We start from the raw sequence: 238,503 nt of genomic DNA, 5'->3' as shown, positions 1-238,503 counted from the left end.
GTATGGGGGCTTTAATGAGAAGGTTAGCCGCTAATATGGACCCGGCCGTCTGTGTATTATTGTTGAGTTGCCAGAATGTAATACTAAATTTGCCCTACAATAGTCGATCGACTGGTCAGCTTTATTAAAGATATAGTTAAAGGAGTGTTTACATCTCCTGAAGGGATGATATATTGCTATGGTGTCATATAATTTTACAAGGTGGGGGTCCAACCTCTGATCCTAAGAACGACGGGGCCACAGTCCTGACCTGATTCATCCGCGCAGACCTGTCAGTGTTTTTGCAGCTCTGATTACCAGGATCGATGGTGTCCCAGAGATCGGACCTGCCACCAATCACAAAGTGGTGACCTATTCTAGCTACTTACCAATACTTTTTGATATCGGAATATCCCTTTAAGGTCTATGAGACCTAATGCAAGGAAATGAAAAACTACCGGAAAAAAAGAAAAACCACAGGGACCAAGGTGTCTAAAAGAATCTAAAAAAAAAAATGTCAATCTTTATTTCTGCAAATTAGTGATATTCAGCCAATCTCTATATATTAACATCATATAAAAAAGTAACACAATCTCATGTAAAGCTTTAAATTAGCAGAACTATATATACACATCAGGCCGTAGCGTACGAATGTCCGATCCTCCTCACGACTGACCATCCAAGAGTCCATACAGCTTCCAACTATGGAAGATCAAAACGTCTTGAGGACCCCAGACTCCTACAAACATCTATGGGGCTGCACTAGAGTGACCAAGGAGTCATTCAGAAGACCCCACAAACGAGCATATGTCGTTCCTATGAAACCTTAGCAACAATGTTTCAGCCGAAGTTTCCGTAACGTCCTATCGGGAGGCCTCCCACAGTCTGTGCAAATCGAAAAATCAACTCTCACAATGTATTTCGAGGGCTCATTAATACACCCCACGTTATATAATCAGATTTTTTTTCTGATTTTTTTCCTACGTAGAAAATAGTTTCGGGTTACAAGCGTCCTTGACATTTTCATCTCGAGATTCTAAAACAATGTATCTATTATTCTGCTCCAGAAGCTGGAATTACTCCATTCACTGGAAGAAAGGAGAATTGTCTTAAGATGTCCAGACCGAAAAGATGGTGACGAGACGGCGGCGGCGGGAGATGTAGGGGGGGGGGAGATGACACTTTATGGAGAAGCTCTTGAAATCGGAAGGCGGCCATGGAGTCTGGAGCATTGGAGTGTGTCAAACCTTTTCTAGATTACTTAAAGGAGTGTTTCAGAAATGTGCCCACCCAGCGCATCTCTGAGCACAGATGTGTTTGTGCAGAATGTCAAGTGAGGGGGCTTCGCTGGCGGATAAGGATTCCAGAGCGTGGGATGATGATGGAGGAGAAGGCTGGCGAGGGGCTCCGGATAGATGCCGCTCATTTTTTGCATTCTTGAAATATTAAGTTTCTTGCTTGGACAGACTTTAAGATGCGAAACCTTTACAGCAGCCTGAAAGCTCGGCCAAACCAGCAGCAGTAAGACTTATGGTATAGAGATGGGGGGGCCTGAAAACGAGCGAGGACAACATGGGGGATTTTCTGCTCCTCCAGATTTTGAGAGCTGATCTTTCCTATCGAGACCCTTCTATTACTTCCAATTATTTTGTAAAGTGGACAATTCCTTAAAGAGCTCAGGAAATTTGTGAACGATATTCGGTGCCGACTTTTTTTTGTCCAAAGGGGTAGAATCTGTTTTGATGAATTCTTAACGGCCGCCATACTGTGTCATGGCGGGGGTCATGATAAATCCAGTGTAACGAGGACAGCGCGTTTTCATTTCACATTGTATGTTGAGGTCACGTCTTCCCTATGACTGGGACATCCAGTGTGTATGACGGGACGAGACACATCGCAGTGGGATAATTGTATGGCAGGAACACAAGACGTCTCCTCCATCCTGCAGGCCGTGTATAAGGCTTTCTGGTGACAGGAGCACAAAAATGATGCCGGGGTATAAGATGATGATGCAGGTAATAGAAAGTGTACTGAACAGTGCTCCGGTTACTCCTTCACTTCCACAGTAGAACAGCAGAGGGCGTGAGAGGTGAGCAAAGCGTGGATATCCTGGAAGGATGGCCGCTCCCTGCAGTCTCTGGCCCAGCACTGCAGCATTAACTCATAGAGCGACTGGGGACAGGGCGGAGGCCGGGAGAGATAGATCTGCAGGAGCAAAAGACACCGAATACATCAGCCATTACAGCCTGTACCAACACAATGCAGAGAAATAAGCATGGTGGGGGTTGTAGTAGTCTCTAACAATCACACCCATGTTTCTCAACCTCTGTCATTCCAGCTGCTGCAAAACTACAACTCCCAGCATGTCCTGATAGCACCTATCTTGTGTATAGAATATTTGGTACTGCAGTTTATATATGTACACAGTGACTGTACCAGCAGAATAGTAAGTGCAGCTCTGGAGTATAATACAGGATGTAACTCAGGATCAGTAATGTAATGTATGTACACAGTGACTGCACCAGCAGAATAGTGAGTGCAGCTCTGGAGTATAATACAGGATGTAACTCAGGATCAGTAATGTAATGTATGTACACAGTGACTGCACCAGCAGAATAGAGAGTGCAGCTCTGGAGTATAATACAGGATGTAACTCAGGATCAGTACAGAATAAGTAATGTAATGCATGTACACAGTGACTGCACCAGCAGAATAGGGAGTGCAGCTCTGGAGTATAATACAGGATGTAACTCAGGATCAGTAATGTAATGTATGTACACAGTGACTGCACCAGCAGAATAGTGAGTGCAGCTCTGGGGTATAATACAGGATGTAACTCAGGATCAGTAATGTAATGCATGTACACAGTGACTGCACCAGCAGAATAGTGAGTGCAGCTCTGGAGTATAATACAGGATGTAACTCAGGATCAGTACAGGATCAGTAATGTATGTACACAGTGATTCCACCAGCAGAATAGTGAGTGCAGCTCTGGAGTATAATACAGGATGTAACTCAGGATCAGTACAGGATCAGTAATGGAATGTATGTACACAGTGACTGCACCAGCAGAATAGGGAGTGCAGCTCTGGAGTATAATACAGGATGTAACTCAGGATCAGTAATGTAATGTATGCACACAGTGACTGCACCAGCAGAATAGTGAGTGCAGCTCTGGAGTATAATACAGGATGTAACTCAGGATCAGTAATGTAATGTATGCACACAGTGACTGCACCAGCAGAATAGTGAGTGCAGCTCTGGGGTATAATACAGGATGTAACTCAGGATCAGTAATGTAATGTATGTACACAGTGACTGTACCAGCAGAATAGTGAGTGCAGCTCTGGAGTATAATACAGGATGTAACTCAGGATCAGTAATGTAATGTATGTACACAGTGACTGCACCAGCAGAATAGTGAGTGCAGCTCTGGAGTATAATACAGGATGTAACTCAGGATCAGTAATGTAATGTATGTACACAGTGACTGCACCAGCAGAATAGAGAGTGCAGCTCTGGAGTATAATACAGGATGTAACTCAGGATCAGTACAGAATAAGTAATGTAATGCATGTACACAGTGACTGCACCAGCAGAATAGGGAGTGCAGCTCTGGAGTATAATACAGGATGTAACTCAGGATCAGTAATGTAATGTATGTACACAGTGACTGCACCAGCAGAATAGTGAGTGCAGCTCTGGGGTATAATACAGGATGTAACTCAGGATCAGTAATGTAATGCATGTACACAGTGACTGCACCAGCAGAATAGTGAGTGCAGCTCTGGAGTATAATACAGGATGTAACTCAGGATCAGTACAGGATCAGTAATGTATGTACACAGTGATTCCACCAGCAGAATAGTGAGTGCAGCTCTGGAGTATAATACAGGATGTAACTCAGGATCAGTACAGGATCAGTAATGGAATGTATGTACACAGTGACTGCACCAGCAGAATAGGGAGTGCAGCTCTGGAGTATAATACAGGATGTAACTCAGGATCAGTAATGTAATGTATGCACACAGTGACTGCACCAGCAGAATAGTGAGTGCAGCTCTGGAGTATAATACAGGATGTAACTCAGGATCAGTAATGTAATGTATGCACACAGTGACTGCACCAGCAGAATAGTGAGTGCAGCTCTGGGGTATAATACAGGATGTAACTCAGGATCAGTAATGTAATGTATGTACACAGTGACTGTACCAGCAGAATAGTGAGTGCAGCTCTGGAGTATAATACAGGATGTAACTCAGGATCAGTAATGTAATGTATGTACACAGTGACTGTACCAGCAGAATAGTGAGTGCAGCTCTGGGGTATAATACAGGATGTAACTCAGGATCAGTACAGGATCAATAATGTAATGTATGTACACCGTGACTGCACCAGCAGAATAGTGAGTGCAGCTCTGGAGTATAATACAGGATGTAACTCCGGATCAGTAATGTAATGTATGTACACAGTGACTGCACCAGCAGAATAGTGAGTGCAGCTCTGGGGTATAATACAGGATGTAACTCAGGATCAGTAATGTAATGTATGTACACAGTGACTGTACCAGCAGAATAGTGAGTGCAGCTCTGGGGTATAATACAGTATGTAACTCAGGATCAGTACAGGATCAGTAATGTAATGTATGTACACAGTGACTGTACCAGCAGAATAGTGAGTGCAGCTCTGGGGTATAATACAGGATGTAACTCAGGATCAGTACAGGATCAGTAATGTAATGTATGTACACAGTGACTGTACCAGCAGAATAGTGAGTGCAGCTCTGGAGTATAATACAGGATGTAACTCCGGATCAGTAATGTAATGTATGTACACAGTGACTGCACCAGCAGAATAGTGAGTGCAGCTCTGGAGTATAATACAGGATGTAACTCAGGATCAGTAATGTAATGTATGCACGCAGTGACTGCACCAGCAGAATAGTGAGTGCAGCTCTGGAGTATAATACAGGATGTAACTCAGGATCAGTAATGTAATGTATGTACGCAGTGACTGCACCAGCAGAATAGTGAGTGCAGCTCTGGAGTATAATACAGGATGTAACTCAGGATCAGTAATGTAATGTATGTACGCAGTGACTGCACCAGCAGAATAGTGAGTGCAGCTCTGGAGTATAATACAGGATGTAACTCAGGATCAGTAATGTAATGTATGTACACAGTGACTGCACCAGCAGAATAGTGAGTGCAGCTCTGGAGTATAATACAGGATGTAACTCAGGATCAGTACAGGATCAGTAATGTAATGTATGTATACAGTGACTGCACCAGCAGAATAGTGAGTGCAGCTCTGGGGTATGATACAGGATGTAACTCAGGATCAGTAATGTAATGTATGTACACAGTGACTGCACCAGCAGAATAGTGAGTGCAGCTCTGGAGTATAATACAGGATGTAACTCAGGATCAGTAATGTAATGTATGTACACAGTGACTGCACCAGCAGAATAGTGAGTGCAGCTCTGGAGTATAATACAGGATGTAACTCAGGATCAGTAATGTAATGTATGTATACAGTGACTCCACCAGCAGAATAGTGAGTGCAGCTCTGGGGTATAATACAGGATGTAACTCAGGATCAGTACAGGATCAGTAATGTAATGTATGTACACAGTGACTCCACCAGCAGAATAGTGAGTGCAGCTCTGGAGTATAATACAGGATGTAACTCAGGATCAGTAATGTATGTACACAGTGACTGCACTAGCAGAATAGTGAGTGCAGCTCTGGAGTATAATACAGGATGTAACTCAGGATCAGTAATGTATATACACAGTGACTGCTCCAGCAGAATAGTGAGTGCAGCTCTGGAGTATAATACAGGATGTAACTCAGGATCAGTAATGTAATGTATGTACACAGTGACTGCACCAGCAGAATAGTGAGTGCAGCTCTGGGGTATAATACAGGATGTAACTCAGGATCAGTACAGGATCAGTAATGTAATGTATGTACACAGTGACTGCACCAGCAGAATAGTGAGTGCAGCTCTGGAGTATAATACAGGATGTAACTCAGGATCAGTAATGTATATACACAGTGACTGCTCCAGCAGAATAGTGAGTGCAGCTCTGGAGTATAATACAGGATGTAACTCAGGATCAGTAATGTAATGTATGTACACAGTGACTGCACCAGCAGAATAATGAGTGCAGCTCTGGAGTATAATACAGGATGTAACTCAGGATCAGTAATGTAATGTATGTACACAGTGACTGCACCAGCAGAATAGAGAGTGCAGCTCTGGAGTATAATACAGGATGTAACTCAGGATCAGTAATGTAATGTATGTACACAGTGACTGCACCAGCAGAATAGTGAGTGCAGCTCTGGAGTATAATACAGGATGTAACTCAGGATCAGTAATGTAATGTATGTACACAGTGACTGCACCAGCAGAATAGTGAGTGCAGCTCTGGAGTATAATACAGGATGTAACTCAGGATCAGTAATGTATATACACAGTGACTGCTCCAGCAGAATAGTGAGTGCAGCTCTGGAGTATAATACAGGATGTAACTCAGGATCAGTAATGTAATGTATGTACACAGTGACTGCACCAGCAGAATAGTGAGTGCAGCTCTGGAGTATAATACAGGATGTAACTCAGGACCAGTAATGTATGTACACAGTGACTGCACCAGCAGAATAGTGAGTGCAGCTCTGGAGTATAATACAGGATGTAACTCAGGATCAGTAATGTAATGTATGTACACAGTGACTGCACCAGCAGAATAGTGAGTGCAGCTCTGGAGTATAATACAGGATGTAACTCAGGATCAGTAATGTAATGTATGTACACAGTGACTCCACCAGCAGAATAGTGAGTGCAGCTCTGGAGTATAATACAGGATGTAACTCAGGATCAGTAATGTAATGTATGTACACAGTGACTGCACTAGCAGAATAGTGAGTGCAGCTCTGGAGTATAATACAGGATGTAACTCAGGAACAGTAATGTATATACACAGTGACTGCTCCAGCAGAATAGTGAGTGCAGCTCTGGAGTATAATACAGGATGTAACTCAGGATCAGTAATGTAATGTATGTACACAGTGACTGCACCAGCAGAATAGTGAGTGCAGCTCTGGGGTATAATACAGGATGTAACTCAGGATCAGTACAGGATCAGTAATGTAATGTATGTACACAGTGACTGCACCAGCAGAATAGTGAGTGCAGCTCTGGAGTATAATACAGGATGTAACTCAGGATCAGTAATGTATATACACAGTGACTGCTCCAGCAGAATAGTGAGTGCAGCTCTGGAGTATAATACAGGATGTAACTCAGGATCAGTAATGTAATGTATGTACACAGTGACTGCACCAGCAGAATAATGAGTGCAGCTCTGGAGTATAATACAGGATGTAACTCAGGATCAGTAATGTAATGTATGTACACAGTGACTGCACCAGCAGAATAGAGAGTGCAGCTCTGGAGTATAATACAGGATGTAACTCAGGATCAGTAATGTAATGTATGTACACAGTGACTGCACCAGCAGAATAGTGAGTGCAGCTCTGGAGTATAATACAGGATGTAACTCAGGATCAGTAATGTAATGTATGTACACAGTGACTGCACCAGCAGAATAGTGAGTGCAGCTCTGGAGTATAATACAGGATGTAACTCAGGATCAGTAATGTATATACACAGTGACTGCTCCAGCAGAATAGTGAGTGCAGCTCTGGAGTATAATACAGGATGTAACTCAGGATCAGTAATGTAATGTATGTACACAGTGACTGCACCAGCAGAATAGTGAGTGCAGCTCTGGAGTATAATACAGGATGTAACTCAGGACCAGTAATGTATGTACACAGTGACTGCACCAGCAGAATAGTGAGTGCAGCTCTGGAGTATAATACAGGATGTAACTCAGGATCAGTAATGTAATGTATGTACACAGTGACTGCACCAGCAGAATAGTGAGTGCAGCTCTGGAGTATAATACAGGATGTAACTCAGGATCAGTAATGTAATGTATGTACACAGTGACTCCACCAGCAGAATAGTGAGTGCAGCTCTGGAGTATAATACAGGATGTAACTCAGGATCAGTAATGTAATGTATGTACACAGTGACTGCACTAGCAGAATAGTGAGTGCAGCTCTGGAGTATAATACAGGATGTAACTCAGGAACAGTAATGTATATACACAGTGACTGCTCCAGCAGAATAGTGAGTGCAGCTCTGGAGTATAATACAGGATGTAACTCAGGATCAGTAATGTAATGTATGTACACAGTGACTGCACCAGCAGAATAGTGAGTGCAGCTCTGGAGTATAATACAGGATGTAACTCAGGACCAGTAATGTATGTACACAGTGACTGCACCAGCAGAATAGTGAGTGCAGCTCTGGAGTATAATACAGGATGTAACTCAGGATCAGTAATGTAATGTATGTACACAGTGACTGCACCAGCAGAATAGTGAGTGCAGCTCTGGAGTATAATACAGGATGTAACTCAGGATCAGTAATGTAATGTATGTACACAGTGACTGCACCAGCAGAATAGTGAGTGCAGCTCTGGAGTATAATACAGGATGTAACTTAGGATCAGTAATGTAATGTATGTACGCAGTGACTGCACCAGCAGAATAGTGAGTGCAGCTCTGGAGTATAATACAGGATGTAACTCAGGATCAGTAATGTAATGTATGTACGCAGTGACTGCACCAGCAGAATAGTGAGTGCAGCTCTGGAGTATAATACAGGATGTAACTCAGGATCAGTAATGTAATGTATGTACGCAGTGACTGCACCAGCAGAATAGTGAGTGCAGCTCTGGAGTATAATACAGGATGTAACTCAGGATCAGTAATGTAATGTATGTACACAGTGACTGCACCAGCAGAATAGTGAGTGCAGCTCTGGAGTATAATACAGGATGTAACTCAGGATCAGTAATGTAATGTATGTACAAGTAATGTAATATATGTACACAGTGACTCCACCAGCAGAATTATGAATACAGCTCTGGAGTATAATCCAGCCTTATTAGTGTAAAATTAGTTTTAATCTCCCCCCCATCGTCTCATGGTCCACATTACAGTTATGAGCTTTCTATATGGCAGATTCAATCAAAAATGTATGCCTCTGGTTACGTGTAGGGTATCACCATTACTCGCCCCCATACTCACCTGTTTCTTACTGTCCCTGAAAACTTCCCCAGCATTCTCAATCACGTCTTCATCATTCAGCTCCCCGTATGGCTGCTCTTTGCACAACATGAAAATCTCCCATAGCGTCACTCCAAAGGCCCAGACATCGCTGGCTGTGGTGAATTTACCCTATAGATGTGGACAGCAGAGAGTGAAGAGTCAGTGTTTCTATAAGGAGATGCCTAATGTGGCCACCCTGACAGTTTCTATAAAGCTTGTCACCCAGCTTTCCAAAACTCTTAGATGGCAAATCTGGCCAGTCACTCACCATGAGTATACACTCCCAGGCCATCCACCGGATCGGCAGCACCGCCCGGCCCTGTATTCGGTAGTAATCGCCGGCATACAAGTTTCGGCTCATACCGAAGTCGGCTATCTTAATGGTGAGGTTTTCGCCCACCAGGCAGTTTCGAGAGGCGAGGTCCCGGTGTACAAAATTAAGTGACGAGAGATATTTCATACCGGAACAAATCTGCAAGGCCACGTGGAGGAGGCTGGGGTAACTGAGGAGAAGATAGAGACAGGATCACACAATCTGTTATCGCCAGGTCCTATGAATGGGTCACCCACATCTGCGCTCTCCAACATCTATCTGTTTGGAAACTACAAACGTCATGGCCACTAGTACCTGTGGGAGAAATCTGATTTAACTTTGTGGACAAATGACTTTTCATTGTCTGGTACCGCTATGGGGTTTGTAGCTAGGCCAAGACTAAGGTTGGTGGAGGCTGCTGGGTAAAAAATTTGGTGAGGCCACAAACATTCTCCACTGAAGTCCATGGCTTTTGTGGAGACACAGTGGAGAGACTTACACACCTCATCATTCTTCTTAAATAGAAAGGGTCACCAAATGGCCCACCATGGGCATCTCCATTTTCCAAAGTGAGTGGCATCCCAAAATTGAGTAGTGGATGTATGGTAGACTATAAGGTAATGATACCATGCGCCCTACAAGGTAAATGGCAATAAAAGTAAACAGTACCCACTGGGCAACCAATTCTCTGGTGGTGGTGATGATGATGAAAGCACTGGGCCATGTGCTGTCTGCCCTCTTTAAACCTAGCCCTGGTCGTGTTATGTCAATCTTGGTGAGGTCTGTGGCAGGTCATAGACATTTGATTGCCAGAAGATTCAGTCCAAATTGCATGGAGCTGCTAAATGTCTGGAGTTTCCCCAATATCCATTTATAGGATTTGCTCACCTAATACACGGAGGGTTGTGTCCATCCTCCATGCGCTCGTCCTCCTTGGCCAACTCATGGGCACTGAGAAATTGGTTGAGGTCTCCATTCTCCATGTACTCAGTAATCATACACAGCGGATCCTCGTCCAGACAGGCCCCCAACAGGCGGATGATGTGTGGGTCGCTCAGACGGGACAAAATCTTTAGTTCCTTCAGGAAATCGCTCCTGAGAGCCAACAGAGAACAAGCAATGATCAGAAGTGGAGGTAAGAACCTGACAAGCCGATGGGGGTGATGCCAACACATCAAGGGGTACCGGGACGTAGCACATGCCGTGGACAGGTAGGGGGGTGTATTCAGTTCTATAATCAGTACACAAACGGTTAATTTACCTGGCATTTTTATTTGCATCCGACCGTAGTAATTTGACCGCCACGAGAAGACTCCGGCCTTTGCGCATGTTGAATGGGAACTGAAGAACTGGGAGCTCATGGGGATTCACAACCTCACATAGGTGAACCTTGAAAAGAACGACGTACAAATATGGGGGGGAGGGGTCAGGAAAGTAATAAACATTATAATATAATATGTAGGGGGGGTGGATTCTCCACATTCCTTTTACAAAAATCTGGTTAGTAAGGCAAATATGAATTTTTAGGCTTTTTTTTGGCCAAGGCTGAAGATCAGACTGATTGCAAGGGATGTTCTGCCGGACAACTCTATAGCGTATGTGACAACTTTTCCGAGTAGCAGTCATGTCATGGTATTCGCAATCTCAGTCTGCTTTAGTAATCAGATTTTCCTAAAACTAAACCTAAGTGGGGAAACGAGGAGAAGAAGAAGAAGAAGAAGAAGGTGGGTCATAAGTGGCCAAGGATGACCAGGTTGTCAAGAAACCAAAGCAAGACATCAAAGCAGGGTACAAAAACCGGCCACTGAGCCACAGTTTGGTGCCCAAAAAAAAAACAATAAAAAAAAAATTGAGGGACAGAAGAAACGACAGGGAAGTAACAAAAGAAATGAAGGAGGTTAAAGGGCGGTCAACAAAACGGTGGACAAATGGTAACACATACATAGGGCCCACTTCATCATCTGCGGTGGGGTATTTAAGTCACTTTTCTTTTTTCGTCTTGAAATCATTGATGTTTTTGTTGCGCCGAAGTCTTCAAAATAGTGCAAACTTTCAGTAAAATAAAAAATGCTAGGTTGTTTTTTTTGGTCTCTTTTCCTTATTTGCGCATTTTTAGAGCAAAAAATTGGCTAAAATGTGGTAAAATTGGCGCAAAAAATTGTAGGCGTAGATAAAAAAAAAATCACTCCCAAGGAGAAAACTGTAGCACATTTAAACAAAAAATGTGGGACTTCTTAAAAAAGTGGCAATTGATGAGGCGGCCAAAAACGTCTGGAAAACAAAGTCGCAAAGGAAAACAGAGAAAAAAAATGCCCAAAAAAAAAACAGGCGAACGCCAATAAAATAGACTTAAAGGATAAGATACAAATGAAAAAAGGCAAAAAAAAACAACAAAACAAGGTGCATATGCAATAATGGATCTGGGCCCCTAGTGTTTATGTAGTGATGGACACTTACCTCTCCAAACTGCCCTTCCCCCAGCTTCTCCCGGAATAGAAGATGCCCCCGGGGGAACTTGCTAAGGGGCAGTTCCTTGGAGGTGAGCGTGTCGGCAGTCAGGGCGGGCACAGCGTAGGTGTTACCCCCTGTCACCCCCTGCAGGGTGACAATATCGGCTTCAGCATAGTGAGGGACGCTTGGGGGACACAACATGGGCAGCTTAGGGGACTCCAGTTCTCTGTAGCCGCCTTCTGGGGAGAGAAGAAGAAGGGTAAAGTAGGTGGGGTATTAACGGAGGCGGCGAGGAGGGAAATAAAGAGAAGAACGATGAAAAGCGAGAGAGAAGAATGTTCCTCTATGATGTGGTCCAAGTTCACGGACCCCCAACAATCTCACAACTACATATGATGGCGCCTGCTATAGGTCCGTCAGAGAAGGAGGACTAGCCCTGGTTGGTCCCATGCCCCTTGGTATTGGAGGGTGAGAACCCGTTAAGGAGTCTAGGGGGTGGAGAATTGGCCCAGCACTATAGTAAGGGGTCCTTTATATCTAAGATTTGGGGTCATGTCTTCTGCGCAACTATTTTTTTTTTTCCGGATGGAGTTCCCCTTTAAAGGGTATTCCCATCTACAAGATCCTATTCCAATATGTAGTAGGTGTAATAATAATAATATTAGCAAATACCTCCAATTAGAAATGTAGTATAGTTCTTCTCATTCACAATGTCACTTACCTAATGTGCAGGGCATTGCAGTAGCTGGAGTATCCATGGTTACGGCCACTAAGAGCTGTCTAACTAACTAACTGTCACTATATGAGTGGTCAAAACCATGGATACCTAAGCTACTGCAATGCCCTGCACATGAGGTAAGTGACAAAGCGAATCAGAAGAACTATACTACATTTCTAATTAGAGATATTTGCTAATATTTTTATTATTACACCTACTAAATATTGGGATAGGATCTTGGAGATGGGAATACCCCTTTAAGTCCAATGCAACATGCAACACAGAAGAGTTCCCCATGACTACTCTGACTGTCCCAGCATTGCAGATAGTAGGAGACACCTCGTTAGGCACGGACTCTCCAGTCCTTAAGAGACAGATAGAGACAGTGAGATGGGAGAGTTGGAGCTGACCGAAGCTCCGGAGTGACAGCCCCTTACCCTGGCTGTTGATTGGCTTAGCCTGCACGCCAGCAGGCTCTGTGATTGGCCGGCTGTAGGTGGAGAGCAGGAGCTCATAGGCCGGGTTGTTTAACAGCAGAGCTGGAGAGACACATGCAGAGTATATAGTGTATACTGCCATCACCATGCAGACAAGTACACGGAATTAGATACACACGCGTGCACACGGATATACCGCCCACGAGTCTGTTAATACACCAGTCATCTAAGCCCCGCCCCATTCCCTGGCCACACCTCTTCATATTTAAAGGGATATGCCATAAATGCCTGATAATCGCAGGTGCCATAGGTGAGGGGGTATACACATGTATCTTCAAGATCTTATCCCGCCTGTTGATGTAGACCCCAAATCTGGTGATAGGTGGGAGTCACATCTATCAGGAATATATGGCATATCCTATGCCAGAGAGAATACCCCCTTAAGACAATATTAATTATTACATTTCCATCACATATATCTGATATCATGCACTTAGTATAATACCGCTGCTCACATGCACATATTATATACATAGAATATTAACCCTCTAGACACCACGCACATGACGTGCACCATCCATTCACTCACCTGCTCCTTCAGAATTTGGGCACAGGGTAGCCATCTTGGCAAGGGGGTTGTGACTAGGCTCTTGGTACTCCCCCTCCGATGTTAAGATGCGCTCATAGCGGCTGCCATGTCTAGATGCCAGCGATAGGTTCTGAGTGTTGTTGATGACCACAGTGTCGGTGGGGAGGGACAGGCGGGCGGTGAGATCAATGTCCGAGGGTCGGTGCTGCGCCTGGAAGAAGGATCGAAGAAAAGTAAGTTAAATTAGGTAATATGTCCCGTTCTTTCATGTTATAAAGCAGCAGTTTGTACTTCAGAGCTGCTCTTCCTACAGTAACTGGCTCTAAATGTAGATAAATTCCATGCTTTCATTTTCTAGTGCAGCAGTATGTACTTCAGAGCTGCTCTTCCAACTGCACATAGTTTAAATTGTAGATAAATCATTTTCTTTCTGCTTCCAGAGCAGAAGTTTGTGCTTCACAACCGCTCTTCCGACTAGAAGTGACTTTAAATGTAGATAAATTCATTTTTTTCAGTTTCTATGGCAGAAGTTTGTGCTTCAGGGCTGTTCTTCCTTCTGTAAATGGCTCTAAATGTAGATAAATCCTGTTCTTTAATTTTTTAGAGCAGCAGTATGTGCTTCAGAGCTGCTCTTGAGACGGTAAACGGCTCTAATGTAAATAAATCATGTTCTTTTATTTTCTAGAGCAGCAGTATGTACTTCATAGCTGTTCTTCTTACCGTAAAAGGCTCTAAATGTAGATAAATCATGTTCTTTCATTTTCTAGTACAATAGTTTGTGCTTCAGAGCTGCTCTTACTACTTTACATAGCTTAAATGTTAGAAAAATACTGTTCTTTCAGTTAACAGAGCAGAAGTTTGTACTTCGGAGCTGCTCTTCTAACGGTAAATGGCTTTAAATGTAGAGAAAAAATCTTGTTCTTTCAGTTTGTAGAGCAGAAGTTTCTGCTTCGGAGCTGCTCTTCTTAATATAAATGGTTCTAAATGAAGATAAATACTGTTCTTTCAGTTTCTAGAGCAGCAGTTTGTGCTTCAGAGCTGCTCTTCTTTCTGTAAATGGCTCTAAATTTAGATGTAGCCTTTTTTCACCTCTACAATTTCCTACAGGGGGAACTTACGACCGTTGTGTCCTGTTGCACCAGTGGGTTGTCAGATACATAATGGTTTCACCCACCTTCCCCAGTAATCTCTTCCAGCGCTGCCTCCACAGGATCAGGATAATGACAACCAACAGGAGCAGGATTATGACCATCAGGCAGCCAATCAGGATGGCGGTATTACTGCTCTCGTCCTTGACTATTGGCTGGTTTATCCGGTTAACGCTGACGGCCTCTACGGCAGAAAATAACGTAAAAGGCGAATTAAAATAAAAATTAAGGATTGCTAAGAATAAAAAATATATATATATTTTTTTTTTTTTTTAAAGAAACAGCGTCGCTTCTGTCTGTGTCTGGAATTACAGTATTCAAGTGAATGGGACTAAGCTGCAATACCAGACATAGCCTATAGATGAGAGTGGCGCTGTTTTAAAATAATAAATATTCTTTTTTTTTAATTCATCTCGGCAACAAACTTGAAAGATAAAGGGACGGAGAGATAGAAAATAAAGACTAATGGAGAAGCCACATATGGAAATGATAAATCATGCTAGAATCAGCTGCGATGTTCTCACCGTGAACACTTTCACTGGAGCTGCCTACGGTAGTCGATGCAGTTTTTTGGCTGGTGCCTTGTGGTGCTGCTGTCGTGGGAGGTGGCAGGGTGGCTTCCCGTGGCTTGGGCAGAGGACTCGGTTCCTCCGATTCTGATGAGTCCTGGACATCTTTCGGTCAGAAGAACACAAGGAACTGAATACAAAGACGTCTTAAAAACCTCAAAATTATCTTTCTTTTAATGCCAGACGCTCCACGTTAAAAATTAGATCGGCTACTTCTGATGTATAAATATTACTGAATGTTTAAAGGGGTTGTTCAGAACTTTGATATTGATGTCACTATCCTTAGGGGGTCCGACACCAGGAACCACCACCGTTCAGAAGTACAGGAGCTGAAACACCACAGCGCCATACATTGTGTAGTGGTCGTTCTTGGGTACTGCAGCTCCGCTCCCATTCACTTCAATGGGAGGAAAAGTCATTAATTTCAACGTTCTGGACAGAGTTAAAGGGGCAGAAACGACAGAAAAGAGAGGTGAGACCAAGTCAAAAGTCTTCAATAGGTATATAAAGCAAATACTGACCGGAGAGAAATGAGATCTCACTGAAAAGCAGCCACGGGCTGGAGAAGTAATAATGACAGCGGAGGATCCTGGCCGGCCTGCCAGACAGCGACATGGTGACAGTCCGGGCACTCGGGTCTCGGACATCCATTGCTAGAGAGAGTGTGACCGGGTTCACGTCCCATGGAGTGTGCAAGGCACGTTTGAAGTAACAGTCCACACGGCGAAACACTTGGACACCTCTGGAGTGCATGTTATTAGCGTGTACCTGAAGGGAAAGATGGGGAAAGTGAAGGACGGACATCACAAGAATGATCATAAAATGGTTCAAAATGGGACCTCAAGACTACCCATGAGCCCTTCTGACTATATATTAGGCTATACACCTTAGAAAACTGTGTGCAGTCGACAGTTATTCCACCCAACCCCCATAAACATGGCCGAGCATGCATGTACAAGGGCTGTCTACAGGAAGAGAATAGGCCGCTGCCAGACATCTCTGGCGCTGGTTTACCCTGTTTGAGAACAAAAGATGGGGCATGCTCAAATCCGATATGCCCGACCTGCCTTTCCCCTGATATCTGTAAAAGTCAGGAGCCCCCAATTATCATCAGTGGGCTGACCGAATCTGGCTGGTTCAGCCAGCGTACATTTTTAAGCAGTTATCCGGTGTTGTGAGCGGCGGTGCTGATGATATCACGGCCGTGCACTCCTTCCAAGACGTGTGACGGATCAGCGGGTCATTAGAAAAGGGCAGGGAAAAAAAAACTGACAAACGCATACACTGCTCCACAGGTGTAAAAGGTTGAAACATCTTCAGCACCGCTGACTTCCGATGCAGAAGTGAGCGGCTCCGGATGGCGTCAGATAACTCCTTTAAAGGGGTATTCCCATTTCCAAGATCCTATCCCAATATGTAGTAGGTGTAATAATAATAATATTATCAAATACCTCCAATTAGAAATGTTGTATAGTTCTACTGATTCGCTACGTCACTTACCCCATGTGCAGGGCATTGCCAGACCTTAGATATTCACTAGCAACAAGCTGACTAACTGACACTATATCATTGGTCGTAACCATGGGATACCTAAGGTCCAGCAATGCTTGCACATGAGGAAAGAGACATAGTGAATCAGGAGAACTATACTACATTTCTAATTGGAGGTATTTGCTAATATTATTATTATTATTACACCTACTACATATTGGGATAGGATCTTGGAGATGGGAATACCCCTTTAAGTCAGTGTCTCTGTTAACACAAATAACTGTGTGGTTAACCCTTGGGGCCGCCATTGCCATATTGCACTGTAGTGTGCCAGTGCCACTTCGTTAGGAGGGGTCTAGGCGGTAAGAATAGACATTGACAGCTATATGTTTTCCATTACGGCTGTGTTTGTTTCTACACGCATGAAAGATGCCCAATGATCGGGGAGATATGCCGGTGACACAGGTATGGAGGCATCAAAGGAAAGATCTAGAATTCTCCATGCGTATAGAAACAAACAAACCCATGTGGGGGGTGGGGTGGATTAGCGATCAGGGGAAAGTATCCCTTTCCTCACCTTTCGCAGCCTTTCCTTTCCCTTTTTCCCGCCTGTAGAGTTTATGGAAGAATTCTGACACCTCCTGTCTATGGAGATCTAATAAAGATGGGGAGGAGGGGGATGCAGCTGCAGTATCTCTCCCTCAGTGTCCTACATATAGTACTCACCCTCATATATGTAAATGACCTCAGGGCATCAAACTCAAACTCCATCTCCAGGTATCCAGACGGGAAACTTGCCTCATTCCAACCAACATAATCGTACCCGGGCCAGACACCCTGCTCCTTGTGCTGGAGGAAATCATCAGCCCCAATAATGCCGTCCGTCAGCTGGCCTAGTCCTCCATAATGTAGCCTGGAGGGGAAGACAAAATTACATTTAACCGGTTGCATTGGAGTAGAAAAACATTGCTGCCTTCTTCCCAAACTGAGCGCCACACTTGTCTGTGGGTTGTGTCTGGTATTGCAGCTTGGGTGAATGTGGCTGGGCTGCAATACCGCAAACAACCTGTGGACAGATGTGGCGCTGTTTTTAGAAGAGAAATGCAATATTTGCAATAAATTCTTCCAATAGGTGGCACTAGAGAGCCAGCTTTCATTCTATTGGAAGAGGGCTTATTTGCATATGTTTTCGGTCTTCCTGCACCAGCTTGGCCGTCTCCACAAGAAGCGACAAAACTCCCAAAGAAGCCTAATCCCTTTCAATAACCGACCTCCCGTGTCCTGTGCTAGACATAACGCAATGTATTATTGGTGCATGAAGTATCCCTTTAATTTTCAGCTTTAATAGACAGAGATAATTTTGGGATATATTTAAAGGGAAACCTCTCACACTAAGCAAGCACTGGGATCTGCAGACGGCATGCTATAGAGCAGGAGGAGCTGAGCAGATTTATATATAGTTTTATGAAAAAAAAATGTTCGATATAACTTTTAATTCACTCATTTTAATCTTTGCCTTTAGGAGTCCAGTGGGCGGTCCTAATCAGTGATTGACAGCTCCCTCTGTAGGCACGCTGCTTCAGAGAAGGCTGTCAATCACAGAATGGAACTGTACACTGGACTCCTAAACATTGAAAGAACAGGGGTTTCAATGAATAAATGGAAGATGGTAATCTCAGACTAGAACCGCCCACTGGACTCCTAAACATAGAGCGGGACATTTCATGAATAAAATTCAATTTATACTAAATTTTTCCCCCAAAAACACTATATATACACATCTGCTCAACTCCTCCTGCTCTATAATATGTGGACCAACGTTTTTTAAAATGATAAGTTCCCTTTAAAAGTCACAGCAATTATTAAAATACATGATAAAATGGCGGTAGATACTATGTCTATATATGTGTTCAAATTTACCCTCCGACCGTAAATCCATCATACGTAGAGTCGTTTAAGTTAACCATCCCCGAAACAAGGGTCATGATGTCTCCTGGTGGAGATGTGTAAGAGCGGAGTCCATCTGTGGTGGGATAAGAAAAATAGAAGTCAAGAAAAGAACACTGGTAGACGCAAGATAAGGACAACCCTAGACTAGGAAGATGAGAATGGTCCAAGCACTGGTGAGATACTCAGGGTGGCGGCCATAGCTACACGGGGAGTGAGCAGTGGACTCACCTTGCCAATCACATCCATATAGCTCCACTCTCAAACATACACTCATGACTCGGTCAGCCATTGGATAGAAACGGATGTAACGCGCAATAATTGGGGGTCCAAGGTCCTTCAAAACGAGGTCATGTGTGTTCTCATTTCCGACGATCACCTACATAAGACAGAATAGAACTATGTCATCAGAAACTTCGGATTGAAGGACATCTCTCATGGTGTCACCTCCACCAGCTTCTCACCTCGTTTCCCCACCGATCTCTCCACTGGGCCCACTTGTACCCATCTCTGCTGTAGCGCAGCTGGTAATGTCGGACAAATTCTTTGCCCAGTCCTCCGCTGTCTCGACCCTGAGTGCCGACAAGGGTCAGGAAATGCAGGTTCCTCAAGTCTATCTGTAGATATTCTTCATTACTAGGATAGACGGGCCCAGCTGGGCACCAGGCTCCATCACCTTCATTGCTTTCTAGTCTGCGGCATGAAAAAAGAGAGAGAGTTACATAGTCACTTGGGTTGGAAAGACACATATGGCCAATAATTTTATACATCCAGAAGCGACTGCTCTTACTGTAAAGAATCCTTTCCTCTATTGATAATGATGGCCCTGGTTGGGAACATACAATAGTTTTGCGAGTGAAAAGTTCATAGTATATTGACTTTGTACCAAGCACATACAGTATATAATACTTTCTCTGCTCCTCCTCACTGCCGGCGATATCTCTCCAAATCCTGGCCCTCCTCACCACATCCCCACAGTCACTTCTACCTCTCATCCTTGATCTATCACAAATTTCCGCAACCTTTCTAACCTTATATCCATCCGCCTAGCCCCGCTTCCCCAGTCCCTCTAACAGGAGCCCTATGGAACACTCGCTCCGTCTGCAACAAAATTTCCTACATCCATGATCTTTTCATTACTAACAAACTTTCCCTCTTTGCCATCACCGAAACCTGGCACACCCCCTCTGATACACCTTCTACAGCTGAACTTTTATACGGTGGATTCCACCTTTCCCACAGCCCCCGCCCCAGCGGCAAGCATGGTGGAGGAGTAGGTTTTCTCCTGTCAGATAACTGCTCCTTCTCTCATATCCCACTGCCGCCCTCCATTACTCTTCCCTCTTTTTAGGTGCACTCTGTGCCCATCTACTCCCCCTCCAACCTCCAACTGGCTGTCATTTACCAGCCATCAGGGCCAGCCACCACCTTCTCTGACCACTTCACCACCTAGCTACTTCATTTCCTTTCTGTGACATCCCCACTATCATCATGGGTGACTTCAACATCCCCATAGACACTTCCCACTCAGCTGTCTCTAAGCTCCTATCCCTCACTTCCTCCTTCAGCCTTGCTCAATGGTCCTCCGCAGCCACTCACAAAGATGGCCACACACTGGACCTTATCTTCACCCACCTCTGTTCCCTATCTAACCTCTCTAACTCACCTCTCTCTCTGTCTGACCACAACCTACTTACATGCTTTTCCCTCTCCTCTCTAGGTCAACAATCCCCAGTCCACAAACTTGCACACCCTGGCAGAAATCTCAAACACCTCGACCTACACTCACTCTCTGAATCCCTCCTCCCTCTTACAGACATAAATTCCTTACACGATGCAAATGCTGGTGACGCTTTATATAACAACACAATCGGATCGGTCGCCCCCCTCACACAGAGTTCGCACAATCAACAGGCAACCCTGGCACACCAGCCTGACTAAAGAACTGAGACAAGCTTCCAGGGTTGCTAAGCGGAGATGGAAAAGGTCCCACTCCAATGAGCACCTCATCGCATTCAAACAGTCTCTCACTACTTTGAAGTCCATACTCACTGCAGCAAAACAAACCTACTTCTCATCTCTCAAATCCTTCTTGTCTCACAACCCTAAACAGCTATTCAGTACTTTCAATTCTCTCCTCCGTCCCCCAGCACCTCCATCCTCTTCTCTTATCTCAGCTGAAGACTTTGCTTCATTCTTCAAGCAGAAGATTGACAACATAAGGAAAAGCTTTTGCCTAAAGTCCCCAGAGCCACTCCTCATAACTACTCAACTCTCCTCAAAAAAACAGCTTCTCCACCAGCACAGAAGATCAACTTTCCTCTTTACTCTCCAAATCACATGTCACCACTTGTGCCTGTGAACTTGACCCAATCCCGTTCCACCTCATTCCAAACCTTACCACAGTCTTCAACCCAACCCTAACAACTGGTGTCTTCCCCTCATACTTCAAACATGCCTCGATCACACCCATCCTCAAAAAGCCCTCCCTTGACACATCCTCTGTGTCTAGCTATCGCCCCGTATCACTTCTCCCCTATGCCTCAAATCTACTGGAACAACACGTCCATTTTGAACTGTCCTCCCACCTCTCCGCCTGCTCCCTCTTTGACGGCTTCCGAACGCACCATTCCACTCAAACTGCCCTGACTAAAGTCACCAACGACCTACTAACCGCCAAATCCAAGAGACACTACTCTGTACTCCTCCTCCTGGACCTGTCATCCGACTTCGACACAGTGCACCATTCCCTCTTACTACAGACTCTCATCTCTCGGCATCACAGACTTGGCCCTATCTTGGATCTCCTCATACCTAACAGACAGGACATTCAGTGTCTCCCACTCACACACCACCTCCTCATCTCGCCCCCTATGTGTCTGTGTCCCGCAAGGTTCAGTTCTAGGGCCCCTACTCTTCTCCATCTACACCTTCGGCCTAGGACAGCTTATAAGAGTCTCACAGCTTTCGGTATCACCTCTATGCTGATGACACACAGATCTACCTCTCTGGACCCAATATCACCTCCTTACTAACCAGAATCCCACAATGTCTGTCAGCATATTTCTTCTCTGCTAGATTTCTAAAACTTAACATGGACAAAACAGAATTCATCATCTTTCCATCATCTCATTCTACCCCCCCAACTGACCTATCCATCAAAGTCAATGGCTGCTCACTATCCCAAGTTCAGCAAGTTCGCTGCCTCGGGGTAACCCTGGACTCTGATCTCTCCTTCAAACCTCATATCCAAGCCCTTTCCACTTCCTGTCGACTCCAACTCAAAAATATCTCCCGAATCCGCACATTCCTCAACCATGAGTTTGCAAAAACATTAGTGCATTCCCTCATCATCTCCCGCCTTGACTACTGCAACCTCCTGCTCTGTGGCCTCCCTTCCAACACTCTCGCACCCCTCCAATCTATCCTAAACTCTGCTGCCTGACTAATCCACCTGCCCCCCCGCTATTCCCTGGCCTCTCCCCTCTATCAATCCCTGCACTGGCTCAGAGACCCAAGTTCAAAACCTTAACCTTGGCATACAAAGCCATCCACAACCTGTCTTCTCCATATACTGTATCTCTGACCTAGTCTCCCGGTACTTACCTGCACGCAACCTCCGATCCTCACAAGATCTCCTTCTCTACTCCCCTCTTATCTCCTCTTCCCACAATCGCATACAAGATTTCTCCCCTACTCTGGAACTCTACCCCAACACATCAGACTCTCGCCTACCGTGGAAACCTTCAAAAAGGAACCTACCTCTTCCGACAAGCCTACAACTTGCAGTAACCCTCACTCCACCATATCGCTGCACGACCAGCTCTACCCTCACCTACCGTATCCTCACCCATCCCTTGTAGATTGTGAGCCCTCGCGGGCAGGGTCCTCTCTCCTCCTGTACCAGTCGCTGACTCGTTTTTGTTCAAATTATTGTACTTTTTGTCTGCAATGTATACCTCTTTTCACATGTAAAGCGCCATGGAATTAATGGCGCTATAATAATAAATAATAATAATAATAGGGGCTGCTATGGGGTCCCTGTAGAGAGGGGCCCATTCAGGTGGTTGATTTAGAAGTTACTGCTTTTACTGTAAAGAACCCTTTCCTATATTGATGATGATTATAATAACATAGTTCATAGTATAATGAATGTATACATAATTTTGGTATACATGAATCATATAGTAAACCCACCAGATTCTCCATTTTTGGGCACGAGTGTTCTTCACACATATCGAAATACATCAGGATAAAGGGCAATTTCAAGTGGACGGTTCTTATACTAAGTAGTCTATGTGATTGGAGGTGCAGCCCCGCAACAAACCCCCCCAGGGCAAAAAAAGAGTAAAATGCCTGACATGACCGAGGTGAATGAGTAATAGTGGAGGGTACAGAGGTTAATCCATAGTGAAGGCATACACATCCTGGATCCAGTGTGGTCCAAGGTGCAGCTCGCATGTCGTGGGCCCCAGCATATGTTATAGAGGGGCCCCAGCACATGTTATAGAGGGGCCCCAGCATATGTTATAGAGGGGCCCCAGCACATGTTATAGAGGGGCCCCAGCACATGTTATAGAGGGGCCTCAGCACATGTTATAGAGGGGCCTCAGCACATGTTATAGAGGAGCCCCAGCACATGTTATAGAGGGGCCCCAGCATATGTTATAGAGGGGCCCCAGCATGTTATAGAGGGGCCCCAGCACATGTTATAGATGGGCCCCAGCACATGTTATAGAGGGGCCCCAGCACATGTTATAGATGGGCCCCAGCACATGTTATAGAGGGGCCCCAGTACATGTTATAGATGGGCTCCAGCACATGTTATAGATGGCCGCCAGCACATGTTATAGAGGGGCCCCAGTACATGTTATAGATGGGCCCCAGCACATGTTATAGATGGGCCCCAGCACATGTTATAGAGGGGCCCCAGTACATTTTATAGAGGGGCCCCAGCACATGTTATAGATGGGCCCCAGCACATCTTATAGAGGGGCCCCAGCACATGTTATAGAGGGGCCCCAGCAAATGTTATAGATGGGCCCCAGCACATGTTATAGAGGGGCCTCAGCACATGTTATAGATGGGCCCCAGCACATCTTATAGAGGGGCCCCAGCACATGTTATAGAGGGGCCCCAGCAAATGTTATAGATGGGCTCCAGCACATGTTATAGAGGGGCCCCAGCACATGTTATAGAGGGGCCCCAGCAAATGTTATAGATGGGCCCCAGCACATGTTATAGATGGGCCCCAGCACATGTTATAGATGGGCCCCAGCACATCTTATAGAGGGGCCCCAGCACATGTTATAGAGGGGCCCCAGCAAATGTTATAGATGGGCCCCAGCACATGTTATAGAGGGGCCCCAGCACATGTTATAGAGGGGCCCCAGCACATGTTATAGAGGGGCCCCAGCACATGTTATAGAGGGGCCCCAGCAAATGTTATAGATGGGCCCCAGCACATGTTATAGATGGGCCCCAGCACATGTTATAGAGGGGCCCCAGCACATGTTATAGATGGGCCCCAGCACATCTTATAGATGGGCTCCAGCACATGTTATAGAGGGGCTCCAGCACATGTTATAGATGGGCCCCAGCACATGTTATAGAGGGGCCCCAGCAAATGTTATAGATGGGCCCCAGCACATGTTATAGATGGGCCCCAGCACATGTTATAGAGGGGCTCCAGCACATGTTATAGATGGGCCCCAGCACATCTTATAGAGGGGCCCCAGTACATATTATAGAGGGGCCCCAGCACATGTTATAGATGGGCTCCAGCACATGTTATAGATGGGCTCCAGCACATGTTATAGATGGGCCCCAGTACATATTATAGAGGGGCCCCAGCACATGTTATAGAGGGGCCCCAGCACATGTTATAGATGGGCTCCAGCACATGTTATAGAGGGGCCTCAGCACATGTTATAGAGGGGCCCCAGCACATGTTATAGAGGGGCCTCAGCACATGTTATAGAGGGGCCCCAGTACATGTTATAGAGGGGCCCCAGCACATCTTATAGAGGGGCTCCAGCACATGTTATAGAGGGGCCTCAGCACATGTTATAGAGGGGCCCCAGTACATGTTATAGAGGGGCCCCAGCACATGTTATAGAGGGGCCTCAGCACATGTTATAGAGGGGCCCCAGCACATGTTATAGATGGGCCCCAGCACATGTTATAGAGGGGCCTCAGCACATGTTATAGAGGGGCCCCAGCACATGTTATAGAGGGGCCCCAGTACATGTTATAGAGGGGCGCCAGCATATGTTATAGAGGGGCCCCAGCACATGTTATAGATGGGCCCCAGCACATGTTATAGAGGGGCCCCAGTACATGTTATAGATGGGCCCCAGCACATGTTATAGATGGGCCCCAGCACATGTTATAGATGGGCTCCAGCACATGTTATAGAGGGGCCTCAGCACATGTTATAGATGGGCTCCAGCACATGTTATAGAGGGGCCCCAGCACATGTTATAGAGGGGCCTCAGCACATGTTATAGATGGTCTCCAGCACATGTTATAGATGGGCTCCAGCACATGTTATAGATGGGCTCCAGCACATGTTATAGATGGGCTCCAGCACATGTTATAGAGGGGCCTCAGCACATGTTATAGAGGGGCCCCAGCACATGTTATAGAGGGGCCTCAGCACATGTTATAGATGGGCCCCAGCACATGTTATAGATGGGCTCCAGCACATGTTATAGAGGGGCCTCAGCACATGTTATAGATGGGCTCCAGCACATGTTATAGAGGGGCCCCAGCACATGTTATAGAGGGGCCTCAGCACATGTTATAGATGGTCTCCAGCACATGTTATAGATGGGCTCCAGCACATGTTATAGATGGGCTCCAGCACATGTTATAGATGGGCTCCAGCACATGTTATAGAGGGGCCTCAGCACATGTTATAGAGGGGCCCCAGCACATGTTATAGAGGGGCCTCAGCACATGTTATAGAGGGGCCCCAGCACATGTTATAGATGGGCTCCAGCACATGTTATAGAGGGGCCTCAGCACATGTTATAGATGGGCTCCAGCACATGTTATAGAGGAGCCCCAGCACATGTTATAGAGGGGCCCCAGCACATGTTATAGAGGGGCCCCAGCACATGTTATAGATGGGCCCCAGCACATGTTATAGAGGGGCCTCAGCACATGTTATAGAGGGGCTCCAGCACATGTTATAGAGGGGCCTCAGCACATGTTATAGATGGGCTCCAGCACATATTATAGAGGGGCCCCAGCACATGTTATAGATGGGCTCCAGCACATGTTATAGAGGGGCCTCAGCACATGTTATAGAGGGGCCCCAGTACATATTATAGAGGGGCCCCAGCACATGTTATAGAGGGGCCTCAGCACATGTTATAGAGGGGCCCCAGCACATGTTATAGAGGGGCCCCAGCACATGTTATAGAGGGGCCCCAGCACATGTTATAGATGGGTTCCAGCATATGTTATAGATGGGCTCCAGCACATGTTATAGATTGGCTCCAGCACATGTTATAGATGGGCCCCAGTACATATTATAGAGGGGCCCCAGCACATGTTATAGAGGGGCCATAGCACATGTTATAAAGGGGCCCCAGTACATGTTATAGAGGGGCCCCAGCACATGTTATAGAGGGGCCTCAGCACATGTTATAGAGGGGCCCCAGCACATGTTATAGATGGGCCCCAGCACATGTTATAGAGGGGCCTCAGCACATGTTATAGAGGGGCCCCAGCACATGTTATAGAGGGGCCCCAGTACATGTTATAGAGGGGCGCCAGCATATGTTATAGAGGGGCCCCAGCACATGTTATAGATGGGCCCCAGCACATGTTATAGAGGGGCCCCAGTACATGTTATAGATGGGCTCCAGCACATGTTATAGATGGCAGCCAGGACATGTTATAGAGGGGCCTCAGCAGATGTTATAGATGGGCCCCAGCACATGTTATAGAGGGGCCCCAGCACATGTTATAGATGGGCCCCAGCACATGTTATAGAGGGGCCCCAGCACATGTTATAGAGGGGCCCCAGCACATGTTATAGATGGGCCCCAGCACATGTTATAGAGGGGCCCCAGCACATGTTATAGATGGGCCCCAGCACATGTTATAGAGGGGCTCCAGCACATGTTATAGATGGGCCCCAGCACATGTTATAGAGGGGCTCCAGCACATGTTATAGATGGGCCCCAGCACATCTTATAGAGGGGCCCCAGTACATATTATAGAGGGGCCCCAGCACATGTTATAGATGGGCTCCAGCACATGTTATAGATGGGCCCCAGTACATATTATAGAGGGGCCCCAGCACATGTTATAGATGGGCTCCAGCACATGTTATAGATGGGCTCCAGCACATGTTATAGAGGGGCCTCAGCACATGTTATAGAGGGGCCCCAGTACATGTTATAGAGGGGCCCCAGCACATGTTATAGAGGGGCCTCAGCACATGTTATAGAGGGGCCCCAGCACATGTTATAGATGGGCCCCAGCACATGTTATAGAGGGGCCTCAGCACATGTTATAGAGGGGCCCCAGCACATGTTATAGAGGGGCCCCAGTACATGTTATAGAGGGGCGCCAGCATATGTTATAGATGGGCCCCAGCACATGTTATAGAGGGGCCCCAGCACATGTTATAGATGGGCCCCAGCACATGTTATAGAGGGGCCCCAGCACATGTTATAGAGGGGCCCCAGCAAATGTTATAGATGAGCCCCAGCACATGTTATAGAGGGGCCTCAGCACATGTTATAGAGGGGCCCCAGCACATGTTATAGAGGGGCCTCAGCACATGTTATAGATGGGCTCCAGCACATGTTATAGAGGGGCCTCAGCACATGTTATAGATGGGCTCCAGCATATGTTATAGATGGGCTCCAGCACATGTTATAGATGGGCTCCAGCACATGTTATAGATGGGCTCCAGCACATGTTATAGAGGGGCTCCAGCACATGTTATAGAGGGGCTCCAGCACATGTTATAGAGGGGCCTCAGCACATGTTATAGATGGGCTCCAGCACATGTTATAGAGGGGCCTCAGCACATGTTATAGAGGGGCCTCAGCACATGTTATAGATGGGCTCCAGCACATGTTATAGAGGGGCTCCAGCACATGTTAAAGAGGGGCTCCAGTACATGTTATAGAGGGGCCTCAGCACATGTTATAGATGGGCTCCAGCACATGTTATAGAGGGGCCTCAGCACATGTTATAGATGGGCTCCAGCACATGTTATAGAGGGGCCTCAGCACATGTTATAGATGGGCTCCAGCACATGTTATAGATGGGCTCCAGCACATGTTACAGATGGGCCCCAGCACATGTTATAGAGGGGCCCCAGCACATGTTATAGATGGGCTCCAGCACATGTTATAGATGGGCTCCAGCACATGTTACAGATGGGCCCCAGCACGTTATAGAGGGGCCCCAGCAAATGTTATAGAGGGGCCCCAGCACATGTTATAGATGGGCTCCAGCACATGTTATAGAGGGGCCTCAGCACATGTTATAGATGGGCTCCAGCACATGTTATAGAGGGGCCTCAGCACATGTTATAGATGGGCTCCAGCACATGTTATAGATGGGCTCCAGCACATGTTATAGAGGGGCCTCAGCACATTATAGAGGGGCCCCAGTACATGTTATAGAGGGGCCCCAGCACATGTTATAGAGGGGCCTCAGCACATGTTATAGAGGGGCCCCAGCACATGTTATAGATGGGCCCCAGCACATGTTATAGAGGGGCCTCAGCACATGTTATAGAGGGGCCCCAGCACATGTTATAGAGGGGCCCCAGCCCATGTTATAGATGGGCCCCAGCACATGTTATAGATGGGCCCCAGCACATGTTATAGAGGGGCCCCAGTACATGTTATAGAGGGGCGCCAGCATATGTTATAGATGGGCCCCAGCACATGTTATAGATGGGCCCCAGCACATGTTATAGAGGGGCCCCAGCACATGTTATAGATGGGCTCCAGCACATGTTATAGAGGGGCTCCAGCACATGTTATAGAGGGGCCCCAGCACATGTTATAGAGGGGCCCCAGCACATGTTATAGATGGGCTCCAGCACATGTTATAGATGGGCTCCAGCACATGTTATAGATGGGCCCCAGCACATGTTATAGAGGGGCCCCAGCACATGTTATAGATGGGCTCCAGCACATGTTATAGATGGGCTCCAGCACATGTTATAGAGGGGCCCCAGCACATGTTATAGAGGGGCCCCAGCACATGTTATAGATGGGCCCCAGCACATGTTATAGAGGGGCCCCAGCACATGTTATAGAGGGGCCCCAGCACATGTTATAGATGGGCTCCAGCACATGTTATAGAGGGGCCTCAGCACATGTTATAGATGGGCTCCAGCACATGTTATAGAGGGGCCCCAGCACATGTTATAGATGGGCTCCAGCACATGTTATAGAGGGGCCTCAGCACATGTTATAGATGGGCTCCAGCACATGTTATAGAGGGGCCTCAGCACATGTTATAGATGGGCTCCAGCACATATTATAGAGGGGCCCCAGCACATGTTATAGATGGGCTCCAGCACATGTTATAGAGGGGCCTCAGCACATGTTATAGAGGGGCCCCAGTACATATTATAGAGGGGCCCCAGCACATGTTATAGAGGGGCCTCAGCACATGTTATAGAGGGGCCCCAGCACATGTTATAGATGGGCCCCAGCACATGTTATAGAGGGGCCCCAGCACATGTTATAGATGGGCCCCAGCACATGTTATAGATGGGCTCCAGCACATGTTATAGAGGGGCCTCAGCACATGTTATAGAGGGGGCCCAGCACATGTTATAGATGGGCCCCAGCACATGTTATAGATGGGCTCCAGCACGTGTTATAGATGGGCCCCAGCACATGTTATAGAGGGGCCCCAGCACATGTTATAGATGGGCTCCAGCACATGATATAGAGGGGCTCCAGCACATGTTATAGATGGGCTCCAGCACATGTTATAGATGGGCCCCAGCACATGTTATAGAGGGGCCCCAGCACATGTTATAGATGGGCTCCAGCACATGTTATAGATGGGCTCCAGCACATGTTATAGAGGGGCCCCAGCACATGTTATAGAGGGGCCCCAGCACATGTTATAGATGGGCCCCAGCACATGTTATAGAGGGGCCCCAGCACATGTTATAGAGGGGCCCCAGCACATGTTATAGATGGGCTCCAGCACATGTTATAGAGGGGCCTCAGCACATGTTATAGATGGGCTCCAGCACATGTTATAGAGGGGCCCCAGCACATGTTATAGATGGGCTCCAGCACATGTTATAGAGGGGCCTCAGCACATGTTATAGATGGGCTCCAGCACATGTTATAGAGGGGCCTCAGCACATGTTATAGATGGGCTCCAGCACATATTATAGAGGGGCCCCAGCACATGTTATAGATGGGCTCCAGCACATGTTATAGAGGGGCCTCAGCACATGTTATAGAGGGGCCCCAGTACATATTATAGAGGGGCCCCAGCACATGTTATAGAGGGGCCTCAGCACATGTTATAGAGGGGCCCCAGCACATGTTATAGATGGGCCCCAGCACATGTTATAGAGGGGCCCCAGCACATGTTATAGATGGGCCCCAGCACATGTTATAGATGGGCTCCAGCACATGTTATAGAGGGGCCTCAGCACATGTTATAGAGGGGGCCCAGCACATGTTATAGATGGGCCCCAGCACATGTTATAGATGGGCTCCAGCACGTGTTATAGATGGGCCCCAGCACATGTTATAGAGGGGCCCCAGCACATGTTATAGATGGGCTCCAGCACATGTTATAGAGGGGCCTCAGCACATGTTATAGATGGGCTCCAGCACATGATATAGAGGGGCTCCAGCACATGTTATAGATGGGCTCCAGCACATGTTATAGAGGGGCCTCAGCACATGTTATAGATGGGCTCCAGCACATGTTATAGAGGGGCCCCAGCACATGTTATAGATGGGCCCCAGCACATGTTATAGAGGGGCCCCAGCACATGTTATAGATGGGCTCCAGCACATGTTATAGAGGGGCCTCAGCACATGTTATAGAGGGGCCTCAGCACATGTTATAGATGGGCTCCAGCACATGTTATAGAGGGGCCCCAGCACATGTTATAGATGGGCTCCAGCACATGTTATAGATGGGCTCCAGCACATGTTATAGAGGGGCCTCAGCACATGTTATAGAGGGGCCCCAGCACATGTTATAGAGGGGCCTCAGCACATGTTATAGAGGGGCCCCAGCACATGTTATAGATGGGCTCCAGCACATGTCATAGAGGGGCCTCAGCACATGTTATAGAGGGGCCCCAGTACATGTTATAGAGGGGCCCCAGCACATGTTATAGAGGGGCCCCAGCACATGTTATAGAGGGGCCTCAGCACATGTTATAGATGGGCCCCAGCACATGTTATAGAGGGGCCCCAGCATATGTTATAGAGGGGCCCCAGCATGTTATAGAGGGGCCCCAGCACATGTTATAGAGGGGCCCCAGCATATGTTATAGAGGGGCCCCAGCATGTTATAGAGGGGCCTCAGCACATGTTATAGAGGGGCCCCAGCACATGTTATAGATGGGCCCCAGCACATGTTATAGAGGGGCCCCAGCACATGTTATAGAGGGGCCTCAGCACATGTTATAGAGGGGCCCCAGCACATGTTATAGAGGGGCCTCAGCACATGTTATAGAGGGGCCCCAGCACATGTTATAGATGGGCCCCAGCACATGTTATAGAGGGGCCCCAGCACATGTTATAGATGGGCCCCAGCACATGTTATAGAGGGGCCTCAGCACATGTTATAGATGGGCCCCAGCACATGTTATAGAGGGGCCTCAGCACATGTTATAGAGGGGCCTCAGCACATGTTATAGAGGGGCCTCAGCACATGTTATAGATGGGCTCCAGCACATGTTATAGATGGGCTCCAGCACATGTTACAGATGGGCCCCAGCACGTTATAGAGGGGCCCCAGCACATGTTATAGATGGGCTCCAGCACATGTTATAGAGGGGCCTCAGCACATGTTATAGATGGGCTCCAGCACATGTTATAGATGGCTCCAGCACATGTTACAGAGGGGCCCCAGCACATGTTATAGAGGGGCCCCAGCACATGTTATAGATGGGCTCCAGCACATGTTATAGAGGGGCCCCAGCACATGTTATAGATGGGCTCCAGCACATGTTATAGAGGGGCCCCAGCACATGTTATAGAGGGGCCTCAGCACATGTTATAGATGGGCTCCAGCAGATGTTATAGATGGGCTCCAGCACATGTTATAGAGGGGCCCCAGCACATGTTATAGATGGGCTCCAGCACATGTTATAGAGGGGCCTCAGCACATGTTATAGAGGGGCCTCAGCACATGTTATAGAGGGGCCCCAGCACATGTTATAGAGGGGCCTCAGCACATGTTATAGAGGGGCCCCAGCACATGTTATTGATGGGCTCCAGCACATGTTATAGAGGGGCCCCAGCACATGTTATAGATGGGCTCCAGCACATGTTATAGAGGGGCCTCAGCACATGTTATAGAGGGGCCCCAGTACATGTTATAGAGGGGCCCCAGCACATGTTATAGAGGGGCCTCAGCACATGTTATAGAGGGGCCCCAGCACATGTTATAGATGGGCCCCAGCACATGTTATAGAGGGGCCTCAGCACATGTTATAGATGGGCCCCAGCACATGTTATAGAGGGGCCCCAGCATATGTTATAGAGGGGCCCCAGCATATGTTATAGAGGGGCCCCAGCACATGTTATAGAGGGGCCCCAGCATATGTTATAGAGGGGCCCCAGCACATGTTATAGAGGGGCCCCAGCACATGTTATAGAGGGGCCCCAGCATGTTATAGAGGGGCCTCAGCACATGTTATAGATGGGCCCCAGCACATGTTATAGAGGGGCCCCAGCACATGTTATAGATGGGCCCCAGCACATGTTATAGATGGGCCCCAGCACATGTTATAGATGGGCTCCAGCACATGTTATTGAGGGGCCTCAGCACATGTTATAGAGGGGCCCCAGCACATGTTATAGATGGGCCCCAGCACATGTTATAGAGGGGCCCCAGCACATGTTATAGATGGGCCCCAGCACATGTTATAGATGGGCTCCAGCACATGTTAGAGAGGGGCCTCAGCACATCTTATAGAGGGGCCCCAGCACATGTTATAGAGGGGCCTCAGCACATGTTATAGATGGGCCCCAGCACATGTTATAGAGGGGCCCCAGCACATGTTATAGATGGGCCCCAGCACATGTTATAGAGGGGCCCCAGCACATGTTATAGATGGGCTCCAGCACATGTTATAGAGGGGCCTCAGCACATGTTATAGATGGGCTCCAGCACATATTATAGAGGGGCCTCAGCACATGTGATTAGTGGGCTCCAGCACATGTTATAGAGGGGCCTCAGCACATGTTATAGATGGGCTCCAGCACATGTTATAGATGGGCTCCAGCACATGTTACAGATGGGCCCCAGCACGTTATAGAGGGGCCCCAGCACGTTATAGAGGGGCCCCAGCACATGTTATAGATGGGCTCCAGCACATGTTATAGAGGGGCCTCAGCACATGTTATAGATGGGCTCCAGCACATGTTATAGATGGGCTCCAGCACATGTTATAGATGGGCCCCAGCACATGTTATAGAGGGGCCCCAGCACATGTTATAGAGGGGCCCCAGCACATGTTATAGAGGGGCCCCAGCACATGTTATAGAGGGGCCCCAGCACATGTTATAGATGGGCTCCAGCACATGTTATAGAGGGGCCTCAGCACATGTTATAGAGGGGCTCCAGCACATGTTATAGAGGGGCCCCAGCACATGTTATAGATGGGCTCCAGCACATGTTATAGATGGGCTCCAGCACATGTTATAGAGGGGCCTCAGCAAATGTTATAGAGGGGCCCCAGCACATGTTATAGAGGGGCCCCAGCACATGTTATAGATGGGCTCCAGCACATGTTATAGAGGGGGCCCAGCACATGTTATAGATGGGCTCCAGCACATGTTATAGAGGGGCCCCAGCACATGTTATAGATGGGCTCCAGCACATGTTATAGATGGGCTCCAGCACATGTTATAGAGGGGCCTCAGCACATGTTATAGAGGGGCCCCAGTACATGTTATAGAGGGGTCCCAGCACATGTTATAGAGGGGCCTCAGCACATGTTATAGAGGGGCCCCAGCACATGTTATAGATGGGCCCCAGCACATGTTATAGAGGGGCCCCAGCACATGTTATAGAGGGGCCTCAGCACATGTTATAGATGGGCTCCAGCACATGTTATAGAGGGGCCCCAGCACATGTTATAGATGGGCTCCAGCACATGTTATAGAGGGGCCCCAGCACATGTTATAGATGGGCTCCAGCACATGTTATAGATGGGCTCCAGCACATGTTATAGAGGGGCTCCAGCACATGTTATAGAGGGGCCCCAGCACATGTTATAGATGGGCCCCAGCACATGTTATAGAGGGGCTCCAGCACATGTTATAGATGGGCTCCAGCACATGTTATAGAGGGGCCCCAGCACATGTTATAGATGGGCTCCAGCACATGTTATAGAGGGGCTCCAGCAAATGTTATAGATGGGCTCCAGCACATGTTATAGAGGGGCCCCAGCACATGTTATAGAGGGGCCCCAGCACATGTTATAGATGGGCTCCAGCACATGTTATAGAGGGGCTCCAGCACATGTTATAGATGGGCTCCAGCACATGTTATAGAGGGGCCCCAGCACATGTTATAGAGGGGCCCCAGCATATGTTATATATGGGCCCCAGCACATGTTATAGATGGGCTCCAGCACATGTTATAGATGGGCCCCAGCACATGTTATAGATGGGCTCCAGCACATGTTATAGAGGGGCCTCAGCACATGTTATAGAGGGGCCCCAGTACATGTTATAGAGGGGCCCCAGCACATGTTATAGAGGGGCCTCAGCACATGTTATAGAGGGGCCCCAGCACATGTTATAGATGGGCCCCAGCACATGTTATAGAGGGGCCTCAGCACATATTATAGAGGGGCCCCAGCACATGTTATAGAGGGGCCCCAGCACATGTTATAGAGGGGCCCCAGCATATGTTATAGAGGGGCCCCAGCATGTTATAGAGGGGCCCCAGCACATGTTATAGAGGGGCCCCAGCATGTTATAGAGGGGCCCCAGTACATGTTATAGAGGGGTCCCAGCACATGTTATAGAGGGGCCCCAGCACATGTTATAGATGGGCTCCAGCACATGTTATAGATGGGCTCCAGCACATGTTATAGAGGGGCTCCAGCACATGTTATAGATGGGCTCCAGCACATGTTATAGAGGGGCCCCAGCACATGTTATAGATGGGCCCCAGCACATGTTATAGAGGGGCCTCAGCACATGTTATAGAGGGGCCCCAGCACATGTTATAGATGGGCTCCAGCACATGTTATAGAGGGGCCCCAGCACATGTTATAGATGGGCTCCAGCACATGTTTTAGATGGGCTCTAGCACATGTTATAGAGGGGCCCCAGCACATGTTATAGAGGGGCCTCAGCACATGTTATAGAGGGGCCCCAGCACATGTTATAGATGGGCCCCAGCACATGTTATAGAGGGGCCTCAGCACATGTTATAGATGGGCCCCAGCACATGTTATAGAGGGGACCCAGCACATGTTATAGAGGGGCCCCAGCACATGTTATAGAGGGGCCCCAGCACATGTTATAGATGGGCTCCAGCACATGTTATAGAGGGGCTCCAGCACATGTTATAGATGGGCTCCAGCACATGTTATAGAGGGGCCCCAGCACATGTTATAGAGGGGCCCCAGCATATGTTATATATGGGCCCCAGCACATGTTATAGATGGGCTCCAGCACATGTTATAGATGGGCCCCAGCACATGTTATAGATGGGCTCCAGCACATGTTATAGAGGGGCCTCAGCACATGTTATAGAGGGGCCCCAGTACATGTTATAGAGGGGCCCCAGCACATGTTATAGAGGGGCCTCAGCACATGTTATAGAGGGGCCCAGCACATGTTATAGAGGGGCCCCAGCATGTTATAGAGGGGCCCCAGCACATGTTATAGAGGGGCCCCAGCATGTTATAGAGGGGCCCCAGCACATGTTATAGATGGGCTCCAGCACATGTTATAGATGGCCGCCAGCACATGTTATAGAGGGGCCTCAGCACATGTTATAGATGGGCCCCAGCACATGTTATAGAGGGGCCCCAGCACATGTTATAGATGGGCCCCAGCACATGTTATAGAGGGGCCCCAGCACGTTATAGAGGGGCCCCAGCACATGTTATAGATGGGCTCCAGCACATGTTATAGATGGCCGCCAGCACATGTTATAGAGGGGCCTCAGCACATGTTATAGATGGGCCCCAGCACATGTTATAGAGGGGCCCCAGCACATGTTATAGATGGGCCCCAGCACATGTTATAGATGGGCTCCAGCACATGTTATAGAGGGGCCTCAGCACATGTTATAGAGGGGGCCCAGCACATGTTATAGATGGGCCCCAGCACATGTTATAGATGGGCTCCAGCACGTGTTATAGATGGGCCCCAGCACATGTTATAGAGGGGCCCCAGCACATGTTATAGATGGGCTCCAGCACATGATATAGAGGGGCTCCAGCACATGTTATAGATGGGCTCCAGCACATGTTATAGATGGGCCCCAGCACATGTTATAGAGGGGCCCCAGCACATGTTATAGATGGGCTCCAGCACATGTTATAGATGGGCTCCAGCACATGTTATAGAGGGGCCCCAGCACATGTTATAGAGGGGCCCCAGCACATGTTATAGATGGGCCCCAGCACATGTTATAGAGGGGCCCCAGCACATGTTATAGAGGGGCCCCAGCACATGTTATAGATGGGCTCCAGCACATGTTATAGAGGGGCCTCAGCACATGTTATAGATGGGCTCCAGCACATGTTATAGAGGGGCCCCAGCACATGTTATAGATGGGCTCCAGCACATGTTATAGAGGGGCCTCAGCACATGTTATAGATGGGCTCCAGCACATGTTATAGAGGGGCCTCAGCACATGTTATAGATGGGCTCCAGCACATATTATAGAGGGGCCCCAGCACATGTTATAGATGGGCTCCAGCACATGTTATAGAGGGGCCTCAGCACATGTTATAGAGGGGCCCCAGTACATATTATAGAGGGGCCCCAGCACATGTTATAGAGGGGCCTCAGCACATGTTATAGAGGGGCCCCAGCACATGTTATAGATGGGCCCCAGCACATGTTATAGAGGGGCCCCAGCACATGTTATAGATGGGCCCCAGCACATGTTATAGATGGGCTCCAGCACATGTTATAGAGGGGCCTCAGCACATGTTATAGAGGGGGCCCAGCACATGTTATAGATGGGCCCCAGCACATGTTATAGATGGGCTCCAGCACGTGTTATAGATGGGCCCCAGCACATGTTATAGAGGGGCCCCAGCACATGTTATAGATGGGCTCCAGCACATGTTATAGAGGGGCCTCAGCACATGTTATAGATGGGCTCCAGCACATGATATAGAGGGGCTCCAGCACATGTTATAGATGGGCTCCAGCACATGTTATAGAGGGGCCTCAGCACATGTTATAGATGGGCTCCAGCACATGTTATAGAGGGGCCCCAGCACATGTTATAGATGGGCCCCAGCACATGTTATAGAGGGGCCCCAGCACATGTTATAGATGGGCTCCAGCACATGTTATAGAGGGGCCTCAGCACATGTTATAGAGGGGCCTCAGCACATGTTATAGATGGGCTCCAGCACATGTTATAGAGGGGCCCCAGCACATGTTATAGATGGGCTCCAGCACATGTTATAGATGGGCTCCAGCACATGTTATAGAGGGGCCTCAGCACATGTTATAGAGGGGCCCCAGCACATGTTATAGAGGGGCCTCAGCACATGTTATAGAGGGGCCCCAGCACATGTTATAGATGGGCTCCAGCACATGTCATAGAGGGGCCTCAGCACATGTTATAGAGGGGCCCCAGTACATGTTATAGAGGGGCCCCAGCACATGTTATAGAGGGGCCTCAGCACATGTTATAGAGGGGCCCCAGCACATGTTATAGATGGGCCCCAGCACATGTTATAGAGGGGCCTCAGCACATGTTATAGATGGGCCCCAGCACATGTTATAGAGGGGCCCCAGCATATGTTATAGAGGGGCCCCAGCATGTTATAGAGGGGCCCCAGCACATGTTATAGAGGGGCCCCAGCATATGTTATAGAGGGGCCCCAGCATGTTATAGAGGGGCCTCAGCACATGTTATAGAGGGGCCCCAGCACATGTTATAGATGGGCCCCAGCACATGTTATAGAGGGGCCCCAGCACATGTTATAGAGGGGCCTCAGCACATGTTATAGAGGGGCCCCAGCACATGTTATAGAGGGGCCTCAGCACATGTTATAGAGGGGCCCCAGCACATGTTATAGATGGGCCCCAGCACATGTTATAGAGGGGCCCCAGCACATGTTATAGATGGGCCCCAGCACATGTTATAGAGGGGCCTCAGCACATGTTATAGATGGGCCCCAGCACATGTTATAGAGGGGCCTCAGCACATGTTATAGAGGGGCCTCAGCACATGTTATAGAGGGGCCTCAGCACATGTTATAGATGGGCTCCAGCACATGTTATAGATGGGCTCCAGCACATGTTACAGATGGGCCCCAGCACGTTATAGAGGGGCCCCAGCACATGTTATAGATGGGCTCCAGCACATGTTATAGAGGGGCCTCAGCACATGTTATAGATGGGCTCCAGCACATGTTATAGATGGCTCCAGCACATGTTACAGAGGGGCCCCAGCACATGTTATAGAGGGGCCCCAGCACATGTTATAGATGGGCTCCAGCACATGTTATAGAGGGGCCCCAGCACATGTTATAGATGGGCTCCAGCACATGTTATAGAGGGGCCCCAGCACATGTTATAGAGGGGCCTCAGCACATGTTATAGATGGGCTCCAGCACATGTTATAGATGGGCTCCAGCACATGTTATAGAGGGGCCCCAGCACATGTTATAGATGGGCTCCAGCACATGTTATAGAGGGGCCTCAGCACATGTTATAGAGGGGCCTCAGCACATGTTATAGAGGGGCCCCAGCACATGTTATAGAGGGGCCTCAGCACATGTTATAGAGGGGCCCCAGCACATGTTATTGATGGGCTCCAGCACATGTTATAGAGGGGCCCCAGCACATGTTATAGATGGGCTCCAGCACATGTTATAGAGGGGCCTCAGCACATGTTATAGAGGGGCCCCAGTACATGTTATAGAGGGGCCCCAGCACATGTTATAGAGGGGCCTCAGCACATGTTATAGAGGGGCCCCAGCACATGTTATAGATGGGCCCCAGCACATGTTATAGAGGGGCCTCAGCACATGTTATAGATGGGCCCCAGCACATGTTATAGAGGGGCCCCAGCATATGTTATAGAGGGGCCCCAGCATATGTTATAGAGGGGCCCCAGCACATGTTATAGAGGGGCCCCAGCATATGTTATAGAGGGGCCCCAGCACATGTTATAGAGGGGCCCCAGCACATGTTATAGAGGGGCCCCAGCATGTTATAGAGGGGCCTCAGCACATGTTATAGATGGGCCCCAGCACATGTTATAGAGGGGCCCCAGCACATGTTATAGATGGGCCCCAGCACATGTTATAGATGGGCCCCAGCACATGTTATAGATGGGCTCCAGCACATGTTATTGAGGGGCCTCAGCACATGTTATAGAGGGGCCCCAGCACATGTTATAGATGGGCCCCAGCACATGTTATAGAGGGGCCCCAGCACATGTTATAGATGGGCCCCAGCACATGTTATAGATGGGCTCCAGCACATGTTAGAGAGGGGCCTCAGCACATCTTATAGAGGGGCCCCAGCACATGTTATAGAGGGGCCTCAGCACATGTTATAGATGGGCCCCAGCACATGTTATAGAGGGGCCCCAGCACATGTTATAGATGGGCCCCAGCACATGTTATAGAGGGGCCCCAGCACATGTTATAGATGGGCTCCAGCACATGTTATAGAGGGGCCTCAGCACATGTTATAGATGGGCTCCAGCACATATTATAGAGGGGCCTCAGCACATGTGATTAGTGGGCTCCAGCACATGTTATAGAGGGGCCTCAGCACATGTTATAGATGGGCTCCAGCACATGTTATAGATGGGCTCCAGCACATGTTACAGATGGGCCCCAGCACGTTATAGAGGGGCCCCAGCACGTTATAGAGGGGCCCCAGCACATGTTATAGATGGGCTCCAGCACATGTTATAGAGGGGCCTCAGCACATGTTATAGATGGGCTCCAGCACATGTTATAGATGGGCTCCAGCACATGTTATAGATGGGCCCCAGCACATGTTATAGAGGGGCCCCAGCACATGTTATAGAGGGGCCCCAGCACATGTTATAGAGGGGCCCCAGCACATGTTATAGAGGGGCCCCAGCACATGTTATAGATGGGCTCCAGCACATGTTATAGAGGGGCCTCAGCACATGTTATAGAGGGGCTCCAGCACATGTTATAGAGGGGCCCCAGCACATGTTATAGATGGGCTCCAGCACATGTTATAGATGGGCTCCAGCACATGTTATAGAGGGGCCTCAGCAAATGTTATAGAGGGGCCCCAGCACATGTTATAGAGGGGCCCCAGCACATGTTATAGATGGGCTCCAGCACATGTTATAGAGGGGGCCCAGCACATGTTATAGATGGGCTCCAGCACATGTTATAGAGGGGCCCCAGCACATGTTATAGATGGGCTCCAGCACATGTTATAGATGGGCTCCAGCACATGTTATAGAGGGGCCTCAGCACATGTTATAGAGGGGCCCCAGTACATGTTATAGAGGGGTCCCAGCACATGTTATAGAGGGGCCTCAGCACATGTTATAGAGGGGCCCCAGCACATGTTATAGATGGGCCCCAGCACATGTTATAGAGGGGCCCCAGCACATGTTATAGAGGGGCCTCAGCACATGTTATAGATGGGCTCCAGCACATGTTATAGAGGGGCCCCAGCACATGTTATAGATGGGCTCCAGCACATGTTATAGAGGGGCCCCAGCACATGTTATAGATGGGCTCCAGCACATGTTATAGATGGGCTCCAGCACATGTTATAGAGGGGCTCCAGCACATGTTATAGAGGGGCCCCAGCACATGTTATAGATGGGCCCCAGCACATGTTATAGAGGGGCTCCAGCACATGTTATAGATGGGCTCCAGCACATGTTATAGAGGGGCCCCAGCACATGTTATAGATGGGCTCCAGCACATGTTATAGAGGGGCTCCAGCAAATGTTATAGATGGGCTCCAGCACATGTTATAGAGGGGCCCCAGCACATGTTATAGAGGGGCCCCAGCACATGTTATAGATGGGCTCCAGCACATGTTATAGAGGGGCTCCAGCACATGTTATAGATGGGCTCCAGCACATGTTATAGAGGGGCCCCAGCACATGTTATAGAGGGGCCCCAGCATATGTTATATATGGGCCCCAGCACATGTTATAGATGGGCTCCAGCACATGTTATAGATGGGCCCCAGCACATGTTATAGATGGGCTCCAGCACATGTTATAGAGGGGCCTCAGCACATGTTATAGAGGGGCCCCAGTACATGTTATAGAGGGGCCCCAGCACATGTTATAGAGGGGCCTCAGCACATGTTATAGAGGGGCCCCAGCACATGTTATAGATGGGCCCCAGCACATGTTATAGAGGGGCCTCAGCACATATTATAGAGGGGCCCCAGCACATGTTATAGAGGGGCCCCAGCACATGTTATAGAGGGGCCCCAGCATATGTTATAGAGGGGCCCCAGCATGTTATAGAGGGGCCCCAGCACATGTTATAGAGGGGCCCCAGCATGTTATAGAGGGGCCCCAGCACATGTTATAGATGGGCCCCAGCACATGTTATAGATGGGCTCCAGCACATGTTATAGATGGGCTCCAGCACATGTTATAGAGGGGCTCCAGCACATGTTATAGATGGGCTCCAGCACATGTTATAGAGGGGCCCCAGCACATGTTATAGATGGGCCCCAGCACATGTTATAGAGGGGCCTCAGCACATGTTATAGAGGGGCCCCAGCACATGTTATAGATGGGCTCCAGCACATGTTATAGAGGGGCCCCAGCACATGTTATAGATGGGCTCCAGCACATGTTTTAGATGGGCTCTAGCACATGTTATAGAGGGGCCCCAGCACATGTTATAGAGGGGCCTCAGCACATGTTATAGAGGGGCCCCAGCACATGTTATAGATGGGCCCCAGCACATGTTATAGAGGGGCCTCAGCACATGTTATAGATGGGCCCCAGCACATGTTATAGAGGGGCCCCAGCACATGTTATAGAGGGGCCCCAGCACATGTTATAGAGGGGCCCCAGCACATGTTATAGATGGGCTCCAGCACATGTTATAGAGGGGCTCCAGCACATGTTATAGATGGGCTCCAGCACATGTTATAGAGGGGCCCCAGCACATGTTATAGAGGGGCCCCAGCATATGTTATATATGGGCCCCAGCACATGTTATAGATGGGCTCCAGCACATGTTATAGATGGGCCCCAGCACATGTTATAGATGGGCTCCAGCACATGTTATAGAGGGGCCTCAGCACATGTTATAGAGGGGCCCCAGTACATGTTATAGAGGGGCCCCAGCACATGTTATAGAGGGGCCTCAGCACATGTTATAGAGGGGCCCAGCACATGTTATAGAGGGGCCCCAGCATGTTATAGAGGGGCCCCAGCACATGTTATAGAGGGGCCCCAGCATGTTATAGAGGGGCCCCAGCACATGTTATAGATGGGCTCCAGCACATGTTATAGATGGCCGCCAGCACATGTTATAGAGGGGCCTCAGCACATGTTATAGATGGGCCCCAGCACATGTTATAGAGGGGCCCCAGCACATGTTATAGATGGGCCCCAGCACATGTTATAGAGGGGCCCCAGCACGTTATAGAGGGGCCCCAGCACATGTTATAGATGGGCTCCAGCACATGTTATAGATGGCCGCCAGCACATGTTATAGAGGGGCCTCAGCACATGTTATAAATGGGCCCCAGCACATGTTATAGAGGGGCCCCAGCACATGTTATAGATGGGCTCCAGCACATGTTATAGAGGGGCCTCAGCACATGTTATAGATGGGCTCCAGCACATGTTATAGAGGGGCCCCAGCACATGTTATAGAGGGGCCCCAGCACATGTTATAGATGGGCCCCAGCACATGTTATAGAGGGGCCCCAGCACATGTTATAGATGGGCTCCAGCACATGTTATAGAGGGGCCTCAGCACATGTTATAGAGGGGCCCCAGCACATGTTATAGAGGGGCCTCAGCACATGTTATAGAGGGGCCCCAGCACATGTTATAGATGGGCCCCAGCACATGTTATAGAGGGGCCCCAGCACATGTTATAGATGGGCCCCAGCACATGTTATAGATGGGCTCCAGCACATGTTATAGAGGGGCCTCAGCACATGTTATAGATGGGCCCCAGCACATGTTATAGAGGGGCCTCAGCACATGTTATAGATGGGCCCCAGCACATGTTATAGAGGGGCCTCAGCACATGTTATAGAGGGGCCTCAGCACATGTTATAGAGGGGCCCCAGCACATGTTATAGAGGGGCCCCAGCACATGTTATAGAGGGGCCTCAGCACATGTTATAGATGGGCTCCAGCACATGTTATAGATGGGCTCCAGCACATGTTACAGATGGGCCCCAGCACGTTATAGAGGGGCCCCAGCACATGTTATAGATGGGCTCCAGCACATGTTATAGAGGGGCCTCAGCACATGTTATAGATGGGCTCCAGCACATGTTATAGATGGGCTCCAGCACATGTTATAGAGGGGCCTCAGCACATGTTATAGATGGGCTCCAGCACATGTTATAGATGGGCTCCAGCACATGTTACAGAGGGGCCCCAGCACATGTTATAGAGGGGCCCCAGCACATGTTATAGATGGGCTCCAGCACATGTTATAGAGGGGCCCCAGCACATGTTATAGATGGGCTCCAGCACATGTTATAGAGGGGCCCCAGCACATGTTATAGATGGGCTCCAGCACATGTTATAGAGGGGCTAGAGCACATGTTATAGAAGGGCTCCAGCACATGTTATAGAGGGGCCTCAGCACATGTTATAGATGGGCTCCAGCACATGTTATAGAGGGGCTAGAGCACATGTTATAGAAGGGCTCCAGCACATGTTATAGAAGGGCTCCAGCACATGTTATAGAGGGGCCTCAGCACATGTTATAGATGGGCTCCAGCACATGTTATAGAGGGGCCCCAGCACATGTTATAGATGGGCTCCAGCACATGTTATAGAGGGGCTAGAGCACATGTTATAGATGGGCTCCAGCACATGTTATAGAGGGGCTCCAGCACATGTTATAGATGGGCTCCAGCACATGTTATAGAGGGGCCTCAGCACATGTTATAGAGGGGCCTCAGCACATGTTATAGAGGGGCCCCAGCACATGTTATAGAGGGGCCTCAGCACATGTTATAGAGGGGCCCCAGCACATGTTATAGATGGGCTCCAGCACATGTTATAGAGGGGCCTCAGCACATGTTATAGAGGGGCCCCAGTACATGTTATAGAGGGGCCCCAGCACATGTTATAGAGGGGCCTCAGCACATGTTATAGAGGGGCCCCAGCACATGTTATAGATGGGCCCCAGCACATGTTATAGAGGGGCCTCAGCACATGTTATAGATGGGCCCCAGCACATGTTATAGAGGGGCCCCAGCATATGTTATAGAGGGGCCCCAGCATGTTATAGAGGGGCCCCAGCACATGTTATAGAGGGGTCCCAGCATATGTTATAGAGGGGCCCCAGCATGTTATAGAGGGGCCCCAGCATGTTATAGAGGGGCCCCAGCACATGTTATAGATGGGCTCCAGCACATGTTATAGATGGCCGCCAGCACATGTTATAGAGGGGCCTCAGCACATGTTATAGAGGGGCCCCAGCATATGTTATAGAGGGGCCCCAGCATGTTATAGAGGGGCCCCAGCACATGTTATAGAGGGGCCCCAGCATATGTTATAGAGGGGCCCCAGCATGTTATAGAGGGGCCCCAGCATGTTATAGAGGGGCCCCAGCACATGTTATAGATGGGCTCCAGCACGTTATAGATGGCCGCCAGCACATGTTATAGAGGGGCCTCAGCACATGTTATAGATGGGCCCCAGCACATGTTATAGAGGGGCCCCAGCACATGTTATAGATGGGCCCCAGCACATGTTATAGAGGGGCCCCAGCACATGTTATAGAGGGGCCCCAGCATATGTTATAGATGGGCTCCAGCACATGTTATAGAGGGGCCTCAGCACATGTTATAGATGGGCTCCAGCACATGTTAGAGAGGGGCCTCAGCACATGTTATAGAGGGGCCCCAGCACATGTTATAGAGGGGCCTCAGCACATGTTATAGATGGGCCCCAGCAAAAGTTATAGAGGGGCCCCAGCACATGTTATAGATGGGCCCCAGCACATGTTATAGAGGGGCCCCAGCACATGTTATAGAGGGGCCCCAGTACATGTTATAGAGGGGCCTCAGCACATGTTATAGATGGGCTCCAGCACATGTTATAGAGGGGCCTCAGCACATGTTATAGAGGGGCCCCAGCACATGTTATAGAGGGGCCTCAGCACATGTTATAGAGGGGCCCCAGCACATGTTATAGATGGGCCCCAGCACATGTTATAGAGGGGCCCCAGCACATGTTATAGATGGGCCCCAGCACATGTTATAGATGGGCTCCAGCACATGTTATAGAGGGGCCTCAGCACATGTTATAGATGGGCCTCAGCACATGTTATAGAGGGGCCTCAGCACATGTTATAGAGGGGCCTCAGCACATGTTATAGAGGGGCCCCAGCACATGTTATAGAGGGGCCTCAGCACATGTTATAGAGGGGCCTCAGCACATGTTATAGATGGGCTCCAGCACATGTTATAGAGGGGCCTCAGCACATGTTATAGATGGGCCTCAGCACATGTTATAGAGGGGCCTCAGCACATGTTATAGAGGGGCCTCAGCACATGTTATAGATGGGCTCCAGCACATGTTATAGATGGGCCTCAGCACATGTTATAGATGGGCCCCAGCACATGTTATAGAGGGGCCTCAGCACATGTTATAGAGGGGCCTCAGCACATGTTATAGAGGGGCCCCAGCACATGTTATAGAGGGGCCCCAGCACATGTTATAGAGGGGCCTCAGCACATGTTATAGATGGGCTCCAGCACATGTTATAGATGGGCTCCAGCACATGTTACAGATGGGCCCCAGCACGTTATAGAGGGGCCCCAGCACATGTTATAGATGGGCTCCAGCACATGTTATAGAGGGGCCTCAGCACATGTTATAGATGGGCTCCAGCACATGTTATAGATGGGCTCCAGCACATGTTATAGAGGGGCCTCAGCACATGTTATAGATGGGCTCCAGCACATGTTATAGATGGGCTCCAGCACATGTTACAGAGGGGCCCCAGCACATGTTATAGAGGGGCCCCAGCACATGTTATAGATGGGCTCCAGCACATGTTATAGAGGGGCCCCAGCACATGTTATAGATGGGCTCCAGCACATGTTATAGAGGGGCCCCAGCACATGTTATAGATGGGCTCCAGCACATGTTATAGAGGGGCTAGAGCACATGTTATAGAAGGGCTCCAGCACATGTTATAGAGGGGCCTCAGCACATGTTATAGATGGGCTCCAGCACATGTTATAGAGGGGCTCCAGCACATGTTATAGATGGGCTCCAGCACATGTTATAGAGGGGCCTCAGCACATGTTATAGAGGGGCCTCAGCACATGTTATAGAGGGGCCCCAGCACATGTTATAGAGGGGCCTCAGCACATGTTATAGAGGGGCCCCAGCACATGTTATAGATGGGCTCCAGCACATGTTATAGAGGGGCCTCAGCACATGTTATAGAGGGGCCCCAGTACATGTTATAGAGGGGCCCCAGCACATGTTATAGAGGGGCCTCAGCACATGTTATAGAGGGGCCCCAGCACATTTTATAGATGGGCCCCAGCACATGTTATAGAGGGGCCTCAGCACATGTTATAGATGGGCCCCAGCACATGTTATAGAGGGGCCCCAGCATATGTTATAGAGGGGCCCCAGCATGTTATAGAGGGGCCCCAGCACATGTTATAGAGGGGTCCCAGCATATGTTATAGAGGGGCCCCAGCATGTTATAGAGGGGCCCCAGCATGTTATAGAGGGGCCCCAGCACATGTTATAGATGGGCTCCAGCACATGTTATAGATGGCCGCCAGCACATGTTATAGAGGGGCCTCAGCACATGTTATAGAGGGGCCCCAGCATATGTTATAGAGGGGCCCCAGCATGTTATAGAGGGGCCCCAGCACATGTTATAGAGGGGCCCCAGCATATGTTATAGAGGGGCCCCAGCATGTTATAGAGGGGCCCCAGCATGTTATAGAGGGGCCCCAGCACATGTTATAGATGGGCTCCAGCACATGTTATAGATGGCCGCCAGCACATGTTATAGAGGGGCCTCAGCACATGTTATAGATGGGCCTCAGCACATGTTATAGATGGGCCCCAGCACATGTTATAGAGGGGCCCCAGCACATGTTATAGATGGGCCCCAGCACATGTTATAGAGGGGCCCCAGCACATGTTATAGACGGGCCCCAGCATATGTTATAGATGGGCTCCAGCACATGTTATAGAGGGGCCTCAGCACATGTTATAGATGGGCTCCAGCACATGTTAGAGAGGGGCCTCAGCACATGTTATAGAGGGGCCCCAGCACATGTTATAGAGGGGCCTCAGCACATGTTATAGATGGGCCCCAGCAAAAGTTATAGAGGGGCCCCAGCACATGTTATAGATGGGCCCCAGCACATGTTATAGAGGGGCCCCAGCACATGTTATAGATGGGCTCCAGCACATGTTATAGAGGGGCCTCAGCACATGTTATAGATGGGCTCCAGCACATGTTATAGAGGGGCCTCAGCACATGTTATAGATGGGCTCCAGCACATGTTATAGATGGGCTCCAGCACATGTTACAGATGGGCCCCAGCACGTTATAGAGGGGCCCCAGCACATGTTATAGATGGGCTCCAGCACATGTTATAGAGGGGCCCCAGCATATGTTATAGAGGGGCCCCAGCATGTTATAGAGGGGCCCCAGCACATGTTATAGAGGGGTCCCAGCATGTTATAGATGGGCTCCAGCACATGTTATAGAGGGGCCCCAGCACGTTATAGAGGGGCCCCAGCACATGTTATAGATGGGCTCCAGCACATGTTATAGAGGGGCCTCAGCACATGTTATAGATGGGCTCCAGCACATGTTATAGATGGGCTCCAGCACATGTTATAGAGGGGCCCCAGCACATGTTATAGAGGGGCCCCAGCATATGTTATAGAGGGGCTCCAGCACATGTTATAGATGGGCTCCAGCACATGTTATAGAGGGGCCTCAGCACATGTTATAGAGGGGCCCCAGCACATGTTATAGATGGGCCCCAGCACATGTTATAGAGGGGCCTCAGCACATGTTATAGATGGGCCCCAGCACATGTTATAGAGGGGCCCCAGCATATGTTATAGAGGGGCCCCAGCATGTTATAGAGGGGCCCCAGCACATGTTATAGAGGGGCCCCAGCATATGTTATAGAGGGGCCCCAGCATGTTATAGAGGGGCCCCAGCACATGTTATAGAGGGGCCCCAGCATGTTATAGAGGGGCCCCAGCACATGTTATAGATGGGCTCCAGCACATGTTATAGATGGCCGCCAGCACATGTTATAGAGGGGCCTCAGCACATGTTATAGATGGGCCCCAGCACATGTTATAGAGGGGCCCCAGCACATGTTATAGATGGGCCCCAGCACATGTTATAGAGGGGCCCCAGCACATGTTATAGATGGGCTCCAGCACATGTTATAGAGGGGCCTCAGCACATGTTATAGATGGGCTCCAGCACATGTTATAGAGGGGCCCCAGCACATGTTATAGAGGGGCCCCAGCACATGTTATAGATGGGCCCCAGCACATGTTATAGAGGGGCCCCAGCACATGTTATAGATGGGCTCCAGCACATGTTATAGAGGGGCCTCAGCACATGTTATAGAGGGGCCCCAGCATATGTTATAGAGGGGCCTCAGCACATGTTATAGAGGGGCCCCAGCACATGTTATAGATGGGCCCCAGCACATGTTATAGAGGGGCCCCAGCACATGTTATCGATGGGCCCCAGCACATGTTATAGATGGGCTCCAGCACATGTTATAGAGGGGCCTCAGCACATGTTATAGATGGGCCCCAGCACATGTTATAGAGGGGCCTCAGCACATGTTATAGAGGGGCCTCAGCACATGTTATAGATGGGCTCCAGCACATGTTATAGATGGGCTCCAGCACATGTTACAGATGGGCCCCAGCACGTTATAGAGGGGCCCCAGCACATGTTATAGATGGGCTCCAGCACATGTTATAGAGGGGCCTCAGCACATGTTATAGATGGGCTCCAGCACATGTTATAGATGGGCTCCAGCACATGTTATAGAGGGGCCTCAGCACATGTTATAGATGGGCTCCAGCACATGTTATAGATGGGCTCCAGCACATGTTACAGAGGGGCCCCAGCACATGTTATAGAGGGGCCCCAGCACATGTTATAGATGGGCTCCAGCACATGTTATAGAGGGGCCCCAGCACATGTTATAGATGGGCTCCAGCACATGTTATAGAGGGGCCCCAGCACATGTTATAGATGGGCTCCAGCACATGTTATAGAGGGGCTAGAGCACATGTTATAGAAGGGCTCCAGCACATGTTATAGATGGGCCCCAGCACATGTTATAGATGGGCCCCAGCACATGTTATAGAGGGGCCCCAGCACATGTTATAGATGGGCTCCAGCACATGTTATAGAGGAGCCTCAGCACATGTTATAGAGGGGCCTCAGCACATGTTATAGAGGGGCCCCAGCACATGTTATAGAGGGGCCTCAGCACATGTTATAGAGGGGCCCCAGCACATGTTATAGATGGGCTCCAGCACATGTTATAGAGGGGCCTCAGCACATGTTATAGAGGGGCCCCAGTACATGTTATAGAGGGGCCCCAGCACATGTTATAGAGGGGTCTCAGCACATGTTATAGAGGGGCCCCAGCACATGTTATAGATGGGCCCCAGCACATGTTATAGAGGGGCCTCAGCACATGTTATAGATGGGCCCCAGCACATGTTATAGAGGGGTCCCAGCATATGTTATAGAGGGGCCCCAGCATGTTATAGAGGGGCCCCAGCATGTTATAGAGGGGCCCCAGCACATGTTATAGATGGGCTCCAGCACATGTTATAGATGGCCGCCAGCACATGTTATAGAGGGGCCTCAGCACATGTTATAGATGGGCCCCAGCACATGTTATAGAGGGGCCCCAGCATATGTTATAGAGGGGCCCCAGCATGTTATAGAGGGGCCCCAGCACATGTTATAGAGGGGCCCCAGCATATGTTATAGAGGGGCCCCAGCATGTTATAGAGGGGCCCCAGCATGTTATAGAGGGGCCCCAGCACATGTTATAGATGGGCTCCAGCACATGTTATAGATGGCCGCCAGCACATGTTATAGAGGGGCCTCAGCACATGTTATAGATGGGCCCCAGCACATGTTATAGAGGGGCCCCAGCACATGTTATAGATGGGCCCCAGCACATGTTATAGAGGGGCCCCAGCACATGTTATAGAGGGGCCCCAGCATATGTTATAGATGGGCTCCAGCACATGTTATAGAGGGGCCTCAGCACATGTTATAGATGGGCTCCAGCACATGTTAGAGAGGGGCCTCAGCACATGTTATAGAGGGGCCCCAGCACATGTTATAGAGGGGCCTCAGCACATGTTATAGATGGACCCCAGCAAATGTTATAGAGGGGCCCCAGCACATGTTATAGATGGGCCCCAGCACATGTTATAGAGGGGCCCCAGCACATGTTATAGATGGGCTCCAGCACATGTTATAGAGGGGCCTCAGCACATGTTATAGATGGGCTCCAGCACATGTTATAGAGGGGCCTCAGCACATGTGATTAGTGGGCTCCAGCACATGTTATAGAGGGGCCTCAGCACATGTTATAGATGGGCTCCAGCACATGTTATAGATGGGCTCCAGCACATGTTACAGATGGGCCCCAGCACGTTATAGAGGGGCCCCAGCACGTTATAGAGGGGCCCCAGCACATGTTATAGATGGGCTCCAGCACATGTTATAGAGGGGCCTCAGCACATGTTATAGATGGGCTCCAGCACATGTTATAGATGGGCTCCAGCACATGTTATAGATGGGCCCCAGCACATGTTATAGAGGGGCCCCAGCACATGTTATAGAGGGGCCCCAGCACATGTTATAGATGGGCTCCAGCACATGTTATAGATGGGCTCCAGCACATGTTATAGAGGGGCCTCAGCACATGTTATAGAGGGGCTCCAGCACATGTTATAGAGGGGCCCCAGCACATGTTATAGATGGGCTCCAGCACATGTTATAGATGGGCTCCAGCACATGTTATAGAGGGGCCTCAGCACATGTTATAGAGGGGCCCCAGCACATGTTATAGAGGGGCCCCAGCACATGTTATAGATGGGCTCCAGCACATGTTATAGAGGGGGCCCAGCACATGTTATAGATGGGCTCCAGCACATGTTATAGAGGGGCCCCAGCACATGTTATAGATGGGCTCCAGCACATGTTATAGATGGGCTCCAGCACATGTTATAGAGGGGCCTCAGCACATGTTATAGAGGGGCCCCAGTACATGTTATAGAGGGGTCCCAGCACATGTTATAGAGGGGCCTCAGCACATGTTATAGAGGGGCCCCAGCACATGTTATAGATGGGCCCCAGCACATGTTATAGAGGGGCCCCAGCACATGTTATAGAGGGGCCTCAGCACATGTTATAGATGGGCTCCAGCACATGTTATAGAGGGGCCCCAGCACATGTTATAGATGGGCTCCAGCACATGTTATAGAGGGGCCCCAGCACATGTTATAGATGGGCTCCAGCACATGTTATAGATGGGCTCCAGCACATGTTATAGAGGGGCTCCAGCACATGTTATAGAGGGGCCCCAGCACATGTTATAGATGGGCCCCAGCACATGTTATAGAGGGGCTCCAGCACATGTTATAGATGGGCTCCAGCACATGTTATAGAGGGGCCCCAGCACATGTTATAGATGGGCTCCAGCACATGTTATAGATGGGCTCCAGCACATGTTATAGAGGGGCCCCAGCACATGTTATAGATGGGCTCCAGCACATGTTATAGAGGGGCTCCAGCAAATGTTATAGATGGGCTCCAGCACATGTTATAGAGGGGCCCCAGCACATGTTATAGATGGGCCCCAGCACATGTTATAGAGGGGCCCCAGCACATGTTATAGAGGGGCCCCAGCACATGTTATAGATGGGCTCCAGCACATGTTATAGAGGGGCTCCAGCACATGTTATAGATGGGCTCCAGCACATGTTATAGAGGGGCCCCAGCACATGTTATAGAGGGGCCCCAGCATATGTTATAGATGGGCCCCAGCACATGTTATAGATGGGCTCCAGCACATGTTATAGATGGGCCCCAGCACATGTTATAGATGGGCTCCAGCACATGTTATAGAGGGGCCTCAGCACATGTTATAGAGGGGCCCCAGTACATGTTATAGAGGGGCCCCAGCACATGTTATAGAGGGGCCTCAGCACATGTTATAGAGGGGCCCCAGCACATGTTATAGATGGGCCCCAGCACATGTTATAGAGGGGCCTCAGCACATGTTATAGAGGGGCCCCAGCACATGTTATAGAGGGGCCCCAGCATATGTTATAGAGGGGCCCCAGCATGTTATAGAGGGGCCCCAGCACATGTTATAGATGGGCCCCAGCACATGTTATAGAGGGGCCCCAGTACATGTTATAGATGGGCTCCAGCACATGTTATAGAGGGGCCCCAGCACATGTTATAGAGGGGCCCCAGCACATGTTATAGATGGGCCCCAGCACATGTTATAGAGGGGCCTCAGCACATGTTATAGATGGGCCCCAGCACATGTTATAGATGGGCTCCAGCACATGTTATAGATGGGCTCCAGCACATGTTATAGATGGGCCCCAGCACATGTTATAGAGGGGCCCCAGCACATGTTATAGATGGGCCCCAGCACATGTTATAGATGGGCTCCAGCACATGTTATAGATGGGCTCCAGCACATGTTATAGATGGGCCCCAGCACATGTTATAGAGGGGCCCCAGCACATGTTATAGATGGGCCCCAGCACATGTTATAGAGGGGCCTCAGCACATGTTATAGAGGGGCCCCAGCACATGTTATAGATGGGCTCCAGCACATGTTATAGAGGGGCCCCAGCACATGTTATAGATGGGCTCCAGCACATGTTTTAGATGGGCTCTAGCACATGTTATAGAGGGGCCTCAGCACATGTTATAGAGGGGCCCCAGTACATGTTATAGAGGGGCCCCAGCACATGTTATAGAGGGGCCTCAGCACATGTTATAGAGGGGCCCCAGCACATGTTATAGATGGGCCCCAGCACATGTTATAGAGGGGCCCCAGCACATGTTATAGAGGGGCCCCAGCACATGTTATAGAGGGGCCCCAGCATATGTTATAGAGGGGCCCCAGCACATGTTATAGATGGGCCCCAGCACATGTTATAGAGGGGCCCCAGTACATGTTATAGATGGGCTCCAGCACATGTTATAGATGGCAGCCAGCACATGTTATAGAGGGGCCTCAGCACATGTTATAGATGGGCCCCAGCACATGTTATAGAGGGGCCCCAGCACATGTTATAGATGGGCCCCAGCACATGTTATAGAGGGGCCCCAGCACATGTTATAGATGGGCTCCAGCACATGTTATAGAGGGGCCTCAGCACATGTTATAGATGGGCTCCAGCACATGTTATAGAGGGGCCTCAGCACATGTTATAGAGGGGCCCCAGCACATGTTATAGAGGGGCCCCAGCACATGTTATAGATGGGCTCCAGCACATGTTATAGAGGGGCCTCAGCACATGTTATAGATGGGCTCCAGTACATGTTATAGAGGGGCCTCAGCACATGTGATTAGTGGGCTCCAGCACATGTTATAGAGGGGCCTCAGCACATGTTATAGATGGGCTCCAGCACATGTTATAGATGGGCTCCAGCACATGTTACAGATGGGCCCCAGCACGTTATAGAGGGGCCCCAGCACGTTATAGAGGGGCCCCAGCACATGTTATAGATGGGCTCCAGCACATGTTATAGATGGGCTCCAGCACATGTTATAGAGGGGCCTCAGCACATGTTATAGATGGGCTCCAGCACATGTTATAGAGGGGCCTCAGCACATGTTATAGAGGGGCTCCAGCACATGTTATAGAGGGGCCCCAGCACATGTTATAGAGGGGCCTCAGCACATGTTATAGAGGGGCCCCAGTACATGTTATAGAGGGGCCCCAGCACATGTTATAGAGGGGCCTCAGCACATGTTATAGAGGGGCCCCAGCACATGTTATAGATGGTCTCCAGCACATGTTATAGAGGGGCCCCAGCACATGTTATAGATGGGCTCCAGCACATGTTATAGAGGGGCTCCAGCACATGTTATAGATGGGCTCCAGCACATGTTATAGAGGGGCCTCAGCACATGTTATAGAGGGGCCCCAGTACATGTTATAGAGGGGCCCCAGCACATGTTATAGAGGGGCCTCAGCACATGTTATAGAGGGGCCCCAGCACATGTTATAGATGGGCCCCAGCACATGTTATAGAGGGGCCTCAGCACATGTTATAGATGGGCCCCAGCACATGTTATAGATGGGCCCCAGCACATGTTATAGAGGGGCCTCATCACATGTTATAGAGGGGCCCCAGCACATGTTATAGAGGGGCCCCAGCACATGTTATAGAGGGGCCCCAGCACATCTTATAGAGGGGCCCCAGCATATGTTATAGAGAGGCCCCAGCATGTTATAGAGGGGCCCCAGCACATGTTATAGATGGGCCCCAGCACATGTTATAGAGGGGCCCCAGCACATGTTATAGATGGCCGCCAGCACATGTTATAGATGGCCGCCAGCACATGTTATAGAGGGGCCTCAGCACATGTTATAGATGGGCCCCAGCACATGTTATAGATGGGCCCCAGCACATGTTATAGATGGGCCCCAGCACATGTTATAGAGGGGCCCCAGCACATGTTATAGATGGGCTCCAGCACATGTTATAGAGGGGCCTCAGCACATGTTATAGATGGGCCCCAGCACATGTTATAGATGGGCCCCAGCACATGTTATAGAGGGGCCCCAGCACATGTTATAGAGGGGCCCCAGCACATGTTATAGAGGGGCCCCAGCACATGTTATAGATGGGCTCCAGCACATGTTATAGAGGGGCCCCAGCACATGTTATAGATGGGCCTCAGCACATGTTATAGAGGGGCCTCAGCACATGTTATAGATGGGCTCCAGCACATGTTATAGATGGGCTCCAGCACATGTTATAAAGGGGCTCCAGCACATGTTATAGATGGGCTCCAGCACATGTTATAGAGGGGCCTCAGCACATGTTATAGATGGGCTCCAGCACATGTTATAGATGGGCTCCAGCACATGTTATAGAGGGGCCTCAGCACATGTTATAGATGGGCTCCAGCACATGTTATAGATGGGCTCCAGCACATGTTATAGATGGGCTCCAGCACATGTTATAGATGGGCTCCAGCACATGTTATAGATGGGCTCCAGCACATGTTATAGATGGGCTCCAGCACATGTTATAGATGGGCTCCAGCACATGTTATAGATGGGCTCCAGCACATGTTATAGATGGGCTCCAGCACATGTTATAGAGGGGCCCCAGCACATGTTATAGAGGGGCCTCAGCACATGTTATAGAGGGGGCCCAGCACATGTTATAGATGGGCTCCAGCACATGTTATAGAGGGGCCCCAGCACATGTTATAGATGGGCCCCAGCACATGTTATAGATGGGCTCCAGCACATGTTATAGAGGGGCCTCAGCACATGTTATAGATGGGCTCCAGCACATGTTATAGATGGGCTCCAGCACATGTTATAGATGGGCTCCAGCACATGTTATAGAGGGGCCTCAGCACATGTTATAGAGGGGCCCCAGCACATGTTATAGATGGGCTCCAGCACATGTTATAGATGGGCTCCAGCACATGTTATAGAGGGGCCTCAGCACATGTTATAGAGGGGCCCCAGCATATGTTATAGAGGGGCCCCAGCATGTTATAGAGGGGCCCCAGCACATGTTATAGATGGGCCCCAGCACATGTTATAGAGGGGCCCCAGCACATGTTATAGAGGGGCCCCAGCATATGTTATAGAGGGGCCCCAGCATGTTATAGAGGGGCCCCAGCACATGTTATAGATGGGCCCCAGCACATGTTATAGAGGGGCCTCAGCACATGTTATAGATGGGCCCCAGCACATGTTATAGATGGGCCCCAGCACATGTTATAGATGGGCCCCAGCACATGTTATAGAGGGGCCCCAGCACATGTTATAGATGGGCTCCAGCACATGTTATAGAGGGGCCTCAGCACATGTTATAGATGGGCCCCAGCACATGTTATAGATGGGCCCCAGCACATGTTATAGATGGGCTCCAGCACATGTTATAGATGGGCTCCAGCACATGTTATAGAGGGGCCCCAGCACATGTTATAGAGGGGCCCCAGCACATGTTATAGAGGGGCCTCAGCACATGTTATAGATGGGCCCCAGCACATGTTATAGATGGGCCCCAGCACATGTTATAGATGGGCTCCAGCACATGTTATAGAGGGGCCTCAGCACATGTTATAGATGGGCTCCAGCACATGTTATAGAGGGGCCCCAGCACATGTTATAGAGGGGCCTCAGCACATGTTATAGAGGGGCTCCAGCACATGTTATAGAGGGGCCCCAGCACATGTTATAGATGGGCTCCAGCACATGATATAGAGGGGCCCCAGCACATGTTATAGATGGGCCCCAGCACATGTTATAGAGGGGCTCCAGCACATGTTATAGATGGGCTCCAGCACATGTTATAGAGGGGCCTCAGCACATGTTATAGAGGGGCCCCAGTACATGTTATAGAGGGGCCCCAGCACATGTTATAGAGGGGCCTCAGCACATGTTATAGAGGAGCCCCAGCACATGTTATAGATGGGCCCCAGCACATGTTATAGAGGGGCCTCAGCACATGTTATAGATGGGCCCCAGCACATGTTATAGAGGGGCCCCAGCATATGTTATAGAGGGGCCCCAGCATGTTATAGAGGGGCCCCAGCACATGTTATAGATGGGCCCCAGCACATGTTATAGAGGGGCCCCAGTACATGTTATAGATGGGCCCCAGCACATGTTATAGAGGGGCCCCAGCACATGTTATAGAGGGGCCACAGCATGTTATAGAGGGGCCCCAGCATGTTATAGAGGGGCCCCAGCACATGTTATAGAGGGGCCTTAGCACATGTTATAGATGGGCCCCAGCACATGTTATAGAGGGGCCTTAGCACATGTTATAGATGGGCCCCAGCACATGTTATAGAGGGGCCCCAGCACATGTTATAGAGGGGCCTCAGCACATGTTATAGATGGGCCCCAGCACATGTTATAGAGGGGCCCCAGCACATGTTATAGATGGGCTACAGCACATGTTATAGAGGGTCCTCAGCACATGTTATAGATGGGCTCCAGCACATGTTATAGAGGGGCCTCAGCACATGTTATAGATGGGCTCCAGCACATGTTACAGATGGGCCCCAGCACGTTATAGAGGGGCCCCAGCACATGTTATAGATGGGCTCCAGCACATGTTATAGAGGGGCCTCAGCACATGTTATAGATGGGCTCCAGCACATGTTATAGAGGGGCCTCAGCACATGTTATAGATGGGCCCCAGCACATGTTATAGAGGGGCCCCAGCACATGTTATAGAGGGGCCCCAGCACATGTTATAGAGGGGGCCCAGCACATGTTATAGATGGGCTCCAGCACATGTTATAGATGGGCCCCAGCACATGTTATAGATGGGCTCCAGCACATGTTATAGAGGGGCCCCAGCACATGTTATAGAGGGGGCCCAGCACATGTTATAGATGGGCTCCAGCACATGTTATAGATGGGCCCCAGCACATGTTATAGATGGGCTCCAGCACATGTTATAGAGGGGCCCCAGCACATGTTATAGAGGGGGCCCAGCACATGTTATAGATGGGCTCCAGCACATGTTATAGATGGGCTCCAGCACATGTTATAGAGGGGGCCCAGCACATGTTATAGATGGGCTCCAGCACATGTTATAGATGGGCCCCAGTACATGTTATAGATGGGCTCCAGCACATGTTATAGAGGGGCTCCAGCACAAGTTATAGAGGGGCCCCAGCACATGTTATAGATGGGCCCCAGCACATGTTATAGATGGGCTCCAGCACGTGTTATAGATGGGCCCCAGCACATGTTATAGAGGGGCCCCAGCACATGTTATAGAGGGGCCTCAGCACATGTTATAGATGGGCCCCAGCACATGTTATAGAGGGGGCCCAGCACATGTTATAGATGGGCCCCAGCACATCTCATAGAGGGGCCCCAGCACATGTTATAGATGGGCTCCAGCACATGTTATAGATGGGCCCCAGCACATGTTATAGAGGGGGCCCAGCACATGTTATAGATGGGCCCCAGCACATGTTATAGAGGGGCTCCAGCACATGTTATAGATGGGCCCCAGCACATGTTATAGATGGGCTCCAGCACATGTTATAGATGGGCCCCAGCACATGTTATAGAGGGGCCTCAGCACACGTTATAGAGGGGCCCCAGTACATGTTATAGATGGGCTCCATCACATGTTATACAGGGGCCTCAGCACATGTTATAGAGGGGCCCCAGCACATGTTATAGATGGGCTCCAGCACATGTTATAGAGGGGCCTCAGCACATGTTATAGAGGGGCCCCAGTACATGTTATAGATGGGCTCCAGCACATGTTATAGAGGGGCCCCAGCACATGTTATAGATGGGCCCAGCACATGTTTTAGATGGGCTCCAGCACATGTTATAGAGGGGCCCCAGCACATGTTATAGAGGGGGCCCAGCACATGTTATAGATGGGCTCCAGCACATGTTATAGATGGGCTGCAGCACATGTTATAGATGGGCTGCAGCACATGTTATAGAGGGGCCCCGTACATCCCTCGTCCATTATATAATATATGGCTGCAAGTGATACCTGTATACACATCACACTCTCCTGTCAGAGGCGGAGCATTATATGGAGATACGCAGATAACGGAGATTACATAGGCGCCACTTATCTCTGACTGCAGGAGGTTTCAATACTCGGAACAGTCTCCAGTGTCCAGAAGTATCTATTGTTCCATCTCTATGAAAAAAAGAGGTTCTTCAGCAGTTGCAATGTGATTATTATACAGTTCTGTGTTTCATCTCCTGCAGAACCTCATAATACAGATCTCAGCTGCTGCAGAACCTCATAATACACCTCAGCTGCAGCAGAACCTCATAATGCACACCTCAGCTGCCGCAGAACCTCATAATACACCCTTCAGCTGCTGCAGAACCTCATAATACACACCTCAGCTGCCGCAGAACCTCATAATACACCCTTCAGCTGCTGGAGAACCTCATTATACACCTCAGCTGTATAAATTATATAGAATACACGGACCTGTATATCTGTACTCTGCCTGCGGCCGCTGATTTTCCTGCAGGACGACTTGTAATAGTCTTATAATTCTCAGTGGGGGAGGGGTGCGATCCTATATCTGTCTATCCTAAACACTCAATTGCACAATTAGACGGATTTATCCACCATCCACTTATAGTCCTTCTTTTATCGGTGGCCGGGAGAGCTATGTGCCCCCAGATGTTGGGCCCTGGGGCAGTTGCGGTCTCTGTAGCCCCCGTAGCTAATCCATCAGTCAGATCACAGTAAAGTGCATAGCTTGTGCCTGAAGACAGATATCGGAGGCGGCTCTTTATCTCCGTCTCCTAGAAATACATTTCTTCCCCAAGATTTCCTTGTATGAGAAAATGACAGCCTCATCACGATGCATGAAGCCATTCTCGGGCAAGTCACGACAAGATGGCTTCCATGTACAATCATTTTCTTTGTTAGCACATTAAGCAAGACTTTCCCCTTCTACAGACGTTCCCACGAGAGCAGCAACAGCACTTATAACAATACAACTCCCAGAGAAGTTCCTTAAAGGGGTTTTCCACTTTATCTTTACAGATGTTTGGGGACATGATTTTGTGACACTCACTGTTATATAAGCAGTACAGGTTCTCCTCCTCCTTTGTCACTGACCGCACAGTTCTCCTCTTCTCAAAATGACCACTAATGGATGATCATGTGACCAGACCTGTCCATCAGTCTCCTCCAATAGAAAAACTGCTTTCCCATGTGTAGTGTATTTTGATTGGACGAGACTGATGGACAGGTCTAGTCACGTGCTCCTCCTTCAACTGGCATTTTGTGCAATCTGTGAGAAATGAGGATGAAAACTTGTAATACTCATTTATTAGGAAGTACCACAAAGCCATGTTCTCAACACATTTGTTAAAATAAAGAGACAATGGACAACCCCTTTAAATATTACCAGGAACCTGTAGACAAGACATCTGTTCGCCTTCAAGGGTATAAACCACACAGATAGACCATCTGGTTGCTCTAGGACCCGTGTAGAGCGGGACCCAGTCCTGTTTGGTATCAGCCATGTTTTATGAGGTGGTGAGATCTGGTGTTGGGAATTGGACAAGCAGATGGAAATGGTATCAAGATGGGGGGAACAATCACAAGACTCTTCTGTCCTGGGTAGTAAAATCTGGCACATAATAGAAGGGTCTGCTTAACCTTAAGAGGCTTCTTGTAAAAAGGGGAGATTTCCCGAACTTCTGTAAACCTTATTGTCACTGGTTTACCACGACAGAGAGGAGTCAAAAGAACGCAGCGTAGTTTACGTACTCCTGTATTGAATGGAAGCACTTCTCCCTCTTATTAAATGGTGCTGGTTTCTTACAGCAGTGCAGGAGTTAGCTTGGAGTCTTTGGAGTCTCTGTAGCTTCCCTCTTGGAAGTTCTCAGCTGTGCAGTATTAGCCACTCCCCTCTCCTATATAGTCTCTGCTCTGACAATCTGCATTGCCAGTGTTAAGTCTTGTACAGCCTGGTGTGGAGTGGAGGATTCGGTGTTTGGTAAAGGCTTAAGGACAGTTGTTCTGTGACTTGCTTGGAGTTTTGGTTGTGTGCATAGTCCCTATCTCTTCTATTTTTGTTTACCTTCCTAATCCCTTCAGTGTTTTTCCTTTGTTGTCTGTGAGTTCATATTTTGTATGTTTGGTATTTTCATTTATCCCTGTACGTCCTTCCTTGTTTGTCTGGTTTGTGTATTTATATACACTATTCCTCCCCACTTCCTTGGGTGGGGAAGGGGATAATGACTGATTCAGGAGAACACCAAGGTACGTGGCCCTAGCATCTTCACCATCAGAAGTAACCTGGGAAGCAGGGATAGCTAGGGCGCACCTAGCGTTAGGGACAAGGTAGGAGCCCTTGGTCCTGGGTTATTAGGCAACAGTATCGTGACACCTTATGGAATCTAGTGATTCCAGTAGATCTTCTTCTGACCCACGGTCTTAAAAAGGTGGGAGATGAGGAGTGGGTGGCAGAAAATGGGTGTGGAGGAGGAATGGTGACAGCCAAAAAGTCTCAACCAATGCCAAGGTCTGCAAACCATTCAGCTACCTGTGACAACCATCTAAAGTTGGCATGTATGTATAAAAAAGTATATATATGTATAAACATTTATTTGATAAAGGTCAGAAGATTTAGACCTTTAATGATCAAGAGAACAAGGAGATCCCATTCTCAGCTCTTGGTTGTTCCAGTTTGGATTATGTTCAGATATATTGAAGTGGTGACAGCAAATCTATGTGCAATATAGTACACTGCCTCTCCATTCTACAGACTTGTTTGCCCTAGCCTAACACTGCTATAAAATTGTGGTTTCCAGGTCATAAGTGGGGCCTCATCAGCAATTCCTTTATCTGTTTACATATACAGATAGCTTATGACGTAAGTAATAACTGCATTTTTTCTCTCGTAATCCAGGATATCAGCAATAATCTCTAACCTTTCACCGTGAGCAGCAGCCGTGTGTCTGTGTGAACGTCCTGCTGGGTAAGATCCTATAAAGACAACCCGGTCTATACCTGAATATATCTACATATATACAGTACCATATGGACAAAAGTAGAACTACTAAAGACAAAATGTATACTGAAGGGAGAAAAGTATGTGCCCCCTCCACATTACACCTCCAGGAGCTTTCCTGACCTCCCATTCTAGCACCATAGACATTAATAAGGAGTCACCCCTCCTTTGCAAATATCACAGCCCTCAATCTTTCTGGGAAGGATTTACATGAGATTTTGAAGACGTCTGTGGGAATTTTTGCCCCTTCATCCAGGAAAGCATTTGTGAGGTCAGACCCCGATGTTAGGGAGAGGCCGGGCCCTCAATCTCCAGTCTAGTTCATCCCAAAGGCAATGGATGGGGTGGATGGGGTTGAGGTCCAGGCTCTATGTTCTTCCACCAAACTCCACCAACCATGTCTGCATGGAGTTTGTTTATGAGGAACAGAAAAGGGCCCTCACCGAATTGTTTCTACAAGGCTGGAAGCTACAATTGTCCACAATGTCTTGTGCTAAATCATTAACATATCCCTTCACTAGAACTAAAGAACTGAGGCCGACTCATAAAAAACACCCCCATGATAACCCCTCCACCAAACATTACAGCTGGCACAATGCAGTCAGGCGGTAACGTTCTCCTGGAATCACCAAACCCAGACTCATCCATCAGATGCCAGATAGAGAAAAGTGATGTCACACTTTTCCTCCAGAAAATAGCTGTGGTGGCTTTACACCACTCCATCCGACGCTCTGCATTGTGCTTGGTGATGTAAGGCAACATGCAGTAAGTTGGTCATGGAGTTGCTGCGGTTCCTTTCACTTTTCAATAATATCGCTCACAGATGATGGTGGAATATTTAGAGAAAGAAAAACCTGAATTTAATGATTAAGACGTGTGTCCCAATAGCTTTAGTCCATATAGTCCATATATGAACCGTGAAATACATCTGAACCTGGCCTAAGGCCTCATTGAGGTGCCGGTATGTCATGATCTGTGTACTTCTCGTGATTTCCGGACTGACCGCAGGTCTCCTGACTTGATCTCAAGATCCCAATAGGGATATATGGCTGTTGAGTTCATGGCCAGGACATCCACGGACAGGAGTCGCGGTCTGTACCCGGATATCTGAATGAGGCCTTACACAGATATATTAAATGGATCAAAGAATTGGGACACCCAATCCAAGTTTTTCATTCAAACCTCGGACTGTGATATACAGACGCCTCAATTCAGCCAAAAGAGGAATCTTATTGAAATTCTGCTTGCGTTAAAAAAAAGGGTTAATTTAAGTGTGTATTCACATGTTGCAAAAGAGCAGCCATGTCATTACTGCAATGCTGCAAAAAATGCAGCAAACCACCATGTCATTTTCAAAGTGTGGTGAAAGTCCTACATAGTTATCTGTGATTAGGGGGAATGCCCCCTTGCGTTAGGTGACATTTCCAGGCAGCCATATTAGTTGTCGTCCCGCTTTCCCACAAGCAGGGATATTTTTGGCTGACGCTCCATGTGGTTTCGGTCGGAGATGAGGCCTCGTTCGAAACATCTTAAAGCATCACTGGATATTGTTAAGCGTTATCTCGACAGAATTTACATCCCCTTCAAAGAGCGTTTCATGTAACATGTGGCGGCCATGTGAGGAGCGACTTAAAGGGTAGCGGCATGCGGCACCTTATTACCTCCCGCTACTCTCCTGTTTGATGTCATCTCTTCCTCTACTCTGAATCGCATTAGAGAGAGTTACAGGGAAGCTTTCATCCCGGGGAGACGTGTGTGGATTTGATAGGACCAGTGTAGAAACCGGTGAGTGTTGTTTTCCTCCGTCGTGATGTTATTAAAAGGACTAAAAAAAATCCCGTATTCGCAATGGAAAACTCATGAAATCATGGAGGGCAAGTGGTCTACACCATAAACTGTGTCCAGTTGTTGTGGAACTACAAATCTCATCATGCCAAGGCAGCCGCAGGCTGGGAGTTGTAGTAGTTCTACAACAGCTATAGAGCTATATACAGTGGTTACAATAAAGCCCGTTACCCAGACTGAGCATCATCTGCGCTCGTACTCACCGGCTGTGTTTGGCTTCAGTAGAGTCTGACCATGCGCTGGATGAAGTAATGTCCTCATCGGGGATGGTCCTGTCCTGCATACCCAGGGCATAGCGGCAAGTAGCTGCAGATAGTAGAAAACATGTATTAGATTCTGGTGACAAGAATGAGGAGCACAAAACTGCGTAGAGAAGTCGAGGACGTTCAGTAGTTATGCCAGGGCTGTGGAGTCGGAGTCGTGGAGTCGGAGCACATTTTGGTGGAGTTGGAGTCGGTATAAAATGAACCGACTCCGACTCCTAAAATATATAATAAATTGAGTACAGTAGTTCAATGCAGTTTGTGGGGAATATTTTTTCATGAGAATTTGGGAAAGTTATGAAATGTCCTATAAATGTCTGTCCTATTCCTGATCTAAGGGTTTAGACTTTTAGCTGAGAAGAATCTGTGCTACAGTAAATTTATCACTTAAACATGAGCCATGTATGAGGGGGTCGGAGTCGTGGAGTCGGTGGCATGGAAATTGAGGAGTCGGAGTTGGAGGTTTGTCTTACCGACTCCACAGCCCTGGTTATGACCGAGTATTAGTTTTACCACTGGACATCTTATATCTTTAGCATCACTATGTCTACGCTAGTGTTTGAGGACCCCCATCCGTAAGCTCTGGTGGTTCATTTCCTACCCCCCCCCCTACCCCCGTCTGTAAGCTCCAGTGGTTTACTGCCCAGTTCTTGAACTTTACTATGTCTACTCTTGTGCCTGAGGACCTCCTTCCCTACGGTCCAGTGGTTCATTGCCCCAGTTCCTGAACATTACTATGTCTGCTCTGGCAATTTAGGACCCCGATCCAAAAGCTCCAGTGGTTGATTTCCCTCGTTTCTGAACGTTACTTTGTCTACTTTACTTATTGAAAATCCTCATCCGTAAGCTTCAATGATTTATTGCCCAGTTCCTGAACTTTACTATCTCTACTCTTGTGTCTGTCTGAGGACCTCCTTCCCTAAGGTCCAGTGGTTTATTGCCCTCCTGTTCCTGAACGTTACCTAATCTAGTCTAGTGGATGAAGACCCCTCCCAGGCTCCAGTCGTTCATTGCCCCAGTTCCTGGACATTACTATGTCTACTCTAGTGTTTCAGGACCCTGTCCCTGTGGTCCAGTGATTCATTGCCCCAGTTCCTGAATGATAATGATTGAGGGTTACTAAGTTATGCCTAGTTGTTGGGATCCTTGTCCCTAGTGTACAGTGAGTCATTGCCCCAATTCCATCTCCAAATGTTTGAATGAGACTATGTGTAGTCTAGTTGCTGAGGACCCCCATACCTATGGTCCATTGCCTCAGTTCCTGAACTACTATGTCTACTCTAGTGTTTGAGGACACCCGTCCCTAGGCTCCAGGGCTTGATTACCCAGTTCCTGAAAATTACTATGTCTATTCTAGTGTTTATGGACCCCCATCCCTAGGCTCCAGTCGTTCATCTTCCCTCTTCCTGAACGTTACTATGTCTACTCTAGTGTTTGAGGGCCCCTGTCCCTATGGTCCAGTGATTCATTGCCCCAGTTCCTGAATGATAATGATTGAGGGTTACTACGTTATGCGTAGTTGTTGGGATCCCCATTCCTAGGGTCTGGTGAGTCATTGCCCCAATTCCATAGCCAAATTTTTGAGTGAGACTATGTGTAGTCTAGTTGTTGAGGGCCCCCATCCCTATGATCAAGTGGTTCATTGCCCCAGTTCCTGAAGAATAATGGTTGAGGGTTACTGTGTGTGTTCTAGTGGTTGAGGATCCCCATCCATAGGGTCCAATGGTTTATTGCCCCAGTTCCTGAAGGCCAGTCTTTGAGCGTTACTATCTGAAGTGTTTAAGGGTTTGGGGCTCCTGCCCTGGGCACCCAGTGATTCAGTGCGCCAGGACCTGATGCCCAGTGCTTGAGTGTGACTATGTGTAGTCTAATGGTTGAGGAATCCTGTGTCTACTATCAGTGCCTTAGTCCTTGCTGGAAAGTTTTTTAGTCACTCACTTATTTTACCAGAACTTGAAGACCCAGTCAACACTTACATGGATCAAAATGAGCATCTGGTTCGGCCAGGGAGGAGCCAATGAGAAGACCGAGCAAGACAATACGAGATGCCATCTTCATATCTTCTGTCAGTGACGACTCGTGAAATTGTGATCCATAATTCTCACTGCAAAGATGTAGAGTTCAAAGATGTAGTGTTACAGTCAGAGACTAGTAACGCGCAGTGGGATAGTACATATAGCTTAACGACTTTCTCCGGCAGTCTTATTAACAATTTAGGGAGCAATGCCACGCATGCACAGCCACCGCAGCATTTCGATAGGGAATTTCAGATTATGGTTCCCTGGCTCAGTGGGTATATTCCAGTGGTCAGACCTCCACCAATCAGCAAGTTGTAACCTATCCTGTAGATAGGTGAAAACTCGTAATGTTGGGAATTAACATTTAAGCGCAAGTCACACACATTAGAGAGCGGTAAACCGAAGCTAACCTGCCAGATTCCCCATACACATGCACGCTCAGCCCCACTGAGCCTGAATAAGTTCACAATAGGAAATGGGTAGAAAGCAGCTTCCAAACTCCTCTGGATGCAGCTTATCTCCCCAAGAATAAAAGGATCAAGCATGTTGAAATCCAGCTGCCTGATCCTTATCTCCCCTGACATTTGCCATTGAGAGAGAAAGTTGTAAGGCCCCCATACACATTAGATGATCAGCCATTAGATAGACATCTGATTTGTATGGACAGTTGTGTGTACTTTCTGGTACTCATGGAGGTCATTATATCCTACTACATTGTGCTACGTGCAGAGTTGGCTTAGTAGCAAAAATTAACAAAGTGTAAGAATACCCAGTCTGGCACTAAAACTAATGGCTCAGTGAGAAAATGCATGGTCAGACACAAAACAACTGGAAACGCTCGGTACTTCAGAGAGGAGATGAACAGTCTTAAAGTCATAAAAAGTTGCAATAAGAGGATTTAGGTTTACAAAGGTGGCACAGTGGGAACATATACAGTCCGACACTGATAGAGATGGCTTAGTAAGACAATATAGCAATAGCAGAAGCTATTCAGAAAGAAGATTCACAGCTATACTCACAGAGATGACACATTATTTGGTGACCCAGTTGATGTTCATGGTAATGGCTCAGTTAATAAATGCACCAAATGGCAACCATTTGAAAGGTTCAGTGGACTGGTGCACTAATCATGATGGATAAAGGCTATAGTGGAGTTTGGATGCACAAAGGTTATTCCAGGAATGTATGTCAGGAGTTGGATCATTAAGAAAACCAACACAAAGAACACACAGACTAGTGCAGGTAGACGCAGCCTTCCAAACCTGTTCTGGAGGTCGCACCTCGGGTTAACGATTCTGCAGAGAAGCTAAAGTTCCCGTAAAGACACCGAACTTATAGTAGTGCGCACACACTGATCTAATATACACACATGTGGATCTTACATATTGATCAAATGCAGACGTGAATTCTGCTGGATATTAGTGGAAACAGTCAGCAAGCTGGTCAATAGGCACATCTATAAACACTACATCACATTAACATATAGGGCCTGGAGTAAAGACCATGGCTGGCTCCAATTCATCAAAGTGTTTACGGCAGAAAACTGGCTTAAAACATTATGTAAAAGTCGCAAAATTCTTGAGCAACGTTGAGTTGTGCAAAAATGTTGTGCCTTTTGGTAACTTTTCCAAAATGGGCTGTGCTAGGGAGGAGTCGGCGCAGGGTGGGATATGGCGTGGCTACACCCGCCCGTCAAATTCATCAATAGTGGCGGCATGTCTTACGCCAGAAAAGTTACTCCGGTCCCTGACCAGAGTAATATTTCTGATAGGAAATTCATTAATGAATTCGGCTCACCTTATTCCTGCATGGTGGCTGCTGTAAGAACTGCTAAACTTAATGAATCGGGGCCTATGTGTCCTAAAAATTAATAGAACACAAAAAAATATACTGGAGGATTACAGCTCTGAATACTGCAGCTAAATTCACTTCTTTTTACATAAATCTGATTAATAAAGCAGTAAGACATATATGAGAGTGTGGCTGAGACTGGTTGCTAGGGACATTTTTCCCATATCCCTAGCAACCAAACTGTATTAAAGGTTTCATTAGATCTATAGCTAGAACTAAACTATGATCACAGAAAGAAGTGGAGGAGCATAGCTGGTACCGTGCTATTTCCTATCTCAGACGGCTTTATTAATCAGATTTTTCTCACATTATGTTTATTCCAGATTAATCCAGCTCTGTAAGAAGCTTTTACAGGACCCTAAACCCGGTCCTCATCCCAATGCCAACCTATGTAATCCGAGACAGACTGGTTGCTAGGGGACATTTTGACAGACAACTACACATATCCCTAGCAACCAAACTGTGTTAAAGGGGTATTCCCATCTCCAAGATCCTATCCCAATATGTAGTAGGTGTAATAATAATAATATTAGCAAATGCCTCCATTTAGTATAGTTTTTCTGATTCGCTATGTCGCTTTCCTCATGTGCAGGTATTGCAGGACCTTTGGTATCTATGGTTATGACCACCCGCAATTAGCCAACTGTCACTATATCAGTGGTCGACTCGAGACCATGGATACCTAAGGTCCTGCAATACCTGCACATGATGAAAGAGACATAGCAAATCAGAAAAACTATACTACATTTCTAATTGGAGGTATTTGCTAATATTATTATTATTACATCTACTACATACTGGGATAGCATCTTGGAGATAGGAATACCCCTTTAACTGTTATTTGATCCATGTCTAGATTAACATTTTGCTCACAGAAGGAAGTGGAGAAACATATATGTAGATGATACCTTTAGCTATTTCCTATCTCAGCCGGTTTTATTAATCAGATTTTTCTTAGAATATGTATATTCTGATGAATCCAGCCATGGAAGAAGCTTTTACAGCAGTGATTGGCCATTTATAGCTCCCAGCTGTTGTAACACAACATCTTCCAGCATGTCCTGGCAGCCTGTGGCCGCACAGCTGTTGTGACACAACTCTGTGAATGATGTCAGGATTTTCTGGGTCATTATAACCCCCTCAATCTGCATTACCCTCAAGCTCTGTTCACATCTCGGTCAGTCATTACGTCCAACATACATGTCGGATAATGCTCTGCGGTGCCGTAGACTGCGGCGGACACAGGCAGTCCATTGGCACATGGTTGGACATGTCTGGAGGCACTCCATAAACGTACATCCTGAATGTGGCAGCTCGTCACCAAGCAACATGAACCACACTTTAATTATATATGTGCCCCAATGTCCTGACCATTATGGATCTGAGATCGACATGGAGGGACACAATATAGAAGACGCTTTTCTCTTATTATTTTTTTTTCCAACAATAATATAAATTCTCAATCCCAATCTCAAAAATACACATTCCGTTAAAATGGCAAAACATGCGGCAAAAATTCAAAAATTGCGGTGGTTCCAAAAGTCATTCCGTGTATGGCCACTTAAAGGTTACGGGCTGATTTCCCCTATAGGGGATACTGTCATATCTATAGGAGACACTGTATAGCGTGAAAAGCAGCGAGCGACCACCGTGAATCCTGAACCGTCACCATTTTTCCCTAATATAATGCACAAGTGTGGACATGTTGGAGAAAGCAGAAAAACCACAGCGCGTCCCCTGCGAACACCACTCCGCTTGCAGGCTGCTTCCCCCTCTCCTCCCTTGTATGTGAACACCTGTGCTGGAGACAGCCCCGGCCATGTCACTTTCCCTCTTCCTTCTCCACTTTATCCCACTTTCTTCATTGTCTTATTCTGAAGCCACTTTCTGTCCACCTGACCCTCCCTGCGGCCATTGTTCTTGGCCCCCTTGCACCTTTCTGTGCCCCCTTCCCTCTTCGCCCACTTACTTGTATCCAGGTCCAGGTTGTCTTAAGAGTGTGACATATTCTCGGGGCTTTCTCCCATGGGACAGACAGGAACTAAATTATCTGTGTCTCTTCCCTCCTCCTCCCCAGATCCCTCCTCTCCACCTAGGGCAGCATTCACTTGTCTCTGCTCCCCTCCCCTCCATTCTCCTTAACTCATTCTCTCACTGCTCTAATCTCCATTTCTCACACTCTTTCCTCTGCTTCTTACTGCCTGGACATTTCCTTACATTTAAGCGCTATTTCCTCCGGTCACTTCCCATCCTGAACCCCCAAAAGTCAGGATCAGTAATGTAATGTATGTACAAAGTGACTGCACCAGCAGAATAGTGAGTGCAGCTCTGGGGTATAATACAGGATGTAAGTCAGGATCAGTAATGTAATGTATGTACACAGTGACTGCACCAGCAGAATAGTGAGTGCAGCTCTGGAGTATAGTACAGGATGTAACTCAGTATCAGTAATGTAATGTATGCACACAGTGACTGCACCAGCAGAATAGTAAGTGCAGCTCTGGGGTATAATACAGGATGTAACTCAGGATCAGAACACGATAAGTAATGTAATGTATGTACACAGTGACTGCACTAGCAGAATAGTGAGTGCAGCTCTGGAGTATAATACAGGATGTAACTCAGGATCAGTACAGGATCAGTATTGTAATGTATGTACACAGTGTCTGCACCAGCAGAATAGTGAGTGCAGCTCTGGAGTATAATACAGGATGTTACTCAGGATCAGTAATGTAATGTATGTACACAGTGACTGCACAAGCAGAATAGTGAGTGCAGCTCTAGAGTATAATGCAGAAAGTAACTAAGGATCAGAACACGATAAGTAATGTAATGTATATACACAGTGACTGCACCAGCAGAATAGTGAGTGCAGCTCTGGAGTATAATACAGGATGTAACTCAGAATCAGTACAGGATCAGTAATGTAATGTATGTACACAGTGACTCCACCAGCAGAATAGTGAGTGCAGCTCTGGAGTATAATACAGGATGTAACTCAGAATCAGTACAGGATCAGTAATGTAATGTATGTACACAGTGACTGCACCAGCAGAATAGTGAGTGCAGCTCTGGAGTATAATACAGGATGTAACTCAGGATCAGTAATGTAATTTATGCACACAGTGACTGCACCAGCAGAATAGTGAGTGCAGCTCTGGGGTATAATACAGCATGTAACTCAGGATCAGTAATGTAATGTATGCACACAGTGACTGCACCAGCAGAATAGTGAGTGCAGCTCTGGGGTATAATACAGGATGTAACTCAGGATCAGTACAGGATCAGTAATGTAATGTATGTACACAGTGTCTGCAGCAGCAGAATAGTGAGTGCAGCTCTGGAGTATAATACAGGATGTTACTCAGGATCAGTAATGTAATGTATGTACACAGTGACTGCACAAGCAGAATAGTGAGTGCAACTCTGGAGTATAATGCAGGATGTAACTCAGGATCAGAACACGATAAGTAATGTAATGTATGTACACAGTGACTGCACTAGCAGAATAGTGAGTGCAGCTCTGGAGTATAATACAGGATGTAACTCAGGATCAGAACACGAAAAGTAATGTAATGTATGTACGCAGTGACTGCACTAGCAGAATAGTGAGTGCAGCTCTGGAGTGTTATACAGGATGTAACTCAGGATCAGTACAGGATAAGTAATGTATGTACACAGTAACTGCACCAGCAGAATAGTGAGTGCAGCTCTGGAGTATAATACAGGATGTAACTCAGGATCAGTTCCGTAATGTATGTAGACAGTGACTGCACCAGCAGAATAGTGAGTGCAGCTCTGGAGTATAACACAGGATGTAACTCAGGATCAGTACAGGATCAGTAATGTAATGTATGTACACAGTGACTGCACCAGCAGAATAGTGAGTGCAGCTCTGGGGTATAATACAGGATAAAACTCAGGATCAGTAATGTAATGTATGTACACAGTGACTGCACCAGCAGAATAGTGACTGCAGCTCTGGAGTATAATACAGGATGTAACTCAGGATCAGTACAGGATCAGTAATGTAATGTATGTAAACAGTGATTCCACCAGCAGTATAGTGAGTGCAGCTCTGGAGTGTAATACAGGATGTAACTCAGGATCAGTAGTGTAATGTATGCACACAGTGACTGCACCAGCAGAATATTGAGTGCAGCTCTGGAGTATAATGCAGGATGTAACTCAGGATCAGTAATGTAATGTATGCACACAGTGACTGCACCAGCAGAATAGTGAGTGCAGCTCTGGGGTATAATACAGGATGTAACTCAGGATCAGTACAGGATCAGTATTGTAATGTATGTACACTGTGTCTGCACCAGCAGAATAGTGAGTGCAGCTCTGGAGTATAATACAGGATGTTACTCAGGATCAGTAATGTAATGTATGTACACAGTGACTGCACCAGCAGAATAGTGAGTGCAGTTCTGGAGTATAATGCAGGATGTAACTTAGGATCAGTATTGTAATGTATGTACACTGTGTCTGCACCAGCAGAATAGTGAGTGCAGCTCTGGAGTATAATACAGGATGTTACTCAGGATCAGTAATGTAATGTATGTACACAGTGACTGCACAAGCAGAATAGTGAGTTCTGCTCTGGAGTATAATGCAGCATGTAACTAAGGATCAGAACACGATAAGTAATGTAATGGATGTACACAGTGACTGCACCAGCACAATAGTGAGTGTAGCTCTGGAGTACAATGCAGGATGTAACTCAGGATCAGTAATGTAATGTATGTACGCAGTGACTTCACCAGCAGAATAGTGAGTGCAGCTCTGGAGTATAATACAGGATGTAACTCAGGATCAGTACAGGATCAGTAATGTAATGCATGTACACAGTGACTGCACCAGCAGAACAGTGAGTGCAGCTCTGGAGTATAATACAGGATGTAACTCAGGATCAGTACAGGATCAGTAATGTAATGTATGTACACTGTGACTGCACCAGCAGAATAGTGAGTGCAGCTCCTGAGTATAATACAAGATGTAACTCAGGAACAGTACAGGGTCAGTAATGTAAGGTATGTACACAGTGACTGCACTAGCAGAATAGTGAGTGCAGCTCTGGACTATAATACAGGATGCAACTCAGGATCAGTACAGGATCAGTAATGTAATGTATGTACACAGTGACTGCACCAGTAGAATAGTGAGTGCAGCTCTGGAGTATAATACAAGATGTAACTCAGGATCAGTAATGTAATGTATGTACACAGTAACTGCACCAGCAGAATAGTGAGTGCAGCTCTGGAGTATAATACAGGATGTAACTCAGGATCAGTTCCGTAATGTATGTAGACAGTGACTGCACCAGCAGAATAGTGAGTGCAGCTCTGGAGTATAACACAGGATGTAACTCAGGATCAGTACAGGATCAGTAATGTAATGTATGTACACAGTGACTGCACCAGTAGAATAGTGAGTGCAGCTCTGGGGTATAATACAGGATATAACTCAGGATCAGTAATGTAATGTATGTACACAGTGACTGCACCAGCAGCATACTGGGTGCAGCTCTGATCAGCTGCTAGTCAGTGTGCTGATTACGGGTGTGGTGGCTGCAGATCCTGCTGTGAGCTCCTGATCTCTGAGAAACCAACACCTCTCCACCTGGGGACCTGCTCTCTCTCTTTCCCAGAGAGAGAGCGGGTTTCTGGGATGAGTGAAGGAGCCAAGTCCCAGGCTTCTGCTTCCCGAACCAGGCCGGCGGGGGGCAGAAGAAACCAGCAACCGGCCTGCACATCAGAGGACTCGGGGGTGAGACGCTGCACCAGGAGTCGCAGCAATGTGGCTCCTACTCCTCCCGGGATTGTCGAGACCCCTAGAAGCCGCAAGGCTTCCAGCATGGAGGTAAAGCCTGACAGCGGCGTGCATGACGGTGCTCCTTCCGGAGGAAAGCGGAGTGCTCACGGAGGTGAGGCCGACCTCCCTGAGGGGGGTTGGGCGCTGCAGGGACCCCGGGAGTCTGTGTCCACCTATGCCTCCCGGGTCATGATCCGCCTCCGTGAGTATGAAGATGCCAGTAAGCTCATCAGGAGGCTCCGGGAGGAGCTGCGTTGCACAAGCGCCAAAGCTGCGGGGGCCTCCAAACAGAGCAAGGCTAAACTCCAGGCCGAGGTAAAGCGACTGACCAGCGAGATTCACCTGGTGGAACTGAGGAAAGCTGACATCAGGGAGCAGAGTGGTCATTTCAAAGAAAAACTAATAAATGAAGACCGCTTTAGAGAAATGGCTGATACCAGAGAGCAAAGGCAGATGGGGCTGCAGCCTGAGAGCCAGGTGGATGATGAGAGTGATGATTACCAGCAGGAAGCCCCACCTGGCAGCCTGCAAAGTCACCCGCAGGCCACGTGCAGCGAGCTCCCTGCAGGACAAGCGACAGTGACATCCGGTCGCAGTTCTGCCGGCTCTGGGGAGGACAGTGACAGCAGCGGCCAGGGAGGGGCGCTAATGGCGGAGATTAAGCTCCTGGAGTCCCCAGTGTGCCTCCAAAACTTCCATCTTGGTGACGATCTACCAGAAGAGGCACCTGGGGGCCACAAAAAGGCAAAGAAGACCAAGCCAAAGCTGCAGGAGGCGGTAAGATATGTATATGCCCCCCTCCCTGTACCCCCTGAGTCGGCGGCAGGCTCAGCTCGCTGTATAAGCCCCGTTGCCCAGCCCAGCCCGGGTTCTGCTGTGGATCCGGTGCAAAGGCGCGGGGAGATTACAGAGCGCGGTAGTGAGGCGCAGAGCTCCGTCTCTGCTTGTAGTAGCGGGGACGCAGCAGGAGGTGCATCAGCCGAGAGGCTGGACAGTGAGGGCGACCCGGCGGTGGGTGTTCCATCAGGCCACGATGCTGTGGTGCGCTCCTCAGTGGGAGGGGGGAGCAGCCCGGTGTCGGGGGCAGCTCCGGTAGCCTCGGCACCTCTGAATGCTGTTGCCGCTGATCACTTAGTTGAGAAGCGGCGGCAGTGTGAGGGGGCTGTCGGGGCTGAGCGTTCCGGTCCTCCCACGAAAGTGCTATTTTGTGTTGGCGTCGCTGGTCCGGAAGATCCTGATGCTAAAGATCAGCGGCGCCTAACAGCATCTAAAGATCAGCGGCACATTATTCCGAATGCCAAACAGCGGAAATTACCGACCAATGATGTGGAGGGCACACATAAGACCGGGGGTGAGGTCGCCTCCAGTTCTATGGAGGTGACTGAGCCCCTTGTGCCTGATGCGGAGGTCAAAATGTCATCCGCCATTGTTACTGGTCCAGCAGGAATGAATGTGGTGGTGGGGGTGAATGAGGCTAATTCATTGTCTAGTGGTGTGGTTGCTGGTTTGGTGGAGGGTGAGATGGAGGTGGGTAATGGTGTTGCTGTTCGGGCTGATGTGGTCACTGGTCCGGTTGCCCCCCGGGGGTGGCAACACCTGTCCAAAGTTATGCCAGTGTCACCTCCGAGGCAAATAGGGCATCCTCCTTGTCTCCGGGCTTTGGGGACGGCATGTTGCAACGGCGCCTTCTGGAGGCTCTAAAGAAGGGGGAGAGATCACTAATGGTAGAGGGTCGAGAGGTTGATCTATCCTTCTGGATAGAGAGGCATGGCCTCGGGGCCTTCCGAGAGCAAAAAGGGGGGGATACAGTGTGGTCCCTCCCAACAGCCGGGCCAGGCAGTGTGCGTAGGAATGTGGTCCGTCTTCGGTGGAGGGGCAGTGATGCATGTCCTCCAAGGTCTAAAGTTGTGGAGCTCCTGCTGAGGATGGGCTTCAAGGCGATTGACATCTACGCCTTGACACATCCCTATTCCACGCCTGAGTTTGATATCAGCTTTGTTCGGCCGGAGGGGCTTGAGCTCTTCTGGGCGAATTATGAGCTGACAAAAAATGAGCCCGGCTGGCGAGACTTTGCCGTTCAGGTAGTGTCTCGCCAAAACCAGATCAAGAAAGTGACCGTGATGACTCGTAACGAGTCGCTTTCTTGCTATGACATCATGACGTGGCTTGGTCGGTATGGAGAGGTGGTGGAGATGCCAAAGAAAAACCGCGACGAGTTTGGTATCTGGTCAGGGGCTTGGACGTTTATGGTAAAACTTAAGCGTTCAGGTGGTACGGTTGCCCACATTCCATCGTCTGCCTTTCTGGGTAGGGATCGTATCCTGGTCTTCTACCAGGGGCAACCGAAGCTCTGTCACAGGTGCGGCGACCCCACACACTTCAGTGCAAACTGCACCGTGCAGAAATGCGCGTTGTGTGGGGGTGTCGGCCATCTTGCCGCCTCTTGTGTGGAGATTAGGTGCCACCTGTGTGGTGAGTTAGGTCACCCATTCAGCCATTGTCCTCGCTCCTTCGCTAATGCAGTCGAGACCCCGGTGGGAGTAAGCCGTGAGGCCGATTCTGCTGGGGAGGGGACTAGCAGGGGTGGGGGAGCCGAGGTGCCAGGGAAGAAAAGCAATAAAAAGACGCCTGCCCAGCTGAGGCGTCTAGACAAGCGCAGACAGGAGAGGGAGCGGGGCGAGCCCCAGACTACCGGGGCAGCCCCTGTCCTGGATGCCAGTCTTGCTGCTGAGGCCCCGAGGGATGATGAGTTGGATGAGGAGGTCAGGAGGATCCACAGGGAGGAAACCGCCTCTGCCTCAGAATCCTCCCATTATGAAAGTATGGATGAGGATAATAAGGGGTGGCTAGAGAACAAGCGTAAGCTCGGCACCAAAAAGAAGAGAAAGAAGGGAGATAAAACATCTTCTCCCGCTCTGACCAAGGTACCTAAGGAAGGTAAAACTGACTCCCCTCTGGTTGGTCTTTCTAACCGGTTCCAAGCCCTTGATAACATCTCTTCCTCTGAGGAGGAGGCCGAGGGTGAGGTTCCGGCTTCAGCGGAGCTTACAGAGGGTGCCGAGTCTCCTTCTCCTGGGGATGCAGGGTCCTTGGGGGGAGGGACTGGCCCAGAGTCCGGAGACGAGGACGAGAAAAGAAGGAAAAATGTGGGAATGGACACCTCTGTGTCATTAAAGAGGGGGAAGGATTCCTCCTCTGAGGCAGAGGGTAAGGGGAGTGGGAAGAAGAAAGCCATCTAACTCAATCACCAATGATGGCGGTACCCACTCCGTTGACGCTGGCGTCCATTAATGTCGCCAGCATTAAGTCAAATATGGCTAGATTTGCGGCCTTTGATTTTCTCAGCCGGGTTGAAGCTGACATTTTCTTTTTGCAAGAGACCAGGCTGCCAAATATGGCAGAGGTGTTTATCGCTAAGAGGGAGTGGAGACTCGGGCCCTCCTATTGGTCTCTTGCGGCCGAGCCGTATAGCGGAGTGGCGGTCCTTTTTACCACACCGGTAGAATGCCGACGGGTTATTGAGTTAGAAATGGGGAGGTGCCTGATATTAGATGTCCTCATGAAGGGACAGGAGCTTCGGCTCATTAACATTTATGGTCCCCAATCTAAGTGGGACCGGAAGTGTCTCTTTACGAGGATCAAGCCCTACCTTTTTACGAGTCGGCAGGTCGTCTTTGGAGGGGACTTCAACACTGTCACGAGGCCCCGGGATAGAGGAGGTTCCAGAGACAAGCTGACTTATGATAGCGTCGCCCTTAATAGTATAGCTAGTGAGGCTCGCCTGGTGGATGTCCACATCCGGCACACCGCAGGCCACGAGGGGTTCACCTATCATAGAGGTAACTGTAGGTCCAGGATAGACAGGTTTTATTTAAAGGAGGAAGCCGTCTCTTCAGCAGTATCTGTTGTTGAGGTGGAGTTCTCCGATCACTGTATGATTTTGTTTTCCCTGAATGTTACAGAGACCCCCCGGATGGGAAGAGGCTTTTGGAGGCTCAATTCGTCTCTCTTGGAAGAAGCGGAGATAAGACAGTCCTTTGAGGATTTTCTTCAGAGCCAGGTACCCTTACTGGATCTTTGTAGTAGTAAGTCAGAGTGGTGGGAGATGTTCAAGAAAAGGGTGGCGAGATTCTTCCGCCAGCTCTCGAGCCTCAGGAGCCTGGACAGGTATCGCCTGTATCAGGGCCTGAGGAGGAAACTCGAGCATCTTGTCTCAACTGGAGGTAGCCGCGAGGAGATCTCCAGAGTGAAATGTTTGCTAATGAGGTGTCAGTATGATAGACACGCATCTTTGGTTTTTGAGAGGGATTATGGGAAGTACCGCTCGCCCGACCCTTACAGAAACTGCAAGATGTCAGTGAATAGTAAAGTTGTTACAGGACTGGTTGACACTGCGGGGTCCCTGAAAAGATCCAGATCGGGGATCCTGGAGGTCGTCAGATCCTTCTACTCGCACCTCTTGGGGAAGAGGGATCTGGATTGGGATGAGATGTCGGCTTTTCTGGCTGAAGCCGTCCCTGAACCAGGGGTAGACCCCTCTCTTGGCGTTTTGACAGAGATGATCAGGGAAGAGGAAGTTAAGTTGGCGATTGAAGGGCTTGCCCTGAAGAAATCTCCCGGTCCGGATGGCTTAACATCTGAATTCTATAAGACCTTTAAGGACGCCTTGGTTCCCCTCTTGACTGAGGTATTCAATGAGTGTCTTTCCTCGGGCACTCTGCCAAAGTCAATGAGGAGGTCTGCCCTGATCATCTTGTCAAAGGGTAAGGACCCATCTTGCATTGAGAATTGGCGTCCCATAGCGCTTCTCAATGCAGACAGGAAGGTTTTGGCAAAGGTGCTGTTTAATCGGCTGGTGAAATTTGCACCCCAGCTCCTTTCGGGGGCCCAGCATTGCTCTGTTCTGGGCCGCAGTACAATTAGTGCTGTACTCTGTGTCCGAGAGGCGGTGGAGCAGGGTAGGGCTGGCCACTGGAAGAGGTACATGCTGTCATTGGACCAGGCAAAAGCGTTTGATCGGGTTAATCATGAGTACCTCTGGTCTGTCCTTCTGAGGTATGGCCTGCCGGGGGGGGTTCGTTGATTGGCTTAAGACCTTGTACGCTGGGGCAGAGAGTTTCCCGCTTGTGAACTGTTGGATTGGCAGCTCTTTTGAGGTTGGGTGTGGTGTTCGCCAGGGTTGTCCCTTGAGCCCGCTACTGTACGCGTTTTCGATTGACCCACTTCTTAGGAGGGTGGAGCGTGGAACGTTAGCTGGGATCGGGATGGACCGGGCAGCACCGGAAGCCACTCTGAGAGTGGTGGCGTATGCCGATGACGTCACCGTTTTTGTTTCCTCTGATGGGGAGGCAGAATGGCTGATGTCAGAGGTAAATCGCTACTCGGAGGCATCCGGGTCTAAGATCAACCGGGATAAGTGTGAGAGTCTCTGGCTGGGAGGAGGAGATCCTGGTTTTGATCTCCTGGACACCCTTCCAGAACCCAAAGTCTCTGCAAAAGTTCTTGGCATCGAATTTGGCCAGGGGGATTACCCCAAACAAAATTGGGACAGCAGGCTAGAGATCGCCACTCAGAAGGTGAACCAATGGAAGGGTTGGTCTTTGACCCTAAGGGAAAGGGTAAACCTGATCAAAACTTACCTGCTCCCTTTGCTGATCTATCTGGGCAGTGTGTGCATCTTGCCAGAGCCTCTCTGGACTCGGGTCTACAGTTTGTTCTTTCAACTGTTATGGGGGAATAGACTGAACCTGGTCAAGAGGGAGGTTACTTACCGTACGAGGAGACTAGGAGGGTTGGGTATGGTCAACCCTGTGGTATTCCTTGTGAATACCTTCATTAAAGATCAATATTGCAAACCTCTGGAAAGAGAGGGCTCCTCCGTGGGTATTCTCCTGTAAGGGATGGTTTCAGCCTTTCTTCCAGGAATGGGAGACAGGAGGGCAAGTGAAGGATCTCCGCACACCGCATGGACATCTCCCGGCTTACGCTACCGTGGTTCTGAAGGTAATTCGCCGGTGGGGTCTGGGAATGTGGGAGGTCAGGACTCTGCCAAGGAAGCTCCTTGACAAAAGGGTTCTGTTGACCCATTTTCAGAGGCCTCTGGCGCTCAGGGATTGCCCAAGTCGGGATCTTGGGGTGGGTCTGCATCTTTTGAATTCTATCAGGATCCCCTCGAAGGTTTGGGACTTGGCTTGGCGCTGCTTCCATGGGAAACTGTGTGTGAGGGACAATCTGAAGTGTAGGAGCTCTGAGGACAGGAACTGTCCTCGGGAGCATTGTGGTACCATGCTTGAAAGCATGGACCACTTCCTGCTTCGTTGTCCCTTTAACACAGAGGTGTACAACAGGGTGGGCGCCTCCATTGGCTGGCCCCGGCTGGCCGGTCTCTCTTATGCGGAATGGGCCTATGGAGCATTCGGGGACCTGGGTGGTCGGGACCGCTGCACCTTATTTCTAGTTAGTACAGTGGTTAGGTATCACACGTGGAACGCACGGTGCTTAGTATCGACGCAGCGGAAAATCCTCCCAGTGGACGATGTGTTTAGGACCATACTCGGTGACCTGGTGAAGGTGCGTTCTCTGGAGTATGAGAGACTGGGTACACGGAGGGCCGCTCTCCTCTGGAGGGGCTTTTCTTTTAGTGTGCCCTAGTCTGGTCATCTCCTCTCCTGGTGGTGGGCTGCTGCTGACACCATAGATTTTTGTTTTATTGATCAGTAGACAGTGATGTAGGGCTGCAGGCGCCGAACTTGGGCTTTGTCAGTTGTGGTTATTGTATTGTTTCTTTCTGTATATATTGTATATATGGGTTTGGGTGTAGGTGTTAGGTTGGGTGGAGGGAAAAGGGGGGAGGTGGGTTCATCTTGTGGGACACTGGTTATTTGGGTGAAAAACTGGCACTGCCTGATCTGGCCTATGGACGTTGGACTGAGGCATGAGGCGCAGGACCAGCTCTCAGGTCAGTGCCGGGGAGGGACTGGTGGGCTCGAGTGTGGGGGGTTTTGTTTTGTCTTGTATATATTTGTATAGTTAGCATTTATTTTATTTATTAAAAAAAAAAAAAAAAAAAAGAATGTATATATTAGTTTGTATATAATTTGTCGGTTATTGTTTATTATATTGTTATTATTTGTTTGGTAACCGGACCAGATGTCATGGTGTAGGTAATTATTATTGTGTGTATATGTAGAATATGTGTGTGAGGAGAGAGGGAACGGCTGGACCAGTTCATTACATTGTTTATTTTCTGGTTATTAATTTTGTTATGTTTCTGTTATTATTATTGTTATGTTTTTCATTTTTATAATAAAAGATCTACAGGATGTAACTCAGGATCAGTAATGTATGTACACAGTGACTGCACCAGCAGAATAGTGAGTGCAGCTCTGGAGTATAATACAGGATGTAACTCAGTATCAGTAAAGGATCAGTAATGTAATGTATGTACACAGTGATTGCACCAGCAGAATAGTGAGTGCAGCTCTGGAGTATAATACAGGATGTAACTCAGGATCAGTACAGGATCAGTAATGTAATGTATGTACACAGTGAGCTCACCAGCAGAATAGTGAGTGCAGCTCTAGGGTATAATACAGGATGTAACTCAGGATCAGTAATGTAATGTATGTACACAGTGACTGCACCAGCAGAATAGTGAGTGCAGCTCTGGAGTATAATGCAGGATGTAACTCAGGATCAGTACAGGATCAGTAATGTAATGTATGTACACAGTGACTGCACCAGCAGAATAGTGAGTGCAGCTCTGGAGTATAATACAGGATGTAACTCAGGATCAGTACAGGATCAGTAATGTAATGTATGTACACAGTGATTCCACCAGCAGAATAGTGAGTGCAGCTCTGGAGTATAATACAGGATGTAACTCAGGATCAGTAATGTAATGTATGCACACAGTGACTGCACCAGCAGAATAGTGAGTGCAGCTCTGGGGTATAATACAGGATGTAACTCAGGATCAGTAATGTAATGTATGCACACAGTGACTGCACCTGCAGAATAGTGAGTGCAGCTCTGGAGTATAATACAGGATGTAACTCAGGATCAGTACAGGATCAGTATTGTAATGTATGTACACAGTGTCTGCAGCAGCAGAATAGTGAGTGCAGCTCTGGAGTATAATACAGGATGTTACTCAGGATCAGTAATGTAATGTATGTACACAGTGACTGCACAAGCAGAATAGTGAGTGCAGCTCTGGAGTATAATGCAGGATGTAACTCAGGATCAGAACACGATAAGTAATGTAATGTATGTACACAGTGACTGCACTAGCAGAATAGTGAGTGCAGCTCTGGAGTGTAATACAGGATGTAACTCAGGATCAGTACAGGATGAGTAATGTATGTACACAGTAACTGCACCAGCAGAATAGTGAGTGCAGCTCTGGAGTATAATACAGGATGTAACTCAGGATCAGTTCCGTAATGTATGTAGACAGTGACTGCACCAGCAGAATAGTGAGTGCAGCTCTGGAGTATAACACAGGATGTAACTCAGGATCAGTACAGGATCAGTAATGTAATGTATGTACACAGTGACTGCACCAGCAGAATAGTGAGTGCAGCTCTGGGGTATAATACAGGATAAAACTCAGGATCAGTAATGTAATGTATGTACACAGTGACTGCACCAGCAGAATAGTGAGTGCAGCTCTGGAGTATAATACAGGATGTAACTCAGGATCAGTACAGGATCAGTAATGTAATGTATGTACACAGTGATTCCACCAGCAGTATAGTGAGTGCAGCTCTGGAGTGTAATACATGATGTAACTCAGGATCAGTAGTGTAATGTATGCACACAGTGACTGCACCAGCAGAATAGTGAGTGCAGCTCTGGAGTTTAATGCAGGATGTAACTCAGGATCAGTACAGGATCAGTATTGTAATGTATGTACACAGTGTCTGCAGCAGCAGAATAGTGAGTGCAGCTCTGGAGTATAATACAGGATGTTACTCAGGATCAGTAATGTAATGTATGTACACAGTGACTGCACAAGCAGAATAGTGAGTGCAGCTCTGGAGTATAATGCAGGATGTAACTCAGGATCAGAACACGATAAGTAATGTAATGTATGTACACAGTGACTGCACTAGCAGAATAGTGAGTACAGCTCTGGAGTGTAATACAGGATGTAACTCAGGATCAGTACAGGATAAGTAATGTATGTACACAGTAACTGCACCAGCAGAATAGTGAGTGCAGCTCTGGAGTATAATACAGGATGTAACTCAGGATCAGTTCCTTAATGTATGTAGACAGTGACTGCACCAGCAGAATAGTGAGTGCAGCTCTGGAGTATAACACAGGATGTAACTCAGGATCAGTACAGGATCAGTAATGTAATGTATGTACACAGTGACTGCACCAGCAGAATAGTGAGTGCAGCTCTGGGGTATAATACAGGATAAAACTCAGGATCAGTAATGTAATGTATGTACACAGTGACTGCACCAGCAGAATAGTGAGTGCAGCTCTGGAGTATAATACAGGATGTAACTCAGGATCAGTACAGGATCAGTAAAGTAATGTATGTACACAGTTATTCCACCAGCAGTATAGTGAGTGCAGCTCTGGAGTGTAATAAATGATGTAACTCAGGATCAGTAGTGTAATGTATGCACACAGTGACTGCACCAGCAGAATAGTGAGTGCAGCTCTGGAGTATAATGCAGGATGTAACTCAGGATCAGTACAGGATCAGTATTGTAATGTATGTACACAGTGTCTGCAGCAGCAGAATAGTGAGTGCAGCTCTGGAGTATAATACAGGATGTTACTCAGGATCAGTAATGTAATGTATGTACACAGTGACTGCACAAGCAGAATAGTGAGTGCAGCTCTGGAGTATAATGCAGGATGTAACTCAGGATCAGAACACGATAAGTAATGTAATGTATGTACACAGTGACTGCACTAGCAGAATAGTGAGTGCAGCTCTGGAGTGTAATACAGGATGTAACTCAGGATCAGTACAGGATAAGTAATGTATGTACACAGTAACTGCACCAGCAGAATAGTGAGTGCAGCTCTGGAGTATAATACAGGATGTAACTCAGGATCAGTTCCGTAATGTATGTAGACAGTGACTGCACCAGCAGAATAGTGAGTGCAGCTCTGGAGTATAACACAGGATGTAACTCAGGATCAGTACAGGATCAGTAATGTAATGTATGTACACAGTGACTGCACCAGCAGAATAGTGAGTGCAGCTCTGGGGTATAATACAGGATAAAACTCAGGATCAGTAATGTAATGTATGTACACAGTGACTGCACCAGCAGAATAGTGAGGGCAGCTCTGGAGTATAATACAGGATGTAACTCAGGATCAGTACAGGATCAGTAATGTAATGTATGTACACAGTGATTCCACCAGCAGTATAGTGAGTGCAGCTCTGGAGTATAATACAGGATGTAACTCAGGATCAGTAGTGTAATGTATGCACACAGTGACTGCACCAGCAGAATAGTGAGTGCAGCTCTGGAGTATAATGCAGGATGTAACTCAGGATCAGTAATGTAATGTATGCACACAGTGACTGCACCAGCAGAATAGTGAGTGCAGCTCTGGGGTATAATACAGGATGTAACTCAGGATCAGTACAGGATCAGTATTGTAATGTATGTACACTGTGTCTGCACCAGCAGAATAGTGAGTGCAGCTCTGGAGTATAATACAGGATGTTACTCAGGATCAGTAATGTAATGTATGTACACAGTGACTGCACAAGCAGAATAGTGAGTTCTGCTCTGGAGTATAATGCAGCATGTAACTAAGGATCAGAACACGATAAGTAATGTAATGTATGTACACAGTGACTGCACCAGCACAATAGTGAGTGCAGCTCTGGAGTACAATGCAGGATGTAACTCAGGATCAGTAATGTAATGTATGTACGCAGTGACTTCACCAGCAGAATAGTGAGTGCAGCTCTGGAGTATAATGCAGGATGTAACTCAGGATCAGAACACGAAAAGTAATGTAATGTATGTACACAGTGACTGCACTAGCAGAATAGTGAGTGCAGCTCTGGAGTGTAATACAGGATGTAACTCAGGATCAGTACAGGATAAGTAATGTATGTACACAGTGACTGCACCAGCAGAATAGTGAGTGCAGCTCTGGAGTATAATACAGGATGTAACTCGGGATCAATTCCGTAATGTATGTAGACAGTGACTGCACCAGCAGAATAGTGAGTGCAGCTCTGGAGTACAACACAGGATGTAACTCAGGATCAGTACAGGATAAGTAATGTATATACACAGTGACTGCACTGCACCAGCAGAATAGTGAGTGCTGCTCTGGAGTATAATACAGGATGTAACTCAGGATCAGTACAGGATCAGTAATGTAATGCATGTACACAGTGACTGCACCAGCAGAACAGTGAGTGCAGCTCTGGAGTATAATACAGGATGTAACTCAGGATCAGTACAGGATCAGTAATGTAATGTATGTACACTGTGACTGCACCATCAGAATAGTGAGTGCAGCTCTGGAGTATAATACAAGATGTAACTCAGGAACAGTACAGGGTCAGTAATGTAATGTATGTACACAGTGACTGCACTAGCAGAATAGTGAGTGCAGCTCTGGACTATAATACAGGATGCAACTCAGGATCAGTACAGGATCAGTAATGTAATGTATGTACACAGTGACTGCACCAGTAGAATAGTGAGTGCAGCTCTGGAGTATAATACAAGATGTAACTCAGGATCAGTAATGTAATGTATGTACACAGTAACTGCACCAGCAGAATAGTGAGTGCAGCTCTGGAGTATAATACAGGATGTAACTCAGGATCAGTTCCGTAATGTATGTAGACAGTGACTGCACCAGCAGAATAGTGAGTGCAGCTCTGGAGTATAACACAGGATGTAACTCAGGATCAGTACAGGATCAGTAATGTAATGTATGTACACAGTGACTGCACCAGTAGAATAGTGAGTGCAGCTCTGGGGTTTAATACAGGATATAACTCAGGATCAGTAATGTAATGTATGTACACAGTGACTGCACCAGCAGAATAGTGAGTGCAGCTCTGGAGTATAATACAAGATGTAACTCAGGAACAGTACAGGGTCAGTAATGTAATGTATGTACACAGTGACTGCACTAGCAGAATAGTGAGTGCAGCTCTGGACTATAATACAGGATGCAACTCAGGATCAGTACAGGATCAGTAATGTAATGTATGTACACAGTGACTGCACCAGTAGAATAGTGAGTGCAGCTCTGGAGTATAATACAAGATGTAACTCAGGATCAGTAATGTAATGTATGTACACAGTAACTGCACCAGCAGAATAGTGAGTGCAGCTCTGGAGTATAATACAGGATGTAACTCAGGATCAGTTCCGTAATGTATGTAGACAGTGACTGCACCAGCAGAATAGTGAGTGCAGCTCTGGAGTATAACACAGGATGTAACTCAGGATCAGTACAGGATCAGTAATGTAATGTATGTACACAGTGACTGAACCAGTAGAATAGTGAGTGCAGCTCTGGGGTTTAATACAGGATATAACTCAGGATCAGTAATGTAATGTATGTACACAGTGACTGCACCAGCAGCATACTGGGTGCAGCTCTGATCTGCTGCTAGTCAGTGTGCTGATTACGGGTGTGGTGGCTGCAGATCCTGCTGTGAGCTCCAGATCTCTCTGAGAACCAACACCTCTCCACCTGGGGACCTGCTCTCTCTCTTTCCCAGAGAGAGAGCGGGTTTCTGGGATGAGTGAAGGAGCCAAGTCCCAGGCTTCTGCTTCCCGAACCAGGCCGGCGGGGGGCAGAAGAAACCAGCAACCGGCCTGCACATCAGAGGACTCGGGGGTGAGACGCTGCACCAGGAGTCGCAGCAATGTGGCTCCTCACCCCGGGATTGTGGAGACCCCTAGAAGCCGCAAGGCTTCCAGCATGGAGGAAAAGCCTGACAGCGGCGTGCATGATGGCGCTCCTTCCGGAGGAAAGCTGAGTGCTCATGGAGGTGAGGCCGACCTCCCTGAGGGGGGTTGGGCGCTGCAGGGACCCCGGGAGTCTGTGTCCACCTATGCCTCCCGGGTCATGATCCACCTCCTTGAGTATGAAGATGCCAGTAAGCTCATCAGGAGGCTCCGGGAGGAGCTGCGCTGCACAAGCGCAAAAGCTGCAGGGGCCTCCAAACCAAGGAAGGCCAAGCTCCAGGCTGAAGTAAAGAGGCTGACCAGTGAGATTCACCTGCTGGAAATAAGGAAAGCCACCATCAGAGAGCAGAGTGGTCAATTCAAAGAAAAACTAATAAATGAAGACCGCTACAGAGAAATGGCTGATACCAGAGAGCAAAGGCAGATGGGGCTGCAGCCTGAGAGCCAGGTAGATGATGAGAGTGATGATGACCAGCAGGAAGCCCCACCTGGCAGCCTGCAAAGTCACCCGCAGGCCACGTGCAGCGAGCTCCCTGCAGGACAGGCGACAGTGACATCCGGTCGCAGTTCTGCTGGCTCTGGGGAGGACAGTGACAGCAGCGGCCAGGGAGGGGCGCTAATGGCGGAGATTAAGCTCCTGGAGTCCCCAGTGTGCCTCCAAAACTTCCATCTTGGTGACGATCTACCAGAAGAGGCACCTGGGGGACACAAAAAGGCAAAGAAGACCAAGCCAAAGCTGCAGGAAGCGGTAAGATACGTATATGCCCCCCTCCCTGTAACCCCTGAGTCGGCGGCAGGCTCAGCTCGCTGTATAAGCCCCGTTGCCCAGCCCAGCCCGGGTTCTGCTGTGGATCCGGTGCAAAGGCGCGGGGAGATTACAGAGCGCGGTAGTGAGGCGCAGAGCTCCGTCTCTGCTTGTAGTAGTGGGGACGCAGCAGGAGGTGCATCAGCCGAGAGGCTGGACAGTGAGGGCGGCCCGGCGGCGGGAGTTCCATCAGGCCACGATGCTGTGGTGTGCTCCTCAGTGGGAGGGGGGAGCAGCCCGGTGTCAGGGGCAGCTCCGGTAGCCTCGGCACCTCTGAATGCTGTTGCCGCTGATCACTTAGTTGAGAAGCGGCGGCAGTGTGAGGGGCTGTCGGGGCTGAGCGTTCCGATCCTCCCACCAAAGTGCTATTTTGTGTTGGCGTCGCTGGTCCGGAAGATCCTGATGCTAAAGATCAGCGGCGCCTAACATCAGCTAAAGATCAGCGGCACATTATACCGAATGCCAAACAGCGGAAATTACCGACCAATGATGTGGAGGGCACACTTAAGACCGGGGGTGAGGTCGTCTCCAGTTCTATGGAGGTGACTGAGCCCCTTGTGCCTGATGCGGAGGTCAAAATGTCATCCGCCATTGTTACTGGTCCAGCAGGAATGAATGTGGGGGTGAATGAGGCTAATTCATTGTCTAGTGGTGTGGTTGCTGGTTTGGTGGAGGGTGAGATGGAGGTGGGTAATGGTGATGCTGTTGGGGCTGATGTGGTCACTGGTCCGGTTGTCCCCCCGGGGGTGGCAACACCTGTCCAGAGTTATGCCAGTGTCACCTCCGGGGCAAATAGGGCATCCTCTTCGTCTCCGGGCTTTGGGTATGGCATGTTGCAACGGCGCCTTCTGGAGGCTCTAAAGAAGGGGGAGAGATCACTAATGGTAGAGGGTCGAGAGGTTGATCTATCCTTCTGGATAGAGAGGCATGGCCTTGGGGCCTTCCGAGAGCAAAAAGGGGGGGATACAGTGTGGTCCCTCCCAACAGCCGGGCCAGGCAGTGTGCGTAGGAATGTGGTCCGTCTTCGGTGGAGGGGCAGTGATGCATGTCCTCCAAGGTCTAAAGTTGTGGAGCTCCTGCTGAGGATGGGCTTCAAGGCGATTGACATCTACGCCTTGATACATCCCTATTCCACGCCTGAGTTTGATGTCAGCTTTGTTCGGCCGGAGGGGCTTGAGCTCTTCTGGGCGAATTATGAGTTGGCAAAAAATGAGCCCGGCTGGCGAGACTTTGCCGTTCAGGCAGTGTCTCGCCAAAACCAGATCAAGAAAGTGACCGTGATGACTCGTAACGAGTCGCTTTCTGGCTATGACATCATGACGTGGCTTGGTTGGTATGGAGAGGTGGTGGAGATGCCAAAGAAAAACCGCGACGAGTTTGGTATCTGGTCAGGGGCCTGGACGTTTATGGTAAAACTTAAGCGTTCAGGTGGTACGGTTGCCCACATTCCATCGTCTGCCTTCCTGGGTAGGGATCGTATCCTGGTCTTCTACCAGGGGCAACCGAAGCTCTGTCACAGGTGCGGCGACCCCACACACTTCAGTGCAAACTGCACCGTGCAGAAATGCGCGTTGTGTGGGGGTGTCGGCCATCTTGCTGCCTCTTGTGGGAGATTAGGTGCCACCTGTGTGGTGAGTTAGGTCACCCATTCAGCCATTGTCCTCGCTCCTTCGCTAATGCAGTCGAGACCCCGGTGGGAGAAAGCCGTGAGGCCGATTCTGCTGGGGAGGGGACTAGCAGGGGTGGGGGAGCTGAGGGGCCAGGGAAGAAAAGCAATAAAAAGACGCCTGCCCAGCTGAGGCGTCTAGACAAGCGCAGACAGGAGAGGGTGCGGGGCGAGCCCCAGACTACCGGGGCAGCCCCTGTCCTGGATGCCAGTCTTGCTGCTGAGGCCCCGAGGGATGATGAGTTGGATGAGGAGGTCAGGAGGATCCACAGGGAGGAAACTGCCTCTGCCTCAGAATCCTCCCATTATGAAAGTATGGATGAGGATATTAAGCGGTGGCTAGAGAACAAGTGTAAGCTCGGCACCAAAAAGAATAAAAAGAAGGGAGATAAAACATCTTCTCCCGCTCTGACCAAGGTACCTAAGGAAGGTAAAACCGACTCCCCTCTGGTTGGTCTTTCTAACCGGTTCCAAGCCCTTGATAACATCTCTTCCTCTGAGGAGGAGGCTGAGGGTGAGGTTCCGGCTTCAGCGGAGCTTACAGGGGGCGCCGAGTCTCCTTCTCCTGGGGATGCTAGGTCCTTGGGGGGAGGGACTGGCCCAGAGTCCGGAGACAAGGACGAGAAAAGAACGAAAAATGCTGAAATGGACACCTCTGTGTCATTAAAGAGGGGGAAGGATTCCTCCTCTGAGGCAGAGGATAAGGGGAGTGGGAAGAGGAAAGCCGTCTAACTTAATCACCAATGATGGCGGTACCCACTCCGTTGACGCTGGCGTCCATTAATGTCGCCAGCATTAAGTCAAATATGGCTAGATTTGCGGCCTTTGATTTTCTCAGCCGGGTTGAAGCTGACATTTTCTTTTTGCAAGAGACCAGGCTGCCAAATATGGCAGAGGTGTTTATAGCTAAGAGGGAGTGGAGACTCGGGCCCTCCTATTGGTCTCTTGCGGCCGAGCCGTATAGCGGAGTGGCGGTCCTTTTTACCGCACCGGTAGAATGCCGACGGGTTATTGAGTTAGAAATGGGGAGGTGCCTGATATTAGATGTCCTCATGAAGGGACAAGAGCTCCGGCTCATTAACATCTATGGTCCCCAATCTAAGTGGGACCGGAAGTGTCTCTTTACGAGGATCAAGCCCTACCTTTTTACGAGTCTGCAGGTCGTCTTTGGAGGGGACTTCAACACTGTCACGAGGCCCCGGGATAGAGGAGGTTCCAGAGACAAGCTGACTTATGATAGCGTCGCCCTTAATAGTATAGCTAGTGAGGCTCGCCTGGTGGATGTCCACATCCGGCACACCGCAGGCCACGAGGGGTTCACCTATCATAGAGGTAACTGTAGGTCCAGGATAGACAGGTTTTATTTAAAGGAGGAAGCCGTCTCTTCAGCAGTATCTGTTGTTGAGGTGGAGTTCTCCGATCACTGTATGATTTTGTTTTCCCTGAATGTTACAGAGACCCCCCGGATGGGAAGAGGCTTTTGGAGGCTCAATTCGTCTCTCTTGGAAGAAGCGGAGATAAGACAGTCCTTTGAGGATTTTCTTCAGAGCCAGGTACCCTTACTGGATCTTTGTAGTAGTAAGTCAGAGTGGTGGGAGATGTTTAAGAAAAGGGTGGCGAGATTCTTCCGCCAGCTCTCGAGCCTCAGGAGCCTGGACAGGTACCGCCTGTATCAGGGCCTGAGGAGGAAACTCGAGCATCTTGTCTCAACTGGAGGTAGCTGCGAGCAGATCTCCAGAGTGAAATCTTTGCTAATGAGGTGTCAGTATCATAGACACGCATCTTTGGTTTTTGAGAGGGATTACGGGAAGTACCGCTCGCCCGACCCTTACAGAAACTGCAAGATGTCAGTGAATAGTAAAGTTGTTACAGGACTGGTTGACACTGCGGGGTCCCTGAAAAGATCCAGATCAGGGATCCTGGAGGTCGTCAGATCCTTCTACTCGCACCTCTTGGGGAAGAGGGATCTGGATTGGGATGAGATGTCGGCTTTTCTGGCTGAAGCCGTCCCCGAAACAGGGGTAGATCCCTCTCTTGGCGTTTTGACAGAGATGATCAGGGAAGAGGAAGTTAAGTTGGTGATTGAAGGGCTTGCCCTAAAGAAATCTCCCGGTCCAGATGGCTTAACATCTGAATTCTATAAGACCTTTAAGGACGCCTTGGTTCCCCTCTTGACTGAGGTATTCAATGAGTGTCTTTCCTCGGGCACTCTGCCAAAGTCAATGAGGAGGTCTGCCCTGATCATCTTGTCAAAGGGTAAGGACCCATCTTGCATTGAGAATTGGCGTCCCATAGCGCTTCTCAATGCAGACAGGAAGGTTTTGGCAAAGGTGCTGTTTAATCGGCTGGTGAAACTTGCACCCCAACTCCTTTCGGGGGCCCAGCATTGCTGTGTTCCGGGCCGCAGTACAATTAGTGCTGTACTCTGTGTCCGAGAGGCGGTGGAGCAGGTTACGGCTGGTCACTGGAAGGGTTACATGCTGTCATTGGACAGGCAAAAGCGTTTGATCGGGTTAATCATGAGTACCTCTGGTCTGTCCTTCTGAGGTATGGCCTGCCGGGGGGGTTCATTGATTGGCTTAAGACCTTGTACGCTGGGGCAGAGAGTTTCCTGCTTGTGAACGGTTGGATTGGCAGCTCTTTTGAGGTTGGGTGTGGTGTTCGCCAGGGTTGTCCCTTGAGCCCGCTACTGTACGTGTTTGCGATTGACCCACTTCTTAGGAGGGTGGAGCGTGGACCGTTGGCTGGGATCGGGGTGGACCGGGCAGCACCGGAAGTCACTCTGAGAGTGGTGGCGTATGCCGATGACGTCACCGTTTTTGTTTCCTCTGATGGGGAGGCAGAATGGCTGATGTCAGAGGTAAATCGCTACTCGGAGGCATCCGGGTCTAAGATCAACCGGGAAAAGTGTGAGAGTCTCTGGCTGGGAGGAGGAGATCCTGGTTTTGATCTCCCGGACACCCTTCCAGAACCCAAACTCTCTGCAAAAGTTCTTGGCATCGAATTTGGCCAGGGGGATTACCCCAAACAAAATTGGAACAGCAGGCTAGAGATCGCCACTCAGAAGGTGAACCAATGGAAGGGTTGGTCTTTGACCCTAAGGGAAAGGGTAGACCTGATCAAAACTTACCTGCTCCCTTTGCTGATCTATCTGGGCAGTGTGTGCATCTTGCCGGAGCCTCTCTGGACTCGGATCTACAGTTTGTTCTTCCAACTGTTATGGGGGAATAGACTGAACCTGGTCAAGAGGGAGGTTACTTACCGTACGAGGAGACTAGGAGGGTTGGGTATGGTCAACCCTGTGGTATTCCTTGTGAATACCTTCATTAAGATCAATATTGCAGACCTCTGGAAAGAGAGGGCTCCTCCGTGGGTATTCTCCTGTAAGGGATGGTTTCAGCCTTTCTTCCACGAATGGGAGACAGGTGGGCAAGTGATGGATCTCCGCACACCGCATGGACATCTCCCGGCTTACGCTACCGTGGTTCTGAAGGTAATTCGCCGGTGGGGTCTGGGAATGTGGGAGGTCAGGACTCTGCCAAGGAAGCTCCTTGACAAAAGGATTCTGTTGACCCATTTTCAGAGGCCTCTGGCGCTCAGAGATTGCCCAAGTCGGGATCTTGGGGTGGGTCTGCATCTTTTGAATTCTATCAGGATCCCCTCGAAGATTTGGGACTTGGCTTGGCGCTGCTTCCATGGGAAACTGTGTGTGAGGGACAATCTGAAGTGTAGGAGCTCTGAGGACAGGAACTGTCCTCGGGAGCATTGTGGTACCATGCTTGAAAGCATGGACCACTTCCTGCTTCGTTGTCCCTTTAACACAGAGGTGTACAACAGGGTGGGCGCCTCCATTGGCTGGCCCCGGCTGGCCGGTCTCTCTTATGCGGAATGGGCCTATGGAGCATTCGGGGACCTGGGTGGTCGGGACCAATGCACCTTATTTCTAGTTAGCGCAGTGGTTAGGTATCACACGTGGAACGCACGGTGCTTAGTATCGACACAGCGGAAAATCCTCCCAGTGGACGATGTGTTTAGGACCATACTCGGTGACCTGGTGAAGGTGCGTTCTCTGGAGTATGAGAGACTGGGTACACGGAGGGCCGCTCTCCTCTGGAGGGGCTTTTCTTTTAGTGTGCCCTAGTCTGGTCATCTCCTCTCCTGGTGGTGGGCTGCTGCTGACACCATAGAATTTTGTTTTGTTTTGATCAGTAGACAGTGATGTAGGGCTGCAGGCGCCGAACTTGGGCGTTTTCAGTTGTGGTTATTGTATTGTTTGTTATTGTATTGTTTGTTTCTGTATATAGTGTATATATGGGTTTGGGTGTAGGTGTTAGGTTGGGTGGAGGGAAAAGGGGGGAGGTGGGTTCATCTTGTGGGACATTGGTTATTTGGGTGAAAAACTGGCACTGCCTGAACTGGCCTATGGACGTTGGACTGAGGCATGAGGCGCAGGACCAGCTCTCAGGTCAGTGCCGGGGAGGGACTGGTGGGCTCGAGTGTGGGGGGTTTTGTTTTGTCTTGTATATATTTGTATAGTTAGTATTTATTTTATTTAAAAAAAAAAAAAAAAGAATGTATATATTAGTTTGTATATAATTTGTCAGTTATTGTTTATTATATTGTTATTATTTGTTTGGTAACCGGACCAGATGTCATGGTGTAGGTAGTTATTATTGTGTATATATATAATATGTGTGAGGAGAGAGGGAGCGGCTGGACCAGTTCATTACATTGTTTATTTTGTGGTTATTAATTTTGTTATGTTTCTGTTATTATTATTGTTATGTTTTTCATTTTTATAATAAAAAGATCTACAGGATGTAACACAGGATCAGTAATGTAATGTATGTACACAGTGACTGCACCAGCAGAATAGTGAGTGCAGCTCTGGAGTATAATAAAAGATGTAAGTAAGGATCAGTACAGGATAAGTAATGTAATGTATGTACACAGTGACTGCCCCAGCAGAATAGTGAGTGCAGCTCTGGAGTATAATACAGGATGTAACTAAGATCATTACAGGATCAGTAATGTAATGTATGAACACAGTGACTGCACCAGCAGAATAGTGAGTGCAGCTCTGGAGTATAATACAGGATGTAACTCAGGATCAGTAATGTAATGTATGTACACAGTGACTGCACCAGCAGAATAGTGAGTGCAGCTCTGGAGTATAATACAGGATGTAACTCAGGATCAGTACAGGATAAGTAATGTAATGTATGTACACAGTGACTGCACCAGCAGAATAGTGAGTGCAGCTCTGGAGTATAATACAGGATGTAACTCAGGATCAGTAATGTAATGTATGTACACAGTGACTGCACCAGCAGAATAGTGAGTGCAGCTCTGGGGCATAATAAAAGATGTAAGTAAGGATCAGTACAGGATAAGTAATGTAATGTATGTACACAGTGACTGCCCCAGCAGAATAGTGAGTGCAGCTCTGGAGTATAATACAGGATGTAACTAAGATCATTACAGGATCAGTAATGTAATGTATGAACACAGTGACTGCACCAGCAGAATAGTGAGTGCAGCTCTGGAGTATAATACAGGATGTAACTCAGGATCAGTAATGTAATGTATGTACACAGTGACTGCACCAGCAGAATAGTGAGTGCAGCTCTGGAGTATAATACAGGATGTAACTCAGGATCAGTACAGGATCAGTAATGTAATGTATGTACACAGTGACTGCACCAGCAGAATAGTGAGTGCAGCTCTGGAGTATAGTACAGGATGTAACTCAGGATCAGGAGAGGACAAGTAATGTAATGTAATAACAGGGATTGCCTTGGATTCACCATGCCATACTATACCTTGGGGCTATAAGACTTTCTTTACATAGAAAAATGATATGCATAGGCCTTCTGCTCCATAACTTATACTAGGTCCCTTTGGGAACAAAAACACTATGAATGTTTGACAATAGTAATAGTGTTTCGCAGGTGCCCTAAAAGTGTTCTCAGTCTCATATAGTGAGTAAACAGACATAACAATACAGAGCAAGCAACAAGAACTAGAAAGGAACCAGAAAGGAACCAGAAATCCCTGATAAGCAATGTAAACCAAGGAGCAGAGAAATCAAGGCCACATGGAGAAGAATCTAAGCTGAAGCAATGGGACATGCAGGCAGGGCAGTAATCTTAACACAGGTTAACATTACTGCATTCACAAAATTTCAGACTTCAGAGCTGAAATCTTCAAGCAGACCTTGCTGTTTCCACACCTGCACACAGTTTGCTCTGTAAATTGGGGAGAAGGGGGGGGGGGGGGGGGAGGCTAAAATTGAGAATTTTCTTTATTTCATATTACGAACTTTACCTAAATTAGTGATCTTGCAATTTTCACAGTCGCCACTGGGGTTTTTTTTTTTAGACTCACACTTCCTATAATAATAATAATAATTTTTATTTATATAGCGCCAACATATTCCGCAGCACTTTAAAATTAAGCGGGGACATGTACATACAATAAATTCAATACTATTTAAGACAGTTTAAACAGTTACATCAGGAGTGAGGTCCCTGCTCGCAAGCTTACATTCTACAAGCAGAATCTTGCAGCAGAATGTCTGTGTTTGCTTCTAGCTCCTCGTTCCATAGAGTTTTAAAGACAACAACCGTCATCTCCTATCTCAGTGATGTAAAAATCTGTCTTCTCCAAATCAAGATTTTACCCATCAATTGAGAGTAAAAGATCAATCTCATCTGACTTCCTATCTTTTCAGGAAAGGTTTTCAGCAGTTTCCTTATCATCACAGGCAGGATTACAATGACAGGTAACATCTGTATACGCAGATGATAACACAGGATCCAACATTCCTAATAGGCGATGTCAAAGCATCCCCTGCTCCCCCTCCCTTCACAATCACATTTGCACACGCTCATTAGATGCTTCAATATAAAATATAGGGTCTAGGTCTGACCATTGTGGCTAATGTACATGTGTTATTTCTTGAAACAAAAAGAAGTATGAGTTTAAAAAAGCCCTAGTAGCACACTGTGAAAATTAGCAAGCAAAAGCATATATGAGTGGAAATGGCTTAAAAGATGCAAGTCTATTAGGTCAAAATTGTAAAAGTTTACATATATATAAATAATTCAACAATAATAATAATTTGGACAAAAGGTGTGAGGTACCAGGGTTTGCGGCAAACTACAACAGCGGGTCAAAAATGTAAGGATGACGCAAGCCCTAAAAAATGATGAATCACCTGTGCATTACAGGTAGAACCACGATATATGCATAGCTTTGAATAGGTAAATGAGTATAAGGGCCAAACAGCTCCCACAAAAGCGCAGCATGTGTCTGATGCAAGAAAGGGCAAAGGTGAAGGAAGCGCTTACCAAAGTAAAACGCACGTGTCCAGAAGTGCCGCACAGGAGATGGTGGTGACAGGGCGTCTCGACGCGCGTTTCGCTTATGAAAAAGCTTTATCTTCATAGTCCTAATAAACTTGCATCTTTTAAGCCATTTCCACTCATGTATCCTTTTGTTTGCTACTTTTATACGAGTGGGCTGCTTTGGGTGGACCCTGATATTACCAGGTGTTTAAAGCTGTGATAACTGATTATGGGGGCTGTTGTTTGTAATAACAATGTAAAAAATGCAGGATTTCTTCTTTTTTTTTAATACAAAATTGTGCTATGTAAAAAAAAAATGCCAAAATATCTTGAAAAAGAAAATTAAGTCAAATAAATAAGATTATTTTCTGACACTCAAATACTTATTCATCATAATATATATATATAAATTTATATACAATTATGGCTGAAAAAGTTGTCACCCTTGAAATTGTTGCAGAAAATGAAGTATTTCTCCCAGAAAATTATTTAAATTACACAGGTTTTGTTATACACATGTTTATTTCCTTTGTGTGTATTGAAACAACTAAAAAAAACCAGAGAAATAAAGGCAAATTTGACATAATTCCACACAAAGCCCCAAAAATGGGCCAGACAAAATTTTTGCCTCTTTTCCACAATTGGGGTAAACAACTTTGTTTAAGCATGTGATGCTCGTTCACACTCACGTGTGCGAGTAACAGGTGTGGGCAATATGAAAATCACACCTGAAACCAGATAAAAAGGGGAGAAGTTGACTCAATCTTTGCATTGTGTGTCTGTGTGCTACACTAAGCATGGAGAACAGAAAGAGGAGAAGAGAACTGTCTGAGGAATTGAGAACCAAAATTGTTGAACAATGTCAACAATCTCAAGGTTACAAGTCCATCTCCAGAGATCTTGATGTTCCTTTGTCCACAGTGCGCAACATAATCAAGAAGTTTATAAGCCATGGCATTGTCGCTAAAGTCCCTGGACGTGGACAGCAGAGAAAAATTGATGAAAGGTTACAACGCAGGATGGTGGATAAGCAGCCCCAATCAAGTTTGAAAGAAATTCAAACTGTCGTGCAGGCTCAGGGTGCATCAGTGTCAGCGCGAGCTATCCATACACATTTGAATGAAATGCTACGCTATGGCAGGTGACCCAGGAGGACCCCTCTGCTGACACAGAGACAAAAAAAAGCTAGACTGCAGGTTGCCAAAATGTAGGTGAGTAAGCCAAAATCCTTCTGGGAACGTCTCCTGTGACAGATGAGACCAAGATAGAGCTTTTTGGTAAAGCATATGATTCTACTGTTTACCAAAAACAGAATTAGGCCTACAAAGAAAAGAATGCAATACCTACAGTCAAATATAGTGGAGGTTCAGAGATGTTTTGGGGTTGTTTTTGTGCCTCTGGAACTGTGTGCCGTGACTGTGTGCAAGGCATCATGAAATCTGAAGATTACCAAAGGATTTTGGGTCACAATCTAGTGCCCAGTTTCAGAAAGCAGGGTTTGCATGCTAGGTCATGGGTCTTCCAGCAGGACAATGACCCCAAACATACTTTTTTTTTCCCAGAAATAGATGGAAACAAAGCGCTGGAGAGTTCTGAAGTGGCAGCAATGAGTCCGGATCTAAATCCCATTGATCACCTATGGATAGATCTTACAATTCCTGTTGGGAGAAGTCGTCCTTCAGATATGAGAGACCTGGAGCAGTTTGTAAGAAGAGTGGTCCAGAATTTCAGTTGAGAGGTGTAAAAAGCTTGTTGATGGTTATGGGAAGCGATTGATTACACTTATTCCAAAGGGTGTGCAACCAAATATTAAGTTGAGGGTGCCAACAATTTTGTCCGGCCCATCTTTGAAGTTTTGTGTAAAATTATGTCCAATTTTCCTTTTTTTTCCCTCTATTTTTTGTATTGTTCCAATACACTCAAAGGAAATAAACGTGTATAAGAAAACATGTGATTGCAATAAATATGTGGGAGAAATACTTCATTTTCTGAAACAATTTCAAGGGTGCCAACACTTTCGCCAAGACTGAACTCTATCTATATATATATATATATATATATATATATATATATATATATATATATATATATATATATATATATATATATACAGTACAGACCAAAAGTTTGGACACACCTTCTCATTTAAAGATTTTTCTGTATTTTCATGACTATGAAAATTGTACATTCACACTGAAGGCATCAAAACTATGAATTAACACATGTGGAATTATATACTTAACAAAAAAGTGTGAAACAACTGAAAATATGTCTTATATTCTAGGTTCTTCAAAGAAGCCACGTTTTGCTTTGATGACTGCTTTGCACACTCTTGGCATTCTCCTGATGAGCTTCAAGTGGTAGTCACCGGAAATGGTCTTCCAACAATCTTGAAGGATTTCCCAGAGATGCTTAGCACTTGTTGGCCCTTTACCTTCACTCTGCGGTCCAGCTCACCCCAAACAATCTCAATTGGGTTCAGGTCTGGTGACTGTGGAGGCCAGGTCATCTGGCGTAGCACCCCATCACTCTCCCTCTTGGTCAAATAGCCGTTACACAGCCTGGAGGTATGTTTGGGGTCATTGTCCTGTTGAAAAATAAATGATGGTCCAACTAAACGCAAACCGGATGGAATAGCATGCCGCTGCAAGATGCTGTGGTAGCCATGCTGGTTCAGTATGCCTTCAATTTTGAATAAATCCCCAACAGTGTCACCAGCAAAACACCCCCACACCATCACACCTCCTCCTCCATGCTTCACGGTGGGATGCAGGCATGCAGAGTCCATCCGTTCAAAGACACGGTGGTTGGAACCAAAGATCTCAAATTTGAACTCATCAGACCAAATCACAGATTTCACTGGTCTAATGTCCATTCCTTGTGTTCTTTAGCCCAAACTAGTCTCTTCTGCTTGTTGCCTGTCCTTAGCAGTGGTTTCCTAGCAGCTATTTTACCATGAAGGTCTGCTGCACAAAGTCTCCTCTTAACAGTTGTTGAAGAGATGTGTCTGCTGCTAGAACTCTGTGTGGCATTGACCTGGTCTCTAATCTGAGCTGCTGTTAACCTGCGATTTCTGAGGCTCAGATAAACTTATCCTCAGAAGCAGAGGTGACTCTTGGTCTTCCTTTCCTGGGGCGGTCCTCATGTGAGCCAGTTTCTTTGTAGCGCTTGATGGTTTTTGCAACTGCACTTGGGGACACTTTCAAAGTTTGCCCAATTTTTCGCACTGACTGACCTTCATTTCTTAAAGTAATGATGGCCACTTGTTTTTCTTTACTTAGCTGCTTTTTTCTTGCTATAATACAAATTCTAACAGTCTATTCAGTAGGACTATCAGCTGTGTATCCACCAGACTTCTGCACAACACAACTGATGGTCCCAACCCCATTTATAAGGCAAGAAATCCCACTTATTAAACCTGACAGGGCACACCTGTGAAGTGAAAACCATTTCCGGTGACTACCTCTTGAAGCTCATCAAGAGAATGCCAAGAGTGTGCAAAGCAGTCATCAAAGCAAAAGGTGGCTACTCTGAAGAACCTAGAATATAAGACATATTTTCAGTTGTTTCACACTTTTTTGTTAAGTATATAATTCCACATGTGTTAATTCATAGTTTTGATGTCTTCAGTGTGAATGTACAATTTTAAAAGTCATGAAAATACAGAAAAATCTTTAAATGAGAAGGTGTGTCCAAACTTTTGGTCTGTACTGTATATATACACACAGTGGCATACCGCCAATGGCGGCAGACCACGTGACTGCTATGGGGCCCGTGAGCCCGGGCGGTCCCCATAGCAGTCACCCCCCCTTCTGCAACTCCCGCTCCGCTGTTTGATTGCCGCCGCCGCCCACCGCCATTGTGGTCAGACATGGCTGTGCGGCTGTGTCTTGTAGTAATGACGGCAGGGGCGACACTACACCTTTAATTGTGCTTGTGTCGCCCCTGCTGCGTTATTACTACAAGACACAGCCGCACAGCGCACTGCGCGCGGCCATGCCTGAGCACAGTGCCGGCGGGCGGCGGCAATCAAACAGCGGAGCGGGGGGTGCAGGAGGGGGCCCCGATGGAGGGGGGACCCTGTTGAAGGGAGGCCCCAAGAGGGTCACTGTTGAAGGGAGGCCCCGAGGGGGTCCCTGTTGAAGGGAGGCACTGAGGGGGTCCCTATTGAAGGGAGACCCCGTGGGGGTCCTTGATGAAAGGAGGCCCTGTGAGGGGCCCTGATGAAGGGAGGCCCTGTGAGGGGCACTGTTCAAGGGAGACCCCATGGGGGTCCTTGATGAAGGGAGGCCCTGTGAGGGGCCCTGATGAAGGGAGGCCCCGAGGGGGGCCCTGATGAAGTGCCGTCAATTAAGCAGCGCCGGTGGAGCAAGAGGGGGGCCCTGATGAAGTGCCGCGGTGTCCTCCCTGCGGAGATGCTGGGGAAGCGGTGTGGGCCCCTACGGCGAGTGGGCCCCTCTGATGGTCCAGGGCCTGTGATGGCCATCAGACAAGCCGGCGGTCCTGCACAGCTGGACCGGACACAGGCCAAGGGGCAGGTGAGTGAGGCTTGACGCCAGATTCCCCAATCCCCATATTAAATATATTTCTAATGTGTATTGTGTGTATGTCAGTGTGTATGACTGTGTATATATATATATTTATGTCTGTTTTATCTATTTTTAAGAATGTGTTCAAATATGTACGTATCTGTGTATGTGCTTGTCTGCATATGTATTTGTGCATATCTGTGTACCATCTGCATGTCTGCGTACTGTGTGTGTGCATGTCTGCGTACTGTGTGCATACATGCATGTCTGCGTACTGTGTGCATGCATGCATGTCTGCGTACTGTGTGTGTGCACGTCTGCGTACTGTGCGTGCATGTCTGCGTACTGTGTGTGCGTGTCTGCATACTGTGTGTGTGCGTGCATGTCTGTGTACTGTGTGTGTGTGCGCATGTCTGTGTACTGTGTGTGTGCGCGCATGTCTGCGTACTGTGTGTGTGCGCATGTCTGCGTACTGTGTGTGCGCGCATGTCTGCGTACTGTGTGTGCGCGCATGTCTGCGTACTGTGTGTGTGTGCGCGCATGTCTGCATACTGTGTGTGCGTGCATGTGTGCGCACTGTGTGTGTGCATGTCTGCGTGCATGCATGTCTGTGTACTGTGTGTGTGTGTGTGCATGTCTGCGTGCTGTGTGCGTGTACGTGCATGTCTGCATACTATGTTTGTGCGTGTACGTGCATGTCAGCATACTATGTTTGTGCGTGTACGTGCATGTCTGCATATGTGAAGGATGAGGGGGCAGACTGGGCCCTGTGTTGTATACCTACATTTCTCTGCTGTATCTGTGCATCATGAATGCTGTATGTATTAAAGGGGCCACTAAGACTCTTTCTCCCGGGGCCCACGAAAACCTGGAGCTGGCTCTGGTTGAAAGCAATGATGGAGGAGGGAACGTCATGTGACACTCCATCTCCCATCATTCCTCCTCTGCTTCTGACGCAGTGGCGTGATGACGCTCCACGCTGTGTCAGACAGTGGAGCTGGCAGCTGCTGAGGTGTTGAGAGAGACGCGCTGCAGAGACTGAAGCAGCAGGGAACGAGGAGCGGTAAGTATGTATTTATTTATTTATAAATCAGTGTGTACTGATAATACTGGAGGACTGGGGCTGCATTTTAACCTATGGTGGGGGCTGCCTTTTACCCTATGGTGGGGGCTTCCTTTTACCCTATGGGGGGCTGCATTATACTGCAAACAGAACCATGGGAAGTACAATTATACTGCATGGAGGACCATAGGCACTGCATTATACTGTATGCAGGACCATGGGGAGTGCATTATACTGCGTGCAGGACCATGGTGAGCGCATTATACTGTGAGGAGGACCATAGGGAGCGCATTATACTGTGTGGAGGACCATGTCAAGCACATTATAATGTGTGGAGGACCATGGGGAGTTCATTATACCGTGTGGAGGACCATGGGAAGTTCATTATACTGTGTGGAGGACCATGGGGAGTGCATTATACTGTGTGGAGGACCATGGGGAGATGAATTATACTGTGTGGAGGACTATGGGGAGTGCATTATACTGTGTGGAGTACCATGGGTAGTGCGTTATACTGTGTGGAGGACCATGGGGAGTGCATTATACTGTGAGGAGGACCATAGGGAGCGCATTATACTGTGTGGAAGACCATGGGGAGTGCATTATACTGTGTGGAAGACCATGGGGAGATGAATTATACTGTGTGGAGGACCATGGGGAGTGCATTATACTGTGTGGAGTACCATGGGTAGTGCGTTATACTGTGTGGAGGACCATGGGGAGTGCATTATACTGTGTGGAGGACCATGTCGAGTGCATTATACTGTGTGGAGGACCATGGGGAGTTCATTATACCGTGTGGAGGACCATGGGAAGTTCATTATACTGTGTGGAGGACCATGGGGAGTGCATTATACTGTGTGGAGGACCATGGGGAGTGCATTATACTGTGTGCAGGACCATGGGGAGTGCATTATACTGTGAAGGACCATAGGGAGTGCATTATACTGTGTGGAGGACCATGGGGAGTGCATTATACTGTGTGGAGGACCATGTCGAGTGCATTATACTGTGTGGAGGACCATGTCAAGCACATTATACTGTGTGGAGGACCATGGGGAGTTCATTATACTGTGTGGAGGACCATGGGGAGTTGATTATACTGTGTGGAGGACCATGGGGAGTGCATTATACTGTGTGGAGGACCATGGGGAGTGCATTATACTGTGTGCAGGGCCATGGGGAAGTGCATTATACTGTGAAGAACCATAGGGAGTGCATTATACTGTGTGGATGACCATGGCGAGTTTATTATACTGTGTGCAGGACCATTGGGAGTGCATTATACTGTGTGCAGGACCACGGGGAGTGCATTATACTGTGTGGAGGACCATGGCAAGTGCATTATACTGTGCGGAGGACCATGGGGAGTGCATTATACTCAGTGGAGTGTGGAGAGGTGTGGGAGCCATTATACTATATGTAGGCCCACTATACTGCATGGAAGGCTGTGTGGGGGTCACAGTTGGGGGATTATACTGTGTTGGGGTCACCATACTTTGCCCTGGGAGTTGAGGTGGGGTACAGTAGGCAGGGCTGTGGAGTCAGTAAGCCAAACCTCCGACTCCTCAATTTCCATGACACCGACTCCAACTGCAACTCCCTCATACACGGGCTCATGTTTAAGTGATAAATTTACTGTAGCGCAGATTCATCTCAGCTAAAAGTCTAAACCCTTAGATCAGGAATAGGACAGACATTTATAGGACATTTCATAACTTTCCCAAATTCTTATGAGAAAAATATTCCCCACAAACTGCATTGAATTACTGTACCCAATTTATTATATATTTTAGGAGTCGGTCCATTTTATACCGACTCCCGCTCCACAGCCCTGACAGTAGGGTCATTACACTGTGCATGTGGAGGCTAATGAGGAGGAATTCACCATTGGGGTATCATACTGTGTTAAGGGGGGGGACACTTTTGTTGGCATCACATTTTATGGGGCAATGAAAGAGGAATCTAGGAGTTCAGCAAAGAAGAAAATTGCTATGTAAAGGCTGGAAAGTTGTGAGATCGGCTCTTCTGTGCCCCCAACAATTATTTACATTTTTTTTTGGGGGGGGGGGGGGCCAATTAGAACATCTGCTATGGGGCCCCATGATTCCTATGTATGCCCCTGTATATATATATTTATAGATATCTATCTATATACAGGGTGGTCCAAAAGTAGATGGACAGAAAGTGTAATAAGGTTATGAAGGTTATGGAACAGTCACAAGAGATAAGTATCTCAAAATTCTAATGAATCAAGTTGTTCTCCAGTTACAGTAACAGCCTAATTCAACTGACCTTTATTTCCAACAAGATGGGGCCCCTCCACATTATTCAAGAGTAGCCCGCGAGTATCTTGATGAAACATTTCCTAATAAATGGATTGGCTGAAGAGGCCCATTTGATTGGCCGGCACGTTCACCAGACTTGACCCCAATGGATTTTTTCTTTTGGGGAGTACTCAAGGACAAAGTTTATAGTCGAAAACCAAAAAGGGTCAGTGATTTGAAAAATTACATAAGAGATGCATTTCAAGAAATTCAAGAAATTAATACCCAAAGAGACTTGTGCAAAAAAGTTTGTCGAAGCGTAAGAGGCGACTTCAAAGCTGTGCAAATTGTAATTGAAAACAGTTTGAGCACCTGCGTTGATAAAATTTAAGGGCTTTTGTATTATTGTTCAGAATAAAATGTAATTGTCAATGTTATGCTTGTGTTAGTAAATATAATTTTATATATAAATCAAAATAAATGTTATTATTTTCTGTTCACCTACTTTTGGACCACCCTGTATATATATACACACACAGTACTGTTCAAGTTTTAGGCAGATGTGGAAGGAGTGTTACAATGTAAGAATGTTTTAAAAAATAGAAGTGTTAATAGTTTGTTATCAATTGCCAAAATGCAAAGTGAGTGAACAAAACAGAAATCTACTGTATATCAAGTCAATATTTGGTGTGACTGCCCTTTGCCTTCATTAATTCTTCTAGGTGCACCTGTACAGAGTTTTTGAAGGAAATCGTCAGGGAGGTTGTTCCAAACATGTTGGTGAACTAACCACAGATGTTGTATGAATGTAGTCTTGCACAAATCCTTCTGCCTCTTCAGGCAGACTGGATGATGTGAGATCCAGGCTTTGTGGGAGCCGGATCATTAATTCCAGGACTCCTTCTTCTTCCTTACGCTGAAGATAGGTTTTAATGACATTGGCTTTATGTTTGGGGTCACTGTCCTGCTATATAATAAATTTGGAGCCAATCAGATACCTCCCCTGATGATATTGCAGGATGGATTAGTATCTGCCTGTATTTCTCAGCATTGAGGACACCAAGACATATGCACAAAAACATAGGAACTGGGGTGTAGAGAGACAGCAACAGTTGTTCTGGACTGATAAGTTACAATGTGAAATATTTGGCTGTAACAGAAGGCAGTTTGTGTGAGTAAGTTTGGGGCTGCATTTCAGCAAAAGGCAGAATTAATGGTGTCCTCAATGCTGAGAAATACAGACAGATACTTATTCATCATGTAATACCGTCCGGAAGGCATCTGATTGGCTCCAAATTCTGCAGCCAGGCAACGATCCCAAAAATACAACCAACATCATTAAGAGCTATCTTCAGTTTAAAGAAGAGCAGGGAGTCCTGGAAGTGATGATATCGCCCCACAGAGCCCTGATCTCACTTTATCCAGTTTGTCTTGGATCACACAAAGCAAAAGAAAAATCTACACATCGACATCAGTAGAAGATCTGTGGTTAGTTCCCCAAGATGTTTGGAACAACCTCCCTGCTGAGTTCCTTCAAATACGTGTGCAGAAGAATTGTTGCTCTTTTGAAGTCAAAGGACGATCAAACCCAAAAATGCATTCTATTTAGATTTCTCTTTTGTTCCTTCATTTTTCATTTTGTTAATTTGTATAAATAAACTATTAACACTTGTGTTTTTTAAAGCATTCTTACTTTGCAGCATTTTTTCCCACATCTGCCTAAACGTTTTGCACAGTATTGTATATACAGTAGCAGTCAAAAGTTTGGAGACACATGTTCAAGCAATGCTTTTCCCTGATCATATTGGAATGTGCACATTGTAGGTTCAGACTGAAGGAAGCAAAACCCCAAAGGGTCAAATATGGAAACAAAGAATAGAGAAACACATGTGAAACAAACCAGAATATGTGTTACACCTTAGATTCATTTTTACTTTGATGACAGCTTTGTACACCTCTTGGCATTCTCTCAACAAACTTCATCAGGTCATCACCTGGAAAGGCTTTCCAACAGTCTTGAAGAAGTTCCTTCAGGTGCTGAGCATATGTTGGCTGCCTTGCCTTCACTTTGTGTCTAACTCATTCCAAGCCATCTCACTTGGGTTGAGGTTGATTATGGAGGCCATGTCAGCTGTTGAAGACTGCGTCCTTCCTTTCTTGGTCACATAGCCCTTACATAGTCTGGAGGTGTTTTGAATAATTGTCCTGTTGCAACACAAATGATGGCCCCACTAAGTGCAAACCAGATGTCGCTCCAGCAACCTGTGGTTGCCATGCTGGGTAAGTGTGCCTTGAATTTGGAATATATCACAAACAATGTCACTAACAAAGCATCCCCCACACAATCGCACTTCCCAGTCTATGCTGCATAGTTGGCACCACTCATGTGGAACCATCCGCTCTCACATGGACTTGGTGGTTGGTAGCAAAAATCTCAAATTTTGACTCATCAGATCACAGTTTAGATTTTCACTGATCTAATGTCCAATTCTTGTGTTACTTTGCCCAAACAACTCTCTTCTTGTTAGCGGTTCCCAGTAGTGGCTTCTTTGCAGCAATTTGACCATAAGGACTGGTTCTCACAGTCTCCTCTGGACAGTTGATGTTGAGATGCATGTGTTACTTGATGTCTGTGCATCATTTATGGGGCTGTTTTCTGAGGTGCTATCAATTTGCGAATTCTGAGGCTGGCAACCCTGATGAACTTATCCTCTGCAGCAAAGTTAATTCTTTATCCTCCTTTCCTGGAGCGGTCTTCATGAGAAGCAGTTTCATCACAGCGATTCATGGATTTCATGAATGAACTTGGGGATACCGTCAAGGTTCTAGTAATTTTCCAGATTGACTGCCTCTCAAGTTCTAATGTAATGATGATTTCTCTTTGCTTAGTTGAGTGGTTCTTGCCATATTCTGGCTTAAAACATTTGTGGAATAGGACTCAACACTATATGGAGATGTGTACCAACACTGCCTCTGCAAAACACACCTGATGGTCACAAACATTTTCTGAAGGCTGGTTGTTCCACAAATGAACTCTTGACGCAGCATACCTGTTCATTGGAAACCATTTCAGGTGATGACCTGATGAAACTGCTTGAAAGAATGCCAAGTGGGTGTAAAGCTGTCATCAGACTTAAAGGGAGGTACTTTGAGGAATCAAAGGTTTAACACATATTCAGGTTTGTTACACACATGTTTCTTTACTCCTTGTTTAAATATGTGTTGCTGCTTGATTTTGCTGCTTTCAGTCTGAATCTGCAATGTGCACATTCCAATAGGAACAAGGAAAACCATTGCATGAACAGTGAGTCTTGACTCGTCACCAATGCTATGTATATATGGCCGAAAGTGTTGGCAACATAGAAATTGTTTCAGAAAATTAAGTTTTTCTCCCAGAAAATTATTGCAATTACACATTTTTTTTATACACGTTTATTTCCTTTGTGTGTATTGGAACAACACAAAAAAAAACTGAGAAAAAAGATAAACTGGACATAATTTCACATAAAACCCCAAAAAATGGGCCGGACAAAATTGTTGGCACCCTCAACTTAATATTTGTTTGCACACCCTTTGGAATAAGTGTAATCAATCGCTTCTATAACCATTAACAAGCTTCTTACATCTCTCAACTGGAATCTTGGACTCTTCTTTTGCAAACTGCTCCAGGTCTCTCATATGTGAAGGCGTCTTCTCCCAACAGCAATTTTAAGATCTCTCCACAGATGTTCAATGGGATTTAGATCTCAACTCATTGCTGACACTTCAGAACTCTCCAGCGCTTTGTTTCCAATAATTTCTAGGTGCTTCTTGAAGTATGTTTGGAGTCATTGTCCTATTGAAAGACCCATGACCTAGGACCCAAACCCAGCTTTCTGAAACTGGGCACTAGATTTCGACCCAAAATCATTTTGTAATCAAGGCACCCAGTGCCAGAGGCAGCAAAACAGCCACAATACCTCTTTGAATCTCCACCATATTTGACTGTAGGTACTGTATTCTTTTCTTTCTAGGCCTAATTCTGTTTTTGGTAAGCAGTAGAATGATGTGCTTTACCCAAAAGCTCTATCTTAGTCTCATCTGTCCACAAGACACTTTCCCAGAAGGATTTTGGCTTACTCACATACATTTTGGCAAACTGCAGTCTAGTTTTTTACGTCTGTGTCAGCATTGGTGTCCTCCTGGGTCTCCTGCCATAGCGTTTCATTTCATTCAAATGTCGACAGATAGTTTGCGCTGACACTGATGCACCCTGAGCCCGCAAGACGGCTTGAATTTCTTTGGAACTTGATTGGGGCTGCTTATCCACCATCCGGACTATCCTTCTCTTAACCTTTCATCAATTTTTCTCTGTCATCCACGTCCAGGGAGATTAGCTACAGTGCCATGGGTTGTAAACTTCTTGATTGTGTCGCACACCGTGGACAAAGGAACATCAATATCTCTGGAGATGGACTTGTTTCCTTGAGATTGTTGATATTTTTCAATTTTGGTTCTCAAACCCTCAGACAGTTCTCTTCTCTTTCTGTTCTCCATGCTTAGTGTAGCACACATAGACACACAATGACTAATATAGACTGAGTCAACTTCTCCCCTTTTTATCTGGTTTCAGGTGTGATTTTCATATTGTCCTCACCTGTTACTTGCCACAGGTGAGTTTGAATGAGCATCACATGCTTGAGACAAAGTTGTTCACCCACAATTTTGGAAAGGTGCCAACGATTTTGTCCAGCCTATATTTGGGGTTTTGTGGGAAATTATGTCCAATTTGCCTTTTTTTCTCTCTGTTTTTTTTTTTTTTTTTTGTGCTGTTCCAATATACACTAAAGAAATAAACATGTGAGAAATGTTTCATTTTCTGGAATAATTTCACGGGTGCCGACACTTTCGGCCATGACTGTATGTATATATATATATACTGCATATGTATATTTATTTATTTATATTTATTTATACGCACTGCGAAATTCTGTGAAGATTATCAAAAATCAGTTATAAAAATACTTACGGAATTTCTCAGTGCGTATAAATTCGCAGCGCGTATAATTAAATAGAGGTCCATAAAAATACCCTTAGATGTTCGGGCTTATTTTAAAAACCCCAGCCTCAAGTCTTGACTTCTCCCCCAGAAGCTGAGCCGTAGCCGCTGGAGCATGTATAATGACTGATTATACAGCTATTCAAAACTAAGTGAAACCAAGAGGAAGCACAATTATAATTGGCCAGCAGCCAGTACGGCACTGTGCGGAAAAGGAACATACCAGCGATAATCTGACTCCATGGAAACTATCCATGCAAGATCCAAAGGCATCAAATGTAAGGAGTGGATGCTGCATCTATACTGGAACGTCACCTATGGAGCATACAGGGGATTACATGTGATATTTAGCATTAGGTTACGTTATCTGAGGAATGCAAGGCATATCCAGAACCAGAGCGCCTGGGCTTCCAATATTCTGTAGACACAGGAGAAGATACATGGTGGTAAAATAACATAGTACGCAGGGAAGAGTTCTAGATGGACGTTTTCCCTTCCAGAACCATCAGAGATCTCAACTATTAAATACAATGAGGAAGATTCTCTAATCCTGTCCAAAGTTTATCGCAAATGAATGCAAACTGTCATATTTAAACCGCACCCTGTTCCCTCTAAGCCACACCCTCTTGATAAATGAGACACAAAAATACACTATATGGACAAAAGTACCTCCAGAAGCTTTTCTGACCTCCTATTCAACATCCATAGACATTTATATGGATTTGGTCTGTCTGCAGATATAACGGCTCCCGCTCTTCTGGGAAGGATTTCTACAAGATTTTGAAGACGTCTGTTTTAGCCCCTTCATCCGGAAGAGCATTTGTGAGGTCAGACCCTGATTTTGGGGAGAGGCCGGGCCCTCAATCTCGGTTCTAGTTCATCCCAATGGTGTTGGACTGAGTTGAGGTCTGATCTTCTACCAAACTCGCCCAACTACAGGTGCTTCTCACAAAATTAGAATATCATCAAAAATGTAATTTATTTCAGTTCTTCAACACAGAAAGTGAAACTCCTATGTTATATAGAGTCATTACAAACAGAGTGATCTATTTCAAGTGTTTATTTCTGTGAATGTTGACAATTATGGCTTACAGCCAATGAAAACACAAAAGTCATTATCTCAGTAAATTAGAATAGTTAACAAAAAACACCTGCAAAGGCTTCCTACGTATTTAAAAAGGTCCCTTAGTCTGTTTCAGTAGGCTCCACAATCATGGGTAAGACTGCTGACTTGACCAATGTCCAGAAGGAAGTCATTGACACACTCCACAAGGAGGGTAAACCACAAAAGTTTTATTGCTAAAGAAGCTGGCTGTTCACAGGGTGCTGTATCCAAGCATATTAATGGAAAGTTGAGTGGAAGGAAGAAGTGTGGTAGAAAGAGGTGCACAAGCAACCGGGATAACCGCAGCCTTGAAAGGATTGTTAAGAAAAGGCCATTCAAAAATTTGGGGGAGAGTTACAAGGAGTGGACTGCTGCTGGAGTCATTGCTTCAAGAGCCACCACACACAGACGTATCCAGGACATGGGCTACAAGTGTCACATTCCTTGTGTCAAGCCACTCATGACCAATAGACAACGCCAGAAGCGTCTTACCTGGGCCAAGGAGAAAAACACCTGGACTGTTACTCAGTGCTCCAAGGTGTTGTTTTCAGATGAAAGTAAATTTTGCATTTCATTTGGAAATCAAGGTCCCAGAGTCTGGAGGAAGAGTGGAGAGGCCACAATCCAAGCTGCTGGAGGTTTAGTGTGAAGTTTCCACAATCGGTGATGGTTTGGGGAGCCATGTCATCTGCTGGTGTAGGTCCACTGTGTTTTATCAAGACCAAAGTCAGTGCAGCCGTCTACCAGGACATTGTAGAGCACTTCATGCTTCCCTCTGCCGACAAGCTTTTTGGAGATGGAAATGTCATTCTCCAGCAGGACTTGGCCCCTGTCCACACTGCCAAAAGTACCAATTCACTGGTTTACACAACAGTATCACTGTGCTTGATTGGCAGCAAACTCGCCTGACCTTAACCCCATAGAGAATCTATGATAGAGAATCTATGGGGTATTGTCAAGAGGAAGATGAGAGACACCAGACCCAACAATGCAAACGAGCTGAAGGCTTCTATCAAAGCCACCTGGGCTCCATAACACCTCAGCAGGGCCACAGGCTGATCCCTCCATGCCACATTGCTGCATTGATGCAGTAATTGATGCAAAAGGAGCCCGACCAAGTATTGAGGGCATTTACTGAACATACATTTCACTAGGACAACATTTCAGATTTTAAAATCATTTTTCAAGCTGTTGTTATAAAATATTCTAATTTACTGAGATAATGACTTTTGTGTTTTCATTGGCTATAAGCCATAATCATCAATATTAACAGAAATAAACACCTGAAATAGATCACTGTGTTTGTAATGACTCTATATAATATATGAGCTTCACTTTTTGTATTGAAGAACTGAAATAAATTAACTTTTTGATGATATTCTAATTTTGTGAGAAGCACCTGTATGTCTGTAAGGACCTTGTGCACTGGGCTCAGTCATGGGGAACAGAAAAGTTCATTCCCTAAAATGTTCCCACAAAGCTGCAAGCTATAATTGTCCATAATGTCTTGTGCTGAAAGATTTAGATATCCCTTCACTGCGACTAAGGGGCCGAGGCCGAGCCCTGATAACAAGCTCATAACACTATCCTCCTCCACCATCTGTACAGCGGCACAATGCAGTCAGGGGGGAACGTTCTCCTGGAATCACCAAACCCAGACTCCTCCATCAGACGTAGATAGAGAAGTACGGTCCAACACTGCACAGAACACGTCTCCTCCAGAGTCCAGTGGTGTTGACTTTACACCACTCCATCCAACGCTCGGCATTGTGCTAGGTGATGTACGGCCTACAGTTATTTCCTGTGTATAAACAGATTTAACCCCTTTCTAGCCCTAGGCGTACTAATACGTACCTGCGCCATGGGACTTAAGAGCCTGGTACGTATTAGTACGCCTTGGCGATTTCGCCCTCACACAGGCTGTGCGGGCGCGATCGCTGCCGGGTGTCAGCTGATTGTCACAGCTGACAACCGGTACTATGTGCTGGAAGCGGTCCCGCACCGTTCCTAGCACATTAATCCCCGAAATGCTGCGATCAAAGTCGATCGCAGCATTCCGGAGGTGAGCGCCGGTACTCACCTCTTCCCCAACGTCCCGCGCTGTCTGAAGCTGGGTCCCCGTGGTTGTCATGGTGACCCAGATGTCGTCATGACAGCAGGAAGATACTTTAATCATGTGCAGTGCACGATCAAAGTATCTTCTGCTTGCAGCCCTGACAGCCTGTATATAGCATAGATGCTGCATTCCTATGCTATACAGCCGATCAGACTGTAAAAAGTGAAAGTCCCATAGTGGGACGAAGTGTAAAAGTAGGAAACTGTCAAAAAGTGAAAAAAAAAAAAAAAGAATAGTAAAAATATTTAAAAAAAAAATAATCCCCAAAAAATAAAAATGTAATGTACCCATCAATAAATATTATTCTGAAAAAAAAAAGTACACATATTTGATATCGCCACATCTGGAACGACCTGACTTATAAAAGTATTCCACTACTTAACCTCTTTAGTGAACACGGTAAAAAAATAAAATAAAAAACGAAGCAAAAAATGATGCTTTATCATCATACTGCCAAACAAAAAATGGAATAAAACGCGATCAAAAAGACAAATGTAAATAAAAATGGTCAAAAAAAAGGGATAGTTGTTCCAGCGTCTGGTAAAATAATTCGTTTCGAACGCTCACTTGCATTCTTTATCACTGCATTGATAAAGAACGCAAGTGAGTGTTTGAAACGCGTCTTGCTCCCCTACCCTGTCTATGTAACCTTTGTAATTTTTGCAAGTTTTTAATGGACGAAAAATAAAGAAAGAATTATTTTACCATACGCTGGAACAACTATCCCTTTTTTTTTTAGCATATTCTGGTGTGGATCCACCTGGTTCCGTGCAAGCTGGATTATAAGTACTGGGTGAGCTGGCTTTCCTTTTATTATAAATAAAAATGGTACATCTGAAAACGTCATCTTGTCCCGCAAAAAATGAGCTGCCATACAGCTCCATCAGCCAAAAAATAAAAAAGTTATAGCTCTCAGAATAAAGCGATGCAAGAAAAAAAAAATTTTCTATAAAATAGTTTTTATTGTGTAAAAGCGCCAAAACATAAAAAAACGATATAAATGTGGTACCGCTCTAAACATACTGACCTGAAGAATAAAGCTACCTTATCAATTTCACCACACGCGGAACGGCATAAAAAAAAAACAAAGAACAATTCCTGAATTGTTGGTTTTTGTTTATTCTGACTCCCAAAAATCTGAATAGAAAGCGATCAAAAAATGTCACGTGCCTGAAAATGGTACCAATAAAAACGTCAACTCGTCTGGCAAAAAAAAGCCATCACATGACTCTGTCGGCCAAAATATGGAAAAATTATAGCTCTCAAAATATGGCGATGCAAAAACTAGTCTTTGCAAAAAAAAGCATCTTTTAGTGTGTAAATACCCGATATAAATCTGGCATCGCTGTAATCGCACCGACCAGAAGAATAAAGTCATCTAATCACATATACCGCACGAGGAAAGGTGTAAAAAATAAACTCTAGGGTTAGGGTTGTGTTAGGGTTAGGGTTGTGCTAGGGTTAGGGCTAGGGTTGTGCTAAGGTTAGGGTTGTGCTAGGGTTAGGGTTGTGCTAGGGTTAGCGTTAGGGTTGTGCTAGGGTTGTGTTGGGGTTAGGATTTTTTCAAAAGTAAAGAAAAAAAATTATAATGATATGGGGACTAGTGTTGAGCGCAAGTGCTCGCTACTTGAGTTTGCATTGGGTGCTCAGGTATGCACTGAGTATCGCGGGTGCTGGAGTGATATGCTCAAGTCTCTGCCCCATATGCTTTGTGGCCAAAAAAAACTTGCGGGGATTGCCTGCCATGCACGAGTAATCCCCGCATGTTTTGTTTTGGGTGTCTAACAACTGTGAAACATGCGGGGCGGGAACTCGAGCACCCGCAATACATGGTGCATACCCGAGTACCCGATGCAAACTCAAGTAGTGAGCACTTGCGCTCAAGACTAATGACAACTTATTCAATATGATGACCTAATTAAATTAATTTCTGTGTCGTACCCCTGGGTTCAAAATGTTTACTATACCCGTTGCTAAAATTCTTGAGGGGTCTGGTTTCCAAAATGGGGTCACTTGTGGGGGGTTTACACTATTTAGGTACATCAGGGGCTCTCCAAATGCGACATGGCGTCCGCGCTCTATTCCAGCCAATTTTGCGTTCAAAAAGTCACACAGTGCTCCTTCCCTTCTGAACCCTGCCGTGTGCCCAAACAGTGTATTTTCCCTACATATGGGGTATCAGCGTACTCATAAGAAATTGCACAAAAGTTTTTGGGGTCCATTTTCTCATCTTACCGTTGTGAAAATAAAAAAATTTGGGGCTAAAACATCATTTTTATGGAAAAAGTTTTATTTTTTTATTTTCACAGCTCCATGTTATAAACTTCTGTGAAACACCTGGGGGTTCAGGGTGCTGACGACACATCTAGATAAGTTCCCTGAGGGGTCTAGTTTCCAAAATGGTGTCACTTGTGGGGAGTTTCCACTGTTTAGGCACATCACGGGCTCTCCAAATGCAACATGGCGTCCGCTAATTATTCAAGCAAATTTTACATTCAAAAGTCAAATGGCGCCCCTTCCCTTCCAAACCCTGCCGTGCGCCCAAACAGTGTTTTTCTCCCATATATGTGGTATCAGCTTATTCAGGAGTAATTGCACAACAAATGGTATGGTGCAATTTCTCCTGTTACCCTTATGAAAATGCAAAATTGGGGGCTGAAAAACATTTTTGTGGGAAAAATGTGAAAATTTTATTTTTACAGCTCAATGTTATAAACTTCTGTAAAGCACCTGAGGGTTCAAGGTGCTCACCACACATCTAGATAAGTTCAGTGAGGGGTGTAGTTTCCAAAATGGTGTCACTTGTGGGGGGTTTCCACTGGTTAGGCAAATCAGGGGCTCTCCAAATGCAACATGGCGTCCACTTTTATTTTTACAGCTCAATGCTATAAACTTCTGTGAAGTACCTGGGGGTTCAAGGTGCTCACCACACATCTAGATAAGTTCCCTGAGGGGTCTAGTTTCCAAAATGGTGTCACTTGTGGGGGGTTTCCACTGGTTGGGCACATCAGGGGCTCTCCACATGCAACATGGCATCCGCTAATTAGCAAATTTTACATTCAAAAAGTTAAATGGCGCTCCTTCCCTTCCGGACCCTGCCATGCGCCCAAACAGTGGTTTTCCCCCACATATGGGGTATCGGTGTGCTCAGGAGGAATTGCACAACAAATTTTGTGGTCCATTTTTTCCTGATACCCTTGCAAAAATAAAAAAATTGGGGTCTAAAGTAACATTTTTGTGAAAAAATGTAAATGTTCATTTTTTTCTTCCACATTCCAAAAATTCCTGTGAAGCACCGTAAGGGTTAATAAACTTCTTGGATGTGGTTTTGAGCACCTTGAGGGGTGCAGTTTTTTGAATGCTATCACTTTTGGGTATTTCCGCTTCAAATGTTATGTGGTCCCTAAAAAAACGGTTTTGTAAATTTTGTTGGAAAAATGAGAAATCGCTGGTCAACTTTTAACCCCTTATAGCTCCCTAACAACAAAAAAATTTTGGTTCCAAAATTGTGCTGATGTTAAGTAGACATGTGGGAAATGTTATTTATTAACTATTTTGTGTGACACATCTCTCTGATTTAAGGGCATGGAAATTCAAAGTTTGAAAATTGCAAAATTTTCACAAAATTTCCATTTTTTTCACAAATAAACGCAAGTGATATTGAAGAAATGTTACCACTATCATGAAGTACAATATGTCATGAAAAAAACAGTCTCAGAATCAGGGGGATCCGTTGAAGCGTTCCAGAGTAATTACTTCATAAAGTGACAGTGGTCAGAATTGTAAAAATTGGCCTGGTCATTAACGTGCAAACCATCTTGGGTGGTAAAGGGGTTAATAATAGGTCTAAAAATTTAGTTTATGTGTTCTCTATGGGGAGAGTGGGGTAAGGGGCTGTCATTATCATCTGAGGTGTCTTATCTTCCTGGGCAACAAAAGGATTGAAAGTTTAAATTTACACCTACCGATCCTTATCTCCAACATCACCTTTATTGGGAGAGTTGGGAGGCCACGATACACATTACATAGATGATTCTGACCAAATTGGTGGGTTTGGTCAGATCTAATCTAATGTTTATGGGAGTCTTCAGTCCTGTTGGATGTGTGTAGTTGTGTAGGCTCATGATTAGAGTAATAGATTTATTAGGCCTCATATGCTAGAGTACATGTATTATTGGAAGAGTAGATACATCAGAATTCAGATCCTAGAACATACAATACATTTGGAACCATAGTGCCTTGATTCTAGAAAAATTGGAACCACAGATATTTCAGATTTCTTATTCTTGAATACATATACAGTATTCCTGGAAGTGAAGATACGTCAGAGGTTGGGATCTAGAAAATGCGGTATACTTAGAACCGTACATTCATAAGACCCTTGAATCTAGAATATTTTGCATGCATGGAACAGTAGATGCATCAGGCCTCGCATTCTAGAATACATGTATTCTTGGAAGTACAGATACATCAGACTTCTGGTTCTAGAATATACAATGTATTTAGAACTATATATTTATAAGATTAAAGATTATTATGTATACATGGAACTGCTAGCTAAAGTGACTACACTAGCCAGACTTTTGGTTACCTGTCATTGCAGGAACCAGTAGCCATGATTGTCTTATATCCCTTGATGAGTCCCCCACACGGGGGAGGAAACGCGTAGGGATTATACCCGCATACAGGATACACTTTCTTTTTGAGTGGGGTGCACTAGTTTCGCTTTATACTTGAGCAATGCAGGGGCACGACAGGGGAGCTTAATTTGTTGTGAACACTTCCGTTTTTTCCTGTACCCATTGTGAACACTTCCGTTTTTCCTGTGCCCATTGTGAACACTTCGGTTTTTCCTGTACCCATTGTGAACACTTCGGTTTTTCCTGTACCCATTGTGAACACTTCGGTTTTTCCTGTACCCATTGTGAACACTTCCGATTTTCCTGTGCCCATTGTGAACACTTCCGTTTTTCCTGTACCCATTGTGGACACTTCGGTTTTTCCTGTACCCATTGTGAACACTTCGGTTTTTCCTGTACCCATTGTGAACACTTCCGATTTTCCTGTGCCCATTGTGAACACTTCCGTTTTTCCTGTACCCATTGTGGACACTGTTGGCTCCTGATATACCAGTCTCCTGCGTCCTGAGAAATTTCATCTAAGTGGTGAGATCAAACCATTTTTTCTTAGTACTGTTGGACTTTTGAAGCACTTGCACTTTAAGGTTCATTTGTGTCTTTGATTCCTAGGTATCGTCTTTTTACGCATATCATTAAAAGTTATATTTTATCTATGTATATATAATATTCTCTCCTGCTGAATACTCTGATTTATTAATAGGAGATTTGTCACAGGGACGGCAACTATACCGTAACCATTGCTGTATTCATACTCAGAACTAATACATTCATAAGGCCTTGATTGTAGAATATTGGAACCATAGATAATTCAGATGTCTTGTTCTAGAACACAGTTTATAAGAAAACGTATCCCGCTTCTGAATTATAAACCCTTAACCATGTATCTATGAAGGCTTCTTGTGCTCGAAGGATGAAAAGTGTTGGCTCCTTGAGAAATACCACACGCAACAGTGAAAAGCTGGAAAGCGGGAGGAGGGAGGGTGTAGATGAAAAGAGGCAGAGAAGTGGAGAAAAAGAGGCAAAGATGGGGGCAGGAGACAAAAAGATGGAGCGGCGAGAAAGAGAAGCAAGCGCAGAAACTGTGGAATAAATTTCTGGTGCTTTCGGTAATAAAAGATAAAAGGCCGGAGGAGGCTGTTCTGGATTACGTTCCTGTTTAGCAGCTTTCACTCTTTCTATGCCGAAAAGTCGTAAGGGAGCGCATTGTTAACCCCTCCATGACCAAGTGGTCTTCCTTGAGCCCCAATCCTTCCATATAAATTCTACGTATTTTTTTAATGACCGACATGTTACAGATTTGACCGTAGGACTCGTGGACTGTCACCGTTACTTAAGGAAACCTGTGATTAACCCATTCTCTGCTGCATAGTAAGGCGCTCGCACACACCTATAGAAAGGCATGTATGGGGCAGACACATATAGGAAGCATAACCTACATATGTAAAGCATTACACACACACATGCAGGGTACGTCTCTCACGCACACGTGTGCACACATGACAGGAATTCCTGGGTGGTGCAATCACTCCTGGATAGTGTTGAGCGATACCTTCCGATATCAGGAAATATCGTATCGGATTGGATCGGGCCGATACCCAAAAAGTATCGGATATCGCCGATTCCGATACCGGAAACCAATGCAAGTCAATGGGACACAAATATCGGAATGAAAATAAACCCTTTCTTTCCTTGTAGGTTAATTCTACATGAAGTAAAACAACTAAGAATAATGTAGAATGACATGAAAAGCCGGCAATTCATCAGCGGCATTCACCGGTACCCGACAATTTACAACAGAAAGAATAGAGCTTCACACATAGATTAGATAGATAGAAACATGTCAGTCACATATATATGAAGTACAGTGACAGTGTTGCTTACTGTACTTGTCATTTAGTGTAAAGGATTTATTAAAAAAAATATTAGTGTTTTCGTGCACCGTCTCTTTAAAAAAGCCGGCCGGCAATTCAGCATCTGTACCCGACAATTTATAACAGACAGAATAGAGCTTCACACATAGATTAGATAGATAGAAACATGTCAGTCACATATATAAGAAGTACAGTGACAGTGTTGCTTACAGAACTTGTCATTTAGTGTAAAGGATTTATTTAAAAAAATAATAGTGTTTTCATGCACCGTCTCTTTAAGAAAGCCGGCCGGCAATTCAGCATCTGTACCCGACAATTTAGAATAGAAGGAATAGAGAATCACACATAGATTAGATAGATAGAAACATGTCAGTCACATATATATGAAGTACAGTGACAGTGTTGCTTACTGTACTTGTCATTTAGTGTAAAGGATTTATTAAAAAAAATATTAGTGTTTTCGTGCACCGTCTCTTTAAAAAAGCCGGCCGGCAATTCAGCATCTGTACCCGACAATTTATAACAGACAGAATAGAGCTTCACACATAGATTAGATAGATAGAAACATGTCAGTCACATATATATGAAGTACAGTGACAGTGTTGCTTACAGAACTTGTCATTTAGTGTAAAGGATTTATTTAAAAAAATAATAGTGTTTTCATGCACCGTCTCTTTAAGAAAGCCGGCCGGCAATTCAGCATCTGTACCCGACAATTTAGAATAGAAAGAATAGAGAATCACACATAGATTAGATAGATAGAAACATGTCAGTCACATATATATGAAGTACAGTGATAGTGTTGATTACTGTACTTGTCATTTAGTGTTAAAATAAAGGATTTATTTAAAAAAAAATTGGCGTGGGGTTCCCCTTAATTTTAGGCTCTAGCGGAGGTTAAGCAGACAGCTGGGGCAAATGTTTGAAGCCTGGGAAGGGGGTAATACCCACGGAGCTTCCCAGGCTACTAATATCAGCCCCCAGCTGAATACCTAGCCTTTACTAGCTATTAAAATGGGGGACCCCCCCAAAAAAATGACGTGGGGTCCCCCCTAATTTAATAGCTAGCACAGGCTAGGCAGACAGCTGGGGGCTGATATTAATAGCCCAGGAAGGGTGCCATGAATATTGGCCCCCTCCCAGGCTAGAAACACCAGCCGTCAGCCGCCCCAGAAATGGCGCATCCATAGGATGCGCCAATTCTGGCACTTAGCCTCGCTCTTCCACGCTGCCCTGGTGCGGTGGCAGGGGGTAATAGGGTTGGGGTTGATGTCAGCTTATAATGCCAGCTGACATCAAGCCCAGGTTAGTAATGGAGAGGCGTCTATAAGACACCCCCATTACTAACCCCATAGTCAAAGTTAAAAGAAAACACAAACACCCAGAATAAAGTCCTTTAATTGAAATAAAGACACAATTCTTTATTGTTCTAAATTAAACCATACTTACCATCACGCCCATTCCAGCTGAAGCCAACGATCTCCTGCAATAAAAGAAAAATAATAAAGCAACCTCATCCTTACCTTTCGATGGTTCCCAGGACAGCTCCAGCTCTGCTACATCGAGATGACAGGCTGGACCGCAGCAGAAAGCTGCCATCCAGCCTGTCATCCCGCAGACACTGAGAAGCGCAGGCATGCTTGCGCTCCTCAGTGTCTCTCTGTGACGTCATCCAGATGAGCCGAGTTCATGTCCAATGAACTCAGCTCACCTCATGCACGTCACTGACAGCGTGGGAAAATTCTCCTGCACTCAGCGCTTCAGCGTGAGAATTCTCCCACGCTGTCAGTGACATACATGAGGTGAGGTCATGTCCAATGAACTCAGCTCACCTCATGCACGTCACTGACAGCGTGGGAAAATTCTCACGCTGAAGTGCTGAGTGCAGGAGAATTTTCCCACGCTGTCAGTGACGTACATGAAGTGAGCGGAGTTCATTGGACATGACCTCGGCTCATCTGGATGCCGTCACAGCCAGACACTGAGGAGTGGAAGCATGCCTGCGCTTCTCAGTGTCTGCGGGATGACAGGATGGATGGCAGCTTTCTGCTGCGGTCCAGCCTGTCATCTCGATGTAGCAGAGCTGGAGCTGTCCTGGGAACCATCGAAAGGTAAGGATGAGGTTGCTTTATTATTTTTCTTTTATTGCAGGAGATCGTTGGCTTCAGCTGGAATGGGCGTGATGGTAAGTATGGTTTAATTTAGAACAATAAAGAATTGTGTGTTTATTTCAATTAAAGGACTTTTTTCTGGGTGTTGTGTTTTTTTAAATACTTTACTAGAAATTCATGGCGGTCATGTCTAATATTGGCGTGACCCCATGAATTTTGGGCTTAGGGCCAGCTGATAATGCCAAGCTGGCCTTAACCCCTTTATTACCCAGTGAGCCACCGCACCAGGGCCCTGGATGAGTTGGGTACAGCGCCAGAAGATGGCGCTTCTATGAACGCGCCATTTTCTGGGGCGGCTGCGGACTGCAATTTGCAGCGGGGGTGGCCCAGAAAGCTTGGGTCTCCCTGCGCTGCGGATTCCAGCCCCCAGCTGCCTAGTTGTATCTGGCTGGGCACAAAAATAGGGCGAAGCCCCACGCATTTTTTTTTTAAATTATTTCATGAAATTCATGGAATAATTAAGAAAAAAAGGGCTTCCCTATATTGTTGTGTCCAACCAGGTACAAATAGGCAGCTGGTGGTTGGGGGCAGCCCATTCCTGCCTGCTGTACCTGGCTGGACACAAATATAGTGCGAAGCCCCACGTCAATTTTTTTTTAATTATTTCATGAAATAATTTTTTTAAAAAAGGGCTTCCCTATATTGTTGTGTCCGGCCAGGTACAAATAGGCAGCTGGTGGTTGGGGGCAGCCTGTTCCTGCCTGCTGTACCTGGCTGGACACAAATATAGGGCGAAGCCCCACGTCAATTTTTTTTAAAATAAGTCCTTTATTTTAACACTAAATGACATTTGAGGAGTTAATAAAGATGCAGTCCCTAAATTATTATTTATTTTTTAATTAATTTTTCCCAAAACTTTTGACGTGGGCTTCGCCATATTTTTGTATGCCAGCCAGGTACAGCATCCAGCTTCTATGAACGCGCCATTTTCCGGGGTGGCTGCGCACTGCAATTTTCAGCGGGGGGAGGGGGGGGGGCAGAAAGCTTGGGCCTCCCTGCGCTGCAGATTCCATCCCCCAGCTGCCTAGTTGTACCTGGCTGGACACAAAAATAGGGAGAAGCTTCACGTATTTTTTTTTTTAAATTATTTCATGAAATTCATGAAATAATTAAGAAAAAAAGGGCTTCCCTATATTGTTGTGTCCAACCAGGTACAAATAGGCAGCTGGTGGTTGGGGGCAGCCCGTTCCTGCCTGCTGTACCTGGCTGGACACAAATATAGTGCGAAGCCCCACGTCAATTTTTTTTAAATCATTTCAGGAAATTCATGAAATAATTTAAAAAAATTGATGTGGGGCTTCGCCCTATATTTGTGTCCAGTCAGGTACAGCAGGCAGGAACGGGCTGCCCCCAACCACCAGCAGCCTATTTGTACCTAGCCGGACACAACAATATAGGGAAGCCCTTTTTTTCTGAATTATTCCATGAATTTCATGAATTTAAAAAAAAAAAAAACGTGGAGCTTCGCCCTATTTTTGTGTCCAGCCAGGTACAACTAGGCAGCTGGGGGCTGGAATCTGCAGCGCAGGGAGGCCCAAGCTTTCTGGGCCCCACCCGCTGCAAATTGCAGTCCGCAGCCGCCCCGGAAAATGGCGCGTTCATAGAAGCGCCATCTTCTGGCGCTGTACCCAACTCATCCAGGGCCCTGATGCGGTGGCTCACTGGGTAATAAAGGGGTTAAGGCCAGCTTGGCATTATCAGCTGGCCCTAAGCCCGAAATTCATGGGGTCACGCCAATATTAGACATGACCACCATGAATTTCTAGTAAAGTATTTAAAAAAAACACAAACACCCAGAAAAAAGTCCTTTAATTGAAATAAACACACAATTCTTTATTGTTCTAAATTAAACCATACTTACCATCACGCCCATTCCAGCTGAAGCCAACGATCTCCTGCAATAAAAGAAAAATAATAAAGCAACCTCATCCTTACCTTTCCATGGCTCCCACGACGGCTCCAGCTCTGCTACATCGAGATGACAGGCTGGACCGCAGCAGAACGCTGCCATCCAGCCTGTCATCCCGCAGACACTGAGAAGCGCAGGCATACTTCCACTCCTCAGTGTCTGGCTGTGACGGCATCCAGATGAGCCGACAATGAACTCGGCTCACCTCATGTACGTCACTGACAGCGTGGGAGAATTCTCCTGCACTCAGCGCTTCAGCGTGAGAATTTTCCCACGCTGTCAGTGACGTGCATGAGGTGAGGTCATGTCCCATGAACTCGGCGCACCTCATGCACGTCACTGACAGCGTGGGAGAATTCTCACGCTGAAGCGCTGAGTGCAGGAGAATTTTCCCACGCTGTCAGTGACGTGCATGAGGTGAGCTGAGTTCATTGGACATGACCTCGGCTCATCTGGATGACGTCACAGAAAGACACTGAGGAGCGCAAGCATGCCTGCGCTTCTCAGTGTCCGCGGGATGACAGGCTGGATGGCAGCGTTCTGCTGCGGTCCAGCCTGTCATCTCGATGTAGCAGAGCTGAAGCTGTCCTGGGAACCATGGAAAGGTAAGGATGAGGTTGCTTTATTATTTTACTTTTATTGCAGGAGATCGTTGGCTTCAGCTGGAATGGGTGTGGCGGTAAGTATGGTTTAATTTAGAACAATAAAGAATTGTGTCTTTATTTCAATTAAAGGACTTTTTTCTGGGTGTTTGTGTTTTTTTTAAATACTTTACTAGAAATTCATGGCGGTCATGTCTAATATTGGCGTGACCCCATGAATTTCGGGCTTAGGGCCAGCTGATAATGCCAAGCTGGCCTTAACCCCTTTATTACCCAGTGAGCCACCGCACCAGGGCCCTGGATGAGTTGGGTACAGCGCCAGAAGATGGCGCTTCTATGAACGCGCCATTTTCCGGGGCGGCTGCGGACTGCAATTTGCAGCGGGTGGGACCCAGAAAGCTTGGGTCTCCCTGCGCTGCAGATTCCAGCCCCCAGCTGCCTAGTTGTACCTGGCTGGACACAAAAATAGGGCGAAGCGCCACACATTTTTTTTTTTAATTATTTCATGAAATTCATGGAATAATTAAGAAAAAAAGGGCTTCCCTATATTGTTGTGTCCGGCTAGGTACAAATAGGCAGCTGGTGGTTGGGGGCAGCCCGTTCCTGCCTGCTGTACCTGGCTGGACACAATTATAGGGCGAAGCCCCACATAATTTTTTTTTAATTATTTCATGAATTTCCTGAAATAATTAAAAAAAAATTGACGTGGGGCTTCACACTATATTTGTGTCCAGCCAGGTACAGCAGGCAGGAATGGGCTGCCCCCAACCACCAGCTGCCTATTTGTACCTAGCCGGACACAACAATATAGGGAAGCCCTTTTTTTCTTAATTATTCCATGAATTTCATGAAATAATTAAAAAAAAAAAAACGTGGAGCTTCTCCTTATTTTTGTGTCCAGCCAGGTACAACTAGGCAGCTGGGGGATGGAATCTGCAGCGCAGGGAGGCCCAAGCTTTTTGCCCTCCCCCCCCCGCTGAAAATTGCAGTCCGCGGCCGCCCCGGAAAATGGCGCGTTCATAGAAGCTGGATGCTGTACCTGGCTGGCATACAAAAATATGGCGAAGCCCACGTCAAAAGTTTTGGGAAAAATTTATTAAAAAATAAATAATAATTTAGGGACTGCATCTTTATTAAGTCCTCAAATGTCATTTAGTGTTAAAATAAAGGATTTATTTAAAAAAAAAATGGCGTGGGATCCCCCATAATTTTAGTCTCTAGCGGAGGTTAAGCAGACGGCTGGGGCAGATGTTTGAAGCCTGGGAAGGGGGTAAAACCCACGGAGCTTCCCAGGCTACTAATATCAGCCCCCAGCTGAATACCTAGCCTTTACTAGCTATTAAAATGGGGGACCCCCCAAAAAAAAATGACGTGGGGTCCCCTCTATTTTAATAGCTAGCAAAGGCTAGGCAGACAGCTGGGGGCTGATATTAATAGCTCAGGAAGGGTGCCATGAATATTGGCCCCCTCCCAGGCTAGAAACACCAGCCGTCAGCCGCCCCAGAAATGGCGCATCCATAGGATGCGCCAATTCTGGCACTTAGCCTCGCTCTTCCACGCTGCCCTGGTGCGGTGGCAGGGGGTAATAGTGGTGGGGTTCATGTCAGCGCCAGCTGCCATGAAGCCCAGGTTAGTAATGATGGCCGTCTATATGACACCCCCATTACTAACCTACAAAGTGTTAAAAAGAAAAAACACACTACACCCAGAAAAAAATAATTTATTTGAAATAAAACACCATTTTATTTAATTCTTAGTTTACTAAAAAAAAAATAGTTACCTGTCCACGTTCCTGCGCTGATCTCCCATGCACAGCTGTCACATCTGGAGATGGTGACAGCTGTGCATGGCTGCTGTAAGCTCACGCTGCCGGGAACACGTCCGCTCCCGGCAGCGGGAGCCACTGACTGAGGTCACCGGAGTGCATTCAGGCAGCGCAGCTCCGGAGACCTCCTTTACGGCAGTGCTGTACCGTGGGAATTTCTCACGATACAGCAGTGCCGTAAAGGAGCTAACCGGAGCAGCGCTGCCTGAACTCCGGTGAACCCTTACGGCCCCGTCATTCTAGCGGCGGCAGCGGTTCAGAGCGGTCACATTCTATGTGGCTGCTCTGAACTGGAGATCTTCGTGGGACACTCGTGGACTGCTACGGAGGGGTAAGGATAAGGTTGTGGTTTATTATTTTATATTTTATTACAGGAGATCGATGGCTTCGGGGAATTAGGTGTCTTGGTGAGTATAGGTGTAGTTTTTTATTCTTTACTTTATTTTAGGTGGCGATCGGCGGGGACAGGTAATGTATGAACTAATTTCTTTTAGGTAACCACTGGCCACCAATGACATGTATCTAACATTTATTGGGGACACAGTAGGGCAATTTAAATAGCAGGATCAGGCTGATGGGAACTACTGCTCCCATCGAGCTGATCCTGCTGGCAGGAGTGGACGGGGGACAGACATAGGCCGATGGGAGTAGTAGTGTCACATCGGCCTATGTCTGCCCGCACACACACCCGCACACATCGCACAGACACCCCGCACACACACCCCGCACACATCGCACAGACACCCCGCACACACACCCCGCACACACACCCGCACACACACACACCCGCACACACACACACCCGCACACACACCCCGCACACATCGCACAGACACCCCGCACACACACCCCGCACACACCCCGCACACACACCCCGCACACACACTAATCATGACGGGTCCGGGAGGTGAGGCTGACCTGTGCGGCCGTGGGAAAGTTGATGTGAGTTCATGCAGTCAAGCATGAACTCACATGAACCCTCTGAGGGCACTGCGGCTACTTCAAATGAACAGCTGATCGGCATCACCTGATGTTCATTTGAAATAACCGGCGGGAAAGCGCAGCACAGAACGGGAAAGCCGGCGGTGAAGTCTTTTCACTGCCGGCTTCCCCGCCCGGGTCCTTCGCTCCTTGGTGCTGTGCTCCCCGCCCGGTCCTAATTTACGATCGGGATGGGAGGTGGCGAGGGGAGCGGAGGATCGGGGTGGGAGGCTGCGGGGAAGCAGTATGGGGCTGCGTGATTGTTTAAAAGCCGGCGGCTTTTTACCGCGCGCCGGCTTTTAAACAATCAGGAGAATTCTCCCACGCTGGGATGGCATTCTGATGACAAGCTGGATCGCAGCTGAGCGCTGCCATCCAGCTTGTCATCCTTCAGAGACACTGCAGAGCGCAGGCATTATGGGAACTTCCGATTCCGGTATTCGATATTATAAAAGTATCGGAATTAAGTATCGGAATTCCGATACAGTGAATATCGGCCGATACCCGATATTTCAGTATCGGAATGCTCAACACTACTCCTGGAATAAATGAAACAAGATCTTTGGCTCCCAGCTGTTTGGGAGATTTTCGAGAGGGTGAGGGGGTTACAGGGACCTTGTGTCTCTATATGTTTGCACCTATACGAAATGTGACATTTTATTCCAAAAAAAGACTCCAAAATTGCACATGGTTTTACTGAAAATTGGTTTTGCAATATGGCGGTTACAGGTGAAACATGTAAAATACATGGGTTTCACGAGTAAGGGCTCGTTCACATGTCAAATATTCTCGTACGAGTGCTATCTGTGTTCGTCACAATAGAACTCATACCTATGATTTTCTATGGGGCCGTGCACATGTCTGATTTTTTTTCCCCAGACCGAGTGATCCTCGGAAAATATCAGAAACAAGTCTGATTTTGATCCAAGCATCAGATCAAAATTGGCAATGCAAGTCTATGGGTCCGGGAAAATATCGGACCGCTCTTGGATGACATACGAGTGCAGTCTGATTTTCGCAGATTATCAGGAAAGAGAAGGTGGAGAAACTTTTTATTTTCTCTCCACGTACAAGAAAAACTTATGACACACTGCTCAAACTCTGATCAGAATAATTGATCCGTTTTCCTCGCATGTGGAAACTATTGATGTCTGAACGAGGCCTAATGTGACTGTAAACCGTATCACAAAACAGCGGCAATTCGAGATAAAAAGCACTGAGGTTTTGTTCTGTATTTTATATGTTTTTTGGACAAAAACGTGCTCTAAGGTCACATTCACATGGAGCTTTTAGGAGGTGGAAAATTCAAACAATTTTTTCAACAGGAATCCACTGTAGGAAATGCTGATTTTTATATATTTATTTTTAAAATTTTGGATGCATTTTCTATGTTCCTGAAGTGATTTTCTAAGATTTTTTGATGAGTGTTTTAAAACATTATTTTTCCCGTTATGGTGTTTCTACAGTTTTTTGACTAGATGGTGTCAAATCTAAAGCGGATTCCACAAAGAAAAGATAAAAGCTATAAAAAATTTTTTAAAAAAACTACCATAAGAGCAGCAAAAGTGGATTTTCCATTGAAATGATTACGAGAGGTATTCAAAGCGTATTTGAAGCTGATTTTTTTAATGTGGATTTTGGAGCAGATCTGCTATAAAATGCCCTTAAAAAAACTGTGTGAACTTACCTTACAAGGAGGTTTTAAAGGAAAAAAAATACTTAAAAACACTTTGAATAGTCTTACTATTGTTTTCAATGGAAATTCCACATTGCTGATCGCACGGTGAGTTTTTTAACGATGAAGTGCTAAAAAACTTGACGCAGAAAAAAGAAAAGTGATGTGTTACTGACTGGAAACAAATTCCTTATTGAATCCAATCCAAACTTGAGATTGTGAAGTCGAAAGAGTGCCGAACACCATGGGGAAAAATATTAACAAAAAAAAACGGATCAGAAAAATAAAAATGTCTCAAAAATATAAATAAAAAAGCAGCGATTCCTGAAACTGAAAACCATGTCAGATTTTTCTGCCTCAAAAAAAAGAGCTACAAAAATCACCAAAATTTACTGTTTAAGACACCCTTTTCCTTTTGTTGCCCTTGACTGTTTTAACCAGGGTATAGTAAAAAAAAAGATTGTAAAATGTGGCAAATCTGCTAAAGGTGTGTAAAAGTGTGAATGTGTGACAAGAGTAAAGTGGTGTAACAATGGGGAGATCTGAATTGGTACAGAGGTAAAAAGTGGAGCCGTTTCCCCTAGCAGCCAATCAGCTTCTGCCTTTCATTTTTCAAAGGCCTTTTGTTTATTGAAAGCTGAGGCCTGATTGGTTGCCCTGGGCAACTGCTCCATTTTACCTTTTGAAAAGCTAATTTGGGCAAAAAAAAACAAAATCGCCATATGAGCAAGAAAAGTGGATTTTCAAATGACATGATTAGCAAGGGTATTCAAATCCTATTTGTAGCAGATTTTTAATGTGGATTTCGTAACAGATCCACTTTAAAATACTCCTTAAAAATAGACTCGATGTGAACATACATACCCATTGGCTAAGTTCACACAGAGGTTTTGCAAAAGATTTTACCACCTATTTTGTTGATAGGAAATAAATCATTGGAGTGAGGAAAGTCTCTATAAATGGTGCTGGTAGAGAGACCCCATCAGGCCGGGTTCACATGGGTTATTTTTGTGGTGTTTTTCCTGTTTTAGTATTTTACAGAAAGGCCGATTGTGAATGATGATGAAAGGAAACCATGCTGTGCTTTTACCACTATTATAACCAGAACTTATGGGCTTTTTTCACCATATTCAACATTGTCTATGTGTGACAGGTGTGCACTTATTGCCCAGGTAGATCCCTTCTCCTGAGGGCTGTTACATGGGGCCATATATGGTTTCATGTGGTATATGGGCCACACTGTACCTCCAAAGTTTCTACACAGAGGATCGTTGCACGTCCCAATTTATGGGCATTCTTGGGCATTGGGGAAAAAACTAAATTCGGCATGTGAAATTAAAATTAATTCTTCTTTAGCCATGCCCTTTATGCTGCCACATCCATCCCACCGCTCTTCCTCACCCCCTACTCTCCTCCTAAATGGAAGAAAACTGTTGTAAGCACTACTTTATGGGAGGTTTCAGTTGTCCGACTCTTTAGGAGTCCAGGAAATCTCCCCTTTTTTCGTCAGCCTCCTGGATGTGACAGTAGAGTGAGCGAGCATGGGGAACATTGTGGCGTCTCAAATAGACAAGGTTCAGTGGCACACAAAGTGCCTGAGGCAGAATTTAAACTTTAAAGAGGACCTGTCACTTGCCATAAATATGTATTTGTTTACCTGGTGTAAATGCCGCTGTTTTCCTGAATCCAGACATGCTTTTCCTTTGCTCCTGCGCCTCTCCGTTCCTGAGATATGGCCTCTTCCTCCCTGTATGTATATCTGGTCTTGTTAGCCAAGTGGGAGGGGCATAACTACAATAGATGGCACCTGGGCCCTGGAGCCTTAGGGGTCCAAACAGTCTCTTAGGCCTATATGAAAAGACAAATACTATTATAGACATTCAATAATTGGGGGCCCCATTGCAGCTTTTGCATTGGGGCCCATGAACTTTAAGTTACGTCACTGACAAGTGGGCACGGTCCCCAACTCTTCTCTGTGGGTGTCTTCTTAATGTCCACACCCACTTGGCTAACAAGACTAGATTTATACACAAAGAAGAGGAACAGAGAGGCGTAGGAACAAAAGAAAAACATCACTGGAATCAGGAGAAGTTGAACAGCGGCCTTTACATCACATAAAAAAATCTTTATGGCAAATGATTGGTCCACTTTAAGCTCCATAGCAAATTCTTTTCCTTGCCGCCAGCTATATATGCCATTTATAGTACTGTTGTCCACTGATGTGACACAGGGGGCATTCGGGAACCAGAGTTCAAGTGCAACTTTGCACCCCTTCTATAGGTATGCCCATCTTGGTGCATTTAACTAATCAATTTTGGGAAATTTGGATAATAGAAACTCTGCAAGATATAAACTGTATGGAAATATGCCACTCAGTTTCTCCGTGTTCTCATATTTAACAAAAACAGCATTAATGGAGAACCTAAAATATAACCTTTAATATATCACATAAAAACCAACAGATATTATCAAAAAACACATATATCCATTAGCATGGACAAAAATGTACTAAAAACAATGGACCAAAGGTCATACAGTGGGTACAGAATGTATTCAGACCCCTTTAAATTTTTCACTCTTTGTTTCATTGCAGCCATTTGGTAAATTCTAAAAAGTTATTTTTTTTCTCATTAAAGTACACTCTGCACCCCATCTTGACTGAAAAAAAACAGAAATGTAGAAATTTTTGCAAATTTATTAAAAAAGAAAAACTGAAATATCACATGATCATAAGTATTCAGACCCTTTGCTCAGACACTTATATTTAATACACATGCTGTCCATTTCCTTGTGATCCTCCTTGAGATGGTTCTACTCCTTCATTGGAGTCCAGCTGTGTTTAATTAAACTGATAGGACTTGATTTGGAAAGGCACACACCTGTCTATATAAGACCTCACAGTTCACAGTGCATGTCAGACCAAATGAGAATCATGAGCTCAAAGGAACTGCCCAAGGAGCTCAGAGACAGAGTTGTGGCAAGGCACAGATCTGGTCAAGGTTACAAAAGAATGTCTGCATTACTCAAGGTTCCTAAGAGCACAGTGGCCTCCATAATCCTTAAATGGAAGAAGTTTGGCACCACCAGAAGTCTTCATAGACCTGGCTGTCCAGCCAAACTGAGCAATCGTGGGAGAAGAGCCTTGGTGAGAGAGGTAAAGAAGAACCCCAAGATCACTGTGGCTGAGCTCCAGAGATGCAGTAGGTTGATGGGAGAAAGTTCCACAAAGTCAACTATCACTGCAGCCCTCCAGCAGTCGGGCCTATATGGCAGAGTGGCCTAACGGAAGCCTCTCCTCAGTGCAAGACATATGAAAGCCCACATAGAGTTTGCTCAAAAACACATGAAGGACTACCAGACTATGACAAATAAGATTCTCTGGTCTGATGAGACGAAGATAGAACTTTTTGGTGATAATTCTAAGCGGTATGTGTGGAGAAAACCAGGCACTGCTCATCACCTGCCCAATACAATCCCAACAGTGAAACATGGTGGTGGCAGCATCATGCTATGGGGGTGTTTTCAGCTGCAGGGACAGGACGACTGGTTGCAATTGAAGGAAACATGAATGCGGCCAAGTACAGAGATATCCTGGATGAAAACCTCTTCCAGAGTGCTCTGGACCTCAGACTTGGCCAAAGGTTCACCTTCCAACAAGACAATGACCCTAAGCACACAGCTGAAATAACAAAGGAGTGGCTTCAGAATAACTCTGTGACCATTCTTGACTGGCCCAGTCAGCGCCCTGACCTAAACCCAATTGAGCATCTCTGGAGAGACCTGAAAATGACTGTCCACCAACGGTCACCATCCAACCTGATGGAACTGGAGAGGATCTGAAAGGAAGAATGGCAGATGATCCCCAAATCCAGGTGTGAAAAACTTGTAGCATCATTCCCAAGAAGACTCATGGCTGTACTAGATCAAAACAGTGCTTCTACTCAATACTGAGCAAAGGGTCTGAATACTTATGACCATGTGATATTTCACTTTTTCTTTTTTAATAAATTTACAAAAATTTCTACATTTCTTTTTTTTTTTTCAGTCAAGATGGGGTGCAGAGTGTACTTTAATGAGAAAAAAAAAAGAACTTTTTAGAATTTACCAAATGGCTGCAGTGAATCAAAGAGTGAAAATTTAAAGGGGTCTAAAAACTTTCCGTACCCACTGTACATCAAATACGAAGGTTGTCTATAAATGCTATGTGACAGTGGTCACCTTACTCAATGGACCTAAATAAACAGTTAGAACAATCTCACCCAGAGTCTTCAGTATTGGTCAGGGGCGAGTAGTGGTCCAAGCATTCAATGGTAGACTTCTCCAAGCCAGTAGGGTCACTGCCAGCTGGAGCCGGAGGAGAGATCCTATTAAGCCCTGTGCAGGCTATTCTATTCCTCGACCCCAGAGCTCCCGCCCTATCAAGGGCAGTCCACAGCTAGCCCTTATATAGAAGGCCTTACAATATTACAGCGTGCGTCTACCGACGCGTTTCCCCTCCAGGTTCATCAGGGGAGCTAAAGTGCACGGTGTATACTATCAGAAATCACCCCAGTTCCCTAGCGGTGATACCCAAACTAGTAGTGGTTTATATGATAAAATAGCCTGCACAGGGCTTAATACCGTGTTTCCCCGAAAGTAAGACACCCCCGATTGTAAGACGTATCGGGGGTTTCAGGGGGGCTCGGCTAATATAAGCCGTACCCCGAAAGTAAGACATATGTCTTACTTTCGGGGAAACACGGCCGTCTCCCTCTCATCTAGCTGCACGCCGCCTCCTGCCCACTTCCGCGCCGCCCCCCCCTTCATACGTCACCGCGTCTGCCGCCTCCGTCTGACCCACGCCTGCGCCGTCCCCCTCTCCATACGTCACCGCGCCGTCCCCTGCACTTGTCACTGCCGCCTCCTGCTTAAAATACGGTAATGCACACAGTATTACATCAGTAAAACATACACACTGGCATACTGGGGTATCATCTGCTGTATGTAACCCAGTGGGTATCAGCCGGTGTCACACTGGATTAAATACAGCAGGTGGTACTGTATCACACTGGGTTAGATACAGGTATAGGTACAGGTTTGCACTTTGCTGTGCCCACATGAGCTGTTTGACGGCTTAGGACGCGCCTATGCAAATTTACTCGGGCACGTCCCTACTCCAAAGAAACCTCCCCCCCCGCCCGTCACAGAAGGTAAAATGCATATACACTAAAAAAAACACATTTTACACAGTTTTTTTAGCTGTCAGTGCCCCTTTAACTGCGGGATGCGGACGGTTAGAGCGGGATGAGCGGAGGGATGTGGAGGCCGCAGGAGCAGCAGTAATGTTTTCCGTGGTCCATCAGGACAACATACAAAAACACGCTGTGTGGGATACTGTATGGAGCTATAACCCTATGGAAGGCTGTGTGGGATACTGTATGGGGCTGTAACCCTATGGAAGGCGGTGTGGGATACTGTATGGGGCTGTAACCCTATGGAAGGCGGTGTGGGATACTGTATGGGGCTGTAACCCTATGGGAGACTGTGATACAAGCAGTGCTTATACCGTATGCTATATTTTAGGCCCTAGACATGAGCACTTCCGGTTCCAGTGGTAAAAGGAAGAGTTACACCGTGGAGTATAAAAAAGCGATTGTTGAAGAATCTTGGGGCAAAAATGTAGTGCAGTTCTGCAAGGAGAAAATGCTGGATCACCGACTGGTCCAAAAATGGCGTGCAGAATACACTAACCTGAGTGAAAAAGTGGAGAGCGGAATGGCTAAAAAGCGCAAGATTGGATGTGGTCGGCAACCAATGTATACAGAGCTGGAAAGCCTAGTCTCTGAGTGGGTTGCAGACAGGAGAGCAAAGACATTGGTGGTGACCAGGGCTCAGATTCAGGAATATGCCCTTGCAGTGTCGCCACAGTTTGACATTTCCCCTGAACAATTCAAGGCATCACAGCACTGGGTGGATAACTTTCTTGAACGCAATGACCTGTCTTTGAGAAGATCCACAACCCTCTTTAGGTTGGAAGATGCTGAGATTGTTAAACGTGCATTAGCCTACAAGAAGTTTGTGGATGACATTGACTTCTCTAAATACAGTCTTTGCAACATGATCGCCATGGACGAAACTGCCGTGTTCATGGGCCAAGCAGCTCAAACCACCATTGATCAACGAGTTGCCTCCTCAGTGTACGTTCCCTCCACCGCTTATGAAAGTGCACGTGTCACCTGCATTTTAACGATTCGTCTGGATGGCACTAAAGCAACACCGCTACTCATTGCAAAGGGCAAAAAGGAGAAGATTGAGCGGGTTTCTGGCATTTATGTGCTGGAAACTGAAAAAGCCTGGGCCACACAAGATGTTATAAGAAAGTGGCTTGATTTAATGCTGCCGCTTGTAATGCGCGGGAACAAAAGAGGGATGCTGATCTGGGATGCAGCTAGCACACACCGCGCCAAAACCATGAAAAACTTCCTTCATGAGCGGAGAATCGACCAAATCATGATTCCTGCAGGGATGACGGCTTATCTTCAGACTCTCGATATCGCCATTAACAAGCCGTTCAAGGACTATCTGCGTGTGGAAATCAATGACTACATTGAAAACCGAATGGAGAGAAATGTACGTGGGAACTTTGTGAAGCCCAGACTGTCAGAGATTGTTAACTGGGTGAAGAATTCTTGGAATAAGATCACTAACACCTGCGTTGCAAATGCACTGCGAGCTGGCTACCTGGACAAAGCCTGCTCATTTCAGGACAGTGCCGTTGCTACCCATGAGAAATATGGGCCAATGATTCGGCAAGAAATGTCGTCCCGAGAGTCCCAAGAAAATCCACAGGAACCTAAGAGTGTGGATGTTTATGATGATATTCCTGGGGATGATGACATGGTTGTCATGGAATAAATCTGTTTTATCTTCCAGTATTCCACTGTTCGTTCTTACCATTTTTCATTGTTTTACATGTTATGCAATGTTGTAACAAGACATTCTTGGCACTTCCTTTTATAAAACTGTTTTGTGGTGAATACAATACTGTTCAGGTTGTTAATAAATGTTAATTTTATGGTTAAAACAAAAAATTCGACAATTTTTTTCCAATATAAGACATACCCTGAAAGTAAGACATAGTGGGGCTTTTGGGGATAAAAAGAAAGCAAGACACTGTCTTACTTTCGGGGAAACACGGTAGGATCTCTCCTCCGGCTCCAGCTGGCAGTGACCCTACTGGCTTGAAGAAGTTTACCATTGAATGCTTGGACCACTACTCGCCCCTGATCAATACTGAAGACTCTGGGTGAGATTGTTCTAATTGTTTATTCAGGCCAATTGAGTAAGGTGACCACTGTCACATAGCATGTATAGACAACCTTTGTATTTGATGTATGACCTTTGGTCGATTGTTTTTAGCACATTGTTGTCCATGCTAATGGATATATGTGTTTTTTGATAATGTCTGTTGGTTTTTTTGTGATATATTAAAGGTTATATTTTAGGTTCTCCATTAATGCTGTTTTTGTGAAATCTGGAAAATGTATAATTCTAGGGGGTCAGGGCCTGGTACCTGGGTGTGAATGTCAGGAGGAGCAGATGCCCATGTATACTAGGGGATGATATGTGGATGATGAGGGGGAGGGGGCGAAGATCAGCTGCTTGGTGTGTCAAGGGGCGTGATGGAGGGACAGCTGTCCGGAATAAAGGAATCAGTAAGAACAATGGGGCGATTGTGAGACACAGAGAGAGACATTGAGGGAAAAGAAGGATGCAAGTGACGCACCCCCTGGGCCATATTCTTTTATGGGGAATATCCGGAGCCGGATCAGATGGGAGTTGTAGTCTTCCGAGTGGCTGTGACCCGGTCCGTGCCCAGGGTGTCAAACTCAGTTGTATGTGGCAGTCCTACAGATGTTATAAGTTCTTTATTGTCGACTACGCCACCCGTTGTGTTGCGGTCACTATGGCCGCCGCTGCAGCAGGGTCCGCTGAGGCTGATGGTGTAGGTGCAGCTTTTGGTGGTATAACCCCCAACGGGTGGGGTATAGCCTCAGGGGGTCAGGTGCAGAGGATGGGGGTTGTGGTGGTGCAGCATAGATGTAAATGAAGACAGAGTCGGGTTGTGCAGTTTAGGGTATTTACTCACTGCTGATGTTCCGGTCACTCCAGCTTCAAGTGACCTCCCGAGCCGTGCTGCGTCCACCAGGTCCTGGATCCAGCCAACCCCCAAGCGAGTCCGGAGCGTGACCCTGAGCTCTCCTTCTGTCCTTTGTCTGGCCGTCCCCACTAGTGATCCACCCAGGTCCAGCTCCCTCGGGCCTTCTGTTGGGTGACCCTTGGCCTTGGGTTCCCTGACCCTCCACGTGGTATGCCTTCGTGGTGGATGTGGTGGGTGGCCGTGGCAGACGCTGCCCACGGCCTCCGGTCTCTGGCTGGGGTGTGTTTTTGCCCCCACCAGCTTGGGTTCCGGTACCCTGATGCCGGCTCTTCACCCTTTGTTTTAATTTGGGATCTTAGAGTCCTTTCTTCTGCTTCCCCCTCTGGGTCTCTCTTTCTTTCTCCTCTCTCTCTCTGGATCTGCTCTGCTCCTCTTCCTGTGACTCCTCTGCAAAGGCTGACAGACTGACTGACCCTGTTCTTTGATGGTGCCCACCTTATATACACCCTCTATGTGTGAGCTCAGGTGACCAGCACCCAATGAGCTCCTATCTTTACCCAGGCTGCTCCCCCTATCTGCCCCTACACTACTTGGGATGTACCACCCCCCTCCCACTCCAGCCAGGAACAGACACTGTCGTACCTGCACATTTCTAAGTGGGAGTACCGTCGGCCTGCTCCTCGGAAATGGGATGTGTGTAGTGCATGCAGCCTACCGAGCTCAGTTCCACACTCCATCCTTACCCGGGAGTGGAATATCACACCTCTGGATTGAGGTGCAATACCCCTGTAGCAGCCGAATCCTCAGGGTGCTACACAAGCAGCCACAACACCAGACTCGGGGGAGCATGGAAAGAGCAAGTGACAAGATGGGTGATGAGCTGGAAAAGAAAGGAAAAGATTGGGAGAATATGTGAGGGAATTACAGCAGTGGCCTGAGATAACACCATGTTTTTTCCTGGGATTATTCAGGAGTAATACAAGATTAAAGGCGTGAGATTACTATGTATTAATCCCCTCATTTGTATGTACTGCATTCCTCAGCGTTCAGTGCCATAGCCCACAAGTCACATGCTAGTCCCTAACCCAAATTTCCATTTTTCACAGTCCCCGGACATACCACAATGGTGTGCTAACAGCCTACATCAGGTCATTTGGTAACGCAGGACCCAGAACAATAGCATGCCAACACTATCGGTCCTCCGGACACGGTGAGCTAACGTTAGTAGGCCTATAATAATGGCAATGTGGCACTGGTGGGTCCAAAACAGTGGTAGACATATAACTGTGGACCAGTCACTCATAGATACATGTTGATCCACAATAATGATGCACTGATTATAGTGGACCCAGACAATAACACACTTAGCAGACCCAGACAATGGCACACAGACACTACTGGACCCAGACAATGGCACACAGACACTACTGGACCCAGACAATGGTTGTTACGATACTGGCGTAGTACTGCTGGCAACCAGTGGCCGAAGGAGCACGAGCAGGAACAGCAAGCGGTTATAGATGTATTTGGATATAACAAAGGAGTTGTAGGGAACAATCCATAGATCAATGAGAACAGTCTGGGAAAGAATGTTCAGGAGCTAAGACCGGAACTAAGCTAACAGCTAGACACAATACTCAAGCAATGAGTAACAGATCCATGTGGCTTTAAGTAGGCCCAAACAGGAAACAAGATAGACTCCAAGGTTCAGAATCTGCCATCTTAGTAAAGGGCAATTGCGGAACACAACAGCAGACTCCAGTGGTAAGGAGTGGGATTGCAGCATAATTATTAAGGTGAACATTAGCAGCCACTAGTGGTCAAACTGTAGAAAGACAACAGGAATTCTGACATTGGTACACTGACACTACTGGACCTAGACAATGGTACACAGACACTACTGGACCCAGACATTGGCACACTGACACCACTAGACCCAGACAATGGCACACTGACACTACTGGACCCAGACAATGGCACACTGACACTACTGGACCTAGAAAATAGCACAATGACACTTGTGGACTAATAACAATGGCACACTGATAGATGCAGAACACTGGTGGATACCGTACAATGCTGCACTGATAATAGTAGACCCAGACAATGGCACACTAACATTGTTGGACCCAGAAGAGTGGCACACTAACACTAGTGGACCCAGTATAATGACACATTGCATCTGTCCATTAGTTACAATAGCACATAGACACTTGTGGACCCAGATAATGGCACCCTGACATTAGTAAACCCCCAAATGGAATGACAAAATATTGGATATTTGCAAGACCTTGTCTCGGATATAAATCAGCTGAGGCCGATCCGTACAGCTGGTAAGGGCACTGGTGGCCATAATAATGCAGCTTAATTGAATTGAATGAGACATGACCTCATAGTCACAACTCTGCTGGAATGTGAAGGAGAAAAAGTCAAAGCATTCACACATCAACAGTAGCTAGAGAGGGAACATTCCCTCCATTAATTTTATTAAGTACAATATGATATCTCTGCAAAGCAAGTGGTAAGGGAAATGAGACCTGCACCTCAAGGACAAGTGTAGCTTTGAACTGTTGTCTGCTTGTTGCTAGGAATACACTGCTTCACTTCCCCTGAAGAAGCTGGTCATCTAGTGAAACATATCAGGGGGGCAGATTTAGATATGTTTTATTATAGAAGGCTTTAAATGTCGTAAGCTAGATTAGAAATTTACATCATGTGGCCATTTGCCTCCCTCCCCCTGAAGAAGCTGGTCATCCAGTGAAACACGTCAGAAGGGCAGATTTAGATATGTTACCCTATAGAATGCTTTAGATCTCCTAAATCACTTTAGCAACTTACATGTGGCCAGTTGACCCACTGCCCATGAAGAAGCTGGTTATCCAATGAAACACCTTGGGAGGTGCAGATTTAGATGCATTTTATTATTCAAGCCTTTAGACTTCCTAAATTAGTTTAGCAAATTACCTCGTGTGATGACTTGCAGGCGCACACACCCTATAATTAGCTTTTTACATGATTAGTGAATACTAAAGTGGAGAAAGCATTCTACTATTATATATACACTGCTCAAAAAAAATAAAGGGAACACTCAAATAACACATCCTAGATCTGAATGAATGAAATATTCTCATTGAATACTTTGTTCTGTACAAAGTTGAATGTGCTGATAACAAAATCACACAAAAATCATCAATGGAAATCAAGTTTATTAACCAATGGAGGCCTGGATTTCGAGTCACCCCCAAAATTAAAGTGGAAAAACACTCTACAGGCTGATCCAACTTTGATGTAATGTCCTTAAAACAAGTCACAATGAGGCTGAGTATTGTGTGTGGCCTCCACGTGCCTGTATGACCTCCCTACAACGCCTGGGCATGCTCCTGATGAGGTTGAGTATTGTGTGTGGCCTCCACGTGCCTGTATGACCTCCCTACAACGCCTGGGCATGCTCCTGACGAGGTTGAGTATTGTGTGTGGCCTCCACGTGCCTGTATGACCTCCCTACAACGCCTGGGCATGCTGCTGATGAGGTTGCGGATGGTCTCCTGTGGGATCTCCTCCCAGACCTGGACTAAAGCATCCGCCAACTCCTGGACAGTCTGTGGTGCAATGTGATGTTGGTGGATGGAGCGGGACATGATGTCCCAGATGTGCTCAGTCGGATTCAGGTCTGGGGAACGGACGGCCAGTCCATAGCTTCAATGCCTTCATCTTGTAGGAACTGCTGACACACTCCAGCCACATGAGGTCTGGCATTGTCCTGCATTAGGAGGAACCCAGGGCCAACCGCACCAGCATATGGTCTCACAAGGGGTCTGAGGATCTCATCTCGGTGCCTAATGGCAGTCAGGCTACCTCTGGTGAGCACATGGAGGGCAGTGCGGCCCTCCAAAGAAATGCCACCCCACACCATTACTGACCCACTGCCAAACCAGTCATGCTGAAGGATGTTGCAGGCAGCAGATCGCTCTCCACGGCGTCTCCAGACTCTGTCACGTCTGTCACATGTGCTCAGTGTGAACCTGCTTTCATCTGTGAAGAGCACGGGGCGCCAGTGGCGACTTTGCCAATCCTGGTGTTCTGTGGCAAATGCCAAGCTTCCTGCATGGGGTTGGGCTGTGAGCGCAACCCCCATCTGTGGACGTCGGGCCCTCATACCACCCTCATGGAGTCGGTTTCTAACCTTTTGTGCAGACACATGCACATTTGTGGCCTGCTGGAGGTCATTTTACAGGGCTCTGGCAGAGCTCCTCCTGTTCCTCCTTGCACAAAGGAGGAGGTAGCGGTCCTGCTGCTGGGTTGTTGCCCTCCTACGGCCCCCTCCACATCTCCTGGTAGTGCCTCCAGCCTCTGGACACTATGCTGACAGACACAGCTACCCTTCTTGCCACAGCTTGCACTGATGTGCCATCCTGGATGAGCTGCACTACCTGAGCAGCTTCTGTGGGTCGTACTGTAGACACCGCCTCATGCTACTGTACCTCTAGGGGTGAGGGCAATGGCAAAATGAAAAAGTTACCAAAACATCAGCCAAAAAGGATGAGAACAGAGAAATGGTCTGTGGTCCCCACCTGCAGAACCACTCCTTTATAGGGGGTATCTTGCTAATTGCCTATCATTTCTACCTGTTGTCTGTTCCATTTGCACAACAGCATGTGAAATTGATTGTCAATCAGTGTTGCTTCCTAAGTGGACAGTTTGATTTCACAGAAGTGTGATTGACTTGGAGTTATATTCTGTTGTTTAAGTGTCCCCTTTATTTTTTTGAGCAGTGTAGAAGTCAGAAGTCTCCTGTCTCTGATCATTTTAAATTGATCTTGACCTATATAAATAACACAGGTATTAATGCAATAAACGTCAAGTTTTATTATAAAGCACAATAATAACAGAGTGGCAAATTGGGTTTTTGCCCTTTGGCAAAATAGTACAGTTTGGGTTTGTGCACACGTTGAGTATTTGCAATGGATTTTTTTGCACAAAAATGTTTTAGGTTGGTTTTTATTCCCATTAATTTGAATGTGTGAAAAATGTTGCAAAACGCTGAAAGACTTGACATACTGCAGATTTGATAAAAAGCACTAATATCTTTTTTTAAGGAAAAAATAAGCAGCGTGTGCATCAGCTTTAAAAATTCTCATCACTGGTTTTTGGTGCAGAATAATCCACTGAAAATATTCAAGGTGTGCACGTACCCTTATAGGGTTTATTAATCCTCCACATGCTAGGGCCATTGCATATATTAAATTCAGGATGTAACTCAGAGTCTTGTTCAAACCCTATTATCCTATGCAGAAAAAAGTAGTATCCATAATATGAAAACACGCGTCACATCTCACATATGATTTTTTTTATACACATTTTTTTACACTGCTTTCCACAAGAGGAATGTGGCTCCCCAGTAAGAGGGCATGGCTTGAGATGCAACTTCATGCGCCAAAATGTTTCGCGACTCATCGGAGGATTCGGAACTGTGAATTTTTTTTATTTTAAACTGAAGTTATGCTTTAAAGTAAGGACATTAGGGTGTCACAATTATTCAAGGAAAAAAATCCCTCTGATCTAAGCCCTGTACCAGACATAACGGTGTGTCAGTTTATTTCTGGAATGCCCCTTTAAATAGAAACACACAGAAATGAATTATGATTAGAATTAACATTCTAAATATTAAATATGGAGGGAATGTAGAATTCATTCACATTTGTCAAAAGAAAAAAAAATCGCAGCATGTAGCCCTTTTTCCAGTAGAATTACGCCCTATATGACAAAATCCCAGGAAACTCCATTATAGAGTTCAGTGGGATCTGTTTGGTGCCGAAACCCGAAAGTGACAGCACCTGTTAGCTGAGCCTTAGATGATGGGACCACAACTTCCTGTAGCATAAAGTGTAAATAGGGCCGCTTTCACAGATCCGATAGTCATGTATTAGGTGAGGACTGCAATGTCTGGACCGGTTGCACGTCTCTTGACTGTAACTCAACAGCCTTATACGAGTCAATAAGTAATGCCTCCTATTTTTTTTCTCCTTAAATAAGGTAGTTATGTTAAATATTCGAAGTTGGCATAATTCCTCAAACCTTCTTCTCCAATCCACAGCAATTACAACTTCCTGCACCAACAGGTGGCAGGACTGTACCCGTTTGCAAAATGGCTGACATTGATGTTCGTATGAGACACCGTTCTGTGATTGAATTCTTGAATGCAGAAGGTGAAACGCCCATTCGAATTCATGAGAGACTGAAAAATGTGTACGGTGATGCAACAGTGGATGTCAGTACTGTTAGACGATGGGTTCGTCGCTGTAACACAGCTGAAGGGCCATCACCGTTGGCTGACAAAATGCGGAGTGGCAGGCCAGTAACCGCAGTGACTCCAAGCAGCATTCAGCGAGTCAATGACATCATTCGTGGTGACCGCCGGGTGACTGCAGATGAATTGTGCGGCATTATCTGCCTCAGTAAAGGCAGTGTGATGAAAATTATTGGACAACTGGGATACAGAAAAGTTTGTGCACGGTGGGTCCCAAGAATGCTTTTTACCATGCTGGAATACATGCCCTTGTTAAACGGTGGACCAAGACTGTAGAAATGGATGGAGATTATATTGAAAAGTGACAAATTAATCGTTAATGTTGTGGTTTTCAACCTATGTCATTGCATTTGAATTTCTTGCCAATTAAAAAGAGAAAAAAAATAGGAGACATTACTTATTGACTGACCCTCGTACATTCCTACGAGGCTGTTGAGTTCGAATCAGAAGACCCTCATCCTGTCCAGACATTGTGGTTTGCACTCGTGAAGTCGGTCTTAATTTTGCAAAAAAATTGGTAATACATTAACTTGTTACTAGCAATTATTCATGTAGTTTACACTTAGTATGAATTATGGAAGAGTAAACTATTTCTCTCTGTTAACAGATTATCTTTCCATAAATTTTCCAACAGGAAGTCTGCTGTGCATAGGTGAAATACTTCCCCCATCGATCTCAGCTTAGTTTTTTTTTTTATGTAAGCATACTGTATATATATATCTATATATATATAGATATATATATATATATATATATATATATATATATATATATATATATATATATATATATATATATATATATATATACACTTTGTGTTTCAGTCTGTTATCACTTTCAAGATTTCCCAGTGAAGGGAAACATTCCTATTTACATCCAGAAGCTGAAGATCCTCCCCGAACATTACTAACTAGCCCACGTTTTCAGTTCTGTACCCTGTATCAAAGCTTTCTGTAAGGCCACAGCCCCACTATCAGTATTCGGTCAGTATTTTTTCTCAGGAGTGGGAGCCAAAACCAGGAGTGGGTGATAAATGCAGAATTGGTGACTTGTTTCTATTAGACCTTTTCTCTGATTGTTCCTCGCCTGGTTTTGGCTCCCACTCCTGAGAAAAAATACTGACCGAATACTGACCAAATACTGATAGTGGGGCCATGGCCTAAAAATGATGTTATGATGGATTGATCAGAGTAGGGTTTTCGTCTCGGGATGTAGCTTTCCCATTTGGAGGACGCCTTTAATGTCTCACGTTCATTAAGGCTTCATGAACTTTACATATACTCAATGCTATAAGCTGTATTTACAATGTATACTGCCCTAACCCTTAAATGTGAATAGATAACAATTTATAATTTATAAGGCAAGGCCAAAAAGCTAAAGAAAAACTAAAAAAAAAAAAAAATAACGAAACAAATGACTGTGCGGCCCCTCATACCATTCTGCTGCCTATATAGTAAATACATCAACGATAGCACACCGACAGGTGCTTGTATGGAAAATGTGCCAATAATACATGTTACTAGGCATATATATATATATCACAATTAAAATATCTAAATTACAATACATTTACTTACAACCAATACGTCTTGAATTCCTTTTTGTCCCTTGGTCCTTAAATATGAGATTTTGAGAGGTTCGTTGACCAGTAAAGTACTGTGGGGTCTTGGTGGGTGGTAGATGTGACAATCCTGTAGAGATCCAGAAGTGATTGTTCCCACGTGGAGGCCAGTTATAGAATAGGGATCAATGCCCCGCTCCCTGGTTCACCCTATACTTTTCCATAGCTCTATATGGTCTGACTCTGACTTCTGACTATAATATTGGGTCACTTTCTGACGTCTCCAGAATAATTAGAAATTTTGGTGCATTAAATGAAGTTTTGTGTCCTCTGCACCGTCCTGGATTTCATCGTCCCAAACAATTCTGTCTTCTGGCTATTTTCTGTTGCCGTCAGTGTTCCTCACAGGCCTCTCCTCGTTCTCCCACTTCCCAAATGAATTCCCCCTCCTCAGTCTCTGTGTCTCTGTGCTCCCCCTTCTCTTTCCCACCACCTGTCGCTATAACTCAGCCCTACATAGACTTCCAGTGATAGTGACACAGCCAGCGACCACAGACAGAATGACAGACACTGACATCATGAGACGGGTACCAGGAGTATTCTGCAGATTCCTTCATAGAGGTATGTGACCAAGATCAATCTCCTCCACAATGGGTGCCAAGTCATTTGGCTTTTGTTCATGGGATCAGGCTCTTTAATGATGGGTATAGGTTTAGTGGGTGCAGTTTCAAAGCATCTAAGGAGGCCCAAAGGTCCTGTCTTCATAGAAGAAGTCACCATTATTAAAAATAGCCCATGGTAGGTTACAGGTTATGCATTGGCGACCGGGTGCTTAAAGTTAGGTCTTTTCATTCCATCAATGTGCCACAAAAGTCTAATCCAATTGGGTCCAACCAATGAGACCCCAAGAATTGGAGTACCCAGACCCCCTGGTAGAAGCAACCCTTCAATTTTCTACCAGGAGTGAGGAATTAGCACCTCTATTTCCGAGATGGTGGGGGTTATGTCGGATGGACTTTCTTGGTCAATCCAGTCAATATGCCATGAAAATCTATGTACAACCAGGCTCGGTCTGGCCTGGCGGGGTGCCGGGAAATTTCCCGGTGGGCCCCGGGCCCCATGCAGAGGGAACTGAAGAATTTTTTAAAAAAAAAGTGGTCGTGGGCCCTTTAAGGGCGCGCGCACGCACTTTCACCGACGCGATGCCCAGGACAGTAGTGGGAGGGGCCTGGGAGCAGGAGAGCAGGGGCTGCACTGCAGCGTCACACTCAGCAGACAGGGCCGCACGTCTGCTAAAAGTGACGTCACAGCGCGCCCTGCACTGCAGTCTCCCACATTAGGAGCGTGTCTGTACACTGTATGGGCTGGAGACAAGCCAAGGTACTGTAATATTTGTGTGTTTGTATGGATTTTTATGTATATGCTGCCTGCATGTGTGTGTGTACAGTGTGTGTGTATATGCCTGTGTGTGTACAGTGTGTGTGTATATGCCTGTGTGTGTATATATGCCTGCATGTGTGTGTGTACAGTGTGTGTGTATATGCCTGTGTGTGTATATGCCTGTGTGTGTGTGTACAGTGTGTGTGTATATGCCTGGGTGTGTACAGTGTGTGTGTATATGCCTGGGTGTGTGTACAGTGTGTGTGTATATGCCTGTGTGTGTGTGTATATGCCTGTGTGTGTGTACAGTGTGTATATACCTGTGTGTGTGTACAGTATGTGTATATGCCTGTGTGTGTGTACAGTGTGTGTATATGCCTGTGTGTGTACAGTGTGTGTATATGCCTGTGTGTGTGTATATACCTGTGTGTGTGTGTACAGTGTATGTGTGTGTACAGTGTGTTTATATGCCTGTGTGTGTAGTGTATGTGTGTGTGTACAGTGTGTGTATATGCCTGTGTGTGTGTATATACCTGTGTGTGTACAGTGTATGTGTGTGTACAGTGTGTGTATATGCCTGTGTGTGTGTATATACCTGTGTGTGTGTGTGTGTGTGTACAGTGTATGTGTGTGTACAGTGTGTTTATATTCCTGTGTGTGTGTGTTTATATGCCTGTGTGTGTGTGTGTGTGTGTGTATATATATGCCTGTATGTGTGTGTGTATATGCCGGTGTGTGTGTATATGCCTGTGTGTGTGTGTGTGTGTGTATATATGCCTGTATGTGTGTGTGTATATGCCGGTGTGTGTGTATATGCCTGTGTGTGTCCATTGTGTATGCCTGTGTGTATATGTGTCTTCACACGTGTGTGTGTGCTTCCCTGCGTGTCTGCATTTTTGTGTGTGATTGTCTGAGTGTGTCTGTGCATTTCTGTGTGTGCTTGCCTGTATGTGTACGTGTCCCCATTTCTGTGAGTATGTGTATCTGCGTGTGTATATTAGGGCTCTTTCACATGTCCTGATATTTACGGGACTGGAAATATCCGTGTCCACCTGTGTGTCATCCAAGTGACACATACTGGCGCTTGGGAATCAGTATACAGTTAGCGCTGTTCCCAAGAGCCGGGTGCTGAGCGCTGCCCTCATCATAGATCCCTGCAGGCGATGTGATCAGCAGCAGCGGGGTCAATGATGAGAGTAGTAGTCTACTCCCACCGTGTCCGTGTTCAACTGTAAAAATAAGAATAAAATAAAAAAATCCTTATACTCACCTCTCCTAAGTGTCACCTGCTGTAATCCGTGCGAGCGCTCACGCCGAGGAGAATGAGTTCTGCAGCGAGCTTGCTCCAGAGCTGCGCTTAGTGAATGACAGGGCACCGCTTGTTGAGCGCAGCTCCGGAGCCCACTCGCTGCAGGAGACATTCTCCTCGGCGTGAGAGCTTGCACGGATTACAGTGGGTGACACTTAGTAGAGGTTAGTATAAGGTTTTTTTTATTTTATTCTTTTTACAGTTGGACACAGCTTGTATAGACTATTACTCTCATCATTGACCCTGCTGGTACTGATCGCAGCACCTGCAGGGATCTATGATGAGGGCAGCGCTCAGCGCTCTTCCCAAGCACCGCGTGCTAACTGTCATCAGTGTGCGGGACTTTTTGCGGTCTGGACAGCAGGTAAAAAACAGACATGTCAGCGTGTTTTGCCCACGGACACCACATGGTCTGTAGAAAGTGGAAACACACTGACATGTGCACATACGCATTCATGTGAATGGGTCTACGTGTGTCAGTGTCTCTGGTACGTGTGGAAACGGTCACCGCATGTACTGACGTGTGAAAGAGCCCTTAGTATGTGTCTGTGTGCGCTTTTGTGTGTGTAAGCGCGCTTCTGCATGTCTGTGTGCTCTTCCGAAGATTTATTATATTTGGAGAGAGATGGGAGAGAAATTTTAGGAGACAGAATGGGGAGATGTGTGAAGAAACAGTATGGTGAACTAGGGAAGGGGTGGGAATGGGTGCGGGAACAGAATGGGGATGTATGAGGAAACAGTATGGAGAGTAGGGCAATAGTGTGAGGGGAATAGTGTGAGGAGACAGTATGGCGGGAGAAAAGTGTGAGGTGACACAGCACAGAGACTAGGTAGTGAGGGGGAAGGTATAGAGATGCGGCAGTATGGGGGGAACAGTGTGAGGGCACAGCAAGGAGGGAACAGTATGCTGAGGAGGGGGAGTGTGATGAAGGGGCACAGTATAGAGACTGGGCAGTTTAGGGGGGGCACAGTGTGAGAGGACAGTGTGAAGAGGGGGCCCAGTATGGTAAGGAGAGGACAGTGTGGAGAGCAGGTACCATAAGAGGGATACAGTGTATGTCATGTTTTGTGCAGGGAGCATTGTAAGAGTTAGGTTTATTCAGGGGCTCAGTGTAGATATTTTTATTCAGGAGCATTATAATGACACTGCTATCTTTAAGGGCATCGTGTGGGGATGATCTGCAGAAGACCGGAGAAGATGGAAGTCTGCAGAGACGAGCTGTGGATGAGAAAAGTCATCATGGAGACTGGACAAGAGGGAGACGAAAAGAGAGAGAACGACTCTAATCAGAGAAGACGTCTCAGGTAAGACACCTGGATGTAAATGTTCATTTGTGATCCTGCCTGCGTCTCATCAGTACTGTGGTTCCTGTATGGTCTGCAGTCTGATGATGACTGATAACAACTCCCAGTATCTCTATTGTTAGTTACATACTGGGAGTTGTAGGTTTATGTGATACAAAGATATATGGGGCTGACCTGACATTACAAATGATGGTGGTTCAGATGATGTATTCATGTACTGATGAGTTTGTGCGCGTCTGCGTGTTTGTGCGCGTCTGCGTGTGTGTGCGCTTCTGCGTGTGTGTGCGCGTCTACGTATCTGGAATAATATGTATTTTGTAAGATGCGTGTATGTAAGAGTCCATTGTGGTGTGTAATAACATTCATATGCTTGAGGCACCTTTACTAAATCTATTAGGACTCACTCACATGTGTTAGGGAATTCCATTTGTCTTTCCACATTTAGGAACAGACAAGTGAAATTTGCTAACCTTGTCATAACCATAGGGTTGTACTTGTATGGAGCGGGTTCAGGAGCTGAGCCTGCTCCATACCAGGCAGATGTTGGCTGTGTTACATAGCCGGCGTCTGCCTGTAACAGCAGTGATCAGAGCTCGCCTTGATTGCTGCTGTTTTGAGTATTTAAGTGCCCTTGTCAATCACTGACAGCAGCATTTAGCTAACCGGTGCATGCAGTCACCTGCTCCCTTCTGCCCCCTGTGACGCAGTTGCAGGTTGCTGATGGGTTGCCAGTAGTGCTGAGTGAGCGTGGTCGGACAAGGTGTTATCTCAGCATACTCGGGTGTTATCCAGGTATCTTGTAGTGCTCTGCTAATATGCTCGAGTCCCTGCGGTAACATGTTTTGCGGCGGTAGACAGAAGCAACATATGCAGGGATTACCTAACAAACAGGCAATTCCTGCATGTGTTGCGTCTGTCTACCGCCGCAAAACATGCTACCCTGGGGACTCGAGCATATTAGCAGAGCACTACAAGATACCTGGATAACACCTGAGTATGCTGGGATCACACCTTATCTGACCATTCTCGCTCAGCACTAGTTACCAGGTGCTGCTGCCATGTTAGTCGTTCAATGAAGCTCAGCCTGGGGTTGGGCTCCATGGAAGTGTCACAATCCAGGTGCCGGACGTTATTGCAGCACCCTCACTTTGTAGTTCGCAGTGACTGTAATGTCTCCCTCCTTGCACCGATCCTATGACAGGAAGCGAGTGGCGGCAGGGAGAATAAAACGTAATTTTCTCCGTGTAGCCAACGCTTTTCCATTAAGCCGTCTAACCAGGCTTTAAACCCTATTTACCTGCAGATTACCCCTATATCTGCAGATAAATAGCGTTTTTCAAGGTGACAAGTTACCATTAAAGGGACTCTGGCAGTACGGAATGACTGTTCGAACAAAGTCCTGCCGCTCAGTGCTCCACAGCGCAGCCAATCATGTAACTATAGTGCATTATAGACAAGCATAACAAGTAATAAAACCGTTTATGGTGGGCTGTAGTGTGGGCCCCTAGAGTCAGTTCCCCTGGTGGGCCCTAGGCACCCCAGTCCGACCCTGTGTACAACTATCCCTTGTCTGCTCCATACGGTACTGTCTGACTGTCCCCTCAAAAGCTATTTAGGGGACCAAGACCTGTCAATGGTTTACATTCCAACTCCATCTCATAGAAGTCCCTGGTTAATACCAAAATGCTCTTTGGATCCAATGCCTCTCACCCATTCTAGATGGTACTGGACAATCCAAACCAAAAGGACTTATATTCCAGTGGTAGCTGGGGGCAATATGCCATAAAAGTTTGTTCTATTGGAATCAAAACATTGGGACCCCCAAGAATAAAGGTATCCTGACCTCCGGGTAGAAGCAACCATTCATCTTGTGTCTTTATTAAAGTCGAAATGGATAAAAACATCATTTTTCCACTGGAAATGAGAAGTGAGTACCTCTGTGAGGGTACGCTCACACTGCCGTATAACACGGCCGAGAGCTATTCAATGTTTTATCGGACAGCACTCGCCCCAATGTTACTGTGGGGCAGTGCAGATCTGCTATTATTTTCTTATGCCGATTCGGCATGAGAAAACAGTTGCAGCATGCTGTCCGTGGCTCCGATATTTGGATCACACACACGCATACAAGTCTACAGGTGCGTGTGAAACATCGGACTGCACTCGATTGTCATCTGAGGGCAGTCTGATTACCGCTGTCACAGGCAATGGAGAAGATGGAGAAATTAAGTTCTCCATCCTCTCCGCACCTGTGCTACGAATCTCTCATGCGAGAGAATCGGATCACAGTAAGATGACTCTCGGATCAAACTCTGACAGAGTTTGAGCAGAGTGTAATTAGCATAATTGGCCCGATTTTCTCGCATGAGAGAATCTACGCCAGTGTGAGTGTACCCTTACTGAGATGGTGAGGAAAATGTTGGCGGGACAGACTTTCTTGGTCAGTGCCATAAAGGTCTATCTAAAACATTCCCTATCTTTCATGCTTCTCTTCCTGTTCTCCTCCATTCAGCCCAGTGCTCCCTACTATAGCCAGACACAGCCCTAATAGCCTATCCTTGCAGTGCAACTCTACCTCATGGAGGTCTTTGGTAACCACCAAAGTGCCCGTTCGATCCAATGCCTCACACCAATTCTAGGTAGCAATAGAGAATCTAAACCTTGGAAGTGACTTTTTTTTGCATTGGCTTTGAGGAGTCTTTAGTTGTATATAATATCTACCCATGAAGCCCACAAGGAATGAATACGCATAGAATGAATATGTAGCCAGTCTTATAATTAGTATATAGGGCTATTTCTGGATCAGACTGACATGCTGGAGGAGACTGGCACTAGGGGGATTCATGTGGAAGTACAGTTTCCCGATTTACTTCAGTATCTTTCATACCTGGACCCCCGCTGATCGGGGAAACCTCACACTCCTCAGACAGGCCAAGGCCTCCAGCTGACCGGCTGGAATTTCACACTAGGTGGGAACAGTAGTCAGGTTCCTATTGGCTGCAAGGTTGACTCTATGTCTCCTCTGGCTGTTGGTTGTCGGCCAACTACATAGTATGAGGCTATTTCTCTGCACGATACATGATAGTAGCTCTAGCGCTGACTAGATATCTCATGTTGCTTAGAAGTATTTGGACTTGAACTAATTGTTTAGTCGTTTCTTTTTTCACCACCATCCACACTGGTATGTGATCATGGTAGCCAATTGGAAATTATAATGGTGACTTGTCCTTCATAGTGATGTCATCAACATCGCCAGTGGATAGCTCCCAACTGTCCTGGATCCAGAGGATCATTCTCCAATTTGGGAAGCTGTCCCGAGAGACTGGTGGTTTCCTGGTGTGTCCTGATTTCCACTGTATCTGCACCATCTGGATGCAGATACAATTTAAAACAATGGTGGAGGAGGGAGCCGTCAGCTCCCTGCTCCACCATTCAGCTTGTGTGTCTGAGTCTCATCGCAGAAGGTGCGATGACGTCATTAGATCACGTCTGCTGCACACAACACAGACTAGAGCAGTTCATCGTGGGGAGGGGACTGTGTGAGTATTATTTTTTTCTTGAGGGGCTTCACACTGTGGGGGGAATCATAGTATCTTTGTGGTATCAGACTGTGTGGAGCGACATCGTGAGGGGGTTATACAGCATGCGAAGGCATCATACATATTATGATCATGGTGTAATATAGTTGAAGGGAATACTAAGCGGCTTCACTAGGGGAGATATTTCTGTGTGGAGGTACAAAAAGGACGGGGCAGGGTTAGGGCCCATTGTGTGCCATTATGTATATCCCTCTTACTGGTCTTTAAAATTTGTGAGTTATGCATAATAGAAATGCAGAATTTTTTTTTCAGTTATACTGTTACTTTTTTTTTTTAGTTATTGAGAAACTCTTATTTTTAAAGGGGTATTCTCAAGTTTGGAATTTATCCTCTATCCTTGGAATAGGGGATAGCTTCCCAATCTCTGGGGGTCTGACCACAGGGACCGCTACTGATACTGAAAACCAGGGCTCTGGAGAACCCTGTGTGAATGGAGCGGTGGTCGATCAATGCACACTGCCGCTCCATCCTTTCTTAATAGGACCGTCTGAGATATGCGAGCGCAGCATTCGGCTAGACTTCGGCATTCCAAAAAGAATGAGCGGAGCGGCAGTGATCATGATCGACAACTCCATCCACTCCTCCATTCACACGGGGTTCTTCAGAGCCCTGGTTCTTGGGGAAGGTGGAGGTCCCCGTAGTCAAACAGTCTGCGATCGGGTAGTTATTCCCTATGCGATGGATAGAGGATAACTGTTAGAACCTTGCTCTTAGGTTTTTTCCTTTGCTGGTCACATGACCTTGTTGGCCTATTTAATCCTGCTCCGCCCTTCTGGCTTTGCTGGACTTCATTGTATAACTACTTTCTAGCTAGCCTGTGCTCTGTATCTAACTCTGTTAGTTTGCTTGGTCTACGGACCTCTATGTTCTATATATTTTGTTTGTTCGTCTGTCTGCTACTATTTCTGTTAGGAGGTGTCCCATTTTCCTCCCAGTCCTTAGTACTTGTAGGGATTCCTTCCCCACATCTATAGGTCTCCGTACAGACTAGCTTAGGACTTTAGCAGGTCTGATCGCAGGATCAGGTTCCCTGTTACATCGTAGGGATTCAGCTGAGTTCTATCGTAGGGACAGATCTCCTCTCTTTCCTTAGCTCTGGTAGCAGAACATAACAGTAAGTCCAGCCTGCAAATTCTCTAAGGAAAGATTTTTCTGTTCCATCATGGTGTCGGTTCAGGATTTGGCTCATCGCCTGCAGGGACTCTCTCTGGAGGTGGCCGAGCTCTGTCAGCACGTGAGTAACTGTCCTGGAGCACATTTCTTGGAGCCTAAGGTATGTTTGCCGGACTTATTTTTTGGTGAACACCGAGAATTTTTTTCATTTAAAAATGCTTGCTTATTGTATTTTCATTTGAGACCCAAGTCCTCTGGGGATGAATCCCAGCGCATAGGGTTCATAATGTCACTTTTGCGCAAAGAGCCTCAGGAGTGGGCCTTTTCTTTGCAACCTAGTGATACATGCTTCAGATCAGTGGATAGTTTTTTTTCTGCTTTGGGACTATTATATGATGATCCTGACCGTGTCGCATCAGCTGAGACTGAGTTGAGACGTTTGAAACAGGGATCAGGTAATGTGGAAAAATATTGTACTCATTTCCGTCGATGGTCTACTCAAACAGGGTGGAACGATTCTGCTCTGAAAAGTCTATTTCTTGCTGGGCTCAATGAAAGGGTTAAAGACCTGCTAATTGCTTATCCTACACCTGAAGATTTGCAACAGGCTATGCAATTAGCTATACGGGTGGATAGGAGACTGCGTGCAAGGGTTAATGAGAGCAAATCCTCTGCTATGTCAGTTTCTGGTTATGAGAATGTGTGTACTAACAGTGGTGAATCGATGGAGATTGGATCGGTGGCACCTCGCTCTCAAGAAAAAGACCGTAGATTTTCTGAAGGCTTGTGTTTCTATTGCGGAAAATCTGGTCATTTGATTAAAGGCTGTGAGCTTCGTATGAAGAAAGAAAAAAAAATGGTCAGTCATGCCCGTATTGCCTGTTTAAATTCCAAGGGTGTATTTTTAGCTGCTTCCACGATTGCTCAGGAAAAATTAATGGAATTTCGGGTGTTTGTTGATTGTGGGTCTACTCTGAATGTAATTGATGGGGGATTCTTGGAAAGACTCAATTTAAAACCTGAACCTTTATCATCCCCCATTGCTGTGGTTTCTGTGGATGGTTCCCCTTTGAAGAATATTACTCTCAAGGTCTGTGAATTTCCTCTCACTATTAATGGTGTTCACCATGAGAAATTGGATTTGGTAGTTTTGAATAACTTGCCTTCTCCAGTAATATTGGGATTGCCCTGGTTAAAATTTCACAATCCTGTACTGGATTGGTCTACCAGTGAAATTAAATCCTGGAGCCATAAATGTTATGACAAGTGTTGTAACGGGCGTATTGCAGCTTTGGATAGGGGAGAATTGCCTGTTCCTAGTCAGGATTTTTGGAGAGTTTTTTCTGAGAAGGAATCGCAGGTTTTGCCTCCCCATAGAGACTATGATTGTTCTATTGAATTTGTCCCTGGAGCGACTCTTCCTAAAAGTCATTTATTTAACCTTACTATTCCTGAGAGGAAGGCTTTGGAGGAATACATACAGACAAGTTTGGCCGCCGGTCACATTAGGCCCTCTAAGTCTCCTGTGGCGGTTGGATTTTTTTTTGTAAAAAAAAAAAGGACGGCGGTTTACGTCCTTGTCTGGATTTTCGTGAGATTAACAAAATTACTGTACGCAATCCTTACCCACTGCCATTGATTCCTGATCTGTTTAACCAGTTAATGGGGGCCAAGTGGTTCTCTAAAATTGACCTTAAGGGGGCATACAATCTGTTGCGCATGAAGGAGGGTGACGAATGGAAGACTGCTTTTAACACTCCTGTGGGTCATTTTGAGAACCTGGTTATGCCTTTTGGTCTTACTAATGCTCCTGCATTTTTTCAGAATCTTATTAATGACATCCTTAGACCTTTGATCGGCAAAAATGTGGTTGTGTATTTGGATGACATTTTGATTTATTCGCCGCATCTGGAGTCTCATTGGCGGAGCGTACGTGAGGTATTACAGTTATTAATGGACAATTCGCTTTTTGCTAAGCTGGAGAAATGTGAGTTCGCTGTACAGAGAATTAGTTTTTTGGGTTACATTATCTCCAGCGAAGGTTTTGAGATGGATCCGGTTAAGGTTCAGGCTGTGCAGGAATGGCCTAGGCCTATTGGTTTGAAATCGATACAGAGGTTTTTGGGTTTCGCCAATTATTACAGAAAATTCATAAAAAAATTTTCTAGTATTGTCAAACCTCTGACCGATCTCACCAGGAAAGGTGCTGATGCGGTTCAGTGGTCTTCTGAGGCCATTGAAGCTTTTGTGTATCTCAAGGAGAGGTTCACCTCTGCTCCCATCCTTATGCAGCCTGATGTGACTAAGCCGTTTTTGGTTGAGGTTGATGCTTCCTCTGTGGGGGTTGGCGCAGTATTGTCTCAGGATAACGGGGATGGATTACATCCCTGTGCCTTTTTTTCAAAAATTTTTTCGGAGACTGAACTGAATTACGATATTGGTAATCGGGAATTATTGGCTATTAAACTCGCATTTGAACACTGGCGCCACTTCTTGGAAGGTGCGGAATTTCCCGTTCAGGTTCTTACGGATCATAAAAATCTGATATATCTTGATGCTGCCAAGCACCTGAATGCCCGTCAGGCTAGGTGGGCACTGTTTTTCTCGCTTTTTAATTTCTCCGTTACTTACATCCCTGGTACTAAGAATGTTAAGGCGGATGCCTTGTCTCGCAGTTTTTCTCCCATAGTCGGTGCTGAGAAAGAGGAGAACATTTTACAAGAAGGTGTTGTGATAGCTGCTTTGGACTCTGTTTTGGAAGATGAGATTCTTAAAGCACAGGAGAATGCCCCATCTAACACTCCTCATGGGAGGTTGTTTGTGCCTGGGACCTTTAGGAGAGATTTGTTTGTTGAGTGTCACGAATCTCGGTTGGCAGGTCATCCCGGAATCTCTGAGACCAAGAGACTGGTGGGTCGCAGTTTTTGGTGGCCTGGATGGCAGAAGGAAGTCATTAAGTGGGTGCGTCAATGTACTATATGTGCTAGATCTAAGTCCTCACATACTCCTGCTGCGGGGTTGCTTTGTCCTTTGGAGGTTCCCAGTGCTCCTTGGACACATTTGGCTATGGACTTTATAACTGACCTTCCCCCCTCTGAGGGTTTTACTGTCATCTGGGTGGTCGTGGACCGTTTTAGCAAGATGTGTCACTTGGTTCCCTTCGTCAAACTGCCCTGCGCTAAAACTCTCGCTAAGGCCTTTGTCAAGGAAATTGTCAGACTTCATGGCGTTCCTACTGACATTGTTTCTGATAGGGGTCCTCAGTTCGTGGCTCGTTTTTGGCGTGCCTTTTGTGACAGGTTGGGAGTTCATTTGTCGTTCTCGTCCGGATATCATCCTGAATCTAATGGCCAGACAGAAAGGAAAAACCAGGATGTTGAGCTGTTCTTGCGTTGTTTTGTGGCAGACAATCAAGAGGGGTGGTCTGAGTTTCTGCCACTTGCTGAATTTGCTCTGAACAATCATACATCTTCTTCTGCTGGTTGTTCGCCTTTTTTTTGTTGTTCTGGGAGACATCTGTCGTTTGGGTCGTTCTCCAAGTTGGGATCTGCCGTGCCTGAGGAGGAGAATTTTTCCGGTGATTTGGAGAGAGTTTGGACGGATGTGCGTGGTAATCTTCAGGAGGCCAACAGAAAATCTAAAGACTACTTTGATAGGAAACGACAGGAGGTTTTGTTCGCTGTTGGTGACATGGTTTGGTTGTCCTCTAGGAATCTGCGGTTGAGGATTCCTTCTAAGAAATTGGGTCCCAAGTTTGTAGGGCCCTTTAAGGTGCTTCAGGTTGTCAACCAATCTGCTCTTAGGTTGGAGGTTCCTACCTCCTGGAGAATTAATCCGGTATTTCATGTCTCTCTGTTAAAAAAAAGCTGTTGTGTCGGATGGTGACGCCTCTGCCTCTGTTCCTCCGGTGGTGGAGGACGGGGAATATGAAATTTCTCGCATCCTTAACTCTAGACGGTATAGAGGTAGTTTGCAGTATCTTGTGGCCTGGAAAGGTTTCGGACCCGAGGATAACTCTTGGGTGAGGTCAGATGATGTTTCCGCGTCCAGACTTATCAGAGCGTTTCACAGGAGATTTCCTGATAAGCCTGGTCCTAGGGGATCCGGAGGATCCTCTTAGAAGGGGGGGTACTGTTAGAACCTTGCTCTTAGGTTTTTTCCTTTGCTGGTCACATGACCTTGTTGGCCTATTTAATCCTGCTCCGCCCTTCTGGCTTTGCTGGACTTCATTGTATAACTACTTTCTAGCTAGCCTGTGCTCTGTATCTAACTCTGTTAGTTTGCTTGGTCTACGGACCTCTATGTTCTATATATTTTGTTTGTTCGTCTGTCTGCTACTATTTCTGTTAGGAGGTGTCCCATTTTCCTCCCAGTCCTTAGTACTTGTAGGGATTCCTTCCCCACATCTATAGGTCTCCGTACAGACTAGCTTAGGACTTTAGCAGGTCTGATCGCAGGATCAGGTTCCCTGTTACATCGTAGGGATTCAGCTGAGTTCTATCGTAGGGACAGATCTCCTCTCTTTCCTTAGCTCTGGTAGCAGAACATAACAATAACTTTGAAACTTGACAATACCCTTTTAAAGGCTCGAAAGTCTCTTTTATGCCCTAAGATGTTAGATTTTGGAGAAGCGTGATCTATTATAGACTGTATTAATATTGTATTATTCCTAGAGAAGTCAAAATGAATCTTCTCACTTTGATTCTTATGTTAATCCATATTTTGATACCTTCTTGAGAATGAGGCTTATAGAGTAAATTTTATACATGCAGTTCTCTATCTGGCCATTAGAGGCTGTAATGAGCCACATTTCAGATCACAGAGCTTGATCTTCTGTTTGATGATGTGACACATAATAAATGTAACAAAAGATCATAAAGACTCCATTGTGTGTATAATTATCGGTTTTCCCGCTTTTTTCATACTATTTTAACCCATTAGTAACCAGGCTTTTAATCCCTTAAAGACCAAATGCAGTTTAGATGTTTGTTTTTTTTGCAGTGAGATGGTTGTGGCGTTCTTCGGATATTCAGGTGATTGGTATGTCACAAACTCTCAGCTATGATGAGTATTTTCAGCCTTTGAATTTAAACAAGAATGTTCCAATTCACTGACTGCAAGCAGAGGAATTGGAACACAAAATGTTTAAGTAATACAGAATGGCGACCATCTTCCTATTCATTTGGAGTTGAATATATGCATGAGTGTGTATGTATATTTGAAAATTCCCATAACCCAGGGGTCTCAAACTCAGCTGGGTATATGGGCTGCACATAGAAAAAAAATTAATTTGGGTCCCCTTCTTATAGTAATGCCCCTTCCTAGTCCCCTTCTTATAATAATGCCCCCTCCTAGTCCCCTTCTTGTAATAATTTCCCATCCTGGTCCCCTTCTTGTAGTAATGCCCCATCCTGGTCCCCTTCTTGTAGTAATTTCCCATCCTGGTCCCCTTCTTGAAGTAATGTCCCATCCTGGACCCCTTCTTATAGTAATGTCCCATCCTGGTCCCCTTCTTGTAGTAATTTTCCATCCTGGTCCCCTTCTTCTAAACTCATTGCTCTCACCCACAAAGCTCTTCACAGTTCTGCACCACCTTATATCTCCTCTCTCATCTCAGTCTATCGTCCTACACGTGCCCTCCGTTCCACAAATGACCTAAGACTAACATCCCCCATAATCCGAACCTCGCACCTCCGTCTCCAAGACATCTCTCGTGCTGCACAAGTTCTCTGGAATGCTCTACCGCAGACGATCTGATTGATGCCTAGCCCCGATGTCTTCAAGCGCGCTTTAAAATCCCATCTCTTTTAACAAGCCTACCACCTCAAAACCCAGTAAACTAACTTTCCCCTGTTCCCTCCTAAATACTATTCAGAATCTGCTCCCTACTGTTCATCTGTCTCTACACCCTCCATGCACATGATAACTGCACTCGGTAATTGAGTATTGCACTTGAACATACAGGCTGATGACCGGATCATACAGCTTTATATGACAATCCCGAATTATTATAATTGCCTGACCTGAAATAAAAAGCACTTTCCACCTATTGTGTCCCCCCATTTCCTTGTAGATTGTAAGCTTCCGAGCAGGGACCTCACTCCTGATGTAACTGTTTAAACTGTCTCACCTTGTATTGAATTTATTGTTTGTACATGTCCCCGCTTAATTGTAAAGTGCTGCGGAATATGTTGGCGCTGTATAAATAAAAATTATTATTATTATTATTATTGTAGTAATGTCCCTTCCTGGTCCCCTTCTTATAGTAATGTCCCATCCTGGTCCCCTTCTTGTAGTAATTTTCCATCCTGGTCCCCTTCTTGTAGTAATGTCCCTTCCTGGTCCCCTTCTTATAGTAATGTCCCATCCTGGTCCCCTTCTTATAGTAATGTCCCATCCTGGTCCCCTTCTTATAGTAATGTCCCATACTGGTCCTCATCTTGTGGTAATGCCCCATTCTGGTCTCCTTCTTATAGTAATGCCCCATCCTGGTCCCCTTCTTATAGTAATGTCCCATCCTGGTCCCCTTCTTATAGTAATGCCCCATCCTGGTCCCCTTCTTATAGTAATGTCCCATCCTGGCCCCTTCTTATAGTAATGCCCCATTCTGGTCCCCTTTTTATAGTAATGCACCATCCTGGTCCCCTTCTTATAGTAATGCCCCATTCTGGTCCCCTTTTTAAAGTAATGCACCATCCTGGGCCTCTTCTTATAGTAATACCCCATCCCGGGCCTCTTCTTATAGTAATGCCCCATCCTGGTCCCATTCTTATAGTAATGTCCCATCCTGGCCCCTTCTTATAGTAATGCCCCATTCTGGTCCCCTTTTTATAGTAATGCACCATCCTGGTCCCCTTCTTATAGTAATGCCCCATTCTGGTCCCCTTTTTATAGTAATGCACCATCCTGGTCCCCTTCTTATAGTAATGCCCCATTCTGGTCCCCTTTTTAAAGTAATGCACCATCCTGGTCCCCTTCTTATAGTAATGCCCCATTCTGGTCCCCTTTTTAAAGTAATGCACCATCCTGGTCCCCTTCTTATAGTTATGCCCCATCCTGGTCCCCTTCTTATAGTAATGCCCCATCCTGGTCCCCTTCTTATAGTAATGCCCCATTCTGGTCTCCTTCTTATAGTAATGCCCCATCCTGGTCCCCTTCTTATAGTAATGCCCCATCCTGGTCCCCTTCTTATAGTAATGCCCCATCCTGGTCCCTTTCTTATAGTAATGCCCCATTCTGGTCCCCTTCTTATAGTAATGCCCCATCCTGGTCCCTTTCTTATAGTAATGTCCCATCCTGGCCCCTTCTTATAGTAATGCCCCATTCTGGTCCCCTTTTTATAGTAATGCACCATCCTGGTCCCCTTCTTATAGTAATGCCCCATTCTGGTCCCCTTTTTATAGTAATGCACCATCCTGGTCCCCTTCTTATAGTAATGCCCCATTCTGGTCCCCTTTTTAAAGTAATGCACCATCCTGGTCCCCTTCTTATAGTAATGCCCCATTCTGGTCCCCTTTTTAAAGTAATGCCCCATCCTGGTCCCCTTCTTATAGTTATGCCCCATCCTGGTCCCCTTCTTATAGTAATGCCCCATCCTGGTCCCCTTCTTATAGTAATGTGCCATCCTGGTCCCCTTCTTATAGTAATGTGCCATCCTGGTCCCCTTCTTATAGTAATGCCCCATCCTGGTCCCCTTCTTATAGTAATGCCCCATTCTGGTCTCCTTCTTATAGTAATGCCCCATCCTGGTCCCTTTCTTATAGTAATGCCCCATTCTGGTCTCCTTCTTATTGTAATGTGCCATACTGGTCCTCATCTTGTAGTAATGTCCCCTAGCGTCCTTTCTGCACATCTGTCAGTGACGTCATAAGCCGTCACGCCGGGACGCCGATGTCAGCTGCTGGCCTCTGATTGGCCGGCGGCTGGTATTAGTATTGCAGCGCAGAGAGCTTGTCTCTGCTCGGCAATACATTCCAAGGACGCACATTCTGAAATGAAGAGCTAACGTCGGCAGCCTCCTGAACCGGGCCACAATTGTCAGGGGGCCTACAGTCCCTGCAGGCCGCATGAAGCAGCCTCATGCGGCAACATGCGACCCGTGGGCTGTGTGCTTTAGACCACGGCCATAATCCAACACATCGGAGGCCCTGAGTATGCCGAATTACTGGCATTTTACTGTAGATGGGAATACACTGAACCTGTTTGTCAAGGAGAACACCAAAGGGATCACGCAGATCCCACTGCTGCCACTAGTTTGTCAAGGGGAGCGGCAGGGGAGTTACACAGATACCACCGCTGCCACCAATTTATCAGGGGATGCAACAACGACGCCTCCAATTTCACAATTGACTGACAAGTGATGGACGAGGCAGCGACTGTTTCCACTACTAAGCCGGTTATTGGGGAACTCACAGTGAGCGTATGGTATATACACCTATGATTCCAACGCATGGAGTATATATAATACAGTGCATTGTGAATTCAATGTGTTCGACCCCAAGGCTGTAGGTCTGGTGGGGGGAGAAACAAAAAACAGGCGCAGATCTAAGTGTAGATGTATATATATATATATATATATATATAGAAACAGAAAAAAAATGAACTGCTCACCTTTAGTAGATCTTGTACCAAGGCTTATCGACCAATTCTGGTCTAATGTGGGTAGCTGGTCCACTGGTATGCAGCTTCTATCTGGATTAAACGGATCTCCCAGCTGGAGTCCGTAAGAATAGGGTTCAGAGTATGTATCCAGCCAATTGAGCGCTCCCAGGGTCACAAGGAATGATTATCCAAAAAAAGGATTTAATTCTTCAGAAGATTTATTCAGGTTGGTAAATAGATAAAACTTATAAATAAAGCAACGCGTTTCGGCTATTAAAATTAAAGATATATAGCCTTCCTCAGGTCTAATGTAAGAGAGTCAATAGTGGTGGTTATATAGTCACTATAAAAACCTACCTAGTGAAATAATTATCCTAATCACATGTAAATTGGTTTCAGTTGGAACGCCCAAATCCCATTCAATAGAGACTCAGCTTTCTCAGAGTTAGGATTTTCCAGCTTTTTCCTCTGATTATAGAATAAACAAATTATAGAGCAGCTAAATTTGTCATAATAAAATTTTCCATAATAAAATTTTGGTAATGAAGATATTATACTTTCTCCTTCTCTTTCTTTCCTTTCTTTTTCTATCCCTTTAAGAGGAGAAAATAAGTGCATTAGTAGAAAAATCTATACCATGAACCTGAATTTAAGAAGATTTTCATTCAATAGGTATATCAATGAAATTCAGATAAGGGGAGCTTAATTCACATGGATATATATGCCAAAGGTAGTAAAACGAAGAGAGAGAGAAGAAAAAACAAACAAAAAAAAAAAACGCATAAAAACGCATCAAAAAAACGCAACAAAAAATGCAAGAGAAAAAAAAAAAAAAAAGACAAAATAAAAAAAAAAATTAAAAAATAAAAAAACGCATAAAAACGCATCAAAAAACGCAAGAGAAAAAAAAATTTAAAAAAAAATAACAAAATAAAAAAAAAAAAAAAAAAAAAATTAAAAAAAAAAACAAAACGCATAAAAACGCAACAAAAAACGCGGGGGAAAAAAAAAAAAAAGGAGAGAGGTTATTATCATACATAGTGAATGAAACATTAATTGTGGAGATATCTCCGTGAACTCTATACATTCTCCAATTTATCATTGAGGCCATCAGGATACAAACAACGTAGTCTATATATCCAGAAGGCCTTCTTGTTAAGTTGTTGGATCCTGTCAGGAATATTAGCCGGGATCTGCTCCACCGGTGTAAGTCTCACTTTCAATTTTTTGTTATGGGTAGTAAGAAGATGTCTGGAGAGGCTGTGTGTTAATAAGCCATTTTTGGCATTGTATCTGTGGGCATTGAGTCGGGATCTCACCATTTGTGTGGTCCTACCCACGTACTGGAGACCGCAATCACATGTAATAACATAGATTACATGGTCACTAGTACAGGTCAGGTGATCCTTGATATGAAAAGTCTCTCCTGTGCTATTCGATGTAATGGAATGGGACCCATGAGTTATTATATGACAGCACTGACATTTTTTCTGAGAGCACCTATAAGTGCCATTCTGTGTGAGTCTATTTGTACTAATCAAGGGACAAATGTTTTTAGATTGAGAGAACACGGGTTGGCCTCCTGGTTTCCGTTTTTTTAAACGGCTAGGTGCGAGGAGGTTTCTTAGAGTTTTTCCTCTCCTAAATGTCATGCCAGGTATTTTTGGCAATATATCTCGTAGGAGAGGATCTTGTTTCAAGATATGCCAATGCTTTTGCAAAATATTCCTAATCAATTGGTTCCCCTTATTATAAGAGGTGATAAAATTATGATTCCATTTATTCATATTCCTAGTGTCACTATCCCTGGATTCCTTATGGGGCAATTTTTTATTTATTTTTTTTATTTTGTTATTTTGTTATTTTTTTTTTTTTTCTCTTGCATTTTTTGTTGCATTTTTTTGATGCGTTTTTATGCGTTTTTTTTTGTTTTGTTTTGTTTTTTCTTCTCTCTCTCTCCGTTTTACTGCCTTTGGCATATATATCCATGTGAATTAAGCTCCCCTTATCTGAATTTCATTGATATACCTATTGAATGAAAATCTTCTTAAATTCAGGTTCATGGTATAGATTTTTCTACTAATGCACTTATTTTCTCCTCTTAAAGGGATAGAAAAAGAAAGGAAAGAAAGAGAAGGAGAAAGTATAATATCTTCATTACCAAAATTTTATTATGGAAAATTTTATTATGACAAATTTAGCTGCTCTATAATTTGTTTATTCTATAATCAGAGGAAAAAGCTGGAAAATCCTAACTCTGAGAAAGCTGAGTCTCTATTGAATGGGATTTGGGCGTTCCAACTCAAACCAATTTACATGTGATTAGGATAATTATTTCACTAGGTAGGTTTTTATAGTGACTATATAACCACCACTATTGACTCTCTTACATTAGACCTGAGGAAGGCTATATATCTTTAATTTTAATAGCCGAAACGCGTTGTTTTATTTATAAGTTTTATCTATTTACCAACCTGAATAAATCTTCTGAAGAATTAAATCCTTTTTTTGGATAATCATTCCTTGTGACCCTGGGAGCGCTCAATTGGCTGGATACATACTCTGAACCACAGTGCATTGTGAAAGTATTTGGCCCCCTTGAACTTTTCTACCTTTTGCCACATTTCTGGCTTCAAACATAAAGATATAAAATTCTATTTTTTTTTGGGAAGAATCAACAACAAGTGAGACACAATCGTGAAGTGGAACAACATTTATTGGATATTTTAAACTTTTTTAACAAATTAAAAACTGAAAAGTGGGGCGTGCAATATTATTCGGCCCCTTTACTTTCACTCCAGAAGTTCAGTGAGGATCTCTGAATGATCCAATGTTGTCCTAAATGACTGGTAATGATAAATAGAATCCACCTGTGTGTAATCAGGTCTCCGTATAAATGCACCTGCTCTGTGATAGTCTCAGGTTCAGTTTCAAGTGCAGAGAGCATCATGAAGACCAAGGAACACACCAGGCAGGTTCGATATACTGTTGTGGCGAAGTTTAAAGCTGGATTTGGATACAAAAAGATTTCCCAAGTTTTAAACATCTCAAGGAGCACTGTGCAATCGATCATATTGAAATGGAAGGAGTATCAGACCACCGCAAATCTACCAAGACCCGGCCGTCCCTCTAAACTTTCATCTCGAACAAGGAGAAGACTGATCAGAGATGCAGCCAAATGGCCCATGATCACTCTGGATGAACTGCAGAGATCTACAGCTGAGGTGGGAGAGTCGGTCCATAGGACAACAATCAGTCGTACACTGCACAAATCTGGCCTCTATGAAAGAGTGGCAAGAAGAAAGCCATTTCTCAAAGATATCCATAAAAAGTCTCGTTTGAAGTTTGCCACAAGCCACCTGGGAGACACCAAACATGTGGAATAAGGTGCTCTGGTCAGATGAAACCAAAATCAAACTTTTTGGCCACAATGCAAAACGATATGTTTGGCGTAAAAGCAACACAGCTCATCACCCTCAAAACACCATCCCCACTGTCAAACATGGTGGTGGCAGCATCATGGTTTGGGCCTGCTTTTCTTCAGCAGGGACAGGGAAGATGGTTAAAATTGATGGGAAGATGGACGGAGACAAATACAGGACCATTCTGGAAGAAAACCTGTTGGGGTCTGTAAAAGACCTGAGACTGGGACGGAGATTTATCTTCCAACAAGACAATGATCCCAAACAAAAAGCAAAATCTACAATGGAATGGTTCAAAAAATAAACATATCCAGGTGTTAGAATGGCCGAGTCAAAGTCCAGACCTGTATCCAATCGAGAATCTGTGGAAAGAGCTGAAAACTGCTGTTCACAAACTCCCTCCATCCAACCTCAATGAGCTCGAGCTGTTTTGCAAGGAAGAATGGGCAAGAATTTCAGCCTCTCGATGTGCTAAACTGATAGAGACATACCCCAAGCGACTTGCAGCTGTAATCGCAGCAAAAGCTGGCGCTACTAAGTATTAACTCAAGGGGGCCGAATAATATTGCACGCCCCACTTTTCAGTTTTTATTTTTTTTAAAAACGTTTAAAATATCCAATAAATTTCGTTCCACTTCACGATTGTGCCCCACTTGTTGATTCTTCCCCAAAAAATTAGAATTTTATATCTTTATGTTTGAAGCCAGAAATGTGGCAAAAGGTAGAATAGTTCAAGGGGGCCAAATACTTTCACAATGCACTGTATATACAGTAGAGACCAAAAGTTTGGACACACCTTCTCATTTAAAGATTTTTCTGTATTTCATGACTTTGAAAATTGTACATTCACACTGAAGGCATCAAAACTATGAATTAACACATGTGGAATTATATACTTAACAAAAAAGTGTGAAACAACTGAAAATATGTCTTATATTCTAGGTTCTTCAGAGTAGCCACCTTTTGCTTTGATGACTGCTTTGCACACTCTTGGCATTCTCTTGATGAGCTTCAAGAGGTAGTCACCGGAAATGGTTTTCACTTCACAGGTGTGCCCTGTCAGGTTTAATAAGTGGGATTTCTTGCCTTATAAATGGGGTTGAGACCATCAGTTGTGTTGTGCAGAAGTCAGGAGGATACACAGCTGATAGTCCTACTGAATAGACTGTTAGAATTTGTATTATGGCAGGAAAAAAGCAGCTAAGTAAAGAAAAACGAGTGGCCATCATTACTTTAAGAAATGAAGGTCAGTCAGTCCGAAAAATTGGGAAAACTTTGAAAGTGTCCCCAAGTGCAGTTGCAAAAACCATCAAGCGCTACAAAAAAACTGGCTCACATGAGGACCACCCCAGGAAAGGAAGACCAAGAGTCACCTCTACTTCTGAGGATAAGTTTATCCGAGTCACCAGCCTCAGAAATCGCAGGTTAACAGCAGCTCAGATTAGAGACCAGGTCAATGCCACACAGAGTTCTAGCAGCAGACACATCTCTACAACAACTGTTAAGAGGAGACTTTGTGCAGCAGGCCTTCATGGTAAAATAGCTGCTAGGAAACCACTGCTAAGGACAGGCAACAAGAAGAAGAGACTTGTTTGGGCTAAAGAACACAAGGAATGGACATTAGACAAGTGGAAATCTGTGCTTTGGTCTGATGAGTCCAAATTTGAGATCTTTGGTTCCAACCACCGTGTCTTTGTGCGACGCTGCCTGGTTCCCACCGTGAAGCATGGAGGAGGAGGTGTGATGGTGTGGGGGTGCTTTGCTGGTGACACTGTTGGGGATTTATTCAAAATTGAAGGCATACTGAACCAGCATGGCTACCACAGCATCTTGCAGCGGCATGCTATTCCATCCGGTTTGCGTTTAGTTGGACCATCATTTATTTTTCAACAGGACAATGACCCCAAACACACCTCCAGGCTGTGTAAGGGCTATTTGACCAAGAGGGGGAGTGATGGGGTGCTATGCCAGATGACCTGGCCTCCACAGTCACCAGACCTGAACCCAATCGAGATGGTTTGGGGTAAGCTGGACCGCAGAGTGAAGGTAAAGGGCCAACAAGTGCTAAGCATCTCTGGGAACTCCTTCAAGATTGTTGGAAGACCATTTCCGGTGACTACCTCTTGAAGCTCATCAAGAGAATGCCAAGAGTGTGCAAAGCAGTCATCAAAGCAAAAGGTGGCTACTAGAATATAAGACATATTTTCAGTTGTTTCACACTTTTTTGTTAAGTATATAATTCCACATGTGTTAATTCATAGTTTTGATGCCTTCAGTGTGAATGTACAATTTTCATAGTCATGAAAATACAGAAAAATCTTTAAATGAGGTGTGTCCAAACTTTTGGTCTGTACTGTATAAACAGACATCAACACAATGATATCTGCCTGCACACGCACACACACACACACTCAATCACACACACACTCACTCACACACACACACACACACACACACTCACCATCCTCTGGCTCCAGTCCTCCTGCTCCTTTCCGGTGCAGCAGTGCAGGCCGGGAGCACACTGCATGACGTCACACTAGCAGATACGGCCGCGCACAGGGCCGTGTCTCCTAGCTGTGACGCGGCCGGGCCAGCACAGGGAAGTTAACAGCTGCAGTGCTGGCCCGGCCGAAGAAGAAGTAGCGGCCGTGCGCCTCTGCTGGGGGAGAAGTTCGGGCCCCCGCCACTGTCTGCCGGTATGTGCCGCGGCGCCGCACATATAATGAGGGCAATCTGGCCATAGATACCCCGGAGCCCCGGGCGGTAGCCCAGATTGCCCTTATTATAATCCGCCTATGCTTACAGCCAATGAAAACACAAAAGTCATTATCTCAGTAAATTAGAATAATTAACAAAGAACACTTGCAAAGGCTTCCAATGTTTTTAAAAATGTCCCTTAGTCTGTTTCAGCAGGCTCCACAATCATGGGGAAGACTGCTGATTTGACAGATGTCCAGAAGGCAGTCATTGACACACTCCACAAGGAAGGTAAGCCACAAAAGGTCATTGCTAAAGAAGCTGGCTGTTCACAGGGTGCTGTATTCAAGCATATTAATGGAAAGTTGAGTAGAAGGAAAAAGTGTGGTAGAAAAAGGTGCACAAGCAGCCGGGATAACTGCAGCCTTGTAAGGATTGTTAAGAAAAAGCCATTCAAAAATTTGGGGGAGATTCACAAGGAGTGGACTGCTGCTGGAGTCATTGCTTCAAGAGCCACCACACACAGACGTATCCAGGACATGGGCTACAAGTGTCACATTCCTTGTGTCAAGCCACTCATGACCAACAGACAAGGCCAGAAGCGTCTTATCTGGGCCAAGGAGAAAAAGACCTGGACTGTTACTCAGTGGTCCAAGGTGTTGTTTTCAAATTAAAGTAAATTTTGCATTTCATTTGGAAATCAAGGTCCCAGAGTCTGGAAGAAGAGTGGAGAGGCCACAATCCAAGCTGCTTGAGGTCTAGTGTGAAGTTTCCACAATCAGCGATGGTTTGGAGAGCCATGTCATCTGCTGGTGTAGGTCCACTGTGTTTTATCAAGACCAAAGTCAGTGCAGCCGTCTACCAGAGAATTTTAGAGCTCTTCATGCTTCCCTCTGCCGACAAGCTTTTTGGAGATGGAAATGACTCGCCCCCTGGGCCTTGGGGCACTCGGATCCGGGCAATAGGGAGACGATGGGGGTAGTAGTGGCAACCCGGTTCCGTGGCTCAGGGTGGTCAGACCAATGGTAGTCTGCTATGCTCTATTGATAATGTCCGACTACGCCACCCTGGATTGCGGTTATTAGGAACCGCCGCTGCATGCAGACCGCTGGGGCTGATGAGGTGTGCAGCTAGGGTAGTGTGACTCCCCACGGGAAGAGTGCGGCCCCAGGGCAGTATAATGGATGGTGGGAGTGATGGTAGTGAGAGTCCCAGTGCTGATAGTGCTGGAGGAGTAAGGAGCACACAGACAGCAGGTTGCAGTCCAGGGTCTTTACTAGAACAGGTAAATTGACCCACAAACAGTCCCAGCTAGGAGGGGACCTGGATGTCTGAGAGCAACGGGGAAATTGGCCCTGGTCAGGGTGAGGGTGTAGGCCTACCGTGCTTTCTGCGCTCCTTCTGACTATCTCCTCGTTATAGGGTAACAGCCCACGTTTCCGAGCTTTCCGTGTATTCTCGCCTGTATGGCCTGCGACGTGGGTTCCTTTCTGCTCCCAGCCTTGTACGGCTTTACTGGTCCCTTCGGTTGTGGCAGGGCCTCCAGGCTTCTTAGGCCAAGGAATATACAGTCCCTTGCGGACTGGTTATCTGCTGGAGGATGTGGAATCCTCCCAGCCTCAGACACCAAAGTCTGGTAAATTAAGTCCTCTTTCTGCCAAGACAGGCTCTCTTCGCCTCTTGTCTCTGGCTTGTGGCTCTCCTACTGCCACACTTCCTCTTAGGTGCAATCAACTTTCTGTCCCTGCTCCACTCTGGGACACGTCTCAGTGCTGAGACAGGCAATCCAGTTCTCTCTAACCCTGCCCCCAGCACCAGCTTTTATAGGGGCAGCCTGCTCCCCCTACTGGCCTGAGACAGGAGGCATTGCATGCTAATGTTCCCCTGACTAGAGAACCTCCCCCTTGCTCTCAGACACAGCTTTAATTACACTTGTGGCATCCAGGCCAGGGTGACACATTCCCCCCTAGTGAAATTTAGTACTCCGGGACTAAACAATATGCAAAGACAATATGCATACCATAAAACATTAGTATACAAGTGACGCACAGATTGAGTTCTTAAGGTCACAGTGTGGCCTGTGACCGGGTGTCCATATCACCAACACAACGGGGAGCCTTAACCAGGTGGGGGTCTGTCCTACCCCAAGTCCTTCACAGTCTTAGTTCATTCCTGGGTTAGGCTCCGAACGCAGTCCATACCAGGTCCCGGTTATAAAAAGTCTATAACCTGTGAGTCCTTACGGTAAGTGCAAGAAACTGAAACACAGAATTACCAAACATGCATGTGACTTGGCAAACAATTCAACATTTGGCAACAGGGTTATTTACAATTTTTGCGCGCTCTATATTCTCCAGCGAGCGGGTATCTGCCCCTTTGTGCTCCTGGTTGACCTACGTAGCCCACTGTCTGGTGGTGGACCAACCTGGCTTTCCCTGCTAGCATTAGGGGTACAGCTACCAGCTGGGTGTACAGGTAGGGCAGGCAGCTGTCTGCTGGTCCTTTGGCTTACCGCAGGCATGGCAGGCTCACTGTCAGCAGAGGGTTGACTCTCCTGGGCTGCTGGTACAGGCTCTTCTGCCTCTGGAACCGCTTGCTCCTCTTCACCTTCCGGCTCTGGTGTTGGTTGTTGCTGTGCCGGTTGCAGGAAATGCAGGACAGGTACCACTATGGCATCATTTATGCAAGTCCAGGACTGGGGGAACTCTCCGAGAACGGTGCTGATCATTTCTTCCTTGTCCTCTGCGGGTTCAAGGTCACTCTGATCCTCTTCTGCACTACGGAGTTGCTCGGGGCACCTTTTGAGGTGGTCTCTGGAGACGACACTAGTGGTTTCTCCTCCGTCCTTGGTGATTACGCACACCTTTGGGTTGTCGTGGTCAGACTGCAGTACGGTGTAGGGTTCCCTTTCCCACTGGTCGTCCACCTTATGTAGCCTTCTTTTTCGCTTTAGGACTTGCTCACCAGGTTCTAGGGGACCAGCAGGGGCGTGTTGATTGAAGAGTCTTTCTTGCTTCTCTCTCACCTGGGCCAGGCTCTTCTCCACACTCTCCTGTACCTTCTTGTACTGCAGTTGCCTTTCCGTATCCCAGTCCGCATCCGGGGAGGTGTCCTCAGGTATTAGGACTCCCATCTCCAGGTCTACGGGCAGCTTACCTGGTCTAGCTCGCATCAGGTAAGCCGGGGTGCAGTTTGTAGCATTCACCGGGATATTGTTGTATAAGTCTATCAGGTCCGGCAGTTTTTCTGGCCACAGGCTGCGTTCCTCCAGGGGCAACGTCTTCAGGAGATCAATGACTATATTGTTCATCTTCTCACACATCCCGTTGGTTTGGGGGTGGTAAGGCGTTGTACGAATCTTCTTACAGCCATAGAGGTTGCAGAACTCCTGGAAGATTTCAGCCTCGAACACTGGACCCTGGTCTGTCAGGACCTGTCCCGGATACCCGTGTGGACGGCAGAAATATTGCTGGAAGGCTCTGGCCACTGTTTGGGCTGTCAAGTCTTTTACCGGGACCACCACGAGAAAACGGGAATAGTGGTCCACGATTGTCAGGGCGTAGATGTACCCTGACCGGCTTGGAGCCAACTTGACATGGTCTAGAGCTACCAGCTCAAGAGGCTGCGTGGTGACGATGGGCCTCAAGGGTGTCTTCTGGCTGGTGCGGTCCTTCCTCCTCAGGTGACAAGGGCCACAATCTCTGCACCACTTTTCTACAGCTCCTCTCATGCCGACCCAAAAGAACCTTCCTCTTAGCAGGAACTCCAGTTTCTTCCAACCGAAGTGTCCCACTCTGTCATGGTAAGCCCCCAGGACCATGGCTGCATCCTGTCTTGGGACCACGACTTGCCAGGTCAGCTCGTGCGTCCGGTGGTTGACAATCCTTCTGCACAACTTGCCTTCGTAGAGGAACAGCTTGCTCTTCTCTTTCCATAGCTGCTTGGCTTCCTCTGGAGCATCCGGATCTATGCGGGCATCTTCCTGGGTCAGCAGATCTTTCACCAGGCGGATGGCAGGGTCACTATCTTGGGTCTCGGCCCAGCTGTGGTGAGGTAGGGGATTGATCATCACGGTTGTTAAATCCTCCTCCTTCACGCGGTGGGAGTATTGAGCGGCTCCATACCGGTGAAACGCGGGGAGTTCTACCTCCTCCAGCTCTTGTGGGTCTTCGTCACCTTCAGGTAAATGAGGCATTCTTGATAGGGCGTCCGCGTTGGCATTGGTTTTGCCTGCCCGGTACTTGATCACGAAGTCATAGTTGGAGAGACGGGCCATCCACCGCTGTTCCAGGGCACCCAGTCTTGCATTGTCCAGGTGTGTCAACGGGTTGTTGTCCGTGTACACGGTGAACTTTGCGGAGGCCAGGTAATGCTTGAAGCGTTCCGTCACGGCCCACACCACCGCCAAGAATTCTAGCTTGAAGGAGCTGTAATTCTCCGGGTTTCTCTCGGTGGGCCTCCGCTTCCGGCTGGCGGATGCGATCACCCATTCTCTGCCCTGCTGGTTTTGGGACAGTACGGCTCCCAGTCCCACATTACTGGCGTCTGTGTGGAGGATAAAAGGCTGGCCATAGTCAGGGTAGGCCAGGATCTCATCCCCCGTGAGGGTCATCTTCAACTGGCGGAAGGACTCCTCTTCAGGTTTATCCCACTTGAAGGGTGGCTTTTGACTTCTGGACTTGGACTGTCCTATCAGGAGGTCCTGCATAGGAGCTGCCATCTTAGTGAACCCGGGGATGAACCTTCGGTAGTAGCCTGCCAACCCGAGGAACTGTCCCACCTCTTTGATGTTCGAGGGGCTTGGCCAGCTCTTGATTGCCGTGACCTTGTCAGGGTCGGGGGCTACTCCTTCCGCACTTACCACGTGCCCTAGGTACTGGACCTTCGGTTTCAGCAGGTGACACTTCGATGGTTTCACCTTCAGGCCATAGCCTGCCAGGGCTTCGAACACCTCGGCCAGGTGCTTTAGGTGGTCCTCGTAGGTCTTCGAATAGACAATCACGTCGTCCAGGTAAAGGAGGACCGTCTCGAAGTTTCGGTGCCCTAGACAGCATTCCATCAGCCGCTGGAAGGTCCCTGGTGCGTTGCAGAGCCCGAAAGGCATACAGTTGAATTCGCTCAGTCCCATCGGGGTGGTGAAGGCGGTCTTCTCCTTGTCAGCCTCTGCCACAGGAACCTGCCAGTACCCGCTAGTAAGGTCCAAAGTAGAAAAGAAGTTAGCAGATTTTAGTGCGGCTAAAGACTCCTCTATTCTAGGCAGCGGATATGCGTCTTTGTGGGTGATACGGTTGATTTGTCTATAGTCCACGCACATTCTCATGGTGCCGTCTTTCTTTTTCACCAGAACCAAGGGGGCTGCCCAGGGGCTACAGCTGTCTCTAATGACCCCAGCTTCTTTCATTTCTCTTAGCATGCCCTTGGCGTCCTGATAATGTACAGGGGATACAGGCCTGTGTCTCTCTTTTATTGGTGGGTGGCTCCCTGTGGGGATGTGGTGTTCTATCCCCTTTACTCTGCCGAAGTCTAGCGGGTGCTTACTAAAGACTCTCTCGTACTCCTGTACCACCCGGTAGACTCCTTGTTTTTGGTGCAGGGGAGTGGAGTCAGCACCCACATGGAGTTTCTGGCACCAGTCCTCCTTTTGTTTCTGGGAGCCATTACCCTCCGCCTGTGGAGATGGAGGCAAGGGTTCCACGGCCCTGATAGCTTGGTGTTCGACAACAAACTGTTTGGCGAGTGTAGCGTACCTGGGTAAGTGTACTTCTCTCTCCCCAATGTTGAGGATGCGGACGGGCACCCTCCCATGACGGACATCAACCACCCCCCGGGCTGTCAAAATGGTGGGCCTGCTGTCTGAGTACACGGGTTCTACCATGGCTTGGTAGTCTCTACCTCTCAACCCGATTGCAGTCCGACACCAGATCATCATTTCACTTTTGGGAGGCATGGAAATGGGGAATGGGTCACTCAGTCTTACGCTACCGATCTCACCACCAGACAGTTCTACCTGCTGCCGTCTCATCAGGGCTTTTATCTCCTTGTTGAGGACTCTCTGTTGGCTGGAACTAGCATTCACCGCCACCTGTTGTAGAATTACAATTACCTCTGAAAGACAATTTTCAATTACATTAGTACCCACAGTTATTTTAGGGTGATTTTCACGACGGTCAATGTCCACAATAATTACTCCCTGTGCCGGCAGTTCAACTTTACCAATTTTAATGGTCATCTCCTTGAACCCCATCTGCGGCACGGGTAAGCCATTACTGGCGATGATGCTCAAGTTACTGTCTGGATACCGTGTGATATCAGCATCAGTCCAATACTGCTTAAAAAGTACATAAGGGATAGTGGTTACTTGTGACCCAGTATCCAGCAAGGCGCTCATGGGGATACCGTCCAGCACCACGGGTAAAACCGGGCGCCCCCCAACGTACTTATTACGCCAATTGTAAGGGCCTGGTGATCTTATGCCTGGGGGTTGGCCCTCTGCCCCAGGTTGGACCCGTTTAAATTACAGTACCTGGAAATGTGTCCGGGCTGGTTGCATCGACGGCAAATGGGCTGTCCATCCTCTGCGTAGCGGTCTGTGGGCCTCCCTCTGAACGACGGGATCCTCCTCTGTCGACGCCACGGGACATCCTCCGGACTTGAAGCCAGCTCGATGGGTCTTGATGGGTCCACTTGCAACGCCTGGACGGTCCTGGTCAACGCCGCGACGCTCCTGGTCAGCTCCTGGACTTGGTGGTGCAGGTCTTTCGACGGGGCTTGGTTCAGGGCCTGTGCATCAGCCCCCACGGGGTCCATAGAGGAGGGCGCCGCCTCCTGGTGGTAGGTGAGAGCAGGGCGCCGGGGGTTTATAGCGCCACTGGTTGCAGATTCACGGAGCACCCTTATGGCCCTGTCCTTAAATTGGGCAAAGGTCAGGTCAGGGTTCTGAAAGAACATGAGGCGCAGTTGGGCCCTGTGGGCGCTAGACAGCAGACCTTCTATGAATTGTTCTGTTAGCAGCTTATCCGTTTCCTGCACACTGCCAGGGTCAGTTTGTTGAATAGCCCTCAAGGCTTCCTGCAGATTTAGGGCATAGTCTCTGATGCTGTCCTGTGCCCGCTGCTTACATCCATAGAACCTCATTTTAATCTCAGCAGAGGTACGTGTGTCAAAGGTACCCCGCAGCCGGGCCAGAATACCCTTCACAGTCCTTTTCTCCTCAGTGGGCCATGATTTTACCTCCCGCTGGGCTGCGCCAGTTAACTGCCCTGTCAATATGCTGACCTTCTGTTCCTCTGTCAGGGGGTAAACGTGGAACAAACTGTATAGCCTTTCCTTGAAGTCAGTTAGGGCATGGGGCTCCCCTGAGTATTTGGGCAGCCAGGCCGCTCCAGGGATGTAGGGCAGGGAAAAGGGCATCACTGCTGCTGCAGCCGCGTTGGTGGTAGTGGGCGCCTCTGTGTCCGACATCTTCCTCCCCACTAGTTAAGCGTGGCCTACCTTCCGACGATCCTCTTCTGTAGGCCGCGGCTCCGCTGCTGCTGCTATGGACGAGGACCTGGCGTTGCGTCCTGATGACGTCAGCGTCGCTCTCTCTCCCTTCCAGGACCTTGCGCAGCGTCGGTGCGTGGGGCGGAGCTTCGGATCTCGCGCGGTTTTGACGTCCACGCCCCTCTTCTTCCCGCGCGGCGTCCTGAAGATGGCGTCCGATGGCGGGAAACAGCTGCAGATGGCGGGAAGACGGCAGAAGACGGCGGGAAACGGTCCAAGATGGCGTCTGATGGCGGGAATCGGCTCCGGATGGCGGGAAACGACTCCGGACGGCGGGAAACTTCGCCACAGGTAAGTTACAAAAGTCTTTTTCAGGCACGCAGTACCCGGTGGTTGCGGGCACGAAATCCTGCCGACTACGCCAAAGCTGACTCGCCCCCTGGGCCGTGGGGCACTCGGATGAGGGCAATAGGGAGACGATGGGGGTAGTAGTGGCAACCCGGTTCCGTGGCTCAGGGTGGTTAGACCAATGGTAGTCTGCTATGCTCTATTGATAATGTCCGACTACGCCACCCGTGGATTGCGGTTATTAGGAACCGCCGCTGCATGCAGACCGCTGGGGCTGATGAGGTGTGCAGCTAGGGTAGTGTGACTCCCCATGGGAAGAGTGCGGCCCCAGGGCAGTATAATGGATGGTGGGAGTGATGGTAGTGAGAGTCCCAGTGCTGATAGTGCTGGAGGAGCAAGGAGCACACAGACAACAGGTTGCAGTCCAGGGTCTTTACTAGAACAGGTAAATTGACCCACAAACAGTCCCAGCTAGGAGGGGACCTGGATGTCTGAGAGCAACGGGGAAATTGGCCCTGGTCAGGGTGAGGGTGTAGGCCTACCGTGCTTTCTGCGCTCCTTCTGACTATCTCCTCCTGATAGGGTAACAGCCCACGTTTCCGAGCTTTCCGTGTATTCTCGCCTGTATGGCCTGCGACGTGGGTTCCTTTCTGCTCCCAGCCTTGTACGGCTTTGCTGGTCCCTTCGGTTGTGGCAGGGCCTCCAGGCTTCTTAGGCCAAGGAATATACAGTCCCTTGCGGACTGGTTATCTGCTGGAGGATGTGGAATCCTTCCAGCCTCAGACACCAAAGTCTGGTAAATTAAGTCCTCTTTCTGCCAAGACAGGCTCTCTTCGCCTCTTGTCTCTGGCTGGTGGCTCTCTCCTACTGCCACACTTCCTCTTAGGTGCAATCAACTTTCTGTCCCTGCTCCACTCTGGGACACGTCTCAGTGCTGAGACAGGCAATCCAGTTCTCTCTAACCCTGCCCCCAGCACCAGCTTTTATAGGGGCAGCCTGCTCCCCCTACTGGCCTGAGACAGGAGGCATTGCATGCTAATGTTCCCCTGACTAGAGAACCTCCCCCTTCCTCTCAGACACAGCTTTAATTACACTTGTGGCATCCAGGCCAGGGTGACACAGAAATGTCATTCTCCAGCAGGACTTGGCCCCTGTCCACACTGCCAAAAGTACCAATACCTGGTTTACACACAACAGTATCACTGTACTTGATTGGCAGCAAACTCGCCTGACCTTAACCCCATAGAGAATCTATTATAGAGAATATATGGGGTATTGTCAAGAGGAAGATGAGACCCCAGACCCAACAATACAGATGAGCTGAAGGCTGCTATCAAAGCAACCTGGGCTCCATAACACCTCAGCAGTGCCACAGGCTGATCGCCTCCATCCCACGTTGCATTGATGCAGTAATTGATGCAAAAGGAGCCCGACCAAGTATTGAGGCATTTACTGAACATACATTTCAATAGGACAACATTTTGGATTTTAAAAACATTTTTCAAGCTGTTGTTATAAAGTATTCTAATTTACTGAGATAATGACTTTTGTGTTTTCATTGGCTGTTTATATTGAAGAACTCAAATAAATTAACTTTTTGATGATATTCTAATTTTGTCAGAAGCACCAGTATATATGTTCTCTATCCTGGTATATATTTTCCCCTTCCTGGCCCCATCCTGGTTTATATCCTCCATCCTAGATAAAAATGCAAAGGCGCAATAGGGTCTTAGCCAAGTAGTGAACATGGATCAATAGATAATTTTGCTCACCTTATAGGGTTGTGTAAGACACAACCACTAAAAATGCATAAATTCCAGCTGCTGCAGCTTCCAGAGAATTGTATATGAGATTTGCCACAGGTGATGGAAGTATCCTGCGCTGCTGGAGAAATGACAAGCCACAATAGAATATGGAATGTTGGTTTATTGTCAACGCGTTTCAGATTCACTCCGACTCCTTTAGGACCACCACAAATGCAAAACTAAAAAACATCATGGCTTGTTATTTCTCCAGCTGAGCAAAATACTTACATCACCCGTGGCAAATTTCATATCCCCCATCCTGGTATATATATATCCCTCGTCCTGGTATATATTTCCCTTATCCTGCCTGGGCCCCATCCCGGTATATATATTCCCCATCCTGGCATATGTACCCCGTTCTGCCACTGTTCTTTAATGCTTAGAAAGAAATAACAATTATACTCATCTTCACTCGGATCCCCTGCCGCGCGGCGTCCAGCTGACTTCAGCGTTCAAGCGACGGGGGCGCATGATGTCACTGCCCAGCGTCCTCAGTCATGTGCACACCAACGTCAGCTGCTGGCCTCTGATTGGCTGGCAGCTTTTATTGCCTTGCATGGACCCGATGGGTCTCTGCGTCGCAATATACTTCAGATGAATGTGTGCCCGAGGACGCACATCCAGTTGAAGTTTGTGCTGGTGTCAGCAGGCCTCCACCAGCACAGGCCCGGTCGTGTTTGTAACCTCTGTGACCATGGTCTTTATGCCCCTGCCCCATGGTGAGCTCATATGGGGGCTGGTTGTGGGATGTGCTAGGTCTGTTAGAATTTTATGAGATCCCTAACTTTTAGGATATCTTTGAACCTGTTGGTCCCAGGTGGTAGATATTGTCATCATATTTCCTATCACGATTTACCTTTCTATGGCGGTGAAACATGGCACAGATAGCATCAAACATTTTCATTTATTTATTTTAACTATTGGACTAATATTAAGTTGGAGGGGTTAGACTAGCCTTACAGTGATGTGAGTGAATGTGTTATGTTCGTCCCTTCCCTACAACACCAAAAATATACCTCCGATAAATATCGGAAACCCCAATATTCATCACTGACTATTGGCTCCAACGTGTATCATACAAGCCCTTTGAAGACAGGAAGCTCTTGCCTTGGAAGTGTACTTCTTGGACTCTAAATAAACTAATCCTAGTCTTAGTGACTGGTTCTCAGAGCAGATCTCTGTTGTAACTACCTGTTCACAGCAGGAGGTCCCTACTTCAATGGATGTGTCAGCTCTTTCTTACTTCCCCAGTTATAATTAATCCCATACGTTCAATGTGAGGGTGACATGCCCCCTCTCCGGAGATGTCTTTATGGATTTTAATTTTTCTCTATGACTCTTTTAGTACTTTTTTTTCAATTACATTCCATATTATATAAATGGGGATGTCGAAATCCTGGGTGTGAGCCAGAGACTGGTGCATGTGCAGAACAGAGATGTTTACTGTCTCTGACCAAGCAGTCTGCACATGCCCCAATCGTTGGATCTATGTCACAACTGCAAAATGTTGTGTGGCCCCTGGATGACACCAGGGCAAGCACACTATGCATGCTACAATTTCCAGATTTTCTGCGCAAATCATGGCTGACATTGAAGTGTCATCCAGAAGAATTAAAAGGAGCAAGCGAGGGGGCTGAGCGAAGAATCAATGAGACACTTTACTAGTCCCGACACACCCAGTGGACACTTGAGTGGTCATTAACCTATAGCTCCAGAGAGTAATGGCTGCATCAGGGAGCCTTCACTATAGATAAGAAATGAAGAACGAGACCAGTGAGGGGGCAGCGACGGCCTCCTAGCCCACACTGAGTATATTGAAAAAACCTTGAAAGGATAAAAGCATCAAGATGTCTGAATTCATATGTTATCACTGAAGAGTAATGGCCCATGTAGACAGGCCGAAATTCGTCTTAATGATCGTTCTGTGTGGATAGTGTGGCCGACCTTCCTAAAGAAACCATTGAACGACTGCCAACCAGCTTGCATGTAGCCAATTGGAAGTCCTTTATCGGCCCTGTTCGGTTAGTGCAAATGAGTCCTAAGGGCCGGACAGAATCAGCCGAACCAGCGAAGATAATCAATTTATGAGATATTGCACTATGGAAAGGGCACCTGGTGTACCGACTACACAATTTATAGACTTCAGTTGTTCTAAAATATTGGCCAAATTCATGTGTTGTCCCTCAAAAGTAGTGGCGCATTTCGACAGGCCAATAATTGCCTTTACAATTGTTTTTTAGTGTGGCCAACCAGTGTAAGGAGACCATTAAACAACTACTACTTGGCTTGCATGTTGTGAATCAGCAGTTGTTTGCGGCTAGTGTAAATGGACACAAAGGACAAGAGAAAATCAAGCTGAACCAGCAAAGTTATGCAATCGATGAGACATTTTGCCATTGAAAAGGCACCTGGTGTACCGACAACATAAGATATGTTGTTCCATTATATTGCCGTAGATTACATCTAGGACTGCGCGACCGTTTCCAGCCCTAGGAATTCCACCTATTTCAGTTCCGAGACGGTATTATGTGTTTCTTAGTTCCAATTGAGAAATGTTTTTCAAGAAGTGCACTGTTGACGAGCTTATCATTTTTGTTATTTCTCCAATGATTATTAAAGAAAGCGTTAATCGCATCGGTGTGTCCGGAGTTTGCATTATGACAATCCTCACGACACATAGGATTCCATGACTGCAGTGAGTCACGAGAACGGATTTACGGGCCGAGGTCAAAATTATGTAATTACCAAATAAACAACTAGATCTGACTAGTCGATCAGCACAAATCCAAGAAAAAAACAAGCAGATGCAAGTCTCTAATCCCATAAACCTAGGTCAGCAGTGATAAAGCATGAAAGGGTGTTTACATCAGATATACCGAGGCTGCAGGAGAAGTAGATATTTCAGAGTTTCCAAATCTGTCTGATGGGTTGGCAGATGACCTGGCATGATCCAAAAATGGTGATGTTGGTGTAACCCTTTGGTATTAAATAGATACTTTGGGTAATCCTGTGCTAGTGATGGAGTCAACGGAGACCTCCTCTCTGTGAGCGAGAGTCTACTATAGCTCTTTGTTAGGTCACAGGCCTCCACTGAAATCAACGGGCGCCTATTTATTATTCCAATGTGTCACTGGGAAATTGGTATTAAATGTCCAGAATTTTGTATTCTACAGAATTGCAAGAATGCAAAATTCATCCAAAAGGTCTACTGGACCGCAAACAATTTGTAATCAGTCAGTTTTCAGCCCTCCTCTCAGGAGCAGGCGTCACTTATGGCCTCTTACATGTATAGAAGTACTATTTACACATTGTATACCACCATCATCAGATTACTTTATATATGGAAAAGTTATTGGGTTGCTATATAGTGTCATTATGTAAGCACGTATGGTGTTATTGTTTAGGCATTGTATAGTAGTATAATTTGAGCACTTTAGGGTATTATTTATTATTCTTTGGCATTGTATGATGGTAATATACACTGCTCAAAAAAATAAAGGGAACACTTAAAAAAACAGAATATAACTCCAAGTAAATCAAACTTCTGTGAAGTCAAACTGTCCACTTAGGAAGCAACACTGATTGACAATCAATTTCACATGCTGTTGTGCAAATGGAATAGACAATAGATGGAAATTATTGGCAATTATCAAGACACCCTCAATAAAGGAGTGGTTCTGCAGGTGGGGACCACAGACCACATCTCAGTACCAATGCTCTCTGGCTGATGTTTTGGTCACTTTTGAATGTTGGTTGTGCTTTCACACTCGTGGTAGCATGAGACGGACTCTACAACCCACAGAAGTTGCTCAGGTAGTGCAGCTCATCCAGGATGGCACATCAATGCGAGCTGTGGCAAGAAGGTTTGCTGTGTCTGTCAGCGTAGTGTCCAGAGGCTGGAGGTGCTACCAGGAGACAGGCCAGTACACCAGGAGATGTGGAGGGGGCCATAGGAGGGCAACAACCCAGCAGCAGGACTGCTACCTCCGCCTTTGTGCAAGGAGGAACAGGAGGAGCACTGCCAGACCCTGCAAAATGACCTCCAGCAGGCCACAAATGTGCATGTGTCTGCACAAACGGTTAGAAACCGACTCCATGAGGGTGGTTTGAGGGCCCGACGTCCACAGATGGGGGTTGTGCTCACAGCCCAACACCGTGCAGTACGCTTGGCATTTGCCACAGAGCACCAGGATTGGCAAAGTCGTCACTGGTGCCCTGTGCTCTTCACAGATGAAAGCAGGTTCACACTGAGCACATGTGACAGACGTGACAGAGTCTGGAGACGCCGTGGAGAGCGATCTGCTGCCTGCAACATCCTTCAGCATGACCGGTTTGGCAGTGGGTCAGTAATGGTGTGGGGTGGCATTTCTTTGGAGGGCCGCACAGGCCTCCATGTGCTTCCCAAAGGTAGCCTGACTGCCATTAGGCACCAAGATGAGATCCTCAGACCTCTTGTGAGACCATACGCTGGTGCGGTTGGCCCTGGGTTCCTTCTAATGCAGGACAATGCCAGACCTCATGTGGCTGGAGTGTGTCAGCAGTTCCTGCAAGATGAAGGCATTGAAGCTATGGACTGGCCCGCCCGTTCCCCAGACCTGAATCCGATTGAGCACATCTGGGACATCATGTCTCGCTCCATCCACCAACGTCACATTGCAACACAGACTGTCCAGGACTTGACGGATGCTTTAGTCCAGGTCTGGGAGGAGATCCCACAGGAGACCATCCGCAACCTCATCAGGAGCATGCCCAGGCATTGTAGGGAGGTCATACAGGCACGTGGAGGCCACACACAATACTCAGCCTCATTTTGACTTGTTTTAAGGACATTACATCAAAGTTGGATCAGCCTGTAGTGTGTTTTTCCACTTTAATTTTGGCGGTGACTCCAAATCCAGGCCTCCATTGGTTAATAAATTTGATTTCCATTGATGATTTTTGTGTGATTTTGTCGTCAGCACATTCATCTTTGTACAGAACAAAGTATTCAATGAGAATATTTCATTCATTCAGATCTAGGATGTGTTATTTGAGTGTTCCCTTTATTTTTTTGAGCAGTGTATAAGCACTGTATAATGGTATTATTTAGGCATTTTGTGGTGGTATTATTTAGGCATTGTATGAAGGTATTATTTAGCACTATAGGGTGCTCTTATTTAAGCACTTTATGGTGGTATTATTTAGGCACTGTATGATGGTAGTATATACAGTGCCTACAAGTAGTATTCAACCCCCTGCAGATTTAGCTGGTTGACACATGCGGAATTAACTTGGCATTGTGACATTTGTACTGTAGATCAGCCTGGAAGTGGGAAATGCACTGCAGCAAATTTTTTTTTTTTTTTTTAAACGTTAAAAGTTAATTCAGAGTGTCATTTATTATTCAACCCCTCAAACCACAAGAATTCTGTTTGGTCCCCCAAAAGTATTAAGAAGTAGTTCAGGCACCAAGAATAATGAGCTTCACATGTGTGGATTAAAGATCTCTTTTGCCAGCCTTTTCTGACTATTTAAGACCCTCACCAAACTTGTGAACAGCACTCAAACATGGTCAACATGGGAAAGACAAAGGAGCATTCCAAGGCCATCAGAGACAAGATCGTGGAGGGTCACAAGGCTGGCAAGGGGTACAAAACCCTTTCCAAGGAGTTGGGCCTATCTGTCTCCACTGTTGGGAGCATCATCCGTAAGTGGACGGCTTATGGAACTACTGTTAGCCTTCCACGGCCAGGACAGCCTTTGAAAGTGTCCTCCCGTGCCGAGGCCAGGCTTGTCCGAAGAGTCAAGGCTAACCCAAGGACAACAAGGAAGGAGCTCCGGGAAGATCTCGTGGCAGTGGGGACATTGGTTTCAGTCAATACCATAAGTAACGTACTCCACCGCAATGGTCTCCGTTCCAGACGAGCCCGTAAGGTACCTTTACTTTCAAAGCATCATGTCAAGGCTCGTCTACAGTTTGCTCATGATCACTTGGAGGACTCTGAGACAGACTGGTTCAAGGTTCTATGGTCTGATGAGACCAAGATCGAGATCTTTGGTGCCAACCACACACGTGACGTTTGGAGACTGGATGGCACTGCATACGACCCCAAGAATACCATCCCTACAGTCAAGCATGGTGGTGGCAGCATCATGCTGTGGGGCCAGGGCCGGCGTCAGCACCCGGCGCGCCCGGGCAAATGCCGGGGCCCTGAGCAGGCAGAGGGGCCCACTGGCGGTCGCGCACCCCGCTGGGCTATGGGTGGAGGAGAGCGGTGTCAGCGCCCGCCCTTCTCCGCCGCTTGCTCAGGGCCCCGGCAGGCGGATACTTACCTCTCCCCGTGCCTCCGCAGATCCGCTGTCTTCCTGCTCTGCGCTCCCTGTGACGTCTCAGGTCAGAGGGCGCGGTGACGTCTTTACACCGCGCCCTCCCCTGAGCCGTCACAGGGAGCGCTGAGCGGGAAGACGCCGACAACGCTGGAGTTCGGACCCGAGCAGCGGGCAGCAGGTAGGAGAAGGGAGGTGAGTATTTGATTTTTTTTTTTTAATGTATGGAGGCATGGGGCAGTATAAAGAGAAGGGGGGGGGCATCCTGCATGGGGCATTATAAAGAGAGGGGGGGACATCCTGCATGGGGCATTATAAAGAGAGGGGGGACATCCTGCATGGGGCATTATAAAGAGAGGGGGGGACATCCTGCATGGGGCATTATAAAGAGAGGGGGGGGCATCCTGCATGGGGCATTATAAAGAGGGGGGGGCATCCTGCATGGGGCATTATAAAGAGGGGGGGTGACATCCTGCATGGGGCATTATAAGGTGGGGAACAGCCTGCATGGGGCATTATAAGGGGGGGGGCAGCCTGTATGGGGCATTATGTGGGGGGGAACAGCCTGCATGGAGCATTAAAAGGGGTGGGGCCTCTATGGGGCATTATGTGGGGGGTAACAGCCTGCATGGAGCATTATAAGGGGGGGACAGCCTGTATGGGGCATTATGTGGGGGGTAACAGCCTGCATGCAGCATTATATGGGGGCCAGTATCATGTATGGAGCGTTATAAGGGAACCGGTATCCTGTATGGAGCGTTATAAGGGGACCGGTATCCTGTATGGAGCGTTATATGGGGGCCAGTATCCTGTATGGAGTTTTATAAGGGGACCAGTATCCTGTATGGAGCGTTATATGGGGGCCAGTATCCTGTATGGAGTTTTATAAGGGGACCAGTATCCTGTATGGAGCGTTATATGGGGGCCAGTATCCTGTATGGAGCGTTATAAGGGGACCGGTATCCTGTATGGAGCGTTATATGGGGGCCAGTATCCTGTATGGAGTTTTATAAGGGGACTAGTATCCTGTATGGAGCGTTATATGGGGGCCAGTATTCTGTATGGAGCCTTATATGGGGGCCAGTATTCCGCATGGAGCCTTATATGGGGGTCAGTATTCCGCATGGAGCCTTATATGGGGGCCAGTATTCCGTATGGGGCCGTATATGGGGGCCAGTATTCCTTATGGGGCCTTATATGGGGGCCAGTATTCCGTATGGGGCCTTATATGGGGGCCAGTATTCCGTATGAAGCGTTATATGGGGGCCAGTATTCCGTATGGAGCCTTATATGGGGGCCAGTATTCTGTGTGGAGCGATTCACCGGTTTCTGAGCTATTGTGGAATTTACAATAGATATCACTCATGTAATGTAAGAAGTGAAATCTTTGCATTGTACTATATATATATATATAATGTATTTCTCCGCCGTATCTCTGCATCATGAATCGTGGTATGTGTTAAAGGGGCCCACTGAGACTCATTCGCCCGGGGCCCAGAAAAACCTGGAGCCGGCCCTGTGTGGGGCTGTTTCTCTGCCAAGGGGCCTGGCCATCTGGTCCGCATCCATGGGAAGATGGATAGCACGGCCTACCTGGAGATTTTGGCCAAGAACCTCCGCTCCTCCATCAAGGATCTTAAGATGGGTCGTAATTTCATCTTCCAACAAGACAACGACCCAAAGCACACAGCCAAGAAAACCAAGGCCTGGTTCAAGAGGGAAAAAGTCAAGGTGTTGGAGTGGCCTAGTCAGTCTCCTGACCTTAACCCAATTGAAAACTTGTGGAAGGAGCTCAAGAATAAAGTCCACATGAGACACCCAAAGAACCTAGATAACTTGGAGAAGATCTGCATGGAGGAGTGGGCCAAGATAACTCCACAGACCTGTGCCGGCCTGATCAGGTCTTATAAAAGACGATTATTAGCTGTAATTGCAAACAAGGGTTATTCCACAAAATATTAAACATAGGGGTTGTATAATAATTGACCCACACTTTTATGTTTAAAATTTAATAAAATTCAACTGAGCAACATAACTTTTTGGTTTGTAAAATTTATGCTTCTGTTCATAAAACCTACTCTCGTTTGCAGTTTGAAGGCTCTAACTTATTTGCATCTTATCAAACCAGCTAAATCTGCAGGGGGTTGAATACTACTTGTAGGCACTGTAAGCACTGTATTATGGCATTTTAGGTACTTTATGGTGTTATTTTTAGATATTGTATAATAAGTATTATAATTAGGTATTATATAAGCATTGTTTGCTAATATTATTTATGCACTCTATAGTGGTATTATATAGACACTATGTGGTGATATTATTTAAGCATTGTATGGTGGCATTATAATATATAGCACTGTATGATGTTATTATTTAATCACTGTATGGTGGTATTATTTAGGCATTGCGGTATACTTTAAGCATTGTATGGTGGAATTATTTAGACCCTGTGCAGTGGTATTATTTTGGTACTGAATGGTTTTATTTAAACATTGCATGGTGGTATTATTTAAGCATTGCATGGTGGTATTATTTAAACATTGCATGGTGGTATTATTTAAGCATTGCATGGTGGTATTATTTATCCAAAGTGTGGTATTATTTCATCATGGTGTATGGGTGTCAATCAACATATTCACCACCTCCAACATAGAGATCTTGATTACCACAGTGTCACTACTGCAACACCATCTCCGAGACCATACAGGAAAACGTCTATCCCTAACCTGAAGGCTTGATCACCCTGTGATTGTTGTATTGCGGGTGTAACCCTTTCTGGGTGTGCACTGATAAGCAGATAAGCGTACAGCATTGATCAGGCATGCAGCCCGAAACCAGGTTTCCAGGATGAGGAATCAACCCAATAATTGGTAAACAATAAAGCAGGTTGTGGCGGCGCACATATATAGGATTAAGGGATACAGAATGTTTTCTATGTTCAGGAAGTGTGAGCGCAGCACTTAATTAGCGCTGACATCATCATAATGAGATTTTATTGACAAGATAATTATACCTGAGGTGTAAATCCCATAAACAAGATTTTATAGAGTTCCAGGATGTTACATCATTATTCTATGATGCCTTTTATAGGGGGGTGCAGAAGAAAGCATGGACCTCGCTGCTGCATGTAAGACCTATTATTAGAGTAGCTTCTATAGAAAAGTATGAAGGCGGTATACATGCATAAGATAACATTGTAAGCTAGGGTATAACATTTAAAAGAAACCTGTAATTTGGATCAAAACTTAGTTAAAGGGTTGTCTCTGGATCCTATTCAGGAGCACACCGCTCCCCTGCCTCTTGGCTTCCTGCTTGCCGTGAGCGGTGCGCTCCTGATGATAGACATGTCGGGCTAGCAGCATGGCTGAGCCGCTAGTCTGAACTGTGCCCTCTCCAATGCTGCTTGCAGAGGTAGTTTTGCCTCTGTAGCATCGGAGGAGCGCAAGTAGATAATTAACCTTGGAGCATGTACATATAAATGTGTCGAAAACACCCATATGAAAAAAAAGGTGATAATATCTCCAAAATAATCATCTTCATTCGAAATCAATACAAATAAAATACATAACAGAGTTAATCAAAGAGGCACGTTAAAGCCAGAGGACTGAGAACAAGTCAATTAGTAAATCGCATGAATATCCAGTAATTATACTGTACATGCAAAATCTAGGTAATATTATTATTATCATTTATTATTATAGCGCCATTTATTCCATGGTGCTTTACATGTAATATTCAATATATAAAGTGCAAATAACAGGTAAAGTGCAAATACCAAGTAAGGTTTCTGTGCAAAATTAGATAATATAACATGTAATACCTGTAAACGGATGATATAACAGGTAATGCCTGTTTAACAGTGAATAATGAGAAGTCCGGGCAAATAACCTCAGGTAATAAGCAGATATCCAAAAGTTAAATAGAAAGATGACCAAAGTAAATTAGTAATTTACTTACAGAGTATAATGTCCTACTGACGTGTGTTACGCCCTCCCATGACGCGCCCCCTGATGAAGCAGAGCGAAACACTTGTTGGTGCGCACCTTATGCATTAGGGATTGCCTGTCTTTGCACATATACTTACTGAACGTTCTCGCACTTTACTAATTGATATGTTTTCTGCCCTGTGATCGTGGTTTTAATGTTCCTCATTAATTAATTCTGTTACGTATTTTATTTTTAAAATCACTATTTTTGGAGATGATAGCGCCTCTATTTTCTTATGTGGGTTTTGGACATATTTCATAAAGTGCGTCTCTGGTATTTATCAATTCTACCTTTGGGCTCAAGAGAGACTTTGTAGTACAGTAGATGTATAAATGTGTCGGCCTCAACAATCTTTCTCGGTGCTTGTGGCCTATAAGGAGCAGCCCGTGTAAATGCAGCGTAAGACATGAAGCATTCTTGGTGCGTTACACACAGATTCTGATCAATTAGACTGAGATTGAGAAATGCGTGGTGCTGTAACAGGTGACAGGGGAATAGTATAGGGTGATAACAGCTGCCAGGAGGGGGAAGGACACCCTACAAAGGGTTTCTATGGAAACAAAGAGCAAGCGAATCCTCGATAATTCTGTGGTACGGCAGATGCCTATGACAGAGAAATAGTATAGATGTAATGTAGAATATACATCAAGTGTTCCTTCCAAAGCCCAGTAACCCCCTGCTTCCTGGGTCAGCATCAGCCACATTTTCACCTTTTCGGCAACCATTGCCCCTTTCTTTTTACAATTAGGTTTTTAACCCTTCACTTAAAGATATATGAAATATAACCCTCAGAGAGGGCCAAGGATGAGGGCAAGAATTAAGTGACAGGAGGCGATGGTTATGTGACTGCTAATTATATTAACCCCTTTATCATTGGGTGAGTTTTCTTTTTTTTTGCATGGTTTTTCATCCCTTCTTTCCAAGAGTCATAACTTTTTTCGTTTTACGCCGACATAGACGTATGGGGGCTTGTTTTTTTGATGAACAAGGTGTAGATTTGACTGTCACAGTACATTTTATCATACAATGTACTGAAACAGGAGTGAGTGAAAAAAAATAATGCAATTTTGCTGTTGTTTTCACCTTGCGTGTAAGTCTGTTGGATAGAGCAGAGTCGAGTGTGCTGCTGGTGAGTGACCATCCAAAATGTAAGCTGTAGCTGGGAAAGAGACATGCCAGAGTCTCTCTCTGAATGAAGACTGCATGGGTCAGTTAGGAAAGCTGAGCAGTCTGTTTGTTGGAGCTGCAGAGAAAAGTGTGGAAGCTTGCAGCCTGTTCAGTGGAAACTGTGCCTTCAGTTGAATACTTCTGTTTGGTACTGGAAGCTGCTGGAGCTCGGGCTAAAGGTGACACCGAGACTGATGGGATCGGGCCTCTTTTGTGAATGTTGTTTGCTCAGGGAGAAAGTACTGTAATCTGTTCGGGTGAACCTGCACTGACATATGTGCCCTGCTAAATTAACTGTTTATTTGTTGTGATACCTTTGTGCCCAGAAGAGGCTGTTTTTAGTTTTGAATTCCTTGGAGTTTTATTAAAGCAATAAAACTGCACCTGTTTGGACCAAAGCACATTGCCTGTGTGAATGCTACCTAATGCCTACTTAAGGCCCCCTTCACATGTCAGTGTCTCCAGCATGTGTGGTGACAGTTTCCATATGTACTGGAGACACTTACATTCAAATGAATGGGTCTATAAACCTATCAGTGTGTTTCCACGGACCGTGTGTCCGTGGGCAAAACATGCTGACATGTCCGTTTTTTGCATGTCCCACACAGGTGCAAACTGGTGACACATGGATGACATCCGTGTGTCATCAGTGTGACATGTACCGGCGCCTGGGAAACAGCGGTACAGTTCGCACTGATCCCCGGCGCCAGCGGTTGGAGGCAACTCTCATCATTGTCCCTTGCTTAAGCTGAGATTAGCGCTAGCAGGAGACAATGTTGAGGGTTATATTCAGCCCTGCATCGTATTCAGCCATCTTTATCAAGTGTAAAATAAAGAATAAAATAAAAAACACATTATACTCACCTTAACAACTGATTCCCTGAAGCCACTGTCCCCTGTAAAAAAAACAACAAAAAAAACAACAACAATATCCCTCACCTGTCGGAAGTTGAAAGAATCCATAGTGTCCCACGCCGTAATCCATCTGTGCGACATATGCTCATCAGCATGAGCGGTGGCATGAGGCAACCACTCATGCTGAAGGGAGAATGACTTGCTGCAGCAAGAGCGGGCCCATGTTCATGGTATCCCACGCAAATTTTACACTCGATGTAGACAGCAGGGGCTGAATACAACTCTCAACATTGTCCCCTGCTCATGCTGATCTCAGCACGAGCAGAGGACAATGATGAGAGTTCCCTCCAGCACCCGATGCCTGGTAACAGCTCGAACTGTGCCGGCTTTTCTCAGGCACCAGTACATGTGATGCTGATGCGGCACATGGGCGGCACAAGGTTGCCTCGCGTATGCAACACATGGACACACGGACATCTCCGGTACTGTTTTTTCCAGTACTGGAAATATCAGGATGTGTGAAGGAGGCCTGAGAGAGTGAATCCCTACAACAGCTACACCCTTCATTGGATGTACCACTATGTACTATGTCAGGATGGGGTTAAATGGTTTTCTTCCTTATTTTTGTGTCAAAATCAAGTCATAACAGACAAATAGCAAAATATGTAAATCTGGAATAAAAGGAATATATTTGAAAAATTCTGAAATTTGTTTTTGCCCTGGGTGTGTTCTCAAGTAAGGCCACATTCTAGTTCTCAGGGAAGTAGTGACAAAACGAATACTGTGCATACCGTGTGTATAAATACTTCCACCCACTGACTCTTACTGCTATACATATACTGTTATCTCTATATGGTGCCAAAACGTATAGCTATCTACATTATTCAGGACCTTAAAATGTGCCTAGATATATCCATGTCCACAAAGCACTTTTGGCATACAATGGCCTCATTAAATTCCTTTTTGTTACATGGGTCTCCCAAGTGGATGCTGACCACTTTATGTCACACTGCTGGGGATCCAACTAAAAAGCCATAATGTAAGTAGATGTTTAATTCCTGTACAGTGCATCCACAGGGTAAACTAATTATTACACTTTACTAGTCGTCTCCTAGAGTTGTCTTCCAGTAGGACTTCTGAAAATGTGTCTTTTGGAGTGGCTCTTGTTGGCGCAGTAACATGCAGCGGAGTTAGATCAGCCAGACAGAACATGGAACTGCAGAGGTGGATTTGCAGGTCAGCACCTTGAGCGATATGGAACAGCAGACCCGGATGAGTGGTATGGAACAGCAGACCCGGATATGCAGGATGGAAGGAGGCGTAGTATGAAAGAGTGGATCTGGAGATGCTGAATGGCACATGGAACAGTGGAGCTGGATATGCTGGAGAGCATGTGGAGTAGCATGGAACAGTGGAACCGAATATGTAGACAGGCACTTTGGTAATGCAGAGCCGAGTGTATGGACAAATGCTTTGGAAAAGCAGAGCAAAGAAAGCTGCTACGAACAATAGAGTCAAGTCTACGGATGGGTGCCTTGGAACAGTAGAGCGGTGTTTGCAGACAGGAACCCTGATACAGCAGGTCCGAGTGTGCATATGTAGCACCCTGAGGATTCGGCTACTACAGGGGTATTGCACCTCAACCCAGAGGTGTGATATTCCACTCCCGGGTAAGGATGGAGTGTGGAACTGAGCTCAGAAAGCTGCATGCACTACACACATCCCATTTCCGAGGAACAGACCAACGGTACTCCCACTTAGAAATGTGCAGGTACGACCGAGTCTGTTCCTGGCTGGAGTGGGAGGGGGGTGGTACATCCCAGTAGTGTAGGGGCAGATAGGGGGAGCAGCCTGGGTAAAGTTAGGAGCTCATTGGGTGCTGGTCACCTGAGCTCACACATAGAGGGAGTATTTAAGGTGGGCACCAACTAAGATCAGGGTCAGTCAGCCAGTCTTTGCAGAGAAGTCAGAGGAAGAGAGCAGAGAAGCCCCAGAGAGAGTGAGAGTGGAGCAAGAAAGACCCAGAGGGGGAAAACAAAAAGAAACTCTGAGAACCCACATACAAACCTAGGGTGAAGAGTTGGCAAAAGGGTACCGGATCCCAAACTGGTGGGGGCTTAAGCACACCTCAGCCAGAGACCGGAGGCCGTGGGCAGGATCTGCCACGGCCACCCACCACATCTACCCCGAAGGCAAACCACATGTAGGGTCAGGGAACCCAAGGCCAAGGGTCTCCCAACAGAAGGCCCGAGGGAGCTGGACTTAGGTGGATCCCTGGTGGGGACGGCCAGAAGAAAGGACAAGAAGGAGGGCTCAGGGACACGCTCCGGACTTGCTTGGGGGTTGGCTGAATCCAGGACCTGGTGGACGCAGCACGGCTCGGGTGGTCACTCAAGGCCGGAGTGACCGGAACATCTGCAGTAAGTAAACACCCTGAACTGCACAACCCGACTCTGTCTTTACTTATCACCTACGCTGCACCACCACAACCCCCATCCTCTGCACCTGACCCCCTGAGGCCATACCCCTCCCGTTGGGGGTTATACCATCTAAAGCTGCACCAACACCATCAGCCTCAGCGGACCCTGCTGCAGCGGCGGCCGTAGTGACCGCAATCCAACGGGTGGCGTAGTCGACATAACGAACTTTGTAACATCTGTAGGACTGCCACATACTCTGAGCTTGACACCCTGGGCACGGACCGGGTCACAGCCACTCGGAGACTACAACCCCCATCTGATCCGGCTCCGGGTATTCCCCTAAAGAATATGGCCCAGGGGGCGCGTCAACTTTGGCGTAGTCGGCAGGATCTCGTGCCCGCAACACCCGGGTACTGCGTGCCTGAAGAAAAGAACAAGTTTACCTCAAAAAGAAGTCTCCTGCCGGTTCCGGAGGGTCCCTGCCATCGGACTCCATCACAGGTCGATTCCCGCCGGTTGTCCGCCATTAACAGCTTTTTCCCGCCATTTGCAGAGTTTCCCGCCACTGGGAGACGATTCCCGCCATTTCCGAAGATTTCCCGCCTTGGGGGAGCGGACGCCATTATGGGCGTGCCAGAGGGTGGCAAGAGGCCACCTCCCATCGTGGGCCAGGACCGAAAATGGCGCCAAAAGTGGAAACCGCCCCCACCAACAGAGACTGTGATGCTAGAGGTGTCTGTCAGCGTGAAAGAACTGCCCCTGGAGCTGACAATCACCAAGTGGCCCCGGGACCGCCCTCGAAGTGGGAGGACTGAGGAAGAGAGCAAAGATGGGTGTCGCCTGGAGCAGTCTGGAGAGAGCGCACCCGGAGACAAGAAGCCTAGAGCTGAGTCCAGAAGAAGCTTACCCGGAGATGGAAGAAGAGCAGAGCAGCACCGGCCCGCTGGCCAGGAGCCTGCTGGAGACAACGGGAGGAGAGCAGAGCAGCACCGACCCGTTGGTCAGGAGCCTGCTAGAAACAACGACCCCACTAGGCTTAGTGGAGGTCTTGGCACAGCTCCCCCGAGATCGGGAGTGTGCACAGACTGCGCTGGAGGGCCTCGCACGGAGGATGGCCCGGGTGCAACGAGAGACGTTGGCGGAGTGGAGCCGTGAGATGGCCCAGCAGACAAGAACCCGTCAGCGGAGCACGCCACCCGAGACGAGGAGACAGACCGCCTCTGAGGATGGCGCAGGAGGACTGAAGGCCGGAGACGGCGCCGAGAAGGGAGCCGAACGAAAGGAGGCAGGTAAAGGGGACGTCTCTACCCCAAACCGGGAAACCGCGCACCTGCCCCAGCTCCCCGTCGCAGAGCCCGAAGTACCCCCTGCCGTGCCCGTCACCGCAACGTCACCGCCACAGACTAGGCCTCAACCGGAAGCCGCAGCCGCGACCCCTGTGACATCACACGCCTCGACCCCGAGCGTGACCAAGCAGGAAGTACCACCAGCCTGGTCGCAGGGCCTAGTACCCCCGGGCGCCGCAATACCAACAGCGCCCCCTACCTCCGCGGAGCCACCGGCCTGGTCGCAGGGCCAAGTAGCCCAGGGCGCCGCCGTCCTTACGGTGCCCTTCACTTTCCAGGTGCCCCAGGCCTGGCCGCAAGGCCTGGGCAACCCGGGCGCCACCACCACCGCGCCCATAAAACCAAGAGTGCCGCATCTGGGAGAAGATCTGTTCGCCCAACATACGTGCCCGGATGGGCAGCCCTTTATATGGCCACCGGAGTTTCACCATCCCCGACTCCGGAAAGAGAGACCCCTAGACGAGCCCCTGATTCCGGTTCCAAAGCCCGTAAAAAGGACCTCGCCCCCGCTTGAGGAGGCACAGTTTGAGTGGGACCCCACCGGAGAAGACCTCATGGGGTTCACTCAGGAGACCCGGGCAGCTGCAGCGGAGCGTGCAGAGTGCTGCCGGCAGCAACTCGAGGTCTTCGAGAGGGAGCGGAGAGAGAGGCGGGTCCGGGAACAACAAGCCCAAATAAAGAGCGCGGAGCAGAAGAGCCGGGCCAGGAGGAGTCCCCGTGCAGCTCATGGTCCCCCTTCCACCGGGACTGTGATCAAGTTTAATATGCAGCACGGGTGGGGCTTCATCCGAGATCACCGCACCCCAGGCGACGTCTTCGTGACCAGGAGAGACGTTGAGTCCCACCTACCGGAGGGACACAGAGGACGTGACCTGTATATAGGGGACGAGGTCACCTTCACCCGGCACAAGTGTGCCAAAGGACCCTACGCCCTCCATGTGCATCGCCTGACGGAGGAGGAGCTGCGGTGTGAGGAAGAGCAAGAGGACCCGGACGGGTCTGAAGCTAAAGGTAACCACAAAGAAAGAGCAGGAGGACGTCGTCGTTAGGTACAGCAGAGTACAAGCTGTATATAGTTGCCCGTCGGGGCACAGTGAACTGTTGCTAATATAGTCCCCGTTGGGACCAGCCAAGAGTGAACTGTTAACCCCGTATTTCCCTTAATTCCACTGACCGAGGACTGAGAGCGGTCATCCCTATTCCCATTACCTGGCCGAGGACTGAGAGCGGCCATATCCCTTGTAAATAGTTGCGCTTCCTAAAGCGCCCCCTACCGGTTTTCTAGAGAAACTGTTGCACTTTTCCCGGGCACACGTTGCACAGTGTCCGGAGGAGGAACCAGAAGACGAGAATGTTATTTATGAAGAAGTTTTATGATGCTGCTAATATATGTTTTATATGTTTTATTATGTTGTTTATGAAAAAAAAAAAATTGTATGTTTTGGATGTTGTTTTATATCTTACAGCCCGAGGACGTGCTGTGATTTACCAGGGGGGAATGTAGCACCCTGAGGATTCGGCTGCTACAGGGGTATTGCACCTCAACCCAGAGGTGTGATATTCCACTCCCGGGTAAGGATGGAGTGTGGAACTGAGCTCAGAAAGCTGCATGCACTACACACATCCCATTTCCGAGGAACAGACCAACGGTACTCCCACTTAGAAATGTGCAGGTACGACCGAGTCTGTTCCTGGCTGGAGTGGGAGGGGGGTGGTACATCCCAGTAGTGTAGGGGCAGATAGGGGGAGCAGCCTGGGTAAAGTTAGGAGCTCATTGGGTGCTGGTCACCTGAGCTCACACATAGAGGGAGTATTTAAGGTGGGCACCAACTAAGATCAGGGTCAGTCAGCCAGTCTTTGCAGAGAAGTCAGAGGAAGAGAGCAGAGAGCAGAGAAGCCCCAGAGAGAGTGAGAGTGGAGCAAGAAAGACCCAGAGGGGGAAAACAAAAAGGAACTCTGAGAACCCACATACAAACCTAGGGTGAAGAGTTGGCAAAAGGGTACCGGATCCCAAACTGGTGGGGGCTTAAGCACACCTCAGCCAGAGACCGGAGGCCGTGGGCAGGATCTGCCACGGCCACCCACCACATCTACCCCGAAGGCAAACCACATGTAGGGTCAGGGAACCCAAGGCCAAGGGTCTCCCAACAGAAGGCCCGAGGGAGCTGGACTTAGGTGGATCCCTGGTGGGGACGGCCAGAAGAAAGGACAAGAAGGAGGGCTCAGGGACACGCTCCGGACTTGCTTGGGGGTTGGCTGAATCCAGGACCTGGTGGACGCAGCACGGCTCGGGTGGTCACTCAAGGCCGGAGTGACCGGAACATCTGCAGTAAGTAAACACCCTGAACTGCACAACCCGACTCTGTCTTTACTTATCACCTACGCTGCACCACCACAACCCCCATCCTCTGCACCTGACCCCCTGAGGCCATACCCCTCCCGTTGGGGGTTATACCATCTAAAGCTGCACCAACACCATCAGCCTCAGCGGACCCTGCTGCAGCGGCGGCCGTAGTGACCGCAATCCAACGGGTGGCGTAGTCGACATAACGAACTTTGTAACATCTGTAGGACTGCCACATACTCTGAGCTTGACACCCTGGGCACGGACCGGGTCACAGCCACTCGGAGACTACAACCCCCATCTGATCCGGCTCCGGGTATTCCCCTAAAGAATATGGCCCAGGGGGCGCGTCACATACAGGCACTTGGAACAATAGATCTGTGAATGAAAAGAAGTACCTGTGGAACAGCAGAGCTCAGTGGGCTTGTTGAGCTTGGTTTGTCAGTCTGCACAGTTTGCAAAAGTGCAGAATTGGGTTAGCAGTGTGATTATTCCGGCATAAAAATCATCGTTATCGTCAGCTCATCACCCGGTGTAAACAGGAGACATATTGCCAATAACATGATGCTGCATGGGGACAGAACGATCATGTTAACAATCCTTCTGCTTCCGTCAGAACTCATCGGCTTCTGTAAACCGGTCAGCAAACGAGCACCAAACAATCTGCATATTGTCGATCACGGCCAGTGACTGAAAACTCCAGGTTGGTCTAACATGAAACAAAAAAGGAAAATAAACAAACCACATAATACAAAGTAGACTAAAAAAGAGGGTATTGAAAAATAAGTCTGCTAGAAGGGCATTGTAGTGTGACGTGCAGCGCCTAGGGCAGCAGTGCCGGTACACACAGTGCTGAATACACCATGTGTTTGGACAAGCCTTTCACTTCTCCTAATGCAAACATCGAAAATCCACCGTAATGAAGGAGACTTACAGATATTTCTCCAAGACAAGACAGCTGATCCAAAACATGCCAACTGTATAAGCTGCAAGTGGGAGCACACAGCTCACAAAACAGCTGTAAGCCTCATATATGTGACTAAGGTCATGGGGCACATTTTGCACTATATATCGACAGATTATGGTTTTTTTTTTCTCTGTAAAGAAATATGGTAGCTGCCAGATTTATGTCATTCACTCATTTTATGTAAAAATAGCGACTACTTTAGATTTTTTGCCCCAATTTTTGTAGTTGGCCTAAGGTCCCAATTTTTCTAAGATGTGAAGCCACCATGATTGGCTACATCAGAAGTCGGAGAGTCTCGGTTTCCCTTCTTTCATGATACATGTGTGGTGAATGGAACAGCGCGGAACGGTAGAGCTGGACATACAGGTCACTGCCTCCTACAACATCAGCACACTCTTCCCCCGCTGCTATCACCATTTTCTTTATCATGTTGACCACCGGGTGCTTCATTTCTGCCCACTTCAAAGCTTAGTCGAGGTCACGCAGAAAGTTGGCAAAACAAACAGCTAAGTTAGCAAAAATTAATAGGATTTACCAACTTCCTCCAGTACACAGGAAAGGGAACATCAAAACTCTACGCTAAATGCAATAAAAAAACAGCATTGTTTACTGCTCATCCTGATAATGGACTGTACAGAGCTGTTGTTTCCTGGACTTAGGCAACATACTATTCTGCAGCTGTTGTCAGCCTCAGAAATTGTCATCCTCTCCAGACCCTGCGGCACATCTGTCATTTTGCACCAGGGTAGTGTCAGCTGTTCCTTATACTGATGTGTGCTTTCCTCTTTATGTTTCTGCTTTACATCCGACCAATAATTATATTTTTTTTGCATTAATATACTGTATGAAGCATTTTTTATCAGCTGTAGCATCTCCTTTACCTCCTAGAAGCCTGTAGTTGCTGTTTTATGCTATGAGGTTCTTCGAAATTTTAAGAAAACTCAGTCCCACTAGAATATTATAGTATTATTAGATGGTGGCCCGATTCTAACGCATCAGGTCTTCTAGAATATGTATGTAGTTTTGTGGTTTTGTGGGCGGGGTTATCCCCCATCGCGTCACACCCGGCATCCACCGCGCGCCCATTCATTGAGAGAGCACGCGGTGGATGCCGGGTGTGACGCGATGGGGGATAACCCCGCCCACAACCCGTCACTCACCGTGGAATGCGGAACAGGAGACCCCTGGCTGCAGCCGCAAATAGTCGTGACGTAAGCGTAAGCAAGAGCTGGCTGCAGCCGGGGGTCACATGCAGCCTGTGCGCGGTCAGCGATAGCGCCGCGCACAGGCAGTATTGGCAACATGAGGTATTTACGAAATTCATTAGGGGCCCCGGGGGGATACATTGGGGGTTAATTTAAAGTAGCCGCGCCAATATCGCTGATTGGTCGCAGCCGGCAGGGCGCGACCAATCAGCGAAGCGTGGTTCAAATCCTTCGCCAATTCGCGGCCGGACTGCGCCTGTCGCTGATTGGTCACGGGCGGCTGGCGCGACCAATCAGTGACGCGGGATTTCCGTTACAGACAAACAGACAGAATTAGACGATTATATATATAGATTAGAGAAATAGAAAAAAAGTGAGGAGGGAGATGCAGCTGCAGTTATCTCTTTCTATGCATTCTAATCCTAATCCGTATAGAAACTGCCTACTACAGAGTAAAGGCAAGTGATAGTGAACTGCACTGGTTTTATACATAGCTGAAGCAAATGGTTACAGATTTGTAATGGAGCCTAGTAACTTCAATTTACACTTTAAAGAAAATCTGTTACTAACCATAAATATGTATATTTTTACCTGGTGTAAATGTCGCTGTTCTCCTGAATCCGTCGATGTTTTTCTTTTGTTCATGCGCCTCTCCATTCTTGAGATATGACCTCCTTTTCCTTGCATATAAATCTAGTCTTTTTATCCAAATGGGTGTGGTCATCAACCCTTCTCTGTGGGCGTGTTCTCGAAGACCACAACCAATATTAGATTTACATACAGGGCAGAGGAGGCCATATCTCAGTAATGGAGAGAAGCAGAAAGAAAAGAAAAACATCGCCGGATTCAGGAGAACAACGGCATTTACAACAGGTTTAAAAAAAAAAAAAGACAGGTCCCCTTTAATAAAAAAAATCTTGTACCAGGCTCATGTACCCATCTAGGTCTAGCCTATGGGTCATAGCTAGAAAATACTCATCTGTTTTACTGCACATTACATATTCTATAAAATCCATAAAAGGAAAAGGACAATTTCTCTGCAACATTTCTTTAATTGGAAGAAATAGTAAAATAACCCACAGAACACACAGGGCACGTGGCACCATGCCCACAGCTGCTTCATGTAGTCACTTGTTCTGGTAACTGGGCAGAATTTCAGATGTTTCACATTGCGTTCCCATTTGCTGTGCTGTAGGTTACATCAGATATATGATAGAAACAGTAGTATAGTAATCCCTTACCTATAATGACCTCCAATAAAATGACGTAATCATATGTCTTCCATGATCACATCATCCTTAGCTCTTAGGCTGCTGTCTAGTCCTGTGTAGACTGATATATAGGTCCCTTGCCACTTCGAAGAATGAGTGTATCGGCTATGCTAAATGTTCACCTCTTGGATAAATGGCACCAGTGTGGATTACTGCCGGTTATCGCCAGTCTTTGGCTAGAATGGAGTCTCAGGATTATATTCCCTTACCTCACACACCACAGCAATTAATCAATTACTATGTTTATGGAGATTGGGAGAAAACCTGCCCAAAGAAGGAGACCATGCAGACACCATATACACTATATGGAGTAAAGTATTGGACTCACGTCTTAATCGCTGAATTCTGTCGCCCCCATCGCACCCGGTGTATAACATCCAGCCCTTCGTCCCCTCGGTGTATGACCTCTGGCCCCCCCCCGCCCTAGTGTATAAGATTCAGCCCCTCGCGTGCTGTCTTCCTTTACTAACATGTGACAGAGTGGCTGATGGTAAAGCACTCACTGACACCCGCATGGTCCTGTAACTGCTTTTGTAGTTTGACTGTAGGAACGGTTCGAATTAATGTTTGGGACTAATCCAGAATGGGAGGGGATATGTGGGAAGACAGAGGGGAAATTACTGATAGAGAGGCTGATGGGGCCTTGAGTGCTTAGTGAGAGTACCAAAAGCTCCAGAGTGAACAGTGCCGCATTCAAGGGTGACCGTAAATGAGAGGAGACCGAAGAGAAGGGATAGCGAGATCCTGAGCATAAGTGACAGAGAGACAGAATGGCCTTCTTGAGATGGGTCCTAGGAGAGGACACCTAGCCACGAGACCCCGAGCTTACAACACTGGAAGGTAACGGGCCTAAGCAGGACTGAGTACATGGGACTAGTGAAGAGTACCAACCGAGAGTTCCAGGGCGCCAGTAGTGGAAAGAGGACGTGGAACCACAGAACAAGTGGATGACACTTGTTGATCAGGACAGGACTGTAGTATTAAAGCTGGGTTGTGTTGAAGTAGGGAGAAACAGCGGACACAGAGATCCCTGGAGTAGACTACAGAGAAAGGAAACTGTGTGGAAAATGCTTCATACTGTAAAGGAAACGTTCATAACACTTTGTACCCGTTATCCTTTGTATATAACCCTCACCAAGTTACCATTCAGTAAAGAGTTTATTTTTGAATGGTGGTCTGCCTCATTGAATTGTGAAACATCTGGTCCTGGCAAACCCACAACAACGGTTACATGCGGCCTGCATGGTCGTAAGGTCCTCACAGGACAGCATCTCCACTTTCATGTAACATGCCGGGGCGCCACAGATGAGTGCCTCACCCACGGCTACAGCCCTGCACCACGTTACATTAACATCAGCACAAACACTGCGCCCTGCTTCATGGCCGAGCAGCTGCATGCATACCTCACCAAGGCCCATTTCTGTTCCTCATGATTGTTCCCAGTGCACAAGGTCCATAAATATAGAGTTGGAGGAGAGTCTGGTGGCAGAACATGACTGGCCGCACACAGCCTGGCCTTTAGCCTCATCTAACACCTCTGGGATGAACTAGAATGGAGATTGTGATCCCGGCCTCTCTCCAACATCGGGGTCTGACCTCACAAATGCTCTTCTGGATGAAGGAGCAAAAACTCCCACAAAGGCCTCCAAAACCTTGTAGAAATCCTTCCTAGAAGAATGGAAGCTGCTATATTGTAAAGAGATGGACATATTGCCTTGTTCCCCCTTGAAGACATCAATGTTATTGCTATAACGTAAAGTGTAATGTCATGCATTATTGTGATGGAGTTGTATAATGTGAATTGTAATGGTGATGTAATGTTTTGCACTGTACTATGAGTAGGGACAGTTAGAGTTAATGTTTGGGATTACCCCACAGTGGGAGGGATAAGTCACAGTGACTGTTTCTTTCTAGAAGCTCAGACAGAAGCTTTCAGTTATAGAAAATGTTTGGTTGGAGTGCTCAGCAAAGCCACATGCAGCGGTTGTTCTGTGGGAAGAGAGAAAGGAGACTGGGACAGAGATAGCGTGACCCTGAGGAACAGACCGAGACAGAGAGAGAGTTACAGAGATACAGCAAGAAGAACAGTGCCAGCTCAGGGGACTGATTAGAAAGCAGAGTGACCAAGTGAGAGGTCTGGAGAAAATACGTCTAGCAGCACATCCCTGATTAGCTTAAATCTCTTAAAGTTAACAGCCCAGGAGGGAATAGAATGTGAGACAAAGTGAGTGCCCTTGGTGGGAGTTCCCTAAGCGTCAGAGATCTTGAAGCTGAGTCCAGCCATATTGGCAAACCCTAGTAAAGTATCGTTTGTTAAGAACTGGTGGTATCCTTTCATGAACTGGTTAACATCAGGTCCTGGCCAACCAGCAATATTGGTTACATGCGGCCTGCACAAGCCCACACACCCAGCCAGGACCCCCACCTTCATATAACGTGCAGGAGCACAAGAGTACCTTGCCCACAGCTACCACCCCGTGCCACGTTACACTTGGCATAATCAGCAGGATAGAGTTTTGCAGCTGGAAGATCAAAGTGATGCAGGGAAGACTCAAGTTATGTGGAGGATGGTGACCGTTACGCAGTCTAAGATGGTGCCAAACATGGACTCTGTAATGTCGGTTAGTGGTGCAGAGCAAGAAAAAAGTCCCGCCAAACAGTTGTCATGCGTTATTGTGATGGAGATGTGTAATGTGAATTGTAATGGTGATGTAATGTTTTGCACTGTACTATGAGGAATCTGTGTTCTGCCCAGTAACAGACAGTGAGGAGGGACAATTAGATTTAATGTTTGGGATTAGCCCATAGTGAGAGGGGATAGTGCAAGGCACAGTGACTTTCCTTCTAGAAGCTCAGACAGGGTCTAGCTTGCAGCCAGAGCAGACATTTGGTCTGAGTGCTCAGGCCACATGCAGTGGGTGTTTTGTGGTAAGAGAGAAAGGAGACCGGGACTGAGATAGCGTGATCCTGAGGAATAGACAGAGAGAGAGTTACAGAGATGCAGAGAGAAGGACATGATGCATATTAATGAACTAACAGGTGTCTAATGTTTACAACTACCTTAAAAGTATGGCTTGTGAAGATAACCCCTTTGCCATGAAGTGATGTAGCATGGGGAGGGCCATAGGGGCATTTGTATCAGGCACCAAAGTTTATGGTAGTGCAATACTTTGCCCTCCCAGCGCTACTACTGTTGAAGGTAATCTATCACCAGGTTTTTATCACCTAATCTGAGAGCAGCATAATGCAGAGTCAGAGCCCCAGATTCAAGCAATGTGTCACTTATTGAGCTGCTCGCTGTAGTTTTGATAAAAATCACTGTTTGCTTAGCAGGAGATTATCATTAGAGGACTAGTAACCTGCTACCATGTAGTCCTCCATATTCATAAGCACTGTATAACCCACCTCCATCACTGATTAGCAGCTTTCTGCCTATGCACAGTGTACATAGCAAGCTGCCAATTAGTGGTGTCGGCAAGGCTATAAAGAGCTCAGCATTCAAAGAACTTGTAACCTTGCAGCAGATAAAGCTGTTATTTTATAAAAACTGTAACAAGCAACCCAGTAAGTGACACATCGCTGGAATCAGGGTCTCTGCCCCTACATAATGCTGCTCTCAGATGGGGTAGTTAAAAACCAGGTGACAAATTCCCTTTAAATAACCAGCTCCTAAAGCGCTGTTTCTTCCCGAAACACGCAAAAAGTACACCAGTGCTGCCTGGGCAGAGCACAGCAGTCAGATGAGTTTGTTGATGGCTGCTGTGCTCTGCAAAGGCAGCGACTGGTATAATAAAGCTTACTATAATGAAGTAAACTTTGTTGTCTCAGTCACTGCCTATGCAGAGTGCCACAGCCGTGCAGAAAACTCATCTTGACTGCTGCTCTCTGCATAAGCAGCCACCAACATGACAGAAGATGAGCAGCTAATGAATGAAAACAGCATGAAATCATACATAGAGCGCACAATTCCATATTGTCTTCATTCATTACCAGGAGCTGCTTTTATGTTTTTTTTTACAATTTTTCCAACTCTAACTTGGGTTAGGGCTAGGACAAAAATTGCGTTAGAGCTAGGATTAGGTTTAGGGATAGTGCTAGGGTTAGAGCTAGGATTAGGTTTAGGGATAGTGCTAGGGTTAGAGCTAGGATTAGGTTTAGGGATAGTGCTAGGGTTAGAGCTAGGATTAGGTTTAGGGATAGTGCTAGGGTTAGAGCTAAGATTAGGTTTAGGGATAGTGCTAGGGTTAGAGCTCGGATTAGGTTTAGGTATAGTGCTAGGGTTAGAGCTAGGATTAGATTTAGGGATAGTGCTAGGGTTAGAGCTAGGATTAGGTTTAGGGATAGTGCTAGGGTTAGAGCTAGGATTAGGTTTAGGGATAGTGCTAGGGTTAGAGCTAGGATTAGGTTTAGGGATAGTGCTAGGGTTAGAGCTAGGATTAGGTTTAGGGATAGTGCTAGGGTTAGAGCTAGGATTAGGTTTAGGGATAGTGCTAGGGTTAGAGCTAGGATTAGGTTTAGGGATAGTGCTAGGGTTAGAGCTAGGATTAGGTTTAGGGATAGTGCTAGGGTTAGAGCTAGGATTAGGTTTAGGGATAGTGCTAGGGTTAGAGCTAGGATTAGGTTTAGGGATAGTGCTAGGGTTAGTGCTAGGATTAGGTTTAGGGATAGTGCTAGGGTTAGAGCTAGGATTAGGTTTAGGGATAGTCCTAGGGTTAGAGCTAGGATTAGGTTTAGGGATAGTGCTAGGGTTAGAGCTAGGATTAGGTTTAGGGATAGTCCTAGGGTTAGAGCTAGGATTAGGTTTAGGGATAGTGCTAGGGTTAGAGCTAGGATTAGGTTTAGGGATAGTGCTAGGGTTAGAGCTAGGATTAGGTTTAGGGATAGTGCTAGAGTTAGAGCTAGGATTAGGTTTAGGGATAGTGCTAGGGTTAGAGCTAGGATTAGGTTTAGGGATAGTGCTAGGGTTAGTGCTAGGATTAGGTTTAGGGCTTGGGTTAGGGCTATGCTTAAGTCAATTGTTATAGGTAGGATTAGGGATGGTATTAGGTTCAAAAGTAGAGTAATAAAATTATATATATAAATATGTATATAAAAATGTTAAAAAAATTATAACGTAGAACTTTTTATTTTTATAATTTTAAGTCTGATCCAATCAAAAAGCATAAATGAACTACAAAGTCAAATCACAAACTAATTACATCAGTATTCTCCTCAAATTACAATAGATGTCCTTGGGGAATAACGGGCTCCATACTGGACTGGTGGAAGGGACCTAGGGAGTGCTAATAGTTCAAAGTTTAGGAGATGAAAACACTTGCCGCCCTCGCCCTGGGCGCTGACAACCCACACTTCGCCACTGTTGTCATTGGGCCCTACTTTTGCATATGGATGTCATAGAGAGATCACACGCTTTGGAACCCCTGGTTAGCTGGAGCGCGGAGCCGCTGGCAAAGTGGTCCGAAGAATGAGTGGCATTTCTACCGCAGGGGTAATGTGTGGCCGGTCACCGCCAGTTGTCACCCGACTTTTCTAGTTTTCTCTAGTTTTGCTGCACCGTCCAGAACGGTCTGATATTGACATTTCCATTCCAACTCCGTCGTATTCATCCGTTACTAATGAGTCTTCATTCACTCTGTTATATGCTCCTTTGTGAACATTACGAGCCCCGGTTAACCCTTTGTTTGCTCCCAGCTATATATAGTACATTAACTCTTCATTACATCACAGGCAGGTGACATATGGGCCCCGAGGGCACTTCCCAGGATCGCTCGGGACAGGCAAACTTGCCAAACCGCATAACTCCCCGCCTCTCTCTGCCTGACGGGGCGGGCACACGTATGTATATATGATATGTACAAATCTGTTATTATTATCCCTTGAACTCTGCAGGTGAGAGAGAATAGGCATCACCCACATCATGTCTTCAGGAGGCCCCGTCAAAGAGCTGCAGGATGGCTCCATGTGCCCGTTATGCGATGGCTACTTCGAAGACCCGGTGACTACAGAGTGCGGGCACAGTTACTGTAGAATATGCCTGGTGACCCATGCTGGAGGGAAGAATAACGCAGGGGGGCAGCTGATGTGCCCGACGTGTGGACGGGTGATGGGATGGCGGGCGGTCACCACCGATGTTCGCCTTGGGGTCACAACACGTATTGCCCAGAGGCTCAATTTCCAAGCCATGCCACCCAGGAGGAAGAGACTGCAGGAGCAGGTGAGAGCGTGCTGCTTTATGTCTCGGAGGATCTTGTTACTAGAGAACAGCCGAATCGCCCCCCCGGGGCACATGAACAATATTTGGTTACTTGCCACTTGTTCCCGTCCAGATAGAGGATCAATTAGCTTTTAGGAAACAAAACATTAAGCCCCACGATAAAGAGAGCAATTATGTCCATGCACTGGCTGCAACGTCCTCCACGTTTAACAGGCAGGGATCCACCGTACAGGCCACCCGCCGGTTGTGTCATGAGCCCCCGCAGAGTGTGCACAGATATGGTACCCCATTATAATACCACACTAGACAAAATAATAATAATGAGTCACAGATACAATAATGACAAACTAACAACACCAGATAGTAGTGACTTGTGTGCACGGGTGGATACAAACATACATTGCACCGGAGGCTGTATCTATATATAACAATGGGCGAAACACCAACTTCCTATATGCTAATGTCGGCGTAATTATATACGAGCGAAAGAGAAGAACTGTAAATGGCTATAATACAGAGGCGTAATACTGTACATAACCATATATAGGGAAAAAAATAAAATTAGGTTTATGTGGACCCTTAGCGGACGGAGTCCCAGTGCGTCCTTCTTTGTTTTCGATTTTTCCAAAAAGTCATAACTTTTTCATTTCGGTCGAGTTCTAAAGTTGTATCAGATTTTTTACGGTAGTTTTTATTATTAACATTATGGAGCCCATACAAGTTTCTGATCTCTTTCCATTTTTTTTTGTGGGGGGGAGGCAAAGCGACCAAAAAACTGAAATCCTGCTATTTTTATTTATGCATTTATTATTTGCTTTTTAGTTTTCACCGTATGTGATGAATAATATAATATTTTATTAGTTTAACAGTTAAGCACATGGCGATACCAAATATGTAATTTATTTTTATTTCTTTAGATTTGTTTTATGTTTTGGGAGAAGTAGGTGATATGAACTAATATAGGTTTTAAAAATATATACAGTACATATATATATATGTTTCTTTTTTTTTCTTGCATTCTTTTTTTTATTGATCCCCCTAGGGGACTTGAACCTGCGATGACTTGTACAGTAGACATCAATACTGCTTGTTATATTGCAGCATTTTGAAAACTACCGCTCTCCTAGGAAGCTCAGACACAAACATAGTAGATGGGGAGACCTCCGTATGGTTCCCCCAGCTGCAGTTAAAATGCCGTTGGCACATTACAATCGTTTTGCGGGGAGTCCAATGGGTGTTCAGAGAGACATCTTCCCCAATTTCCAGCCTCCTAAAATGCAGTTGTAACGATTGACAGTGGCATCTAAGGGGTTAAACTGCTGCGATTGGAGCTGCTCTGATCGCAGCGATCAGGATCGGGAGCCAGATGTATTACCCAGCTCCTGAGCCCTCTTCATGCATGCAGTGCACTAATCTGAAGGAAATGTATGGTGGATGTTGCAAATTGAAACCTGGGCAGAGTAGTCCCCGACACTTGCCAGCAGGCAAAACCAACATGTAAACTACGTGGCTCATGCTTGCAGAGCAAAAATGAAAAAAGCATACGCCAATAAATAAAATGGCCCAGAGCTGTAAGAATAATGGCATGTGCACACCAGTGGGTATCGTGCAAAATACTATTTTATTGAGGCTCAAATACAAATGCAAAAAAGCCCCAATGTGCTATGCACAAAACTAAAAGCGACTTACCACGATAAGTGGCCAGAACTACCCCCTTTTCCTATAAGTGGGAGCCCTGTCAAGTATAGAAAATAAGTAACACATAACAAGAAGTGTATTTTTATACAATGCAACAAAGCATACAAATATGATAGCGCTAATAGCATACCAGTAACAAGAATAATGGGACATCCAACATCAGGCAACAAAGTGCAAGGCTTAAGTACCATATGAGACCAAAGAGAACCTAGGTAGATCAGAGGTCAATAAGTACTCCAGGAGTTTCGCCCCATTTAGCTTCCTCAGGGGCCAACTGGTAGTGTGTTCCTATGTCTTAAATAGCCACATCACGTTGACTAAAAAGCATATCACCTATATGAACATGGCAGCAGGGATCTAGGGTGGAGACATGGAGTCTAGTGTTACAAGTGTACATGGCAGCAAAAAGTACTCCCCTCATACAAGTGTCCTCAGTGGCTAACAAGTCTCTAACATAACAAAAAGTGCAATTATACAATCCAACAATCATATAAATATGATAGAGCTAATAACATACCAGTAAAAAGAATAATGGGACATCCAACATCAGGCAACAAAGTGCAAGGGATAAATACCATATGAGAAGTAAGGGAACCTAGGTGGATCGGAGGTCAATAAGTACACGAGGAGTTTCGCCCAATTTAGATTCTTCATGTGGCAACTGGTAGTGTGTTCCCATGTCTTAAATAGCCCTATCACATTGACTAAAAAGCATATAACCTGTATGAACATATAGGCAGGGATCTAGCATGGATAGTCCATTGTTACAAGTGTACATGGCAGCAAAAAGTACTCACCTCATACAAGTGTCCTCAGTGGTTATCAGGTCTCTAACATAAATGTATAATGTGTATGTAAAAGGCTTGCTAACCACGGAGGACACATGTATTACACAGTATTGGACTGGAGTACCTTAAACCCATCAGAGAAAATCATCCTGGAGGCCCACCACACCTACAACATGGCACTAGCTGCATAGCCTGTCCTTATACTTACTTAACCATACTTATTAAGAGATGTATTTGTATTGAATTTTCAATGAAAAGGGTAAAATCTGCGGCGAAGCAAAATCCTCATGTAACACATGCAAATTTTACTTCAGATATGCTACAAAATAAATTTGGAGCAAATGTACGTGTGAACACACTTTTACACTTACAACAGTGTCGGATGCGGATGTTGGAAGGGGAGCCCTCAATTCGTCACGGCATTATGGGTGATATAACTGATTGATGGCCCCCTTGTGACACCTGCCACTGTCATTGAGTGTCCTGATGGTCAGCCCCTAGCAATTTAAGGGTGTTATAGGAAGCAGCAGAGAGGGGCCCTCAGTCACTCCTGAGTACTTTTTGTTGCCACGTACACTTGCGATGAACTCCATGCTTCCCCCTAGATCCATGTCTCAATGTTCATGCAAGTGATTGAGTTTTCAGTCATTGTGATGTGGCTATTGAAATTGAAACACACAACCAGTAACCCCTGAGGAAGCCATTTAAAGGAAGCAATCATTTGTGCTGCCGAAACCGATGGCAGAATGAATCAGAGCCTGAGACCCTGACTGTACCATTGCATCCAGGTATATTTTTCTCGGAAATGCTGCAATGTCTCGGAGAAAACATAGATTGAAAAGCCGGCTTCTGCCCACCCTGCGTCAGGTGATTGACAGATCTCTCCCATGTATGTGCATAATGCAGTCAGGCTCTGATTCATACTGCCCTTGGTTTGAGCAGAGTGAATAGAGTGGCAGGTCCTTTAAGACATGGTAACACACTAAAGGTTACCCTTGAGGAAGATATTTAAGGCATGCAAACATACTACTAGTTACCCCTGAGGAAGATATTTAAGACATAGAAACAAACTACCAGCTACCCCTGAGGAAGCCATGTCTGGCGATACGCACAGGAAACCTACATACCCACCATGCCTCCAAGGTCTCTTTGGTCTCATACGGTATTTAATCCATGCACTATTACACTTCATTTCCTGATTCTGGATCTCACATTTTTCATGTTACTCAGTTGCTATTAGCTCTATTATATTTATGCTTTGTTACGCTGTACAATTGCACTTTTTGGTAGGTGCTACTTAGTTTTTGTCTTGCTTACGCACTATAGAGGCAGGGGGTTGCATTGGCCACATCTGTTGAGCCAATTCAAGAGTTGTGTATAGCATTTTGGAGTTTTTTAGTGTTTTTAACAATTTTTGTTGGTTCTTTGGGTCAACTCCTATAGAAGTGAATGTCTACATTTTTTTTCCCTTTCATACTAAATCTGGCCATAGACTTGGTCGATGTAAAGTTTATGAGGGTGTCAAATCTTTTCCCTGATGGTAGATGTCAGTGGAAAAAAAAGGATTGGGCATGTTGACATCAACATGTCTCATCCTTTTTTATCAAGTAAGACAAGTCGCCCCCCTGACAGAGGTGTCTGCCAGTGACTAATCTCCCACTGCCTGATAAAAGGGTTACCCAAAATGGGAAATTATCCCTCAGCAATAGGATAGGGGATATTGTCTGACAACAGCGATCCTGAGAATGGGGCTATTTCTTGAATGAAGCAGAGGTGTGCATGCTCGGTGTCACCTATATTCATTGTCAATGGGACTGGCGGAAATACTTACCTATCCCCCATTCTCGGGGTACTTGAGCCGTGTTCTCAGGTTTGCTGGAGGTCCTGGCGGTTGGACCCCAAGCCATCAGCAAATTATCCTTTATCCTATGGAACAATACATGTTCAGCTGACGTATCTAATACGTATGGCCATCTTAATCTCCCCAAACTTCTGGAATAAGAGGAGACCTCTCGGACTCCCAGAAGAGTTGGGAGCAGCAGAAGCCTCCCAGAATCTCCTGAAGAGCAGCCTCTCCTGCTGTTTTCCTTGCCATCAAGCCGAACCTTGGTGTCCATGGGCACGTTCCGGGTGGTGGGAAAGTGTGATGGGGTGTGAGCCAGCAGAAAGTGGTGTGGCTAAGCAAAGAAAATGTGGCATAATAAAAGGCAATAAACCATCTAATACCACAAGAGATACCATTTCTACGTTTCCTAATTCACTCCTAGCACAGCCTCCACCATGCTGCCTACAACAGCAGAGCTGTGCGGTCAGCAACCATCACAATATTCATACCCCGGGGGTCATCCAATTCTACTGCGCCCCCTAGTGGTCGCACTACTTAGCATTCAGCTTTTTTATCCATTTTTGTGAACCTGTAATATTGGAAATCAAGAACAAAGAAACGTTTCACCTGCCGACTGTTTTTGTATCCCGACCAGCGGGCTAAACCATGATGCAATATTATTTTATTGCGTACAATCGATACCGGGCACCATCTCTGTGCACGTGCCAATGAGGGGGTTTAGTATTGGTGTCTTTTGGTCACACTTTTTTTGGAAGGAGCTACTTTTTCTGTCTGTGTTTCATCATGGTGCAGAGTAAATAACTTCAGCGAAGATATTGAATTCGTTCCTCTTACTGTACACGTGGGCTGTCATGTGGCTGCTTCTACTTTAGAGAAACCTTTTCCTTTTACAGAAGTTACGGGAGATTGAGAGACATTCAAAAAGGAAAAAAAAAGCAGGAGAATACTTCCCATCCATCCCACTTTTTAACATTATTGGCCAAGGATAAGGCCTCTAAGCGTGACATATGCAAAAGTGACCCAACATGGGTGTTTCTGAATGGTTTTGTAGAGGGCGAGAGCAAAAAACGGCCAAAGAAATGAAAGCTCCCTCTAAAATGGCTGAAATAGTTATAGGACGAGTTGGACGGAGACGTAACTTGAAGCTCATGGGCCCCGATGCTAAATCTTTAATAGAGCCCCTACCTACCACATGCCATTTATAATGCTGGTCGTCCATATAACAGCGAAACCTTTGGGTCCCTCAGGGACTAGTTTCCAAGTGCAATTGCTACCTCTGTACCCCACTTTGCTTTGCTTCTTCAGTAAGGAGCGCAGCTCTGAAGTATAATCTGCTGTACCAATAGGTAAAGATTATTTTGGGACTCAGAAGTGCATTAAATTTTCTGTATTACTTGACACAACTGTCCATGTTCTGAACAATGTGAGAGACGGCTTTGTGGCTTTTTGCAATTAGGCTTATTGTTAGGGCGACTGCAGGAAGCTTGTGGTCGACAACCTCAGAGGTTTGGAAAATGTGAGGCGGGATGAAGCAACAAATTAGAAAAGTGACCTAATTTTTATTATAGTGTTGAGGGGAGCAAGGACTTTCCAGTGAGGCTCTTGATTTTACATGTGGAAAAATATTAGACCCTTTTGTTAATACTGAAGGTCGTTACAGATAAATGGATTTCAAATAAAATGAATCAATTATTTAAAAAGTCTGGCTTAGTTTTAAGGAAAAACTATTTGCAAAGTTGGATGATTGTATGAATGCTTAGAAATATCCTTCCGTTTTGGGTTTACAGCACCTATGCAGACCTATAGGATTTCATGATTGCAGACTGCAAAATAAAGTCTGATCTTGCAGTCATGTTTTACTCCCTCATCAGCTTTCTCTTCTTGTTTACCATGCATGAGGGGGGAAAGATGGAGAGATGCATAGGTCTGCATAGGAGCTGTGTACACAAAACAGCAGGAGATTTTTCCTAAACACTATTTGCAGAACAGCTTCATTGGCCTATGGTGACCTCCTCGGACCAGATTACTGTTACCCCAGGAGGCAAAGGATTCAATGTACTGCCCTCATCCAGTATCTAAGTACCTCGGCCCAGCAAACTGTCTTCTTGGCACCCTAGACAAATGCCCCATTGCCCCACACCAGCTTCACTTTTGGCAACCTCCACTATGTACTTTACATCTTTTAATAACTTGGAAACTAAAGACTAAGACTGCCAATAACCTTCGAAAAATTCTGTTGCGTGTGCCCAGTCATGGAGGGAAGGTGGGGCAAAAAATGGGTTGGAAAGTTGGGATGGGAATGGTCTCAAAAAGGGCATGGCTATTTCAACAATTTGGACAAGCGATACCTATTGAAATAAATTCCTAAAAATCGTCTTCTCTTTTGCTTTTCTAGGAAATCTAGAGACTCTTGGCCCAGAAGACACCAACACTGGTGAATGCAAGAATATTACGCTGTCCAGATTTCTATGATAGCCTGCAGACCGTCGCACCTTTGCTGCTCATTATGGCCAGCAGAATGTAAAATTTGTCAATAATTTATGTCTATGTATTTATGCAGCATGTATTTGGATTTATTTTTGTTGTTTTTTTGTAATAATGTTTGTAATATACACATGTGTAATAATTATTTTATATTCTAATATTATATATATATATATTAAAGAAGTTGTGCATGGTTCAATAACCCTGGAGTGTCTACCGATTTGTATTGGCGGATGTCTCACACAAGCACATAGCAATGGTATCAGGTCTATGGAGGAGGGGGGTAAATATTGTCAGAAAATGACAAATATATCAATCAAGTTTTTCTATCGAACTTAGACCTTTTTTGTCTCGAAAGCTGTCACCTCTGTGGAGCCAGATAACACTTTATACATGATGTGAAGCGGGCAGCTCTTCTTCCCTCTCCCCTCACTGCACAGCAATCTCTGCACATAACACTGAGGGTGCTCACTACAGTCTCCCATAGAAGTCAATGGGCTGTTTTCAGATGTCTGCTGGAGGAAGATTACCTGCTGTGACCTCCACACCTCACTCATCACTGCCGCACCCTTCTTCAGTGCCACCTGCTCGGACAGAACACAGCGGGTTGCACTGCAATAGGTGAAAACAGATAAAAAGGGGAGAAGTTGACTCAATCTTTGCATTGTGTGTCTGTGTGTCTAAGCATGGAGAACTGAAAGAGGAGAAGAGAACTGTCTGAGGACATCTCAAGGTTACAAGTCCAGTTCCAGAGATCTTGATGTTCCTTTGTCTACGGTGCGCAACATAATCAAGAAGTTTATACACACAAAGATAATAAACATGTGTGATTGCAATTATTTTCTGCTAGAAATACTTTATTTTCTGGTACAATTTCAAGGGTGCCAAAACTTTCAGCCATGACTGTATCTGGAAACTTTTGGGTCCCAAGTGAAAAATCTATAGAATGCCCCCTACACTGATAGTAGAGGGACTTTGGCCCCTCAGTGCAAAGATGCAACTTCTGCCTGTTCATCCCTGTAAATGAACCCCTAACAGTAACATTTGTCACCTCTGTGGAGCCAGATAACACTTTATACATGATGTGAAGAGGGCAGCTCTTCTTCCCTCTCCCCTCACTGCACAGCAATCTCTGCACATAACACTGAGGGTGCTCACTACAGTCTCCCATAGAAGTCAATGGGCTGTTTTCAGATGTCTGCTGGAGGAAGATTACCTGCTGTGACCTCCACACCTCACTCATCACTGCCGCACCCTTCTTCAGTGTCACCTGCTCGGACAGAACACAGCGGGTAGCACTGCAATAGGTGAAAACAGATAAAAAGGGGAGAAGTTGACTCAATCTTTGCATTGTGTGTCTGTGTGTCTAAGCATGGAGAACTGAAAGAGGAGAAGAGAACTGTCTGAGGACATCTCAAGGTTACAAGTCCAGTTCCAGAGATCTTGATGTTCCTTTGTCTACAGTGCGCAACATAATCAAGAAGTTTATACACACAAAGATAATAAACATGTGTGATTGCAATTATTTTCTGCTAGAAATACTTTATTTTCTGGTACAATTTCAAGGGTGCCAAAACTTTCAGCCATGACTGTATCTGGAAACTTTTGGGTCCCAAGTGAAAAATCTATAGAATGCCCCCTACACTGATAGTAGAGGGACTTTGGCCCCTCAGTGCAAAGATCCAACTTCTGCCTGTTCATCCCTGTAAATGAACCCCTAACAGTAACATTTAACCATTTGATAAGGGTCTAGGGCTAAAAAAGTAGTCGCGAGGTTCTGCAGGGGAAGATTGTGAAGGGGTAGTACCACTATGGCCTGTTCAATCCCAAAGTCATGGGGGGCCCAGAGGTCAGTCCCCTCAGGGGCAGACATATCATTGGTGCAGCCTATGGGTCCAAGAGATAAGGCCCATTTCCAACTTCAAAGCAGGTGGAATTTTGCATTATGATGAGCTATTGGACTGCAAAGGGCCAATATATTGTTCTTGCACAGGGGCCTTTTCTGTCTGTGTCCGCCAGTGAGACCCCTATTAATCATATAGTGATGGCATATTCTTCCGGTATCCTATTACTTTTCTACTTTATACATAAAAGCCACAAAATGTGATTTTTTTGGGGGGTTGTGCTTTAGCTAAACCTTGCCATTTTTGTGGTCCATTTTGCAGGTTACGTACGGTCATGTTATAGCGGTAATTGCTCAGTGGGTTCTTCTTTGCAGCTATTTTATGAGCCCTGTTATTGGGCCGGCAGGATAATGTGGTTGGCACTTTAGTATGGACGATTGTTATAACTGCTATGGACTACTATTAGCCAGCACTGAGCATAATGGTGCAAGGTGGCACCGCAGCGTAGGCAGTAGAGACCCGCGTATGGGACCAGACTGCAAGGGGCTCCACTAGACGGGACAATCTAGGGCAGGGGTGTCAAACTCAAATACACAGAGGGACAAAATTAAAAACTTGGATTTATTTAAAAAAAATGTCTACAATTAAGAACGTTTTTCCTGATCATCAAATATAAGAATGAAACTTTTCATATGGAAACAAACTTAAAGAGCTTGTCCCATGAACAAAGTACATTTTAATTAATAGATCTTAGAATAAAATTAGCACATAATCACAAATGGATCCTTCTGGAATAATATAATAAGTTATATAAGAGGAGTAAAAAGCATATGGCCCAATGGCCTCATTTAAATATGTGATAACAAAGGATTAAAAAACATGAATTTATCAATAATACAGATAATAAAGTATGATGCCAACAAAAGTGCCCCCCAAACACAGTATGATACCCCTACAGTGAATTCCACCACAGTTCACCCCACACGCACAGTATGATGACCCTACTGTACCCCCCCCCAGCAAAGTATGGTGACCCATCACAGTATGATGCTGCAACTGTGATCCCCACATAGTATAATGGGACCCACATAGTCCTCCATACAGTATAATGTGCTCCACATAGTCCTCCACACAGAATAATGTGCTCCACATAGTCCTCCATACAGAATAATGGGCCCCACATAGTCCTCCATATAGTATAATGTGCTCCACATAGTCCTCCATACAATATAATGGACCCCACATAGTCCTCCATACAGTATAATGTGCTCCACATAGTCCTCCATACAGAATAATGGCCCCACATAGTCCTCCATACAGTATAATGGGCCTCACATAGTCCTCCATACAGTATAATGGGCCCCACATAGTCCTCCATACAGTATAATGGGCCCACATAGTCCTTCATACAGAATAATGGGCCCCACATAGTACTCCATACAGTATAATGTGTTCCACATAGTCCTCCATGCAGTATAATGTGTTCCACATAGTCCTCCATGCAGTATAATGTGTTCCACATAGTGCTTCATACAGAATAATGTGCTCCACATAGTCCTCCATACAGTATAATGTGTTCCACATAGTCCTCCATGCAGTATAATGGGCAACATATAAACCTCCATACAGTATAATGTGACCCACATAGTCCTCCATACAGTATAATGGGCCCCACATAGTCCTCCATACAGAACAATGGGCCCCACATAGTCCTCCATACAGAACAATGGGCCCCACAGAGTCCTCCATACAGAATAATGGGCCCCACATAGTCCTCCATACACTATAATGTGCCCCATATAGTTCTCCATACAGAATAATGGGCGCCACATAGTCCTACAAACAGTATAATGGGCCCCACATAGTCCTCCATACAGAATAATTGCCCCACATAGTCCTCCATACAGAATAATGGACCCCACATAGTCCTCCATACAGTATAATGGGCCCCACATAGTCCTCCATACAGTATAATGGGCCCCACATAGTCCTCCATACAGTATAATGGGTCCCACATAGTCCTCCATACAGAATAATGGGCCCCACATAGTCCTACAAACAGTATAATGGGCCCCACATAGTCCTCCATACAGTATAATGGGCACCGCATAGTCCTCCATACAGAATAATTGCCCCACATAGTCCTCCATACAGAATAATGGACCCCACATAGTGCTCCATACAGTATAATGGGCCCCACATAGTCCTCCATACAGTATAATGGGCCCACATAGTTCTCCATACAAAATAATGGCTCCACATAGTCCTCCATACAGTATAATGGGCCCCACATAGTCCTTCATACAGTATAATGGGTCCCACATAGTTCTCCATACAATATAATGGCCCCACATACTCCTCCATACAGTATAATGGGCCCCACATACTCCTCCATACAGTATAATGGGCCCCACACAGTCCTCCATGCAGAATAATGGGCCCCACATAGTCCTCCATACAGTATAATGGCCCACATAGTCTTCCATACAGTATAATTGGCCCACATAGTCCTCCATACAAAATAATGGCTCCACATAGTCCTCCATACAGTATAATGGGCCCACACAGTCCTCCATACAGAATAATGGGCCCCACATAGTCCTCCATAGAGTATAATGGGCCCTACGCAGTCCCTGGTGTTGAGGGCCTAATATAATCACCCTGAGGGTCAGAGTTTGACATGTGTGATCTAGGGGTATAATTTCTATCTCCGGCTCCTCAGCCGTCCTCCCCGGTGTATACTAGCATATTACTTAGGATTATTACTCACTAAGTCCTTAGTGCAGATCAACATTTATTTATTTATCAGCAGGAAAGAATTCCTGTTCATCCACATTTTTCTGCTCTCGGCCTAAGAAGGGATTTTGTACCTGACTGACGACCTCAGGAATCAAAACAATTTGCGCGGCATTATGTAATGACATATTGTACACGGCGCAGTGCACAGCAATGAATAATTCAAGGAACGGCCATGGAAAGCAGAGGGAGGACAGCGTACTGGACCTCATCCTCTCTAATAGCCCATCATAGGGCGCCCTCTTATGTTCTTCTAGGGATCCATCAGTAATAGCGAGCTGTCAAATTCACGCACTAAGGTCCCTGAAACATGTGCCATTCTACCATAGGAAGACCCGGCCTAAGTCGTCTGACATCTTGTGAGCACGATAGGTACTGTAGTTGGCCCCCGATCTACTGGATCCCACTCATATGTAAATATGTGTATATGGACCTTTATGGTTTATGGTTTCTGTTCTGCTTCTGCCTTCAAGCTTTTCCTAAGCCGGGGTCCATCGATATTACCAGGGCACCCCTGTCTATATGCTCCATTATAATCTATGTAGCTTGTTGCCAGGCGACAGGCACGCAGAGGCCATGGCTGACAACACCACATCTCTTCAGTTTTTTTTTTGTGACCAGTGATCGTCACCGACATAATGTCAGCACAGTAACGTTGATCCTCGCATATCCTCGTGTACTGCTGTCGCTGTATCCCTCAGTCATTGTTGCCTGTTTTTTTATTTTTTTTCCCAAAATGGCTGCCGCAGAGACATAGGAAGCTTTGTGGAAGGTGTGAAACATGACTTCCCTGCTTGTTCTCTGCCAATGGATAGACACAGCACTGTCATCATTGGCACTGGTCCATTCCATACAAATGGAAAGGCAGGGAAAGTGTTGTTCAGAGTTACCACAAAGTCCTTTGTGGCGGCCATTTTGAGGAAGAAGAAAATGGAGGGCCAAGGTAAGAAATAGAGGCAGCGGCACGGGAACGGATGTTATTAGAAATGGTGACTTTACATTAGAAAGGGGTGGAGGGTTGAATTAAAATGCTAGCTGCCAACTAAAGCTTACAGAATTAATACCACCCTGCAATGAATACATGATACCTACGTACCCAGATAATATGGCCATATACGCTCTGCAAGAACTGACAGTGGAGGGGAATGTTTTGGCAGCTTTAGTGTTGCTTTGCCTCACATCTTCACAAGAGCCCCTAGTATACGAGAAGCCTTGGACCACTGCCCAGTTTGCCACACCCTAAACCCGTCCCTGACACTGGCATCAACCTGTACTTATCAAGCTGTAAAAACTCTCTAACTGCAATCAAGTCCATATAAACGTGACAGCAAAAGAGGAAGAACACTTCCCACAGTGCATGTGATGAGCGACTACATATAGAAGTCATGTGTGCACCCCCACGTCGTTCATGTACACAGCTCCCATGCAACCCGTGCCTAGTACACGCTAATATCCTGTCACTGGACAAGATATATGTCAGATACTCCATATTCTAGGAGGCTGCTCTATTTCCTGACACTTCTATGTGAGATCGTTCATTTAAGGTTACACTGTAGCAAACACTTGATAGCGAGGCTGTGTGGTAAGGAGCTGGGAGGAATCTAGGTCACTTGCTGCAGATCTTCACTGTCACTGGATAAGTTATATGTCAGATACTCCATATTCTAGAAGTCTGCTCGATTTCTTGGCTCTCCTATGTGAGACCGTCTGTTTATAGGGTTTAACTGTATCAGACACTTGATAGCGAGGCTGTGTGGTAAGGAGGTGGGAGGAATGTAAGTCACTTGCTGCAGATCTTCACTGTCACTGGATAAGATATATGTCAGATACTCCATATTCTAGGAGACTGCTCGATTCACTGGCTTTCCTATGTGAGACAGTTCATTTATAGGGTTACACTGCAGCAGACACTTGATAGTGAGGCTGTGTGGTAAGGAGGTGGGAGGAACCTAGGTCACTTGCTGCAGATCTTCAAGAGGCAACGCTGCTTTTTACTATCGCTATAACATTAGGCAATAAACTTCCTTTAAGAGGGAATTTGACTAACCATTTCTAACATTTAGTCCCTTCACCTAATCGTCTCCTCATTGCCGACGCTCATTCAGCATTTGGGATCGATACCCGTTTCTCTTCATGTTCAAAATGGCCGCTACATAGTCATGAGGAGCAATATGGAAAGTCTCAAGCTTGTCTTCCATGCCTTTCTATTAACATGCGATAAATCATTTTCAATTAAGATGGTGATTGCGTCCATCTCTGGACAGAGAAAGTCAGGGGAGACGCGGTTCAGACTTTCTGCAGTGGGCATTTTGGACGTGAAGACAACATGGCAGCAATGTCAAATACGGAAGGAGTTTGAAGTGGCTGATGCAGCGGCGTGACGTGATTTCACTACTACTGAGACCTAGTGAAAAAATAAGCTAATCAGGAACCATCAGTGGGACCAAAGCTGAAATTATGTTCATGGTGGGACTGGGATCCCTGCCCCCATTATAATTCTGTCCCTGCTTGGAGAATTAGAGAAACCTCCATATAGAGCGCTGGTTACACTGTGTGAATGTTTTTCTTTTTTTTTCACACGTCATAATGATGTCGGTGACATTTAGTTGTACATATCTTCCTCATCTGTCACACATGAGTGGACATAGTTTCTGGGTATGCTGGCGCTCGTGTCTTAGGTGGGGCAGAGGGATTTACTCCTATTAACGCTCTGTTTAGTCGTCAGATTTTCAGCTATTAGAAGTTCCCGGGTGTACTAACATTATGTAATACCTGATAGCCACCACTTACACTGCACGAGTCACTAATACAGAAGCCCAGCCTGCCTCAATGTGATGACATGGCTCTCACATTGGGGTCTAAAGTAATTCAGGGGGCTGCTACAATGCTGTATTTATTTAGGGGGTCCAATCAGGGCCTGTGTTTGCTTACAAGTCCTGATCTGGGGGGTTGTATTTAGAGGGTTTAATATTAGTCAGTATTTAGTTAGAAGGTCAGGGATCTATATATGAGGGGTGTGGTCTTGGGTCTGTATGTTTAGGGTATATGAGGTCTGATAGGGGTCTGTAATTTGGTGGTCTGTAGTTGTTTACACAGTCTGATCTGAGGGGTCAATATTTATTTAGGGGGTCTGATAGCAGTCTGTATTTAGAGGCAGAGGTCTAGTCTGGAGTGTGTACCTGCTTAGTGAACTAAATTAGGGTCTTTGATTGTAGGGGGTTTAGTTATTGGAAGCTTGTTTAGGGGTCTGTATTTGTTTACAGGGTCTGATCTGGGGGTCCATAACTATTTAAGGGGTCTGATATCACTTTGAATTTAGAGGGGCCGGTCTGTGGTCTGTATATCTAGTTTGTATTTACGGGGGATCTAGTCTGGAGTCTGTACCTGCTTAGAGGACTAATTTAGGGTCTTTAATTGTAGGGGGTTTAGTTCAGATCAGTTTATTGTAAGCTTGTTTGGAGACTGTGACGCGCCCCCAGGGCCGTGGGGTACTCAGCAGCCGGGCCTCTGATAGCCGGGGGATATCACGGTGGCTGGCCCGGTCCGTGGCCCAGGGCGGTCACTCAAAAAGGGGGCTATTATATATATGGGGATTTGGGAAAGTTTGTGACGCCACCTGTGGTGTCTGGTGAGGATCACCAGTGCTGCTACAGTCCTCTGAGGCAGATGTTAGGGCAGCGTGAGATGGGACAGCTCCCCACAGGTGGAGCAGGCCTCAGGGCAGTGTAGTAGTAGAGAGTGGGTTGCGCTGGGCGTTGTTGTGCAGGGGGAACGATGGCGCCGATGAAGAATGAACGGAGGCTGTGCAGTGCAGTCATCCAAGATTTTACTCACAGTTCTTTAGACACTTCACAGGTGCACTATACAGGTAAAGGCCTCCCGCGTCGCACTGCGTTCACCGGGCAGAGGTTCAAACCTTCCTTAGGCAATGTAACGGGTCTGGGAGGCGGAACCTCTGAGCTACTATACAAGGGGGCGGTCCTTGTAAGGGAGCGGGTGGTGACCAGGGAAGACGGGCAGGCAGTCACAGCAGGTGACCGGGACAGTCTCTGAGTGAACGGGCTGGAGGTCACGGCAAGTGACCGGGGCAGTCTCTGGATGAACGGGCAGGAGGTCACGGCAAGTGACCGGGGCAGTCTCTGGGTAAAGGGTAGGTACGACCTGTGATGGCAGAGCCTCCAGGTAGGCTAGCAGGCAGATGGTAGATGTGAGCTCCCAGGTGAGCAAGCGAGAGTCTCTGGAATGGCAGGTGGTCACAGCACGTGACGGCGGAGCCTCCAGGTAGGCTAGCAGGCAGGTAACAGGTGTGCGCTCCCAGGTGAGCGGGCAGGAGTCTCTGGAATGGCAGGTGGTCACAGCACGTGATGGCGGAGCCTCCAGGTAGGCTAGCAGGCAGGTAGCAGATGTGCGCTCCCAGGTGAGCGGGCAAGCTGGTCCATAGACAGACTGACAGGAGTTGGAGGGCAGACCGTCGGACCTCAGGCTAGCAGGCAGGTAGCAGAGGAGCGCTCCCAGGTGAGCGGGCAAGCTGGTCCTTAGACAGACTGACAGGAATCGGTAGGCAGACCGTCGGACCTCAGGCTAGCAGGCAGGTAAGCAGAATATCAGGCAGGAATCAGACAGCAAACTGGCAGGAATCTGGCAGGTAACTGGCAACGGGACCTGAGGGCTGAAGCAGAGTAGTGAACAGTGCAACAACATTGCTCGGGCACCTCCATTTTGGAGGAGGTGCCTTATATATGGTGAAGTCCTCCGGCCATTGGCCGGGGACTCCTTAGGACAGCGCGCGCGGCCCCTTTAAGAGGGAGGGAGCGCGCGCGCGCGCCCTAAGCACAGTGGCCGGGAAGGAGCGCGCGCTGCCAGCAGAGCGGGAGGAGGACGCCGGGCTCGGAGCAGAGGGGTGAGGGGAACAGCGTCCCTGCCTAGCAGAGGGCAGGGACGCCGGCGCTACAGTATCCCCCCCTTTAGGCCCCCCCTTTTTTAGGCCAGAGAGAAATTTAGCTAGGATGAGAGGGGCATGGATGTTCTCCCGGGGCTCCCACGTTCTCTCTTCAGGACCAAACCCCTTCCAATCTACTAGAAAAAAGGTCTTCCCTCTTACCCTTTTGGTGGCCAGAATGTTCTCTACCTCAAATTCGTTTTCAGCGGAAACCGGAGCAGGAGGCGTACCTGTAGACTTGGAAAAAGAGTTAAGTACCACAGGTTTGAGGACAGATACATGGAAGGAGTTAGGGATCCGCAAGTTGGCCGGGAGTTTCAATTTATAGGCCACCGGGTTGATCTGACTGATGACCTCCAGAGGACCGATGAACCGAGGCCCTAACTTATAGGAAGGAATCTTGAGCCGGACATACTTGGACGAGAGCCAGACCTTATCCCCTGGACGGAATTGAGGAGGATCCAGACGTTTTTTGTCAGCATGTCTTTTCATACGCTCGGATGACAGAAGGAGTGCGGATCGGGTACTCTCCCATATGGAGGAAAATTTGTTAACAAGAGATTCCGCAGCCGGATTGTCCACCGAGGTGGAGACGGGAAATGGGATCCGAGGATGCTGACCGAAGACAACAAAAAACGGGGATTTGGAGGAAGATTCGCTCTCGTGATTGTTGTAAGAAAATTCGGCCCATGGCAGGAGATCCACCCAGTCTGAATGGTGGGCATTAACGAAGTGCCGGAGGTAACTGGTCAGGTTCTGATTGATCCGCTCCACTTGACCATTAGACTGTGGGTGGTAAGCGGAGGAGAAGTCCAGGGTGACGTCTAGCAGTTTACAAGTGGCTCTCCAGAAGCGTGAGGTGAACTGTACCCCACGATCCGACACGATGTGGAGGGGCAGGCCATGAAGACGGAAGATGTGGCGGATAAAGTCTTTAGCCAGCTCGGGTGCAGACGGGAGGCCTGGCAGGGGAACGAAATGAGCCATCTTGGAAAAGCGGTCAGCGACCACCCAAATGACCGTACAACCGGCAGAGACGAGGAGATCAGTTATAAAGTCCATTGCTATATGCTGCCAGGGGGCAGCAGGTACTGGGAGCGGAAGGAGGCGACCGGCTGGCAGATGTCTCGGAACCTTGTTGCGGGCGCAGGACATACAGGCAGAAACAAAGTCTATTACGTCCTTGTGCAGGGTAGGCCACCAGTAGTGCCGGGTAATAAGCTGGAGGGTCTTTTTCTGACCGGCGTGGCCAGCTAGTTTAGACGAGTGACCCCAGTGTAGGATCTTCTCCCGATCAGGTACTGATACGAACGTCTTACCGGGAGGGAGACGATTTAGACTCACGGGAGCCACCTGCATTACTCTGGCGGGATCGATGATGTGTTTCGGTTCCTCCTCGAGATCAGACACCAGAAAGGATCGGGACAAGGCGTCCGCCTTGATGTTTTTGTCAGCCGGGCGAAAATGAAGAATAAAATCAAAGCGAGCAAAAAACAAGGACCACCGAGCTTGGCGCGGGTTAAGTCTCTGGGCATGCTGGAGGTAAGCCAAGTTCTTGTGGTCAGTGTAAATTATTACCGGGTGAAGAGCCCCTTCGAGCAGGTAACGCCACTCCTCCAATGCCAGCTTGATGGCCAATAACTCTCGATCTCCTATGGAATAGTTGCGCTCAGAAGAGGAGAAGAGTTTGGAGAAGAAGCCACAAGTTACCATTCTCCCGGAAGATGATTTTTGGGTAAGTACCGCTCCGGCTCCAGAGGAGGAGGCGTCAACCTCCAGGAAGAACTGCTTGTTGCCATCTGGGCGATGCAGCACCGGGGCGGAAGAGAAGGCCTGTTTTAAGGAAAGAAAGGCCTCCTCTGCTTCGGGTGGCCACTCTCTGGGATTAGTGCCCTTACGGGTGAGCGCGGAAATTGGGGCAGTCCGGGAAGAGAAGTGCGGTATGAAGAGGCGGTAGTAGTTGGCGAAGCCCAGGAACCGCTGAATGGCCTTCAACCCCTCCGGTCGGGGCCATTTCTCGATGGCAGACAGTTTCTCTGGATCCATTCGAAGGCCGGTCTGAGAAATAATGTAGCCCAAAAACGGAAGCGGGGTCTGCTCAAAGAGGCACTTCTCATATTTAGCGAAGAGGTGATTCTGCCTGAGCCTGAGCAGGACCTGACGAACGTCTCTCCGGTGAGTCTGGAGATCCGGAGAGAAGACCAAGATGTCGTCCAGGTACACCACTACGCAGGAGTAGAGAAGATCCCGGAAGATGTCATTGACCAACTCTTGAAAGACGGCAGGAGCGTTACAGAGACCAAAGGGCATTACCAGATATTCATAGTGGCCGTCCCGGGTGTTGAATGCAGTCTTCCATTCATCCCCTTGACGGATACGGACCAGGTTGTACGCCCCACGGAGGTCCAGTTTGGTGAAGATTCTAGCCCCCTCAGACGATCAAATAATTCTGGAATGAGCGGAAGGGGGTACTTATTCTTCACCGTGATCTGGTTAAGGCCTCTATAGTCTATACAGGGACGGAGAGAGCCGTCCTTCTTTTTTACGAAAAAGAAGCCTGCTCCCGCCGGGGAGGTAGATTTCCGGATGAATCCCCTGGCCAAATTCTCCTCAATATATTCGGACATCGACCGGGTCTCAGCAGCGGACAATGGGTAAATACGCCCACGGGGAGGCGTAGTACCGGGTAACAGGTCGATAGGACAGTCGTATGGTCTATGAGGGGGTAATGTCTCTGCCTCCTTTTTATTAAAGACATCAGCAAATGACCAATAGGGAATCGGAAGTCCAGGTAGATTAGTTGGGGTAGGAGAAGGACGGGCGGGAAGAACAGGAACCAAACAAGTCTTATGACAGTCCTGTCCCCAGCGAAGGACTTCTCCGGTCTGCCAGTCAAGCACGGGTGCATGTCTCTGGAGCCAAGGTAGACCTAGTAAGAGGGCGTGAGAGAGTCCAGGCAGAACATGAAAAGAGATGCTCTCAGAATGCAGCATTCCCACCTGCAGAGTTACGGATTCGGTGATAAGTTGGATGGGACGTGGTAAGAGGCCCCCATCCACAGCAGCGACAGATAATGGTATAACCAGAGGTTTGGTGGGAATGCGGTATTTTTCTACCAGGGCCTGTGAAATAAGATTCCCGGCCGCTCCAGAGTCAAGTTGGGCTAGTTCGAAATAACGATTCTCCCCGCAGATAATTGAGACTGACAGCAGCAGAGATGGAGAGGATTTATTCTTGTCTAGGTCGACCTCTCTGAGCGAACCTAGACACAGGCGTTTCCCGACCTCTCCGGGCAGGTACGGATCCGGTGCTCCTTACTGCCATAGTAGAAGCAGCTCCCCTCGGCACGGCGTAAGTCCTGACGGGTTTTGACCATCTTGGTCTGGTCGACCTGCATAGGCTCAGGAGAGTGTACCTGGGGAGAAACGGAGGGAGTGACGGATTTCTGAAAAGTAGGAGCTAGACGTGGAAACCTCCTCTCACGGGTGACTTCTTTGGCACGCTCCTGGAAACGTAGGTCAATCCGGGTGGCAAGAGTTATTAGGTCATCGAGAGTGGTAGGAATGTCTCGACCGGCAAGTTCATCTTTGATACGGCCGGACAGACCCTCCCAGAAGACAGATACCAGAGCGTCGTTATCCCAGGCCAGCTCCGAGGCAAGGGTACGGAACCGTATGGCATATTGGCCCACGGTGAGACTTCCCTGACGGAGGCGTAGCAGAGATGATGCGGATGAGGTCTTCCGTCCAGGTTCGTCGAAGACTTTCCGGAAAGCCGTGAGAAAGGCAGGCAAGTCGGACACCAGGGGGTCTCCTCTCTCCCATAGAGGATTTAGCCAGGCCAGGGCCTCCCCGGTGAGATGGGACATGATGAAGGCAATTTTGGCCCGGTCGGAGTTAAACTGGTGGGACAGGAGTTCAAAGTGCAGGGTGCACTGATTTATAAAGCCCCGAGCCTGAGCGGAGTCGCCTCCGAAGCGAGGAGGTGCAGAAAGCCGGGGTCCGGGGTAGGATACCATAGTATTGGTGGGCAGCGGAGCTGCCGGATTGCGAGTCGTGGCTCTGGCGGTGGTTGCTGGTGGAGCAGTCAGAGTGTCCAGGCGAGTATTGACATTCCGCAGGTGACCCAGGATGGACTCCTGTTGGGACCTCTGACGGGACAGTTCATGACACAGGTCCGAGAGTGAGGGAGCTTGGGTGCCACCGGGTTCCATGGCCCGAGCAAACTGTAACGGGTCTGGGAGGCGGAACCTCTGAGCTATTATACAAGGGGGCGGTCCTTGTAAGGGAGCGGGTGGCGACCAGGGAAGACGGGCAGGCAGTCACAGCAGGTGACCGGGACAGTCTCTGAGTGAACGGGCTGGAGGTCACGGCAAGTGACCGGGGCAGTCTCTGGATGAACGGGCAGGAGGTCACGGCAAGTGACCGGGGCAGTCTCTGGGTAAAGGGTAGGTACGACCTGTGATGGCAGAGCCTCCAGGTAGGCTAGCAGGCAGATGGTAGATGTGAGCTCCCAGGTGAGCAAGCGAGAGTCTCTGGAATGGCAGGTGGTCACAGCACGTGACGGCGGAGCCTCCAGGTAGGCTAGCAGGCAGGTAACAGGTGTGCGCTCCCAGGTGAGCGGGCAAGCTGGTCCATAGACAGACTGACAGGAGTTGGAGTTGGTCCATAGACAGACTGACAGGAGTTGGAGGGCAGACCGTCGGACCTCAGGCTAGCAGGCAGGTAGCAGAGGAGCGCTCCCAGGTGAGCGGGCAAGCTGGTCCTTAGACAGACTGACAGGAATCGGTAGGCAGACCGTCGGACCTCAGGCTAGCAGGCAGGTAAGCAGAATATCAGGCAGGAATCAGACAGCAAACTGGCAGGAATCTGGCAGGTAACTGGCAACGGGAACTGAGGGCTGAAGCAGAGTAGTGAACAGTGCAACAACATTGCTCGGGCACCTCCATTTTGGAGGAGGTGCCTTATATATGGTGAAGTCCTCCGGCCATTGGCCGGGGACTCCTTAGGACGGCGCGCGCGGCCCCTTTAAGAGGGAGGGAGCGCGCGCGCGCCCTAAGCACAGTGGCCGGGAAGGAGCGCGCGCTGCCAGCAGAGCGGGAGGAGGACGCCGGGCTCGGAGCAGTGGGGTGAGGGCGCTACAGGCAACTTGGGAATACCTGGCAGAACCCCACTTTCTCGTGTTCCTATTTTGACCGTCTTTACTCTGGTCCTTCTCCCTCCTGCTCTGCGCTGCCCACTCTCAATCCCGCTCAGGTGCTCTGAAGTCCTTCCTGTACGTCGGATCCAGGACCTACTTGACCCTCCTGGGGATTAGAATGCCGCAGCGATCCCTCTGCCTTCTGACAGATGCGGGGCGCACGGGTGCCGCCCTGCACGCGCCGTACCCCCTGGGATCCTTTCTGTAGAACGGAGCCTACTCCATGCTCCCCTTCGGGGCCTTCTGACCTGGCCCTAACTGTGGAGCAGATCTCCTAATGAGACTCTGCTCCCGGACTGTTCTTCTGAACAGTCCCGAGCTGTTCTTCTGAACAGCTCCCTAGAACTGACACGACTACTCAACCCTTCTCCTAAGATGGCTTCCCTATTTTATACTCTCACTAAAGTGCTGCCTCTAACTACTCCCTCCACCCACACCCACTACTGGTTCACTCCTACCTTTGGGTTCCCCCCACTCCAGCCAGGGTCAGGGCTCAGCAGAAACATACATTGCGTCTTGCCCCTCCAGCCGGCCTGGAGCAGTGTAGTGTTGGATGCAGGTGTTTGGGGTTCCGTGCAGCACTCCTATCTTACCTGAGAGAAGGGAGACACCACACCTCTGGGTGAGGTGCAGTACCTCTGTGGCGACTGAACCCTCAGGGGCGCCACATTCCCCCCCGGCAAAACACAGCACGTCCGCGGGCTGGAACAAAGCAAAAACAAGGATATATGACATGCAAAATTTTAAGATGCATCCGCATATAAGATTATAAAAACATTTCTTCCCTTTATGGGAGACACATCACTTTAAAGTTGCAGGTTACATTTTTTTTAGAAACATTATAAAAACTTCCTTAAATAACATTTTTCTTTTCCAAGTGCAACAGGTAGCAGCATGAGGTACCCGTCCGCAAACCCTCAACGTAGGCCCTGGGCGTGGCTGCAGGGCATAGGCGATCCTGGAGATGGACCATGGCTTCCGCCACGCCAAACGGGTTTTTGCTCGGTGGTCATGGGCATTATTATAAAACCAATAGGGTGCACTTTAAGAAGTGCTGAACTATTTGCAATGTCAACGTCCGGCTGCTCACAGTCCTCAGCCTGTATACCCTGACGGGTAATAGTAGAAACACACACCTAAAACATCACTCAACTTTTTAACTATATAAGCAACGTCCAGCCCCACTTGCTGGCTCAGTAGTGGGGACCCCGCCTGGGGTATTCTTCATTTTTCCCTGACCCAGCCGGGTCACGAGGGACTTAATGAAGGGGTGCGTCCTTGTTGACATGGTACACATGCAGGGCATACCAGCCACATTCACCATGGTGCCGGGTGAACGTGACATGATCTCCCAGATACAGGTTTCGGTCGGGATGGCCTTCCTCCAGGTCGGGCTCCACTTCCCGCCGGTTGACGAATATGTCCCTGTTGAAATCGGTACTGCGGATAAAGCCACACCCAGCCTTTAAATTGAACTTTAAGCAGGCCTTCCTCGCGGGGGCTGGGGTGGGCGGTCTCCGCCTGGCGGACCTGCGCCTTGGCGGCTTTGTCTCGGGCCTCCAGGCGTTCACTGCGCGCTTCCCGCACGCGTCGTTCCTTTTCTAGCTGCCGGAGCTCCCTCCTGCAGAACTCTTTCCTTCGTAGGGCGGCAGCCTTGGTTTCTTGCGAGAACCCCATCAGGTCCCCCCCCCCGGTTGTCCCAGCATAACTCTTCTCCACCGGGGCAGGCAACCGGGGGCGCTGGTATTGGGAGGAGCGGGCACGGCTGCTGATCCTCGAAGCGGGCGGACCAGTCAAAGACCGGCGCGCCGTAGATCCACTCTGGTGCCGGAGGTGGAGGTGGCGGGAGGGCTTCCAGCAGTAGGCCCGCAGCTTCAGCGCCCGGGATTAGAGGTTCCGGGGGGGCACTATATGGGGGACCCTCTGTTTCAGCGCCCGGGGGTGGAGGTTCCGGGCTGTACGGCTGTTCTAGCCAGGGTACGGCAGCATACGGCAAGGGCTGGGGAAAGAGGCCCAGGAGCAGGTCGGCGCTGGCAGCGCCCGGGACTGGAGATTCTCTCCTACCTGCTCCTGTACTCCACACAGCCTCCTGGTTCTCCGCGGGCTCCGCCAGGGCTGGTGTGAGGCTGCTGGCATCCGGTGTCACTTTCCGCCGTGCCGCTAACTTTTCCAGCTGCTCGCTTTTCCACCTTGCGACTGCTGCCTGCTGGGCTTGCTCCACATGTTGGCCCAGCTCGAGGACCTCGCTCTGGAGGAACTCAACGTCCTCCGGGGACAATTTATCTACTTCTCCCTCTATGGTGAGGGGGGTCACCTGTTGCTGTGGCAGGCCAGAGGCGGAGGCTGGGCTTTTGCTTCCTTCCATTCTGGCTGCCGGGTGCGGTCTGGCTAGACGGGTCGAGACCACACCCTGTCTCCATTCTTTCTCTCCTCCTCCTCTCTTCTTTTGGGGGCGGTCCCATAGCGATTTGCTGTCGGTCACTCCCTGTGACGGCCTCCCTGCCTTGACGGACACATCTATGCGGATAGTCACTGTTGCAAGGGGCAGGGTATGCTTTTGGCACCATTCTGGGACCCACGATGGGAGGTTCCATACTGTTGTCTTTGATCACGCACATAATGGCGCCCGTTCTTCTGGGGCGGGCGCCACATTCAGTAACATAACACAATTCTTCAGGCACACTTCACCCGCCGGTACTGGCTGGTCACGCATCCTGTTCATGACACCAAAAGATGACGAGCCCCCAGGGCCATGGGGTACTCGGCAGCCGGGCCTCCGATAGCCGGGGGATATCACGGTGGCTGGCCCGGTCCGTGGCCCAGGGCGGTCACTCAAAAAGGGGGCTATTATATATATGGGGATTTGGGAAAGTTTGTGACGCCACCTGTGGTACCTGGTGAAGATCACCAGCGCTGCTACAGTCCTCTGAGGCAGATGTTAGGGCAGCTTGAGATAGGACGGCTCCCCACAGGTGGAGCAGGCCTCAGGGCAGTGTAGTAGTAGAGAGTGGGTTGCACTGGGCGTTGTGGTGCAGGGGGAACGATGAAGAATGAACGGAGGCTGTGCAGTGCAGTCATCCAAGATTTTACTCACAGTTCTTTAGACACTTCACAGGTGCACTATACAGGTAAAGGCCTCCCGCGTCGCGCTGCGTTCACCGGGCAGAGGTTCAATCCTTCCTCAGGCAACTTGGGAATACCTGGCAGAACCCCTGTGGCGCCCAGCTGCACTTGGTACTACAGATCCTAGAGGGTTGCATAGAAGGATTTCTCTACAAGAGGCCCCCACAGCACACACACACCTCCACCTTCCACATCAGACCACCAGAGGGAGCCCGGATAGGGACATATATAGGGAGGGTGGAGTTAGGCAGTTCAGTTCCTAGCCTGCTAGAGTACAGAGCAGCTAGGGAGTTCCTGCTCAGACACAGAAGGAGTCAGTGCAGTCGAGCCAGAGCCTAGCAGTTCCTGCAGAAAGAGTTCAGTACAGTCTGTAGAGTGAGTCCAGACTAGAACTCACAGAGCTCAGGATAGAGAGCTAGGAGTGTGCTGACACTCTGAGAGTGGCGAAGAAGAGCAGCGTCCCGGCTGCAGTGTGTGTAGCCTAGTGAGGGCCCGAGTGGGGCCGAAGGCGAGTGGAAAGTGAGTAACATAGGGGCCAGAGGAGCTTAACCAGCTTACCCCGAAGAATATACCGGACACCGGGTCCGAGTCTACATGGATCTTCATGACCAGTAGAAAACAACCGGAACCCCTGGCGAACTACATGTCCCAGGATCACCAAAAGCTGATACTACCAGGGTCAGGAATCATGGAGACCCCAGAGAATAGGGAGAGTGATCTTCAACAGAAGGCCCTATCACCAAGTCAGCAGGTGCAGAACAGAAACCAAGTTAGGCCTAGCTCCAGGCAGGTCAGAAACTTACCACACAAAGGCATGAAACGGGAGGCCCTACACCCGCTCACTGGGGAGAATCCGGACGTGCACCCCTCACCCTACAGTGCTCCAGGACATGCCTGAATTTCCATCAGTAAAAGGTACTGAAGTGACTTTCATGTGTGCTCCTATTCTTGCTCTGACCCGGCTGGGTCCCCTCTGTCCTGCATCCCCCCTCCTATGCTGCCCTGAGGCCCTGCTCCACCTGTGGGGAGCGATACCACCTAAGCTGCCACAACACCGGCCTCAGTGGACTGCTGCAGCGCTGGTGATCCTCACCAGACACCACAGGTGGCGTCACGAACATTTACAAACCTATTATCCCAATAGACATTCCCCTCTTTTCAGTTGTCCGCCCTGGGCCACGGACCAGGCCAGCCACCGTGATATCCCCCAAGCATCTGAGGGCCCGGCTGTCGAGTACCCCACGGCCCCGGGGGGCGCGACACCCCACTTTCTCGTGTTCCTATTTTGACCGTCTTTACTCTGGTCCTTCTCCCTCCTGCTCTGCGCTGCCCACTCTCAATCCCGCTCGGGTGCTCTGAAGTCCTTCCTGTACGTTGGATCCGGGACCTACTTGACCCTCCTGGGGATTAGAATGCCGCAGCGATCCCTCTGTCTTCTGACAGATGCGGGGCGCACGGGTGCCGCCCTGCACGCGCCGTACCGCCTGGGATCCTTTCTGTAGAACGGAGCCTACTCCCTGCTCCAGGGGCGTACATAGAAGTCATGGGGCCCCATAGCAGAAGCTCTAATTGGGCCCCCCCCCCACTACAAAAAATAAATATTTGTCTGTGTCACAGAAGAGCAGATCTCATAACTTTCCGCCTTTACATAGTAATTTACCTCCTTCTGAAGTCGTAGATTCCTCCTTCATTGCCCCCATAAAGTATGATGCCAACAAAAGTGCCCCCCAAACAGTATGATACCCCTATGGTGCATTCCTCCACATACACAGTATAATGACCCCATTGTACCCCACTTCAACTCCCACGGCAAAGTATGGAGACCCTAACACAGTATAATCCCCAAACTGTGAACCCCACAGAGCCCTCCATACACTCTCATGGCCCCACACAGCCCTCCAAACAGTATAATGACCCCACACAAACATTCACACTGTATAATTGCTTTCATACAGTATAATGGCCCCCCACATAGCCCTCAAAATATTATAATGGCACCACATAGCCTTCCATATAGTATAATGCACCACCAATAATCTTCCATATAGTATAATGCTCCCCCCATAAACCTCCATATAGTATAATGCGCCCCCCATAATCCTCCATAGAATATAATGCACTCCCCATAGTCCTCCATACAGTATATTACACACTCTATAGGGTAAAATGCAGACCCCATATAATATAATGCACGCCACAGTCCTGCAGTATTATGGGCACCACGTACTCACTGATTTTAAAATACCGTATATTTTAAATAAACCGACCCGAATATAAGCCGAGGCCCCTAATTTTATCACATAAAAATGGGAAAACCTATTGACTTGAGCATAAGCCTAGGGTGGTAAATGCAGCAGCTACTGGTAAATTTCCCCAACCTCGTATGTGTGGCCCCCTCAATCCCACAATCCCTGGTATGTGTGGCCCCCACAATCCCTGGTATGTGTAGCCTCCTCAATCCCCCAATCCCTGGTATGTGTGGCCCCCTCAATCCCACAATCCCTGGTATGTGTGGCCCCCTCAATCCCACAATCCCTGATATGTGTGGCCCCCTCAATCCCACAATCCCTGGTATGTGTGGCCCCCTCAATCCCCCAATCCTGGAATGTGTGGCCTCCTCAACCCCTCAATCCTGGTATGTGTGGCCTCCTCAACCCCCCAATCCTGGTCTGTGTGGCCTTTTCAATCCCCAAATCCTGGTATGTGTGGCCTCCTCAATCCCCAAATATTGGTATGTGTGGCCTCCTCAATCCCCAAATCCTAGTATGTGTGGCCTCCTCAATCCCCCAATCCTGGTATGTGTGGCCTCCTCAATCCCCCAATCCTGGAATGTGTGGCCTCCTCAACCCCTCAATCCTGGTATGTGTGGCCTCCTCAATCCCCCAATCCTGGTATGTGTGGCCTCCTCAACCCCCCAATCCTGGTATGTGTGGCCTCCTCAACCCCCCAATCCTGGTATGTGTGGCCTCCTCAATCCCCCAATCCTGGAATGTGTGGCCTCCTCAACCCCTCAATCCTGGTATGTGTGGCCTCATCAATCCCCCAATCCTGGTATGTGTGGCCTCCTCAATCCCCCAATCCTGGTAAGTGTGGCCTCCTCAACCCCTCAATCCTGGTATGTGTGGCCTCCTCAACCCCCCAATCCTGATATGTGTGGCCTCCTCAATCCCCCAATCCTGGTATGTGTGGCCTCCTCAACCCCCCAATCCTGGTATGTGCGGCCTTTTCAATCCCCCAATCCTGGTATGTGTGGCCTCCTCAATCCCCAAATCCTGGTATGTGTGGCCTCCTCAATCCCCCATTCCTGGTATGCGTGGCCTCCTCAACCCCCCAATCCTGGTATGTGTGGCCTCCCCAATTCCCCATTCCTGGTATGTGTGGCCTCCTCAACCCCTAAATCTTGGTATGTGTGGCCTCCTCAATCCCCCAATCCTGGAATGTGTGGCCTCCTCAACCCCTCAATCCTGGTATGTGTGGCCTCCTCAATCCGCCAATCCTGGTATGTGTGGCCTCCTCAATTCCCCAATCCTGGTCTGTGTGGCCTCCTTAACCCCTCAATCCTGGTCTGTGTGGCCTCCTCAACCCCTCAATCCTGGTATGTGTGGCCTCCTCAATCCCCCAATCCTGGTATGTGTGGCCTCCTCAATCCTGGTATGTGTGGCCTCCTCAACCCCCCAATCCTGATATGTGTGGCCTTTTCAATCCCCAAATCCTGGTAAGTGTGGCCTCCTCAATCCCCAAATCCTGGTATGTGTGGCCTCCTCAATCCCCAAATCCTTGTATGTGTGGCCTCCTCAATCCCCCAATCCTGGTATGTGTGGCCTCCTCAATCCACCAATCTTGGAATGTGTGGCCTCCTCAATCCCACAATCCTTGTATGTGTGGCCTCCTCAATCCCCCAATCCTGGTATGTGTGGCCTCCTCAACCCCCCAATCCTGGTATGTGTGGCCTCCTCAATCCCCCAATCCTGGAATGTGTGGCCTCCTCAACCCCTCAATCCTGGTATGTGTGGCCTCATCAATCCCCCAATCCTGGTATGTGTGGCCTCCTCAATCCCCCAATCCTGGTAAGTGTGGCCTCCTCAACCCCTCAATCCTGGTATGTGTGGCCTCCTCAACCCCCAAATCCTGATATGTGTGGCCTCCTCAATCCCCCAATCCTGGTATGTGTGGCCTCCTCAACCCCCCAATCCTGGTATGTGCGGCCTTTTCAATCCCCCAATCCTGGTATGTGTGGCCTCCTCAATCCCCAAATCCTGGTATGTGTGGCCTCCTCAACCCCCCAATCCTGGTATGTGTGGCCTCCTTAATCCCCCATTCCTGGTATGTGTGGCCTCCTCAACCCCCCAATCCTGGTATGTGTGGCCTCCTCAATTCCCCATTCCTGGTATGTGTGGCCTCCTCAACCCCTAAATCTTGGTATGTGTGGCCTCCTCAATCCCCCAATCCTGGAATGTGTGGCCTCCTCAACCCCTCAATCCTGGTATGTGTGGCCTCCTCAATCCCCCAATCCTGGTATATGTGGCCTCCTCAACCCCCCAATCCTGGTATGCGTGGCCTCCTCAACCCCCCAATCCTGGTATGTGTGGCCTCCTCAATCCCCCAATCCTGGAATGTGTGGCCTCCTCAACCCCTCAATCCTGGTATGTGTGGCCTCCTCAATCCCCCAATCCTGGTATGCGTGGCCTCCTCAATCCCCCAATCCTGGCAAGTGTGGCCTCCTCAACCCCTCAATCCTGGTATGTGTGGCCTCCTCAACCCCCCAATCCTGGTATGTGTGGCCTCCTCAATCCCCCAATCCTGGTATGTGTGGCCTCCTCAACCCCCCAATCCTGGTCTGTGTGGCCTTTTCAATCCCCAAATCCTGGTATGTGTGGCCTCCTCAATCCCCAAATCCTGGTATGTGTGGCCTCCTCAATCCCCCAATCCTGGTATGTGTGGCCTCCTTAATCCCCCATTCCTGGTATGTGTGGCCTCATCAACCCCCCTATCCTGGTATGTGTGGCCTCCTCAATCCCCCATTCCTGGTATGTGTGGCCTCCTCAACCCCCTCAATCCTGGTATGTGTGGCCTCCTCAATCCCCAAATCCAGGTATGTGTGGCCTCCTCAATCCCCAAATCCTGGTATGTGTGGCCTCCTCAATCCCCCAATCCTGGTATGTGTGGCCTCCTCAATTCCCCAATCCTGGTCTGTGTGGCCTCCTCAACCCCTCAATCTTGGTCTGTGTGGCCTCCTCAACCCCTCAATCCTGGTATGTGTGGCCTCCTCAATCCCCCAATCCTGGTATGTGTGGCCTCCTCAATCCTGGTATGTGTGGCCTCCTCAACCCCCCAATCCTGATATGTGTGGCCTTTTCAATCCCCAAATCCTGGTATGTGTGGCCTCCTCAATCCCCAAATCCTGGTATGTGTGGCCTCCTCAATCCCCAAATCCTTGTATGTGTGGCCTCCTCAATCCCCCAATCCTGGTATGTGTGGCCTCCTCAATCCCCCAATCCTGGAATGTGTGGCCTCCTCAATCCCCCAATCCTGGTATGTGTGGCCTCCTCAACCCCCCAATCCTGGTATGTGTGGCCTCCTCAACCCCCCAATCCTGGTATGTGTGGCCTCCTCAATCCCCCAATCCTGGAATGTGTGGCCTCCTCAACCCCTCAATCCTGGTATGTGTGGCCTCCTCAATCCCCCAATCCTGGTATGTGTGGCCTCCTCAATCCCCCAATCCTGGTAAGTGTGGCCTCCTCAACACCTCAATCCTGGTATGTGTGGCCTCCTCAACCCCTCAATCCTGGTATGTGTGGCCTCCTCAACCCCCCAATCCTGGTATGTGTGGCCTCCTCAACCCCCCAATCCTGGTATGTGTGGCCTCCTCAATCCCCCAATCCTGATATGTGTGGCCTCCTCAACCCCCCAATCCTGGTATGTGTGGCCTTTTCAATCCCCAAATCCTGGTATGTGTGGCCTCCTCAATCCCCAAATCCTGGTATGTGTGGCCTCCTCAACCCCCCAATCCTGGTATGTGTGGCCTCCTTAATCCCCCATGCCTGGTATGTGTGGCCTCCTCAACCCCCCAATCCTGGTATGTGTGGCCTCCTCAATCCCCCATTCCTGGTATGTGTGGCCTCCTCAATCCCCCATTCCTGGTATGTGTGGCCTCCTCAATCCCCAAATCCTGGTATGTGTGGCCTCCTCAATCCAAGTATCCTGGTATGTGTGGCCTCCTCAATCCCCCATTCCTGGTATGTGTGGCCTCCTCAATCCTCCATTCCTGGTATGTGTGGCCTCCTCAATCCAAGTATCCTGGTATGTGTGGCCTCCTCAATCCCCTAATCCCTGGTATGTGTGGCCTCCTCAATCCCCAAATCCTGGTATGTGTGGCCTCCTCAATCCCCTAATCCCTGGTATGTGTGGCCTCCTCAATCCCCAAATCCTGGTATGTGTGGCCTCCTCAATCCCCATTCCTGGTAAGTGTGGCCTCCTCAATCCCCCATTCCTGGTATGTGTGGCCTCCTCAATCCCCCATTCGTGGTATGTGTGGCCTCCTCAATCCAAGTATCCTGGTATGTGTGGCCCCCTCATCCCCCAATCACTGCACACATAAAACAATAAACACTTATACTCACCTTCCTTCCTCACCTCTGCTCCAGAGCTGAGTCCTGTCTGCAGCAGCTCATGTCGGCATCTGAGCTGCGCGCGCTCTCAGAAGCCGAGGTGAGCTGCTGCCGGCACATTCACTCCTCTCCACGCCGGGACTATGGGCGTGGAGAAGTGTGAATATGCATTCTCTTTAGTAGGGGGCACTGACAGCAGGAGCCGGGGCTCAGCGCTCCTCCGTGCCCGCTACTAAAGAGAATGAATATTCCGTCTTCTCCACACCAATGGGAGCGGAGAAGACGGAATATTCATGTCCCTTTAGCAGCGGGCACACGTGACAGCTGCAGCAGCGGCTACAGCGTGTGCCCCGCTCCTCCACTGCCGCAACCCGCTCCTCTGCCGCTGCAACCTCCTACTCACCTATCCTCCTCGTTCCCACGCTGCTTGGGGCCCTCAAGGGCCCCCTCCGGCCATGGGCCCCATAGCAGTGGCGTGGTCTGCCGCCATTGGCGGTACGCCACTGCCCTGCTCCCCTCCGGGGCCTTCTAACCTGGCCCTAACTGTGGAGCAGATCTCATAATGAGACTCTGCTCCCGGACTGTTCTTCTGAACTGTCCCGAGCTGTTCTTCTGAACAGCTCCCTAGAACTGACACGACTACTCAACCCTTCTCCTAAGATGGCTTCCCTATTTTATACTCCCACTAAAGTGCTGCCTCTAACTACTTCCTCCACCCACACCCACTACTGGTTCCCCCCTACCTTTGGGTTCCCCCCACTCCAGCCAGGGTCAGGGCTCAGCAGAAACATACATTGCGTCTTGCCCCTCCAGCCGGCCTGGAGCAGTGTAGTGCTGGGTGCAGGTGTTTGGGGTTCCGTGCAGCACTCCCATCTTACCTGAGAGAAGGGAGACACCACACCTCTGGGTGACGTGCAGTACCTCTGTGGCGACTGTACCCTCAGGGGCACCACAACTGTATTTGTTTACACAGTCTGATCTGAGGGGTTCATATTTATTTAGGGAGTCTGTTATCAGTCTGTATTTAGGGGCGGAGGTCTAGTCTGGATTCTGTACCTGCTAAGAGGACTAATTTAGGGCCTTTAATTGTAGGGGGTTTAGTTTAGATTTGTTTATTGTAAGCTTGTTTGGGGGTCTGTATTTGTTTACAGGGTCTGATCTGGGGGGTTGTGTTACACGCACACCGCTAGGTTCAGATAGGACGAGACGGATTTCACGAATTCTTTGGAATCCTGGGGGAAAAGTTACTCAGGACGACCATAGGCTGTGTTAATTCTTATAGTTGCTGGATGCTTTTGAAGCAACAGCACTACTTCTGCATGTCACACTCTTCCCTCCTTTTTGAATGTCATCCTCAATCTGACCAATTCTGAGACAGTCGTGAAAGTTGATTAACTTTATATACAAATGGACATTGTCAAATTGGCATAAC

General features: G+C 47.3%; 1 protein-coding gene and 1 long non-coding RNA gene across 6 annotated transcripts; one reads left to right on the top strand and one right to left on the bottom strand.

Annotated features, from left to right (window-relative positions):
* Nucleotides 1-470: 470 nt before the first annotated feature.
* Nucleotides 471-145,049, bottom strand: DDR1 (discoidin domain receptor tyrosine kinase 1). 5 transcript variants are annotated; one of them, XM_073641771.1, is made up of 18 exons: nucleotides 144,620-145,049; nucleotides 66,342-66,469; nucleotides 64,306-64,408; nucleotides 19,298-19,526; nucleotides 19,065-19,212; nucleotides 18,807-18,909; nucleotides 17,613-17,799; nucleotides 15,917-16,163; nucleotides 15,351-15,500; nucleotides 14,853-15,010; nucleotides 13,679-13,889; nucleotides 13,090-13,191; nucleotides 11,941-12,173; nucleotides 10,745-10,872; nucleotides 10,372-10,578; nucleotides 9,439-9,673; nucleotides 9,150-9,299; nucleotides 471-2,184 (listed from the first exon to the last, which is right to left on the bottom strand). In XM_073641771.1, the coding sequence occupies exons 2-18, from the start codon at nucleotides 66,421-66,423 to the stop codon at nucleotides 2,026-2,028; spliced, it is 2,832 nt and encodes a 943-aa protein (XP_073497872.1). In that variant the 5' UTR covers nucleotides 66,424-66,469; nucleotides 144,620-145,049; the 3' UTR covers nucleotides 471-2,025. The 5 variants fall into 5 exon arrangements, with proteins under 5 accessions (XP_073497872.1, XP_073497871.1, XP_073497874.1 ...); XM_073641770.1 differs by lacking the exon at nucleotides 144,620-145,049 and adding an exon at nucleotides 70,204-70,359; XM_073641773.1 differs by lacking the exon at nucleotides 144,620-145,049 and adding an exon at nucleotides 70,204-70,359 and having other exon boundaries at nucleotides 11,941-12,170.
* Nucleotides 145,050-205,258: 60,209 nt separating this feature from the next.
* LOC141155112 (uncharacterized) lies at nucleotides 205,259-212,764 on the top strand. Its single transcript, XR_012247512.1, has 2 exons — nucleotides 205,259-205,746; nucleotides 212,474-212,764. It is a non-coding gene; the product is annotated as an uncharacterized lncRNA (long non-coding RNA).
* Nucleotides 212,765-238,503: the final 25,739 nt, after the last annotated feature.

The sequence above is a fragment of the Phyllobates terribilis genome, unplaced genomic scaffold (assembly GCF_046119375.1).
Source record: "Phyllobates terribilis strain yellow unplaced genomic scaffold, ASM4611937v1 Scaffold_7__3_contigs__length_470593459, whole genome shotgun sequence".
NCBI lineage: Eukaryota > Metazoa > Chordata > Amphibia > Anura > Dendrobatidae > Phyllobates > Phyllobates terribilis.
This window is presented reverse-complemented; position numbering and strand designations above follow the sequence as displayed.

Bases quoted from the DNA above. Each gene is read 5' to 3' on its own strand.
- DDR1 (XM_073641771.1), bottom strand. From the start codon at position 66,423: ATGAAGATGGCATCTCGTATTGTCTTGCTCGGTCTTCTCATTGGCTCC. The intron at 13,192-13,678 runs GTGAGTGAATGG...GTGTCTCTCCAG, and splicing joins CCCAAATTCTGAAGGAGCAG to CTCTGCTGTTAAACAACCCG. The intron at 9,300-9,438 runs GTGAGTGACTGG...CCACATCTATAG, and splicing joins CCTGGGAGTGTATACTCATG to GGTAAATTCACCACAGCCAG.